Source organism: Amphiura filiformis, chromosome 8, assembly GCF_039555335.1.
Source record: "Amphiura filiformis chromosome 8, Afil_fr2py, whole genome shotgun sequence".
NCBI lineage: Eukaryota > Metazoa > Echinodermata > Ophiuroidea > Amphilepidida > Amphiuridae > Amphiura > Amphiura filiformis.
In genome coordinates, this window is record NC_092635.1 from 60,624,726 (window position 1) to 60,913,083 (window position 288,358).

General features: G+C 37.2%; 8 protein-coding genes across 15 annotated transcripts in view; 4 read left to right on the forward strand and 4 right to left on the reverse strand.

Annotated features, from left to right (window-relative positions):
- Nucleotides 1–1,222: 1,222 nt before the first annotated feature.
- LOC140159314 (uncharacterized) lies at nt 1,223–20,907 on the forward strand. The gene is given in 7 exon segments (XM_072182741.1): nt 1,223–1,290; nt 2,996–3,399; nt 4,976–5,274; nt 6,050–6,264; nt 10,922–11,032; nt 11,817–11,845; nt 11,848–20,907. Coding segments are annotated over 6 exon segments (1,659 nt in total). The 5' UTR covers nt 1,223–1,290; nt 2,996–3,026; the 3' UTR covers nt 12,480–20,907.
- Nucleotides 20,908–35,650: 14,743 nt separating this feature from the next.
- On the reverse strand, nt 35,651–75,222 carry LOC140159643 (serine/threonine-protein kinase TBK1-like). The gene is made up of 16 exons (XM_072183138.1): nt 74,818–75,222; nt 74,041–74,152; nt 61,550–61,690; nt 60,449–60,578; nt 59,138–59,477; nt 58,516–58,629; nt 57,874–58,253; nt 56,791–56,849; nt 55,944–56,035; nt 47,568–47,921; nt 45,628–45,744; nt 43,853–43,954; nt 43,441–43,635; nt 41,907–42,102; nt 40,120–40,244; nt 35,651–38,178 (listed from the first exon to the last, which is right to left on the reverse strand). The coding sequence occupies exons 2-16, from the start codon at nt 74,143–74,145 to the stop codon at nt 38,085–38,087; spliced, it is 2,544 nt and encodes an 847-aa protein (XP_072039239.1). The 5' UTR covers nt 74,146–74,152; nt 74,818–75,222; the 3' UTR covers nt 35,651–38,084.
- Nucleotides 75,223–93,470: 18,248 nt separating this feature from the next.
- Nucleotides 93,471–154,171, reverse strand: LOC140159315 (ATP-binding cassette sub-family C member 9-like). The gene is made up of 33 exons (XM_072182742.1): nt 153,991–154,171; nt 142,790–142,976; nt 139,236–139,870; nt 138,114–138,350; nt 134,812–135,003; nt 133,934–134,089; nt 133,196–133,351; nt 131,805–131,939; nt 130,737–130,899; nt 129,325–129,365; nt 127,945–128,223; nt 127,187–127,357; nt 121,278–121,356; nt 119,549–119,654; nt 117,363–117,461; nt 115,074–115,239; nt 114,083–114,220; nt 112,584–112,833; nt 110,804–111,042; nt 109,066–109,235; nt 107,972–108,041; nt 106,889–107,046; nt 105,891–105,983; nt 104,359–104,461; nt 103,249–103,362; nt 101,986–102,097; nt 100,986–101,116; nt 98,984–99,062; nt 97,842–97,950; nt 97,180–97,283; nt 95,674–95,807; nt 95,086–95,148; nt 93,471–94,295 (listed from the first exon to the last, which is right to left on the reverse strand). Exons 3-33 carry the CDS (start codon nt 139,848–139,850, stop codon nt 94,158–94,160), a joined length of 4,800 nt encoding a protein of 1,599 aa, XP_072038843.1. The 5' UTR covers nt 139,851–139,870; nt 142,790–142,976; nt 153,991–154,171; the 3' UTR covers nt 93,471–94,157.
- Nucleotides 154,172–157,170: 2,999 nt separating this feature from the next.
- Nucleotides 157,171–203,487, forward strand: LOC140159316 (alpha-aminoadipic semialdehyde synthase, mitochondrial-like). Of its 5 annotated transcripts, XM_072182743.1 has the most exons (22): nt 157,171–157,318; nt 159,071–159,347; nt 160,526–160,702; nt 161,879–162,031; nt 164,859–165,005; nt 166,110–166,188; nt 171,539–171,666; nt 172,434–172,717; nt 175,308–175,419; nt 176,576–176,635; nt 177,797–177,867; nt 179,611–179,729; nt 180,378–180,507; nt 180,935–181,045; nt 184,140–184,248; nt 189,000–189,076; nt 191,122–191,356; nt 193,491–193,586; nt 194,579–194,694; nt 197,245–197,333; nt 198,406–198,585; nt 198,809–203,487. In XM_072182743.1, exons 2-22 carry the CDS (start codon nt 159,117–159,119, stop codon nt 198,925–198,927), a joined length of 2,823 nt encoding a protein of 940 aa, XP_072038844.1. In that variant the 5' UTR covers nt 157,171–157,318; nt 159,071–159,116; the 3' UTR covers nt 198,928–203,487. The 5 variants fall into 5 exon arrangements, with proteins under 5 accessions (XP_072038844.1, XP_072038848.1, XP_072038847.1 ...); XM_072182747.1 differs by lacking the exons at nt 157,171–157,318; nt 159,071–159,347; nt 160,526–160,702; nt 161,879–162,031 and adding an exon at nt 162,129–162,196; XM_072182746.1 differs by lacking the exons at nt 157,171–157,318; nt 159,071–159,347; nt 160,526–160,702; nt 161,879–162,031 and adding an exon at nt 162,959–163,026.
- Nucleotides 203,475–223,498, reverse strand: LOC140159317 (DNA/RNA-binding protein KIN17-like). 3 transcript variants are annotated; one of them, XM_072182750.1, is made up of 12 exons: nt 223,355–223,498; nt 219,389–219,535; nt 218,438–218,532; nt 217,347–217,513; nt 215,912–216,099; nt 211,744–211,898; nt 210,852–210,957; nt 210,232–210,360; nt 208,135–208,234; nt 207,427–207,527; nt 206,038–206,133; nt 203,475–205,995 (listed from the first exon to the last, which is right to left on the reverse strand). In XM_072182750.1, the coding sequence occupies exons 2-11, from the start codon at nt 219,500–219,502 to the stop codon at nt 206,059–206,061; spliced, it is 1,230 nt and encodes a 409-aa protein (XP_072038851.1). In that variant the 5' UTR covers nt 219,503–219,535; nt 223,355–223,498; the 3' UTR covers nt 203,475–205,995; nt 206,038–206,058. The 3 variants fall into 3 exon arrangements, with proteins under 3 accessions (XP_072038851.1, XP_072038852.1, XP_072038850.1); XM_072182751.1 differs by having other exon boundaries at nt 203,475–206,133; nt 219,389–219,523; XM_072182749.1 differs by having other exon boundaries at nt 203,475–206,133.
- A 130-nt stretch (nt 223,499–223,628) lies between these two features.
- Nucleotides 223,629–239,067, forward strand: LOC140159318 (ankyrin repeat, SAM and basic leucine zipper domain-containing protein 1-like). Of its 2 annotated transcripts, none has more exons than XM_072182753.1 (10): nt 223,629–223,877; nt 227,259–227,433; nt 228,355–228,483; nt 229,351–229,459; nt 230,386–230,497; nt 232,002–232,133; nt 233,199–233,299; nt 234,471–234,639; nt 236,025–236,363; nt 236,993–239,067. In XM_072182753.1, exons 1-10 carry the CDS (start codon nt 223,773–223,775, stop codon nt 237,161–237,163), a joined length of 1,542 nt encoding a protein of 513 aa, XP_072038854.1. In that variant the 5' UTR covers nt 223,629–223,772; the 3' UTR covers nt 237,164–239,067. The 2 variants fall into 2 exon arrangements, with proteins under 2 accessions (XP_072038854.1, XP_072038853.1); XM_072182752.1 differs by having other exon boundaries at nt 223,633–223,877; nt 227,256–227,433.
- An 8,904-nt stretch (nt 239,068–247,971) lies between these two features.
- On the forward strand, nt 247,972–275,494 carry LOC140159327 (protein Wnt-2b-A-like). Its single transcript, XM_072182768.1, has 6 exons — nt 247,972–248,822; nt 259,753–259,982; nt 269,275–269,394; nt 270,008–270,168; nt 272,021–272,285; nt 273,964–275,494. Exons 1-6 carry the CDS (start codon nt 248,743–248,745, stop codon nt 274,494–274,496), a joined length of 1,389 nt encoding a protein of 462 aa, XP_072038869.1. The 5' UTR covers nt 247,972–248,742; the 3' UTR covers nt 274,497–275,494.
- A 1,553-nt stretch (nt 275,495–277,047) lies between these two features.
- LOC140159331 (suppressor of tumorigenicity 7 protein homolog) overlaps nt 277,048–288,358 on the reverse strand; it is an 89,333-nt gene continuing 78,022 nt past the window's right edge. The window contains exons 10-12 of the mRNA XM_072182774.1: nt 287,778–288,025; nt 284,838–284,976; nt 277,048–284,199 (exon numbers count right to left, since the gene is read on the reverse strand). Of these exons, the coding sequence (XP_072038875.1) occupies nt 284,104–284,199; nt 284,838–284,976; nt 287,778–288,025 (483 nt within the window). The 3' untranslated portion in view covers nt 277,048–284,103. The remainder of the gene's footprint in view (nt 284,200–284,837; nt 284,977–287,777; nt 288,026–288,358) is intronic.

Here is a 288,358-nt window from a genome sequence, read left to right on the forward strand (position 1 = left end):
CAAGTTGTGCAACACACAATACAATTCACTCGCAATTGTATTTTCCCACACAAACAATAGTGAGTTGTGATGAATGATACTGATTAGAAGTCATTCAGGCGTGCTAAGGGAGTGTGCAATAATTATTTGTACCCCAGGTGGGGAATTCTCAAAATAGTTTGACAAAACTTGCTTGTTCCCCACTATCATCATACCAAAAATCTCTGCCCCCCCCTTTCGACATGCTAAAAATCTCCCCCCTTTGACATGCCAAAAAATCTCCCTGGGAACTTACAATTTTGTGTATGTTGTGCAATTTCAATGACCCGCTCAAATTTTCAGGTTTTTCATTTCTCATTCACATCACAAGATTAGACAAGTTCAGGTTTGAAATTGGGGTTCCCCAAAATCTGGCATATACTGTGTCAAAAAAGTATCCTTACACTTGGAAGAAAAATCCTAATTTTTTTAACTAAACCATATTTGGATACATTTGTACATTTATTTTAAATGCACTATCTAATCCGGTAGACCGGCACATTATGACACCCCATTGAATCCAATGTGACTTCAAGAAGCAAAGTTACAAGCATTTGATTAGACGAAGTTAGATCCCGTTTTAAAAGTGACAGACTGGCCTATTCAAAACTCCATGGACTAGACATCTGGTTGGAGAGTGGTGAATGGCTAATTTTAGCATGTCAGCTGCCGGGTGAGCCTGCCGTGTCTTTAATTTAAAATAAAAAGGAACAAAAGAAAACTGAAACAGAAGAACTGACAAATAACATCGGAGCAGTATTTGATTTACCAGAAAAAAGTTCCTTTCATTTGTACAGGTAAAATCTACCTGCACAAAGTGAAAGTAACTTGCACACAATTTAACCATATAAAATATGAAGTTTGTGCTGTGAAACTAATCATCTTTTTTACAGATGAAAAGTAAAAATTGGTGTCATTTCGTAAATTTATATTACTTCTTTGATTTAGAGGCACATTATGTTTCTGATTCCAACTGTAATTTACAACTAATATTCTATATGCACTTGTGCAGCCTGTACATTTGAAAAGTTACCTGCACAGAATAAAAGTTGAACACTGGGGAAATCTCAAACGAGATATGAGTCCCGACTTAGAGAGCTCAGCTCAAGTCTTCGCTTTAATTTAATGACCGTTCTTGTTTTTTCAGGTATTATCTGTATGGACTGTGTAAATCTGGAGACAACTGTCCATATGCTCATGATAAGACCAGCACGCCACCAGTTATGTGCAAGTTCTACATGAAGGGAAGTGCCGATACGGGGATGAATGCAGGTAAGGCCGTAAAAAAAAATTGTTTGATTGGCGTAACATAAAAAAAATTAAGAGTAGGTAGGTAGGGATTTTTTTTTTACTTTGAAGCTGTAAATTGTATTTGTTAAAGGCCTTTGAACTTTTTTTTCTTCTTTTTAAAAAAATTTAATTTGATTTTTTTTAATTTATATTTTTTGCAAAAAAAAGAAAAAAAAAGTTGGGTCGGGCCTACTTTTAGGGTCGGTCGGGTTACGCCAATCAAAGCAATTTTTTATGAGGCCCAAGTATGTTTGAAGAGTTTTGAAGAGTCCAGACTTGTCATATTTGTGTGTCATTCTTGAAGGACTAAATAGGGTACCTCTGCATTATGTCACCAATGCACCTGGCAAACTTTGACTTCTGTGTATATGCACTTTATGCTTGCTTCTCATTTGCATGTAATGTGTTCTGTCAATAAGACACGGTTAAGGGGGTACTACACCCCTCGATAAATGTGTCTTTTTTTGCATTTTTCTCAAAAACTAATAACACAGTGGTAACAAAAGTTACCGGTATGTATATTATATAGGGGCAAGGAATCCAATTACTACACTGGAATTTCAGTGACCCAAGTCAAGCGGTTTGTTATTTATGATAATAAATAAGGTACCGCTAGGATGTACCTCATATCCTATCATTTATACTGAACCGCTTGTCTTGAGTCACTGAAATTTCAGTGTAGTAATTGGATTCCTTGCCCCAATAATATACATAACTTTTGTTACCAGTGTGTTATTATTTTTTGAGAAGAATGCAAAAATAGTCACAAATTTACCACAGGGGTGTAGTACCACCTTAAAGAAGTTTGTATTTTTCAATTTCTTGAAGTGAAGTTGATAGGGCTTTGTTGATCTTATGGTTTTTGTCCCTGAAAGAACATGACTCCATACTACCATATGTTTTCTAGATAATGTAACCTTCAGTTGTGCTTGCTCTGTCAAGGATCAAGGAAAGCTGTGTATTACTTTTGCCTTGATGATTCATGACCGAGTCATGTGACCTCAATCATCATGATCATAGTCATGTGACCTGAGTCACTACTTAGACTGAACAGTTTTAATACAATGTACATCTCATGTAAACAACATACAGCTTTCATGTACAGCTTAAATGGGATCTAATTACATTAAAAAAATGTATAAAAAAATGTGCCCAGTCACTGCTCTGTTTCTGAACTCGAATTAGGCCTATACTTAGAGAATAAAGGTATTGTTTTTAGCCGCTGGAGTGTATCTATCGTCTCATATAACACAGGCGACAATATTATTTTAAGTAAAACAACGAAGCAAAGCCGAGTTGTTTTACGCCAAAAATAATGATGTCGCGTGTTATATGAGACGATAGATACATGACAGTGGCTAAAAACAATACCTTTATTCTCATTCTTAAACACTTCAATTGAAATAAGTATACATAAGTATATATAATTTTAATCCAATTAAATCCCACAATTTTACAAGGAATCACCTAAAGCTTAAAATCGATCAGTCCTGTTGTTGCTATGCACCTCCGATTGGTTCAAATAGCGAGTACACGTTTCTTACAAACAATACAGTACCAGATGATAATTGAATAATTTTTTATTAACCTTCCAAACCTGTGTTTAAGATAGTTCCACCTTTTACGACATTGCATTGTCTTAAACATGGCATTTTTTTCAAATTTTTCTTGCATTTCCTGTTGACAGATTTGACCACAAGAGACCTGATCCAGTGTCCATGCCTCCAATGTCTCCGCAGCCCCAGAATCAGCAGCCTCAAATCATCCAGATAGTCCCTGCACCACAACTCATCAGTGCAGCACAACACAGACCCATCAGTCAGCCATTGCCGCCACCTCCAGGGGCTATGCCGGGGAGAATGGTTCCTCTACAGAAAGCAATGATGGGAGGTCCTATCATGGGTGGCCCAGTGGTCAGTATGCCGATGTCGATGCCGATGCCAATGGGTGGTCCATTTACGGTGGCGCCACACATGATGGCAGCGGTGACCAGTCAGATGAATCAGATACACATGCAGGATTATGTTAATGCAGCAGCATTTGTGCCAGGTCAACCGTATCAAAATCCAGGTCAACCATTTCAAAATCCAGGTAAGAGAATACTGTGTGATTTTAAAAAAATGATACAAAATGATTACTTTTATTATCCACACAATGAGTAACCCAGGCCTGGAAAAAATGTTCATTTCCCGGAAAGATAAGCAAATTCTGCAAACTTGTCCATAATTTAAAATATATTTCTTACATGGGGAAGCAAACTTTTCCATAATTTAAAATGTATTTCTAACATGGAGAAGCAATATTTCCCTCCAAATTCCTAAATTTCCCTCCAAATTCCAAAATTTCCCTAGAATGAGCTTCCTGGATTCCAAATGTGACATATTTTTCCAGACCTGAGTAACCCATAAAGCTCCAGAATCTGAACATGTGATGCTATCCTTAGGCTTAGAGAAAAAACGCAATTTTTTGACCAAAAATGCGAGATGGCAACTTCAAAATGCGAGAAAAAAGCGAGATTTATGCCCAAAAATTGGCGAAAATCAGAAAAAGGTAACAAAATTGAGTGAGGGCAGTATTTCATTGACTTCATACCCCTGAGTGATACCAAAACAAAGCATGGAAATTGCCGACCGGACTATCAAAAATACACACATTTTGTCCTCATAAATCAGCTTAAAAGGTCAATATACTGCAAGGTTTGAGTAGTAAATAAAGAATATTACTTGTGTTGTTGCTTGAATGTGCCAGAAAATGGACCGTTTTTGTACATTCAGGCTGGAAAATCAGGTCAAACTTAAGCTTTTTTAGTTGCAATGGTTGTCGAATTCTGCAACCTTTCGCCACAGAAATAGATTTTCGTGGTAGAAATGAATCTTTTAAAAGCGAGAAAAGCACTAAAAAGCGAGATTCACGGCGAGAAAAGCGAAATTGCGTTTTCTCTCTAAGCCTAGCTATCCTTCTCAACCACTTTCTGTCATTCCTAAAAAAATGCCTGCAATTGAGCGGAAACAACACCTCCAGTTTTCTGGCTAAAACCTATATGTTCGCGACGCATGCAATCTGGTGCCAAACGGTCTGGTCACTGCACATCTGATCACCTCACCTCTAAGTTATTGATCAATTGTGAATGTTGTTAACATAGGAGACCTGTTGACGTCTGTCAAAATCAAGTGGCCAATCACAATCAATGTGATCCTTCAGTTCAAGCGTCCAAACTGAATGTTCGCGATGACCCACGTGCAGTCTGTGCCTGAGACTAAACCTGTAGGTTCTCATTAATTTCTGCATATTGAAAGTAAACTTCTGATAACATGATTATGAGAACCTACTAGTATGTATCCTGATTTACAATGCATACATTAGTTGGCCATTCAACTGGAGTCTTATTTCAGTTAATACAGCAGGCTTAGATTAGAAGTTTGCTGCAAATTGTACAAATCATGTGACTATTCTTGCAGAGAAGCTTTGCCGGGATCGTTTGATTCTCACAGAATACAAGTTGAGTAGACTTGACAAGTGAGTCAACTTGTAGTCAAGTTAGCAAGGGCTATAAGAGTCAAGTCAGAAATATATCCCAGCATTTGCATACCAAAAAGTATGGTCAGCTTATATGCCAAAATAATGTTTCAGATAAATACAGTTTCTCTTCTTTTTTATTTTGCTGCAGTGCCACCGTCATCATATTTATCTGTTGCTCAAATGGGAGGAGTTGAACCGCCACCTGTGAGTACAGCGCCCTCCATTCCCCCTCCACCAATAGTACACAAGCCCCCACCCCCTGAGCAACAAGTACAACAGAACCCTGTCCCAGAGGCAAAGAAACAGAATAGTTTGTGTCCATTCAACGTCAAAGGTACATGCAGATATGGTGCCAACTGTATGTATCTCCATGGCAACGCGTGTGATCTATGTGGGGAGTACTGTCTGCATCCAACGGACAAGAAACAGAACAAGGAACACAGAGCAGTAAGTACATGTAGGATGCGTATGGGTGATATCGCGATTGACGATGATATCAAAATGTAATTTTCAGTATCGCAATGTAATTTTTTTTAACGCTTCCAACGATGTGCCTGTGATAGAGCAAAATCTCCTAGTACTGCGCAATGCATTACTGGGAGATTTCCCACAATGCATTGTGACCCTGGAAGTAGTGAATTAAAGATGGCGGCTTCTGTACTTCAGCAAACTTTGAACCAAAATTTTAACTTATTTACCGTATATCCAAGTAAGTTTATTAAAAGCTGAGATAATATTTTTGTAAAACATACTTTCATGTACTACCATAAATAATTTTGTTGTGATAGTCTCAAAATTGAGCGACAGCGATCATGTATTTGGGATTTATGTACATCTATTTACAGGCATGAGAATTTTCAGTTTAAAAACTGAATTCAGTTTTTTTTATAGTCAAAATTTCCGCAACTTTATTTAATTTCAGCCTGTTTTTGGTACTTTTTGCCCAATTTCATGCGCATTTTCAGTTTTTTCAGTTTTTTTTAGGAAAGTGCAGTCTCATGCCTGTATTTAGAGTTTTAGAAATTGTCAATCTTTACCTTAAATTTTACGATAGGTCCTAGTTATAAATCCCATTTACGATGTGTATCAATACCATTAGATACATGCAGTAAAGTCTGTAAACTCTATGAATGGCATGCTCTTTATGACAAGGACATTATAACGTGTCATAACTTACAACGCATCATAACCAATGTACCAATTGCATCCCGTCTCTCCACAGCAATGCATGGCAGAACACGAGAAGAATATGCAAGTGGCCTTTGCCTTCCAACGCAGTAAGGACGTAGCATGTGGCATCTGTATGGAGGTCATCCTCGAGAAGTCATCTCCAAAAGACCGCAAATTTGGCCTATTATCCAATTGTAACCATCCTTACTGCCTGGCGTGTATACGTAAATGGCGCAGTGCTAAGCAATATGAGAAGAAAGTTGTCAGGTAGGAAAATGGACGTAATATGGTAACAGATAGATGTAGGCATTAAAGGAAACGCGATCATAGTATTCGCGATCGTAGTATTCACGACCGCAGTTGCGATTTTTGGGTGCAATTGCATTTTTTCTAACAAAAATTAAAAAAAGAAATAACAGACCCTAAATTACTTGTTATTCAAGGTTTGAACTGGAGAAACACTGTTCCTAAAACAAGTATTCCTGAAAAAAATTGGTGTCAGTTCCAATTTAATGTAACTATTATTTTAATGTAATGTTAAAGAGAAGTTTTGCACTGCAGCACTGACAAGAACATTTAGTGGTAGTTCATTTTATCATTAAATAGGCCTAATTATACACTTACATAGGCGCATGCGTGTTTTGGCATAACGTCAGCCTTCTATTCTTCAAATTTTTCACAGGAGGAAGATGGCGAATTTCATCATTCGATATCAGCAAAGTATCAGGCCCTTGCAACTCCTATACCAGCGCAATTCAAAAAGATTTTTGTTTAATTAACACTGGACATGCTGGATGTTTTATAAAAATATTGTATGTGATGAAGAAGGGAGCTGGTACTTTTAGTTGTGTAAAGGTCAAAATAGGATTCGGATAGGGTCAGGACTCTGTTTTGTCATCTTCCTTGTCTTTGAACCTGCTCATTGTCTGGTGTTTTTTTGTTTTTGTTTTTTTGTAATTTTGATTTTGAAATGGAGCCTTCATCTTTGGTTCGAGTTGTATTTTTTCCTGAATGTATTTTAATGCTTTCTCTCCCCCACCAGCTCTAAGTACTGATAAAATACAAAAAACTGAAAAAAAAAAGAAAAAAAAAAAAAAGATGTGGACACCGTCAGTTCCCCGTGTATTATCATGGCGCCATTATCACGTGACTGTAGAAAATGCTGCTGCCACCAGATATAGGCTAAGTAAAACAGCGTATTATTATCAAGACTTATGTCGATATTACCAAGACAGAGATAAGTGTCTGACGTCATCTGTCAAAGTCGTGACTTGCAAAACTCGGCGGTAAACCGGGCCATGATTTTAAGCTTATTGTTAATTTTGCACCTTCAAACATACAAACCATCTTAAAAGTTAGGTCTTTATAGTAGGAAACCTTTTTGGGCGAAGGCACCATGTCAACAATGCCTAGAAAAGTTGCTTTTTGCTTTGTAAAAGTACGTAATTTTTCGGCACTTCCTGGTCAGCATGGAAGCAGGTGGATTCGCCAAAGCAATTCGTCCACAGTTGACTTGGCCATATGCCAATTCATGCATTTGGCCCCAAGCTAAGTCAGCCACAAACCAATTCGATATTGACCAAAAGGGATAAACGATTTAATATGTTAATGAATATATGTGACCGTCCATCTCGAAACAGCTGTAAAGTCGGCTCGCGGTCAATTTTGTTTTATTTCGTGTTTAGAAAATATATCATAAGCTTTAAAATGAAAAATCATTTGACTCCAAACGATATCCAAAAAAAAAAAAAAAAAGAGGGTTAAGTGCACAACGTACAAAAAAGTGACTATATCTCATTAACCGATGATCCTACAGATATGCGACCACTGACTTTTTTTCCCTTATGACCAGAGGAAAAATTCGACATATGGCACGACTCGAGGATATTTGGTTAAAAAGATAGAGGGTTAAGTGCACAAAATTAAAAAAAAAGTGACTATATCTCATTAACCAATGATCCTACAGATATGCGACCACTGACTTTTCTGTTCCTATGACCAGAGGAAAAATTTGACATATGGCACGGCTCTCTAGGATATTTGGTTAAAAAAAAAAAGTGAATATATCTTATTAACCAATGATCCTACAGATATGCGACCACTGACATTTTTGTTCCTTATGACCAAGGGAAAAGTTTGACATATCTCACGACTCTGTAGGAAATGATGTACATCATCATCATCATACATCATCATTTTATTTTCATTCAAATCAACATACAAAATATAAAAGACACAACATTTGAATGAGGAGATGCTCAAAAGGCCCAAAGGCCTGAAGCGAGCACCCCTTACACTGCCTTAAGTTACAACATACAATTACACAAAGTTAACAAATAAAAGAAAAAGAAAGGAGAAGAACATGCAAAGAAAGACTCCAATATAAATATTTATAATGACCAGAAGAAAAATTTGACATATGGCACGACTCTCTAGGATATTTGGTTAAAAATAAAAAAAAGTGAATATATCTTATTAACCATTAATACAGAACATGCAAAGAAAGACTCCAATATAAATATTTATAACATTTCATATAGATATTCCACAGTCCACACAAGAAATTGATAGTTGGAGTGGAGATGGGGGGGGATGGGTGAGGTCATTAAATAATCCCTAAATATTAGATGTAATTTTTATTAGACTTTTCTTTATTTGTAACTTAAACTGGTTTACTGATTTTGCCATCTTTATATATTTATCAGTAATATTCCATTTCCTAGGACCGAAGCCCGTGTTGTGAGGGCCACAAACTGCGACTACGCATACAGATACGTAACGCTGACTTGTTTTGTTCTTTATGACCAGAGGAAAAGTTCGACATCGCACGACTCTTTAGGATATTTGGTTTAAAAGATAGAGGGTTATTGCACAAAGTACAACGAATTGGTTTGTGACTGAATGCAAGACATCAATTCATCTAAATATACAGATTTGGTGTAAAAACAACGGTTATGGAGAAAATCACGAAATAGTTAAATTTGGCCAACTTTTTTTGTACATCAATATACAGGGTTCGAATTGGCATGTGGGCGATTTGGTTTGGGGCTGAATTGACGAATAGTATCGATATCGATATTGATATTTTTACAGAGCACGTGATATTTCGATATGATGATTCGAATTGTCACATGATCGTCAAACCTGTACTAAAGGTGTCAGTTCTGCAGGAACTGACACAAAAATTCTTTGTTTTTTATTCAAAGCTGGATAAAGCTGTATGTTTTTTAATTACTTTTGCTTCTATTGAACAGCCAGGGACATATTGAATTAGCATGCATTGCTAGCTGGTCAATAGAAGCAAAAGTAATTAAAATGTATAACTTTATCCAACCTTGAATAACAAGTAAATAGAGGGTCTAAGAAACACGATTTCCTGAAAAATGAATAAGAAGTATAATACTTCTTGTTCTTTTTCAAGAAATCACGTTTCTTTTGCGTTTTTTTGGAAAATCGAGGTGCTGTTTTTGGCTTCCAAAATCGTGTTTTCCTCGGGTGCCTATAATTTGGTTCACCTCAGGTTTGGTAGTGACGTATTTCGCTCGCCGCAGTAACAAATTGCGCACATAAAGTTAAACGCCCTAAGTGTACATGCACACGTACATGGGCGGTTTGTTGGCACGCTTGCAGCGCAACCGCGAAGTAGCATTGAGGACACTACCAAACTTGAGGTGAACCAAATTATAGATAGCTGTATAGTCTGCTTCCTTTTGCCATGGTTGAGGTTAACTTTTTTTTCAATGAATGTAAACTGTGATGACAATAACAGGAAGATGCATTCATTTGCCAAAGTATGTATCATACAAATTGATGAATGTTTTCAGTCATCCAGTTGTAGTATATGAAGTTTGGAATTAACTTTATGTGTCATACAGTTAACCTACCTATGGCAAAAGACAGTAACATTGTTTTCATTCTCTGTATCTCTGTAAATGTTTCACTTAATTCCATATGAAGAATTACAGCATTGTAAGCTCTACATCTGTGCCAAATTTGGTGTATTTCCTATAAAAGAATGTATGATTTCTCCAATATATTGCACAGTACGGTTGAACGATGGTGATAATAAGAATCCATCTGTTAGGCTATTTTTTTTTCCAATCACTTTTTTAGAAGAAACCTTAAATTTGGACAGAATCAAGGACTTTTATATTTGTTATTCACTCATTTTATTTTATGCATATTTGATTGAAAATAAGAAGTATTTCCATTTAAATCCAGTCCAAAAACACACAATTTTTTACCATAAAATAATCAAGCATTTGTCCATACAAGCCTTTTCAAAATGGAGGAAAAATCCATGAAAAAAAAAAAGGATCGACTGACCGGATCTCCAAATTTTTGTCTCGGAAGGGCAACCAATAATTTTTTTTGGCCTTATAAGACTTTTGTGTTGTAAACTACACACATTAAGTTTTCGTCCATTTTCAATCAGTGGCGTGCGCAGCACATTGAAAGTGGGGGGCAGGTTGTTCAGTTCCCCAATGGATTCTGATTAGGAGTGTAAACAAAGCGGAATGACTAATTTCCCGAATGACCAACAAAAGTGGGGGCCTGTGCCCCCTGCCCCCCCTTTGTGCACACCACTGTTTTCAATAATATCAATGTCACACCAAAACCAATAAACCTTTTTGAATGAAACTTGAAAGTCACAGAATAAGAAGGTGTCATGTGTGTCATTGTATTGCACATATTAAATACAATTGATTACCGGTATATATTTTTTATAGTTTTTTCAAATACGGTATAGATCATTCTGGGACACACTGTAGATGGCATAATTGAGCAAAAAAGAGCAGTGGGTCTATCTTAGTTAACTACAAGAGTCTAACAATATCCGAAGGGTTAACATCTAAGGGAAAGTGTATTGTATCAGGCTTTCTTATGTAACCATGCAATTTTCTTGTGTCTTTCTACTTCATAGAGGATGTCCAACTTGCCGTGTAGCATCACATTTTGTGACACCCAGTGATTTCTGGGTAGAGGATTCAGATGAAAAGACCAAGATTGTGGAAAAATATAAACAAGCCCTAAGGTAATGTGTAGTGCTTTTTCTCTGTCTCTCTCTGTCTTTGTCTGTCTGTCTGTCTGTCTGTCTCTCTCTCTCTCTTATCAATGCATTGCAGACATGTTTAAAGTAAATTTTGTTCATTTTGAACAATTCCTATGAAAAATTATGATTTTTTTTTACTCACATTTTAGTGATGTTTAACCAACTCATCACATCAGACCGTTTCCTTTTATGGGCAACAGGAACTGCCATTGGGGGCGTGATGAGTTGGTCAAAGATGTTGTTGAGTTTGTAGGCCCCTTCATCCTTGTTTAGAGTGCCATGTCCTTTTCTGCGGATCCAAATGGCTTCTTTGAGCCACCTTGGGCCTGTTTCACAAAGAATTACAATCGATCTTGTAATTGATCTAATACGGGACTACGTGTGGTAAATCAATTGTAAGGTCAATCGTAAGGCTTTGTGAATCCTGGCAGTCTTATCAGCTTCACAATCAATGACTAAAAGTCCTCCCAATTGAAAAATCATTGATCTTGAAGCTGATAAGACTAGGGCTCCTACACACTCAACATCTTTGACATCATCTTTGGCACATAGGATAACAGAGAAGTGATGATGGAGGTAGAACATTTTGAATGACCCTCATATTTTGACTTAATTATGTCTTAATTTGGTATTTTACCATGTCAGTTATATTCACTTTGAATTTTACTTGATAACTTCTGCTTACAATTTATTGACTGAAATACAAATTCCTAAAATGGAAATCTAATGTCTTTGTTTTCACTGACTGTTTTTTGTTTGTTTCTAGTATCAAACCATGCAAGTATTTTGATCAAGGGCGGGCAACTGTCCATTTGGAGCAGAATGCTTTTATCTCCATGCCTATCAAGATGGCTCAAAGGAGGACCGTTCTAAAGTACGCAAATACAACAACGCCGATGGCAAATTACGCACTTTCCGTGCGTTACAGCTCTGGGATTTCTTTGAGGAACGTGACAATAGACTACTCGATTGGAGTAGCGACGACGAAGACGATTGGTTCTTATACTACGACTGGTCTGATGAATTTGACTATTATAGCGATTTTGAAGACGACCTATGGAGCGATTATTTCGACTTCTATGGTAACCGGTCGGAGGATAGCGATAACGCCAGTGGAGAGCCTGCGTCTAATTGGGTAGCACCTAGCGGTCAAGCTAACAGTGGTCAGGAAAAAACGAACGATACAACTCAACGACAGGAAGAAGGAGATGAGAATGATGGCGATGATGAGAGCGAAGGAGAAGGTCAAGCTGCCGCACAAGCAGAAGCGAGAGAAGTCACTACGGGTGCAGGAGAAAGAGAGAAAGAAGATGCCGCCACAGGCAACGAGAGGAGCAACAATAAAGAAGCGCCACCAGAGGTGAAAGGTGAGACAAATGAGGCAGAAGAGGACGAATTTGAAGATTGCTTGTCGGATGAATTTTGCTGAAAACTTGGTGATCAGCCAGGTAAATAAATTCAAAGTAGGTGTGTAGTTTGATGCTTATATTTGCAAATGTTCTATGATGAGGTTTGTACTTAAGACCTGCTTTATATGTATTACATTGGCAGGTTGCCCGCAGTTTGTGCTGTATGAAGCATTACCACTTGATCAAGAGAATTAGTGCCTAGTATATTGTCATGGTGTATAATTGGTTTGAACTCCCTCTTTTATGCATGACTTGTACTGTTTATTTTGTCTTTTGAGAACTGGTGGATGGTGTGCTTCAAAAATGGTGTTTAAGTCCAATTTTATGAATTGATATTGTACTTTTGATCCTATTTAGCACATCAACGTAGACGAATGTTACAAGTAATAGATGTACTGTAAGAAATCGTTATTGTAACATAGAAAAGGTTATCTCCCACCTTTGGGGAGCAAATTTAAGTGTTTGTTGAAGTGGCAGTTGTGTAGATATGGTGAAATGCTGAATGGTGCACATCAAAATATATATCTGAATCAAGTTCAACTCTGTTCAGATGTTATTAAATCTACTAAGCTGTGGATGTATGTTAAGAGAAGAATGTTCTTGTATGTAACTAAAGGGAATGAGTTTAAAGGTAAGCAAGCCAGATTCAGCAGGGAAAATATTAGCAAAATTCCCGAGTAATATGGAACAAATTATACACCGGTGGAGGTAAAGTCCTGTTGAAAATGCATGAAAAGAAGAACTATTGCCGTATGGTATTTGTGTCCAACAGGATTTTGAAGGAGAGGACAACTTGAAGCAGAAACTGGTTTTATCAGATCTATATTGTTCTCTTTCAAGTTGCAAGGAGAAACTGACATGGGTTTGTTGACCCATTCTGTCCGTTTGGCTCCATTCTGTTTGAAGTCACATCTATGTAGAATGCGATGAAAAACAGGTGTCAGATTGGTAAACTGGTGTCAGATGTCAGATTGATAAACTGGTGTCAGATTGATAAACTGGTGTCGGATTGATAAACTGGTGTCAGATTGATAAACTGGGGTCAGATTGATGACCTATATTGTTTGATTTGCTCCGTTCTATTTCAAGTCACATCTATGTACAGGCTCACAGAAACAAATGTGTTTTGCGCAACAGGATGGCTTGGTAAATTAGGACGGGGTGGATGAACCATTATGGGTAAGCAAAAGACAGAATGGGTCAACCATCATGCAATTAACATATACCAAAGGAAAGAAGCAGCAAGCCGAGGTGTGAAGGTGATGACGTATACGCAGCATTAGTTTGTTGTGGTTGGGATCTCCATTGAGGGGGAGTATCATATCATGCAGACTTGGTTTAGCAGTTAACACCAAGTTGATGTAATGATCATGGATTGCCACTCAATCACAATCTATTTGGCATTATTGTAACGATGCAAACAGGTGTATTGCCTCATCGGTATAGACCACTTGACATCATTGTTTATCACAAAGGGGATGGGACTGGTCTATCAATATGCTTGAACGAACCGTTACACTGTTGAATGGCTTGTTTGTACTATGAAATGTGGTGGGCGATTTCAAATGCACTTGCCCTGAGCAAGCTCTGATGCGTACGTAGTTCTACGTACACCACAGGGCAAAGAACAATGGAAATTGCCATAATTCGTGTGCATACTCCCGGGCAATGACGTCACATGTCAAGTGGTCTATAAGATGATGCAATATCTAATGTTGATAATGTCTATTCCCAAAGTTGCAATCAAAGATCTCGATTCTGGTGCACATATAATAATAATAAACCAATATTTCAATAGCGCAATTTGCATTGCAGATGCCCCATTGCGCTTAAATATCACTCATGATCATGCACATGTATGTGATTTGGGATTATGAGTTCTACTGTCTTATTGATGGGTCAGGATTCCTTCCACCCATATCGATAAGTGCTCACGATACCCTGACACAAACGACAAAGAAAAGGACATTGTAAATACATTGTATCACTTCCGCGCTTGTGTAGATGGAGAATGAACACACATACTACGCACATGTAAACATTGAATGCACATATTTGTGTACACCATTACAGCAGTAAAAAAGTGCAATTCCCTTCCAATGGAGATCTTATAATACAAACAGATCAATGGTGTAACCAAAAAGCAAGTAGCCATTAATGGCTGCCTTGTGTAAAAGAAAAGCCAGTTATAGAAATTCTAAAAATGGACAACTATTAATAGCTATAATAATAATATATATGTTTGACAAATTTAAGCCCAGTGGCTAAATGTTTTCTACAGAATTGCTGCCATATGCCTTTCTCTTTGTCATTTATGTGACATTTCAATAGTACCTTAGTGAATCTTCTACATTGTGCTGTGTATGTACTTGCATATGGCAGCTTTTAATTTATTTTCTTCTCTGGGCTGTTGATTTAATTTTGTGCCTTCACCTGCTAATTCCCTGCCATAGTAGAATGTATGTCATAAATGTTGCTGTCATCGAAAAAAAAAATTAAAAAATCAAGTGGCACAAGATTGAAATATAAAATAGTGTTGGAACTTGTGTGTAGACCAGAAAAACAGATTTGATACTTGTCTTCAGTCTTGTGTCATCCATACAGCTTTGTTTACCATCTTATATAACAATGCAGCAATGGCTTTGCTAATAGTTAAAGCATTTTATGTCGGAGCAGACTTAATAGATTATCTGTATCGCAAATGAAAATGCAGTATCCAGTGTTGCCAAAACTTTTCAGTGCCAAGGCGCGGCAAATTGGCTCGCCAGGCTACAGTGAATGACTCTCTCAAGTACCTCAATTTTTAAGATTCCAGCAAAGTGCCCAATACCGGATATTTGGGCGGGTTTACCCGAATTTAGAACGTAAATCGCCCAAATTGGACGGGAAAGCACTTGACTTGGAAACGACCGGTACTAATTGGAAGTTTCTGACCGATCAATAATTGGTCACAAAACCCTTTGTTATTTGGAGCTTCAGAGATAATAATAATTTGACTAAATTGAAAGGAAAATATGTCAAATTATGCCACGGCCTGACACTTGCAAAAATAACCAATTTAAGGCAAGTAGTAGCATGGGTTTCCCTCTATGGAAGACATGACCTTAATCTTCCACAGGGATTGTGAATTTCAAATTGAATTACCTGAATGGGTGACTCCATTTGAAATCTACAACCCCATGTGCAGGAGATTAAGGTCATGTCTAAGTGCACCCCCAAAATAAGGAATCCGAAATAATGGTGCACACCAGTTGCCAAATTTTGGATCAAAATACATGTTGTACTAAACACATGTATAAAAGTTGCATTTAATTTGCATCCATTTGTTTTTAATTTCTGTTCACATTTGGCATAAAAACTGTGTTTTTGTTTTCAATATGGGGAGTTATGGGGAAAATGAAGCTTCCCAAGTTGTAAAATTCGTGAGTTTATATACACTTCTACTACTTTTAAAGTAACACAGGCCTTTGTGCATGTAACGGTAGACCCATGTCACATTAACTAAATAAGATACTGTGATATTACTTGGGAATTACACTGGTTCCAAACACTTGCTTCCCAAGTCAAACAGCATCTATCTGCTGTGTCACTTACATACAGATACTTTATTTTTACTTGGGAGAGGAGAGTTGTACCATATACAAGATTATACATGCAGCGCTACGTGGTACATGTATCATGTTCACAACTTCTGAGCCACTCGGAGGGTCACAGATACCAAGAAAGCAATTCTCATTGTAAGATTCCAACTGTGCATACATAGTAAGTAGGTGGTTTCTTGCAAAGAGTATTTTGTAGTAGAACTTGTATTTGTAAATAAAATGTTGGGCAAGTTTTGGCAACCCATTTTGCCAAAGGGTGGCTGTTATTTTTTGGACTTGGCGACCCATCTGCCAAAGGATGGTTCTAGTTTTGGACTTGGTGACCCATTCTGCCAAAGGGTAGGTCTAGTTTTGGACTAAGTGACCCATTTTGCCAAAGGGTAGGTCTAGTTTTGGACTTGGCGACCCATTTTGCCAAAGGGTGGGTCTAGTGGACTTGGCGACTCATCTGCCAAAGGGTGGTTCTCTATGTTCTATGTTATGAACGTCTCATTCGAAGGTCACATTTCTGTTTTTTCATTACTAATAAATTTACCCCATGCTGCATTTTATATAGTCTTGTATTTTTGTATGATAATTTCTTCAGTAGGTATCTACTAAAAGTAGGCACTGTTGAAAGCAGAAGCAGCATTACTCAACTTAACCCCATAAGAACTACCTGCCGATTGGCCAAAAAGAAGTTTTCATTATCAATTGGCCCAATCAGCAACATTGTTTAATTTCACCACACAAAAAAATTGGGGTGAACTATTTGCAAAGCTCCATTCTGATTGGTGATTAAAGTGAAGATATCATGTAATTGACCAATCAGAGGCAATGTTAGATCGGCAGGTAGTGCTCAGGGGGTTAAAGAATTCATTATTTTGAGTGCATAAATGAATATCTTATGTGCAAAGACCAGCAATAAGGTATCGCTGCACTCAACATGGAGAATTCGTCTTTGATCAGAAGCGTTTCTTTAATACACCTAGATGATAGCAATTACTTGAAATATCATTGTTTTCTATGCTTGGTCAGTTTAGAATAATTTCTTATGGTCTATGTACCTAGATAAGAAGTGAGATACAGTTTTGAACTCTGTTGTCATGAAGAAGTTTAATTTATTCATATTATTTGACAATACCATATGACCATACCTGTGCACAGGCGATGGCATATATCCCAACAGTATTACTTGAGGATGAGCAGAGTTCTCCACTGTATCGTGTTTATTTCAATTTAGTCTACACTAAGGAACTTAGATGGTGGAAAGTATAGACCACTTGACATCATTGTTTATCAACAAAGGTGAGGGACTGGTCTATCGATATGCTTGAACGAACTGCTACACTGTTCAATGGCTTTCTTGTACCAGGGCGATTTAAAATACATGTGTCCTGGGCAAACTATGATGCGTACACACACTGCAGTACAAAGAATAGTGGAAATTGCCATAATTCGCGCGCATACTGCTGGGCAATGACGTCACATGTCAAGTGGTCTATACCTAGTTTATAAGTGCATTTGAGGAGAATGCAAGTGCAAATGAAAAACAAAAGACATATACAACATTCTAAAAATGTTATAGCATTGTATAGCTGCCATGTTGGAAAAGAGATTACAGTAATGTACCATGTATATTGGGCTATACCGATATAAATCCATACATTCCCTATGTAATACATAACCTTACTCTCCTACACTGGGGCTGTAGATTTCAAATGGAGTCACCCATTCAGGTTACTCATTTGAAATTTGCACTTCCTGTGCGGAAGGTTAAGAAAATGTCTTCCATGGGGTATATGGATATTACCTGGAATAGCTTATGGGCACACTGCTGCCATTTTAACCCAACATCAAAGGCACCCTGGATGAGAAGGGACAGTACATATCATATAAAAGTTTACACCCTTCAACATTCATTTGCATTGTCTAGTCGATTTAGCGCTTGTACCATGTAGACATAGCAGAGATGCCAGTTTCCCAAATTTATTCGGTTTTCCGATTTTTTTATTGAAAAAAAAAAGATTTTTGTTTTGGAGGGATTGGATTTGGAGAGTCCCTGGACCTAGAGAAAAGTGCTACAATCATTTGTGTTTAATTTTAAAACAATTTTGGGGAAACTTGCAATTTTGTATCTAAAAGGGACCCCCGGCCATGAAGCACTGCACTCCGGTCGCAACGCTCCCTATGGCTCGCAATTGTCTGTATTATTTCCAGAATTTTTTGGGGTAAGTCACTGGCATCTCTGACATGGGATTCTGATTGGGTAATTGCATATATTCGTAGACCAACCAAGCCAGCCATATCGCATCACGTTGCTTCATGTATCATCTTTTCGAGAACTAGAGCGGGTGGTACTACATAATCTTGCCCCTCTGTGCAACAAGTAAACAGTTAAACTAAGTTCCTTAGTGTAAACAATATGATATTTTGTCTTCCCTACACTACTACTGATAGATTGCAAGCAGTTTTCGTGTTTGTTCTATATATTGATGTCATTTTGTTATATCTTTATACAAAAAGAGTGCATGTCCTATAATCTAGTTAGTCTACTGTGTATATCCTTTATTAGGTCATATAGATTAGAAGAGTGTAACCGCTAAGCTTATTTTTAACTCCTGATAATTGTAGAAAACATGTAGTTATACTCCATATTAACACAATCCAAATAAGAAAAATGTCATGACAGAAAAAAACTGTTTGCTTAGCATCATTGGTGCTCTTCTGGATTGCAGGTCAAAGTTTAGGCCGTCGGGCACAGTCCAGAGACCTTAAAAGGCTTTCTGTGTTGATGTCCAAACCAGGAGAAAATAACAAAAAATTTAATTGGAATTTTTCACATAGTAAAATAATACAGTGCTTATCTTACCAAAGGTGGAATAAGTCTGAAGCTGACTAAAGGTCACTGCACTTGTGATTTATCAATGAAGTACTTCCTACATTGTATGTGATTTACATGTTACTTCTAGATCTGTCCTGTGGCGGACATTCATTGATCTTTGATGCCACTGTACTTTCCTTTAAGGTGGACAAGTCACATGACATAAAGCACATTTGAACACCTCATACATGTAAGTTGCAATATTAATAATAAGTTACAATGCATCTTAAAGTCAGTTTCACACAAAAAAAACTTTAAAAGGAACACATACTTTATGGCATCAAACGACGGATGAAGCACGAACACCACTATAAATACTCCCATCAAGCCCTATTATGTAAATACATTAGGCTTTGTGGTTGTAAACCCCAAATCTCGTGTGAAATAAATTATAACCCAAAATGTCCTGGGGAGAATTGCACGAGGCCGATTTTGTCAATGTGGAGTATATACAACTTAGATAATATATTTATACAGTTTATAAAACATTATTTATCATTGTTAGTTGTAGGCTGTTACCGTAGTAACACGTTATTGTATTTTTATGGGTAGTTTGTATAGTATTATATTATTACAATACATTTTTGTTAGTACCTGCATTCCAACTGTCTTTGTTTATAGCATTATATATTATGTTTATCAAATTATTTTTTAAGCAAAGTAATTATAGAGAAATATATCAAAAAATAGTCACTTTTGTTTCTATTAATTATATTAAGTACTGAGATGACACTGCAGAGTAATTTTTTGGCAGATTCAAAAAATAGCATGTTTGAGAAAAAGGGCAAAACAAAATTGTCACATGGATAGGATTGTAGGCTACCTATTCCTACTTCCTATTAATCCTGGGATAGGGAACTGTGATTGACATGTGTGATGTTTACATGCTAACTTTGCCATTTTACAGTTTTGAACAATTATGTGATTTGTTTTTTTCTGCATTTTCAAACATCTTCACATTAAACTCTCCATACGGGTCAAAAATGTTTTTGTGGGCTTTTAAAATTAGTATACTATGATCAGCTCTTAATAGGCGGGAATTATTCGGTTTTTGTTAGTGTCAATAAAGTTCCAATTTACGCACGCGTAAATTCACAAAAGCATGTGTCATTCACGCAAAATGCAAAGCGTAGTTCGCATAGGTGCTGCGCCCAGCTGTGTTTACACCATTCTATATCAATCCACGATGTTATGAGTCCCACCTAATACGAGCTGATCAGAGTATAGTTTGAAATTATCTGTTGAAATACATAAATGTACACCCCCTGTTGAAGACATGACCTTAATTGCCCACACAGGGAGTGTGAAATTCAAACGGAGTCGCCCATTCAGGTAACCCTATTTGAAATTCATACTCCATACATGTGGTCATGTCTTCCATAGGGGGTGTTTGCATTTAACTGGAATAGCCCAATGCTTTGAATTTAAACTGTCTTTGACCTTGACTTTGGTAGTGACATAGGTTTGTGTATCGCTGGGTGCAGTATCGAATAGCGCATGTTAAAACTTTAATGCAGAGCATATAATACACATACACGTAACAAAATTGGTTTGTTGACACGCTTGCGGCGCAACTGCGAAAAGCACCAGCATCACTACCAAACTCAAGGTGAATTGCATAAGTGGTAATTTTTGTGTAGTTATTTTCGCGACTTGGATTGAGAGACATTTTGGCGATTGTTATTTTCGCGATTGCCCAGTTTTGCCTATACTTGCAATTCATTAATTACACATATTTGCGAGGTGTTAATTTCGCGGATGGAACTCCATTTACGAAATCAGCAAAAATAAATCCCTCGCGAAGATTACCACTTATCGCTGAAAGTACACAATTGTGGTCCCTGACAATCTATTAAGATAGAATACCAATCTGTTTTATGCACAGGGATAGTCCACACTCTCCTCCTAGTGCAGGGCTTCCCAAACTTTTTTTTCCCTGCAGCCTAAATTTCATTAGAAAAGTATGTCGCGACACACAGCATAAGGCCAAAAAAAAAAAAAGGTTTGTCTCAAAGCTCACGAGAAATTTAAAACAAATGCGCAATGTGATTTTTTTTTTTTTTTTTATTCCGACTTTTTTCATGATATTTTGATTTTTCTGGAAAAACTATTTAAAAAATTCCAGATTTCTTTTTTGTCAAATCGCATGCGATTTTACAAAATTGAGACAAACCTTTTTTTTTTTTGGCCTAATACAAATGTTGTTGCTTACCAAAACTACAATGGCACCCTGTACTTTGCAGCGACTGTCTTTTGGAATTTGGAGGCAGGAGAGCATTAAATAACTCTTCTGAAGCCTTCAAGGAGAGCTGTTTAGAGCATTTACAATAGAATGTAATGAGAGAATGGTCAACGAAGGAGAGCTAAAAATCACTCTCCTGTATCAGATTTAAGGAGAGCGATAGAGAGCGACTGCTCTCGCTCTCCTCAAAAGGTAGTCCCTGACTTTTATGTATGGTGATGAGAGACAGAAAAGCTGAAGGGAATGTAGATGCAATTCCTCTTTGAGGAGGCGAACCGCTCCTTGTTTTTAACTACGCATTATTCTTTTATTTGATTTTTCTACATTTTTCTTTTCAATCAAGTTCTGCGAGCCCCTGAAGAAGTGCTCGCGACCCCACATTTGAGTCTTGACATCCAGTTTGGGAAGCCCTTTGCTAGTGTAACATTATTTGCTTTTACTCTGTAAAATCTCCAACCAATTTCATTTCATGGTGCCTTGATGTGCAATGTGCAATCCATAATATTCAACAACAAAAATTGCTTGTTGAATATAGATAAGAATATCAGTTTTGTTGATAATCCCCCCTCTCCCAACCAATTTCATTAGCATGCATGTCTTTTAATCCTATGGGCACTACATCTCTCTAAGAACTGTTTTGATTGGTTATAGAGAGGGCTATATAATGTATTGAGCCAATCGGAGATATTATAAGAATGGTCAGCCTGGTTGGGATGAAGAGGATTAGTGCTAAGAGAAGTTAAAGTTTAATGTTGATTGGTTACTCAGATGAGTATATCATGTAATTAACCATTCAGAGGCACTGTAAGAAAGACAGCATTGCCCGTGGGATTAAAGCTGTAATTTGATTGGTTACCCAGATGAGAATATCATATAATGAGCCATTCAGAGGCACTGTAAGAAAGAGAGTATTGCCCATAGGATTTAAGCTGTATTTTGATTGGTTACTCAGAAAACAATATTAGGGAATCAACATCCTGTTAAACATACTCTTGCCATAATACATATTTAACAGAAATTGCAACTGCTAGATATGTATTCTATATTAGAAATTTTGAATGTTGATTTTTTTTCAGGAAAATTGGTGAAATGGCAACACTATTTTACAAAGATCTTTCACACTGGCTGACCGATCGTATAAAAAGAACTAGGACACCCATGGGTCACATGATTGATCGGCAGATGAGGTGCTGATGCGATAATGGCGTGATTCAATTAGCAAATCTGAATCATGTTTACGCCGCAAACTGCACTAAATGGGGCAGTGCGAAATGTCTTTGCAAATAGGTGTAGGGCTTTTGTGCCATACATAAAGTGTCTAAGACTATCTTGCTATAGTTAAAATAATAGTTTCTCGATCATGAGAGTATGAATGTACTGCGTGCACTGCGTAATGTCGCAAGTTTAGTGGAATGACACGATAGCGCGATCGATTGTGCACGCACAGGAAATGCAGTGCTACCCAAAGCGTGTGTGGTAAGCGTTGTACGCCGAAGCAGTTGTCATTGCGTGCCTATTGAGCTCTCATGATCGAGAAACTATTATTTTAGCTATAGACTCACACCATATCTTCCTAAAAATGTACTACCAGTGTATGTGTGACATGCATTAGCTGTCTAAGATTGTCTTGCTACTTAATTAGGCTCACCCCAAGTCTACCAGCAATGTAAGTCAGGGGTGTGAGAGTTCAGATTAAAATCTGAATTCAGATTTTTTGATCTCAATTTTTATATCTTTTTCTGCTCTTCCTCTGTACAAAAGTATAGGAGCTTTCCAAATTTCAGACTTTCAGATTTTTTCAGATTTTTTTATCTGTGGTCACTCACACCCCTGGTAAGTGTGACATGCATTACTGTCTAAGACCATCTTGCTCTTTTATTAATAGGCTCACCCCAAGTCTACTATAGCAATGCATGTGTGACATGCAGTAAATTAAGACTGTCTTGCTCTTAGACTCACCCCAAGTCTACTGGTAATGTAACAATCAAATTGTATGTCTATATTACTTGTACTCATAACTTCTTGCCTGTAACTACCACATTAATTCAAAATATACTAAAAAGATTAGTTACATTTTTATAAGTGCTTAATAAAACAGACCATAAAAATGTATAAATCAGAATTTGTACCACAAAGTTTCCACAAGAGTTAAATTGTATCCATGGTCATGAACACATCGATGTGCCAATTGGTCACATCCAGATTAGTAACTTCCAATTGAGGTCACACAAACAAGGGCCTCGGGCACAAAGGAAAATCTTTTGCTATCAAATATTTCACAAGTTGATAGACAAAGTTACGCTTGCCATGGAAAAGTTGAGGCTCAAAGGGCTGATATCATTGTAACTTTTCCTGGTGGTATTACTGTACTGTTATTGTAGATTGTTACTCATCGTACACTAATTAGATAGTCTGCAATAATTGAAACTAACCACATACTGATTGGTAGATCAGGGGTTTTCATTATATCACTCAAACATAAATTCTAGACATTTCATTGGTTGATTACCATTTTGATATTCAACTACTGCCATTTGATATTTTTTACCATCCAAACTTCGCTTATGTCGCGCAATATGTAACGAGCCTCCACATCTTGGTCGTACGTAGTACGCGTATTGTGTGCGTGGAGGGAAGATGCTACTCCTTAGCGCAATTTTTGTGTGCATCAATTCATGGATTCGCTGATTAAGTTACGGGTATATTTTGATCAAATGAATTAAGTCACTGCAGAACATGGTGTTGTGTTGTAAAAATGAACTTGAAATGTTATTGAATCCATGTATGAGTGATATAAAACAAATATTACCATCTTGAATTTGTGTCATGTTGAAATCTAATGATGAGGTGAAGGAGTTGTACTGCTCACTTGTCCAGCTTGTAGAATTGAACAATCCATATCTCACCTTGCCTGCAAGTGGAATGGAACAATCCATCTCTCACCTAGTCTCCTACGAAGCCAGTTTGGTTACGCTCCCTCCACACCAACAGTCTGCCAATGACCATGTATACAGTGTTTCTGATTAGCTAAGAGGGCGACAATGCAAAGTCTCTGAGAACCTGATCAGCAGCGCTGCATCCGGAAACTTGATTGCCCGTGGGTTGAACTCCTGGCTGAATAATCAGATACGCGAGCAGCACGTGCTGAATGACGTCATGGGAAATGGCTAGCCAATCAAAAAGAACTCGTTCGTTGTCATTGGCAGACTGTTTGTGTGGAGGGAGCGGAACCAAACTGGCTGCTGTGGAGACTATCTCTCACCTTGCTGTTGAGTGAAATGGAACAATACATCTTTCACCTTGTGATTATATTTCGACCATCACACTCATAGACAATATTTGTCTAATGGTAAATGACAATAACAAAGCTTTTTTTGTGTGAATCATTATACAGTTAAATGCAAATCATTTATCGAAAGTGATATTTGTACAAAGAATGATAAATATTTATGATAAAGCATGTAATATGATAATATAATATAAATAGTGTTCATCACATTAACTTGCCACCAGACTATTTAATACAACATGTATAAGCTTTCACTCAAGACTTACAATGTTGTTAACGTAACTAGTAGAATAGGTGTGACTAATAGCAGGTCAGTACAGATCTCACTCCCACTCTATACATACTTTGTTTATTGTAAAGAGTTTGTGATATTTGTAAGATGCTTTGGATATTGATATAGGACTAGCCTTGTTGAAGCAGTGAAAATATTAGTGTCATTTGTGCGTACCGATACTAGACTAAGTATGTTCAACATATGGGCTGTTGGTTAGAGACAGCCTGCAGGCTAATTCGTGGCGGAGGCTTGAACATGCCCAAATATGGATATTGCTCTTGTAAAGCCTTCATGACTGATATTCATTTTTAAATATACATTTTCCATGACAAAACTTCTGGATTTCTATACGTCTCATGATTTCATAAAAACCACAGAATTTTGATGTTATTCAGAAGGCTTTTGTGGAAAATGTGCAAGGCTCCCTGATACATTTTCTCATTTATCTGAAGTTGAAACTGGCTTCAGGGAAAACATGTTGTGCATCCCTGGACTAGACCTGCATAGATACAGGTCTTCAGTACCCAATAGTACAAAAGATTTATGTGTGATTTGCCAAATTGTGATAATCCACATATACGATGCAAAATATATTTGGCAAGCATGTTATCAAAAGGATGTTATTTGTGTACTTAAATTATGGGTTAATTTGTAGGAATTGTGCAGGCCACTTTCCAATGGTGCATGTGCTCATCCCCCCACACACACCTATGTACCTTCAGATGCATTTTATTCATTGCAATCATAAAATAATTATATAACATCATTTTTCATCGTTCTTACTTCCAAATGTCACACTGAGCAACTTGTGTATTTATGCTATTTTCTTGACCAATCAAGTTATTAAGTATAGACATGGGGGGAAAGTACATTCAGGTAATTTGTATGCACAATTGATCAGTGAGACTACATTTGATAAGTAGATTGGCCAAAAAGAAGTTGTCATTATCAATTGGTCCAATCAGAAACAATGTTAGAATAATTTCACCATGCAAAAAAATTGGGTTGAATTATTTGCAAAGCTCCATTCTGATTGGTGATTAAAGTGAAGATATCACGTAATTGACCAATCAGAGGCAATGTTAGATCGGCAGGTAGTGTTCAGGGGGTTAAAACTACTAAAGCATAAATATGTTAGCTGGCGTACTCAATGGTTTTTGCACAAGATGCTACCTGGTTCCTAAGCAAAATGACACTAGAAAATGTAACCAATTGTACAGTGCCAAGAATTGTAACATGTCTCTAGTAGTGCAGTAATTTATGATTCAAATCAGTGTGATATCATTGTGTGTGTGAGAGAGAATTGTGAAGCTCCTGACAATGAGAAATATTATAGAACTTGTGGTATAAGTACTTTTTGATGCTAATATATACTTTGGACTTTTTGAAATGCTTCTTTTTGACTAGGAGTTGAGACTGAGGTGTTTTTTTTGTCACCGTCATACATGTTATGTGAATAGTGTAAGCCTAATATTATCTATGCATGGTTTTGACAACTTATGTTTTCTGCTGTTTAACCCTAAAGCTCCAGTTGCTTTTTGGCGAGGGGGAAGGAAGAAAGAAGAGAAATATTTTATTTTTTTCTCAGGTGCGGTTTTGAAGCCCCGACCCTACGGGTGCCAGACACATGCACAGGCCTACCTTGCCACTGGGGTCTACCTTGGCTGGCCAAGCTTTCTGTGGCCATATGATTGTTTGCATGATGACATAATTGCATCACATGGGATACCTGCACGTGCATATGCTTTGAGAACTAGGGTTTTTATGTTTGGTTCAGTTCTAAGGGTTAAAAACCCAGTCATGGGGGAGGTGACCTTGCCAATTTGACAAGTTGAAGAAAGGCTTTTTACATTTTATATGATCACTAAATGTCAAATTTATTTTGACCTCCATGACTAGTGCCAACTTCACCCCAGTGAGTTCCTGCCAAACAAATAGCATTACTTGTATAATTACAATCCTGCATTAAAAGCACCACAATATGCACAAAATGGTGTTGTTGAATGTCGGGGTCAGTCTCAACTTCCAGCCAAACCAGGCATAGTCTTATATTTTGTTCTGTACATCAGTCAGTCAATGCTGCTGTTGTGTATATTACTCTAGCTTGTGGTTGAATTATAAACAGATTTCATGCAATTTGTGTTCGTGCTTGAATAACAGAGCATTAACTCTATCCTGTTAAACATAAACACTGAATGGTATACTGTAAATTTAATAATCAAATTGGCTAATTATTTAAAAAGTGAAACCCAATAGTTGGTCAAATGGTTCTTACAAATGTCGGCACATGTTTAACCAACTTTTAATTTACAGTATACCTAGATGTCTTCTCTTGTCTGTATTGCTGAAATATATATATTTTTTTGTTTTCATAAAGTTATTTCATATTTTGATTATATTTTTTTTTCTCTCATTTTTTTTCTGGATTTCCAAGTCTTAATTATTTTGTTTCAACCATTTTCTAAACTGATCTGAAATCCCAGATATAAACATGATAAATGCTGAAACGCCGTCATGCAGTTACCCATTCTTCATGGGGCAATTCCAGTTAAAATCCATACACCCCCTGTTGAAGATATAACCTTAATCTCCCACAAATGGGGGGTGTATATTTCAAATGGAGTCACCCATTCAGGTAACCCCATTTGAAATTCACACTCCCTGTGGAAGATTAAAGTCATGTGTGGATTTCAGCTGAAATTGTCCATGGGGAAATTAAAACATTTGTGGTGCAGTTTTTTGATTCACATAAAAAGGTATCAGGAATATAAATTACAAAAGTGGGAAACACATTTAAGTAGTAAAAAATATGTGTATTGACTTATTTATTTTAACAAATATGTAACAGTAGGTATTGTATCGTATAAAAAAAGTATATAGAGTGTGGTTATGATTGTATATTGAAATTGGCATGCTATGTACAAATAGTGTGTGTTACTTAAACTCAGATTAATATGTGGACACGCAACCGCCCTATTCATGATACAAACAATGATATTTACATTTAAAAAACAAGGTATAGATTATATTCCAGTAGAAGCTATTTTGATCACACCGATTACATAGAAATGCAAGGTTTGCTTAAATCACTTGGCGCTAGCCACCGACACTTGGCGCTAGCCACTGAGCGGGTTTCATTCAGTGGATGGGTTGCATGTGCATATACATGGCCAGCTTATTTGGAAGAAGTATAGATTAATAAACACACATTTGAATTGTCCATGCCTGTGCCCTCTAAGCGTACTCAAATTCAGCTGATGCCGGTACAGCGTTCAGACCTGGCGAAATCGCTCATCTTACGCGCGAAGTTTCTTTTGTGTACGCTCGCACTATTTGTGCTATTTTTGAGTTTGCTCACACGGTATCTGACTTAGCATCGATCCCCATTAGGAAAAAGTGTATCAGAGCCTCAGAGGTCAAGGGTCAATAATTAATGTCATTTTGTTGGGTGTAGAAACTGGTACTCCATGACTGAAGGTCATCTTTTAGAGCTATATTGTTGTATAGAGGTCAGTGTCATTGGAAATCACACCATTTCTGTGCATAATGTGTGTAGGCAATGTAGGTATTATATTCCAATGTGAATGGTTCCCCAGCAAGGAAGAATTTCAATTTGGGATGATATTGTTTTCATTTTGCAATAATTCACAAGTTTGTTTCATATCCATACAATTGTTATCACTTAACCATAGTATGCCATACAGACATTCTTATTTGAGTATCATTATTTTGCTGAAAATGATTTCAAACCTATATTACGCATTATAATACAGTCATTGAAAACTGGTTTAAATAGGAGAGATGCCAAGTTTCTGAATTTTTTAATTTTTTTTTTTAATTTACATTTTTGACAAAAATGAATTAATAAAAGTCATTTTTAAATAAAAAGCCCCGAAAATTCATGGTAATAATCGAAATATGTGGTATAAAATCTCAAAATTGTTTAGGGACTTGGGATCGGGCTCTGTGTAGGTGCTGCCCCTGGACCCATAGAATAATTTTCAGGGGACCGTTTATAATGATCTGATATTTTGCAGTTTGCATAAATCATAAGAGGCAATACAAAATAAGGGAATGTGACCAACTGAAGGGGTAGCATGAGGCACAATGGGTTAGTAATCTTCTTTTGTGCTGAATTCTACACATTCAATAATGGTTTAATACACGATACACAAAGATATCTTACACTTCCCATAATGCATTTCTCCCATTTCAACTTTCTGTAACAATTTGCTATCAACATATATATGAGTCGATACCGACAAAAATGTGCCTCGGTGAACAGAGCACATCCAGATCTTGCCAAATGTTTATTTCTTGACTATCGACCCATGTTTAGCCAGTCTATTCTCAAATGAAAAACCTGTACAAAGTTATAAGAGTGTGATTTGATGAAACTTGATGAAAAGTGTTGCAAAGGATTCTGGGAGGGGTAAGATATATTCTCGGCTTGATTCCATTGTTAATATTATCATTCTGTTATAAGCAATACTTCAATCAAATGCATCATATTCATCCAAGCTAAGCTTCAAAGCAATATCATGCCCTGAAATGTCAACATCATTTAAATGTTACAAAGTCTTTGCATAGTATGCCAGGTTCTGCTTAGCTTAGGCATCAAATGTTAAAAGCAGAATAACAGAAAGGGTGGCCTGCTGAGCTGCAGGGAGCACTAAAAAGCAGTCGCCAAAGGCACAGTGCCCGCCTCTGAATCGATTATTTTAATGAATCCGTTTCAATTCATTTTCAAAGCACGGAATGTTGGCTTGGTCAGAATATGATTATTACGTTCATATTATGTTGGATAATAGAAAAGAACGAAGCGATTGAAACCGACTTTAAAATTGTAGTACATTTGTAGTTTGTGTAATCTACCTCATTAATTCATTGAATTATATATAATTCTAATCAAATCAAACTTGTTTATTCAATTTTAGAATGGTTATCAAGTGAACACTTTTACGTCTTTTTTAAGTCCACTAAATTGTCAAACTTTGTGCGGAAATTTTGATCAGATAAAAGAATTTTACACTTATGCATGTTGTATTGTTTTATGTCAAATATAGTAATATATATGTTTAATATTGCAATACTGATAACTAATATACCAGTTTGGTCGTTGTTTGTTCAGAAAGTATTATACAGGGTCTCGATTCCGTCTTGGTTTGTGAGAATCAAAATCCAGCATAGTCACTGCACTTACTGTATGTTACAATGAGAGAAGTTGATTCTCGCAACCGAATCTTACAAGAATCGATTCTGTGATTCTCGTCAAAATCGGGGCTCTGCATGATCCTCCAGCAGAGGCTATAGAAACCTGAGTGATCTGTTAATATTGTAATCCAGAATATATCAGTAGTGTAAGGGACCGGTCAGTATCTAATAACCATGCAAAGTGGGATGTTATAATACACAGAAGCTTGTGTAGGATTACCAACAATTGTTACTATAAACCAAGAAAAGTCCCTACTTTGTGACAAAACTGGGTTAAGAATTCAAACCTTTTACTATCCCTGAAAATCTAAATCATAACTATATTATTATCGCATCTGGATACCACTTGCCACTCATTTATCCGGCATCTGCATGTGTACGCCATCACTGTGCAGTACCTGTATTGAAAGTGAGAGTAGAGGAGGTGGATCAAGGTTTGAAATCTTGGCTTAATGTTTAACCCAATGTAGCATCATCATCCTTCCATTGCATGTGGTGGTGGTGGTGGTGATGTTTTAAAAGCAATTCTTGTTGTCTTGTTATTGATGATTTTATTTGGTATGTTTAGCTCCGATTCACAGCATACACCAATCGGAGTACAATGATGGCATCATTAAAACTGGTAGCAAGTGCAGGATTTTGCTATTGCAGAAAGATTGTGGAATACATTGTATATGTGGAATACATTATGAAATACATTGTTTATGTGGAATATATTGTGGAATACATTGTATATGTGATGTAAACCTGAAGCAGTTTGTATTATAGCCAGCGTGGAAGGGATGTAGACTTTAATAGTTGGTTTTTGATAGCAATAGGTGTGGTTTTACTGGTGTTTTCTCACTGCTAAGTGGTGAAAATGTAGAGTTTGAATTGTGGCACTCAATACTAATAGGTGTTCATGTTTGTTATGTCACTGCATGGTGTGTTACTAATTACTATGTGAAGTTTTTTTCTTAGCATAACATTCTGGTGGAGAGTGATACATTCAATAACTTACAATAAAAAGATTTCCTTTCATATACTTTTTAATATCAATTAAAAAGTTGGTTCTTCTTGCTAGGTCATCAATAACGTACACACAACCTTGCATGGTATCATGTACTGTGTTCCATTATTGTGCAGGGGTGACCTTGTAAACTTACAATGATGTGTGTCATATATTATAATACACATGGCATTGCTACCATTATTGAGTTGCTGGTGGCGTTTACTTAAATTTTGGATAATGCAGCTTTTTCTTGTACCAGTATAAAACAGATCGACCGCTCATTGCCAGAAGTGGATAAGTGCAATAGCTGCCCTGTGAACATTTGGCAATTTACACACAGTATATTGTACTCATCTACACATGGCAGCTATTGCACTTACCACTTCTGGTACCGAGCAGTGAAAGATTTGCCGATTTCTCGGCACAAGTTCTATTTTACAACAGCATACATAAGTGTGGAATACTTTGATCAGTTTCTTCTTCCAAAATATGCATATTTATCTTTGAATTCAATATTATATAATGTAACTCTTTTAACTTGGTAATCATTCTAAAAATGTAAATATATCTGTGTACATGACAAAACATAGTCTTGTTGTTTTATCTATAGAATTCTATAATACTAGAAAAACAAATTGTTTATTATTGCTCTTATATGCTGTTTCCTGCTACAGATTTTCTGGATACCAATTCTTGTTTGTAATGCTAATATAATTAATTGTTGTCTGCATTTAAAATTTTGAAATGCTGGCATTTCTGTACAAAGAAAAAAAGTAATAACCCAAATTTCAACTGTCCACGGTTGTTGACTGGTTGTAGCACCTTTGCACTGGTGTAAGGTGAATTGCATGATGGGAAGGGAGGGGGAGATTTGAATTTAGGTTAATCTGGCATGTATGATTGTGTAGAGAATGTATGAAATGAAAGAATAATTAAACTGGATTGAAAGAATGAGAACTATATCTGTTGATTATATTGTGGATATTTGGTGTGTTGTGTAACTGTTATTTGGGCTTAACAAAAATGTTTTGTTTCTAACAGTCGGTTGGTAGGAAACAATTTTGTATCCGTTCAGAATAAAAAGAAGAAGCTGCCTGAATGTACATAAACATCTACCAAGTAGTAATTACCCCCCATTATCATTATGAGATGATCTGGCGTCGAAATTTGAAAGTGAAATAGCAAAACGAAACCTAGTTTTGTTCAGCAAATACTGATGCCTCATTTGTCTTTATAGCCCAAAGTTTGTTGCTATGGTGACTCTGCATGAAAAAGACCCCTATTCAAAAGTTGCCATTAAGTCTTTGAAAATTTGTTGATAGAGTGCCTGGTCACTGCAGGTCATCCTTGATCAGTCATGTAGAGAATGTAATGGTACACTGCAGACTTGAGTAGCTTTTTAGTGCAACATTTGCAAATGCATCTTTTTCAGTCAAGGAGTCACCATGGCTACAAACTTTGAGCTATCCAGACAAATGAGGTATCAAAATTTGCAGAATTAACCTGGGTTTGTTTTTGCTATTTCAGTTTTTAAATTTTGATGCATAGATTTTGAGTATTATCTCTTAATAAAGGGGGCAATTACTTTTTGGTAGGCTTTTACATTATATCACATGGAAATAATAGAAACTCAAGTTTTACTATACTTTGTAAATAGTTTATTACACTCAAGACATTTTACTCACTGCCGCAATACTTCTTTTTATCCACTTGCTGTTTAAATTTCTTATCTTGAAATTATTTCCCATAGGGCCCTTTAAAACCACCCGTTTTACAACCCATGGACGGTGTCTATCTATTTCTAAAATATGGATCGAAGCCTGTTGAAAAGCATAGCAGGACAGACAGATGGATACAAAAGCAACAAAGCTCATGATTTGAGTAAATTAGATATCTCAAAAACTGGTGTAAAATTATGAAAGAGAAAATAGTACAGAATGTTTTCCCCACCTGGGGGTGACATCGATACTCCTTAAAAGATGCTACAGGTCAGAGTTCATATTTTGGCTTAGCCTTGCCCTTTTATAGAGGCTGTCAGCGTGACGTCATATGCCGCCATCTTGTGGGTACACACTGCGATGGTCATTCGATCTGCATGCGTGAACAACAAAATCGCTGCATCAACGCGTGACAACAGCTGCGTGGCAAGCTGCGCCCTGCGCATAGCGTCCAATGCATGAACACGCAGATCATTTGTACCCACAAGATGGCGAAAGGCTGACGGCCTCTATTGGCTCAATAGTTTGTAGTCTGGTGCAATTCGCCACTTGCACGGTTCCGCCATTATGCACTATATGCGGGGAGAGCCTCGAACTGGCAGCATCCATGAAAGGAAGAATTACGTAACCTTACACAGAATGTTATGACTGGTTCAATTCCCATTCATGTATGCTGCCAGTTCGAGGCTCTCCCCGCACATAGTGCATAATGGCGGAACCGTGCAAGTGGCGAATAGCTTACATGTCTAGCTTTGCAACTTGTAGTGGGATTATCATTATATGGTGTAGCTATATATTGGTATGGTAACATTGCAGAGTGTTAAAGCCGCATCATGACTGTATGCACATTAAAGCCCAGTATAATAAGTGCCCTGGTGGGATACTGATGAAGCGCCATGGTCCTAAGCCATGGAGCAGCTTTAGTGCGCAAATCTCTCTAGTTTCTCACATTTTTTAGACCCCTGTAAGGCTACTTTCTGATACCCCTTGATAAGCATGGGAACACAACCAGGGTTGTAGCTAGGATAGTTTTTGTGTTGGGCAGCATTTAATGAAAATCTTGCATATTTTGCAATTTTTTCCAAAAATGGATCCAATGCTTGACTCATCCAATAAAATTGTGCAATTTTGGCCTCTGAGTGTGGGCTCCAGTGCTAAAATTGCAGCTGAGTGATCGGACTCCAAAACTGAGTGGTGGGCTCTGCCGCTCACCACAGCCCACTGTAGCTACATCCCTGAAGTGAACACAACTCAGGTATATGGACAAAACAACAACAATATAATATCAAAACAAACTTGTTTACCAACAACATTAAAATAGGTCACAAATACAAAAGGTTAACATTTTGGAGACTACAATATGCCATTACATCTTACACCTAATTATTCTTTTGAAAATCACTGACCTGATTATCAAAGGAATTTCAAGGTCTAAACCCCAATACAGGCCACATATTATATTGGCAAATATTCAAAGAACATTATACCCAAATAGTACCGACTCAAAGTTGTCCCATCTGTAATGCTATGGTAAATCTGCCATATTGGTGCGTCACACATTGTGCAGTATTTATTGGCTCCACAACGGTATTGAAAACTGCAAAATCAACATCCCAACTACACCATTTATCGTTGAGACTGTGCTGAAAACATGATGTCACGCGCATCACAGAGGAGTTGTGCTGTTTATCAAGTCAAGCCCAAGCCTCAAAATAAGCAGATCTGGACCAGGAGCCACACATTTGGAAAAAGCAGCTCCTGGTCCTGAGATTATATAGTGAACCAGGAGCCAGTTTTAAAGAGCCAAGAGTCATTTAAATTTTAATTGTACACATTAAATACAAAACCTGCTTTAACTACCAGGCTCTATTTAAAAAAATGTAGAGCCTGGCATATATGATTTTGGTGTGGACCAGGAGCCAAAATGTTATGACCATTTGGTAAATGGCTCCTGGGTGTCTGCTTATTTTGAAGCTTGGTCAAGGCTTCATGCTAGTGTGACAAATGTGAACAGTAATAGCCCCTATCTTGGGACATCTGTTAAAATTTTACTACCCCAGACTAGGCCTAAATACTTTTGATGTTTTTAAGCAATTGATGTAGCCATGAAAACAGGTATCTATTCGGCTATATGACAAATCCAAAAAATCTCAATTGCTGGGTAAAGAGTTTGTGGGGACGAATATGCATTTAACTATGTATAAACCATAGCACTCATCCTTGATTTTGGGGCATTGGTGCAAAAACTACAGGTTGTCCTAACGATTATGGACTCTAACTTGGCATATAAGTTACAAAAGTAATATTGACCAAAAATCCGGTTAAAATCAAGGAAGTATAAATAACAATTTTTGCCTATATTTTATGTATTATTTTCTGGGATTTCCCAATTTGCAAGGGCGCACTCACATCAAATTCAGTAATCGCACGCAGGCGTGATTCACCCAAATCAAAATTGCAATATTAACATCGGTTAGTAAGATTTACCATTAATTTTTGGTGGAAATGAAAGATTACCCTAAACATAATCAGAAGCATACACTAAGTCAATTTGCTCATCACTCTGCCAAATTCATGACGATGTAATATGTCCAGGTCACCTCTACATATGAATAGACAAGGACTCAATGTTTGGTACAGGTTTATTAGTTATTAGGTCATGGTATAGTACGGGAAATAATTGTGCGTGAAGTGTCATTCTGGGTGAAGCCGAATGCCAATGCTGAACCTAATAACAAATTTTTCATACCATTAAGTCATTCTAAATATTGAAATAATAAGCTTTTAAGTATTATATTGGTTGCAAAAAGGGAAAAACTTTACAAATATTGGATGGCTGTTCCGTGTATAACATATGGCAGGTATTTTACGCACCCAGTATACGCGAATTGCCTTCATACGTGCATCTCGCTGTATACACGTATCGATACTTTAACACGCTCTCACTGACTAGATATAAAGTATAAAACGCACTCACTAACTAGATACTGAAAATATATTCGGTTAGCAGTGTTATAATTCAGTAGCGTAGCCAGCGGGCTGGCAGAGGGGGCAGACTGCCCCCCGGACACTAGTAAAATGGGGACGAGGAAGCAGGAAAATGGGGATGAGAAGAAGGGGAGAAAGAGGGGAAGGAGAGGGAGAAAGCGAAGAGAAAGGGGGAGGAGAGGAAGAAAGAGAAGGAAAGGGGAAGGAGAGGGGAAGAGAAGGGAAAGGGGAGGGAAAAGGGTAAGGGAAGAGAGGGAGAGTAAAATTAGGGACGATACTGACGTTTGCCACCGGGACTGACAATGCTGACTACGCGCCTGGTGTTATTTGTTGTTTCCCTTAGTGGATGATAACAATTAATACATGCTGATTATATGCCCTAAGTATCTGGTTTATAGGTAGAGAATAAAGCTATTGTTTTCAGCTGCTGTTGTGTTTCTATCGTTTCATATAACACAGGTGACATCATCATTTTAAGTAAAACAAAGCGGCGAAGCTGAGTTGTTTTAAACCAAAAATAATGACGTCGCTTGTTATATGAGACGATAGATGCATGACAGCGGCTAAAAACAATAGCTTTATTCTCATTCTTAAACACTTCAATTCAAATAAATACATGTATATAATCCTTCTTAGAATCTTAGAATCGATCAGTCCCGTGATATGCACCTCCAATTGGTTCAAATAGCATGTATGAGTATCGAGTCAGAACACACACGCGTGTGATATTGTGTCATATCACACGACTGAGAATCAATAAGACTGCAGGAACTTTCTTAAGTATTTAAAAATTAATATTAAGGTTATTTTATATCCATAATGGGTATGTCCCACTACAGGACCTACTAACAAGACTTCAGTTTTTAAAGAAAAACTCCTATACCTTTCAAAACAACTGTAGATTTTTAAGACCACAAAAATTGCAAAATATCTACAACACAGACTACTACAGACCCTGTGTCAACAGGCAAACTCCCCTTGTATTGAATGCTGTGAATTCTCGCATATTCATGAGGGCTGATTGTTTGATTGTGCCGTGTGTCAACAGGCAAACTCCCCTTGTATTAAATGCTGTGAATTCTCGCATATTCATGAGGGCTGATTGTTTGATTGTGCGGTGTGTCAGGCAAACTCCCTTTTATTGAATGCTGTGAATTCTCGCATATTCATGAGGGCTGATTGTTTGATTGTGCCGTGTGTCAACAGGCAAACTCCCCTTGTATTGAATGCTGTGAATTCTCACATATTCATGAGGGCCGATCATTCGATCGTGCCGTCTACCAATCATGCCAGCATTGCATGCCTTTTCGAATATGCGATAGAGCTTTGCGTGCCTTCACGATTACGACATAGACCGTAAAAGTATGCGGTAAATGCGTAGCAGTTGTGCCTGTCGCATTTCATGGAACAATCAGCCCTCATTATCGGGTGATGCTGAGACTTCGACTGCTTGTACGTGGTCTGTTGTCTTCTTTGTCCATGACATTCTGATAACCCCATTTGAAAGTCACACTCCCTGTGTGGCAGATTAAGATAATGTCTTCCAATGAGGGATCACAGATTTCAACTGGAAGAGCCCATTACCAATACAACTTGTAGATTTCCGATGGTTGAATCCAGTTACCTCTGTTATTTCAATATGCAAGATTTGGACTTAATCATCAGTTCTATATTTAAGAAATTGTCACTGAAGAAATGAATTCCCAAAAAACGATAGAAGTATATCCAAATCACCTTTGCAGCAGTGCTGTACGGTGCGACCATTTTAGTCGCATTGGCGACTACATTTTTTTCTGATGTAACTAAACCTTCAATCCCTGGCGCCAATGGCGACCAACTGTTGAAGCTTTTAATTGGCAGCAAATAGGATAGGATAGGTCAAAAGTTTTGATTGTTTTTAAGATGGCGTCAGAGATGGCGTCAAAGTCAAAAAGAACATTGAATTTGATGAACTTTTTGGGAACAAGGAGAAGGAGTATGAACAATAAAATCAGGGAATCCAACAGCTACTATTAATGAAGCTACACTGTAGTAGTACTATGTGTTATGTAAGGTCATGGAACTGGAAATGCAAGTAAGCCTAAAAAACTTTGAACGTAGATTTAAACCATTGTGGCAGAATGACTTCGAGCGGTTGGAATACGATGAGTTGGCGCCTCAGTTTTTTTACTTGGGAGCAAAATTTGGGTGTCTAAATTTATAAAGTTGGCTCCTCAATCAGTTTTTGCACCGTACAGCACTGCGTTGCAGACCTGTTGATTCACATTCAGCAGTATAATATCACTGGGACAGCATTCACTCACTTCAAGGTCTGGTCTACATGTACTACTTATTTACAATAAGTTTCCCTGAGTTTACATCAAGATAATGTTGCTTATCAAAACTCCATTGCCATTTTGTCTGCTCAACATTCACCAAATAAAATTCAAAGCAAATTTTCAGTTTTACATAGAAATCCTTGAAAGTTCTGACATGAGTTCCTTGCTATCCCGTAATTCCTGTGCAACTCTGTCCACATCTTTCTCCCATGCCTGAAGACTGTAGACAGAAAAGGACAAAATCAAAAATATTTAGTAAAGTGATTTGTTTCAAAGTACATGTTTCTGTTGTAATTCTAATTTTCCATATTTGTTGTCATATTGTTTGATGATGATGATGATGATGATGATGATGATGATGATGACATAAAGATGATGATGTTGGTGATAATGATTTGTATAAGATTCCTGGCAGATTATGATTAACATGATGATGATTATGATGAAGACAAATGGATGATGATGAGGAGGAGATTACTCCCCATTCCAGAAAAATACAGCATTAATTTTTTAGGAGTAGAAAAAAATATTATCAATTTCTATAGCTCAATCTTAATTATTCATTTAGCACTAACTGGAGATAAAAGAAAAAGTTCACTATTTTACTAATTTTTTGTAGGAAAAAAAGCCAAAACATGCATTTCGGCATGTTTTCTGACAATCCTATCAGAAAAATCAAAGACTTGAAAGAAGTCTAAGCATTCAAAATATTGGGTGCATGCCAAAATTTTGCTTCACTTTTCACTTTTTTGTGTTACTTTAATTAAGGGATGGGGTATGAACGTTTGGACAGTATTTATTGTGGGACATTAGAGCACATCAGACCTATCGAATTGCATTCTGAATACGAAGAATGTCCTTCTGATATCAAATAATTTTGATTTTTGAAATTGAAATGTAATACACATTTTATGGCAAATGATTAAAAATTGATATTTTTGATATTTAACAATACTGAAGTAAACTTTATAAATCTGATGATTTATACTTTAAGTGTATGTAGGTGGGATGAAAAGCCGACGATCAATTGAAAATGTTGACCTTTTGTATTGAAGATATGGATTTTTTCCCAAAACACCAAAAAAATTAGGTCTTTTGGGAAAAAAATCCATATCTTCAATATGAAAGGTCAAAATTTTCAATTGATCATCAGCTTTTCCTCACAGCTACATACACTAATAAGAATATATCATTAGATTTATAAAATTTACTTCGAGGACTGTTATATATCAAAAATGTGAAAAATGTCATATTTTAATAATTTGTCATAAAATTTGTATTATATCGTGAATTTCAAAAAATGAAAATTATTTGATATCAGAAAGACATTCTTCGTATTCAGAATGCAATTCGATGTCTAATTTGCTCTCATGTCCCACAAAAAATACTGTTGAAACGCTCAAAACGCTCATTCGGATCCCTTAAATGATTGGTTATGAAACGTATTTTCCAAAAATTAGAATGCACAAATTGAAATTAGTTTTTAGACTTGCTTGTCACAGCATGTGAAAAACACCTTTAATATGCATGTTTTTGGCTCTTCATTTATAAGTTTGGCCAAATTGTGAAATTTAACTTTTAATTAATAATTTTTTTATCTTACCAGTCTTTGACTTCCTTTGGTACAATGACCATACCATTGCTATCCAAAGGTACGATACTCACCAGTCTTTGACTTCCTTTGGTACAATGACCATACCATTGCTATCCAAAGGTACGATACTCACCAGTCTTTGACTTCCTTTGGTACAATGACCATACCATTACTATCCAAAGGCAAGATACTTACCAGTCTTTGACTTCCTTTGGTACAATGACCATACTATTGCTATCCAAAGGTACGATACTCACCAGTCTTTGACTTCCTTTGGTACAATGACCATACCATTGCTATCCAAAGGTACGATACTCACCAGTCTTTGACTTCCTTTGGTACAATGACCATACCATTACTATCCAAAGGCAAGATACTTACCAGTCTTTGACTTCCTTTGGTACAATGACCATACCATTGCTATCCAAAGGTACGATACTCACCAGTCTTTGACTTCCTTTGGTACAATGACCATACCATTGCTATCCAAAGGTACGATACTCACCAGTCTTTGACTTCCTTTGGTACAATGACCATACCATTACTATCCAAAGGCAAGATACTTACCAGTCTTTGACTTCCTTTGGTACAATGACCATACCATTACTATCCAAAGGTAAGCTAGCTAATAGTTTGCTGGTTTCTTCCATGGTATTGCTCATCACACATGTCACAGGAGGCTCTCTTGGTAACTGGGGATAGAAAGAAAGAATAACTGGAATGTCATCATTCTAATCTATTGTATTCAACAATTCCAGTTGAAATCCATACACCCACTATGGAAGACATGACCTTAATCTCCCACACAGGGGGTGCATATTTCAACTAGAATAGCCCATCGTTTGTGCAAACATAGCAAAGCATATAAATTTCACATAAAATACCATATTTGACCTAAGTAGCACCCCTGCTGCTTAAGTAGGTCGTCTAAAGGTGTACTTATAAAAAAATACTATTTAAAAAGTAAAACTGACAAAAAATGTTGCAAGTCTTGAAAAATAGAAATTATACCAACAGAACTAATGTCACACCTAATTGCCAAGATGATTATACTGTTACCACAGAATTAGAGAAGGAGAACCGGGACTCCCAATACCGCAACATACAATCGCGCCATCAGCTATGGGGAGAAAATTGGGGGTATTCGGGTCCTTGCCGACGGTGCGTGGAGACGAACAAAAACAATTCTGCGTCTCATCTGAAGCGTCTTGGTTCTCACATGCAGGTCACATCAAGTGCGTCTTTCAAATGCGCTCATCATCCATGTTGTCCTTGCATAACAATGAAAGCCTCAAGCGCATTCCGAGGGAAACCGAATACCCCCAATTTTTGCTCCATGCCTGTATCAAGATGGCGGCCGAGTGCAGGTTCTCCTTCTCTAATTCTGTGACTGTTACTCAACTAGTATTTGTACCCTTTACATACTAAAAGTGTACTGAATGTGTGGGGGTGCTAAAATATGTGCACTTATTAGGGAGGGGTACTAATTAGGCTGACTACACGGATTTAGGGTTTCTCTACCCGAAGTCAACTTGTCCCAAAATTCCTCCCTACTATGCAATAGGCGTATTGCATAACAAAGGAGACCTTCGAGCTGTATCTATTGTTATGCAATATGCCTATTTCATCAAGTTGTGAGAAGGAATTTTGGCATAAATTGACTTCCGGCAGAGAAGTCCTAAATCTGCGTAGTCTGCTCTCACTGGTAGTCAAGATTCTGTGGTTTATTGCCCACAGACTAAATTCTGATTTATACTTGCATTCACAGATGTAAATTTCTTATGGTCAAAAGTAATGACAAAATATCAGCACAAAACTATTGTTTTGAGCATTGATTATATTACATGGTAAGACCTTATATTTTGCAGTGAACAATTTCTGTCTGAATATAAATTTGATTTAAGTGACACTATGCACATTGCAACCAAAAATCAGTGTCTTCTCAATTTGGCTACACGTCAGTCCACAAAAAAAGCTTCATTTAGTCACAAGAAAAAGAAACAAGCAGAACAATAAATTCTTCAAATAAATCGTTATGAATTCAGCAGACAGCCGAATCCATATTCAGCTGTTAGTAAATTCATGTTACACATGAACTATTTTTGAATTAGCGAGCAAGGATCAATGCTTTAGCTCAAGAGGGCAGCTTATCACTTTTTAACTGTGATGATCGTCGACCGTATTGAACCCTGTATGCTGCCCTCTTACGCTTATTATCACGATAAACACTGTTGGAAAATTGATCCCTTGGTCTCTAATTCAAAATAATTCACGAGTAATATTAATTTATCAAAAAGACAAATCGGGATTTGGCTGTCTGCCGAATTCATAATGAAGTACTCTTTCTTTCTTACCTGGGGTACAATAATAGGCAATTCTGGTTTGGGTTTAGTCAATTCCACATGTAAAGCTCTGTTGAATTCACTCACACGTCTCTGTACGGTAGCATCCATTTCCTGAACTTGTATTTCTAATCGTTGATAGGCATCTATTAATCTACTTAATTGTGTATCTACTGAAGCAACTCTGGTTCTGTAGTCACACAAAGGTCTGAGAAATAACAAGGAAATGTATCATGATTAATACAATTTGTCAGCCTTATCAGTGGTGTAGCCAGGGAAAGGCAAATTTTCCCCCTCCCAGAAAATGGGGATAGCAAGGAGTCAAGTGTCATTAAAGTGACTGAAAATGGGACAATAAAATTGACAAATGGGATGAAAAGTTGGCCCCCCCCCCACAACGGGACAAAAAATTGACAAAATAGGGACGAAAATTTGGTTCCCCAAGTCAATATCTTCTAAACTGCTATTGTTTTTCCTTATGTTCACTAGATAAAAGTAGCTTTCTTTTCACAGGTCTAACATCATGTACTTATCACATGTTACAGCTATGAAGTTTAAATTATAAGTTGATTTCACAAGCCTAAAATCAGGTATTTTACATTTATCAGGTGTTACAGTTAGATGAAGTTTAAGTTAAAAGTTTGTGTAAATCACTTTATTAACAATTGGGCTACTCCAGTTTTAATCCATTGACCCCATATGGAATGAATGACTTCAATCTCCCACACAGGGGGTGTAGATTTCAAATGAAGTTCCCCATTTGAAATTCACACTCCATGCCTGGAAGATTAAGGTCATGTCTTCCATAGGGGGTGTATGGATTTCAACTGGAATAGTCCATTGGTCCAATAATAATTGGCGTGTGAAATAGCCCATTTTGGAGCAGACAAATCTGAATGGGTGACTCCATTTGAAATTCACACTCCCTGTAAGGTCATGTCATCCCTAGGGGTTATAGGGATTTAAACTGGAATAGTCCATTACATGTTTGCTGCATATTCAATCATATATGGAAATATGGCTTAATTACAAACCTTCAGTTCCAAATTACAATCTTTTCTTCAAAAGTTTCCTTTTTATTCAAATTCATTTTATAAGGTTAATACTGCACATGCTGTCAGGACTCAGGAGTATATAAAATTATGTACCTTTTGGGTGTAGAAAAATAAGCACTTTTGGAAGTTATGGAAGAAAAAAACACTTTTACCCATTGAAAAACATATCAAGTCACAAACAAAGTAAATATGTCTGAAAATTTAATGTTTGGAAAAATAAACCCTTTGGTAACAAATATATACCCCTGCATGCTGTATCAATGCGATAATGTTAGCAAAAAAAAATCACCACAAACTACAATATAATAAACTCCTCAGACAAACTCTGACGTAAAAAAGCTGATTGTTTCAAATGTGGTGTTATTGTGAAGTGGAACAAAGTAGCTATCCATTGATATGCAACATGATATGAACATGTCATCAAATAATCTGAGATATAGATGCTTGACTTTCCAAACTTTTGTTGAGGAGTTTATTTGTCAGTATCTTACCTATACCATACACTGAGTGCCTTATGGAGTGATCGCCATCTTTCTTCACAATGACTTTGATATAATGACATAGCTTGGGTACTTTTAACACCTAGTATCTTACCTATACCATACACTGAGTGCCTTATGGAGTGATCGCCATCTTTCTTCACAATGACTTTGATATAATGACATAGCTTGGGTACTTTTAACACCTAGTATCTTACCTATACCATACACTGAGTGCCTTATGGAGTGATCGCCATCTTTCTTCACAATGACTTTGATATAATGACATAGCTTGGGTACTTTTAACACATAGTATCTTACCTATACCATACACTGAGTGCCTTATGGAGTGATCGCCATCTTTCTTCACAATGACTCTGATATAATGACATAGCTTGGGTACTTTTAACACCTAGTATCTTACCTATACCATACACTGAGTGCCTTATGGAGTGATCGCCATCTTTCTTCACAATGACTTTGATATAATGACATAGCTTGTGTACTTTTAACTCCTAGTTTTTCCCTGTGAATGCAAAATAGATGGCGAGACATTTATCTCTTGTTACTCAACATTGACTTGGACAATAACTTTAAATTGGCAGAGTTTAGATGATGGGAATGATGGAGAGACAATTTAAAGATACAATTAAGGAAGTAGACTTGAAAAACAGATTTTAGAGACAGCTTAAGGGATCTGGAATGAGCGTTTTGAGCGTTTCGACAGTATTTTTTGTGGGACATGAGAGCACATCAGACATATCGAATTGCATTCTGAATAATGAAGAATGTCTTTCTGATATCAAATAATTTTCATTTTTGAAATTCACGATATAATACAAATTTTATGACAAATTATTAAAATTTGATATTTTTCACATTTTTGATATATAACAGTCCTCGAAGTAAATTTTATAAATCTAATGACATATTCTTAAAGTGTATGTAGCTGGGAGGAAAAGCCGACGATCAATTGAAAATTTTGACCTTTCATATTGAAGATATGGATTTTTTCCCAAAAAGACCTAATTTTTTTTTTTTTGTGTTTTGGGAAAAAATCCATATCATCAATAATAAAGGTCAAAATTTTCAATTGATCGTCGGCTTTTCATCCCACCTACATACACTTTAAGTATAAATCATCAGATTTATAAAGCTTACTCGAGTACTGTTAAATATCAAAAATATCAATTTTAATCATTTGCCATCAAATGTGTATTACATTGCGAATTAAAAAAAAAAAAATCAAAATTATTTGACATCAGAAGGACATTCTTCGTATTCAGAATGCAATGTCTGATGTGCTCTAATGTCCCACAATAAATACTGTCCAAACGTTCATACCCCACCCCTTAACAAAATTGTACAATTTATAAAAGGTTTTGAGATATATTTACAGAATCAACAATTTTTGCTTACAGTATACTAAGGGGACTTTTGTGTGTTGGTATTTTCACCAAATTCATGCCTTATGGTGGCACGCAGGATCACTCAAAGTGGGAAATATTTTGTATCTTTAATAGAAATGATGATAAGTACTTAAAAGTATACATTTTCAGAAAGGAAATGATACAATGAATCCAAACTAGCATGGCAGATTTCTGCAAAAATCATAAAAGAGGTGTTTTTGAGAAAAGTGCCAAATTTGATTTTTCCATGCCAATTGTTTCGTCAACCTTACACTAAATATCTAAATCAATGAAAATTGCATATTTGTGACCTGAAGACACAAAACTATAGCAGATTCAACCCATCGTGGGACGTTTCTGAAACAAATTCAGGCTACGCATGACTGGCAGATGATTGACCGGCAGCCTGGATTTGTTGGAAAAATGTCCCACAATGGGTTGAATCTCCTATAGTAACAGTTTTTCAAATTTTAGAATTTAAATTTTCTTTGTTTTAAAAATATACCTTAAAATATCCAAAATTTTTGTCAAAATTGAAAAAAAGTCATTTGATCCTTTTTGACCCATATTTTGTTAAGCTATAGCACAATGGTGGGCAACATTTTTGGCCCTGAGGGTCACATTGCAAAGTTCACACAGTTTTGATGTGCTGCCTACACTACAAATATATTCATAGATATATTTTACGGCTTGGCAGACCGCATTGGATATATCGTTGAAGGCTGCATGTGGCCCACAGGCCATCCCTGAGCTAGCACATAAAATTTAAATAGATGTGTGAAATACTTACTTATCCATCTTATGAATCTGTTCTTCATTGTAGGATAAAGTTTTAGCCTGTTTGTCTCTCTTAAACTGGGAGTATATCTTACGTACATCATCTTTTAAGACCCCAAATTTACCAATGCTAAAAAAGAAACCACAAATTCAGGTTAATAAAACAGAATCGACAAGTCATATGATGCAACCGATAGGGTCAATTCCACCATAATTGTAGCTGTACAACATACTAACGTAATGCAAAAGGGTCAGTAGAAGAGACTTCAGCTGTATTTGTAAAAGCACTGATTTTATCATTTTTTTAAAGAACACTTATCTTTGATATCTGGCTTAAAAACCACTGAAAATGGAATAAACCGCAACCCTAACCCTAAAAAAACTAAAATTATCCTGAATAACATCCATGGTTGAATTGCCCATTGTGGTTGCCTAATATACTCAAATCAATCAATTACAAACAAAAGCAGACAGCACACTTCAACATCAACTGTAAAAATCAAGTTGTACTAGAATTCTTAGACACTGTCAATTAACCACGAATGCTGCCCTCTATTAGTTTATTCAAAACATTATTATAACAAATGTTTCACTGCCCAAACCAATATACTGCCCTCTAGTGCTAGTTATCAAATCTTTAATCAGAATACAATATTGACGTTTCTATCTGCAAATATTAAGCTCTTTATTTCTTGCAACAGAAATACTATGAAAATGCCGGTTGTTATGATATTCCAATCCATTCTCAGCAGGTGTCAACTGGTAAACTTTCAGTGGGGAAAACTGTTCCTTGCATATTTATAGATTCAACACTGTGTCATGTGTACTGCTAATAAATGGTGGCTCTAAAAAGAGCTGTTTATTCAGATATGTGATTCATTATACCAGTGCATTGCCAAACTACATGAAGTGAGTAGACAAAAGACAGCTTGTAAGACAGATGTTCAATGAAAGCACCAATAGGTTTTCAGCATTGTTGGAGTCAAGTTCATCCAAGTTTGAGTCCAAGTCAAGTTTATGTCTATTGAAAAGCATATTGAAAAGTCTATTGAAAAGTCTAGACTCAAGTTCAAATCTCAACTTGAGTCCCCCAACACTGGTTTGAACCATTTCACTGTCATTCAACAAAATCTGGGGTGGGCCTTGATTTCTTGTAGCAGGTATTCACTGATAGGTCCAAAAAGGTGGCTCTAAAAAGAGCTGTTTATATCATTCAGATATGTCATTAAGGGATCTAAAATGAGCGTTTATTGCGTTTCGACAGTATTTTTTGTGGCACATGAGAGCACCTCAGACCTATCGAATTGTATTCTGAATACGAAGCATGTCTTTCTGATATCAAATAATTTTAATTTTTTGAAAATCACAATATAATACAAATTTTATGACAAATTATAAAAATTTGATATTTTTCAAATTTTTGATATATAACAGTCCTCGAAGTAAAGTATATAAATCTAATGATATATTCTTAAAGTGCATGTAGCAGGGAGGAAAAGCCGACGGTCAATTGAAAATTTTGACCTTTCATATTGAAGATATGGATTTTTTCCCCAAAAGACCTAATTTTTTTTGGTGTTTTGGGAAAAAATCCATATCTTCAATATTTAAAGGTCAAAATTTTCAATTGATCGTCAGGCTTTTCAACCCACCTACATACACTTTAAGTATAAATCATCAGATTTATAAAGCTTACTTCAAGTACTGTTAAATATCAAAAATATCAATTTTTAATGATTTGCCATAAAATGTGTATTAAATTGCGAATTTCAAAAAATCAAAATTATTTGATATCAGAATGACATTCTTCTTATTCAGAATGCAATTCGATGTCTGATGTGCTCTAATGTCCCAAAATAAATACTGTCCAAACGTTCATACCCCAGCCCTTAATAAAAGCACATCTATCTAGCCTGTAACTTAGCAACCAAAACTAGGCATTTGCATACTTACCATTTTTCACAAGATTTGAGTCCAAAATCAGAAATAACTCCGTCCCAAGATTTAGTAAGTGTATTTTCTTTTATAATGTCATCAAATAAACCTTTTAAATTGCCTTCAGTAAGTAAGTATTCAGTCATCAAATCAGCAGATCTGCTTTTCAATGAGTTTGTTTCTTCCCATACTTTCTTCATGCTATTACATAAAGCTTTGACAGCATCATCACCATGTATAGACATGGTGTGTACCAAGTCAATGGGAATACTATGCGCCATGCCATTCAGACAATGCTGGATGCCAACAACACTGGCTTTCAGTTCCACAACATGTTGTCTCAGTTGTTGCAGTTGATTCCTCAACACAGTACTGTAAGTAATAAAAGATAAAATCAAAATCAAAATGCCATTTATTCAAAGCTTTAAAAAAATATATATATGTTGATACGGGAGACAACAATTAGAGTTATATACATACACCAGTTGAATCTCTTTACTATTTGCATCCCATGTCATCTGTCAATCAAACTCAGTGATGCCTTTTAATATTTACGAATTGTTGTGATGATTAAAATTTCTGAGCGTAGTGGAAGCACAGTATACCCTATGTTAGTTTTACACCTTCACACATACAAACCGTCTCCAAAGTAGGACTTAATTATAAGAAACTTTTTTCTGAAGGCTGTCAACAATGCCTAAAAAAGAATGCTTTTTGTTTTGTAAAAGTACTGACATCGTCAGCCATTTTCTGTGATTCCTTCTCTCTGGTGAAGGCACCAGATGAATCAGTCTCCCTTTTACACACTACTAAACTAATCATGGGCTGTGTGAAGTTTGATTGATAGGATCATCAAACACTACCAAGTATCATTATTCTAACTTTTATTATAGCATCGCATACTTGGTTGTGATGTTGTGAAATTCAAAAACTTGTGCATGTTTTCCAAGTTTTTTGGACCTTGTTTTTACCTATTGATTTCAAAATTTCCACCATTGGTCTGAGTGGATCAGAGATTGTGTCAGATTTCTGTTTTTACTTTTTGAACAACTGTGTTGACTTGCTAACTTTTTTTTAATATATGCACTCTTAAAAAGTATGTTGTCAGATTTTGTTTATATGCTATTTTCTATCTTGCATTGCTTACATTTAACCCAGTTTTAAACATTGTTTAACAGGGGTTGGGACAGACTTGTAGTACTCGAGTACAATACTGTACTTTCGAGTCTGAGTACTTTTTTTGGTACTCGTACTGCGTGTGCATTAATACTCGTACTCATGACCAAGTACTCATACTGCGTACTCATGGTTTGGAATTTTGCTGTACTCAGTACTCATGCCAATCTACTCGTACTCATGAAAAAATACTGCATCAGAGAAAATACTCATGATAGTTTTCCTGTAAGTTGTTACTATCAAACTATCACATAAGATCTGACTGTATTTTCTTGTCTTGCTCATTCAGGCCCTACTGCAGGTAGGCCTACATGTACATTGCACTTGTAAGTCATGATGTGCACAAAGTTATATTTACAGGTCTACACATAGGCCTACATGTACAATGTGTATGTATAGGCCTAATGTTGAGCACAGAATATTTTCATGGATTCTGAGAGTAAGACATTTTTTGTTTGTTTTCAAATTGTATTTTCTAAATCTATTGTCTCAAATTGTTGGGTCATCAGTCATCAGCAAAATAAATAAATGAGATTATTACTATGTTAACTGTCTTATTGAGATAATACTGATTATATGATAAATAATAATACTATTATTTATTGTTGTTGATTGTTACCCCATTGTTACCAAGCAATTGTACTAGTAAATGTCTAATGTCATTATCAAAATTTTATTATTATCAAAATTTTGGATATGTTGTTTTTGTTTTGAAAAACGTGAAATTATTTCTTTCTTTAATCCCCCTTGAGCATAAGTAAAATAAAATACATAAATGGTTCTCCTACCCGCACACCTCCTTTTTGGACAATTCTTGACAAAAAATTTTTGTTTATGTTTTTTTTTTTGCTTAATAACTCTGTTGCACAAATAATTTTCATTGTAAAAAGTATTCTGAAGTATACTGGTCGTCACTTGCAAACCCATTTTGCACTACTGCCTACTTGACCCCCAGACTATAAGTGCTCCTACTCATACCTAAGTACTCGTACTCATGCATCAATACTCGTACTTGTACTCATGCCTAAGTACTCGTTGCTGTACTCGTACTCATGGCCAAGTACTCGTACTCATACTCGTACTCATGGCCAAGGTACTCGTACTCGTACTCAGAAAAAGTACTCATACTACAAGTCTGGGTTGGGAGCTAGTAGCCTAATGAATAGAGCGTCTGTCTAGAGAGTGGAAGGTCGTGGGTTCGAATCCCATACTGGCACATTCCCTTGCTTTTTTTTTCAAGGGTTATGTGCTGGTCAGTATTAGTGTTTATTTGTTGTCTTGTTTAATTGTAACGCTTTGGGCTTGTAAACTGTTCTTCTTTCTTTCTGATTAATTATATTCAATTTCCTCTAATTATAGCGAGCTATCGTTCCCCATTGTGTTTATTTGTTCTTGTGCAGGATGCGTATCCCCATTGCCTACTTTATTTGAGGACTGCCATTAAAATAATCTGCTTCTTAATTTTGAGTTGTATTGCCCCAGCAGTTTTCATATTATATGAGAAGCACAAATGGGTAAAACAATGATCCCATAGGAGAGTACATGAATGTACTTCTAGTGGTGCTTACCATTTGTTACAACAATATTCACACTATCTGAACAAAACATATCACAGGCGTTAAATTTTACTGGGGTAATGAGAAAATTATGAGCTTTTTTCTGATACCAAAATCTGTTTTAATGATGAAAAATAGGATGAGGCTGTTGATCTGGTCCCACAATAAAAAAAAAAAGGTATTTTCTCCATCATAGTTTAAATACAGATTGGCAAGAATATCAGCAAGAAAAACTAGATATATATATTATACAATAAACAAAGTTCTTGATTCATGCAATTTTCCAAATATCATACAAGATTGGTTATACAGAATTCAAACTGTTTGGTTACAAAAATATGTCAATCACTTCCTTTAAGCCTGATGTTGCTTATAATGAACTGATAGGCCTACAAACGAAAGTTTGGTCAGTAAAATAGTCTCAAACTGTATATATGCTACACTTGTGGGCTTTTGAACATTGGAACATTTATCTTCGGATTATAATAATAATTATGATTATAATATCTTAAATTTTGAACTTTTCAACATGAGATATCATAGACCAGATTGTGTCATATAATATGACGCAAACTAGATCATAAGTTTCGCTTGTTTAGTTTTAGTTTCGGGTATATTTATTTAAGTGTTAAAATTACACTCTAAATATTAGAATGCTTCAATAGTGGGATTTCCAAAAGTACTAATCAAAACTAAGCAAGAACTGTATTTATGCTGGATGTAAACTATAAGTCAACCACTTCCTCTTATAAAAACAAAATGTAACAATTTCATTTCTAACAATAGTAAAATGCCTCACAAACTGAAGAGGTGTAGAGAGAGAGGTATTGGAATTTCCAAAAGATACTAATTAAAAGCATCGTTAAGAGCATCTGGTTATTTTGATAGTCTGATAGTCATGATAGTTGCCTAGATATCTAATCTGTGTTGCCTGTTTCCTGGTTAAGTGTTATTAATAGAAGCAAGTTCAGGATGTTATGTTTAAAGGGGCATTGTGCCAGGCTTCACGCCAGTCCTGGCAAAAATATAGAAATAAATTAGGAACATTTTGAATGAAAATATAGGACAGCGGAAGTCAAATACAGTGGGTATTAGAGACCAGTAACTATTGCTGCGGGGAAAATTCCCAAAGATACTTTAGTTTTTGCAAGATGTATGCATCAATTTAGACTGGAATGATGGGTATAAATAATATACTGGGCAAAAAATAGATACCAGTCAAATCTACCTGTTTGACCTGCTGAAAATTTACGAGAACTCACACGTGGAAATTTTCAATTTTATATAAAATTCACTAGTGCAAGTAAAGAAAAATGTTAAAAAAATATAGGAAATATAGGCCGCCTGAAGCCCTGCATTGTGTGATCACAACAAGCTAACAGACTAACAAACTTAACTCCTACTTTTCCCCTGCAATTGGACAGTTTTATGCCATCAAGGACATTGAACAATGGACAGTTTGTTATGTATCATGACCTTTCTTACCAAGTCAGTTGTTTCTAGATGATATTGAACATTCTTATCAAAGGTATTTAAAAAAAAATTTGTCAACATGCTCCACTTACGCGTAAGATGCAGACCTCAGAGAAAACTTCTTAAAAATAATATACAAACTATTGTCTGTCCAAATAACTTAGACACCCGGTTTTTAGGATATATTTCGAAAAGTTTTTACTTTGGCAAAAAGTCATGAAAGAAAAGTTGCTAAACACGGTCAGACCTAACAGAAATTATTAGTAAAGCGATGACAAAATATTCTTCCTTGTCTACTTTTATTCAATTTTGACCGATTTACAGCAAGATATCTGGGTCCAGCCGAATATTCCTAATGACTTGAAACTTTTGATGGGATAATCTATTTACAGTAAGGGGTGTTTGAACATTGTAATCATGTATATTGATCAGTGATGCCACCCTTTTTTCTTTGATCCTTTTACTAATTCACAATAATGGCGGTCTACTCAAATGCATTCAACAAAAGCATGTTTGCCATCTACCGCGAGAGGTCGTCTCACACGCATAACAAATACACTACGATCAAATAGGTTGATGACAATATTTGATTAAATGGACTGCACTGTGCCATGATTTCGTGAAGGACACGGTTCAAATCCTTTGTTTGGAGCCAATCAATAATTTCAGTTGGTGCATTATAACAAATGATAGGGCAAGTTACTATGCGTCTGGAGCGTATTGTGCATTATACTCCTCACCAATAACATCAGAACATTCATAGGGTATACAATTTGTATTTTCTTGGAATTGGGCCAAGCCAAAAGCATGCACAGAACAAGATTCAAATACCGCGCCGAATTGTTGTAATTGGTTGAGGGACAGCTGGGACCACTGAGTTAATACACTAAGAATAAATATGCCAATTAGAAACACTGTCTGCATTTTATGAACTGAATTATATTTTTCATTTTTATAAAATGTTTTTGGTGAGGAGTATAATTAATTTACTATTCATCCATTCACTATCCAAAATCACAATACCTACAAATCTGTATAATGAGACCTTCCAAAATAGTGGTACCCAACTTCTACCGGATTATTTTTAAAGTGTTGAGAAAAACCTTCCAATTTCAATAGAATTTCTGGTAAACTCTCACTCAATGCTTTGGAAACACAAAAATCCCGTCAGGTCTCAGCGAATGTTAACACTTTTCTTTCATGACTTTCTTTGAAAGTGGATATTTTTTCAAATAAGTAACAAAAACTGGGTGTCTAAGTTAATTGGACAGACAATAATGATAAATTAATGCTGTTTAAAATGAAATGCCCTTTTAAAAAGGTCAAAAATATTTTTATTTCAAAACTAAATATTGCCATGCCTTTTTATCACATGATATGGAAAATTACTACAAATAACATCTTTATCGTCACATGTCAAAAAATGCTACAGGGACCTGGGAAAATAAGGTTTCGTACTTAATTGTGACAGGCATGCCTGATTGCACAAGTTCTATTCATGAAACACTGTACTGTATGACAGTGCATTGAACCATGTATGCCCGAGGTGATTTATTTTTGTTGCGAATTCAATAGTTGAATTGTAAACAATCAGACACCTTTCTCAAGACACTGAACATAAACAATGGAAACCTTTCAAGCGGCAAAACCGGTTTTCCCCTTAACAACTTGTTTGTTTGAATTTTTGCCATACCTCGGGTGTTCTGTTACTTTGGTAAGGCAAAAGAAACAAATTATTTCGCTCTTTCGATCGACCATCAATGCTTGGTCGATCTGTATTATTAATGAAATCAATTAATTTGTTAATTATGATAAAATAGTAATTTGTACTTGTAGTGATATTGGCCAATATAAATTTAGTGTTAATTCTGATTAATTAGTTGAACAAAGTATCATCAACGGTCGATCTATAGATCGAAGAAATTTGTTTCTGGTGCCTAGCAATGTTACAAAATAGGTCAAGGTTAACATGACTCAATGGGCTTTTACTTTTTTGCCTGTTACCCAGGTAACGAAACATCTGAGATATGGCAAACTATTCTTTGGTTAAAATGTTTGTCCACACAGAATTATTTGAGATTTTTTACAGCCCTGTGGTCAATGGTAGTGACAAAAATTTGACATTAACTATTTTAATTATTAATTTTTAGCGGTTTACCCTTTTTTTTATTTGCAGTCTTCATTTGGTTTGTTCATTTTGTCATTTTTGTGTATTTCTATGTGTAGCAAACAATTTTTAGTATCAGAATGATTGTTACCCAACAGTTTGCAGTGATTATGTACTGCCGCATCAAAATATAACACAAGATGACTGATATGACAGATCACATGAATCGTGGTCATGTCAGGAGGATCCAATGTTGCATATTTTATAGCAGGCTTTTCAACCAATGTCACAAACAATGTGCATGCAGCCTATACAACCATTATATTGTCAGCCTTTAACTCAGCAGCACAGGCAGTACGAAATTACATGATTATCTTAGCAGGTAACCATGGTAACCATGCTTTTTTGCTCGTAATCTGATATTAATAGTTAATGGATACCACATGGCTAGTATATAGTACTGTAGTTGAACATTTCATTTTGCCACTGATGAACTAAAAAGTAAAATGAATATTATTATTATACTGGACTCTAAAATGGAAAACAAATAATTCAGGATACATACAAGGCCTTTAAAGGCAGGATTTAATGAAAAAGTGGGTCAGGCATTGAGTTTTGCAATGTGACAGGTGTGCTGTAAATCGTGCGCCTGGATAACCGAGTGTGCTTTTAGGTGTGCTGCAAATCGCACACCTAAATAAACCAAGGTGTGCTTTTTTCAAAACTGGTGTATGACTATGATTTCATTTTCAGCTAAAACTTAGCAATTGTGACAACATACATGTACTTTTTTAAATGGCCATGGTAAAAGCTCTGGGGTAATGAATGGTGTATACTGCATAGATGTCCCTGGACTTTGGACTTATTGCTAGTGTCATTTGTAATTTTTTTTTTTTTAATTAGTTTTTTTTTTTGGATTTAGAATGTCCCTGGAACTTTAGAATCAGAATGTCCCTGGAATTTTTTTTAATTTAAAAAAAAAATTACAAAAAAGATTTAAAAATTATAAATTCTTGTTTAAAATAGGCAAATTTGTAAATTATGTTCACATAATAATCTATGAATGATTTTAAAATGCATTTGTTTTGTATGCTTCTTTACTTCATAAATAGGTTGTAATGTGAACATCAATTATAAATTTGCCTATTTTGAACATGAATTTATAATTTTTAAATCTTTTGTAATTTTTTTCAAGTTTTAAAAAAAAAAATTAAAAATATTTCAGGGACATTTTTAAGTTCAGGGACATTCTAAATAAAAATTAAAAACTTAAAAAAAAAAAAAAATTTTTTTTTTTTTTTTTTTTTTTTTTTTTTTTTTTAGGTGTGCGAAAAATCGCACCCTCGGCGTATTTTCAGGCGTGCGGCGCGTGCGAATCGCACTCGCACGCCTTAAAACTCAATCCCTGGTGGGTAATGGTGAATCCAATCGACGAGGACACAATACCTTGCTTTTTTTCTTTCCTAGGATTTGATGGTTTGGGTGTGTAAATTAAAAAACCTGGGAGTGTAAATTTAAGGATTTGTGTTCAACTTACAGGCCATGTGGGCAAAACTTACAAATTTAGGTGTGTAAAACACTCCCTACACAGCTGGCTGCATAAGCCCTTGGATACATACACTATTTTTTATAAATAAGTACATGTACATGTACCTGGGGAAAAATTATGCAAACCATTCAAATTTATACTACCCCTTATTCAGCATAATTGTTATTTAAAATAATAGTATGCTATAATAAAAGTTAGAATAAATATACTTAGGTAGTGTTTGATGAATGTTCAATGCTTTATGGCTAAGCTAAGATATATTATCTTCGAGTTGGTTTTCGGTCATGGTTATAATTAGGGTCAAAGGTTATAGACAGGTGTGTAGCAATCGGGTGGAAAGGGTGGACAAAGTCAAGGGGCCCGAGGATTCAGGGGCCCCGAGCAAATGTGAACATGATGTGTGATGTGGGTTGGGATAGGGCTGATAAAGGAGATGTTAAAAGGGCCCACACTGCCCCTTGCCCTCCCCGAGAATCTTGATATGCCCCTGGATATAGTAGACTCTTTCACAAACATCTACCCATCATTCTTACATAAGCATCTTGACTGCATCACCAAACAGTCTCTGCATCAGTACAACACTCATCAGGATTTGCAGGTTGAAGAAGAGAACGGCAGAACACATCTATTGGTAAAAATCACAAAATAACCCAAGGTTATTGCATACATCTTGGGAATTGCTTTCATATCAAATCCATGCCACATAAAATTACCTAAAACTACATACACAGAGCCCAATTGATTGTATCGTGAGAAAAGTATTTGGATTGCAGTGTGGTCACTAGTGTAAGTTTTAATCTTCTATTAATATTGGAAATTAAAAAAGATCAAGTTGATGAAAAAGATAATATAACGAAAATGTTTGATTTGTTCAGTTTATCATGTTGGGCCAGTGTATGCGTAGCAATGTAGTAATAAAGATTTAACATGCTAAAGTGGTTTTGCTCTTTGTACAGTAATGAATTCTCAAATCCAAAATGAAGCAAGTACATATCAACTACTCAGTGCCAGAAGTAGGTAAGTGCAATAGCTGCCATGTGTAGATGAGTACAATATACTGTGTGTAAATTGCCAAATGTTCACAGGCCAGCTATTGCACTTACCTACTTCTGGCACTGAGCAGACGACATATGTGTAAGGTATCATTTCATGTGACATGGACTTCACATGACTTTTAAACTCCTCGAAATGTTACACAGCGCAAACAAACATCACATTTTATACTTACATCTACTTAGTATGAGCTCCTACAATAAATCCAGACCTAATGATGTAAAATTAATAGTTAATAAATATCAAGTAATCATGATTAACGCCAGCAGTTGCAGCCCAGAAGACCATATATGGGGTTCCTGAACTACACAGTAGTGTTTTACATACCTTGGCCACAGGTACATCATTGTCTAGCGAGTACTGTGTTGTCACTCGTGGTAACTTGGCTGTGAAAATAGGCAAATAGTTGGTCCTGATCAGTAATGTCACTCAACATATATCGCCATGATTTCAACATACTGAAGAAAACCACATTGCTATAAACTCCCGTATAAACTAGGGTTCATAAGAATATGCAACTGCATTATCTGTGGCGCAAATCACATATTTTGGCTCCAAATGAATTTTTTTTGACATTTAGGAAAAAATTTATAAAAAAATCTACTTTTTTTTTGCAATTTCTTTTTTTCGCAATTTGGAGAGACCCTTGACCAAGAGCCAAGTACTGCAATCATTTGTGGTTAATTTTTTTTTTTATAAAATGGAAAACAGTCACCAAAAAATTACAATTTTGTATCCAAAAGGGGCAAATATGTAATTTATCATCATTTCAGAATGTATTTAAGATTATAGAAATGTGTACAAAACTAATGCAATTTTTAGATCTTTTATAGATTATGAATTGAACAAATTGAAATCTGCCCCTTTTGGATACAATTTTTTTTTTTCCATTTTTTTAAAAATCAACTATGATTGATTTCAGCACATGGCTTTAGATCCAGGGACTCTCTGTATCCATTAAAAAACAGAAGAAATGTAAAACTATTTCATATTTTTGGAAAATCAGGGTGCATATTTCAGCCTCCAAAACCTATGAAGTGCCTTATGCACTCCAAATAATTTGATTAGATCGCCCTCTATAGTTTATGGTTTATAAAACTTTATTTGGTGTTCATCCGTATGAGGAAATCATGGCCACATGATCCTTACGGGTGCAGTAAACATGGAATACACACACAGGAAACATTACACAAGCTTACTACTTAAAAAGTGAGGGTATTTTAGATAAATAAGGGTAATAGTTAAGAATAAGAGCGATTTGGCAGTGAAGATTTTAGTCTTGTAGAGAAGAATCTTTTGGGTTAGAAATAAGCACATGTGTGTAAAGATAAGAAATGCATGCTAAAGCAACAGTACAATATAATAGAGACAAGACAAAAGATGGAATGAGCAAGAACAAGAAATACGTACGTTGAGCAGGAGGCACTGGTCTTGGAAATTCTGCAGCACCTTTATCCAGTAACAACAACGGCTGCTCTTCAGATGTTGCAGGAAAACTTTCACATTTCACAGATGATTCAGGAATAAAATGTTCATTATCCCAGTATATTGATTGAGAACTTGCACGAATACTAGTCTGCTGAGCAATATCTTCTTGGAATTCTGCCAAGGTCAGTTTGGGGTCTATGTAGACCTTGAGAAGCTGAGAGGTTGATACTGAGAATACATCTATGACTCTCATGTCTAAGATGTTGCGAGCACAGTCAAAGAATTCTTCAAATGTCCACATGTGCTCAGGATTACATTCAAGAAGTCCTTGTAACAGTTTGGTTACACGAGTTCTCAGTCCTCTGCAAATGTGAAAACAACATTCCACTTTTAAGGCTAAAATTGATTTTGTTTGCAATGATCCACATTCCACCAAATTGTATGATTATTAATACATTAGCAATATCGTACATCCTTTTACAAAAATTTTTTAATAATACTGCATTAGATTTTCCAGAAAAGCTTGGGACAAAACACACAAAGGGTTACCGTACTTTTGTCTGGCCTTAGAATAAGCTCAAACGATTTTTCTTAATATTTGTATACATAATAGATATTACATACTGTGACAGCCTGCAAGTTTTGGGTAGCTCATTGCTCCATTCAATTGGTCCATTGGATGATTCCCTTTGCACTCCTGATATTACACCAGATGCTTTCTTGGTTGTGATAAAGAACCTGAGAAACACACAGAACCACAAACACATTAACACTTCCTGTCTACATGTACTTAATGTCACAAGTTTCAAAACCAGCATTTTTAAATGCTGGTTTTTAAATGCACTTTTAAATGCTCTTTCCAGAGCCATTAAACAAGCTGTATTCTAACTCACTTTTATTGTCAATTTCACACTCACTTCATCAAACAGCTCTTTCCAGAGCTACCACTTTAATCAATGTTAATTACATAAAACAAGCTGTATTCTAACTTACTTTTTCCTTTCAATCCAACACTTATTTCATTAAACAGCTCTTTCCAGAGCCACCAGATTAAACAATTTTAATTACATAATCTATTTCTGAATTTAGAACCAATGTCTTCCCTTCTGTAAGTTTCATTCTCATTACACCTTCCCTAGACACTCACCTGTACTTGTATTCCTTACTTTTTAACAACTTCTTTCAAGAAAAAAGGTTCAACTTTCACTGTTTATAACCACTCAGATCAATTGCCATGACAACTTACATAGTTTCTCTGTTCTTCCTGCCACCATGAGGTCTGAATGGTAACACTCCAGTAGCCACATGAAAGAATGTCACCCCTATGCTCCACAGATCAATACGTGCTGTAAACGCCCTCCTGATTGGCTGTCTCAACACAGCCCTCTCATATAAATCAGGATGAAGATATTCCTCTGTACCATAAAGTGACATAAAGTTTTCTTCATCGTGGAGTTCTCTGGCTGCCCCAAAGTCAGCCAACTTGTACATGTAGGTACCGTCTTCAGCAAGAACCCTCATGATATTGCCTGGTTTGATGTCACGATGGACAACTCCCTGGTCTCTTAAATGTTTCATTCCTTCACCTGGTTTTGAAATACACAAATATGTTATGATACGCAATAATTTGTGAACAGCCATATCAAAACAATGTCTTTGCACACATTGACTAACACCTGCTTCAGATTATGATAGTTCCAGGCAAAATATTTCAATTACTTCAAAAATCACACTGGTCAATGGTAAGGTCTTTGCCTTTGGTGTGATGGGTTTTTGGGTTTAAACTCTCTGCAGGAAAACATTTTTAATCAAACTCTCTGCGGAACAAAAATTTTTAATCAAATCCGCTTTCTCCCTGTGGCTCATTTGGAAAAAGCTGGGCAGACACATGTAAAAAAGCCCTTATAACCATTGGATCTTATCAGGCGAACACCAGATTGTCAGCTACACTTGCTGCCTGTCCTGTAAAAATGCCCTTACCCGCCATCTACCATGACACAGACACCACCATCCACATGGTCACTTGGTTAAATTTTAGTCAAGAGTAATGCCTAGATATGCTTACATAAATCCTATCATGCCCTGGCTTTATAGATTCATGCCATGTCTTGGTTTCAGTTATTTTTAGGTTGACTCAAGTAACTGCTTGTAGTAACCTAAAAACTGCTTGCTTGTCTCAACCTGAACAGGAAGGTATCTGTCAATATCTGACTTGATTTGCACTATTCTTTCACTTGTGTGGACTAACTGACTACCATCTGTTCTCTGAGCAGTCTGGTATTTTGTGCTCAGGTGTGTAGTAAAAGAGTCAAGAGATACATGCTCTGCTGACAGAGGTACCCTTCTTTGCTGTACACATTGTACTTATTTTTCTCTTGCCATTGAAATTAAGCATGGTTACAATTTCGTTGCACAAGTTGATGAGAAGCTATCTTGATTCTTGCAACCCAAAACGTATGGTTTTCTCTTTTCACATTGTTTTTACCTTTATTCATCTTGTGACCATAAACACATTTGGTTGCATGATTGTTGCATGATACAAATGAGTTAGACTTACACACATCCTTTAAGACATTTTTGAACTCTTGTTCACTGACACCATAACAATTTTCTGGCTCATCCAACATGTGATAAAGACTACCTCCAGTACATAATTCCATAATGATAACTGGTTGCTTAGTAATTTGCTGTTCAAAAAAAGAAATGAAGAGACAAATATCAGATAAACAATAATTCAAATTAAGAATCACTGCGAGGCAGGGCAGGGGTATATAAACTTGCAAATTTTGTACTAAGTGGGTATAGGGGAAAAGTTTTTTTTTGATATTTCAAAATCATCTTATCCATCTACAAGTCACTGAATAATTTGTCCCCAATCTACGTACTAGTGGTACCTATGAGTACACCCTGTCAGTTTGAAACCCTGTCAGTCCGAACCACCGCTAGTCCGAATTTTAAGCTTGCCTAAAGCATACCCTAACCCTAAACCTAACCCCAAGCCTAAACCTAAACTTAACCCTGACCCTAAAAATTTGGACTGGTGGTGGTTCAGACTGACAGTGTTTTGGACTGATGGGGAGACCCTGTACCTATTATATGTCTGATTGTTTGAAGACCCATCTCATTTAAAGAGGGTTTACGGCTTAACGCTTCGTCTATAACATTGTCCCTAGGAGCAGTAAGAGTAATTGGGGATAGGTCTTTTAGTGTACAGGGACCAAAATTGTGGAACGTAAGTCTGATGGTCTAAACATCCAAAGTATCTCCCAGTGCAGTAACATAACAACTCACCTATACTGATTGCTAAGGCTGATTTTTTTTCTTGTTTCTGATATTGCTTGTTTTGTACATTTTTTAAATGCTTTGACCAGATACTGGTACTGGAAATGCGCTACAGTAAGTGTTGTTTATACATTACATACCCATTGTCAATCATTGAAAAATAAAGGTATATGGGGAAAACAAGGCCTTCTGTAAAAATATATACCTCTGCAGCAATGATTTAGGACACAATATGGTCAATGCGCGGCCAAAGGTGGCAAATTTGAAATTATAAAGGTAAAACTATGGAATGGAGTAAAAAACTGCAACAAAGACCAATCACAACTTTTGCTTATTTATTTAAGTACATTTTTCCCATTTATTTCTATATACTTACATCATCTTCAATATTATATAATTTTACAATATTTGGATGGTTAAGTTTAAGCAGGACGTCAAATTCCCGCTGCTGCACTGCATGAGGGCGGAGGAAGCTGATGTTGTTAAAAGCTTTTACTGCTACTAGATCCCCAGTTTTCTAGAAAAGAATTGAGTTCAAGAGAAGTTGTCAGTTTAATTAATAGAGAAATCCTTTGTACATGTACTTACAAAATGTTTCCAATTGATGCAATAATATTGCTAATAAAATTATGTACACTTTGAGCAGCTCGTAATTGGTAGGCCTTATAACATCGCACATTAATATTGATATATTTTATTTTGAGAATTGTCTTGTGACTGGGCTTGTGATATCTCGCCAGAAACATCACAAACTATTAATTTAATTCCTATACTTTGTCTACTTTAAAAATATTAAATATGCAAAATATAGACAATTGATACAGGTCAGCTATATCACTTTTAATGTCGGTCTACTTTCCAGCGCAGTGGTAAAAGCCTAACAATTTCCGCCGATTACAAGCTGATCTATGTATAAGTGACAAGGTAAATTAAAAGTGAAAGGCAAGTTTACACAATGAAACCTTTAAAATAGGCCGCAATGCCTAATTTTGTTTCACATTGCACATTACAGATAACAAATTGAGGAAGCTCAATTTTAATATAACCACTGCATCCAGCGTCTGTGTTATAAAGGTTACATGTCACATATACCTGCATTAAAAAAATCACATTGGACTATTCCAGATAAAATCCTTACACTCCCTATGGAAAGCATGACCTTAATCTTCCACACAGGGAGTGTGAATTATAAATGGGGTTACCTGTGACTCCATTTGAAATCTATACCCCCTGTGTGTGAGATTAAGGTCATGTGTTATAGGGGGTGTATGAATTTCAACTGGAATAGCCCATTTCAAATGATTCCTCCACAGAGATATGTAGAGTAGACATATTATAACTAGAGCGGTTACCGCACCATAGCTGAACCATGTGACTTCGACAGCATATTGTGGTATAGGCCTAGGCCGATCGGAGCAACTTCAAATCTGACCTGACCTTTCACCTCAGATGACCTTTGCAGTTTTATACTTGTGGAAGTGTCAGGGATTGTTTTCCCTGAGTTACAGCATGATCATATCAATTTTAAATTTGACCTGACCTTTGACCTTGGATGACCTTTGCAGTTTCATACTCGCTAAGTGTCAGGGATCATTTTCCCCGAGTTACAGCCCAATCGGAGCAACTTAAAATTTGACCTGACCTTTGACCTCAGATGACCTTTGCTGTTTCATGCTCCCCAAGTGCTGGGGATTGTTTTTCCAGAGTCTCATCGGAGCAGTTTTAAACTTTGACCTTGGATGACCTCAGATAATGTTTCATGATCCCCTTATATCAAGGATTATTTGTACTAAGTTGTAGCTCAATCGGACATATTTCAAAATGTTGGTAGCAACTATATAGTATTTACCTTGTAGCCTTGGTGTGTATGGATTTTCATAAATGCATCATGGGAAGGAATAACATTCGACCACCAAACCCCCACCACACAAGTATTCACCATTATTGCGCAATCATAGGTAACTATAGCATTTACCACATACCCTTAGTGTGTATTTTCATAAATGCATCATGGGACACTGTAATTTCCTGTGATCTAAATACTAACCACAAAATGGGCTGTAGTGGGCGATCTTAGACACGTCCAGTTTGGTCCATACTGTGGTTAAGATACTGTTTTAATAATACTTTGGGAATTTCACAATATTTACTTCACTTTCTTGGAAACAATATATGCTTGTTATCAAAATAGCAGACAAGCTGTCTCCCAGTGCAAACCTGTGATTTAGTAGCCCAATTGGGCGACTTCTGAATAAAAATGGACCACAACTTTAAAACTATTAGCAGTAGCACCCCCCTGTGTTTCTTTATTATATTCTTTAATGTTTTCTCTTCCATTTGACACCACTCGGGGGTTACACCTTCGTGGCATTTGGAGATATGTCCATTTCAGACCAAATGGTTAGTCAGTTAGTAAGCTAGTAAGCTAGTATTAACATTCACTTATAGGCTGATACCATTTCATGGTTCAGCAAAAACAGACTCAAAATTGCCCTGTGCATGTGTGTAAACAATGTAACACTATGGTAAATTATCACTCATGGAGAGAAAATATAATGTACCTCCTAGGGTGTACCTCCTGCATTTATTGGCAAAATGGAAAGACAATTGGCATCTTTTAAGCTTAACCTTTACAAAGGTTTGCGCATGCAAAGCTTAATGTGTGTTTTTGGCACAGTGTGTCTCACAAAAAGCAAAGTTTGCCAGGAACATAGCAAAAAATAATCCAGAGGTACACAATTTTGCCCTCTTGACAAGGTCTTAGCCAGCCATGCGTTAAGACGGGCTAATCTAATTTTAGACGGGTGGATTTAATGGATTTTACAGATGTGATAGCTCTAAAACAGATGATTTTAAGGTTGAACTTGAGACTAATTCAGAGTGATATGTAAAGGCCGAATCAGGACATATTTGACCCCAGTGACCCTTCCATGGGTATAGACAAGTTGTTTTATATTTGAGGGTCAAATTTTGGTATCTGTTTGGACGGGTGGTTTCTGATTTCTGGCTAAGACTCTGCCTCTTGGAGAGACACACAAATGTGGCAGAGGTACACAATTTGGCGAGTACCCGCTAGTCCGAAGGACCGCTAGTCCGAAGGTTCGCTAGTCCGACGGTTCGCTAGTCCGAACACGTATTTAATGGAGGACGTGGCGGTCGCTAGTCCGAATTTGCCAAAAGGTTCGCTAGTCCGAAGGTTTTCAGAAAGGAAACAATGCAAGTAACCCAATAAGTTTCCAAATCGATGAAAACTGTATATTTATGTTCTAAAGACACAAAAAGTATACATGGTATAGATGCTGTATTTGAATATTTATTCCTTTTAAAAATTACTGATACATCAGTTACATGTAGGTTTTGCAGATTGAGTGAAATTGCAATCAAATATACACCATCGCCTCAATGGTAATGGAAAAATTTCAAAACAACAACGAGAGCTAGGCCTATTATGAATGTCTAAAATACAAACTTTTCTATTTATTTTATTTCTTCATTGATTAAGTCTTTCTCTATAAATCCTTTTTCCTTTAATTCTTTCTTTCTTTCTTCCTTCTTTCCTTTCTTTCTTTCTTTCTTAAATTCAGACTAGCGGACCTTATTTAAAATTCGGACTAGCGAACCTTATTCATAATTCAGACTAGCGAACCCTAAATCAAATTCGAATTAGCGAACATGATTTTAAATTCGGACTAGCGAACCTTATATATAATTCGGACTAGCGAGCCTTATTTAAAATTCGGACTAGCGAACCTAGTTAAAAATTCGGACTAGCGGACCGTATTTAGAATTCGGAATAGAGAACCTTCGGACTAGCGGACCTTCGGACTAGCGAACCTTCGGACTGGCGGGCCTTCGGACTAGCGGGCTGTAACCCTCTTGGACAGACACACAAATGTGGCTGAGTTGGTTTTATACCACATTTTTTTTGGTGCACACATAGACATGACAAGACTTCAAGTACAGTATATGGTCATTTTCACGGTAAAGGGTGTAACTTTGGATTTTTAACATTTTGATCCGTAGTTTTCTAATAAAGCCACAGAATTCCATGATTTTTGGCCACATAAGTCATCTAGTTAGCAGCTACCTTGGGTAGCATAATCATCTTCGGGAGTTGCTGCGTTCAGTTTTAGCAGGCTTAAATGTACCTAATATTGCCATTTTGAAAAACTGTAAAAAACAGTAACATTTTGTAAAACCCTGTGTTTTCTTCAGTTAGTTCATGGATAATTTTTCTTATCCTGAAAGTACGGTCATATGTTCAGTAAACACTGCCACATTAGATTTAATTGTGAACAGCCCTGTATTTTTGAGAACCGGACTTGATATTTGTCGTTTGGAGGCTTCATTTTCCGTTAACAATTGTTAACAAACTTTGTGGGTATAGCTTTGGTTCATAATTCTTGGTTATTTCTTCACTTCTTCTTGATTCATAACAGTTGATATCTTCACTTGAAATGGGTAACAAAAATTAGTTGATTTGCAAGCTTTTAAATTTTTTATAAAATCTTGACTTCAAAGAGCCGATTTTCCGTTAACTTTTTTGAAGCCTCCGAAACAAACTGTTCAGCAAGCTTGGGCAAATATAAATAAAAGAGCTCATCCAATCTATTTATCAAAATGTAGCAAAGTAGATCCTCAAGTCACTTGTTTTTAAATCATGGAGATATATATCACCGTTTGAAAATGGGACCCAATACAAACTTTCCGTTAACAATTGAAGCCTCCGAAACAAATGAAGCCTCGAAACAACAGTAAACTTAATTATCATCTGTGCATATCTAAATTGGTATGTTCCATATTGATATCTGCATTGTAATTGTTGCATGATATGTGCAGAATGTCATAAATTTAAAAAAAAATTGATATTATGGTTAATGCTTGAAAAATATACTGATATCCAAGAAAGCCCGTTCGGAGGCTTCACATGCAAATAACACCATACTTAACAAATGGGTGAAAAAATTATCATGTTATAAATCTGCAATATCTGCCGCATAGAATCATTGATTCAATACACACAAGAAAATAACAGCTTAGATGATCCCAACAGTGTTGTTTTCAAAAAAACTACTTCTGCAATGTTTAACCATTGTAAACATGAAAAAAAAAAAAAAAAAAAAAATGACTTGCTGTGATAATTTAATTTTTGTCACAACTGAAATTCAATACTTAGAAGCAAAGCATGAAAATTGGTAATTGTGATATTTTTTACCTATTTTTTCATGTCAACTTGTAGTAGTTAGCCAAATATTTTACTTTTATGATCACCTGTGTTGTTAACTGAAGCCTCCGAAACACAAATCGCTTGAATTGCCAATTCTAAAAATAACTCCAATTTCTGTGAAACTTGGCTGGGAGGTTCCTTTCATCAAGTAGTATTTGTACATGAAGTTAGACATTTAAATTATTTTAGGAACCCAATTAAAACTTAAAAAATATGTTTAAGGTTGGGAAATTTCCATTGCAAATGACCCTTGATGTTAAAAATTTTCAAAAGTGCAATTACAAACATAGCAAAACATGGTATAAAATTTAACTTATATCTGTTGACTTACTTTGGAATGGGATTTCACATGTATTCCAGCTTTCATGTTATAATTTTCTGAGCTTATGTAAAATACATTTTTTTTTTTTTTTTAACCAAAATGTTATGGAAATGTCAAATTTTTTATCAGAAATCAAAAGGTTTAAGCCTTGAAACACTATTTTACTGGAATTTAAGTTGCTTCTATGCATGATTACAGTAAACAGAAACATATTTAAGTGGTTTGAAATTTTGACCCTAAAAATCAAAAGTTACACCCTTTACCGTGAAAATGACCATATTGTATTTGCCTTTTGATTATATGGAATCATTGGACCCTGTCTATAACTTAGATTATCTATGAACTTTGTTTTACTCGTGAAACTAAAATAGATACTGAATCCCTGTATGAAGTTTGAACTTTGAATCTAAAGTACGGTAAAACTAAATTTAGATCTGTGTAGGCGTAGGCAGATATGTGTACACAAAATATATAGGATGCGAGGACACACCTCTCGAAAGCTCTTCAAGTCTATAGTGGGCGGTGGAGACCGTCGAACCCACCACTTACTTCTGGGCCTACCACTAATCATGCTAATGGTTAATTTCAATGCTAAAGCCCACCACTGAAACTCAAAGAACATATTTATCCCTAAAGTGTCCAATATGGTAAGATCTTGCCAAAAATATATGTCTAAATCAATATATTATTGAAAAATTATAACAACTTGATGTTTTGCAGAAGTTCAGTCTACAAATCATATACTTTGAGCCCTCTTTACAAGTTGACATACCGTATTTCGTCAAATAGTCACCCCCCTCAAATAAACGCCCCCACAACTTTTTTCAACCAAGATGTTTAAAAAATGTTGATATTTCCATGCTATCTTGTGTAGTAAGCTTACCAAGTTGTCCACATGGTCGTAAATTGCGTCAATAATTGGCGAAAATCTGGATTGGAAACCCGGAAGTGAACTAGAAGTCAGTGTTTCTAGTTCATAGTTCGTCATTTTAGTGTGAGTTTTAAGTTTTCCTAATGATTTTAATGGGAATTATCGTTCTAAAATTGACCTTGAATAAACCCCCCCCCCCCCCTTGGGAAAATGTAGCGCCAGCGAGGCGTTTATTTGATGAAACACGGTAATTAAGTCAAGAACCACACCGGGAAACCACACTGACCTACAAAAGTATATGCCACAGGGGGCATGGGGGAAAATGTGCCCCAGTCAGAACTCTTGCCCCCCTGTTGACCCCCCAGTAAAACCCCCAAAACTGCATCAATTTGCACAAGGTTTGTTGATTTTGCACCCCCCGAAATTCACTTTGCACCCCCAATGACCCCCGAGAAAAATTCCTGGTGCCGCCACTGCGCACACTATGAAATGATCAATGCAATTTTTGCCTAAGTTCACTACTATTCGCAGGGTGCTGTGAATGACCAAATCACAACAACTGGAAATGGAAACACAAGTAAACATGTTGACCTTTAACCATAGAACAAAATAATTTGGGTTTACTTGTTGTGCACCCACTCAAAATCATTATCCATGCATGAGAAATATTTCAACTATACATGTACACCCAACTATAATAGTCAGGTCCAACTTAATTTCAAAAGGTTCAACATTTGTACTAATAATAATGATATTTATCTGTTTTTGTGCTCAAGAAACTATAATTTTTTCTATTGTTAATTTTTACAAGTCTTTGTAAACATCAAAGCTTAAAATCAGACTAAAAAAACCAAGTTCATTAAAAATTGGCAGAGCTATTAATTAACCATTAATAAAGATTTCCATTTCGAGTTCGACAGTATACGGCTGGTTATTATTGTTGACAATTTGCTTGCTATTTTTGTTATTGTGCGCTTCATAGCAGCTGACCCAAAGCCTGAATACAAGGGCCCATTGACCCACGAACCCAGGCACCAATATACCAGGTGCTTCTCCCAGCACACATAATAAATGTCTGTTATTATTTTATCAACATGCCGTGCTGCTTCATAAACGACAAAATACATTTTATACAATCAATAAACATGTTTTAAAAAACAAACAGACATTATTGTGTATAATGATTAAATTTTGTAAATTATGCTTCATATTTAGCAATTAATATCGATCCTCATTTAATGATTCTGACAGTGATCAATTAATTCTAACAGCAATTCTAACAGAAAAGTACAAAATGAGATGAAAAACTGCAGATGCATGTGCATGGCTTTTTTCCCCACAGGATAATTAATTCACATGTGAAAATAGGTCTTTGTTTCTGTAGCCAATGTTTTTTAACAATGGAAGGTTTTGATTATTTGATACCATAGAGTGCAATTTTAATGAGATCCATTCATGGCTCGAGTTCACAGAAGATATGATGCCATGTGGGGAATTCCCACTACATATATTCCAGTCATGACACACACCCATTGCATGAGATAGGTCATTATACCCACAAGTATTTAAGCACATTATACTTATACATGACCTTCAACATGAAATTCAACTGACAAAAATACTGCATGAAAAATAATTTATGGCCAACCAATAGAATGTGGCACTGTACCAATATAATGGATTCTGGAGTTGCATGAGGCAACATAATTCCAGTGCGTGGGTTTTTCTTCATGTCAAAGTCCTTTATCAAAGGTCTGTGTAATAGGTCATTTGGTAAAAATATAATGTGGAAATTTTCACACAATTTGAACTTGGCTAATTTTGATAATTTAATTCACAATTTTCAGTTTCTTTTATACACCTTTACTCAAGTACACCAATTATATTTGCACACTTATATTTTCGCTACATACCGGCTTAATGAAAGGTGAAAATAAATGTGTGAAAATGTCCGATACACATCCTGGTTGTACATGTATGCCTGTTTATTTACATTTTAAATGGTAAACTTAATAAAGGCAGCAATGAATGTACATAATCTGTATACCTGCATCATTTTGTGGGCATTGTGCCAAATTTTCCTGAATATTTATTCTTGAATACCTAGGGCCTATTTATAGCTTTACCACCTGATGTATATCCTATTCAAAACGTAACTGAATTGCACATAATTATTTACACTGCAGTTAATATAAAAATGAATGACCTCATTTATGATCCAAACAATGCATGGTGAAATATTCCACAGAATAAAAAAAAAATGGCAACAAATTTGGCTCACTTTCAAATGTTCACAATTTTATGTATGGCTCTGGTTTTTTTAACATGTATCAAAAGTGTGAACTGAGAGGGTAAAAATGAAATTGACAGAAGACACTTAAAATATGTTGTTTCTCAAAGCAGATGACTTGAATTTTATGAAAATACAAAACTTGGAGCTTAATTCTGTTCATTTGGTCTGTAAACTTTGTAGACCCTTTGGCCAAATGAGATTTTTTCATAAAAAGCAACTTGTTGCCAAAGCTAGATATTGCTTATTGTAATGCCCATTAGTTACCAAATTAGTTGTCATAGGAAAATAATGAGTCCAAGTTACTATTGACCAAATATCGCCATTCTGCGATCACTTTTAGGTAACTTTTCAGGCATATGAAACTGAAAAATGGGCAAAATAGCAGGTTTGGTGGTCAAAAATATGCTCTAAATGTAATTAATTTCATCCACATATATTGCTAATCCATATGTGAACAAGGTAATGAAAACCAAGTACTGACATATCAAAATAAGTTTGATAATGCCTTTATAGTAAAAATGTAACTCTAGATACTTGTGGGTTTCGGATGTTACATTATTTTGTTAACATGCATTGTTTGCAGGTATCTGGCCCTATTTCTAAGCACATATTAGTTCAAAAATGTAAATGATAATCACTGTCAGATGATTAAACCTATCACTTGAAAATCTAATCATCATTAAATGATATTTTCATCTTACTGAAGAAATTGTTTAATTTAGATGTATATACATGTACTGATATGGCATTTATTCATATACATTGTTACCCACATCCTTATTGTAAATGTGCACTGGAAATCATAATAAACCAAATTAATTAGCTCCCTGAAGCATTAAGTTGATAACACAAAGGGCTACACCTTTCTTAGAATCATAATCAGGCTTTCTTTTACGTCTTCCCAACTTAAAAGTGTTTGGATGTTACATTACGTTAACATGCAATTGCAATCTAATTGAACTTATTGAAGGAAACATTTGGGACATTTCATTATTTTAGCATAATATCAATCACTTTGAATCAGAAAACCTGTTGAAATTATTCAAATGATTCAAAATACGTACAAATATGTGTATAATTAAAGGCAGTGATTTGGATGTTACATGATGTTAACATTTTTACAAAGTTTGATGGTTGGAAGTTGAATTAACAAACATGAGATCATTGCATATACAACAGGTATGTTGCCATGATGGACACTCAGAATTTTTTTAATGCAAGGCACAATCATTTATCATTTGCACATATAAAATATGCAAAACTGCTCAGTATTAAAACAGCTCATAAGTCTGTGTTAACAAATAATTCCCATGAAACTTGTTCTGTTGTAAGAGTATTTTTCTTAGTGGTTAATTTGTTTCCATTGATAATTTATTGTTTTATCGGACATAATGAAGCTGTATGAAGCATAGTAAGTATTTCTCCTGCTTTGTTTCTGGTATATGTGCATAGTGATTCCAATATAGGCCTAACACATGTACATACTTATATATATTTTATGTTAAAATGATAATTTTTTTTATGAAAATGCAGCTTTTTTCAATTTTGAAATAAATGATTATGACAAAATTGCTACTTAATTATTTTCAATAAGTTTTAGATGTCATCTTATGCTAAAATATTATAAAGTTTATTGAAATTACAACTTCATTTTGGACTTGTTAACAAAAAATGGGTAACATCCGAAACACATTTTAAATCAAAGTATTTTGCTAGTGTAATGGAGAAATATTCAGTGTAAGTTGCTTTTCAAATTTAAAATAAATTTCTTAGGACATGTGCATATGTCAGTAATGAAATTAATTTGAAAAGAGTGAACCAAATTAATTATGTTGCTTTTTATCTTATGTGTTATGCATAGAGACAATAGATATTGTAGAGCTAACAACTTGTAATTTTTTTCCACTAGCAAGGTTAACAAAGGTGAAATGGAGTCAGCAATATTAGGAAAATGAGGATGTACACCATATTTACTAGAAATTCACATTCATTTAAGTGTATATTCTAAAATCTTCTTACAATGCCCTGTTATTGGCCTCATTTTCCGTTAACATTTTGCCTTGTAACATCCGAAACAAACTTGACATGTTAACGGTTTGCACACTCAAAGAACAAACCTGGGTATGATAAAAAATGTTTCTACTATGGCCTTCCCATGATTTCCAATCCATTTGACCTTTTTATTTCCCCTCTAATTAAATTTCTTCAACAAAATGTCACTCTTTCTGTCTCGGATGTTACATTTGATTCGGATGTTACCATTGTTAACGGAAATGTTGTGTGGCCAACATTTTACATAAAGTCGAGAGGAAGTGAAATCATTTTTCATTTAGATACTTGTTGTCATGTCTACTTCAACTTAATAATGAAAATTCAAAGCTAGTATCGTTCTTCACATAATTATAAGACAATATGTATTCTTTCGGATGTTACAAAACTGTTAACGGAAAATGAGACCCATTTAAGTAATGCTTCACCATAATTTGAAAACATTCAACCGATGCAAAATTTGCACTTGCAATTATTTATATTGCCCTGAGGCAAACATTTAAAGTATTTGTGTATGTTTTACATGATAAAACAATCACTTAGACCATGTTAAAAATAGAGCAAGATTGTTAACGGAAAATGTAACGTCCGAAACATAATTTTCAAGTGCTCAAAAATTTTTCATGTTAGAAATTATTTAGGTAAATCTTGGATTTCTTGGATCTTGTACTAACATGTGTTCATAAAATATTGAACAGAATACTCAGAGCTGATCTGGTTTTATTTTGTAAACAAAACAAATTAGTCACTTTTGTTAGGTTGACAAATTTCCGTTAACAATTGGACATTTGGTCTTGTCACAAGTAAAGAAAGAAAACTGGGACAAATTTTGTTAAGCTATGGAAGATTAGCCTAGGTCTACACTACATAAAAATATAAAAAGTTATCCTGAAATATGTCATGTGTTTCTGCTGGGGTCTCCCAAAGTGTCATTTAGCCTTTTGATACATGTTAAAAAAACCAGAGCCGTATCCATCAATAATTATCTGTATTTTCAGTTTGGGTTAGGTTAAAAAAATTATTGATTGGTTACACTTTCATACATCATGTATCTGATACATACAATGTAAGGGAGTGTTCACAAACACTTGTTAGGGGGCTGATGAAAAAAAGGGGGGGCCTGAAAATTGTTGACCCTCTGGGGGGGGGGGCTGAAAAAATGACCACAAATTTTCCTGGGAAAATTGAGTTTATATGCTTTTCTATCCATGGGATTGACCCATAATTTTCATGTCAAAAAGGGGGCCTGAAATTTTTTAGGTCTGTAGGGGGGGGCCCAAATTTTTTTTGCAATGAAATTTGTTTGCATCAGGCCCTCCCTTACAAGTGTTTGTGAACGGTCCCTAAGTAGGTATTATTCATAGTACCCCGGTATGGTACTTCATAAAAAAAATGGTTTATTCTTTAAAATTTATCACTTTTGAGGTAAAAATTTAGTTTTTTTCAATTCAAAATGGGGAACTTCCTTGTTGAAGTATAGAAATTTAGAATCCTTAAAAGTAAAGCCATACTTGAAGTACTACATCATGAGGAAACCACACCGACCCTAATTGAATTGATGAAGGTAAAACAAAAATGGGACCTTGCTTTGTTTACTGAAGCAGTTCAGTTCATTGTTCACAGTTTATTGGCAATTTTGAACCACCGTACGACTTGGCAAAAGTCCAAAACCCTAAATATTGTGCCAAAACTTGCACGCAAGTTCTATGGGCTGGCTATACAAATACAATAACCATTGCTATAACTGATACAATACAATAAAAAAATTAACAACATCAAGCATGTTGCCACCGTACCACATGTTTCGAACAGAAAAGTTTTCTATCGAAAGTACAAAGAATGAATGCCTTTGTGCCTTGATTTTCAAATGAATTACTGTACAAAAGGAAATGAAATTTGACATACGATGTAGCTCATACTTCCTTCTCCCTTTTAAATTTCAGTAAATTTAAAGCACATTTCAAACCATAAAACTGACCGGTCTCCAAGTCCAATCTTGAAGTTTTTAACATTAAAAAAAAAAGTCGACATTCCTGGAACATGTGCGGGCAAGTTATAAACAAGCCCGCACATGTACATGTTAAATTCTGTGACCTTTCAATTACCTTATGTCTCCCCTTGAACACTGTACTTGTTGCACCGGTACCAAGCACATCAGCAGTATACCAAATATAGGTCTTAGTGCTTCGTATTTGACCACTGGTAGCCATCTTTTTCCTGTTTTCAAAACAAATTCAAACATATTGATGAAATATTGCTGTGGTATGCATCAAATGGCCGATTGGTCGTACATTCTCTTGATCGACCAGTCCTGACCTCATGTGTCGCTCGATCGGGAGAGTGGTCCCGACTGCAGGGCACAGCTGCACAGGGGGATACAGCCCAGTGTAGTGTTGCTATGCGCGGATATTGTGCGCGCTAGTTTAATAGGACTATAGTTCCCAGATGTCCGATCGAGTGTACATTTTACTTTGATAGTCGCATTAATTCATTCATGCATTTATTATAATAGCTCGATGTTATATCGTCCGTTTTGACATGTTTGACCCCAAGTCGAAGATATGCCTAATTTTAATTCAAAATCAAAATATTTTCAAATCAAGCACTGAGCAGATTCACTCAGATCAGCAAAATCATTCTATTTGACAGCGTCAATCATGTACTACATGTAAGTCCTAATTTTGAATAAATCCAGACTGAAATAAGTACATGTACTAGGGCGGCCTATAAGAGTTGACACTGTTTGTCATGTTTGTAGTGTATTAAATACGCCATACATGCATAACATAATAATTATCAGTGATAATAGCTCATACATGTCATATGCCTGGGCTGACAGACGCTAACATAAAATCTTAAGATTTTCTATTTTTAATACATACCGTTCTTTAAAAGACTACCACAAGTTGTTTATACAAGTACGCAATTCCTTCTTTGCAATTCAATGGACGTCACCAAGCATGCATGTCATGTACAGCCTTCATCATGTTTCAAATCCTGTCGCCGAAATACAACACTTGGATGAATCACATTTTATTAAGCTTATCAAATGTTAACCGTAAAATGCATGAGGCATAATGACCAATATAACAGCGCTCTCACCATGCCCGGGGCACCATGCTCACGCTAAAGATCTTGGAAATTGATTCAACCTAGAAAATACCCAGCTATCAGTAATTTGGTAATTTCTGCCTGTCATTTCCGGCGTGCACGGGAAACAGGTCAAACCGTTTTTAAAACGGAACTCAACTCCTAAAATTTCAGCTTTGAAAATCGGTATTCAGGGATTTCCCCGGAATACCTTTCCCCGTATCCGGTTTAGGATGAACTCTACAAGTCCTTCAATAGTACGCACGTCGATCGATTCGATAGATAAATCGATATCGTCATGCACCAATGACTCAGCCCACGTCACTCTCAGCCGGCCTGCATGCATGACCCAGCCAAAATGCATCATCATAATAAATTTGATCAGGGCCTACCTAGGGCCACATCACTCAGTCACATTGGGCCTAATTTATAGGGCCTGTAGCACCTAGGCCTACACTGAAGGCCAGGAGCCCGGGCCAGGAGCTGCCAGACCTACCCCCGGGACCTACCTCCAAAAAGGAATGAGAAAGAAGATCCCAGCAGTCATTTTACTCATCTGCTACTCCGGGGTGGTTTAATAATCATGTAGGCTAGTAGCCTAGTAGCCTAGCAGGGGGGGGGTTGAAGGGCTGAGGGTTGGGGTCGATGATCATGATGCGTGAGGGGCTGTACAAAAATCATGTGTCCCGGGGGTTTATTCTCAAAATGGTCTGCCAAAAATCACTTAAAATCCCCCACTTTGGCTGTGCAAAAAAATCTTTGTCCCCCCCTTTTGATGTGCCAAAAAACCCTTTCCCCCCCTTTTGATGTGCCAAACAATCTTTGCCCAAGATTTTCTTGCACTCAGTTTAAAACCTTTTAAGGTTTTAAATTTGAGTTTTAAATTGAAATTGTCTTATCATATATAAATGCAAGCACAGCAAGCAGGAAATTTGGCATAATTTGAACCGCAGTTCCTTACATTTTCCTACACCTTTTAGGTCTATAGGCCATAATAGGCCTATAGAAACGGTGCCCAAAACATCTGTGCCAAAATCGCTGTGCCCCCCTCCCCACCAAAAATCACTTGTCCCCCTTTTGACCTGCCCAAAAATGCTTGCCCCACCCCTTACCCCACCAACTATTACCCACCAACCCACTACACCACCTCCTTTTCACATAGGTCACCCTATAAATCACCACCTTAATCCAACTACCCACTAATACCCCACGCACTACCCCACCATATCCCTTCCCCACCCTTACTCCACTACCAAACCCACTGACCACTATTATCCCACCACCAAACCCACCACCCACTATAATTATACCTATCCTACCACTCATTATCATACCTCCCCAACCTATATACAATAACCCTTACTCCGCCACCTACTATTACCCCACCACCAACCACTACCCCACCATCACCACCCTTACCCCAATATTACCATACCACCTAACACCCACCATTACCCCACCACCTTATACCACAGTCACCCTAATCACCACCCTAACCCCTCCATCCACTATTACCCCACAAAAACCATTACCCCACACCTTACCCGGCCTAATCACCACCCACCATTACACCACCACCCACCATTACCCCACCACCTTACCAGTCACCCTAATCACCACCCTAACCACAACACCTACTATTATTCCACCACCCTACCCTACCCATTATCCCACCATGCTCCATACTCTAACACAACCACCCTTACCCCACCATAATCACCACCCTAACCACATTACCCACTATTACCGCACCACCCACCATTACCCCACCACCTTACCACATAGTCAGCCTAATCACCACCCTTACCCCACCACCCGCAATTACCCCACCACCACCATTACCTGACCACCTTACCATATAGTCACCATAAGCACCACCTTAACCCTACCACCCAATATTATCACATAACCCTACCCTATCAATTATCCCACCACCCTCCCTACTCTAACAACCACCCTTACCCCATCACCCACTATTACCCCACCACCACCATTACCCAACACCTTACCACCCTAACCCACCACCCAATATTACCACACCACACTACCCCATAATCACCAACTTACCCCACCACATATCCCATCCACACCCTTACTCCACCACCCACTATTATTACACCACCCTACCCACCACCCACTATTATATACCTATTACCTATTCTACCACTCATTACGTACCTCACCAACCTATACAATAACCCTTACTCCACCACCTACTATTACCCACCACCAACCACTACCCCACCATCACCACCCTTACCCCACCACCCAGTATTACCATACCACCTAGAACACCCACCGTTACCCCACCACTTTATACCACAGTCACCCTAAACACCACCCTAAACCCTCCATCCACTATTACCACACAACCACCATTACCCCACACCTTACCACCCTAATCACCACCCACATTACCTCACCAGCCAACATTACTCCACCACCTTACCAGTCACCCTAATCACCACCCTAACCACAACACCTACTATTATCCCACCACCCTACCCTACCAATTATCCCACCACCCTCCATACTCTAACACAACCACCCTTACCCCACCATAATCACCACCCTAACCCCATTACCCACTATTACCCCACCACCCACCATTACCCCACCACCTTACCACAGTCACCCTAATCACCACCCTTACCTCACCACCCACTATTACCCCAAGCACTATTACCCACCACCTTACCAAATAGTCACCCTTATCACCACCCTAACCTCACCACCCACTATTACCCCAAGCACTATTACCCACCACCTTACCAAATAGTCACCCTAATCACCACCCTAACCTCACCACCCACTATTATTCCACCATCCTCCTTACTCTAGCACAACCACCCACTATTACCCTCCCACCCACTTTTACCCCACCACCCACTATTACCCCACCTTCCACCACTATCCCATAGTCACTTTAATCACCACCCTTACCCCACCACCCGCTATTACCACACCACCCACCATTACCTGATCACCTTACCATATAGTCACCATAAGCACCACCTTAACCCTACCACCCAATATTATCACATAACCCTACCCTATCCATTATCCCACCACCCTCCCTACTCCAACAACCACCCTTACCCCACCACCCACTATTACCCCACCACCCACCATTACCCCGTGACATCCCGCTATCTCTAAGGACCGCTATCTCTAAGGTTCGCTATCTTTAAGGTTCGCTATCACTAACGTGTAAAGTCTATGGAGATCAGAATCCCGCTATCTCTAATAGAGAAAAGGGTTCGCTATACCTAAAAAAAGGTCCGCTACTTCTAAGGTTCGATATCACTAATTTAGAATAAGGTTCGCTAGTTCTAAGGTTCGATATCACTAATTTTAAATAAGGTTCGCTATCACTAATTTAAAATAAGGTTCGCTATCACTAATTTTGAATAAGGTCCGCTATCACATTGAAGGTTCGCTATCTCTAAGGTTCGTTATCACTAATTGCAATAAAGGTCCGCTATACCTAAGGTTGGCTATCCCTAATTAATTAAGGTTCGCTATCTCTAAGGTTCGCTATCACTAATTTTGATTAGGGTGCACTATACCTAAGGTTCGTTATCACTAATCTTAAATAAGGTCCACTATCTCTAATTTTAAATAAGGTCCGCTATCTCTAATTTTAAAAAAGGTCCGCTATCTCTAATTTAAAAAAATGTCCGCTGTCTCTAATTTTAAATAAGGTCCGATATCTCTAATTTCAAATAGGGAACCTTATAGCAAACCTTATTTAAAATAGAGATAGCGAACCTTATTTAAAATTAGAGATAGCGAACCTTATTTAAAATTAGAGATAGCGAACCTTATTTAAAATTAGAGATAGCGAACCTTATTTAAAATTAGAGATAGCGAACCTTATTATAAATTAGAGATAGCGAACCTTGTTTGAAATTAGAGATAGCGAACCTTTTTTGAAATTAGTGATAGCGAACCTTAGAGATAGCGAACCTTAGAGATAGCCAACCTTGGAGATAGCGGCCCTTATTTGAAATTAGAGATAGCGAACCTTAGGGATACCTTCAATAAATTAGTGATAGTGGACCTCATTTAAAATTAAAGATAGCGAACCTTATTTAAAATTAGTGATATCGAACCTTAGGAATACCGAACCTTTTTCAAAATTAGTGATATTGAACCTTAGGGATAGCGAACCTTAGAGATAGCGGTCCTTGGAGATAGCGAACCGTAACCCATTACCCAACACCTTACCACATAGTCACCCTAATCACCACCCTAACCCACCACCCAATATTACCACACCACACTACCCCATAATCACCAACTTACCCCACCACGTACCCTATCCCATCCACACCCTTAATTCACCACCCACTATTATCACACCACACTACCCTCCACCCACCCTTTACCCCAACATCCACTATTACCCCACCACCCACCATTACCCAACACCTTACCACATAGTCATCCTAATTACCACATTAACCCCCATATTAACCCCACCACATTAACCCCACAACACTACCCTACCCATTATCCCACCACCTCCCTACTCTAACACAACCACCTTTACCCCATCACCCACTATTAACTCACCACCTTACCACAGTCACCTTAATCACCACCCTAACCCCACCACCCAATATTACCCCACCACACCACCCCACCATCACCATACCCCACCACGTACCCTATCCCATCCGCACCTTTACAAGATACATATTTGGTGCATACGCACCAATATGAACCTCGCGCCATTTGATTTGTGTTCCACGACTCTTTAGGATATTTGGTTAAAAAGATACAGGGTTAGGTGCACTAAGTACAAAAAGTGAATATATCTCATTAACCAATGATCCTACAGATATGCGGCCACTGACCTTTTTGTTCCTTACGACCGGAGGAAAAGTTCGACATATCGCACGACTCTCTAGGATATTTTGTTAAAAAGATACAAAGATATGTGCACAAAGTACAATAAGTGACTATATCTCATTCATAACCTCATTAATAAACGCGATGCGTGCGATCCAATTACATTTAGTTATTTGTGAAAACGCTTAACGCAAATCGAGGTCATTAATATCTCACAATTGACCGCAAAATGCGTAATTGTTCCAATGTCGCACACAATTGACCCGGCGTTTGCGTGTTGTTGTCGCGTCGAACAAACTGCTTGGCGCTGGCTGCCGTATTTGGATTGCGGCGCTACCATATTTGCACAGATTGTGATGCGCACTTTTGTTATTGGTTGTTCTGTTTTAGCTTGATCGATTTTTGGAAAGGGAAGATGTAAAAATCATCTTATTTTTACCAACTTTTGAGCAAAATTTCGTGTTAGTTTGTACATTGAAGAGATCAAAGTGACGGTTATGAATGAGGTTAATAACTTTGCATCGGTAATATGTCGGGCATTGTGAAAAATCTAAACATTTTGCTTTGGACCTCGGAATATCCCTCGGGCTACGCCCCTCGGGCTCAATCGGAGCATTTGGAAAACTTGACCTTTGACCCCTTTATGACCCCTTAATGACCTTAAATGAATATTAAAATGTTTTTAAAATGTTTAGAATGTCATAAGGATCATTGCATATAAATTTCAGCTCAATTAGAGCATTTTGAAAAACTAGACATTTGACCCCTTAATGACCTTAAATGAATTTTAAAATATTTTTTAAATGTTTAGAATGTCATAAGGATCATTGCATATAAATTTCAGCTCAATTGGAGCATTTGGAAAAACTTGACCTTTGACCCCTTTATGACCCCTTAATGACCTTAAATGAATTTTAAAATATTTTTTAAATGTTTAGAATGTCATAAGGATTATTGCATTTAAATTTAAGCTCAATCGGAGCATTTTCGGTTAAAATGACCTTTTTGACCCCTGGATGACCTCTGACGTTTGGAAATATTTTTATTATATTCTTTATGTTTTCCTCTTTCATATGACACCCCTCATGGGGTCATACCTTCGTGGCATTTAGAGATGTCCATTTCAGACCAAATGGTTAGTCAGTTAGCTAGTAAGCTAGTAACATACACTCATATAGGCTGAGACCATTTCATGGTTCAGCAAAAATGACAGACACATCCCTTTATAAAGGAATTTGATCAATAATTGATATTTTCAAATTGATGTATAAGTGACATATTTATTGCTTTTAAGCTTTCCCTCCGGTCTTTCCTTTTAAAGGGAATTTTACGAACGAATCTCTCAACATGCATGCTCAATTCAATTAATAAATCAACCTCTATGCAGAAAACAAATTATCGTTTTGTCTAAAAGCACTATTTTATGTTTTTTATATTACACACTATCATCGCTTGAATATTTGTTTTAATAAAAGTATCATAAATATTTAAATTAAGGTAATTATAATTTACTATATTCAGGCTTTCCCCATGTCCCCACGTTTGATTCAGCAGTAAACACTAATCACATCACCCTACCCACCACCCACCATTACCCCACTCCTTACCACATAGTTACCCTAATCACCACCCTATCCCATCCTCACTCTAACTCCATCACCCATTATTATCACACCACCCTAACACAACCACCATCCACTGTTACCCCATCTTCCACCATTATCCCACCAAAATTACCACATAGTCACCCTAATCACCACCCTCACCCTACCACCCACCATCACCACTCACTCACTCACTCACTTACCTTGGCTGTAGCAATTTGCTTCAGCCTAATATTCTCATCAGGAAGCATATCTTAATTCACTTCACTCTCCCTCCCATGCAACTCACCCCGACATACACCGACTCACCCCTTCGCACACCAATCTCATCAATCAGTCACTGTGCCATCTCATTCACACCAAGTTACTCACATTATCACTACTATAAACTCTTATAACTCACTTAATCTTTCACCCAGGTCTTTCACTCACTCTCACCACACACAAATTCACACCCCCTACTCATATATGCACACCCCACTCCTTTACTCACCCCCACACTCACTCTATCCATCAATCACTCGCTCAACCTATTCTTTCACACACTCACAAAACTGCACATTGACTTGCTAAACACTGTCACTCATTTCCAATTATCATTCTCTCACTCACCCCATCACTCTGTATTTTTGGTCAAAACCTCCGGTGGCTTCCCCTAACACCTTGCACCAGTAGCGTAACTAGGGGGAAAGGGGGGGGGGGCAACGTGCCCCGGGCGCCACCCTTAGGGGGCACCAAATTGACCAGTTCAGCATCGATTCTGCGCCCCTCCAAGCGATGAAAGTCAAATTTTCACACACATTTCAGCACAAAATCAATTGAAAGAATATAAGACCGATATTCAACTTCTAGTAACCAAAATTAATTAGTGGTAGGCCTTATTTGTCTAAAATTTTGTGCGCAATTGTTCAAGAATGGGGGGGGGGCACTATGTATCCCTATCCCTGGGCGCCACAACCCCTAGCTACGCCACTGCCCACATCTAAGATATTCTCGGGGGTAGGGGCAATTTTGTTTCTTGCCCCGGGCGCTACTAACCTTACGCCACTGCCTTGCACTTGTTGTATGCCTACTCGCAAAGCCGGTTCTATTGAGGAAGAGTGACTATGATTGTGTTTAATCAAAAATAATTTAATCCATCATTTCAGCTAACCTAAATTATCCACTCTCATATTTTACCATGATTACTTACCAAATAGCTCCAAATAAAATACAGTTTGATACTGTTGCTGATACTCAATCAGTAATAATATACGCCCAAATATACATTCCAAAGAAATGCAATTTTAATGATGACAAGTTGCAAGGGTGAAGCCTCTTACAGTTATTTCTATACTTTTCATCATGACATAAAAGCCTGTAAAATCCCTGAATGTGAAATTCTGTTTGCCATTACGCACTAATTGGCAACCCCCCTTGACTAACAGCAATAGTGTCATCATTATTTTAGAGCAAAGATTACCCCAAGGCAAATTAATAGTCTTGCGATTACCCAGCAATGTACTTGCACTGTGGTGTTCCTGACAAGTTTTGTACATGAAATATTTTAAATTCTGTCCTTTAACCAGCCAACACAAAACGTTTTTGACATTATTTGCAAAAGATTTAAATGTCAGGTTTATAAACCTGGGTATAAAACATTTTCATACATCAAAAACATTTTTTGAAAATTTACTGCTATTCTAACATAATGTTATTTTTACAATAACATCTTGACAACTTTTATGTTGTTGTAGTGTGTTTTCATACAAAACATTTTCATGACCTTAATATAAACCAACTTTTAATGTTTTTAAATGTTTATAGTACCTAAACCAAAACCCAAAATATAACCTGTATTTAAAAAACGGTTTGTGTTTGCTGGGTAGTTTGTTGAAATGTTGCATAAAACTAAGATGTTGCAAGTTGCAACAGAGAAAATGTTACACAACATCAAATGGGGGAATAACAGAAAAGGTACAATGTATAAACAAAGTTAAAAACCAGACGTTTCAAAAAGACAAACTTTTCTCTCCCAATCTGCCCTATTCAAGAAAAGTTTTGTCTTTTCAAAACGTCAAGTTTTAAACTTTGTTTATACATTTTGTGTTATTCCCCCATTGGATGTTGTGTCACATTTTCCCTGTTATTTTATCCATTGCTAGTGTGACACTGTTGTATCCTTTTGGATCCATCCTTTGGTTCCCTGCTGGTCAGTTGGAACAGATTATCCCTGTTTTTACATTAAACATAGAAGATACACGTTTCCAGCAATATTGTAAAAAAATCCATAAGAAATAAGATTTGTATTTCTCTTCCACAAGTTAAAATGAGGAGTTCAAAGAAAATTGCTCTTTAATTCCAGCACTGTGTGGTCGGGAGGAGGGTGAACCCCTCAAATAAGTTGGTTTGCAAACTCAACCCCCTAAAACCAGCCCCCTTCCAAAACAACATTCCACCTTACCCCATCATCCACTATTACCCCATCTTCCACCACTACCCCACCAAATTACCACATAATTACCCTAATATGAGCAAATTGCAATATTGAATTGCTTGAAGTTGGTGGTAGGATGGATGCGTCCCAAAAATTGTAGGGCTTTTTATGTCCTTTTAAAATTCAGTTGGGAGAATCAAGACTTCCCAATCGGTAACACAACACAAATCTGATGACAATTACTCTAGATTCCAGAAAAATACAGCACTATTTTTTTTTTTTGGATTAAAAAAATATTACCTTGTTTTATCAAATAAAACATGATGGCTACATCTTAATCCTTGATAGTTAGTTCTGGCAATAAAAGTCAAATTTTAATAGTTTTGCAATTTGAGGGTCAAAAACATACAATTTTTTATGTTTTCTTACAATTGTAGTTAAAAAATGTAAAAGTCCAAGCATTTAAAATCTTGAGTATAGGCTAAGAGTTAGTTCATAATTTGAACATGTTATGTTATTTCTGGTATTAATTGGCTATGAAAACTTTAGAATGCATAACTTGAAATTAGTCTTTGTACAAGTCTTTGGGCTTGATTATCACAGCATACAAAAAACACCCTAGAATGCATGTTTTTGGCCTCCCCCCCCCCAAAGACCAAATATTAAAATGTAACTTCCATTGCCAGTTAAAACTAACTAAAGGATTACGGTTTAGCTAGGTTTCATTTGGCAAAATAGGATAATATTTTAATATTTTTTAATTCCAATATATTAGTGCTGTATTGGGAGTAGTTATAGAGCTGTTATGAGGGATGGGTGTCAATTACAAACCTGATTATAATAGTGCTGATACTGATGTTGTTTTGGTGTTTCCTTATGTGTAGAAGTTGCTTTCATGAGTGGGGTATGTCCTTTCAGTTGAATCAGTTTATGGGTGATGAGGCCATTATGAGATCTTATACAGTTCTAACGCCCAAGTGTCTGCCTCTATCTAACTTGGGTTATAATTTTATAATTTTACCAAATTTATAATAAATCCATTCTTAGCTGATATGTTAAAGGGGCATTTCGTGATCCACAGCCTCATCCCCCCCACTTTTCCCAAAAAAAGTTGAGATTTTTACACCACTGGATACCTCTGGCTACATAATGTTTATGTACCAAATATTTCTTGCAGATCAATTCGTTTTAGCAAAAATATCGCCAAATTTGAATTTCGTTCTGGTGCACCAGAACGAAATTACAACACATTGTCTATGGATAACTCGCAAACGCAAAATCGGAATCAACTGAAATTTTGGAAATAAGCTTTTTTCGTGGATATCTACTGAAAAATGTCATAAAAAGAGCTGACCTTGAAAGCAATCTGTCTTCAAAGTACAAGGTAGTAACGGTATATGCTAGTATTTATCCAAATCCAAATATATTGAAGATTTTAAACTCACAACTTTTGTGATGTTTCACCATAACACTAGTGGTTTCATCAGACTGGCAACTCATCACATCTGACTGTTTTGTTTTGTAGGGTGTGATGAGTTGGTCAAAGATGTTGTTGAGTGCATAGGCCCCCTTGTCCTTGTTTAGAGTGTCTTTTCTTTTTCAGTGTATCCAGATGGCTACTTTCAGCCACCTTGTGAGCTTGTCACCTTTTCTGTCAATTGATAGTATGATTTGTAGAGGCAGCATGACCGGTGATAGCAGACTTGTGAAAGTCTGTGATAGATGATTTGTGGCTGCTCGTGTGTAGGGCTTAGCTTCAAATTTGTCCATCTCATTTTGATGTTCTTTGAGGTGAACTCCAAATGGATGGCCGGTTTCTCCAATGTAAGTACCAGCCCAGTCCCCACAGGCGATTTCACCTCTGCTTTTTGTTGAGGGAGAAGTTTGTCCTTAGGATGAACAAGCATACTGTGAATAGTGTGGTGTGGTTTCATCAGAAAACTCTAGAAACTCGCTCAAGGTATAAAGGCCCTCTATACAGGGAATTACCACCATGGCTTTGAGGTAGGCTGTTTTTGGAGTAGATTGACCAACCTGGGTAACCGCAGCAAGATAACGCTTTACGTAAACTGTATTGTTCTCCTCTTTCTGAATGTCCACTTTCTCAGTGACTAAAGCATCTCTCCGGTCTAATAGATTTCTGACGACTCCCCAACTTTTGATGTAGATGGGGAAGAAAAACTGAAGTTACTGATCGGTGTGCGTTTTCTTTCTGTAAATGCCGAGTTTCACTGACCTATCTGGTTTTATGGTGATAAGGGATCTAGGAACGGAATAGAACCATCTTGCTCTTGCTCATTATTGGTATCAATGGTATTTAAATGATCAGTTAGATTGTCAACTATAAAAGGAAAGTCAGATGTGATGAGTTGCCAATCTATAGTAGTGAGTGAAACATCACTAAAAATATGCAAGTTAAACATCTTCATTATTATTGGATTTGCATAAAAAGAATTATGTTAATAGTTGAATCTAACAATCCAAATTAACATTTCAAAGAATACTATACTGTATTTGTGGGGCAGAACTTACTATCAGTCTGTAAAGTATAAGGCAGTATGACCTAGTAACTAACAACACAGATGCTCTATTTACTTGTGGGGCAGAGAAGTGACTCTAATTATAGCAACAATCAGGGAAATGATACTTTTAATATTAATATATAAATATTGCTCTTGCTAAAAAGTACAGCTCATTTATTACAGACTGACCAAGTATTAACAAAGTATACATTTGTTTATCAAAATATTTATTTCCTTATGGAAAGGCACTATTACTAGGTTATTCAAAATACTGTTCTATACTTTAACCCTAACGCTCCTGAATGCTACAAAATACTACTTGATATATGCGCTGTTCGTGCATGCATCCCACGTGGTGTGATGGCGCTTAATCGCCCTAAGTGATATATAGGCACGGTTTCCCTGGCCAGCGAAGCCCAAGACCTGTGGCAAAGTGTCGCCGACCGAGTGCTTCGCATGCGAGGGGTCTCTGGTTCGAATCCCACCCAGAGCAAACAACTTATTTCCTTCTTTTCTCTCTTTATTCTTTCCTTCTTTCCCTTCCCGTTGCCAAAAAGCCCCTAGGCGGTTAGGGTTAAAGGACCAACCAATATTTACACCAGGGTGGAATAAGGGAATTCAAATTTTGTTGGCAACAAAATTTGTGTTTGCCCCACATACGCATGTTTCCCCTTTTATTTACCTACCCCCACATAAAATAATCACCCCCATTCCCACCCTGGCATATATATTGACAAGTCCTATGTTTAAATTACTAGACATGATGGATATATTAATTTTAAGTGCACTAATGCTATTTGTTTGATCAATCATCGCCTCAGAATTTTACCTAATGATATACGATAAACGTTTGCCTAATGGAGCTATGGGCTCCCTTGACATAACTGGAATTTTAGACACAAACTAAAAGTGCCCTCCCATAAAAATCCCACCAGCAAATAAGGGCATGTACCCTTAATTCTTGTTGGTATATTTAGAGGAGGGAGCTCTCATTTTGTACATGAAATTTACCCTAAGGCAAGGAGACCAGGTGCGCCATTAGGCGAATGTTTACGGTATATTTACTACTGCATGAATATAGGCAGGTAGTGCCGTAGAATTTTGTTTACAATCATTAGGCCTATATGCCTCTAAATGAGGGTTTTTTTGATGAAAGAGATAAAATGCAGACACCCTCCACAAAAACATTAGTTTGAGTAACTATATTACTGATACAGGTGACTGTACAAACATGTATTATTGTAAGACCAATCTATTGTAATGTTTGGTAGAGGATGTCTGTCTTTCATCAGCAAAAAAGTTGCTTAGAGGCACATATGTGACCATCCACCACAAATGAGACCAGAAGTCGGAAAATGTGATTTTAAGCTACAGTGCAAAATATCCAAAACTTTCACATTTTGAGAAAAATTAGATTTTAACAGATTTGAAATAGTTCATATACTTCTCTTATACAGTTGTAAAGTTACACAGCTGTACAAAAACTAACAATAATTATAAATTGACATTTTATGGAGCTGTTTTAACAGAAATAATAGAATGCAGTTTTCACAGTGTTGCACTCTGTTGTACAGCAAAATTTGAAGAAACATAACTTCATTTCAGGATATAGTACAAGGTTGGTTGAAATTTTGAAGCTTCAGTTATGATCTCTCCAAATCTGTAAAAATCTCTACTTTGTGAAGGGCCGACTTCTGGGCTCATTTGTGGTGGACGGTCACATATGCTTGTTGACAGAATTCTATGGTATGGTTTAAAATAATGACATACCATGAGATAGTACAAATATTCAATGGGTTACGTCACTGTAATCATGAAGTAACATATAGTATACATAGCAAAAATATGAACACTTAGTGGCTCTAAACTTGCACATGATATAGGTTTCATGTAGATTTGGTCACATTAACAAATATGACAATTTTTCACACACTGAAAACAATTTTAAAGAAAGCAAAAAGAATAAAAAATATGTTAGAATAACGTTTATGAGGAAAATAATAAAAGACATACTTTAATATTAATTTTGTATTGAAATGAAACTGAACTGAAGGCAAACAAGGAATGATTGAAAAAAACAACTTTGGTCTCATTTGTACACTAAGCCAAAAAATAAACTTATAATTTTCACAAGGTCATATCTGAAAAGCCTGTCCATCAAAATGAACCAAAATTACACACAGGATTGCCTCAATACTGTACTCTAAACACATGTCAGTAACCAAGCAGTTGTCTAACTGACACAACAACAAAATGCACTGACATGGAACAGCTCCCTGGACCACATTCACAGTCCAATAATTGACACCCAGCTAAAGAAATCTGTGAGAATGTGAACAAGGTCCTTGCACAGATGATAATTCCCAAAGAGTAAGTGGAATAGTGTGGAACAAGACCTGTTTGTTAAAGAAAGTCTGTGAAAAGCAGAAAACAGCACCGTTTTGTAAATTATCATCTGTTCAATGATTCTCATAGATTTCTTGTGCTGGGTGCCAATTATTGGGCTGTGAATGTGGTCCAGGAAGCTGTTCTATATCAGTGCATTTTGCTGTTGTGTCAGTTGGACAACTGCCTGGTTACTGACATGTGTTTAGAGTAGAGTATTGAGGCAATCCTGTGTGTAATTTTGGTTCATTTTGATGGACAGGATTTTAAGATATGACCTTGTGAAAAATTGTAAGTTTCTTTTTTGGCTTAGTATATTTAACAAAAAGCTTCAAGTAAAAAAACCAAAAAAACATAAAAATATGTTTAGCCTTCGAAACTTGGTACTTAAAAACATACTTATTTCATATTAGCTTCAATTCATCAAATCATTTTACGGTGGTCATTCATTCTTTCTAAATCCAAACAAACTGGTTCACATCTAGCAAATATTGTAGCAAATATATATAAACAAAACTATTAATACTGTCTTTTTCTAAATCGAGCAACTGCATATGCAACATGTACTATATACACTGTTATATTGAAGAGGAATTTATTTTCGTACACAGAATTTGAGATGCAAAGATTACAACACACAAAAATATATCTTATTATCAAAAGTATCAAAAAAACCAGCTCCCACAATTTCTCAAACTTGTGAACAATTCTCTATGTGAATATAACAGCATATAAAGTAGTATATTGCCCTAAATGAAAATAATGTTTCACTAAGGCAAAAAAAAAAGTTTATTTCCAGTAGCGCACACCCATTGCTTTCTGGCAGCTGCTTTTTGCATGTTGCTTTTTTGTGTAAAAATAATGTTTCACTATCGCCAAAAACAAACTTTATTTCCAGTAGCGCACGCCTATTGCTTTCTGGCAGCTGCTTTTTGCATGTTGCTTTTTTGTGTAAAAATAATGTTTCACTATCGCTAAAAACAAACTTTATTTCCAGTAGCGCACCCCCATTGCTTTCTGGCAGCTGCTTTTTGCATGTTGCTTTTTTGTGTAAAAATAATGTTTCACTATCGCCAAAAACAAACTTTATTTCCAGTAGCGCACGCCTATTGCTTTCTGGCAGCTGCTTTTTGCATGTTGCTTTTTTGTGTATAATATTTGTGTTCAAAAATTGAAAGCAGAAAAAAAAAGAAACAAGCTAGAAATCATTTACGATCACAAGTTCAACCCTGAAACACTGTTATAATTTGTCAATCAAACATTCAAATTTTTTCGGTTTTATTTTCTTAATAAACAGCAGCGTAACCAGTATTTATGTGCAAGCCTAATTTTTTGCCTATTTTTTTGCTCTTCTTCCCAGTTTTTTTTTGTGTCCGGGGAGGTACGTCACTGTTAATAAATGTTAAAGGATACCAATGGTGTTGTTTGCATGGTTTTTTCTTCTTGTATTATTCAATTAAAAATATACCCCATTGTGTGCTGCAGTTTAATGAAAAAAAAATGCATTGCACTTTTCAGTAGTGCTGTAATCGATAAGCTTTCTGGGTATCGATATGTCGGGAGGCAAACAGCCGACATGTCGATACTATTATCGATACTCACGCAGTTTGAAACACGGATTTGAGTTTACCAATTTTATTATCAGTAAGTTCCAGAAACAACTTAACAACAAGTGTATTGAAGCCTAACAGCTAAAACTACATGGATCATGCATCAAACAAACGAAAGTGGTATTGCAAATCCGCAATTTTACATGACTTTGGCAATGTGTGCCATGTCGTTTGTGTATCGATACTGACATTGAGTGTTTCGACATGTCGGAAGTCTATGTATTTTCCGACTATCGATACTTACGACAATCGATTACAGCACTACTTTTCAGACCTGCTACTGGAAACAAACTTGGCCTTTTTTTTGTGCCTAATATCAAAATAAATAGTGAACTTTGTTAACAAATATAACTTACAAACATAAAAATCTAACAAGACTAGTACTCTATAAACTAAATGCAATTTGCTGACAAAACAAAGACTTAGACTGTTAGTACTGTATATTACTGTTAGTACATGTAGTGTTAATGCTGGCTCATTTATACACTCTTTCACAAAAATCAGTGGCATAATTCGTTGCAAATTGATGTAGAGAATTATTTCCCTACACATTGGTTCGGTAGCGACGTAGGTGCATATTTCGCTGGTCGCAGTATCTAAACGAAACGTGTGTGTTAAGTTAATTGCGCAGTGCGTACACACACACATATTAGCATGATAAGGGCAGTTTATTAGCACGCTCGCAGCGCAACCGGGAAAAAGCACTGATGTCACTACCGACCAAAAATAGGCCAGTTTCTTTAGTCACCTAAAAAGACCATATCGGTAAGCATCAACCAATTTCTCCCTAAACGGGCTAATCCGATATCCAATACGTTTATCGGTTGAGCCTTAATGGGGAGCTTACAATGCATTGTAAAATAGTAACAATCAGTGGTGTACCTAGGGGGTAACGTGCTTTGGGTGCTACCATTAAGGGGGTGCCAAATCGGCCTCACTTAAAAAAATATTGAACAAAACTGCATGATTGCAAATTATTTTAATATCATAATGCCGATGCCATTTCCACATCCCCGCGTCCAAGATATTCTCGGGTGGGGGTGGGGGGTAGGGGCACCAATTTTGTTTCTTGCCCCGAGCGCTACCAACCCTAGTTACGCCACTGGTAACATTAGCTGCTGGTGTCTTAAATATATGCTTAAATATATATTATATACATGCAGGGGTCAAAAATTGAATAATATGATTTTCATTTGAAAAGTTGCACCTGGTCATGACGGTTTACAAACAAAGCTGGCACTGTATAGCCATATGATGGATTTTGTGTGTGTAATTTTGCATTTGATTTTAGAATTGTAATGTGAAATAAAACAAACCATAATATTGCCAAGAACGGTAAAATATGACACTGCTAAAATATCGAGCTATGCAATTTATCAGGAAAATTGCCCTGGTTCTTATGCTTATTTTGACCCCTCATTACATGATGTCTTTATTTATCAAAAACCTGTAAGCTGAGAAGTTGTATCATTGTCATTTTATTATAATGCTGAACAAGATTTTGAAGTTTCTGTGAGAGAAACTGTCCTTAAGGTCAATAGCAAGAGGGCAGCATATCAATTATTTTAGAGTGAAATGTATCTATTCAGTGTGATGAGTGAGGTACAGAGGGCGGTATACAGGGTTAGTCAACAGCGCTGTCTAATCCACGTTCTCTAATTCAAGAGATAAGTTGGTTAATTATGCTAGCTGAATCCAATAAATATTACTCACGGAACTGAGCTTTCGCCATCTTGGCTGATGGCTTGATCACAGATGAACTGGTCCACTATTTTTCCCGCGAAACCTGAAGAAGAGTCAGGGAAGCCATCCAAATCAGAAAAAAAGGGCAAGAACTCACTCAACCGCGACGAGGGTGCATACTTTCTAGATCATGTATATGACCCAATGCTTATATCAACATCACTTCCGGGTAACGAGGATGCGTCAATAGCAACCAAGTTTCACAGGAAAAGCAGTGGACCAGTTCATTTGTGATCAAGCCATCAGCCAAGATGGCGAAAGCTCAGTTCCGTGAGTAATATTTATTGGATTCGGCTAGCATAATTAACCAGCTTATGATCTCAACAATCCTACCAAATGAATCTCTTTCCTAATTCAAGAGAGTTTATGTATAACATGATTTTAACAAACAGGCAAATCGCTATTTGTCACTATGCAAAAATCACAATGATATGATCAATGGCATACCATCCAACTGGTACAAAATTAATATGACAAATCGCTATTTGTCACTATGCAACAATCACAATGATATGATCAATGGCATACCATCCAACTGGTACAAAATTAATATGTAACAGAACACCTCAATCAAAAGTAATTATCCTGCAAGTTCATCCCTGTAATGATGAAATCTCCAATTCATATATATCCTGAGTAAAACGTTTGACTAATGGCGCTATGGGCTCCCTTGACCTAACTGGAATTTAGTCACAAACTAAAAGTGCCCTCCCATACAAATCCCACTAGGAAATAAGGGCATGTACCCTTAATTCTTGTTGGGATTTTTAGAGGAGGGAGCTCTCTATTTTTACATGAAATTTAGGAGCCCAGGTGCGCCATTAGGCGAACGTTACGGTATTCACCAATCCGACAACGCCATTACTGCGGTGTCCCCGACTTAAAACTGCGGTGTCCCAAGGTGGGGGGTTCCATTCATTACTTGTTACTGGGCTATACAGAATTGTACAACAGTGTTTGAACAAATTAAATCTCCCGCACTGGTACATCTGTGGTTCCGTCAATAGAGGGCAAAATACAGTAAACTCTTCTCGGCTTGGTGTATACGAGACGCCCAGATCACATGGCGACATAGATGGATCACCATTTTGTGATCTTATGCAAATGTTAATTCCAAATTTGGCAAAAAGCCCTATCCAAACTTACAAAGGCAACTTGATTGACAGCAAGTATCATGACTGCAGTCGATTGTTGGTACAAATATGTGATGTGATCAAGCAAAATGAGTCTGATGTCGATCAAAATCAAAATTCAGTTTTCAATCTCATTATATGAGCTATTTTCAGAGCTATATTTTGCTGAAAACTTATGGTTCCAGAGATATAGCCATTTTAGTGTTGCTCAGAACAATAAAATATAAAGGAACTTGAATTATACTGTTGTTTATATCTCAAAATCAATATTCCCGACATCCGACTCATTTTGCTTGATTGCATCACATATGGGTCTGGCTGTCAAGTAGGCAATATGGAATATTTATATCCCTAACCCTAAACCAAACCTTAGAATTTGTGATAATGCTTACATAAAGGCAGGACCCAATTAGGACACAACATGATGATTCAAGTTTGAAGGCACACTTCATACCATAACCATGTATGGTATGCACATAACCATATATGGTATGGACATAACCATATATGGTATTGACATTTAGAACATCATGGGCCCATAAAACATATACTCAAAATCAATATAATTAAAGTATCTAATTCTCGATCATCTGAGCCCACTCGGTCCGCACAGATATTTGTGTGGAGCGTACATCACAATGACGAATATCCTCTGGAGTAAGAGTAACTGACCAATCATGGTCTTTGAATACGCCCGTAGCTAGGCTAGGGTATGTTGTGATTGTGTTATCCCACAAAAAGTGGACTTGAGGCAGTAGGGACATGCTCTCATGATCCACAATTAAATATTTTGATTCTAGTTTCAAGGTAGCATACTAAAGGTTAGCCTTTAGTTTAAAGGTAGTATATTAAAGGTAGTAGACTAAAGGTTAGCCTTCACTAAGGATGCAAATATACTGTCCTCTATCTCCAGTAGGTTCTTTGGTGTGTCATATTCTGCTATGTGGCCATCGCTTAACACAAGGATTGTGTCCGCGTCTAGGATGGTGGATACACGGTGCTGCATCAAGAGAGAACACAAAATGATGGTTGAGTTAGCAGAGAAAATCTATAGATTAGGCCACCTTAATTAAATCCAGAGTCTCAACGCTGCTGTGCGCATTAGTAAAATCGTCCGTGTTATTCTCTTTGATCTTCAAAAAAAGAAATTTGTTTTTTGTCTTTTTTTTAACAAAAATGAAAAAATAAAACTCAAAATTCTTATTTGATTTCAAGTTTTCAACAAGTTTTCAATACAGAGAAGATTTATTTTGTTGCAATGACTTTATTTGTCTACTCTTCCAACATTTGCAACAGACATTGGAAACTTTTTTGCAAAAATGCACACTCGTACAAAATACCCTAGTGTTGACCGCAAGAAATAGTAGGGCTGAACAATATTTTGTTTGGAATTTGTAAAATTTTTTCTTACAAAATGGGGTTGAAATAACAGAAATACCGGTACGAAACCATAGGTGGGTATCAAGGGCATTCATATCATGAAACCTGCCCAATGGGCATGCTCCTTTAGAATTGTGAAAGCAAATATGTGACATGATCAAGGGGAATGAGTCACATGTCGGCACTGGTCGAAAATGAGTTTTACACATGTTTCTAAAGAGGACATTTAGAGCTTTCAGAAACTGAAAACCCCATGTTAATACGACTTTTCTTTCTGAAGTTACGCCAATTTGTCAATCGCTGAAAACAATATAAAACAAAAGAATTTTAACCCTTTCTTTGCCAATATCTCAAAATCAATATTAGCGACATCCGACTCATTTCCCTTGATCGTGTCACATATGACTTACAGCAATAGTAAGAACTGTCCTGTCTTTGAATGCTGAGGCTACAACTTCTTGAAGAACTTTGTCCTGTGGAGAAACATACAAAGAAAGGTAAAACAAGCTTGATTTAAATAATTACACACATTGATAGATTAAAACAAAGCAGATTAGGGCTCCTTAAAAATGCATTTTACAAGTAGAAATCATTTCAAATATTTGTCCATATCTTTCCCATACCAAAACTACTACTGGCTTTCTTTAGACATTTAGTTTTTGATTTTTTTAAGGTGATTGTGTAAAGTGTAGCCCTGCCAAAAGCTGTGAAGATGAAACCAGCAGAGACAACAAGTTATGCACCCCTGCTTTAACCCTCCTCACGCCAGTGTCAACTGCTGACAAGTACCAAAATGTTCTTCAAAATTTTCAGAATTGTAAATTTTCATAACCACACTTGCAATCGGCATGAAAACTGCATTAAAATGAGTACAAACAAGCCTAGTATTGGTTCAGTGGTTATTGAGGTATAGCTCTTGATATTTTTACAAAATATTTCAAAACTTTTTATGTTGAAGCCTATAGCCAGTATACAAATCATGAAGTGAACATACTTACCGTTTCTTGGTCAATAGATGCGGTAGCTTCATCCATTATTAGTATTTTCGTTTTACGTAGAAAAGCTCTCGCTAAGCAGAACAACTGGCGCTGACCGACGCTGAAATTTTCACCTCCCTCTGTCACCTGAGAATCTGAAAAGAATGTCAACAAAAATAAATGTGATGAATCAAAAACTTCCATTTTTTTCAGGACTTGGGCTATTACTGTTGAAATCAATACACCCACTATGGAAAACTTGACCTTCATCTTCCATACAGGCAGGGGGTATGGATTTCAAATGGAGTCACCCATTCAGGTAGCCCCATTTGAAATTCATATTGAAGGCCATATATGTCTTCCATAGGGTTGTAGACACTACCCAAAATGAACAAGAAATGCAGACCTTCTATAGAGGAATCCAAGTCATGGTCAGGATTTGGTCGGCCATGACGGGTCCCCGCATGCACCAAACTGGTGTAGTGACTGCCCAATTGGGTGGATTAAAGCCGCTTAAAATTTGATGTTAGATTCTTTTGTGTTGTACACTGTCATTATTCTTTTGTCTACGTGTAACACTAGTGATAGAATGCAGTTTAAAATACCCTCCAAGGCCGCATCATTTCGCATTTTAGGTGAGATGGAGCTGACAGGGACCCAACTATATGGCAGCCATTGAGGTGCAGGAATGTGTGAAATTGGATTCTTCTATAGACGATATGGTTTATATTCAATGAGAATGTTAAACTATTCCACAGAATTACACATACAAGTATCACTGGCTGGAAACACAGTCAAGTTAGCTCAATCGATAAAGCGTTCAACTATGGTGCGAAAGGTTGCGGGTTCGAACCCTGGTGACGCCTAGTACACCCTCATGGAAAAATTGAGTTAGCTTGAAATTCCCCTGGACAAGGAACTTACTGCTAATTGTCTCGTTGTAACCTGTACAAAACTCGGGAGCTGATCCTGGTTGCGAAGGTTATTTGTAGAATGTCTAGGGTGTGCGCTCTTGAAGCAGCAAAGTCCCTGATTTGTTGTTAAATGGTTTATGGAATGATGTGGGACCATAGTGGTGAGCGGCAACCTGTAAAGTGTGCTGAGGCTTGTGGATCAACGTCTAGGCATTGTGCCTGTGCACAGCGCACTATAAATCACTGCGCTTTTTTGTTTTGTTGAAACAGTAGGCCTACCACAAGATCCTGGGATAGCAGGATCCTCAATATTAAGTGGTCTACCATGTAAACAGAAACATACTATTTATTATCTAACTCAAATTATACTCCCCTGTTTTGATTCCCACTGGCCCCTTACCACCCTGTATATTACTGTTCTCACCCCCAATGAGTTTACCTTCAAATTGCTTTGCTGTGAACCTGGCAAATAATGTACTGGTTATATTTTATCAATAACACATAACAGGCAATGCAGTTTAATGTGTGCCAACAAAGTGTTTCATTTTAGCCTGCAAATACCAACAAATTGCTTTGGATGACAAACAAAAATGGTGGATTTCACAAATCTTACCTAAACCAAGATTGAGTCCTGTGACGACAGGCTTGAGTTGTGCAATCTCCAAGGCTTCCCATAATTCATCATCACTACTTACATGTATTGGGTCTAAGTTGAATCTTCAAATATAAAACAGAGAAGAGAAAATGTGATGAATGCTTGGATAGCGCATGTGAACATGCGATTTCAAATTAGTTGCGAAGGCTAGAGTCTCTAACCATATTATAAAAAGATGCTTGTCACTTAAAAGCTGAGGAAACGTAAAACTCCAAATATGCTCACCGATAGCTTTACATTCCAGGCTAGAGTCTTTGCTGATGAATCCAAATTTTTGTCTTTGAAGGGCAACCAAACAATGTTTTTTGGCCCTAGTTATGATACAAGCATAAAGGCCCTGCATGATTTTATAGATTGTCTCCAAGCAAAGGATTTGAGCCGGTGTCCTTCGCTGCAATCATGGCGCAGTGCAGTCCATTCAATCAAATGTTGTCATCAACCTATTTGATCGTAGTGCATTTGTTATGTGTGTGAGACGAACTGTCGCGGTAGATTGCAATCATGCTTTTGTTGGATGTATTTGAGTAGTGCGCCATATTTACGGTATGATACGCCATATGCACAACCTCTATACAAGTTAAACAAACTCCGACACAGTTTCAAAACAAATGTAGACTTACCTAATAGTACCAGTGAAGAGTACAGGATCTTGTGGTATAATAGCTAGTCGTTGACGCAATTCAAGCAATGGTAAATGATTTATGTTCACACCATCAATATAAATATTACCTAACAAAAGAAATAAAATGTGAAAAAATACATTCTTACTGACTTTGATATTATAGGAAGTGGTTAGGGTGCATGCAGTGTTTTCCAAGCTTTTCCAAATGTAACCCTTAATATTCGCACATGTATGTGAATGTTGTCACTGCCCACACTGAACTGCACTAAGTAACGACATGGTCATTGGCGCGACATCTTTAGGGCTAAATCGTAAAGGCTTTTGGGATTTTCAAAATGGCCTCTATCTATGTGTGTACCAAAGAGCTTATATAACAACTAGAGGCAAACTACTGTACATGCTCATGTAACCTTTTACAACTCATTTACATAATTTTGGATACCAGAATTGTATTATGTCTTGTTGATCCTTCTAATTAGCATACTTTTGAATACCTCCATATTTGGTACTGCCTCATTAATTATCAATACCAGTACGTTGTTTACATAGTGACATCATTTAAGTGTGTCACTTTGTCAATACGAAACATGTCAAACAGTTGCACTTTTCTTTCCATTACTGTTATATTGTGAAATACCATATAGCTGAGGTGTTAGTTCAATATGATAGGAAAATATTTCTGCTGATGACCCCAAATTGACATTGGCTAAATAAGCTGCGATTTTCACTCGGCAGGGGCAAGTTCTTGTCCGTCATTTGATTTTCTCAGACAACTCCACCTTTTGAGGTCACTTAGCTTACCAGTCGTTTTCGTTATCTTAACTACAGGTCGCACACTGAAAAGTGAACTTTGATGTACGTAGTGCGAAAATTATTGCCGTACATTTTTTGGTTTATGTGTCAGCCGGGCTGGCTATGTTTGTGGCCATGCATCAGTATACGTATCACAATTTCCAGTTGTTACATTCGCCGTTGGGCAGGAAAAACCTCCTATGTGCTTGTGGCCCCTGATCATGTTTAAAACAAAACTGCCAATAGGTTACATAGGGGGTTTTGCTTTAAACATGTTCTGGGGCCAATGACACATAGGAGGGGTTTACTGCCCAACAACGATATAATTTCCTTGGTGTGCATACTCACCTTGAAATGTATCTATAATTCTAAATAATGTGAGTGTAAGAGAACTCTTGCCACTCCCTGTTCTCCCACAGATGCCAATCTACAATACAAAACACAATGTCATTTCATATTATACAAATAAGGGTTGGGTTATAACTCAAGTAAGTACTTCAAACAATTGCTATGTTATGATTGGTAATATGAAAAGCATTATGAACTATCATGTAATGCACATGAAATCCATTCACTCCGTGTCCTTATGGAAGACATGACCTTAATCTCCTACACACAGAGAGTGAATTTAAATGGAGTAACCCATTCAGGTAATCCCATTTGAAATGCACACCCCACCTATGTTTCAGATGGATATTTTATTTTTGAAAAGACCATACATACCAGCAATATACAATACATAAAATTAATTTTGTATAGCACAAAAACTAGTGCATTGCATATGTACTTGCTCAATTATCATTTTTAGCACATTTCATTGCACGCTTGAATGGGGTTCTTTTTTAATGGACTTTTTAATTTTACATGTAAAGTCTATTCAGATGATGATTAGAGATGGCTGGAAAGGGCCCTATAGTCTAATTTCAGGCCATTTTAGGCACTTGAAGGTACATAAAAAAAATTGTGTCACAAAATTGGCATTGAATGCTACTTGAGCAAGTACAAATAAGATGGGGTTATAGTAAAAACAAAAAAATGTTCTATACCTTAGTGGTTATGAAACAAAGGTGACTCCCGTGTGGAAGATTAAGGCCATGTCTTCCATACGGGTGTATGGCTTTGATAAGTAATTGCCAATAAGCAAATGAAAAATAGGGTGTGAGCGTATGTGTTTACTGACAAACGAGGACACCCACATGACATTTCACATTTAAACTGTGGAGACCCATTCCATGTCAACTCAGGGATGTGCACGCAGCACCTCTTCAATTTTTTCTTTTTCTGTGTGGTGGTAGATATTGATGAGAAAGTAAAATTCGAAAATTTGAGCTTCATACTCCATTTAGCCTTTTCCCGTGGCATCAATTTGAAATTTAGGGGGTCAGCGAAAAATGTGTTTACATAGCGAAAGTTGATGTTTGGAGGTCCATAAATGTATAAAGGGAACCATTTATAACTTTGAAAAGTATGTATTCTGGGGTACTTATTTGTGTAGAATTCAAATCTGGCATCAGAAAACTTGTAACTCCTATACTTTCAAAGATATAGGGCCCTCAAAATGCAACCGTCCAAAGGACCAACTTTGGGGGTCAAAACTCCAAAAGTAAAAATAATTTTACTGTCCATTTTTTGCCAGTCAGAGCCCTTTGGTAGGACATTACTCTTATCCAATATTGAGCCTATTAGAATACTTTTAGCTGAGATATTACCCATGCAAAACCCCAATTGTACATTTTTTGTACATTTTGACCACCCTGAAAACCAAATGTCAACTTCAGGTATGTTGAAGATAGATACATTTATTGGCTTTGGACCTCCAACATCAAGGTTTGCATTCTCCAGGTACATAAGTCATTATTGCAAAATCAATTGTACAACTCTATGGAGAATACGCTGACCCCTCTAAATTTGAGAGATATTGATGCTTTGGGACTCGTATAATGGAGTATGAAGCACAAATTTTCAAAGGATTTTGCTTTCTCCATCAATTCTACCACATAAGTCATTATAAAAAACCTCAACAATTACAAGAGGTGTATGAAGCTCAAATTTTGGATTTTGCTTTTCATCAATATCCCTGAAGAGAGTTGCACAATGAGTTGACATGGAATGGGCCTGGACCAATCTGCAATGGTGGACCGTCCTCGGTTTCTGAGGCCCTTATTGCGCATTTAAAATACTGACCATGATTGGCAGGCACATTTCATATCTTGTAACATACACACTAATACACACAAAAAAGTGCCATTTTGGTCCTCAGTATGTTGAATAATCCTCATTTTTATACCAATACACAAGGTCCATGATTGCCGGCACAAGATGGTAGGGGGTGTGGTAGTGAGTTACTTACCTTCTCTCCTGCTCTGAAGTGAATATTGACATTATGTAATACAGGATCAAGTTCTTTGGCATATCTTGCGCTGACTTCTTCATATAAAATATCACCTTTATCAGGCCAACTCTTAGCAGGAAACATGGCCCCTACAAAAACAAACAAAGTTATCACTAACAACATTGGTTACAGCAAGACTATTATGATTTATTGAGGCAAACATATGGTGAAAATATGTCAGTATTTCTTTTGCAATCCCTTTACTTTTATGATGACTCCACTTTAAATAACTTTCTAGCAATAGATGATAGAAACATGGAATTTATAGTAAAAACAAACATAGGATTTATAGTAAAATCAAGCAAAGAAATTCCTACATTTAGAAATATAAAAATGTGGAATTTTATTTGATCTGCCTTCAGTCACATGGGCATCCTTTTGTCTTGTGTTACTCTGATAAGTGCCAAATTTGACACTATTTTTGCCCCCCCCCTCCACACACAAAGACCACACTGGTACAGTATGAAAATTATTGGTTTGGGTGGAATTAATAGGTGGATGTTATTAAACAACGCACTATAATCAAATGCAGTAAACAGACAAGCGCGTATTTTAAGTATACATCGCGTATTTACTGCGTTGGATGCACTTGTCTCTGATTGGCTGCTGAAGCAATCTGCTGTTGCAGACTGGAAATTTATGAATGAACTGTGCGCCGTACACATTGTTAGCTCCGAATTTGCAACATCGCGGTAGTGTCGCTCGTCAAAGGTTTGCTGCATTCGATTATAGGGACTGATACAAATATTCCAAACCTATATGCTATTAATTCATCCATTCAAAGTGTCAAGTCCTGTTTACCAAAAAAAACACACCAAAATTGGCTCGGTCACATGATTGGTCACTATTTCATTACCAGTATCCAACATTTTCATCCTGATATTTACTACACGGCCACTCCTTCCCCTCCATCCTCCCCTTCACCCCACCCTCAACTATTATGCCCCTGTAAACCTACCATCATATTCTTCATTCTTTAGTTGTGTATAGAACTGTGCACGTTCAGCTGAGTTCATCTGCATTTCCAAATCAGCCGATGTTCTTACAACCATTCCAAGGTGACCAGATATCTGGAGAAAAATGGTCAAATAATTACTAAATATTTCTCGCATGTAATGTTACTTTTATTTTTACAGGCCACTTCATGTTTCATTAAAGCCATAATGTACCATTTTATAATATGGTATATTTTTTTCCAAACCTGATTTTTTGGCATATACATGTAATCGTTTTGTTTGTCAGGTCAACTGGGCAATTTTGACATTCTGTTGTATTCAGACATTAAAAAAGGAAAGTAGAAAAGAAAAATAGCGCGGTGATTTATAGTGTGCTACACACAGGCACAACACCTAGATGTTGATCTACAAGCCTCAGTATTCTTGGTCAGTTTGATTTACCTGCAACTAGCCTCCAATGCCCAAATGAAGGCAAATACCATATTAATAGGTCACATACTCCGACTTGACACATTCCTACGCCTCACTGGTGGCCATAGCTGGGGGCCTTCCATCCATTTTACGCAACGCAAGTATCACAGGCGTGCTACGCACTCCGATGCGCTCACGATAGTGGGCGTCTTGGATAACAATTCAAACGAACTAAGCTACAATCAATTCTTCCAAAGGAGAATTTATATGTCCACTCTAATATAAGCAATCAATGTGTCAAATATTCCTTGAAAAATGCATGCATTGCAGGGTTTGATATTCAAAAACTTTTTTATTTTAATAAATTTTTTAAAAATTGGCTAATCATGTAATGCATAATGAAATTATCTTGACATCACTGAAAATTTTTTGAAAATCGAGCAACGCTGCGTTCGAGAGTTATGGCGATTTTATTGATATTAATAGATTATTTTTCGCATCCCCTATACAATCAAGTGCAAATTTGCTGGGACACTTTCATAGTTCAATGACCTCCCGCACCCCTTATTCAATGTTGTATACCAAACGCCTCATTTTTAAATGGCCTATATTTTTGCTCCAACATTAGTTGGTGGGGGAGGGAGGGGACTCGAAATAGGTTGGAAACTATACAATTAAAATATCACATGGTGAACTTCATATGACCGGTTTTATTGAACAGAGGGCGCGAAATATGAACAAGTGTCCCAGGGAAATGTGCACTTGATTGTAGTTTGGCGCGGATGGCCCCCAGCTATGGCCGACTTAATTCTGATCATCACTTGGCTCGTCGGATTCGTCTATAGGTTACATACCTGCAAAGCATATGTAATAGCTAGGCCTACTAGACTAGCCTCCAATGCCCCTGTGAAGGCTGATATCATGGTCACATACCCTGATATTAATACTACTAGAGCACCGAGAAAGTCCTGTAAGAAACAAAACAAAACGGTTCAATTTGAGAAATATGAAAGTTTAAGGTTCTTGGTTGGATCAATGGACATTTATGTAACAAAGCATTTAGATAGGACTATCTATACCAGGGACTCTCAATAGACAGCATGTGTGCTATAAACGGCCCACGGACCAATGGTGGTTAGCTCTTGAACACATCTGAAATGTAAATTAGATAGCAAAACAAATTTGTTTGGCCTTCCATGGCCTACGAGAAAATATCATTCAGAACCCCTGAATTATGTTTCTAAAATGTTACGATGAAGTGAAAAATAACTTAGAGACAATTTTTCTTATTGAAAATCAGAACAATTTGATTGGTTATGACATAAATTTGACACTTGAATAAACATCTAATCAGCATGTTACCAACACTTTTTCTAGCAACAACCTCACATGACTGCACAAGTATGATTATGGGACATAGCCCATACCTGCCAACATTTGAAACTCGGAAAACGGGGCACCTCCAGCCCCAATTTTTATATCCTATCTGCACACTCTACAAAATTGGAAGTTATTCCCCTAACGAGATTCAGAAATGCGTGGAAACTGCACTTTATAATCTCTTTTAGAGTGTTTCCATGTTAGCTTTTGCATGTATTGCATTCAAGAATCCACCAAAGAAAGATAATTTGCGCCACAAACCCAATGCCGCCAACACACGAGGTTCGTTATAAACATGCGGTCTACCATGAGATTGCGACGATCGTCAATGGAAACCATGTGGAAATCCCAATTTTCAAAAGAGCACCATATTTTTCCTTCTTTTTCCTGGCATCGAAAAAACTGTTCAGACACATAGAAAACAGGACAAATCCGCATAAAACGGGGCAGTTGGCAGGTATGATACCCCAAAAATACCCCTCCACTCTGTGTCATAGGGTTTGGATAAGGGGGTAGAATTAAGTTTCAAGGTTAGAATTAGGGTTAGAATTAAGATGGTTATACTAAACTTTGAACCCACTTACCAATCTAAATCCCAGCCACCTGGCTGCAACAAACATGTAAATCGTAGTGCAGTTATTGACTTCTATTCTCCTCATGATATTACGATGAAAACGACCTTCTTGACTGAAAAACAAAACAAGCGTATGTGCATTTAAGATTCATTGTTGCTTCTGTCCAAGGTCACTTGAAGTAAGTATGTATATCAGATAGACCCAAAGAGTACCGACTCTGCCATGTTTGTGTGTTATTCATGGAGGTCAAATAGTGAACCTCCAGATAATATAATTTTGCTATTAGCCCATGAAACCTTGATTCAAAATGGATTATCGTTTTTGTGCCCAAACTATACTATTTATGCATGAGATCAATATTGAGTCTAGTCCAGACCAGACCAGTGGGTCAGTTGCTTGATGAAGACAGATGGTATCAGACGCAACGTAGCAAGTTGCAATCAAAGTTACAAAAGATAAAATTGAAAACTTTCAACGACTGGGATGACTGAGAATATTCACTATTTATATATTTATGATTTGGTGAACATCAATATCACCTCAATATCACATATGTTATCGTACAGTGTAAAATATGCATTGAGGCCGTATTCATCGGTACCTCTAGCTGGCGCGACATCTATCTCATTTTGGTAGTCAAACACCAATCAATAATCCTATTGTTGAAGAGGATAATAAGCTTCTACCTTAGATGGCTATAGAATTTTTAATAGCTTTGGTCTCTGTTTGCTTTGGCTAAATCCTGTTCAAGTGGTGGGTTACCAGGCATTGTATTTTGTATAGGTATGTATGTATAACCAACAATTAACAATGAGAGAACTTTCTTGAACCTCGTTGACTTGGGGATGATTTGAAATAACCGCCAATTGTGACTGTTTGATATTTATTGCCAGCAATGTGGTAAAAGAGACACATGTAGAAACGAAAAAAAGCTACCATTTTGTTGAAGGAGCAAAGTTCAACAAACCATATCGTTTGAAGTCATATAATATATCATTTTAAAGCTTGTGATGTATATTTTCTAAACACGAAATAAAACAAAATTGACCGGGGGTGGAATTTACGGCTCATTCGCCGTGTACGGTCACATATTATAAGGTAGTGAAAGTGTGGTGAAGAAGATGGGGTGTCAAAGGATTACTGTAAAAACTCGATAGTTAGCATATTAGTGCTTACTATCGAGCGCTTTTGAAAACATGACATTGTACAAAAGTCTGGTGCTTTACCAACTAAGCTAATTAATGGGGATGAAAAACATGTTTGCAGGTTTACTTGTTCGTATAGAATACTATGTATAACAATGGATGGCGCTCTTCATGTTTGCATGTTTTAAAAGCGCTCGATAGTACATAATTATGTTAACTACTGAGTTTTTATGGTATTTGGTTATTTTATAATCACATGATACCCTCCTTGGCCTCGCTTTCAATGTTTTATAGTACATGTATGTGATATTGATGTGATATCGATGTTCACCCCATCAATGGCAGGAAGATGCCAATCATAGGAAATTAGGAATGATCTATTAGCCTTACTCATACCTGAAAGCCCTTATTGTAGACAACCCATTGAGTGTTTCTGAAAACAAGGCATACACCGGTGACCGGGTTATACTGTCTAGTCTTTGAAGCTCCCTGAAACACAACATAAATTGATAATGTCATCTTAAATCAGAGGAGTTAGCTATAGGTGTAAAAATATATAGAATAATGCAGACATCCTTCAACTGGATATATTTGGTATTTTAATATTTTATATATGACAATCCTAGAACAACAACGGACTGTCTCAATCCTCAATTGTGACCGTCCATCACAAACCGCTTGTAAAGTCGGCAAATTGTATTCTTAGCTGCAGTTCAAAATGTGCATAAAAGTTGTATTCATATGTACCTCAAGTTTTAGCAACATGTTCCTCATTTTGTTAGTGCAGTCAAAAACTTTTTAAACCAATCATTAATCCTATTGTTGAAGAGGATAATAAGCTTCTACCAATGTATAGAATTCTTAAATAGGTCTAGTCTTTGTTTGCTTTGGCTAAATCCTGTCCAAGTGGTGGGATTTAACAATTAACAATGAGAGGACATTCCTGAACCTTGTTGACTTGGGGATGATTTGAAATGACCGCCAATTATGACTGCTTGATGTTTATTACCAGTAATGTGGAAAAATAGACGTATGTAGCACCAAAATATAAAGGTACCTTTTGCTGAAGGAGCAAAGTTTAACAAACCATTAATCTGCTTCTGGATATCTTTTGAAGTCAAATGACATATTATTTGGACGGTCACAATTTTGTGATTATTCCAAAAGTAATTTTGGCCAAATTCTATGTGATACTCAATGCTAAATTTACAAACTAGACTATACATAAAATAAAATTTATATACTGTGCCAGTATTTGGGTAAGTCAGTACACCACTACTAGTTATAGTGGCAACATTTCAAGACGCCAGTCGGACAGGCTGGTTAGGAGAATAGCACGTCTAATGACAAAATACCCTGTCTCGGACGTGCAGCAATTTAAGACACTGCCATACCTTGATGTTGTGATGTAGAATATCATGATCAGAAAATAGAGTACTGATATTGGAGCTATGAGGAGAATGAACCACCACGACACAATAGCGTTGACTATGATGGCCGATACGCAGGAAAATGTAAAACGTGAGAACAGGGTTAACGTCATACCCAGCCGCTGAAAGAAAAAGAATAGATTGTGATCAGTACATTTATCACTTATATAGCAGCTGTAACATAATGCTACAGTTTGTCCACTCTGAAGTACAAAGTGACAATGTGCGCGTATACAGCGCGTTAACAGTGCATAGTGCTGCGTCTCTGCTGCAGGTATGCGTGCCTTCAAAGTCAGCATAATGTGTGTGCGTCTGTGTCGGTACTTTGTACTTCAGAGTAGACTGACTTTAAGGGACCGTTCACAAATACTTGTTAGGGTGGGCCTGATGCAAAAAGGGGGCCCCTGAAAATGTTTGACCCTCCTAAGGGGGGGGGGCTGAAAAAATGACCACAAATTTTCCTGGGAAAATTTAGTTTATATGCTTTTCTATGGGGTTGACCCATAATTTTCATGTCAAAATGGGGGCCCTGAAATTTTAAGGTCTGTAAAGGGGGGCCCCGAAAAATGTTCATGATGAAATTTTTTTGCATCAGGCGCCCCCTAACAAGTGTTTGTGAACGGTCCCTAAACACCACTACAATGGCATTGCCTATGATTGGCGACACATCCAATGACGTAACCCAGTACTACCTGCCACACAGACGGAGTGGAGGTATATGTTACCCCACCATGGTTAGATGCACATACCTCAGGGGTCATTGCAGAAGTGCTCACGTAGCAATCCCTGGTAAATTTTTTTATCAGTACAATTCTGCAACCCTGTACAACTGGACTTTGGTGTATGTTGTACATACGCAAGAAGAAGACAGAGACCAGATTGGTCATTTAGTCATGCGATGGCCATCATGGCAGAATCAATTTGGTCATGACACATAAATCGAGGATTTTTTATTTAATACTGGATGACTCAAAACATTCGCAACATTACATCTACATGGCAGCGACAAAAATACAAAAACTATTAAGCAAAGAAATTACCACGTACCAGATCCAACACCACTATATCAGATGAGAAACGGTTCAACACACGACCTAATGGTGTTGTATCAAAGAATCTGAAAGCATTAAAATATATGTTATTAATGTTATAAAATGGTTACCAGTATATGTTGAGTGATTTGAGATCATAGCAACATTCATCATTAATTTGAAAAATAGTTTAAAGATCAGTAACAGTATACCGTATTTCTCCAATAGTCGCCCCCGAGGGCGTTGCATTTTCCAAACGGGGGCGTTGCATTTTCCAAACGGGGGGCGTTTATAAGAGCTCATTTTTAGAACAATAATTCCCATTAAAATCATTAGGCAAGCTTAAAACTGAAAACTGAAATGACGAACTATGAACTTCGACGCTATTTATCGACCATGTGTGCAACTTGGCAAGCTTTCTACACAAGATAGCATGGAAATCTCTGCATTTTTGAAACATCTTGATTGAAAAGGGGCGACTGACTATTCAAGGAAATATGGTATGTGATGTGATCAAGCAATATCAGTCGAAAGTCGGAAATATTAAATTTTCAGTTTTTTATAGGATAGTAAAAAGCATTTACAAAGCTGGATTTTGCAGAAAACCTCATTGAAATTAAACAACAAGTTCCAAAGATATTAGCAATCAAAAAGTTTCCAAAACAAGAGGAAACAAAAGGAAATATCTCCTTTGTTTGGCTATATCAATATTTCCGAGTTCCGACTGATTTTGCTTGATTGCATCACATATGTGACCTGCTCCCACGAAATCAGCGTAAAGTCGACACGACTTTATACTCATTTTGTTGAGTTGGTAGTTTCGAGATATTTGGTCTGACTAAGTTGATGTTCTTTGTTTGCCGCCACCCACAGTACAAGCCAGTAGTATTATCCTTCATGAATGGCCCATTGTGCCCCCATTCACAAAGGACATACAGACATACTTAGTGGCTTTAACAGGTGAGTGAACACTAATGCAGTAGCCAGGGCGTTTTAAGTGACTAACACATTGCGACTTTACGCTGATTTCATGGTAGCAGGTCACATATGGTCTTTTTTTTGCGTACATTTATCTATTTTTCTACGTTTTAGACAATTTGCCTGTCTTACCTCATTGGTGAATGCATAACCCTGTCCAACATCTGATTATGAAGGCGACGACCTGCTACAAGCGTTGACAATAGAATCCCAGCAGTGGCTAGCAGTGTCGTTATTACGACTGAAAATGACAGCGCAGCATAACGTGGGAAATAATAAGCACTTATTTCATCAATTACATCCTACAACAAAGAAAAAAATATACAAGGAAAATGATCAAGAAAGATTCACTTAAGGGATCAGGAATGAGCGTTTGGACAGTATTTTTTGTGGGACATTAGAGCACATCAGACATATTGAATTGCATTCTGAATATGAAGAATGTCTTTCTGATATCAAATAATTTTCATTTTTTGAAATTTACGATATAATACAAATTTTATGACAAATTATTGAAATTTGATATTTTTCACATTTTTGATATATAACAGTTCTCGAAGTAAATTTTATAAAATCTAATGACATATTCTTAAAGTGTGGAGGCTGATGATCAATTGAAAATTTTGACCTTTCATATTGAAGATAGGGATTTTTTTCCCAAAAAGACCTAATTTTTATTGGTGTTTTGGGAAAAAAATCCATATCTTCAATACGAAAGGTCAAATTTTTCAATTGATCGTCAGGTTTTTATCCCACCTACATACACTTTAAGTATAAATCATCAGATTTATAAAGTTTACTTTGAGTACTGTTAAATATCAAAAATATCAATTTTTGATCATTTGCCATAAAATGTGTATTACATTGCGAATTTCAAAAAATCAAAATTATTTGATATCAGAAGGACATTCTTCGTATTCAGAATGCATTTCGATATGTCTGATGTGCTCCAATGTCCCACAATAAATACTGTCCAAACATTCATACCCCACCCCTTAACAGAACCACTGAGTATCATTCAGGATGCAGCTCTATACATGCCATACAGGTGCAGTACCCTTAATCAACCTACATATAAAATAACCATTGCAGCCAGGATCAGCTCCCACAGTTTTGTACCGGTACACCGGGACAATTTTCCGTAAATCCCATAAGCCTTTGCGAGTAGACCTGAGATGTCGTCATTTGACGTCAGTACGCGTCAAGCCTTTGCGAGTAGACCTGAGATGTCGTCATTTGATGTCAGTATGCGTCACGCCGATGCATGCATTGTTTAAGGAACACCGTTACTGCGCTTTGCAAGTCTGCGTGACGTCAAATGACAACATCTCAGGTGTACTTGCAAAGGCTTATGGGATTTACCGAAAATGTCAATTAGCAGTAAGTTCAGTGTGCAAGGGAATTTCAAGCTACAATCCTGGCCGAAATTTGTTGCCACTGTCACATTCATCATTCAAACAGACGTTGTACTTGGAATAGGTTTATGAGGACTGTGCTGTAATTTCGCTGCCATGGTGAATCATCACAATCAGATTGCATCAACTAAGCCAGTCGCAGCCGAACCTGGCGCAGACCTATCTGCACTTAGATTGTAACATCCACCAATTATCGTGCAGCTTCCTAAATTCCATTGGGTGAAGGAAGTTTTTGATAACCAAACAACTAATCACCGATTTTTTGAAAGCAGGAGTAAATCGGAGATCCCAGAGAAAACCTGCGATGGTGCGCATGGGATCGGAATAAACCAAATGCACATACAGTCCTTGGGCACGGCCGGGGATTGAACCCGGGACCTCAGCGGTGCAAGGCGAGGGAACTACCGCTGCACCAACCAGTTGAAATATAAGGGTAATTTTGCCAACATACTTACAGGACTTGTATCATCAGAGAGGTTAGCTCCTTTCTCGGACCATTCTGAGAGCAGAAAATTGGTCCCAATCTGAATTCCATTTGTTGCTACCAATAAGAAAACAATAACTGCAAATATATGCACTCCCAGATTTTTAATGAAGAACCAGTAGACCTTCCATGACACAGAGCCTCTCATCCGCTCTTCTTTACTCATAAGTTTGCCTTGGGGACGCTCACTAGCTTGGGATACTTGACGAACTGAATCAAATCAAATGGAAGAAAGAAGAAAAATATTACTTTTGTACCATAGTTTAAGCTGAGTTCATAGTCATCACCTTCTTATACAGGCTCTCTGTGTAATTCAGTTTTCGGAGCATCAAATAAATCAATGGATTAGGCAATTCCAGTTTTAATCCATACACCCCCTATGGAAGACATGACCTTAATCTCCCACACAAGGAATGCACATTTCAAATGGAGTCACCCATACAGGTAACCCAATTTGAAATCACACTCCCTGTGTGGAAGATCAAGGTACTGTCTTCCATAGGGGGTGTATGGATTTCAACTGGAATAGCTCATTTTGGAGCAGACGACACAAATGGGTGGCCCCATTTGAAATGCACACTCTCTAGTCTGTGTGGAAGATTAAGGTCATGTCTTCCATAGGGGGTGTGTGGATTTCGACTGGATTGGCCCACTTTCATTACTTGCAAAGGCAACAGTGATGTCAGTCAACATAGGACTCCTCTGACTAATCGCTGCCTATGTTATTTTAAAATTCAATTTGCTATTCCTGATAATCATGTTATATTTATGCATATGATCATATTCTGAATATTTGCAAAAACACACACAAAAAAGCAACAACAACAACACACACAAAAACAACCAAACAAAAAAAACCCAGAAAAATTAAAAATTCAAATAATGTCATCATGACAAATCAATCTTAAGACACCTTATTTTCCCCTCATAAGTGACTGTGTAAACATGTGTTTTCCCAATCTAATTCATTATTATGTTTTTAGAATCTTGCATCCTATACCTTTCTGCCGATTAATTCACTACTCGGACAGTAGCCGCATTTGCATATTTCTGAAGGCTATTTATTCTGACAACATAATGAAATTGAATGGATTTTTCTCATGACACATGAATTTATCAGTCTCTCTAGAGTTTGTAAATATCACTGTCGACTTTGTCTTGCACAATATTTGACAACTCAAACTCAATCAACAAATTCATGTATCATGCTCAATCCATCCCAATTGGGCTATTCCATTTAATATCCACAATCTTTCTGTGGAAGATTTTGAAATATCTTCCACAGGGGAGTATGAATTTCAAATGGAATGAACACATTAGGCAGCTCCATTTGAATTTCATACACCCTCTGAGAAAGATTCAACTTGAATATTTCCCTGAGGGAGAATGAGTTTCAAATGGAGCTGCTAATGTGTTAATTCCATTTGAAATTCACACTCCCCCTATGGAACATATTTTCAAAATCTTCCACAAGGAGAATGTGGATTTTAAATGGAATAGCCCATTGCTGGTAACCTAGACAAATTTCAACTCCTATTGTTATATAAAATTGGATAGATTGAGCCCATATTTATTGGTCGAGTGAGTTTAAAAATATTGGACGAGACGTAGTTGAGTCCAATATTTTAAAACTCATAGCGAGACCAATAAATATTGGGCGTAAAGAATCCAATTTTATCATTATTATGTTTCGGATCCAATATTTTCACACACTTGGACTCATCAAAACATAATAATGAACAAAACTGTACCTGCATCTGGCACACCATTCACACCATTGCCCTGTTTCGTGTGTCCTTTCTTCTCCTTTGTAGTGGAAATGCTTCGCTTCAACTCTTCGCGTTCCTTGTACGTCTTACTCTCCTCTTCCGATTCTGATTCCGATTCCGTTTCAATCTGCTCTATCATCTCTTCCCATCGCTGATGTAATTCTGGATCCATTTTACGAATCTCGTTCATGGTACCCTGGCGCTCAATTTGACCGTCCTTCATGTAGACAATCTGTGGCAGAAATACAATAAACAGATTAATGATATATACTGCGCCAACTGGACCTTCATCTATTCAATTGCTTGTAACTTTACTTCTTGAGGTCACATTGGATTCAATGTGGTGTCATAATGTGCAGTTTTAAAGTGACAAACTAGCCTATACAAGATGCAAAAAGATTCCAACAAGCACAACAAAGAGACAACACAGTTTCTTCAATGAAGCGTTATTTAAAGCAGTTTTTATTTCAGTTTTTACTTCTCTGTACTTTTTCATTTTATTTGTCAGTTCTTTTGTTTCAGTTTTCTTTTGTTCCTTTTGTTTTAAATTAAAGCCAAACGCATAAATTACCCATTCACCACTCTCAAACCAGATGTCTACTCTGTGGAGTTTTGAATAGGCCAGTTTGTCACTTTTAAAACTGGACCTTCGTCTATTCAATTGCTTGTAACTTTACTTCTTGAGGTCACATTGAATTCAATGTGGTATCATAAAGTGCAGGATTAGATAGTGCATCTATTAAAAAAACAAATTTACCCTTATATTGTTCAGTTTTGAAATTGTGATTAATTTTCCAAGTGTAAGGATACTTTATTGGCGCAGTATATTATATTTGCTAAGTTTTGCATTCATGAGAACTTTTGACTCATTATATTTACTTCTCTCTCTCTCTTTATTTCTTTATTCATCCATTCCAATTTAAGATAAACATCAGAAAACATAGAGCTAAAGTAACCCTTAGTCATTGCAGTAGTAGTACAGAATTCCTGCTTCTTTATTTCAGGAACACCACTGCTGAGCAGTGGGTTATGATTAAAAACATCAAACAGGTTTTTTTTTTTTTTTCCAATAAATGTCAAAACAGAAAATACTGAAGACAGGAAATTTTGGTATTTGGAGGGAAATTTTGGCATTTGGAGGGAAATTTTGGAACTTGGAGGAAAATTTTGGAATTTAGAGGGAAAATTGGCATTTGGAGGGAAATGCATCTGTTTTTTTCTCCTCATAGCAATAAAATCTCAGATATGTAAATAAGCTTCCATTTGTATCAAACTGACTGTACATGAAGACATCATCAATGTTTGTTAAGTACAAAACTGTTTTATCAGGGCCATTATCCGCAATCAGGAATCGCACAAGGCATTTATGGATAATCACAATATTTACACAAAGAAATCTGACATTCATGAACAACAACAAAGACTAAATCTTGAGTTTGGCAAACTCTCTTGACATTAATTCTCATTTGATTTGAACTCACCCAATCCGCCTTATCTAGATACTGTATTTGATGTGTGACCAGGATGACAGTACGTTGACTCTGCAGCAGGAATTCGGCAATGCCCTCTTGAAATAAATGCTTGCCAACATGGGCATCCAGCGCTGATAGTGGGTCATCCTGAGAGAAGAAAATAACAGCAAATTGGCATTAATATATTGACCTAATCACTTTCAAGAAATCATCAGAACCAACAACATCTTGCTAACAATGCATCAAAATTGTGAATGCACTCCTGGTACACAATAATTCAAGAAGTGAACATGTTAAAATCTTTATAGCTTTCACCACTGCATATTGTTATGAATTTGGCAGGCGTTCCATTTCGGATTTGTCGTTTTTATAAATTCATGTTACGTATAAACTATTTTGAATTAGAGAACGAGGGATCAAGCGTGTTTAGCTCTAGACTGCAGCATATCAATTTTCCAATGGTGTTCAGCGTGAAAGTAAGCTAAAGAGGGCAGCATACAGGGTTCGCTAACAATGCAGCGCAGTATGTTCGACGATTATCACTGTTAAAAAAATGATATGCTGCCCTCTACACCAATAAAGTGTTAATCCCTTGTTCTCTAATTAGAGAATAAACGATAGGAATTTTTATTTTGCCTATCCTCTACCGTGTGATAGACGACAGGCAGGTCCAATATTTTGAGTAGTGGATGCCGGCACCCGAAATCATGCGATTGTCCAATCAGAAATGTGTCTACGAACTAGACCACTCCCACTGACTAAGAATTCAAAACGTAAATTAACCCAAATCTGCCGAATTCAAAATGATATGAATAAATAACACCAAACAAGAAAGATTTCCGGCTGAGGACGCAGTTGGTACTGTGAAAGCGCTCCCGGTAAGCGATCAAATTTTAAGTAGTGTTGAAGTCAAAAAATTCTTCTAATTTAATTTATATCACTACGTATGAATATTCATCATTATATGAATATTCAATTTAATAAGAAAGACATTACTTACAAGTATGACTATATCATTGGAACTATACATGGTTCTAGCCACACTAACTCTCTGTTTTTGTCCGCCACTCAGATTAATACCCTTCTCTCCTATCTCTGTCTGGTCCCCTGCTGGTAGAATGTCTATGTCAGGTTGTAAGCAACACGCTGATATCACTGATAAATATCTATACAAAGAGAAATGGACATCTTAGCTTTTATATGTCATCATTATTTTTTTTAATCCTTAAACTAAATCTAGGCATGCAAGAAATATGTGATTTGGAGGCCAAAAAACCACATCGAGTGCAAAAGTGCATATTTGTAGAAAGCCTAACCTAATCTCATCCTACATACTGAAATAGTTACCAATGGACCACGCAGAGAACTTGACATTTCTGAAGCTTCTGGTGCACAAAGTTGACAATAAGATGTTATTAAGGGGGTACTACACCCATGTGGTAAATTTGTGACTATTTTTGCATTTTTCTCAAAAAATAATTACACACTGGTAACAAAAGTTGTGTATATTATTGGGGCAAGGAATTCAATTACTACACTGAAATTTCAGTGACTCAAGACAAGCGGTTCAGTTTATATGATAGGAAACGAGGTACATCCTAGCGGTACCTTATTTCTGATCATAAATAACAAACCGCTTGTCTTGGGTCACTGAAATTCCAGTGTAGTAATTGGATTCCTTGCCCCTATAATATACATAAGTTTTGTTACCACTGTGTTATTAGTTTTTGAGAAAAATGCAAAAATTGACACAAATTTATCGAGGGGTGTAGTACCCCCTTAAAGGGTTGTGTGCTTTGGAGACAGTGTCTTGGCTAGCCTTTGACAGAAGCTACATTATAATTGTAGGTGTTGAGAAAGGCTATTGACCTTTTTAGTAGACCAGATTTGCAAAACAAGGCCATAGCAACACATATTTTACCCCCCTATGGGCTAAATGCTTTAAAGGTCAAATAAGGACAGGCAATTTTATTCAAATGACAGGCAAACCTCAATTTCTAGCTAAGATCCTGTTTGGAGATCCATATTTTGAAGTTGGACATTTGGGACCCTCCTGTAAATCTTGCACTACACCTGTGACTAACCAACAAATATAATATCGGTCCCATACATACCCTTCAAATACATTTAAAAAGCCTTTCATAGAAATGGGAAGAGAAGGCACCTATACCATTTTTCACCTGATGTGGCAATGATGTCAACATATTGAGGCAGCTGTTCAACGCACATATCTATGCAACATCTTTAAGGGCATGTGTGTGCATGCCATTGCTTTAAACAAATGCTTGCAATTTGAAGCTGCGTCCAACAAAATGCACACTGATGTCACTGCCGCATCGCAGTGAAAATTGGTACAGTGGGGGAATATTGTATTTCCTTGACAAAATTGTGAATCTTTACATAAAATACAGTAACTATTTCTTGTATTGTTGGCAGTTGTAAATGCAGGCTTACTTTGATAGACCTGCATCAATAATTGATAGTAAATTTGTTCATTGAGTGTCTTGGTCATCATGCTAGGCCAATACCTCAGCTAGTCACCACTGTGCCAACTTTTCCTCATATAGCTCACTATCATGCTAGGCCATGCCAATACCTCAGCTAGTCACCACTGCGCCACACTCTTCCTCATATAGCTCACTATCATGCTAGGCCAATATCTCAGCTAGTCACCACTGCACCACACTCTTCCTCATATAGCTCACTATCATGCTAGGCCAATATCTCAGCTAGTCACCACTGCACCACACTCTTCCTCATATAGCTCACTATCATGTTAGGCCAATATCTCAGCTAGTCACCACTGTGCCATACTCTTTCTCAGGCCATCATGCTCGGCCAATATCTCAGCTAGTCACCACTGCACCACACTCTTCCTCATATAGCTCACTATCATGCTAGGCCAATATCTCAGCTAGTCACCACTGTGCCATACTCTTTCTCAGGCCATCATGCTCGGCCAATATCTCAGCTAGTCACCACTGCACCACACTCTTCCTCATATAGCTCACTATCATGCTAGGCCAATATCTCAGCTAGTCACCACTGCGCCACACCCTTCCTCATATAGCCCACTATCATGCTAGGCCAATATCTCAGCTAGTCACCACTGCGCCACACCCTTCCTCATATAGCCCACCATCATGCTAGGCCAATATCTCAGCTAGTCACCACTGCGCCACACTCTTCCTCATATAGCTCACTATCATGCTAGGCTAATACATCAGCTAGTCACCACTGCGCCGCACTCTTCCTCATATAGCTCACCATAGTAGAAATCATGGCTTACCTTTGTTGATTGTACTCATTGCCAAATAAAATGTTCTCCTTCAGAGTTGCATGGAGAAGCCATGCTTTCTGGGATCCAGAAGCAATCTTAGCCATTTGTCTAAAAAAAAAAAAATATGTAAACAATTAGTTTGTCACATATAATTTTTGTCACACTTGGCATAGATGGAGGCAAAGTATGATATTGAATGTTTCAACAAATATATTTGTCTATTAAGGGAAGGGGTATGAACGTTTGGACAGTATTTATTGTGGGACATTACATGTATGTAGTTACTCCATTTCCGGAGGTTCTGCGCTCGAGCGCAAAACCTCCAAAACCGGAGGTTCTGCATGATAACGTGCAGAAACTCCGCTTTTGGAGGTTTTGGCGCATGGACGACAGTGACTATTATTAGCCTATAGTTAATAAACCACCACAGCGTGCGCAAAACCTCCAAAATCGGAGTTTCTGCACCCGTCGCAAAACCTCCGATATTGGAGGTTTTGCGTATGAAAACTAACATTATAATAAATGTTTAAACATGCTTAACTTCATTACTTTTAGTATACGCAAAACCTCCAAAATCGGAGTTTTTAGCGCCGTCATAAAACCTCCGATATTGGAGTTTTAAGTATCAAAACTAATGTTATAATAAATGTTTAAACATGCTTAACTTCATTACTTTTAGTATACGCAAAACCTCCAAAATCGGAGTTTTTGCGCCCGTCGCATAAAACCTCCGATATTGGAGTTTTTGGCGTATCAAAACTAATATTATAATAAATGTTTAAACATGCTTAACTTCATTACTTTTTAGTATACGCAAAACCTCCAAAATCGGAGTTTTTTTACTGGCCGCATAAAACCTCCGATATTGGAGTTTTTATGTATCAAAACTAATGTTATAAAAATTGTTTAAACATGCTTAACTTCATTACTTTTAGTATACGCATAAAACCTCCAAAATCTGAGTTTTTAGCCTACGCATAAAACCTCCGATATTGGAGTTTTTATGTATCAAAACTAATATTATAATAAATGTTTAAACATGCTTAACTTCATTACTTTTAGTATACGCAAAACCTCCAAAATCGGAGTTTTTGCGCCCGTTATACGCAGAACCTCCGGTTTTGGAGGTTTTGCGCTCGGGCGAAGAACCTCCGGAAATGGAGTAACTTCATACCTCGACATTAGAGCACATCAGACATATCGAATTGCATTCTGAATACGAAGAATGTCCTTCTGATATCAAATAATTTTGATTTTTTGAAATTCGCAATTTAATACACATTTTATGGCAAATCATTAAAATTGATATTTTTGATATTTAACAGTACTAAAGTAAACGTTATAAATCTGATGATTTATACTTAAAGTGTATGTAGGTGGGATGAAAAGCCGACCATCAATTGAAAATTTTGACCTTTCGTATTGAATATATGGATTTTTTTTCCAAAAACACACACATAAAAAAGGTCTTTTGGGAAAAAAATCCATATCTTCAATATGAAAGGTCAAAATTTTCAATTGACCGTCGGCTTTTCCTCCCAGCTACATACACTTTAAGAATATATCATTAGATTTATATAATTTACTTGAGGACTGTTATATATCAAAATTTGAAAAATATCAAATTTTTATAATTTGTCATAAAATTTGTATTATATCGTAAATTCAAAAAATCAAAATTATTTGATATCAGAAAGACATGCCTCGTATTCAGAATGCAATTCGATAGGTCTGAGGTGCTGTCATGTTCCACAAAAAATACTGTCGAAACGCAATAAACGCTCATTCTAGATCCCTTAAGGCCAACACCTAATAATTGTTTGACTTTTACCACTACGCCGCTAAGTAGACCCATGTGAAAAGTGATATAGTTGATCTGTCTGGTCTATATTATGTGTGTTAAAGAAAGTAGACTAAGTATAGGACTTGAATAATTTGTGATGGCTCTGGGAAGACGTCACAAGACAATTCTCGAAATAAAATATATTGGTATTAATCTGCGCTGTTATAAGTCCCGCTGATTACAAGCTGATCGTGTCACAAACATCCCACCATATTCTTTGAGAATGCACACCATGCATTGAGGTCACAACCACAAGTGAGGTCATGACCCACTGGTGGGGATTGACCACTGGCTTGGGATGAATTTAAAGAAGTATGTATTACTTATTTGAATATAAAGAAGTATGTATTACTTATTCCATATGACATTTCCAGATAATGTAGTCATCTCTCCCATCATGGCCGACAGTAGCGATGATTTGCCTGAGCCTACAGGTCCAACGATCATCGTCAATTTACCTGAAAGACAAAATGAAATACTGGAATGTCAATTTATATGTAAAATTATGGTATACTAATAATTACATTGATAATATGTCACAAAATCTACTATTCGTGTGAGTTTGTTATCTCACTTATTCATTAGAATAAATAAATGACTGACTTTAGGCATTTATAAAGCGCCTCAGTTCCGTAATTAAATAGATATCAAAGTGCTTTACATCACAATTCCGCTGTAATTCTGCTACAATTACACTGCAATTCCGCTGCCACTAGCATATTTCACACCATTTGGTAGCCAACAATAACAGCACCAGTATGACACTACCCCCTAACTAGTGCTGTAATCGATTGTCGTAAGTATCGATAGTCGGAAAATACATAAACTTCCGACATGTCGAAACACTCAATGTCAGTATCGATACACAAACGACATGGCACACATGCTTAGATTATCTCAAATTGCGGATTTGCAATACCACTTTCGTTTGTTTGATGCATGATCCATGTAGTTTTAGCTGTTAGGCTTCAATACACTTGTTGTTAACTTGTTTCTGGAACTTACTGATAATAAAATTGGTAAACTCAAATCCGTGTTTCAAACTGCGTGAGTATCGATAATAGTATCGACATGTCGGATGTTTGCCTCCCGACATATCGATACCCAGAAAGCTTATCGATTACAGCACTACCCCTAACATCTACCCATTTCACACCCTATAACTCCTTCACTCCCAAGGAAAGTATATCCCTTCCCTCCCAAGGAAAGTATATCCCTTCCCTCCCAAGGAAAGTATATCCCTTCACTCCCTTCCTCCCAAGGAAAGTATATCCCTTCCCTCCCAAGGAAAGTATATCCCTTCCCTCCCAAGGAAAGTATATCCCTTCCCTCCCAAGGAAAGTATACCTCTTCCCTCCCAAGGAAAGTATATCCCTTCCCTCCCAAGGAAAGTATATCCCTTCCCTACCAAGGAAAGTATATCCCTTCCCTCCCAAACAATGTTTACCGCCTTCACTCCCAAACAAAGTCTGTTTCCTTACCTCCCAAACAAAGTCTGCATCTCCCCTCCTAAACAAAATCTGCCCCCTTCCCTCTCACACAAAGTCTATCCCCTTTCCCTCCATAACAGTGTGGATATTTTTCTCTGCTGTATCTGCCTAGATGCATGTTATGTTTATGTTGTAAAATAATGTTTAAAATGTTCAAGCCTCTTACCCTGCAAAAATAATGTTTTTAAACATTATTTTGTGTTACGAACTTGTTTTACTTTATGTCAAAATTTATGTTAGAATGTTTTGCAGTCATTTGTCAAAAATGTGTTTGAATGTTTATTAAAACATTTTAGACAATTACAAAGCCAGATATTTATACCTTTTTTCTTGGTTTGTTCACCAATTCATAATTTTTTACATTCATTTATTGGCTACTTTATTATTCTTTCTTTCTACTAGACATTGGTTCGCTTCAAGTTCAGTTGTGACGTCAATGCTTTTTAGCAATTGCACCGCAAGCGTGCCAACAAACAGCACTTGTACGCATGCGTGAACGCTCCATGCGATTAACATTACGTGTGCGATACATACAAACATACATCACTACTGAACTTGATCAAAATTATAAAAGTATCAAAGAATACTTACCGGCTGGAATTTTCAAATCGATATCCGAAATAATTGGTAGATGTGAATCAATATCCCATGTAAAAGACGCTCCAGTAAGCTGAAAATGAAGGCGGCAAAAAAATATATATTAAATAGTATGAACCCTCCAAGTTTGCAGGCTTTTTGAAATGTTTTAGGATCGTTTTTAATCATCAAATTATAATCAAAAGATATCGCAATTTTGGATCTTAGGCCATGAGAATCATAAGACCATCTCAAGCTTATTCTGACTAAGTTTGAGTTGAAAAAAAGACGAAAACAGAACCGCATTCTGCATTTGATTTTAACCCCCTGGATACTACTAGTCATCCAACAGCAATTCTGATTGGTTGATAACTTGAAATGCTCATTTCAATTGCCAATTATAACTAGGCTTTAAACTATTTATGGTCAAACTTGCATTTGCAGATGGTTTTATTAACACCCTCCTTGATTGGTTCAAAATTGTTTTTCCTACCCTTCACAATAAAACTCCATTTCGCAGCATATTCATGCTTAAAACCCTGTTTTCTTCCCATCTTTGGTTCCAATCAACAGATAGTTCTCATGGGGTTAAAATCTTCACAAGCTTTGAGACATTTGTTTTTTGCTTTATAGAGTAATAAAATAACTGTTAAATTGTGCCTGCTTGATTAATCAGTGTGATATGCAGATTTGCTTTGATCACTACAGACAGATTCTGCCTCTTTACTTTAGGATCAATATGCTTCTCAAATAAAAATTCAGTAGCTGCTATGTAGTCTGCTTGTACAGTGGTGCAGCGGTCTTTAGACTTCAAACTCATAATCGCAAGGTAGCTCTAGGTTGTGGGTTTGAATCCCTGTGGTATCAAAGTGTGTGCATGTGGCAATGCTCTTCATCCCTTGCCTCTCCTACCCAGGTGTACAAATGGATAGCGGCTTTATTCATTGTCAGACAGACTCGCTGTAAAGGTGCAACGATCACCCGCAGCAACATTACATGGAGGAGTCTGGTCCAATCGCTTTGAAAGAGAAATGGGTACTCAAGCCTGTGCACACACAGGTTTGTCTATTTTAAATTTAAATTGGATGCATAAAAAAATGGGAAAAGTGACACATTGTAACTTGATAACAACAAAATCCAACAAATTATTCAAGGACATCAAATGAAAGCAGCATGATCCTTTGGCTAAATAAAAATTTGTGTACGTAAAGGCGTATTTATCTGAAGAAAAGTAATTAAAGACCACGCAAACGTAAAACCTTTTTTTTTAGCAGCTAAAAATTGAACATGCTGGTGGTGCAAATGAGGATTGCATTGAAATAATAATTACAGCTCAGTGCACTTTTAGAAACAAAGCAGGCACGATACGTGTTGCAATGATTGCAGTACATTCTGAAAGTATTATAGTTATGGTGTGTGCAATGTGCGTAAGTTTGTGTACACTGGTGCTGGGGGTTCTGTTACAGAGTACATGCACAAGGTATGATAAAATAAAATAAAATAATATTTACAATATAATTAAACATTTGTACAGAGACTACAATAGGCAAAAATAAAAATGAAAATTGATTAAATTACATGACTTGATGAGAACATTAAGATTTAGACTGACCAATTGACAAAGACTTATGGTTTGAATGGATGTGAGCATCTAAGATGTTCCAAAGATTAGATGCTCAGACAGAATTAGTTTCATACTTTGGAATAGCAAGAGTATTTGAGTAATGCCCTCTAGTATTGTGGTTGTGAACAGAATGAGTAAAAGAAAACTGAGCAAAGATATCAGGTGCAATACCAATCAGGCATTTTAAAACCATAATGAGAGTATATTTTTCGAAGGCTTAGAGCCAGAACTGTCTATTTCCAAAATCCCATCCTACTATAATTCACCAGAATCTGTCTGTTTGTTTGTGTGTTTGTGTGTCTGTCCGCCTCTTTTCTCGGAGACTGGGGTCGCGCGTTCCTCAAACTTGGTGGGTGGGTGCAGCTTGGTATGAGGAAGAACAAGTTTATATTGGTTGGTGGGTCAAGGTCACCCAAGGTCATCCAGGGGTCAAATTAGTAACAACTGTTTTTCTCGGAGACTGGGGGTCGCACGTTGTTCAAACTTGACGGGTGGGTGCGTCTTGACCCGGGACAGAACAAGTTTGTATTGGTTAGTGGGTCAAGGTCACCAGAGGTCAAATTAGTAAAAACTGTCATATGGGCATGAAACTTGGTGGGTAGGTGCATCTTGACCTAGGACGGAACAAGTTTGTATTGATTAGTGGGTCAAGGTCACCTAGGGGTCATCTGAGGTCAAATTAGTAAAAACTGTTTTCCGCCTATTTTCTTGGAGACTAGGGGTCGCACGTTCCTCAAACTTGGTGGATGGGTGCATCTGGACCTCAGACAGAACAAGTTTGTTTCAGTTAGTGGGCCAAGATCACCCGAGGTCATCCAGGGGTCATCTGAGGTCAAATGAGTAAAAACTATCGTATGGGCATGAAACTTGGTGGGTACAGTCAACTTTTAGAGTCAAATTTTTGGACGGTCATTTTGGTGTCATCCAGGGTCACCCAGGGGTCATCTGAGGTCAAATTAGTAAAAAATGTCATATGCGCATGAAACTTGGTGGGTACAGTCAACTTTTAGAATCAAATTTTTGGACGGTCATTTTGGGGTCATCTAAGGTCAACTTACTAAAAACTGTCGTATGGGCATGAAACGTGGTGGGTACAGTCAACATTTAGAGCCAAATTTTGGAAGGTCATTTCAAGGTCACAAGGGGTCATCTGAGGTCAAATTAGTAAAAACTGTCCTATGGGCATAACACTTGGTGAGTACAGTCACCATCAGCCAGGTAATCGCGACAGCCGAGAACCGCCAAATACGGGTAACCGCCTAGTGTTACTAATTTCAGCAACAAATGATGGTTAATTCTGCCCTCCATAATAAAATGCAAGTGACTTTGTAGTATATGCATGGTCATTTGCATATAACTAATTGTTTAAACACACAAGTGACCATGCATATACACCAAAGTCACTTGCATTTATTATGGAGGGCAGGTTTAACCATCCATTTGTTGCTGAAATGAGTAAGCTTTCATTTGGTGAATGTCTGCATTCTGGATATGAGGCTGATTAGTGATTTGTTGATGTTGATGGCAGTATTATTCTTCTTGTCTTTTGGCAAAAGAAGGGTGTTTCTGGGTATTGCTTTTTGTGCTGCAGGAGCATTATATCAGTATTCCTACTCCAAGCAGAGGGGTTTAATAGAGAAAAAATGTGTTGAAAAGGATTTGTTGTAAAATGACAGTGAATTTCATATTGAATACCTGCATGACAACAGAAATGTGTTATATCAGATACTTATTCATAAGTTTAATGAACAGCTAACTTCACACTCACAGAATAAATACAATGAAATATTTAGAGGTATGACTCAAGCATCAGTTGTTTTTGGTATTGTGAAATATCTAAACATTGTGTTTTGGAACCGAGGAATATCCTGAGGGGCACAGCCCCGAGGGATATTCCGAGGTCCAAAGCACAATGTTTAGATATTTCACAATACCCGAAAAATAACTGATGCAAAGTCATTAATCTCATTCATAACCGTTACTTTACAGTTTTTTAATTCAATTTTCTTCTTTTAATTTGAAAACAGAACACAATTTTAACTTTATCTGTCATTTTCCCTGTAAAAAAATCGAATAGCCCATTAAGGAAATACTGGTAGCGACCAATCACACTAGCACGCAATCATGCGATGTCCAAATACGGCGGTCCGCATAAATTGTTCGAACGCGTAACACGTCACGTAACGTGGTCATTGTAGAGCGTACTTTTAGCTACGTCATGAGACGCGGTCATTATACTTTTTCAATGACCTGCATTTGCGTCCGCATATTTAAAAGTTATTATCAGTGATTGGATGGCCCTTGCTGCGTATATTAATGAGGTTATGAATTTATATCAATGAGGTGGAATTCAGACATGCCAACTTTGAAATCCAGTTTTCCGTACTCAGACAACCAAAAAGATGTATTTTGCACCCCAAAGTGTATTTTTGTTAATTTGTACGTATACCTTTTCTACAAATCACACATTGTTCATCTTGCGCTGTAAATGTCTTTTCTGTTCTTCACAATAAAACTCCATTTCGCAGCATATTCATGCTTAAAACACTGTTTTCTTCCAGGTTTCTTCCCATCTTTGGCTGCCATTATTTATATTTTTTATGTCACACGTGCACACACAAATGGACAATCAACCACACCACACATTTAAATCATGCTTCATAGCAAGCATAAATACTGGTAGCGCTAACAACGAAGCTGTCGAACGCTTTTAAGACTAGTGTGCCGATTGGATGGCAAGGCCAAATTTATACATTGTTCACAGATAGCCACCAATCAAATGACAGCTACATTACCGTGCAGTTGTCGTCTATTCAAGGGTCAACTAAGTGAGGTCAATGATTAGTCTATTATTGCAGTCGCTTTATTTTTGTATATTTTAATTGCAGCAGCAGGTGCAAGAACCATATTTTGTAAAAGAAATCCATACGCCTGTATATTGCCGTCATTTCCGTACAAAATATGGCAACCTGTACTAGTTGGCATGTCTGGGAATGAAATATTATTTATCTTTAGCCTTTAGTGCTGTCATGAGGGTAACACTAAAAATTGTTCGTAATTTGTTTTATGAATGTGAGCACTTAAAACATACCTGGTCAGGGCTTACGACCTGGTAAAAAGTAAATATGAAAGATAAGAATCAAAGGAAAGAAATAATCAATTCAAGCATATACTTTAAAATTAACTAAGAGGGTGCTTTAAAAGTTTACTATGAGGTACGTGTGTGTGAATAAGGACTTGCCAATGTCATGCACAGGAGTGAACTTGATCCAAATAATCACAAAAGTGTTCGTAAAACCATAATTTGTGTTGTGTGATCTTTTTAAGAATGACAATGTAAAAATTATTGTATTTTGAGACCCAGTGTATCTATCGCCTGATATAACATGGTAAATATCTTCATTTTTAAGTTGAAAAACTTGGCCTTTTTTCTATTTGTTGTTCCACTTAAATAATGGTATCTGTGTTATATTATACAAATATTGACTGCTATGAGGGGCATGGTTAAAATTATAGGCCCAAGGTGATCTCAAAACCATGCTATGACCCGAGGCGCACATAGCATGGTTTGAGATCACCGCGGGCCTATAATGTTAACCATGACCCGAATAAAACAGTCAATATTTGTTTTATATACCTCATTAATATAGATTTTTGTTATCTGATTGGTTAAAAGGCCTAGATTTTATTGTTCATAGGCCATGGTAAAATTTACAAATAAAGTTTTTCGTTATGAACCATCACATCACCGTGGCAGGCAGCGCGTTGGCGCGGTGTGCGTAATGCTGAACACGCCATCGCGCAGAGAGTTTGATCGGGGACCTTACATCGAAGATGTGACAATGACTATGCCCGGGAATAGTCTTTTAAAAGACTATTGCCCAGGGAATAGTTCAGTTTTTACGTAATTCTTAAAAAGGAGGGCATAGCTAATCCAATGACTGCACTTTTAACCAATCAGATGACAGGAATCTATATATGAGGTATATAACAGGTGATATATACACAGCTGGGTGTCAAAACAATAATTTTAAAAACTGCAAAGTGGTCCCGCTTACCCTCCTTCCAGAATTTTCTTTCTGGGACAAATGCTTTCTGGGACAAATGCATGCTGCAATTTTAGTGCCAAATGGGGTTAACTTGGGTTTTAAATGACCAAAAGGAAGATGAACAAATTGTGGTCCATTTTGTCCCGATAATTTGAGCCGGGGCAAAACTCACCCTTCTGCTCACTGGTTGGTACACCACCAGTAATAAATCGACCAATACAAATAACAATAAGCATCCACTTTGCACTTACTTTGACGGCCGTGTCGCTGGCTAGTGCAGGACTGATGGGTCTGTCTTTGGGAGTACTAGAGAATGTTCCATATGCATTGGTATCATCAGGATCTTCATGGTCTAGTAGTCTGGCTCTGTCAGAGCTCTTTGGCATCCTGTGTTTGGGCTGTTTGATCAATACATCCGATACCTGGAATAAAGCATACAAATCATGGAATAAAGTACTAATACATTATGAGTTAACAATGGGTGGTCCAGTCCATATACATTCATACAACCAGTACTAGCTATGTGCCCTTTAAGGAAATAGATTTGGATCACCATGATCTCTGTCTATGATGAAATTTTATTAGATTCGCCGTCGAGCCATGATTAGAGGAGGAAATAGGAAAAGTGATCCCGCCCGGGAATTGATCCCAGTACCTCTGGTTTACGAGACCAGCGCATTAACCACTTGGCCACGGAAGCTTCATGATTAGGCAGACTGGGAACTCAACCTATAAGCAGGCACTCAACCCTACCTCCTTCGTGCAAGTCATCCCATAATGACTAGGGCTTGACAAGCGTAAATAGATCGAGCCATCCTCACTGTAGAGGAACATAACATTTTTGTGCTTTATGTACTTTCTGATATTATATGTGCCATACAGTTTGTTATATTTTTATTATTATTGTAAATTGCATATTAAATCAGCTTTTAGCTGCAACTATGTTTTAATAAGCCATGATTAATAATAATTCCAACTCTTTTGTAAATCACCCCTAAATAATACTAACCAGGCTACCATTAATATCTACATTGACTGGACCATGGGCTTTTTTCGTGCCACTACCACCCCATTCTGGCTTCTGACGTCCATCCTCTCTTTCCTCAATCTCTGGAGCAGCAAAGAATGCGCGCAGACGTTTGATACTGATATAACCATTGATTTGGAATGTGATGACCTGAGGTAACACCGTCAATGGAAATGACAGCTGGTTGAAGATGTTCAGGGCTGCAAATGTTATATCAGGGGTCAATGCTTTGCCAGTCAGGACTGGGTATGTGCTGTAAGCCTGTGGGAATAATAGAGTAAACAAATAGAGATATATGATTGCAAATTATATTGCTGGAGTATACAAAGGCATCCATTACCAGGATTTGAACCTGGGACCCCTGAGTACCTATTAACCTTACACAGAGTTAATTCTTAAATCAAATAGTTTTATCATGGAAGAGGACTGTAAAAGTAGCAATTTTCATGCCACATTTAATGTTACACTTTTCTTGTCCTAAGCAGCTACCATGGAAATAACAAAGCAAAATATCTTCCCTTTGTGTATTGCCATAGGTCTATTCTCTTGGTCGGGCTGACATCACAAAGAGGAAATAGCCTTGTAAATCCTCTGCAGTTCTCCTTTCTCGAGCTGGTTGCTATGCACGCGCTTGTGCAAAGGGGACGAAGGGGACAATGTTCCCGGATGTCCGACCGAGTGAATATATGTAAGTAAGCTTAGAATCACAAATTTATAAAACTAGTAAAACATTTCACAACAATAATTGATAAAACACAAACAATTAATCACACTTAATATCCAAATTTCTTCTATACAGGTTTTCATGTGGATTAACTTTTCCTGATGAATATCTACAATCAACGAAATTACTAGTTGGTACACCTTGACAATATGTTGCAACTCTTCATTGCTGCCCTGATAATTCAGTGAAATTAGTATAACTATGTTTGATGAGAAGTACAAACCTTCTCCTTTCCCTTCCCTCCCCCATTCCCCCTCAATCAATGTTGGGGAGACTGGAGAGCCCAATGGAAAAAGTGCTTTCATCAATATTGAACTGGGGGAGAGGGGTGGCGATTTACATTTAGTATGCCAGAGTGTGCCAACATTAATTTTGTTGACTGTAGAAACAAATGAGATTATTTCAGTTATATTAAATGAGCGATGTGTTAACTTGAAAAGGAAATATTATTGAATATTAACATGTAGATATCCGGATCTCATTATCCTAACATGTCAACATCACAAAATCATCTAGAAAACAGCACTAGTTTCTATAGTTTCAAAAAAGTGTCAAAACAGTTAGTACTGCCATCTGGGCATATCCAACACAAAGAGTGCCTAAAGTTAGAATAGTCTCAAACCCAGCAGCACACTTACCACTAATGTGACCAAAATAGGTATGACACCTCCGAGTACATCTGCAATGAAAATAAAACTCATGACATGACAATGGTCCGAAGCAGGATTTGAACCAGCAACACTGTGTTACATATGCAGTGATCTAGCCAACTGAGCTTTTCAGGTGCTTACATCGGAGCTGATCCCAATTAACATCAAGGCTCCAGTTATCAGCAAACAGATACAATCCCATGATACACATGTAAACTAATATAGGGTCCACAACTTAAGTTCCCCCAAAATACTTTTTTTAAATAAATTCATAACCTCATTAATATACGCAGCAAGTGCGATCCAATCACAGATAATAACTTTTAAATACGCGGATGCAAATGCAGGTCATTGAAAAAGTATAATGATCGCATCTCGTGACGTAGCTAAAAGTACGCTCTACAATGACCGTGTTACGTGACATGTTACGCGTGCGAACGCTGGCCACCGTATTTGGACATCGCATGATTGCGTGCTAGTGTGATTGGTCGCTAGCAGTATTTCATTAATGGGCTATTTGATTTTTTACAGGGAAAACGACTGATAAAGTTAAAATTGTGTTCTGTTTTCAAATTAAAAGAAGAAAATGTGACGTAAATTGAATTTAAAAAAGTGAAAAGTGACGGTTATGAATGAGGTTAATGACTTTGCATCAGTTATTTTGAGGGTATTGTGAAATATCTAAACATTGTGCTTTGGACCTCGGTATATCCCTCGGGGCTGTGCCCCTCGGGATATTCATCGGTTCCAAAGCACAATGTTTAGATATTTCACAATACCCTCAAAACAACTGATGCGCAGTCATTAACCTCTAAACGAAAAATGTTTGACGAAATGCAAACATAAAAAAAAGGCATGGGTAGCCTTATTCCTTTTACACATATAGATCAAATTATAGCATCACATGTCATTGTGTTCAGTTACAATGTTTCATTATGTAAAAAAAGAGACTGTTTTAAACAACGTTAAAAGTTGCATCTGAGTCCATAGGAGTGAACTCTCAAACCCTCAAACAATACGGTAGGCCAGGTCTATTCATGTGTTTGTTAAAAGAAAACCTGACTGCTATGGACTCGGGTGCAACTTTTAAAACAGCCTCCTTTCATACACAATTAATCATTGTGACTGAACACAATGATGTGTGACGCTATAAATTGGTCCACATGTGTATAACAACCAGGGTTATACATACCTTTTACATTTTTACATTTTGTATAATATTTTTGACTTATATCAATGCACTTCCACGTTTATTATTTCCATCACAATGCATGAATCCAAAATTGACCCATTCCTTTTCGAGAAAGTATGTGCCACTCATATTGTTAATTAAGTAATTCCATCAAATTTCAAATTGTCTTCTTGTATGGAGAAATCTGAAGGAGATACAATGCACTTACATAGACAACACCTGAAGCCAGCTTGTTTCATCTTGGTAATAATTTCTCTATTCCTTGCCTCTTTGATGTCGTTACCAAATATATCCTCCCAACCATAGAGTTTGATGAGCTTGATCCCGCCTAACATCTCATTGGTCTGCTTGAGGCGGGTATCGGAAGTAGCCTGAAAAAAAGGGGAAATTAAACATTTTAAAGTTTAAATTCCAAATTCCACACACTTCAGTAATACTTAGGAATGACTGCCAGCACCCCAAAAGGTTAAATTAGGTTCAGATTTTAGGGTTAGCATTATATTTGGGTTAGTGACCACTTGTGACGTTGCTCACAACTTATTATACAAACTGGAACCTTATTTGTTCCTGATTGACAAACTAATTTTGAATAGACATTTTCAATCAAATTTGAATCCATTGACTGGACAATGGGCTTTTTTTGTGCCACTACCACCCCAAGTTCATGTTCTTTAAGCAAGTTCACTACTTATATTTTATTTCATTATTTTAATTTCTCTATCCTAGGGCAGGACAGTGTCAGGAGTACCGGAGACAGTAACTATCAAGAGTATCAGGAACACTTTCAGGAGAACCGAGGACAGTGTCAGGAGTACTGGGGACACTGTCAGAAGTACCAAGGACAGTGTCAGGAGAAATGAGGACAGTGTCAGGAGTACTGGGGGCACTGTCAGAAGTACCAAGGACAGCCTCTGGAGAACCGAGGACACTGTTAGGAGTATAGGGGACACTGTCAGGCGTACCAAGGACAGTGTCAGGAGAAATGAGGACAGTGTCATGAGTACTGGGACACTGTCATGCATATTGTGAACAATGTCAGGAGTGACAGGGACACTGTCTGAAGTACATGTGACACTGTCTGGAGTACAGGAGACACTGTCAGGAGTACCGGGGATACTGTCAACAGTACCAAGGTCAATGTCAGAAGCCAACATTTGATATTTGTGGCTCTTGAGCCACAGTAGCTCTTTCTTAGGAGTACTGGGGACACTGTCAGGAGTACCAAGGACAGTGTCAGGAGAAATCAGGACAGTGTCTTTCAGTTTATTCCTCTTACCATTATTCTTTTCTGGAATTGTGATTGTTTTTTTGCAATTAATGCTTGAATTGGTATTGCAAGAAAGAATACCACAGCCCCAATGAGTGCTGCCACTCCCATCTCTGTGTACAAAACATACAGATAGCCTATAATCTGAAAAACAATAGAGAATGAACAAAAATTATATTGAAAGCAATTATATATGCAGGGATGTAAGTAGGCCTGACGAAAAAATCTGGGAACACATCTGGAAAAAGTGTGTGAATATGGGCTAAAAAGCACCAAAACTGGCTTGACAAAAAATTCCAGATTAAATAACACAAATCCTCACATTGTGAGTGCTTTCTTGTTCTTTTAAGACTAGGGAATATACTCACCTGGTATGGCCTAAATACAAATTTGCATCCTCTCCCGGGATGCAGAACCTCCATTAAGTACCTAATATGATCCCTATCATAAATAAGAAGGGCACCCCCGGCATGCCAGAGGCCCCACAATGCACCTCCGTGCCCAGCCTACTTCCTCTTCTCTCTAATGGAGACCTACAGATAAGGCCAGTATATTTTTTCTCCTGGCGTAGGCTTTCATAAAACGGGGTTTATAGCATTTAATTTTAAATCTAATGCTAGGCAGGGCCTCCTATTTGTTTAAGTGTCATGTTCAGCTCGTTTGAGGGTTAATTTCCCGTTAATTTTGTGGAATTAGGAGGTTTTTTGGTCACCTTCTTTAAGGATCATATTAGGTACTTAATGGAGGTTCTGCATCCCGGGAGAGGATGCAAATTTGTATTTAGGCCATACCAGGTGAGTATATTCCTAGTCTGTAAGGAACACTTGGATCCCTGTAACTGCGATGTCGCACATTAGAAGGGGGACATCGCGGCGAAGTGCTTTCCAAGATATAGATTAAAATAGACAGAAAAAATAGGGAAAATAATAAGGAATTTGGGATGTTTTTTCACTAAAATATGAATGCCTTGATCAATTTTAGCAAATGAGGTATCATTTGAAAGCTTGCAAAATGCTTTCAAAGCGCCGGCATCCACCACTCAAAATATTGGACCTGCCTGTCGTCTATCACACAGTAGAGGATAGTCAAAATAAAAATTTCTATCGTTTATTCTCTAAGTTGAATGTACCATATCTAAAAAGTTTTGCCTGCTTTCCAGACCACTTATATATACCATTTTTCACCCTGATGTGGCAGTGACGTCAGCGCCTATTTCATTAGGCGCACTTAAATTGCTGGTGTACACACACACACGCTTACAGACGCCGCATAGATGTGTGCGCGAAACAGGTGCTTCAACGCGTTAACATCACTGTCACATCAGGGTGAAAAAATTGTATATTGGCAAGTCACAGGGATCAATGTGACCCTTGACCTAAAAATACATGTTTCATCCTTACCAAATATGGCGTAGACCATGTGAAATGGAACCAGTTCATAGCTGCCATGAGACTTTGAGCATCCACTGACATATGATTGGTGATCTGTCCCATGTTCATTGACCCACCAGACATACTCCAACCGGACAAACGTAGAGTTTTGTTATACACGGCAGCCTACATGATATTGATGAACAAAATAAACTTAATCAGCAATATAGACAAAGAAAATACAAAAATGATGAAGTCTGGTAGATTGAATGCAATTTTGAGCTCTCGACCCATTCAGGGTTACAAGAAGCATTCAAAATAATTTGAATCCACACTATCCCAAACTAGCGTGAGACAACCTCATTTTACCTGTGATGGTTGTGCGGGGTCTCTGGACGCAAAACATACATTTCACATACTTAACCTACCAAAAATACTCATATTGTATATGAAGGTCATTCATCTTATTCCGAATGCAAAGTGGTGTGTCTCTTTTACAGGAAAACTTTTCTAACTAGTGTATTCTCTGTCAAGTACCTTGAGGTGTTGTGTAAGATGCTAAATGTGGTTTTATTGTTGTTGTTATCTGGTCAAGGGAGGTTGGATTGTACTAACTGTTAACAACAAGAAAAACTTGACTGCTCAGTGTCAGAAGTGGGTAAGTGCAATAGCTGCCCAGTGAACATTTGGCACTAATTTACACACAGTATATTGTACTCATCTACACAGTCTACACTTATTTGACCAGTTAAACTTTGCCACTCTTACCTGAATTGCTGCCTTTAAGTGTGCTCCCGCTAAAAACATTACATAGTTGAAGGATTGGTTGAAAACCGCCTTCAAGAAAGACGTAATGAACAGAAGCGCCACCAACACAAATCCATTCTTGAAAAAAATTTCTCCTGTTACATATTGGCCAGTGGTCTGAAATGTCCAAAAAGTGGAAAGTTAATTGCTACTTTACACATTTTGTAATACAAAATATAAACACTAGGATCCACAACAAGCTCATCCATCAGTGTGCAGTTCTTTAACCCCAATACATTTGCACATTCATTGAATGACCTTTGAAAATGTGGGTACAAAAACTCATTCTCTGCAACTTGAGGTCAAATTTTGCACTATGATTTTTTAATTGAGGTTATTGAACAATGCCATTGGGATGAGGCCATTGTGGTCCACAGTGAAAGTACTGATGTGGATGAAAGACGATGGAGGATGGAAGAAGAATGCCAGGAGGTATCACTTTTATTTGAGTCCTTGGGCTAGTCCAGTGATGGCAGTAGTCAAGTGCCTACACTTCCAGTGACCATCTCAAAAATACAGTGGCTGCCCTTTCCATCTTTTAATACGTGGGACTCATAACATTGTTGATTGATATAGAATGGCATATAAAAATACGCAGCTGGGCGCATATATGTAAACTGCACTTTGCATATTGTGCGCCTTATGCACTCTATTGTGAACTTGTGTGGATGGAAGTTGGAACTTTAATGACTCGCACAGTAACAAAAAACCAAATAATTCTCACCTTACAAGCTGATCATATTGTATATATGGTCTGCATATTTAAAACTTTCCCAGTTCTTGCACATATCTATTGCAGAGGTGATAGACAACTGACCACAGTGCCGATGTAAGCTTACCTGAACATCTTCTGGGTTCCCATAATTCATTTCAGTCACATAGAGTAAAGCCTGCGCTAGGATGACAGGAATGACAAATGATATTGTGTCCACACACAGCTTGAGGAGTCCTCCTAAGAGTATGCTGGTGCGGTATGATTTAAACATGACCCGATATAGACTCAATGGTTTGCCTGCCTTTGCACTCCGCTCCTGTCAAGGGGTCAAAAGGTTAACAGAAAATTTAAACAATTTACTTAACATTCTTCTTTTTTTTACTTTCATGCATAAGTTTCGTCCAGGGAAGATTGTTTGGAGGTAATGGTATACTACTATTGTCAGTGACTTTTTCACAAAATAAAAACTTCAGTTCATGTTCGAAATGTTTTTTTGAAAACTTGCTTTGTTACGTCGTGTTAAACCATTTCTTAATATTCATACTTTAAATGTTCTTTATAAAAGTATGGTTCAACCTCACTTTAATTATTGTAGCTTAGCATGGTATGGTCGTTTTAAAGGAGATTGTCATAAACTCGATGTAATACAAAAGCGATGTGCACGAGTGATCTTAGGTGTTAACTACTACACTCCGTCTGATTATATGTTTCAAGAGCCAAGGTGGTTACGGCTATCAGATCGTAATGATTATTTTAAAGCTCTAATGGTTTATAAATGTCTTAATGGTATTGCTCCAAAGTATTTAAATAATATGTTCAATTATGTGTGTGACAATCACGATCGTGTTACGAGGCAAGCTGCAGCTGGTTTGCTAGCTCTTCCACCCATTGTTCAAGGAACTGACATTGAGTCTTTTAAGTTGTGGAATAATATTGATCCGCCTATTAGAAATGCTGTCAATGTTCAGTCGTTTAAGATAATGTATAAATGTAGCCATCTGAAGTAGATTGCATATTCACATGATTTGATGTTTTTTAAAAGTTGTATATACCTATAATTATATGAAATTACGTGCCATAATTGTTTGTATATCTTTTGTGTTTTCATGTATAATTACTATATTTTATATGAGTGTCTTTTAATATTGTTGTAACTTTGTATATTGCAGGGCCCCAGTTAGAACAGCTTTAAGCTGATTAGGGCATACATGTACCCTGGGTAAAGATAATAAATAATAAATAATACATAACAGAAATTAGAATTCTGTGTACTGTACTTATACATGTATAGACAGGGTTTTATGCCCGTCATTTTAGACAGAAGTTCACTCCTGGGACAGGCAAAGTTAATGCCTTTGACAGATTTGCAAAACACAGCCATAGCAACACATTTGAACTCTTTGAAGTCTGGTAAATGTTTCAAAGGTCCAATTAGGAAGGGCAATTTTATTCAAATGACAGGCAAACCTGAATTTCTAGCTAAGACACTGTATATGGATCAAATCCATACAGAAATACAAAACTTTTGAATAGGGTTGGTAATTCAGGTGGAAAAAATATTGGAAAATATCAATATTTCTTGATTTATGTACAATGTTGTTATCTGACATTGCACCTGTCTATTAAATGTTTGTCTACCCTTAGAATATTTTTCCTGAAGATTTTCATCCTCTGATGTCCTGCCTGCTTTGACTAGAGGCAACTACATCATGAACATGCTATTTAGAAGATGTGACAGCTGTTGTTATCATAAAAACTTTATTTTAAACTTGACTTGTACATTGTACTTTTAAAGGTCCGTGACCCGATCGACAGCATCATCCCCCCGATATTTTTCATTGTTGATGAGGTTTTGGTATCACATGATAGATACTATTTTTCTCATTACTATCCTGAAATTTGACGCTCCAAGTCGATGTATTTCCGGAGAAATCATGAATCACAGCGGTTTTTACAGGTATACCAGTTTGTAAATACTAAAACTTCGTCGGAATTGTGGGAACGGAATTATTGCGAATCATCAGTCTCCTGATGGTTTCGCGTCATACACATTCTGTGAAAAAAGCGAACCGCACTAACTGCTGAGGAGACGGTACGCCGTATATAATTATACATTTCCAAGATGGACGAGGTGGGCGATTTAGCTCAATCGACTAGCGCGTTGTGTTTTACCCGAAAGGTACCCGGTTCAAAATCCGGTATCTGAAGCTTTTTTTCCTCTCCATTTTTAACCCAAACTTTTTTATATTCATTTGAAATGTACATAATGAAAAGAGAAATATATTTTGTTTCCTTTTTTTCTGAAATGGAACGAAAAAAACAAATATTTTCCGCTCAATACGGGCCGGGCATTGTACAGCATTGTCGTCATCTGAACGGGAATTGTTGTTGTTGCTTGATGCCCATAATGCAATTCACGTATACCAAGGTATTGGATTGCAAATTTGGCTATTTATTCACATTTACGCTGAAAATGCTCTCGTTTTCTCACAAAGTAGCATAAAGGGGCAATATTTGATATTATTATGTAATTTTAAAGACAATCCATATCCAAAACCAATAGGGTTACCCCCCTTTAAAAGTGGTAATGTTTGTGTGTGTAATATTTTGTGCTTTGCCAATTTAGAACTTCTTTGCTTGTTTTTTAACTCACGATTTTGAAGGTTTCATACATACATTGTAGATCCATACACCCCTTATGTAAGACATGATCTTAATCTTCCACACAGGGAGTGTGAATTTCAAATGGAGTTTCCTGACTGGGCGACTCCTTTTGAAACCTTCACCCCAGTGTGGGAGATTAAGGTCATGTCCAGGGTGTATGGATTTCAAGTTTTAGCCAAATATGTCATAAACCAGAGACATTGTAGATCCATACACACCCTCTATGTAAGACATGATCTTAATCTTCCACACAGGGAGTGTGAATTTCAAATGGAGTTACCTGACTGGGTGACTGCTTTTGAAATCTACACCCCCAGTTTGGTCAGTTTAAAAGGTCAGATTGAAAACAAAATATTGAAAATACTGATGCTTTTCATTTAAATGCTTATCACTCATACCATCCCCCATTTTTATACTTTGGTAGGTAAATACTATCCTACATGAACATGTATTTCAAAATGTAATTAACCATTTCCCAGACTGTGAATCCAAATTATCTATCCTCATAATGTTACTAAATGAAAAGTAAACGTTTGTGATTTACATGTAGCATGCGCTTCATCACCTTGGACAGGCAGCCACTGGGATAAATCAAAATCATTTTGATTCAACAATGATTCTACAAAATTGTAGCTCCTCTCAGCACTTAGATTACATTCATAACCTCATTAATAAACATGATAAATGCGATCCAATTATTTTTTATTTATTTGCCAAAACGCAAAATGCCCCACATTCCAGATACAATTACCCCTGACTCACCTGTTCATACTCCATATTATCCGAAAATACCTTTCGTTGGTAATTGGCACTTTGCTCCTCTGTTAGCACGCCCAAATCCTTGATCTCTAGAGGGCGCCTATAACCGACATAGAATATAAAATTCAGCCACCAGTAGCTGACGTATGAGAGAAAGTTTGCATAATCTTGCTTAAAGTGCATGTTGTCTTTCTTGAGGTCCTCTGGGAAGGCTTTTTCTGTGGTACAACAGCCGCATACCTGCAATAGGGGAAAAAAGGCGCAGTGATTTATAGTGCGCTACGCACAGGCACAACGTCTAGACGTTGATCCACAAGCCTCAGCACACTTTACAGGAAACCAAAGCCAGTCCACAGATCAACATTTGTCAATGAATACTGTATTGTTTGTAGTAATCACCCTCTAATAAACACCTTCCTGCGATTTTTCAATGAAAAAGTGACAGAAATGCAAATATTTCCATGCCATATTGATGCGAGTAAGTTTAAAACTTGCATCAGTGCTGGCCACCATGATTGCTAAATTGCATGAAGAGGTGCTTTATGGGATTTACCCAGTGACCAAAGCAAAAACCTTTTTTACTGTAAAAAATTGATAACTCTGCAAACAGTTCTAATTCCATGAGATGTTGGTCCGGAGAGCTTATGTTTGGATGCTATTCAGCAATATGTGGCAATAACAGTAATACAAACATTTGCAACCCTATTTTCGGGTCCTCCGGTGGTAAAATTTCCAAACGGTGTGCCAAAAATTGCTTCCCACCCCCGGCCTGCCAAAAATATTTCCCCCCTAAGCCTTTTTGCTTGCTTACTTGCTTAGGTCAACTTATCTAGTCGAACTGAAAGCCTTTTCAAAGTGTTTTATTTAAGAGGCGCCCTATGAATGTGTGCCAAAAATCACTTGCCCCCCTCTTGACTTGCCAAAATTCACTTGCCCCCCTCTTCACTTGCCCAAAATTGCTTGGGCCCCCCTCTCCTCTCGGCTGGCCCAAAATTCCTTTCCCCAATTTAACAATTCTCCAGGGCTCATTCCCCCATTGTTGTGTTACAATAAAGGGGTATGGTTGGGATTAGTGTGGACTCTAGTTACAGTTTAGTTTTAGGGTTAAGCATGTAATATCCTTACCTTAATACGTATTACATGTAGAGCCAGTAGTATAAACACACTATACAAAACAATAGCAGCTATATTCACATCAAATCGCAAGATTTCAAGACCAATCTCGTCATCTAAATACATATTAAGAAAGCGTACAATCTCCACAGCTAATGCAGTCACCCAATACAGGAAGAGGAGCCATATCATACTGGAAACATCCCACAATTCCATCTGATTATAATAAATCAATGCAAGCAACCCAGCTATCACCGCCGTGCATGCTGGGATGTATAACTGCGGCTGCGTTGGATAATCCACATGAACGTCAATATCGGTTAAGATTCCTTCGCCAACCGAACAAATGAGGAGCAACAAGAGGAGAACGTATGTTAGCCAAAAGAGCGTATGACCAGGATACCGCAACAGGTAAGTGTGTTTAATCTTCCGAAGACGAGTGCAACATCCGTAGACAACCAATACCAGTGATGCGAGAAAGGTGAAGATGATATGCGGAACGGTGTAAATGAGGTTCGTAAAGCAGTCGTTTTCAAGAGTGCCGTTTACTGTCCAATCAAAGTTGTCCAAGGAATGGGTGGAGTTCACACCGCAGAACCAATCAAATGACTCGATTGAAAACGTCATGATTGCTGTCAGTGTTTTACCTGTCCAAAGAAAAGTGAAACAAAATGTATTGAAATTTTTACACTGAAAATCACACTAACCACTGAAATAGTTCCCCCTGGGCCTTGTGGGAAAAAAAAGAGGATACCTTTTAACATCAAATGAAGGAGTACATGTAACCCATGCAAATAACCATTGTCCAACCACACAGCATTGTCCAACCACACAGTGAAAAAATGGACTGAAACGCCTCTGAAATGGATTTAATCACACTGAAATGAGCTGGTCTGGTCTGTTCAATTGTTATGGAAATTAGTGCCCTGCATCATTGCTCATTATAGCAGACAATAGCCTCTTAACATGCTTAATACTAGTTAGTACATGTATCTACCACTAAAAAATGTCATTTTCAGTATACAAATTTTATTATGAAAATTGCTAATTCCTCACATTTCTAGTTTTAACCAGTTGATTTTCAACCAGAAAGTTAAGTAAGACAATTGATTTAAACCGTTTCACTGCTCTGTAAGACCCCCTGTTAAGCGGTACGCCATCAGCTCCCAATCCTTTTCACTGACAAATCTTTCAATGTTGCAAAAACCACCTACGTAAATCAGAGTATTATTTTTAATAACAATTTCTTGCAGCAAAGATATCATGGCATACATGTACTTGTATTTTAACAGCAACATTTACTCAAATTCAGCAAGGTACATGACATTTAAAATTATATAAATATGAATTTGTTTTATCAATATTTACTATAGCAATTATATAAATAATGAAGAAGACAATAACTTCAATTCAAACTGTATTTCATGATACATGCATATGGCATGGAAATCTTTGCATTTTGGGGAATTTTTCATTAAAAATTGGAGAGGGATGTTTATTAGAGATGGAGTGTTTAATAGTGAATACACACAATATGGTATGTAATTTTAAACATATCCTTTTCATTTGTTTTTTCATTTCAGATTTTTTATACCTCGATAAATGGCTCGATATCACGGACATTTGAATAAAATTGAAATGAAACCTTATAACATGATGAAATATTTAACCCTATGTAATATGATATTTTATTTGTACTGTTTGAATGGTTGAAATCCAATCATGATAAATTGATATTAATTAATAATAAACTTAGTTACAATATAGAGCAGAGGTGACTTTGGTCTGTTATCATCCCACATCAGTCACAGTTGGCCTACATCAAGTTTTTGCTTGTTGCTTTATTCCATCAAAATTTAAGGTCAGTGAATCAGCAGATTTTTTGTTGAGAATTTTAACTTAGAAGACTATATCCATGGAAGAAATAGCAGAACACATGTAGACCGGGTAAGCTGTGTACGAAGCATGACATGAACTACTTGCCGAGATAATTTTGTCACATCTCAGTTGAAAGGTAGGTATTCGTTGCTCTATGTGTATAATCAAATGCAGTAAACCTTTGACGAGCGCGACTACCGTACGGCGCACAGTTCATTCATAAATTTCCACTTGGCAACAGCAGATTGCCTCAGCAGCCAATCAGAGACAAATGCGTCCAACGCAGTAAATACATGATGTATACTTAAAATACGCGCTCGTCAAAGGTTTACTGAATTTGATTATAGTTTACTAAATGGTACCGCAAGCCCGCAGCCATGTCAGTAGTTTGGGGAGGGCAAATTAAGGGGCTGTACAATAATTATGAGTCCCCCCGGTTAAACTTTCCGAACAGCCCACCAAAATCACTTGCCCCCCCCTCTGCCTGCCAAAAAATCGCTTGCACCCCCCACGGCCCACCAAAAATCTTTGCCCCCCCCTTTACACATGAAAATATTTTGGATCCCAATATGTTGCGAGTGCAGCGAGCTTGAAAACTTGCATATATTAAAGCGTTTTCCATACTGTTTTCCTAAGCCATTTTAGAGCGTTTTATTTAAAAGGTGCCCCATGAATGTGTGCCAAAATTGCTTGCCCCCCCCCCCCTTTCGGCTCGCCAAAATTGTTTGCCCCCCCCCAATTTAACCCTCCCCATAGGGCTCATAATTGTGCACAGCCCCTAATGAGAAAGTCAATGGACCTTTTTTTGTTTGAATTTTGAAAAAGTTTTCTTTTTGGAGGTGCCATACATAAATTGGGTGAATTCTGGGAGGATTTTGATGGATCTGGGGGATCTTAGGTCAATTTTGATAATTTGGGTCAGAATTTTAAAATTTGGTGGTATTTTGGACACATCTGAGGGGATTTTGGTTTACTTTGTTAGATTGGGGGCATCCTCCATCCCATTGCTCCTCCCATGGCTACAGGCCTGTGTGATGCATTCCTACAACACACATACAGCACAAACCGCCGGGGCAGACCTACCTTTGAGATAAAGGCCTGTGCCATAAACAATATCATCAAATTTATGAACAGAAGTGTGCAATTTTGGAACTGTGTGTGAACATATCTTGCGAGAATCATGTTTGAGATTCAAGGTAACTTTTATAATGTGTGTAGAATAGGCATGATTGTAGGAGAATCTACTTTGATTCTTGCAAAAGAATAATCGTTTGCGTCTCGCCTAATTTTACAGTCCTGCTGAAAATGGTTTTAGAATTGGTAACCGAATCAGAGGGCCTAATATAAGCACACCTTAACCCCCTGAGCACTACCTGCTGATATAACATTGAATGGTCAGTTACATGGTATTTTAACTTCAATCACCAATCAGAATGGAACTATGCAAATAATTCATCCCAATTTTTTTGTGTGGTGAAATAATTATTCTAACAATGTTGCTGATTGGGCCAATTGATAATGACAATTTCTTTTTGGCCAATCGGCAGGTAGTTCTCATGGGGTTAATGAAACTCATGAGTCCAACTAAAAGAACAAACAGTGTGAAAACAGCTAGGGAGTTATAATAGTTGAGAAAAAATGTGATAAGTTAATAATTCAGTGTACTAACAAATACAAATGCCACATACCTTTACTTCAGCAGGTAAATGCTCGCGTTCACTTTCTTCACCTAAAGCTAGAATTTTGAGCCGCTAAGTCTTAGTCCTGGTTGAGTAACATCATGTGATAAGGCAGCCCCATACAAACTAGTCTAGACTGTGTGAATGAGTGAGTGTTCAATACACAATCTGATATTTGCTCTCAGGCAGCTGTGACCTGTGAAAGGAAGTATATGACCCAACATTATATAAACAGAAAAGAAACAGGGAAATCTCCTTGGTAAACAAACTTTTTGAGTACTTATTTTTGCATGCTTAATATTTTCATGTTGTTTTACTTGAGTGTTTGGGTCATAAGGGATGCACCATTAGATTCTCAGGGTGGGGGTAGGAAGTTTTTCAAAAAAAAAAAAACTTCACCCACTACATGAGCAAAAAAAAAAACTTTCCCCACCAATACTAAAAAAAAAAAAAAAAACTTAGCCCTCCTAACTATGTATAACGAATGAAATAAAAAAAAAAAACTTGAAAAAAAAAAAAACTTCGCCGCCTTTGGCAGCGTAAAAAAAAAATCTTCCCCCGACCCCAACTTCCTACCCCCCCTGAGTATCAAATGGTGCGTCCCTAAATGGCCCATTTCATGTAATTCAGAGCAAATTTATGATGTCGAAGGCGTGTCCCCGACCTTCAGATATCAGTACAGAAGTTCTGATAATACAAAGGTACATTTCAATAATTTTGTACACAAAATTTATTGCTCAGGACCAGCGTTCGAAATTTTGGTTGTCCGTTCGCCCGGGACAACTAAAAAAGTCGCCGGACAACCAAAAATACTGATTCAGTTGTCCGCCTGACAACCATAAATCTGTAGCCAAAAGTCACCTTAGACGGACAACCAGAAATTGTAAGCTGGTTGTCCATGGGACAACCATTTATTTTTCCTTAATTCGAACACTGCTCAGGACTCATCAGTGAAGAGTACTAATGGTGTAGAAATTTGAAAATCCTCTGAAGTGTCCATGCGGACTGACAAAATTAAACCTTTATAAATAACATAAGCCTCTGAATAAACAATAAACTTTTAAAAATAAATTAGCATACTTTATTACAGAATAATTTTTTTTGTAAAAATGTGTCGCTTCCCCCCCCCCTTCCCGTTGAAAGACTGTAGAATGAGGACCACATGTCCCAGAAACATAATTTTAGTATCAAATGAAAGCTGAAGACCTATACTAAATGATGACATCAAAAACTCAATTTTCAAAGTTAGTGACTTATGTCTGGTTTTGTGGGAACAGGTCACATATGTTGTCTCCACTTTTGTATCCCAGACATGGATTTGAGTGTCGGTGGTCGGTCGGTGTTACGTAAATCTTGAGTATTATAAAATATGTATTTTATGTAAGCCTACAGAGTTGGGTCACCTCTGCGGGTCAAGTTGAAAAGTTAAGTTTATAATGAAATTGACAAAAAAAAATCTTTGAATCACCAACTATCATCTGAATATTGAATACAAGGACATTAATAGTTCATAATGCACTTGAAAATAACACAATTTTTTTACTTTTAAAAGCAAAAACAATAGCAAAGGATTTTAGTGTGCAAATTAAAGGCTAAAGTTCTCGTCAGACACAAGCTAATTAGGCCAAAAAAAAATAAAAGGTCTGTTTGCCCTGTCAGCTTAAAATTTATTTATAGGTCAAATTTTTTTTTAAGATCGCAAGGTATTCCATGGTATCTGCAGCTTGCTATGGACCATTTGGTCAATGAGAAAAACTTAGTTATTAATTTTAGCTCATTTGCAGGCACAGGCTGTTGTGTAAGATTTTCAGCAAACACTTCTTGGTCTTGGTCAATATCTATATTTCACCAATATTTAGTGCTGAGAACTCCATCAAAATGTTTAAAAAGCTAGATTTCCAATTTGAGAAAAAAAGCGACTGTGATTTAAAAAAAAAATTTGGGTCGGTCGGGAATTGGCAATCATTTTTTTTTAGGCCTGGCCTTTCTACATCAGAAACTCAGGGCAGTTTAATTTCTAACGAACACTGCTAGTGCATGGACATTTTACAGGACATCTTACTAATTGTCAGACATCCTACATGTATAATAGTCAAGACAAAGTTGACCTACAAATAGTAGGATTATCCTACAAATTGCATGATAAAACTATAGTAAAAATTTCATTTTAAAACATTAAAGTATAGGTCTTATTTAATGTTAAATCATGGACGTCTTATTTAGTAAGTCCATGGTTAAATGTACTTTCAAAGAAAAATAGCATTTTCAGTACATTGTAGCCAAAAAACTGGCAAACATCAAGCCTTTGGACCAAGACTACTTTCCTATCAACTTCAGTGACATGCTTCTATTGTATGACAATAAAATTAGCTGAAGCAGAAACAAGTCTGGCTATTGAAGCATACATGACCAACAATAGGATAAAGTATGGTACATTAATAGAATTAAATCCCACAATAGCATGATGTCCTGCAAATTGTCCATGCCTCAGTACTGAAGAATGAGAGTGCATTCATCATGTAGCTATTCATGAGACACATGTCCATGCTTGCATGAATTGATTCCCCCCCCCCCCCCAGGATTTTTCCTGTTCAAAATTTGATAAAATGTTTGGTGTCCCAGGTGATAAATTCCTTACCCATTTGTTGCTATTTTTAAAATATATTTGTAAATTTCAAAACAAATGGATTTTATTAGGGCCCATGTTAAATTTAATAGGGTAAAGACAAACTTTCTGCCCTTATTTCTGCAAATGGAGATTTGATTTGTAATTTTTTATGTATTTATTTGTGATGCGATCAAGCAAAATCAGTCAGAGCTCGGAAATATTGATTTTGAGACATAGCCAAACAAAGGAAATATTTCCTTTTGTTTCCTGTTGTTTTGGAAACTCTTTAATTGCTCATAATATCTTTGGAATTGGTTGTTCTATTCCAATGGGGTTTTCTGCAAAATCCAGCTTTGTAAATGCTTTTCACTATCCTATAAGAAACTGAAAATGTAATATATTTCCGAGTTCCAACTGATTTTGCTTGATTTCGTCACATTTTATAAATTATTGATGGCTGCATGATCTATGGGTAAGTTATGTTTTTCAGCATTTCTTGCTGGATGGTATCATTGGTGTTAAATTTGTGCAAATTTGTTGTTAATGGTGATTTTTTTTTGTGTGTGATTGCAATGTACTTCTTTTTTGTGTGAATTTTTTTTTTGTGTGAAACAAACAATGCTGAATAGAAATGATGGACATCAAGGTTGTGCAGCTGAGCTGAAGCCATGGCAAGACTGCTTGGTTTAATACACACTGTGTTTTGTTCTAAACATCTAAAAAAAGTAATTACCCACCTTTAAATAATGGACATTATTCAAAAATGGGCTATTGTATAACAAATCTGTAAAATGCGTTGGAAGCAGAATTTATTGACACCTCATTTGATACGATAGCCCAGAAAACAATAAAACAGCGGCCAATTGAATCCGGGAATTGAATGTAGTGAGTGTACAGATTTGAAAGTTGCACTTTACAAAAACACTCGGATATCATTACATACACAGATTTCCTTCCATTATACTGAATACAAATCAATAGAATTTACTGTAACTTTCAAATCTTGGGTTACATTGATTAAATGTACGCTGTGACATCAATATTTAGTCAATTGCTACAAATGAGGTGTCGAAACGTGCAGAAATAAATTTTAGGGATTTGTTATACAATTTGCCCGTTTTGGAATAATGGCCATTATTTAAAGGGAGGTAATTACTTTTGTTGAGGTGTTTATTTTGCCCTAGCTGTGGTTTTCAACACATGGCGCTCTAGCTGAAAAACAGTAAGAAAATCTCAGATTGTAAATGTTAACCTACATGTAGCTGTATGTATCATAACACATAAACCAGATGGGGAAGTCCTCTCTTGGTCTATGCACTAGTGTGCTCATCTTTTCACCATAGCAAGGTTGTGGGTTTGAGGCCTGGCAGCAGGGTCTTAGCTGGCCGTCATTTTAGATGGGGAGTTTGCTCCTGGGACGGGCAAAATTCCTTTGACAGATGCTATATTATAAATTGTATGTTTTGAGAACCTAATTGACCTTTTTAGTAGGTCTACCCAATTTGTAAAACAAGGCCATATCAACACATATTCGAACTCTGCGAACCCCCAATGGGCTACATGTATAGACGTCTGGTAAATGTTTTGAAGGTCAAATTAGGACAGGCAATTTTATTCAAATGACGAGCAACTCTCAATTTCTAGCTAAACCCTGCCTGGCAGGACCAAAAGTGACTCAAAGATACATGTACATGTAGTGCAGGTTGTGGCAGAAATGTTGGCAGTGGTGGTCCCTGGTGTTTCTTTTATCACTTACACGATATGAGATACCGCAGCGTTTCCATTCATACACGTTTATACGATCTGCGCATGCTCGTACCCCATATGGCGTTGCCATTACAAGAAAATTTGATTTGTTGCAGGCCGCGACAAATTTTATTTTTTAGCTTGCCCGATCGGGCAGGCAATATAAAAATTGGTTGCCCAAAATTGCCCGAAATTAACCCATATTCCCGGCAACAATTGTCGACAAAGTCACATACCGTACTCATCATGCAGTGCAGTGCATAGTACCGTATGTGTGCCGAATTTGGCAGTTTCATTCTTCACGGAAATCAATACTTTTCTCAGTTAAGTTGATAAATAAATGAGTATTCATGAAATGCATAAAAAATGAACATTTCATTCAATTATTTCACTGTTTGTTTCTTACATGTACATGTGGAAAATAATGTGTATTTGATGTGAAATTTTGTCAGTAAAGTCAAGACGATTTACGTATTTCGCCAACCACTAGTACATCTCAATCTCAATCATATGCAAATACATGGCCAGCTGGCGTCATTGGCGTCATGATATTTGCGAAACAGGTTCTATAATTGGCCAAACTTCCAATACGTCACGTAACGGCATGATGTTCATTAGCATATATACATGTATATGTCTGCAAGTCTGGTGTGGGATATGAGTGCCTAGCGAAATTTGAGTTCCATTTCAAGAAGTTTTCTACTTTGTTTTGACGTTTTTTACTTCTGTGAACACGCCAAGTTGGACAGAAATACTCCATTTTAAATCATCAAGCTTTAATTGGTTTAAATTTAGACTTGCCCGATCGGGCACAGCTCTTCAGAGTTTTAATTGCCCGACAAAAAATGTGATTGCCCCGGGCTATCGGACAGGCGATTTGTCGCAGCCTGATTTGTTGTCAGGTAAAACGCAGGTTTTGTTTTCAATACACTAACTCTAACTGGAAATTCAATATACTCAGCTGTGATTGCTTTTTCTTTAAACACATACATGTACATGTGTATTTAACTGCATTTTCACTGTAACGTTTTTAAATCGTACGATAATAATGTGATATATTCAACTGTTTGAGAATATTATCATTATATGAAAAGAATTTTAACAGCATAGCCCATTCAGCTCAGACCACGCTGCTGTCAGCACTGGCTATCGAATATTAAATCACAAGTCAGATGTGTTCGGAAAGGCGAGGTATCTAATTGGTGAAATACCAATTGCCTGTCGCTCACCAACGGAGTATTAGGACGTGATTCATTGCAGGGAAAAATATTTATTTAGAGGCTGTCGACACTGCTGTACGCCGCACAGCGTCGATCATCATCCCTATATCTTTGTGTCAAAAATTGCCGTGATAGTACGGCGAATCCTCTCGTTTTTCAAAAGCTACGCATGGCGATTTTGTTCGAGATAAGCCAAGCGACTCAGGCTAAGCATACCATTTACACGATATGAGATACCACAGAGCCTGCCGCGGAGTTTCTATTACAAGAAAATTCGATTTGTTGTCAGGTAAACCCCAGGTTTTGTTTCCAATACACTAACTTGAAATGCAATACACTAATTAGCAGGGATGGCTGTTTGCTGTGGATATATTTATTGCATTTTATACAAAATTGTGATATATTCAACTGTTTGAGAAATGAATTACGGTATATTTAGGAAATGTGTAAGATCTAGACTGTGCTGTATCTATAAGGCCAAGTAAAATAAAAAACACGTTTCACGTCCGGGTTTTTGAAAAAAAGGAGGAAGAGGGGGCTTTTTATTTTTTATTGCAAATTCAGTGTAAATACCCATAATTAGAGCTGTTTTAGCATATACAATAATGCCTGGAAAAAGGAGGAGGCCTCTTTTTATTTGTTGTTCTGAGAGATAGGCCCCCTCTAACTATCACAAAACCTTATCAAAGTGTTTCTTGTATATTAGCAAGGCTATAGAAAGCATCTCTACTTCCTAGACATATTTTTGCTGAACCATGAAATGGTATCAGCCTATATTAGTGTATGTCCCTTACTTACTTACTTACTTGCTTACTTACGGTACTTACTTACTTACTTACCAACCATTTGGTCTAAAATGGACATATCTTTAAATGCCACGAAGGTATGAACCCCCAAGTGGTGTCAAATGAAAGAGAAAGAAGTAAAGAATATGATAAAAATATTTCCTAACGTAACGTCAAAGGTCATCCAAGGGGTCACAGGGGTCAAAAAAGGTCATTTTAACCAAAAATGCTCCAATTAAGCTGAAATTTATATGCAATGATCCTTATGACATTCTAAACATGTTTAAAATATTTTAATATTCATTTAAGGTCATTAAGGGGTCATAAAGGGGTCAAAGGTCAAGTTTCCAGAAATGCTCCAATTGAGCTGATATTTAAATGCAATGATCTTTAAGACATTCTAAACATGTTTAAAATATTTTAAAATTCATTTAAGGTCATTAAGGGGTCAATAAAGGGGTCAAAGGTCAAGTTTTCAAAATGGTTCAATTGAGCTGGAATTTAAATGCAATGATCCTTATGACATTCTAAATATGTTTAAAATAATTTAATATTCATTTAAGGTCATTAAGGGGTCATAAAGGGGTCAAAGGTCAAGTTTTCAAAATGCTCCAATTGAGCTGAAATTTAAATGCAATGATCCTTATGACATTCTAAACATGTTTAAAATAATTTAATATTCATTTAAGGTCATTAAGGGGTCATAAAGGGGTGATATATATACATGTACCACAATATACTGCCAAAGCACAATGGTTCAGCTATGGTGCGGTAACCGCTCTAGTTTGTAAAGTTATAACTGAATTTCAAAAAATAAAAATAAAATTGAAGAAACCTCAAAAAAGGAAGCGGGAGGGGACGTGAAACATGTTTATTTTTTTATTTGGCCTAATACAATGTACATTATCGACACACTATACCACTTTGACACTTTCTTTATCTGCGTCAATAATAGAATATTGATTTCAATCGAATTGAATACATCTCTCCATTTTGAGTTTTACGCCTACTACGCCACCACTAGCACTAAGCGATCTAGCGATCAATTTCTAGCCAATCAGATAGGACTCCTTTTCTTGCGTTCGGTGAAATACCAATCGCCTGTCGCTCACCAACGGAGTATTAAGTTTATATTTATAATACTGGGTGTCGACACTGTGCGCCATGGCTAGCCTAGAGAACTTCTCGAGCAAGTTCTATCCACCCAGTATTTAAGGAGGCTGTGTACTCTCAGACATGCATGTAGTAATAAGTGCAAGAACTTTGTAATTATTCGCGCAAGACATATAAAAGTATACATTTTTATAAAGGCAAGACATCAATAAATCTTAATATAAATACAGATTTGGGGTAAAAACAACAATTATGAAGAAAATCACAAAAAAGTGAGTTTTTGGCAATATTTGTTAGGTACATGTTACATGTACATCATAACAAAAAAACACTCTTTCCAAAATATTTTATTTTGTTTTTAGCTCAATCTTGAGGCACTATTCCAAAAACGTTTTTTTAATTTTTTTGATATTGGCCTTAGTTTTTGAGATATTGACCATAATAAGGCATCAAATTGAACTTTTTAAAATTCACAAATGCTTATTTGCACAAAATGATGCCTAAAATCGGAAATAGACCAAAATATAAAAAAAATGAGAAAACGGTTTCTTGAGTCGATCATGCTTTTTACGATGATCATATTTGCTGTATTTATTGAGTTATCGTGTACCTAAATCGTCATTTTACCGAGAAAATGAACATTGAAATAATGGCCGTTGAAGTTTAAGTGGTCACATTTTGCCCTTTCATCAAATCTCACAGGAGAATGCGGCAGTTTTCGTTTTTCTACCTTATATTACGTGAACATCGGGTAAATCCACAGCCCGTTGAGAAGTTTGAGCGAAATCCATTCATTAAACTTGATATTCAAATCGAGGGAAAGAACTTGAAAAAACCCACATTTTATCAGAAAAAACGGAGCCATTTGACCACTTGAAATTAGTGTTTCCAAAGGATGCGCCACGCATGCAGATAAGCGTCGGCGTATGTCGTAAGCGTATCTGTGCGTTAACAAATTGCGCGACACGTAGCGATGCATTGTTGGTAGCGTGTACCTCGCTGATACAACAAAGATTTTCTCTATTTTAAAATTGCAAACACGAATGAAATAGTGAAATAATAAAATAGTGCAGTTGGAGTTTATAAATCTGGATTTTCTTTCCTTGTATTTATAAAAAACATAACAAAGTAACAAATATCAAAAAAACTAAATTTTGCGAAAGAAACAACGTCTTGAGTACACAGCCGGCAGCCGCGTTACTGTGTCGTCGTGAATATACTATAGGCCCATTCCATGTCAACTCCAGGGATGTGCACCGCAGCACCTCTTCAATTTTTTTTTTTTTTCTGTGTGGTGGTAGATATTGATGAGAAAGTAAAATCCTGAAAATTTGAGCTTCATACTCCATTTTCGTTTTCCCGTGGCATCAATTTGAAATTTAGGGGTCAGCGTAAAAATGTGTCGCATAGCGTGAAAGACGACGTTTGGAGGTCCATAAATGTATAAAGGAACCCTTTAAAACTTTGAAAAGTATGTATCCTGGGGTACTTTTTGGTGTAGAATTCAAATCTGCTATCAGAAAACTTGTAACTCCTTTACTTTAAAAGATATAGGGCCCTCAAAATGCAACTTCGTCCAACCAGGACCAACTTTGGGGGGTCAGAACTCCAAAAGTAAAAATAATTTTAGCGTCAATTTTTTGGCCAGTCAGAGCCCTTTGGTAGGACATTACTCTTATCCAATATTGAGCATATTAGAATACATTTAGCTGAGATATTACCCATGGAAAACCACTTTTTTTTACATTTTGACCCCCCTGAAAACCAATGTCAGACAATTTGCCCCACCATCAACTTCAGGTATGTTGAAGATATGTTCTTGGACAACATTTCTGAGAGATATTGGCTTAAACTTGAGGTTTGCCTACTTCAACATTTTTGATGCATGTAAAAATGATTTCATGCCTACTCATGGAGAGTTGCAAACACATTTTGAATTTTGCATGCCAATATCTCTCAGAAATGTTGTCCAAGAACATATCTTCAACATACCTGAAGTTGATGGTGGGGCAAATTGTCTGACATTGGTTTTCAGGGGGGTCAAAATGTAAAAAAAAGTGGTTTTGCATGGGTAATATTACCCTGTGTAAAGATAGTCACTTGTGCTGAGCATGAAATTGGTCACTTATCGCTCACTGTTCAAAATGTGACATCTACACCAATTACAGTCCCGAAACTGTCTACTTTTTAGCCGACCTCAATTCCGAAACATTTAGTGATAGTTAAAATGCGATCCCCAACCCTTTGGTTACCTTTGGGACGAATTTTTGAAATCTCCACGGAGTCTCCGTGTCTGAAATTCCCCGGTACAAACATCGAAAATGTCGCAATTCTCAGTTCTCGGTGATGATACTATATCCGCATCGCTGTTTTCACACATGAATATGCATATCTCTGACCCCTGTAAGGTCAAAACGTGGCGTTGATTACAACCAATCCGATCCACCGTTTAATAAGCAGCTTGATACTGGCGTCATATCTGAGGTGACCAGCAGGCAGGCGCTACCATTTTGGTAAACTGAACTCGACTCATGCGTTCTTTTGGTTCACATAAATCGAACAAAATTTTCAATAACGGGTAATAGTATGATTTCAATTTTTATTAATGAAGTTACTTGTAGTTTTGAGGAATGACAAAGTTGTTTTTGGAAACTTAGATGTTTGTTTCAACTGATGATGTAGGATATCGCAAGGTGAGTGAATTCGTGAAGAGATTTGCTTGTTTGAGTGATAGTAGGATACGGGATGTAGGCTAGTCCTCTGTGTTTGACCGGCTCCGACGTCTCAATTCACAACGTCTCAACTCGTACCTGCTTACCAGACAGCAATACTGCGTATTGCTGTATGGAACCAAATATAAGGTAATATCTCAGCTAAATGTAATCTAATATGCTCAATATTGGATAAGAGTAATGTCCTACCAAAGGGCTCTGACTGGCAAAAAAATTGACACTAAAATTATTTTTACTTTTGGAGTTCTGACCCCCCCAAAGTTGGTCCTGGTTGGACAAAGTTGCATTTTGAGGGCCCTATATCTTTTAAAGTAAAGGAGTTACAAGTTTTCTGATAGCAGATTTGAATTCTACACCAAAAAGTACCCCAGGATACATACTTTTCACAGTTTTAAAGGGTTCCTTTATACATTTATGGACCTCCAAACATCGTCTTGCGCGTTGCGACACATTTTTTACGCTGACCACCCTAAATTTCAAATTGATGCCACGGGAAAACGAAATGGAGTATGAAGCTCAAATTTTCAGGATTTTACTTTCTCATTAATATCTACCACCACACAGAAAAAGAAAAAAATTGAAGAGGTGCTGCGGTGCACATCCCTGGAGTTGACATGGAATGGGCCTATAGTAGTCCGAGGTGCTCTGACGATAACACTCCGATCGCCAGGCAATCTACGTTGTATGTAGGCCAGTGGGACAACGAAAACGCTACGTGAACGAGCTAGGCCTATAGTAGATCTATATTCTTGAAATTGTGGAACCAGTATACACGGGCCAGCAATGAGCATTGCCATAATTACTAGTACAATGTAGTACTAGTATTGAATACTGATTGTAGCTACACAGCTGCACAGCCCCTGCTGATCAGTGTGATACATGAATGAAACTTGGAATCGTTGATTGAATGACTTTCATTGAATTTGAAATGCCCATTGTCATGATTGTCCCGGCCAAAATAGATTAAATTACCAAATGACAGTGAATGAAAATCAATCAAACTCACCTACAAATAAAGTCGTATACAGACATGCACTCTGCCCGTTCTCACTGAGAATCTCAGTCGCATTGATTCATTCTTGCAATTTGCCTTACATAATTCTGAACTCTTGTTCTGTGAAACTCCGGGGATAAACTTTGCCACACATTCATCATTGTTTATGCATCAGCACACGCAGCGCACACCTGACTGCACTTCATGACTCTGTTCAGTATATTTTGTGCTCATGCTTCGAATATTTACTTTTACAATGACAAACTAAAGTGACTAAGAATAATATAGAACTAAAAATGTTAAAAATGCAACTTGATATCAAATTGCCATGGGTATAATAATTTATGTCTCACTGTTAAAAGTATATTAAAGAATTTGTGAACGGGAATGTATAAATCTAGTTCTTGTAAATGGACTATAATACAACTTATTTCACTTTCAACCTGATTCTATATTTTATCCGTGTAAAATCAAATCTCGGTGACTGATAATATCCATAATATCAGACACTATTTTTGATCAAATTAACATTTAAATAAGTTTATTATTAAATTTGTGCAATATGTTTTGTAAGATCTGACAAAACATAAGTTACAATCTTGTTCTTTTCCCCGGGGTTCTTTTACGCGATACAAATAAGTATCAAAAACGTGTTTACGCATTGGCAAGGGGGTGACACTAACTTCACGGTTGTTCTATTATCAACGCAAACCTATGACAAATCCCGCTGGTTTGCTAGTTAGAAAATGAGGCCAGTTATCGATCGGTTATGAATAATTAATTTCGATCCCTTTTAGGGTTGGCAAATAACGACGCCGTTAGTTTTGCGAACTCTGCCTGTTCAATGCGAGTAGCAAGCTTGAAAGTGCGCCAGCTAGCAGAGCAGGAGCAATCCGGTGATGGCGCACTAGTATTTCCCATCAGGCACCAGTGATTTGTTTTTTACAGAAAGTCTAATAATTTGATAATGGAATAACCTTTCGCAATAGTAATGTCGAAATTAGGAATTGGTGTCAATAATACGACGGTAGTGTATCACTTGAATTTGATACGATATTCAGCCAGCGATTTAGCGATAAAAACCTTTGACCACTGACCTGACCTGAAGCACGTGAGGCGCCATATTCATTTGTTTTTATTTCCTCGTGTGATAATAAATATCATTCAAACTATAGTTGTCGGCCGTGAACGTAGTTTATTACTGGCCTAAGAAGTTTGTTTTTAGAAACAAGTAAATAATCATCACTCACCGTTTTATTTGATCTTGTGGATTTCCCAACACGTAATAAATTGAAACGCCACTACCGGATTGCTCTCAGGTAGTAAAGCGGGCGCACTTTCAACCTTCGAAGCTTGCTACTCACTGCCGGTAGTAATATTAATTAAGTGATGTCACTGATGTGCAGCGTTTCTGGAATAGCACTTGCATCGTGCACATGATGTATAATTTGAATGTAGCTTGCTGTATTTAATATGTGCATGCATATTACAGGAGTTTAGGCCCATCGAAAAAACAATTGAATAATTTAGGAGATTATCAGGGGCTGTGAATAATTATGAGTCCTGAGGCGGGTAAAATTGGGGTGAGAGGGGTGCGATTTGGACCTTAAAACGCTTTAAAAGGCTTAGGATAACCAGGGGGGCGGGTACTTGGATTATTTTTCGACGGAGATGTGCGGCCCGAGCTTCCGAACCCATAACCATTTCTAAGGGTCACGATTTTACCGAAAATAGGTAGGCCCCTACCCATATCTAAGGATTGTCAGGAAAGTATACAGCACCCATATCTAAGGATTTGAGCTTGAAAATAGTAAAAGACATAGCACGGAAAATCTAAAAGGGAGACCCATGTCTAAGGATTTTTCGTGGAAAACCTTGTACGTGAGTACCCCCTGGGGGAGGGAGAGGATAATAGTAAAGGTCCGGAAACGCTTATGATATGGAAATTTTATTTTGAACAAAAATTCTTTAATCACTATTGACGGTTTCGCCTACCATGGTCAATAATGAGTAAAATATCGGTTTAGTTTAAAAAAAAAAGTGTTTTAACTGTAGGCCTACATCTACAAATCTGATGTATTTAATCATTATTTGGGATCCCAATAATTTGAATGTCCAACAGGGGGGTGGTCACAATATTTTTGGCAGGCTGAGAGGGGAAAGCGTTTTATTTATTTATTTATTTATTTATTATAATTATTAAGGCTTGTTCAAGTAACTCACCTCTAACATTTCACGCACTCACTTGCACCGGCTCTACATATCAATCAATCAGTTAATTAATCAATCAATTCACAAACAATGAATATGAATAAATTATATGATATTCAATTTCGATCAATAGACATATCATATCAAACCATCAAACAATGAATAAATGAACTGATCGACCAAGAGCCCTTTTTTCTAAAGAGTGTGAGTGAGTGATTAAACAAAATAAATACATGCATAATTATTTACATAAATAAACAATTAAACAAATAAATAAATAAATAAATAAATAAAAAAAGAAATAAATAAATAAGCAAAATTTGAACAAATGGTATCGTAGCATTGCATTCACAAAAACAAATATTGCTGACAGGAGGACTCGAACCAACAATCTTTGCATCACCAGTCTGATGCTCTACCACTGTGCTACGACGTCGTCTAGTGGTGAGGATCTAGTTTTTAGCCTATACAGTGTTCGTCTGTGACAATGCCGCCTCGTGAAATGAATTTAAAGTTATTTTGATATCATTCTTTTTTTTTTTCAATAGAGCCGTAACATTTTGTTTAAAGATCTCAATTTTTATTTTCTTTAGAGCAGAGACAAATATTTCCCCTTTTCTACAATTTGAGCCCAAAATAAGAATCTACTTCTTTTATTACTGATTTAATGTTACACGTCTCAAAACAGATATTTAGCTGGCTTAGTGGTTTTGCACTGTGCTTTTTAACCACCGGGAGGTACCGAGATCGATTCCCACCTCTGCCTGTAATTTTTTTTCAAGCCTGGGAAATAATAAGTTTATTTGGCTTCACAACGCTAAATTATTCATGACTTGCCCAACCTGGTGGTGTAAAGTGCTCCCCATAACATATGAATATTAAGCAATAACACAATGGCTAATTTAAATAAGAAAGCGTCACATGCAAATGAGGGATTGCCCTCTCCAGGAATTGCTTCATGGCATTGGCTTCGGCGGAATCAATGATCGACTGATGATTCTGTTTGGCAACAATACATGAATAAGCTTATCGAAATACAATCGATTCCCCGTTTATTTGAGTGAAGTTGATGTTGTACTGTAGTGCAGAAAGAGGTATTTGATCTTTTTGGTAGATCCAATAACATTTGGTAAGTTCTGGATACGTTAAATTCATATCTGATATGATGCCTGATCGCTGTTCAGCCTGTTGTTGACATGCACATACAAATGACATAACATGAATGTTGGTCATGTGCCAGCGCTGCGTCATAGGCGTGACGAAGGTGTGTCAAGGGCTTGTCCTTATCAAGTACTCTTATTGGATAGTTACAATTTATAGATCTTCATTTGCTCTTCATTAATTGCTATCATTTGTACTACATCATATAATGTTGAATTATAATTTATTTCATGCATAACTTACGTAACTTGAGAAAGTTGAGTTGACTCGACTAGCTTTTTAATTTGCTCACCGATTTAGGCTTAGCCTTAGCTTTGACATCATTATCATTCATGATCAGACTGAGTTTATTAAAATTATAATACATGAATAGGTATTCTGTCGGACATATCCGGGCATGAACCAGCTCAGCTGACAATAGCACTGGAGTGAAAACAACATTCGCATTCACTGAACTCTGGAGTGTATTACAAGCTATCACACTATTGTGCCAGGTTCGACTCTCTGCAAATAAAAATATGTGATAAGTTGTTTTCACTCTATAGGTATGCCAGGCAAACACATTTGCTAGTCAGCCAAATTCGCCGACAATGTCAATGCATTTTTACATAGAAATTTAAAACAACTGGCCGAAGAAAGAAACCTACATAAATATGTTTTCTATACTTCACTTGACCCAAATATATGATTTTTATGGTGATAAGTCACTCGCACATGGAATTTTAGAGGGATTTTGATAGCAGTTCCATTAAAAAAAAGCTGCTATCATGTCATGAGATTAAGATCTAGAAACAGCCCCGAAATGCCGTTTTGGGGAATTTTGCTAGCTGAATCTTTTTGACATTGTTTGATGAAAGTCAATCTTTGACAAGATGTAACTTTGCTACGTAAAGTGCTATGAAAAAAAGGTTTTCAGTTTTGGCTTTGTTTACTCAAGGGCTTTAATTTGATATAAAATGATGCAGTTTGATGGCAAATTTGAATTCACCTAGCATACCTACACTCTATGCATGAATGGATGTGACGTGGCCCCGACCAAGAGAATTTCCATATTATAATAGCGGTAGAACCCCAGTTCAACTGCTCATATCTCTCTAACGATTTGTCCAATTCCTGGGTTTTCTGCAAAATGTAGCTTTAAATACATTTGTATCTACATCAAAGTTGAATATGCACGACTTCAGACTGATTTTGCTTGATCACACCACAGTAGGCCTATGTTAAATAGTCTTTGAGGTAAAATTAAAAACTTTGATATCAAAATAAGAAACAGGAATGGAATTTTCACAAAACAGTTGAATGCAGTTTGCGACAGTGAATAATTGTGGTGTAGTGGCTCTTATTTATAGAGGAGGGGGTTCTAATGAGATTAATTTTCACAAGATATTTAAGAATCTGTGAGATATTTACTGACATGAGCGTTTCAACCATCTTGGACAATGGTCAAAACTGTCAGGTTAGTAAATAACTGTGGTTTTGACAAGATACATTTGTAAAATGTATTATGAGTTTCTAAACCTTAAAAAAAGGGAGGTTAATTTGCTAGACTCGGGGGAGGATATTTACAGACTTTTGGATGATTTTGTTTAGAAAAAGAATGAAAAAGAGGGGGGGGGGATGTTTTTCTGCACAATTTTATGAACATGCGCGGGTGACCACGCAGAGACAAACTTTTTTTGCATTATAATCTATGCATGATTTATCATTGGTTTGGTTTTAGGTTTACAAGTGTACCGCTAGTACTAACACACCAAGGGTGAGTCAACATGTGGCGGGCAACTTCCATCAAGCAGGCCACAAAGTATGTTGGCCGCCATGTCACATACTGCAACACAGCAAGGACCAAAACAACACGAGTGATGGGTATACGACGCGAGGACTACGGCTCGCAATGGGAGAGGAGGGCGCCGTTGAATCCATTACATGTTAAAGAACTTGTGGAGAGTGGTGTGAAGGTCCTTGTTCAACCCTCTAATAGGAGGGCGTATACTATGCAGGTATGTGGTACCAATATATATGGGGACCATAATGCAGGTATGGTGAATAGTTTTAACGCAAAAACATAAGGATGGCCAATGTGTATGTTGAACTTGATGAGGAAAAGTAAAGATGTTGACATCAATGTACAGTGCATTGTTACCTTGCAATTTGGTCTCATGCACCCCGATGTTCAGGTCCACAGTGATATACATTTGTATCAGTAACCAGGCATATTGTCAAAGGGTGGAAATTGCTCAAGTTGCAGCTGGCCTGCTCTTCAAATATTGACATAAATACATGTACATGCACATATTTTGGGCAGAATCCGGCAGAAACCTAAAATAAATCCTTCAAATGGACCTGAGTGTGAATGAATTTTCAGTTTTGGTTTTAGGCATAAACATTTCTCCCACTTCCAAATTATAAAGCCTATGTCCATGTAAAGTGTTCATGAGTAAAGAGGTATTAGATAAGCTATGTTTTAGGTCAAAGGTTATGTGGGGTCATTTTCCAAAATTGTCCAAAATGCTCCTTATCCACAGAATCCTGTAGCTTCAGTGGAGTGGTTCTAGGGTGAGGGATTGAAGGTTCCTTAGCTTAGAGGTACCAAAGTAATTTGGATGTCATTTAATTATTAAAATGGTGGTTAAGGTTTCTAAAATGGTTCACATTTCAGTGTCAATTATGGGTTCTTGATGAATTTTATTAGGTCGAGGACTGTTATATCAAAAATGTGAAAAATATCAAATTTTAATAATTTGTCATAAAATTTGTATATCGTGAATTTCAAAAAATGATAATTATTTGATATCAGAAAGACATTCTTCGTATTCAGAATGCAATTTGATGTCTGATATATGCTCTCATGTCCCACAAAAAATACTGTCGAAACACTCAAAACGCTCATTCCAGATCCCTTAATACTTTATCTTGGTCAAAAATATAATGTAAAAATTAAAAAACAAATTGTACTTTGCGCACAATAATCAAAGTAGCAAAGGACCAAAATGATCAGGAAAATGATGCCCACCGTGAATTTTTTTGTCTTGGGGGCCCCTCGGACAACTGACTTTAATACCCCCCAGATTTTTACAAAACCACACTGTGCAGCCATTGATGTTATATTTTGAGCCCTGGATCGTGCTGTTGAAGTGAGCATAGTAAATTAATCCTTTCTTTCTATATTCTTTGACAGGATTATCAAGAAGCAGGTGCAGTAATCCAGGAAGATATGAGTGAAGCATCCCTGATCCTGGGAGTCAAACAAGTCCCGATACCGCACCTGATGCCAAACAAGACTTATTGTATATTCTCACATACTATTAAAGCACAGAAAGAAAACATGCCATTGTTGGATGCTATCATAGAAAAGGTAAGAGCTCCAAGCTATAGGATAGTAACATAACCCCTGACTTTATTTCCAACCTTACCATAATTTCTTTTAAAATCCTAACCCTAACTGATCAAAACCCTAAAACATAACCTGGGTACTATAACCGCTTAGGGTGGCAATAGCTGTTTTTAAAAGGCAATAGAAAAATACGGCAATCTACATCGGATCCCATTAAATGGTGGGATTCCGCTAAATGGTGGGATTCTGCTAAATGGTGGGATCCCGCCAAATGGTGGGTCCCACTAAATGGTGGGATCACTCAGCCCGCAAAATAGCAGCCCGTAAAATGATAGCTCGCAAAATAGCAGCCTGCTAAATGAGTACTCTCATTCATATACCCAATATTTGAACTTAATCTACAGATGTTATCAATCAAAGTCTCTCCCCAAGTCAATACCCTAACAAATGGCCACTCTCAGGAATTGAACCTGGGATCTCATGCCACCTAAGGCGAGTACCCTATAACAGTTGTACGCACACACTCCCCATTGTTCTTTAATCAAGCTAGCAATCAAGGAATAATAATCAACCAGGAAGCATGCAGCTTATGCATGGATGCATCTGAAAAACAAAAGAAATTTCTTTAACTTTTTGTGTGAGATGTTATATGTATATTGAAAGTAAATTTAAAAAGTGGAGAAATCAGGTGTGAGAAACTTTAAAAAAGCATTTTCAAATTTCATGAAATGCCCTTTTCACTCATTCTAATACAGGGTGTCCCAGAATGATCAGGAAAGTTGTATGTTTTGGTATGAAGGGCATTATGGTAGTATTGTTTTAAATTCTAAAATTTACATATATTTAGCTTTCTTAGGAATTTTAGATTTTAGAAATTGGATGTTTCTAATAGAAGTTACAGGATATTGCGTAAAGTAGTGAATTCCAAGTTTTGACAAAACTATCTATTTTGAAAACCTGTAAAATTACTAACCGTTTAGCGCAAAGTTATTTGGGAAACGTTATGAAGTATATTTGTTGTGTCCTGTTCTTACTTCTACTAAATAGTTGATATCTATTTATTTAATTATCTATCGATTATTTATGATGTTACTTTTGATATTTTGTTCAAACACGGTATAAATCCTTCTGGGACACCCTGTACATTTTCATCAACTGCCTATGCAAACACATTACACTTTGTTCTTTCTTACACAGAATATCCGCCTGATAGATTATGAGAAGATAGTGGATGAAAGTGGCAAGCGTGTAGTGGCATTTGGTAAATTTGCAGGAATAGCTGGGATGATTAATATCCTTCATGGTATAGGTCTGCGACTGCTGGCCTTGGGTCACCACTCACCATTCATAGTAAGTCAATAGCTGGGATGATTAATATCCTGCATGGTATAGGTCTCGACTGCTGGCCTTGGGTCATCACTCACCATTCATAGTAAGTCAATAGCTGGGATGATTAATATCCTTCATGGTATAGGTCTGCGACTGCTGGCCTTGGGTCATCACTCCCCATTCATAGTAAGTCAATAGCTGGGATGATTAATATCCTTCATGGTATAGGTCTGCGACTGCTGGCCTTGGGTCACCACTCACTATTCATAGTAAGTCAATAGCTGGGATGATTAATATCCTTCATGGTATAGGTCTGCGACTGCTGGCCTTGGGTCACCACTCACCATTCATAGTAAGTCAATAGCTGGGATGATTAATATCCTTCATGGTATAGGTCTGCGACTGCTGGCCTTGGGTCACCACTCACTATTCATAGTAAGTCAATAGCTGGGATGATTAATATCCTTCATGGTATAGGTCTGCGACTGCTGGCCTTGGGTCATCACTCACCATTCATAGTAAGTCAATAGCTGGGATGATTAATATCCTTCATGGTATAGGTCTGCGACTGCTGGCCTTGGGTCATCACTCACCATTCATAGTAAGTCAATAGCTGGGATGATTAATATCCTTCATGGTATAGGTCTGCGACTGCTGGCCTTGGGTCATCACTCACCATTCATAGTAAGTCAATAGCTGGGATGATTAATATCCTTCATGGTATAGGTCTGCGACTGCTGGCCTTGGGTCATCACTCACCATTCATAGTAAGTCAATAGCTGGGATGATTAATATCCTGCATGGTATAGGTCTGCGACTGCTGGCCTTGGGTCACCACTCACCATTCATAGTAAGTCAATAGCTGGGATGATTAATATCCTGCATGGTATAGGTCTGCGACTGCTGGCCTTGGGTCATCACTCCCCATTCATAGTAAGTCAATAGCTGGGATGATTAATATCCTGCATGGTATAGGTCTGCGACTGCTGGCCTTGGGTCACCACTCACCATTCATAGTAAGTCAATAGCTGGGATGATTAATATCCTTCATGGTATAGGTCTGCGACTGCTGGCCTTGGGTCACCACTCACCATTCATAGTAAGTCAATAGCTGGGATGATTAATATCCTTCATGGTATAGGTCTCGCACTGCTGGCCTTGGGTCACCACTCACCATTCATAGTAAGTCAATAGCTGGGATGATTAATATCCTTCATGGTATGGGTCTGCGACTGCTGGCCTTGGGTCACCACTCACCATTCATAGTAAGTCAATAGCTGGGATGATTAATATCCTGCATGGTATAGTCTGCGACTGCTGGCCTTGGGTCATCACTCACCATTCATAGTAAGTCAATAGCTGGGATGATTAATATCCTTCATGGTATAGGTCTGCAACTGCTGGCCTTGGGTCATCACTCCCCATTCATAGTAAGTCAATAGCTGGGATGATTAATATCCTTCATGGTATAGGTCTGCGACTGCTGGCCTTGGGTCATCACTCACCATTCATAGTAAGTCAATAGCTGGGATGATTAATATCCTGCATGGTATAGGTCTGCGACTGCTGGCCTTGGGTCATCACTCACCATTCATAGTAAGTCAATAGCTGGGATGATTAGTATCCTTCATGGTATAGGTCTGCGACTGCTGGCCTTGGGTCATCACTCACCATTCATAGTAAGTCAATAGCTGGGATGATTAATATCCTTCATGGTATAGGTCTGCGACTGCTGGCCTTGGGTCATCACTCACCATTCATAGTAAGTCAATAGCTGGGATGATTAATATCCTTCATGGTATAGGTCTGCGTCTGCTGGCCTTGGGTCACCACTCACCATTCATAGTAAGTCAATAGCTGGGATGATTAATATCCTTCATGGTATAGGTCTGCGACTGCTGGCCTTGGGTCACCACTCACTATTCATAGTAAGTCAATAGCTGGGATGATTAATATCCTGCATGGTATAGGTCTGCGGCTGCTGGCCTTGGGTCACCACTCACCATTCATAGTAAGTCTTTAGCTGGGATGATTAATATCCTTCATGGTATAGGTCTGCGACTCACCATTCATAGTAAGTCTAGGTGGGCGGGCAGTGGTGGCACCAGGAATTTCTTTCAGGGTGGCATGGGGGAAGTGGAATTTTTTGTAATTTGGGGTGTTTTGCCCTAAAAGTGGGGGGATGGGGGATATGCCCCCCAGTTAGCTAGTGGAAATGGCATTTGCTCTGAGGATTTCAATCATCACAAGATCTGGGCAACCAATCACAGGCCGGATCCATTTTAAAGATACATTACATCATGGCTAATTTTAGTAAGCCAGAACCGACAGGCCTTCCATAGTCACCCGTGATAAGACTCTTAACAGCAATCCAAAGTCAAGTAAGCCATTTGGAGAGCTATCAAACAGAGGGAGTGTGGTGACTGAAAAGATCAGATGTGAAAATCTATCAATTGTAGGCATTCACAAATTAATACAAATCAGAGTTTAATGTATAAATGTGAAAGCTAGAATATTCACAATGGGCAAGTGGACTATGGAGAAGTTTATAAGTTAGTGTTCTACAAATTGCACTCATTAAAATGTTAAGGTGCGCTGTCAGGTGTGCTATAAATTGCACTTGTCAGGTGTGCTGTAAATCTGCTCTGGCAGATTTTGTAAGGAGAGCTATAAATCGCACCCATGTAGGCGATTTAAGGTGTGCCCTGCACATGCGTTGCACTCACACGCCTTAAAAAGTATGACATTTATATGTTATGCAGCCAAATCAAGGAATTGCGCAACTTTTTATTCACAGCATATTGCAGCAGCCCATAATTACCATAATTGCACAACTTTTTATTCACAGCATATTGCAGCTGCCCATAATTACCGTAATTCTGGCATGGCCACTCAAGCTGTAAGAGATGCCGGGTATGAGATAGCACTGGGACTTATGCCAAAGTCTATTGGACCTTTGACCTTTGTCTTCATGGGGTCAGGAAATGTATGCCAGGTAAGATGATGTTGATTTATGTCTTTTAAATATTTGGTATAATTACTTTTATCAAAATGCACTTTAATAGCAAAGTCAAATTAATAAATCGCTCACAACTTATTGCAACAGAATCCATTTCACATACATTCATTTCCAAAAGGCTCACGCATAAAACATATTGAAAGTCCTGGAAAATTCAAGTAGTGGAAGAGTGCCTGTTTTGCATGAATTCAAAATGGGCGCTTATGCATGGGTTGAAATTTCAAAGTTGGTCGAATCTTGTACACTGATGCTGACAAACTAATGATTGTGTCATGTATCTATAGCCAAAATATTAAATTCTCGATCATTAGAGCCAACTTGGGTACGCACAGTTATTTGCGCCGAAGCGTACTCATAAATACCGGCGCCACCGGCATAACCACAGCTTTTGAGAATTGACCAATCACACGGTCGTTGCTAGGCAAGGTCAAGGTTCGGTCATGCAGGTCACGCGATCGTGTTATTCTATGAAAAGTACTCTGACGCAGAAGGTACATCCTCTCATGATCGAGAAATTGTTATTTTGGCTATAGTGCAACATTCTTTTCAACATAAGCTCTCCCCATAAAATTAGATTCATCTTTTTATCAATAATTGGCTCTCTAAAACTAAAAATTTTAGGTACCTTCATATGCCCATACAAAGATAAGTGGTGGTTAGTTTAAGGGGTACTACACCCTGGCCAATTTTGTGCCTATTTTTGCATTTTTCTCAAAAATCATAACGCATTGGTGACAAGTAAGATATGTATATTATAGGGGCAAGGACTACAATTACTGCACTGAAAATTCAATGACTCAAGACAAGTAGTTATTGATTTATTGATCAAATACTCTTTTTCCCTCATTTTTGACTGTAACTCCACAACTGTTGTCTGTGCTGAAATAAAATTTCCAGTGCAGTAGTTGTAGCTACGCCACTGACCTTAATCTCAAACACAGGGGGTGTGAATTTCAAATGGAATCACCCATTCAGGTAACCCCATTTGAAATTCACACTCCCTGTGTAGAAGTTATGTCTTCAAGAGGGGGTGTATGGATATCAACTGAAATTACCCATTATATATACTGTCTGTTACAGGGTGCTGAGGAAGTTATCCGACATCTTCCTGTGACCTATGTGGAACCTAAAGATCTCAGAAAAGTAGCTGAACAAGGAGGTAGGAAAATTAGTTTGCTCTGTTTTGTTGTTTGTTTGTTCCCCATATCTTGATCTCGCTCTCTCTCTGCTTGCTTTTTGTCTGTTTCTCAGTCCATATTTCTTCTCTATAATCCCTTTTCTATCTCACTCCCTCCTGCCTCATTTCTTTATGTCAGGCGGATTTATCCGCCTGATATACTGTGAAGCTCCTAAATCTTCTTCTTTATGTCAGGCGGATTTATCCGCCTGATATACTGTGAAGCTCTCAAATCTTCTTTCTTCTTTAGTAAAACCAAAAATTGCTACTAGTGCCAGACGCTTGCACCAATTTTGACCAAACTTGGCCACAAGAAGCACTGACCCAAGCTTAATATAACTTCTACACGGATAGGGGTCAAAGGTCACATAAGGGTTATTAGTGGTCATTTTGTGAAAATCTTAAAAATGATACTGCTCCTTTAAATGACATGCTATGACCACCAAACATGGTCACCAAGAACCGCTGGCCCAAGCTTCAAATAAGTTGTACCACAGATTGGGGTCAAAGTTCATGTAAGGCTTGATAGGGGTCATTTGTGAAAATATTTGTGTGAAATGTAATGAAGCAGCTATCATTAGAGGCAGCAATTTGGCTGATAGGCAGTTAGGGGCAGTAACAACATGGAGACATCTAGTCTAGTGTTTTGATAAACAAGAGATAACCACAGACAATGGTTCTGCTGTCTGTGCTTCAAAAGCGTGTAAAGTTTCGTCAGAATTGGTCTATTGCCAGGTGGTGAATGCCGTGCATTCTCTAAATTCAGTAAATTTCCATCGTCAACCGTGTGGAAAATGTCATACGGCCGGGCGGTTTCACAAGTTGCCGGCTCTATCATGCCACTCGCCGCCTGGCTATTGCAACTGCAATCCATACATCAAAACGTGTAAATTTTCGTCTAGTAGGCTATTCCAACTGCAATCCATACACCCTTCATGCAAGACATGACTTGAATCGTCCACACAGGGAGTGAATATTACAAACGGAGTCACCCATTGAGGTAGGCCCATTCGAAATTCACACTCCCTGTGTGGGAGATTAAGATAATGTCTTCGGAGAGGTTGTATGAATTTCAACTGGAACAGCCCAGTTGGGGTGTATGAAACCGCAAGTGGGTGATTCACACGAAACAAACTGAGGTATGTTCAGATGTCAATTTTGTTATATATCTTGAGTGTGACTTGTGATGTGATGCCTGTATGCTAGATATAAACAGCTGCATCATTTCCACGGATGGCTATAGGGGTGTGTGTGTGTGTGGGGGGGGGGTGATATCTTGGCTAAAACTGCATCACGCCTTCCCATGATGCATTTATGAAAATCAATAATCCCACTATATAGTTTATACAGATTACACAATAATGGTGAATAATGGGGGGGGGGTCGGGTGAGTAAGTAAAATGTTGAAATATGACCGCATTAAACTGCAAAAGGTCATGTGAGGTCAAAGGTCAGGTCAAATTACAAGTTGCTCGATTGGGCTGTAACTCGGGAAAATGATCCTTGACTCTTGGGGAGTATGAAACCGCAAAGGTCATGTGAGGTCAAAGGTCAGGTCAAATGTGAAGTTGCTCCGATCAGGCTGTAACTTGGGGAAAATGATCCCTGACACTTGGGGAGTATAAAACCACAAAGGTCAAGTGAGGTCAAAGGTCAGGTCAAATTTGAAGTTGCTCCAATTAGGCTGTAAGTCGGGGAAAATGATCCCTGACACTTTAGGAGTATAAAACCACAAAGGTCATGTGAGGTCAAAGGTCAGGTCAAATTTGAAGTTCCTTTGATCAGGCTGTAACTTGGGGAAAATGATCCCTGACACTTGGGGAGTATAAAACCACAAAGGTCATGTGAGGTCAAAGGTCAGGTCAAATTTGAAGTTGCTCCAATTGGGCTGTAAGTCGGGGAAATGATCCTGACACTTGGGGAGTATGAAACCAAAAGGTCATGTGAGGTCAAAGGTCAGGTCAAATTTGAAGTTCCTTTGATCAGGCTGTAACTTGGGGGAAAATGATCCCTGACACTTGGGGAGTATAAAACCACAAAGGTCATGTGGAGGTCAAAGGTCAGGTCAAATTTGAAGTTGCTCCGATTAGGCTTTAAGTCGGGGAAAATGATCCCTGACACTTGGGGAGTATGAAGCCGCAAAGGTCATGTGAGGTCAAAGGTCAGGGCAAATTTGAAGTTGCTCCAATTAGGCTGTAAGTCGGGGAAATGATCCCTGACACTTTGGGGTATAAAACCACAAAGGTCATGTGAGGTCAAAGGTCAGGTCAAATTTAAAGTTGCTCCAATTGGGCTGTAAGTCGGGGAAATGATCCCTGACACTTGGGGAGTATGAAACCGCAAAGGTCATGTGAGGTCAAAGGTCAGGTCAAATTTAAAGTTGCTCCAATTGGGCAATAAGTCGGGGGAAATGATCCCTTACAATTGGAGAGTATGAAGCCGCAAAGGTCATGTGAGGTCAAAGGTTAGGTCAAATTTGAAGTTGGTCCAATTGGGCTGTAACTCTGGGAAAATCATCCCTGACACTTGGGGAGTATGAAACCACAAAGGTCATGTGAGGTCAAAGGTCAGGTCAAATTGGAAGTTGCTCCAATTAGGCTGTAAGTGGGGGAAAATGATCCCTGACACTTGAGGAGTATGAAACCGCAAAGGTCATGTGAGGTCAAAGGTCAGGTCAAATTTGAAGTTGCTCCGATCAGGCTGTAACTGGCGGCAAATGATCCCTAACACTTGGGGAGTGTAAAACCGAAAAGGTCATCCGAGGTCAAATTTAACGTTGCTTAGAATATGAAACCGAAAAGGTGAACCAAAGACAAAGGTCGGGTCAAATTTAACGTTGCACAGTATTGCTGCGTGATGATGTCATCACAGTCATATCGCCTAACTTACCTCGTGCCCTTGCAAAGGGGCACAGTTGCTCTAGTTCTTTCTTTCTTTCTTCTTTAGTAGAACCAAAAATTGCTACTAGTGCCAGACGCTTGGACCAATGTTGACCAAACTTGGCCACAAGAAGCACTGACCCAAGCTTAATATAACTTCTACACATATAGGGGTCAAAGGTCATGTAAGGGTTATTAGGGGTCATTTTGTGAAAATAAGTTGTACCACAGATTGGGGTCAAAGTTCATGTAAGGCTTAATAGGGTCATTTTGTGAAAATATTTGCGTGAAATGTAATGAAGCAGCTATCATTAGAGGCAGCAACCTTGTGCAGGGAAACAGCTATTCGATAACAAGAGATAAGCATATAGTTTTGTTGCATGCTTGGGCATGTCTACTGGTGTGGTTTTAAGTTTCCAGGAAAATTAACAGTAAATATTGTGCTGGTATTTTGATAATAAGAGGTAAGAGTTGTTAGGTTTGGAAATTATGCTATCCCATGATGCATTTATGAAAATACACACTAAAGGTTTGGAAATGATGCTATCCCATGATGCATTTATGAAAATACACACTAAAGGTATGTGATAAATGCTATATAGTTGCTTGTGCGGTGGGGATGGTGGTCAAATTATATTCCTTCCCATGATGCATTTATGAAAATCAATACATACACACTAAGGCTATATGGTAAATGCTATATAGCAATAATGGTGAATACCAGTACTCGGGTTTGTGGGGGGAATTTTGAAATTTGTCCGATTGGGCTAAAACATAATAATCATAAGGGGATCATGAAACATCAGCTATGGTCATCCAAGGTTAATGTTACAGCTGCTCCGATGGGGCAGTAACTCTGGGGAAATGATCCCTGACACTTGGGGAGTATGTAACCGCAAAAGTCATGTGAGGTCAAAGGTCAGGTCAAATTTAAAGTTGCTCCGATAGTGCTGTAACTTCGGGAAATGATCCCTGACAATTGGGGGAGTATGAAACCACAAAGGTCATGCGAGGTCAAAGGTCAGGTCAAATTTGAAGTTGCTCCGATCGGGCTATAACTTGGACAAAATGATCCCTGACAATTGGGGAGTATGAAACCGCAAAGGTCATGTGAGGTCAAAGGTCAGGTCAAATTTAAAGTTGCTCTGATAGGGCTGTAACCGGGAAAATGATCCCTGACAATTGGGGAGTATGAAACCACAAAGGTCATGCGAGGTCAAAGGTCAGGTCAAATTTAAAGTTGTTCCGATCGTGCTGTAACTTGGAAAAAATGATCCCTGACAATTGGGGAGTATAAAACCGCAAAGGTCGTGTGAGGTCAAAGGTGAGGTCAAATTTTAAGTTGCTTCGATTGGGCTGTAACTCGGGGTAAATGATCCCTGACACTTGAGGAGTATAAAACCGCAAAGGTCAACTGAGGTCAAAGGTCAGGTCAAATTTAAAGTTGCCCCGATTGGCCTGTAACTCAGGGAAACCAATTTCTGACACTTCATGAGTATAAAACTAAAAAGGTCATGCAAGGTCAAAGGTCAGGTCAAATTTAAAGTTGCTCGATTGGGCTGTAACTTAGGGAAAATGATCCCCGACACTTGGGGAGTATGAAACTATAAAGGTCATCTGAGGTCAAAGGTCAGGTCAAATTAAATATTGCTCCGATCAGGCTGTAACAACTTATGGAAATGATCCCTGACACTTGGGGAGTATAAAACCGTAAAGGTCATCCAAGGTTACAGGACAGGAAAGGTCAAATGAGGTCAAATGTTAAAATAGGCCCGATTGGGCTTAAATGTGATGCAAATTATCCTTGATTTGAGATAGCATGAGTAGTCAACTCACGTTTACCCGAGGTCAAAGGTCAAATGAGGTAAATCAGAAGTCATCGCCTGACATTTGTGGCTCGTGAGCCACAGTAGCTCTAGTTCTTTTTTTTCTCCCCATCCACTCCATTTATTTCCTCTCACCATCCCTCTTTTTCTTTTTCTTTTTATCACTCCCTCACTCTCTTCTTTTTCCTTTCTTGGTTCATCCTTTCCCCACTTTTTGTCTCATTCTTCTTTCTTATTCTCCCTCTTCTATATATCTCTCTTTCTCTCTCTCTCTCTTTCTCTCTTATTTCTCATTCTTACATAATTTTCATCACCCTGCTACGATAATTGATTAAAGTAATTTTTTATAATTTTGAGAACAAGTACAAAAAATGGTTCAAAAATGCATTTAAACATAATTATTCACTAACCCTTGCCCAAGAACAAATGATAATGAGACAAATGAAATGAATAAGCAGGCTGCAGGCATGAATACGGTGATTATGTGACTGATGCATGCCTGAACCATATTTTGTACTTGTTCTCAAAATTACAAAAAAATGACATGCGCAATTATCGTAGCAGGGTGACAATATATTACTTGCTATTTGAATAATACCTGTATATACATTCTTTCAATCATTTCAGATACCAGAAAAGTATATGCAACTACAGTGCATCGTAAAGATCACATAGTACGGAGAGGTGGTGGCCCATTTGTGAGAGAGGAATATGATGCACATCCAGAATTATATCGCTCGGTCTTCAGCGAGAAGGTATGTAATGGTGTATATTTTTATGTGACTAATACTTACTCTCTGATCGATTCAGCAAAGGATGTTTATTACGTCGCCCTAAAGTTTTGAAAGGGGGGATGTTCCCCCCCCCCCCTAAAATTTATCAAAGAAGAAAAAAATAAAGCAATAATTGCCCTTTGCATCTCCCTTTTTAGCATGGAAAAATGTTGTGTTTTGGGCCAAAATATGGTAAAATTGTATACTTTTACACACAAAGCGGGCACTGGCCCATAAAATAGCAAAACACACATAATTTGGGGCTGAAATAGTTTGAAATTTAAATTTTTCTCCCACAAAAAAGTCCCAGAAAACCGGAACAAAATGTGCTCGTCCCCCGACCCGCTATAAATTTTAATGTTTCCGCCGCCACTGCTACCAATCAAATTTGTTTTTATTTTTGTTCAAAGTCACCAAACAGGACAAGGCCTATAGTCGCTCACATGGCATAGCCAATTGAATGGGTTACTATCTTGGCTCTTAATTAAAAATTGAACAGTTAGTGGAAATTTCTGCCTTGTCTCCAGGACCTAGTTAAAAATTTTTACATTTATTGATAGCAATTCATTCTATCATCATGATTATTTTTTCCACATTTGGCATGGCAGTAAATTGCAGACTGTGCAGAGTATTCTTTTACTGATGTGGTTATGTTGCAAGGTGTATGAAAAGTTTGTGTACCAGTATTACATAAATTAGTATCTGCACTACCATACTAATTTGTACACGTCCTTTCCCCTGTCCGACAGATTGCACCATGGTCATCATGTATAGTCAACGGAATCTTCTGGAACACCAACCATCCAAGATTTCTAGCCAACATGGACACTAAGATGTTACTAAGCGGCGATACCGTTGCCAAGATGCCAGAGATGCCGGGATGCCCTAATCTACCTCATCGTCTCATAGCTATATGTGACATCACAGCTGACCCTGGTGGCTCCATTGAATTCATCACAGATTGTTCCAGCATTGAGTCACCATTTTGTCTCTATGATGCCGATCACAAACATGAAATCTTCAAAAGTTTGAGGTAGGGTGAACAATGCAAGCCTCTACAATTTGGGTAAAAAGTCTTGTAACCCTTTGCGTGTAAAGAAGCGGAAATGCCAATAGCAGCATAGATACTGATATTGGACTTGTGTCATTCTTTCCATTTGCTTAAAAAGTTACCTTTTTCAGAGTCTTGGTTAGCAACGACGTAGCTTGCGACACCATCACGCTGAATGAAGACGACTCTGAAAAAGGTAACTTTTTAAGCAAATGGAAATGCCAATGTGTTCCAACATTGATTGATGGGGAAAGGGGAAGGATAAATCAGGCTCCGATAAATCGCCTGTCCGATTGCCCGGGGCAATTAAAAATACTGCCGGGCAAGCTAAATCACCAGGCACTCTGCCCGATCGGGCAATTGCAAAATTATTGTGCAAAGACGCCATTATGACTTGCATATTTTACTTACATTAATAGCAATGCAGACAAACAAACAAAATATATTTCTGTACTAATTTCCACAGTTAATTGTTATTGATCGCAGGCTATTCTCCAAAACATACATGCTAGTACATGATTAGTTGATTACACTGTACATATCACCTGTTCATATCGTGGGAACCGGGAATCCCCCATTTCAAATGTTTTGCAATATTAATGAGGTCAATCGGTATTTCCATGACCCCGAAACATGTAGAGTGCATATCGCAGTGTATGTTACCGTACAAGCACATGTTTACTCTTTAATTATTAATGAGGTCAGTCTGATGACGTTATGCCTTTTCCCTGACCCCGAAACACGTACAGTGTATATCGTATACTGTATAATAGGACCATGTACGTACAGCACTCATGAATTATTCAGCGCACGCGGTTGCCGGCCGTCGCAAGCCTGCCCTGGGAGAGTCATCTAATTTGCATAGAACATTATAGCCACAGGCTCACAGCCCACAGCGGCTCTTTGATCTTCTTCTTGTGCTTATTATTGAATTACCAAAAGATATTGAGGATCGGCCGGACGCATCAGCAACAACAAGGGGCTTTCCCTGACGATTAAAATCAGGTCACGACACACTGCACATGTTATCAGTGCACAATGTTGTTCTGATGTTAACGTAAACAATTAATTAATTTCTTTGGAAATATTATTCCACCATGGATTAATTTTTAATTCGCAAGTGGAAAGATGCAGATGCTCCTGATCGGGCTGATTCTGAAAGAGCCAGTGGAACATCTCAAGTGAGTCAACTAGGTCGTACCATGATTTGCGGTACCCTGTGCTATTTTTAGACAATTTTAGCTATTGCAATACTGCAACTTGTTGATGGTTTTCTTTCTCAAATTTTCGGGCATAATCGGGCAAGCAAAAGTTGACCTAAGCTTGCCCGATCGGGCAATTAAAAAAAAAAAATTTATCGGAGCCTGGGATAAATCTTTGTTGTTTATGCAGGATCGTCTTCTTTACCTTTACTTTTATTAGTTGTCTAGAAAGCACCAAATAGTCGTCACTTTGATGACTATGGTGACTATTGGGAGGTCAAAAAGTTAGTACCAAAAGCGCATAAATAACACATTAAGGTCGGAAAAAGAACAGTCATTGCAAGCAACATATTATACAACCAAAACACTAAATACTGTCGAATTCTGCTCACTTTTATAATATTCCAATTCATTTGAACAGAAATAATATGATTATCAGTCCCAGAACGGCGCCAAATATGGATTAAAAGACCTTTGACCTTGGATGTACAACAGCATGTTATGATCTAATGGGAAACTGTGCACATCAACAAACACCATTTCTATCAAAAGCGGCAACGTCTGATATAATTTGAAACCACATAAATTACTAGAGTTGGTTCTTCTCTTGGATTTGGACCAAGCTTTAGAATATCGAATGTTGCGTTTTGAAATAAAACAAACCAGAAATTTATCACCCATTGTAAAAGATATGGTACATGTACCGAATACATGTACATACATTGGCTGACCTTGTGGATTTCCTGGCCCAGCCATGCTAACCACATAAGGAGATTATACGATGAACCTAGTGCAGCTATTGTCATAGCAGGGTATTATTATGTAATACTCCTGATCCATATTTGGCGTTCTCTTGGACTGATTATAGATATTGTAAGTAATTCTTGGCCAAGGTTTAATGTACCTGTTGCGTACATGTAGCGTATTAAGTGTGTACGCATTGTAAGGTATGTGCATGCAATCTTCTGGTTCTACACCCATGTTTATTGCGGAGCTAAAAACATGCAGAGTGTTCCACCCTTTCCAAGAATTTACTGAAATACCTATAGTTTGCTAGAATTAATAGCAATAAATCTGGGCCTTTAAAGCTGGGCTATTCCATAAATTCATACACCCCCTGTGGAAGACATGACCTTAATCACCCACACAGGGAGTGTGAATTTCAAATTCAGCTAACCCTATTTGAAATTCACACTTCCTTTGAGGAGTAAGTCTGCCATAATGGGTGTATGGATTTCAACAAGAGTAGCCTATTATTTAGATTTTATAGTAGAAGTTATGATAATAACATTTTAAGTGAAACTGCTGCAATTAAATATAAGTTTATAAGCATTCCTTAAATATCTTTTTCTATGCATTTTCTTACACAGGTTTTCTGGTGATGGCGTGTTGACATGCTCTATTGATAACATGCCAACTCAGTTACCAAGAGAAGCTACCGATTTCTTTGGTGGACAGTTTCACTCATTCATTCCAGAACTGGTAAGAGCAATATTGAACATTTTTATGCACCTCTTTGCCAGATTGCACAGCCAAATAGGCTGAATGGGTGGCTTAATTTGAAATCTACACCCCCTGTGTGGGAGATTAAGGTTTTGTCTTTGACTGAAATAGCCCTTTTTTTTTTGCATCGTCATCCTAATATGTGATGTGATTAAGCAAAATGAGTCGGATGTCGATCAAAATCAAAATTCAGTTTTTAATCTCATTTCATGCGCTATTCTCAGAGCTTCATTTTACTGAAAACCATATCATAATTAGACTTGTGGTTCCAAAGATATGGCCATTTTAGTGTTGCTCAGAACAATAAAATACAAAGGAAGTTGTATACTATTTTTGATTATATCTCAAAATCAATATTCCCGACATCCGACTCATTTTGCTTGATCACATCACATATGATAATTTAAGAGCACAAATCCTGGCACTTGCCAAATATACTTATTCACTATACTTTGAATATGAATTTAGAACTGATCATGAAACATAACTGGTCACATCGTGGGTATGTTAACAAAATAAACCACTACAGCACCAATCATTCCACTAACCATTTAAACATAATAACTCTGGGACTTGCAGTTAAGAAACGCACACCCTAGACATACCACAATAAAAGTTTGCTGCCAGGATCAGCTCCCCAAGTTTTGTACAAGTTTCATCAGTATAATTTACAGCAGCAACTAATTTGTTCCACAATCTTGAGCAAATGAATGAGTGACCCTGCCAGGCTCAAACCCATACCCTCATGCACCTGAGTCTAGCGCCTTGTCGATTACGCTATCTTGACTGCTATTCAGCCCTCAAATTTAGAATTTGAAAGGACAGCCAATCCAAGACAATTTGAAAAAGGTACACAGGCAATTATATGCTTTTCAATGGCTTGAAAATAGACAGAAATGTAGGGCACGAAGGCAACACTATAGGGCGTCAAAGTCAATTGCGTTCAGTAATTTTAAGGTCTGCTCCTATGGCATTAAGGAGTGAGGGGCAAATAAAACCCAATTAGCTATAAAAATTTTGTGCAATGATCGTGTTAGGATAACAAAGCAGTGTTGTTTTGTGTCTGTATATCTTTGGTTTTCATAATTCTTATGTAATTACTTTGCTGTAATGAATTGCTTCATTTTTCCAACAGTTAACGTCCGATGCCAGCGTACCGTTTGAGATATCAAATTTCAGTAAGACAATTGGAGATGTAAGTATGGTTTCTTACCGGGTTAAGTTTTTGTGTTTTAAGGGGAGTGGGATGGCAGGAGCCACATTTCCAGTTTTAGAGATTCAACTAAAAAACTGCAATATATTTCATCATATTAACCCTAACTCTACCAGGTACTACAAAATACTACTTAATATATGCACTGTTCGTGCGTGCATCCCACGTGATGTGATGACGCAATCGCCCTAAAAGATATATAGGCACGCTTTCGCTGGCCAGGCCAGAGCAAGACACATAGCAAAGTGTCGTCGACCTAGTGCTTGGCATGCAAGGGGGTTCAGGTTTGAATCTCTCTATATTCATTCCTTCTTTCTCTTCCTGTTGCCAAAAAGGGTTAATACAATTTGGTATTGAAATGAGTCAAGGAAACCAAAAATCACAGTTCTTGTGTAAAGCCAATAATATATCAAAACAAAAGTTTTTAGACATTTTCCCGCTCCGGAGTAAAATTGTGCACATAGGGTGAAAATGAGACTCCTCAAGCCTTGGGATCTTCTTTATAGAACCCATACCATTACTCTTGTGTGTCAGCTTTATTTGTCTCATTATGTGTGCAAAAAGCACTAGGTCTCTGTATGAGAGTTAACATTTCCCCCATTGATGTAGTGTCCCATTTTTTCTCTGTTTTATTGTTTTAATCCATGTTATGGCTCTATGACAGTGGCGTATCCAGCACTTTTTCAGATGGTGGGCAAGGGAGGGGGGCAAGGCAACTCTCCTGGGGGGAAAACTTTGATGAAAATGGCCAAAAATGGGCTAAAAACTACAAAAAATCGTAAATATCAGGGCAGCCAGTATCTGGGGAGGGGGCTTGTCCAAGCCACTGCTATGGCCTTAAACTAGCCACCTCATTTCCTCATCCAAGTTTGCTCCTGTGATGGGCAATAAGTAATGTCTGTGTCAAAATATGATAAAAGTTTTGTGAGCTCAGAAGTAGTACAGATTCATAACTCAATATGAGCAATATGATTCATAACTCCATATTAGCAGCAAATTAGGGATTGGCCATTTTATTACATGACAGGCATACCTTAATTTGTAACTAATACATGGACTTATGTTGTTTTGATAGGATCGGTTACCTCATTATAAAGACATATATTTTAAGCTTTGGCTTAATTATGTAATGTTTTCTTCCAGGCTGTGATTGCGTCTAATGGAAAACTGACATCGAAATATGAATACATCAGCTCATTGCGAGACAAAACTATGTAAGTTGTTTAAAAAAAGGGTTTTTTTAGAGGTTTCAACGCCAACACCCACAGTACATTTGCATGACACAATCCCAAATCTCATGAAAACTTAATACTACAGTCAGTCTACTCTGAAGCACAATGTACGGACGCGGATGCATACATTGTGCCGACTTTGAAGACATGTACCTGCAGCAGAGGCGCAGCACTGCGCACTGTATCTGTATAGCGTTGTCACTTTGTACTTCAGAGTGGACAAACTGTATGAATATGTCCCTGAAATCACTCAAAATAATAGCTGAGTAGGCTGAAATTTGCCAGAACAAAAGAAAAAGCAACATTGTAATTGTTTTCAGAGAGATTTCAGTGTATTTTTTTTTCAGTGTTGTGTGACAAGTGGCTATTATCTGCTTAAATGAACAGTGATCCAGACCAGTAATTTCCATAACAGTGGAATATGATAGCTAGTATCAATGGGATTATACAGTGACTGAAAAGGTTCATCAGGTCTGTTAATTAATCAGCTATTTAGAGTTAATCTGTCAAGACCAAGTCTTACTTGGTCTTGACAAATTAGCTCTAAATAGGGCTTACAGAGTGACCAATCCGTACCGCAAAATGTGGGCATGTTGCTTAATGCTTATGGGGGTTGACGCTAAGGAGTGCCTGAGCGAACTAAAAAATAGCGCGAGCATACACAAAAGAGACTTCTTACGTAAGACAAGCGATATTGCCAGACGTCAGCTGAATTCGGCTGAATTCAAGTACATTTAGAGAGCATAGGCATGGAATATAATGTGTTATCAATCGATGGACCAATAATTTTTAAGGATGTTTCAGTCCATTTTTATTGTGGATGGAATGACAGCGGTACTAGTTGTAAACTTTAAATGAAAACTGAAGGCAAATAAATAAATATTTACCTGCTGATATATCTGTTCATAATTTTTTTCAGAAATTTTGCATAATTACAATAATGCAGGCACATTTAACAATTGCTATTTTCAACACGACAAGACTATTTGATGAACCCATTCTAAATATGCACATTTTTTTAATGAATGAATAAAAGATGATATGGGCTTCTGGCAGGGCTTGATCTTATTCTCATGAACCAGAAAAGTTAGAGCCCTCACCCCCCATTGTTTAAATTTTTTCTCATGAAGATAGATTGAGCTAGCTGGAAAAAGAATTTACTGCTGGTTGCCTTTGAGTTCCTGCTCAAAACTAAGCCTGGCTTGCAAAGATTTATTGTGGTACGTCTAGGGGTGAGCGCTACTTAACTCAAAGTCCATGTATGTTATTGGAGACTTGGAGTAAAGTGATTGGGCGATTCCAGTTGAAATCTATACCCCCTGTGAAAAACACAATCTTATTCTCCCACACAGTGACTGTGAATTTCGTAATGGGGTTACCTGAATGGTGACTCCCATTTGATATCCACACCATCTGTGTGGGAGATTAAGATCATGTCTTCCATAGGGGGTGTATGGATTTCAACTGGAATAGCCCATTGGGGCATAAGTGATCAATGACAATCTGTCAAGTAAGCTGAAGACTTGCAGATTTGGTAGATTAAGATCATATGTTCCATAGGGTGTATGAATTTCAAATAGAAAAAACCATTGGGGCATAAGTGGTCAGTGACAATCTGTCAAGTATGCTGAAGACCCACAGAGTTGGTAAAGTGCACCATAAACCAAGGTGTGTTTTTTTTTCTTCTCATGTCATATCTAAAATTTGTGTTATTTGCGTTTTCAGGGAAATTCCAGTATCGGTCTCAGCAGCCAAGCACAAAGTGTTATTACTTGGATCAGGCAACATGGCGTTATCAACATGTGATTATCTCATGAAAGATGGTTCAGTTGCAGTCACAGTAGGTAAGTATTATAACTAAAGTCCTGATGAAGTCAGAGCCACATCTGACGAAAGCTTGACCATTTTCACACAGTGACTGGCTGCACCAGTACTGTAGTTTTCACGCATTGACCGGCTGCATTGGTAATGTGATATCTGACGGCGCACCCAAATAAAAATTCAGTTGTTATGGAATCCCGTCGTGAAAGCCCATCTACTTACTAGTATATATTATAGCTACTCACCTTCCATGACAAACTGACATATTAGGGATGGAATCAAAACTCGACCGGCGGTTGACTGCTGGTTCCGTCCAGTTTCTATTGTTCTAAACAATGGAAACCGGGCATAACCAGTGGTCAACTGTTGGTCGTGTTTTGATTTCATCCCTTATTTACTATTACCAGATAGTGTTTAAAAATTGTTTGTCTTGCCGGAGTCTACTTAGGTAGAATCATAAAATTTTGAAGTTTACAATATCTCCTTCAAGATGACAATTTTCTTTAAAAAATGATGGTTCAACAATGTTTGCAGATTAAATAATTACAAAGTTATGACCAAAAGTATGCCCAAATTTGCATTGGCAATTGCAATTTTTCAAAAAGTTTGTTCACCTCCTAATCATGGCTTGCCATTCAGCATGATTCGACATTTTCATTTTCATATGACAGCATCTGCAGACAAAGAAGAAGCAGAAGTGTTAGCAGATCGATGGGAGAACACATCACCAGTCTACCATAATGTGGAAACTCATGAGGACCAACTAGATAAGCTCATCAAGGAGCACGATTTAGTCATGAGGTACAGTGTGTGAATTTCAGAAGGAATCTTTTGTTTTGTGGGGTTTTTTGCAAGCATCCAATTTGGATCCTAAAATTGAGTTTTATTATACGTCATAGAAGAACAACATCATTATTTGCCTCGTTGTTTTACACCAAAAATAATTATGTCGCCCGTGTTATATCAGACGATAGATGCACGACAGCGGCTAAAAACAATGCATTTATTCTCATTCAAATTAAATCCTACATTTTACAATGAATTACCTAGAGCTTAGAATCAATGTGCACATGCTGAACCGTGCTATATCGTGTCATATCACACAGCTAAGAACCAGTAAGATTACAGGAATTTTCTCAAGTGTTGAATCATGTATTTGCTAAATGTGTTTTATGTGTTTTATTTGTTTTTACTAAAATGGTGTATTTTCTCTTCTCTTTTCCTGTAGTCTGTTACCTCTGAGGTTTCATCCTGCTGTTGCCAAGAAGTGTGTACAGCACAAAGTTAACATGGTCACCACCAGCTATGTGTCGCCACAAATGAGGGCGCTACAACAAGCGTAAGTATTTGAGTGTGTTTTTAAGAATTTGATAAAATATTCATTCATTTCATTTCACTACAAAGTATCTTCAAGCACCACAATCCATAGCTAGTGAGGCAATGGCATCTGGTTGTTGTTGTTGTTGTTATTATTGTTGTTCACTTCCTCAGATACAGCCTAAGGGTGCCATTGTTGTAAAAATGACCTCTGATAGACGCCCACCTTTTGAATCGTTTAAAAGAGGAAATACAGTATAGGCCTATAATTTTCATTTCATCAATTTTTACATCTAACCTACTCTGCACTATAATTTGACAATAAATATTTTGAACCATACACTCCAACTCTTAAAATAAAAAAAAACACATTTTGAATTTAGGTTATAAGTTTTTTTCCCATGGCCTAATAGGGAAAATTGTTTTTTACTATCATGAAAGTTCATCTGTGTTGGTAATCAAATAAATGAAGAATTGAACTTTTGTTCACAACACATAAAGTTGCTCACCTGAAATTTTCGGTTGTTATTACTACAACCTTCTTCAGCAGAATGATCCAGTTCGTTGATCGATTTGACGACTCTTGACTTGTGACGTCAGAACTGGATCGTAAACTCTCGCACGTTTTCGGAACCATCTCCGTTTTTCTTTGCATTGCAAACACCAGGATATAACACCGGTGAGTTTACGACTGTCCAGTACGGTTAAAGGAAACAAAGCGAATAACATCTTAAGACGCGCAGAGAGAGCCTTGTTAAATGTTAGAGTCGGACAAATTGTTAATAAGATCAACAATCTAAACCAGGAAAAACAAAGACTAGAAAACATCGTTTTGAGTGACAGTAGTGTGTTACCTGATACGATCAAAGAGGAAGTTAAATCACGTACTGCAAAATCGCAATTAAAAGAGCACGAAGTGTCAAAAGTACGGCAACAAAATAAATTCTCTCGCTTGTTGGAACATAAAAATGAGCTTAATTCAAAGAAATTGAATAATAACCTAGCATCGGAGTGTATTAGCAAGTGGGTGAAAAATTGCTCGCAAAGAATTCTGAATGATCCCGAGTTATCAGTGTTAGCTAAGGGATTGAATTACGCTGTTGCGCCTAATAAATTTCCCGTTGTGGACATAATAACTTCCACGGAAACGGCCTGTAGAAATCTATCGGATCGCGACAGGGGTGAGCTAAGATCGAAAGTCGCTAACTTGTTAAGTAGACCGAAGAAACTTGACAATAACTTGAATAAAGAGGAATTAAAAGCTGTTGACAATCTTAAGAAAGACAAGGACATACGCATATTACCAGCGGATAAAGGGAGGATTGTTGTTGTATTAGACACGGCAGAGTACCAGCAAAAGTGTGAACAACTTCTTGGTGATACAACTACTTACACAAATCTTGGCACTAAAGACCCTACTACCAAATATAAGAAAGAACTTGTGTCTGTGTTACAAGAATTGGAAAAGGAAGGTGCGATAAATCGCGATGAATATAGGAAGCTTTATCCTACTACAGAATCACCACCGAAATTCTATGGCTTGCCAAAAGTGCACAAAAAGGACATACCTCTAAGGCCTATAGTTAGTAGCGTTGGCTCAATTACATACAACAGTGCCAAATTTATCGCTGACATTCTTTCACCATTGGTTGGTAAAACTACCCATCATATTGCCAACTCGCAAGACTTTTCCGAGCGCATAAAGAACGAAAGGGTAGAGGACGACGAAGAACTTAGATCCTATGACGTCACTGCCCTGTTCACTTCAGTGCCTATAGAGAAAGCCCTCGATATAATTCGTGATGATCTGATCAGTGATACTACGCTAGATGAAAGAACAAATCTGTCAGCGGGCCAAGTGGTAAAACTTCTTGAAGTTTGTTTACGTTGTACATATTTTGTTTACAATGGAGTGTTTTATTTACAAATACACGGAGCGGCAATGGGGAGCCCAGTCAGTCCAATTGTATGCAATCTGTATTTGGAACATTTGGAACAATTGGCCATCTCTACTGCTCCTCATCCTCCATTGTGGTGGTTCAGATATGTTGACGACACCCACACCAAATTAAAGAAACGCTACGCCCAGGAATTCACTGATCACTTAAATTCGCTAGATCCGGATATCAAATTCACCACAGAGGGTGAAGATAACAGGACTCTGGCCTTCTTGGACACTCTAACAGTCATAAAACCGGACGGCTCACTCAACATCAAGATCTATCGCAAACCCACACATACAGACCAGTATCTGAACTTTTCTTCGAATCACCCTTTACAACACAAACTGGGAGTGATACACACGCTTTTTCATCGCGCAGAGACAGTTATTTCCGACCCGGTAGATTGTGACGAAGAGAAGTTGCACATCACTGAAGCCCTCTCTAAGTGTGGGTACCCCAAGTGGGCATTTGACAGGCTAAACAAACCAAAGGACATAAGTAAACCGCCGAAGGACAGTACGAACACCAACAAAGGACAAGTCGTTATCCCTTATGTCAAAGGCATCTCCGATGCCTTAAAACGCATTACAGCTCGTATGGCATAAGAGTGTGTTTTAAGCCAACGCGCACACTGCGTCAACTGTTAGTTGCGCCGAAGGACAAAACGGACAAAAAGGACGTCACGGGTCCCGTATATCTGATTCCTTGCCAGGGTCAGACCACCCGGGGTCCTTGCTCGGAATCATACATAGGGGAGACTGGCAGGTCTCTCAAAACACGGTTCCTTGAGCACAGGCGGCCTAGCTCTACCTCGTCCGAGGTATCTCAGCACATACACATAGAGTCCCCAGGACATCACGTGGACCTAGAGAAAGTGCAGATCCTCGACAGAGAACCTCGGTACTTCGAAAGAGGAGTCAAAGAGGCCATCCACATCCGGGCCAACCAACCTTCTCTGAATAAGGACGGGGGGCGCTACAACTTAGCAAGAGTCTACGATCCAGTTCTGACGTCACAAGTCAAGAGTCGTCAAATCGATCAACGAACTGGATCATTCTGCTGAAGAAGGTTGTAGTAATAACAACCGAAAATTTCAGGTGAGCAACTTTATGTGTTGTGAACAAAAGTTCAATTCTTCATTTATAAAATTGTTTTTTGTTTGTTTGCCTGTAGTGCTGTGGATGCCAATATATGCCTAGTTAATGAGGTTGGTCTGGATCCAGGAATAGATCATATGCTGGCTATGGAGAGTTTCTCACAAATCAAAGAAGAAGGTGGCAAAGTAAGTACTAACATTCTTACTATTTCATCCTACAAGCATTAATAATAATAATAATAAATAAATAAAATTTATAAAGCGCCTTATAATGTAAAAACAAACTCAAAGCGCTGAACAAGCTTAAAAACCATTAAAATATACCATAGATTTACATGAGAACAACATATTAAACAAAATTAAAAGTTAACTACAAGATTAAAATGCACTTAATTTACACTTAAATAGATTTACCAATGAAACATGTTAAGAATCAATAAAAGTCAATAACATCGGAGCTACCCCGTGCAGTGCCTTGAAAGTGAGCAAAGCGATCTTATACGCAATACGCTGTTGCACGGGCAGCCAATGGAGGTCCCTAAGAACAGGCTTCATATGTTCTCGCTTTCCGCATTTGGTTACAAGTCGTGCTGCGAATTCTGTACTCTTTGTAATTTCGCATGAGTTGATATTCCTGAAGACCGTGACAGCAATGCGTTACACGAGTCTAACCGAAAAGAAACAAATGCACCTGTCAAGATAACGGCGAAGTTGTCCAATCCGGTAAATGGCAAATGATGCAGCTCGAACGACACTATTTACGTGATCTTTCATGTCCAAGGAACCATCAAATAGGACACCAAGACTTTTTGCTACTCGCGATGTCTCAAGTTCAGACGTGCCGATGGTGATTTTCGGGAAAGACGGTGTTTTCACGAATTTGGAACTAATGTGAATCACCTCCGTCTTGGAGTCATTCAACACCAGTCTATTCACAGCAGTCCATGTCTTGATGTCACGGAGACAGCGCTCCAGCCGCGGGATGACAGATTCGCGTTCGCTTGGATGGAGAAGCAGGTAAAGTTGCGTGTCATCCGCATAAGTCATAAAATTGATGTCATGTGCATCAATGACATCACCAAGAGGAGCAGAAAACAGTGTGAATAGAAGTGGACCATTTACCGATCCTTGAGGGACACCCTCGTGGAGACAGGTACTATCAGATGTCTCACCCTTTATGACAACTGTTTGATATCTGTTCTTCAGATATGACTCGTACCACTTAAGTGCTGTTCCACGTATACCATATCTCATACGTAAACGTTCGAGGAGAGCATGATGGGAAAGCGTGTCAAACGCTGCAGAGAAATCAAGTAAGATTAGAACAGCCTCGAGGTGTTTGTCTGCAGCTAGAAGGATATCATTATGGATTCTTGTGAGAGCAGTTTCTGTCGAGTGGTATTTCCGGTAAGCCGACTGGTTAGATGCATACAGATTATTGTTCACAAGATATTCTGTCAATTGGGTAGCCGATACGCGCTCAATTGTCTTTGATAGGAACTTAAAGATTTGAGATCGGCCGATAGTTTTTCATATCGTTTCTGTCACAGTTGGCTTTCTTTACCAGGGGAGTAACTTGCGCTACTTTCAGAGATGGGGGCATCAGACCAGAGAGCAGTGAAGAGTTTATGATGTTAGTCAAATGCGGTAGGAGTGGATCCAAGCATTTCTTGAGCAGATCTGTAGGGATTGGATCCAAGGGGCAAGATTTTGTTGCCGATTTCAGCACAATCTGATGGACGTCCTCAGGTGACACTTCACGAAACGCAGTGAATGTACTCTCACACGACTCAGACAAAGTGATGGACAACTCAGGAGGATCAATGTTGTCAAGCTTATCCAGGAGTTTATACACTTTCTCCTTGAAATAATGTGCAAAGTTGTTTGCGAGATCCTTGCGACATGAATGATCCGGCAGAACAGTAGATGTAGTTGATTTGCTGAGTTTGTCAACAATCTTGAACAGCTGTCGATCATCACATGCGGCGATTTTAGCATGATGGTATTCACACTTTGCATCCTCAACTTTCTTGCGATGGTCTTTGCAGTACTACGTATATACTTGGCGATCAACTTCTAACCCAGTCTTTAACCACTTCCGCTCAAATCGCCGCTTTATACATTTTGACTCACGCAGGTTCTCATCAAACCACGGCGAATTCGGTCTATGCACGATGGTCCGTGTTTGCATAGGAGCATGAATATCTAGCAGGCCAGACAAAATGGATTCATATTGATCGACGAGAATTGAAGGATCATCAAATGCGTCTTGAGAAGCATTACCGAGCATGTGGGAGGATGTCACTATGTCTCTCTTGAAACTGTTCACATCTATGGCGCGAAAATAACTTTTACCTGAGCAGGTTCTTGAATATCCAGAAGACATTTGATGGCTTTGTGATCTGAAGGTAAGCCATGTACAACAGTCACATCAGAGACAAGTTCATCGGACACTCGCGAGATGAAAAGGTCCAAAGTATGGCCACTACGGTGTGTTGCTTCCTGGATGTGTTGACGAAGTCCGGAAGAATCCAAAAGATCCAAGAACCTAATCGCATCTCGATCAGACGCATCATCAACGTGAAAGTTTAAATCACCGGTGATTAGAAGCCGACCGGGGACGATTGGTAAGTAACTCAAGAAGCTGTGGAAACTCACTCATAAACAGTTTTACTGTCAACTTATTTTCTTTTGATGGTGGTGGGCGGTAGATGGTTATAAGTCTGAGTGAGGAGGATCCACTTGATAACAAAGTATCCATGTATTCAAATGACTGGAAACTCTGCGTTTCATTTAGCCTCGCATTGAACCCTTTATGTACTACCAGACAGATTCCACCTCCTCTTTGGTTGTTTGGACGAGGAGCATGGTACACAACAAAATGTGGCAATGTGTTAATAATGTCAGCGAGAGGAATGTCGTCTCGACCATCGCTACGTAGCCAGGATTCTGTCGTCGCCAAGATCTACACATTCTCATCGACAATCAGATCACAAGTAGAGGTAGTTTTCTTGTTGATGGAACGTGCATTCCATGACGCAAGACAAGCTTTTGCCTTTGGTAACTGTTTTTTGGCAACAATTGGAGCAGTAGGTAATTCAACAAGATAGCGTCCACTTGATAAAGACAGTTTCTTTTCAGTAGGTGTAGTTGAATTTTTGGGCGAATCTGAACTTCGATCGGCCGTTGTTTCCTTTTACCACCACGGCAGCCACGCCGTGTCTTTCTGGCAATACCGAGGATAGTCAGCGTATTCCACACGAACGGATCGATCGGGCAATCGAAGGATTTTGAATGTTGTTTATCACACCTTTGATTTAGTTCGATCAGAAGTACAATATAACCAGTCAATGTACAAGTATAAACTTTGGTTCCGAATTTGTATGCCTACTACGCCGAGTCATAACAGAACAGAATATAATGAGTTAAATATACAAAAACACAATACAAATGTCAAATATATTGCAGCGATCGGATGCAGAAATGTACTCACAATATACAGCTGAATGATAAAAGCAATAAAACGTCCAGGAAAAAGTTTAATTTAAGAAAATTCTCCGAGAGCCAAGTGACATGCAGCCTCCTGAAGATGGCGCTATCATACAATGGTAAATTAAATGGTATTACCCTGTAAAGCCGTCCGTCTCATGCATATAACTCCATATCTTACCCATCTACATTACCATTCAAGAAGGGAGTTAATTTTAAAATACTCAACCATCATTTCTAAGTGTATCAATGGTTTCATATATCGTCAGCCTGCTACGATAATTGCTGAAGTCATTTTTTGTAATGAAGTACAAAATGTGGCTCAAGCATGCATCAGTTATGTAATCACCCTAATTATTTCAGATTATTCCCTTTAATTTGTATCATTAAATCATGAATACATGTGTTTAATGCATGCTTGAACCATATTTTACACTTTGTTCTTAAAATTACAAAAAATGAGTTCGGCAGTTAGCGTAGTAGGGTGACATGCAATCTTATACTTCTGATGTGATTTCACGTAACCACACTGAGAGCATGGTCTAGTGAGATCATAAAAGCTGGGAATTATGATTGCAACTTCTAGCGAGCTGAAACTAGTTTGGCCCGTTTTGGGGTTACCCTTGCTCACATTAGCGCTGCATTCATTGTTGTTAATAACTTTGATTACAAATCGGCGTAATGAATCTTCAAAATAAAGAGGGGAAAATGCAAACAAATGTACCTATTCAACAAAAATCATTTGAATATTCATAATTTTATATTCTCGACAGGTCACATCATGGGCCACATCATTTGAATATTCATAATTAGCATATCACACCATTTTGATATCATCAGGATTCTCACCGAGTATGAAAGTAGCATGTAATTTCAAAAATTGTCATGGAAATTTGGGCCTACCTGGCAAATTTAGCACAACCTTATTCTCACAGATGGAATTTTGATTTTGGTTATGGAAATTCCAAAATGTAGTGTCATTGAGATATATAAAGTGAAAATGCAAACTTCATAAAATTGGTTATTCCAGTTGAAATCCATACACCCCCTATGGAAGGCACAACCGTAATCTCCTACACAGGGGGTATATATTTTAAATGGAGTCGCAAATTCCGGAAATTCCATTCGAAATTTACACTCCCTGTTGGGGATATATGGATTTCAACTGTTGTAATAACCCAATGAGTGCAGAAGAGAGGGAGGGACAGAAAAACAAGTGTTTGTGCAAAGAAAAAAAGCTTGACATCAACCGGCGGCAGATTTTTAGTGTGGATTTCACATATTTAACATCTATCTATTGGTTTGAAATTGAGAAGTCATGGAAAATTATGACATTTTTTAAATTGCAAGTTTTTTGTGGGAATTCTGGTGATATGTTTGCATCCTTTATAGGTCATGTCATTTGAATCATGGTGTGGTGGTCTTCCATATGTTTGCATCCATTACAGGTCACTTCATTTGAATCATGGTGCGGTGGTCTTCCAGCCCCAGAGTTCTCAGATAATCCACTAAGATACAAGTTCAAGTAAGCATTCATTTACTACCAACACTTGTTTATCCATTTATACACTTCTTTACTAGAAATTTCAATTGAATGAATACAGCTTTCAACAGCTGTTCACGATCCAACCGCGATCGTATATCAAGTATTTTAAAATACAACATGAATGCACAACCTTGGATACAATAATTAAAATACTAATCAATCATGAGTGAGTTGGATTCACTTCTGCGTTACGCTCTTGCTGGCATTCATCACAAAGTGTATGCAAAATTCGTAACGCTATGTCAGGCTGTGTTCATTCAACTGAAATTTTTAATTATAGTGCATCGGCTTATTGTCAATTATATGTAATTGTTTCATTCATGATATTCATGAACTGCCCTTCAGCAAGGAATTATATAAACCTGCCTGCTATTACCGTAACCACCCGGGTATAAGCCCACCTTCAGGTATAAGCCCACCCCCTATTTTTCAAAACATTCTGGGAACAAGGGTGCACTCGGCTATAAGCCCAGTACTAAATTTTGGCCAAGTTCTTAAATCAAATCAATGATTTTCTCTCACTAAAGAACAAATATCAGCTGATAATTAACATTCCACACTTAGAATTTTAAGAAATTGACAAAGATGATAGAAATTACTGGTACATTGGGCATATACAAATGGGGATGATTTTTCTTATTTCTAAATTCAAGTACTAGCCCCTCCCCTGTTATAAGCCCACCCCCATTTTTGAAGTGAAATCTGCCATCTAGGGGGGTGGGCTTATACCCGAGTGGTTACGGTAACAACAGAATCTAGATTCATTTCTCAATTCCGCATCATAAGGGTCACATTTGGTTATATACCATTGATTTATTACAATTATTCTTTATATATCATGGTATCAAAGTCCTGGTTGTGATATCGTATCAGGTGTAGAAATTGAATTAGGAATTCAAATCCAAAATCCAATTAAAATAGTTATAGTCTGTTAGTTAAAAACTTCAAAAACTGCAAATGCATGCTTCGCAACTGAGCATTTTGAGATCCATTTGTTGTGTGATAAGTGGCATGTAAAGCTGAATATGAGTGTATTGACTATTGAGTGACTTGGTGTGTATGCATATTATTTAGGGTGACTGTGTTTGGAAGTACATGTAAGAGGTGCGCTCAAGAGTGAGTGGGGGTGTGTTTGTGAGGATAAGTGTGGAGATAAGATTAGTTAAGGGGTTTGCTTTCATAATTATGTGCAATATAATTTTTGTGTTTCTTTTATGCTTTTGATGCTTATTTGATTTGGTGTGTGGCGAGTATTATTTGTGGTCACTGTGTTTGGGAGTAAGAGGTGTGCTTAGGTGTCAAGTGGGTGTGTGTGAGTGTGGTGTGATGGGGGTGAGTGTGGAGATAAGCTTTTATAATTATGTGCAATATAATTCTGAATATTATATGTTTTTCTTATGTTTATTTCTTGTAATATGTATTTTAATAACTTTTATGTGTAATAATAGTAAATAATTTTTTGATGTTTTAATATTGTAAAAAGTGACGCAATTTGGCTATTTGCCACGATGTTATTTTCAATAAATATGAAATGAAATGAAATGTCACTCATGCTCAGTGTTTACCTCTGTTTTCAGAGCATTAAACTGATCAATCGATACAAATCGCTGATGCAAAAACGATGTCGATTTTGGGAGTTTGAAGAAATCTTAACTTCTGAGTGATGTTGCTTGACATGTCAATGCATCAATCAATCATATCCTATCAACTGGATCTATTATTTTGCTAATTAATTTACCTTTCTCAATCATCAATTTTCAGAGATAAGCTTATTCAATGCAATGATTATGGACAGCGATGGATGTTCTAACAATTTTATGGCCTTATGAATATTTTAATTGTCATCTGCGATTGCCATGATTAGTATATAAATGCAAAATTTGGGGATTGTCCATCGCTTTCCAAAAGCAGCAGTGCATCGCAATCACTAAGCGATCGAGTATAAATTCAGCTAAAGTTTACTCAACATGCTGTAAATTTCATTTTTGATGGATTGATTAATTGATTGATTGATTGTATTTCAGCTGGAGTCCAGCTGCTGCTCTGGGATCGTTAGTAAGGGATGCCAAATACCTGATGGATGGCGAGGAAGTCTATATCCCACCAGGAATGTTAATGGATGCCAAGAATGTCAAAAATATGAAATTCCTGCCAGGATTTAACCTGGAGGGTTATCCCAATAGGGACTCTACTAGCTACGTATTTTCATATGGTATTCCTACTGCACATACTGTAATTAGGGGAACACTCAGGTATAAGGTAGGTTACCATAAAAATTACAGATGTCATTATGTCTGGATATGTCTTTTAATTGTAAATTGTCCTTATTGTTAAGGGTGGCCAAAAATGTTCAAGCTCTGCTATGCTTGACCTCCTGCCATAAGATCTTGCATTATATAATGTAGAAGTTGTTTAATAATGCAATAAATTGATTGGTTGGTTGATTGATTATCTTAATTGTGTACATCCATATCAAAATGATGCACTTGTCGGCTGCTACATGTGTCTCATTTCACATAATAGCTATGAATAAATACCAGACTCATCTCCGAATTGGAGGTCACTTCAAATCATCCCAAGTCACATGGTTTAGGAATACAGAAAACATTCCTTAACAATGTGACTTGGGGATGATTTGAAGTGACCTCCACTTCAGAGATGAGTCTGGTATTTATTCTTAGCTATTATGTGAAATGAGACACATGTGGCAGCCGACAAGTGCATCGTTTTGATATGGACGTACACAATTGTCATTTTGCCATTCTGTGTGCAAAAGTATTAATGTACCAATTATGTTCACCCCCTGTAACACAGCGTCATCATCCCTATATCTTTGTGTCAAAAATTGCTGTGATAGTACAGCGAATCCTCTCGTTTTTCAATAGCTACGCATGGCGATTTTGTTCGAGATAGGCCGAGCGACTCAGGCTAAGCATCATACGACTATCATATGAGATACCACCAAGTTTCTATTCTACACATTATTACGATTTGCGTACATGCTCTAGTACTCCATGTGGTGTTGCTATTACAAGGAAATTCGATTTGTTTTCAGGTAAAACCCAGGTTTTGTTTTTAATACACTAACTTGAAATTAAATACACTAATTAGCGGCCATTGCTGTTTGATCTGGATATATTTTTACTGCATTTTATGCGTAACAATTTTTAAATCGTAAGTTGAAATTGTGATATATTTAATTTTGAGAATTACAATTATATAAAGGAACACATTTAGCCCATTCACCTATGATCCAGGTGCTTGTATAGAATATATTCAATCACACGTCTATGTCACAATGCATATGTAAACTTTCTTTATCTGTGTCAACAATAGAATATTGATCACCAACGGAGTATGGAGCTGTCAGCTGTATGAAAATTTTTTTTATAATATAGGGTGTTGACACTGTGCTGTATATCCTAAACACGGACACATATGTCATTCTTATTCAATGGGCGCGTCTTGTAAAGAATTCACGTAATTTGATTGGTTTTCTGGTGTATAATATCTCACAATAGTTGATAGTGATATTAGTCAGGGTGCGCGCCGCCACGCAACGGCGGCACGCTTCTTGCTCCTCGATGATCGCGCGATGATGCGTTCGCGTAATTCACGTGCGAGAACTAAGAACGCGATTCGGCGGCTTAGATGTTCGTGATGGTTTCGTTCATTTAAACCAACGGGGCTGCCCTCACAAAAGTAACTTTATTTTTTTCGGGAAAAAAGGCAAATTTACTCGCAAAAATTACATTAAAACTGAATAAGAATGAGAAAAAGATAGGATTTTGTCTTTTGCCTATCAATATCGTGTCATAATGGATGGGTGGCCAATATTTTTATCGTAGTGGATACTGGCTGCGCGGCATCCACTACTCAAAATATTGGCCAGCCCATCCATTATGACACGATATTGATAGGCAAAAGACAAAATCCTATCTTTTATTCTCTAATAATTGGAATCAGCAACCAATAGCTGCATCTATTAGCTCGGATTTAAGACTCAATTCATTGAAATCATTCAAGAAATAAAGACACGATGATCCACAAACTCATGGAAGATGCAAATTCAAAAGTTGCAAAATCAGAGCTAAACTTTAGTACAGGTATTGGCTGCTTGTTTGAATTTGGACATATTGTGTTGAAGGTATACAGGGGCGAACATAATTGGTACCTTTGCCCACTGTAGTATTATTATTATATAGCTATTTACTGTTTATGAAAATCATGTTACACATGTGTCATATACTCTTGACTTAGTGAATAGATCACACAACACCATAGTATTAACCAATCATATAGAGTGCCCTCTACACGTATAGCTCTCTATTAATCCATACTTTTCTTCAAAAAAACCCTAAATATTTTGAGTGCTTGGTTGTTTACTTTGCAGGGTTTCTGCAATGCTGCTACAGGGTTTGTTCAAGCAGGTCTAGTTGATGAGAGGCAGCATCCAATGCTTAATGAGGGTGGACCTGATGTTACATGGGTAAGTAAAAAATTATAAATTAAATAAATTTTGGATTTATATAGTGCCTTTTTTCCAGATCTCATAGGATTCAAAGTGCATCAACTAGGCCAGTTCCAGCCGAACCTGGCGCAAACCTATCTGCACTTAGATTGTAACATGCACCAATTAGATGTGCAGCTCCCTAAATTCCGTTGGGCGAAAGAAGTTTTTTGATAACCAAACAAGTAATCACAGATTCTTAATCACTATGCTGATGTTGTTTTTACACATACAGAATTTTTTTTGTGAGTTAAGGTTTTTGGAAATTGCACAAGTTTATTACACTGCAAAGTTTATGTTGTGAATAAGGTAACGTAAGAGAAAATATTTCCATTTTTTACATTCTCTTTCCATCTCTATGTCCGTTCGCAAAATTCACAAAAAATACAGAACCACAAAGGCATCAAAGTTTTTGATAAGGGACATGCAAAGATGGATAGCCACAGATCCCATACAATATGTGTACACTGACTTTTTTGATTATTTTCATGTTTACCAATTATTTTATAGTATAAAGCTTTTTGGTATTAACTTATGGTCACATTTTTTTTTTTTTTTTTTTTGAGATGGGTTGGGGTTTTTTTTCAAAATTTTCTCAAAAAATCAAGAAAAAGTGCAGATTCTAGCTTCATTGTTTTGTAGCAAGTTTTGCAAACAATTTCCAGAATTTGGCAAATTTGCCATAATTTTGAAGCAGAATATGAGAAAATTAGTCTATTTTGGGGTCTCTTTTTCAACTTCTTCATCCTTCTTTTTGATCTTGTTTAGATACTGGCCAACACTCCTCCACACATTCCTACCCATTCAACCATATCCCTGGGTTCATTGGCAACAGTTAAGAGTTTTATGCAAAGGACAAGCAAGGCTGAAGTGCTAAAAATATCACTATTATGCAAGGAGCTTGTGGCTCATCATTTTGTGTACTGTTTTGGGTTTTGGTAGTTACTGTCTTTCTCCATTATCTATTACAGCATGAACTGATGTGTTCCGTAGTAGGACAAAGCAAGAAGACACCAAGTAGCACACTAGAAAGTATCCTGCTAGAGAGACTAGGCAATGATCAAGACAAGCTAGATGCTATTATAGAGTAAGTATGTGGGAGAGACTAAGCCTAAAGAGACAGCCCCATCTTGGGCTATTCAAGTTGAAATCCATACACCCCCTATGGAAGACATGAACTTAGTTTTCCACACACGGAGTGTAAATTTCAAATGGTGACTCCATTTGAAATCTAATCCCCCCCCCCCCTGCGTGGGAGATTAAGTAAATGAACAAGCAGGCAATCTATGCAATGAAAACAACAGAGCATTTTGTACGGATGAAAGTTGCATCAGGGGTGTAAATCTGCCAGAAATTTCAGGAATGCTGGTAAAGGGGCCATAAAAAATAATTAATAAACTATATGCATATATATTTTACATTTTTGGGGAGGCAATACCCTTAAAACACTTTAATAGCCTACTTCCCGGACAAGCCCCCATAAATGTTCAGTGCAAGTGCTCGATCCTCAGAAAATGAATCTGTTACAGCTCAACTGATCATACTTTTCCTACATTCGACCTTGCATGATTTTTGAGTTGACACAGTCATGAAAATAACTATAGATACTTGACAGACCATTAGTAGCCCAGTTCTGAACCTTTTCATTGATCATTCATAACAATAGGTATCTGATGGATCAGTGAAGATAAGAAGGGATTATAATATATCCGTAACCTTGATATTATAGTACATCTCGAGGAAAAAGTGCAATAGACATGTTTTCATTTTATGTTTCAAATATCCCGGGTATGAAAATTGAGGATTTAACCCAAAATGGAAAATGGAACAATTTATTGGAAATCTGTTTTAACAGATTTTTTTGACATCTTTTTCTGCACTGTATTATACCTAAATTAAGAAATTTGATAAATATTCAAAGAAAATAAAAAAAAACAAAAAAATGTTGATTTTTACACATGTTGGGGCAAAAAAGGAAAAATAAGCAAAAATATCAAAATCTGTTTTAACAGCTTCATTCATCAAGTCATAACAAACGGCCTACATGCTTAATTTCTAATAAAATATTGAAATTGTGAAAAATATAGGTATTTATTGATTTTCATGTTTTTCTTGCAAATATGCTAATAATATGCAAATTATGAAATTGCAAAATAAAGTTTCTACATAGCATACATCTTTCAAGTGTGATGTTCAAAATGACAGACATCAAAAAGAGATTCGATCCCTGGACCAAAACAAGCATATTTAAAGCACAGTACTTTAAATATGCTTTCTAAACAACATTCCAATGTGCGACATTTGGAACGACGATAAAGTACCTTTAAAGTACAAATAAAGCACAATGACCAGAAAAGTACATTTAAAGCATACTGAAAAAAGCACATTTAAAGTACTGTACTTTAATTGTACTTTATACCAAACAAGCATATTTAAAGTACTGTGCTTTAAATATGCTTTCTAAACAACATTCAAATGTGCGACATTTGGAACGACGATAAAGTACCTTTAAAGTACAAATAAAGCACAATGACCAGAAAAGTACATTTAAAGCATACTGAAAAAAGCACATTTAAAGTACTGTACTTTAATTGTACTTTATACCAAACAAGCATATTTAAAGTACTGTGCTTTAAATATGCTTTCTAAACAACATTCCAAAGTGTGACATTTGGAACGACGATAAAGTACCTTTAAAGTACAAATAAAGCACAATGACTAGAAAAGTACATTTAAAGCATACTGAAAAAAAAAAAAGCATTTTTAAAGTACTGTGCTTTAAAGTATGTTCACATGCAAGCATACATTACCAGTAACCATCTCCTGTAATCAAGCCTGTATTTGTAAGTCCATTAAGTCCTTCATTTTATATAAATATGAACAGTTTTATACATCCATTGCAATATGCAACCTTAGCACAAGATGGCCGTTGGTATTTTTCAAATCTAGAAGAATAGTCATGTGACTTGTATATGTAAACATCACATGACCATGATCATGACCACATTAAAGTACATTTATTAAAGTACACTGAAAAGCACATTTTAAGTACTCTTACATTGCTGACAATACAGGGGAAAACCAATCCAGGTAAAGTATACATAAAGTACTGATAAAGTATATTTAAAGTACACACTGATGTTCAAACTTTGGTTAAGTCCAAAATAAGCACAATTAAAGTATACTCACTGACACTGGGAAAAAACTAAGTCCAAATAAAGTATAGTTAAAGCACAAAAAATTTCCCATATTTATCAAAATATTCATAAAGTATAATTAAAGTCATATAAAGCACATTTAAAGTACCTTTAAAGTACACAGTTTTTCCAGGATATGAAAAATAAGCACTTTTAAAGTACACTTTATATGTACTAATTAACAGAAAGTACAGTTAAAGTACCCATAAAGTACAGATAAAGTACATTTCTAATGTGCTTTATTTGGTCCAGGGATGAAATGTAAAGGTGTAGTAACAATTTTGGCATGGACTGTCTGGTTAGGAAAAGTACGGTAAGTTGAGCTGTACTCATTTACATCCTTGGTGGCATGTAATATTATCAAATTATTATTTGAACAAAAGTAGAATATTGAAGATGTTAATACATTTTTCATTATTGTTTTCTGTTTCTCTAATTAGTTTGGATCTCTTATCAGATCAGGTGGCACCAAAGAAAGGATCCCTTCTAGACACATTATCAGCACACTTACAAGCCAGACTTACATATGGTAAGATGAAGGTCAAACGGCCAACATTGTATTAAACAGAAGCTTGGAATATTTGACTCACTCGCCCTGTTTTAACATGAACATCACAATTTCAGTGATTCACCCCATGATGGCTGCATGGCAGGGAGGCTTCTTTGGTATAGACGAATCTATTTTCACGCATTCTTACACCTCAATGGCAGCCATAGTTGGCCCCCCCCCCCTTAGGTCTATTCCACCTAAAATGTGAAATGATGTGGCCTTGGCGGGTATATTAAACTGCATTCCATCACCTGTGTTACACGTAGACAAAAGAATGATGAAAGTTTACAACACAATACAATTCAGCATCGCTTTTTAAGCGGATTTAATCCACCCAATTGGGCAGTAACATCACCAGTTTGATGCAGACGGGACCCAATAATGGCTGACTGAATTCTGACCATCACTTGGCTCGTTGGATTCATCTATAGCCTCAGCCAACACATGCTACACAAGTTTGATCAGAAACAATATATGAAATGTTTAATCTCCCAAGTAACAAGTAACAGTATATGTAAATAATAAAAGCAAATCCTTGGTTTTTAAAGTTTGATAGCCAAATATTACCAATTTCAAAGCCCACAGAAGTGTCAGGAAAACAGTACAAATGTGTACTGGCACAAGTGATGAAAATCACTGCACGTAAGCAAACCAAACAGACACTGTTGTCCATCGAACTTTGCCTGTTTTTGTGCCTACATTTGTGGTTTGGTTTATCATGTTGGCTTATGTGCAGTTGTGCACAGTGATTTTCATCACTTGTTCCAGTGCACTTTTGTATATCCATTGATCTCTGTTGTTTTTGCAGGTTTAACACTTCTGTGGGCCTTGGAATTGGTCATTTTTGGCGATGGAACTTTACCTACTTCTTTGCCTACATTAGTTATTTCTGTCCCCTCTGCATACAGTCTAGTCTGTATTTTACTTTTTCCCCCATATCAAGTTGGTATACCTTACTTCAAAATTACTCAACAAAATTCACATTTTGAGTGCATAATTCAAGTCATTGAATCTTTAAATACAATTTTATTTGCTGTATTTTTATTGTCAGAAAACAATGAGCGAGATCTTGTAATCTTGAGGCATACGATAGGATTTGAAGAAAGCAACGGACGTAAGGGTACAGAAGAGATCAACCTGACAGTGTATGGTAAATCCTATGGAGGGTTGTCATCTATGGCTAAATGTGTAGGCTATCCAGCTGCTATTGCCACCAAAATGATTCTTGAAGGTAAGCAGATGAACCATATTGTTATGATAAGCATAGGGAAAAAAATAATGTGATGGTAGACAGGTCTGTGAATTTAGAGGAATCTGTGAATTCACAGCACCCCCGAACTGATGATAGTGTACAATTCTGACATTTTTAAAGAAAATTATGGGTCGTATGGAGAGGGCTGATTTAACATAATTATTAACATAATGTAATTACTTTCTTTTGTGCCACTTTGCAGGTGAGCTAGTGAACAAAGGAGTGGTGATACCGTTATCCAAAGACGTTTATCATCCGATCCTCAACCGCCTCAAAGCCGAAGGCATCCGTGCAACCAGCAAAACCAAGTACCACAATTGAGGAGTGACATTGCAGCTTTTTACAACAACACTTGCGAATCATGAAACGGAATTTGACTTGACTTTGTGTATGGAATGAAGAGAATACTGTAGTGTGTTTTCCTGTGTTACGATATTCCATTTGTTAAATCTACCGTACCCCTGTGGAAGAATTTAAAAAGTCTTTCATGGAGGGTGTATATTTTTCAAATGGAATTTGGCTAGGGTTAGTTATTTTGAAACCAATGCTCCTATTATGCATGACTTCACCTATATCATCCCCAACTGGGGTGACTACTTCAAATGGAAGTTACACAATTGTCCGTTCTATTTGATACCTATTCTTCCTCTGTGTAAGACTTAGGCTGTATTCCCTTCAACAGGTAAATACATAAAGGCATTACCCATATTAAAGTGGTTTGTGCTCACCAGGTTATAAACTCTGAATACTGCCATAATTGTGAGCTATGCTGTTACAATAAAGAATATAATTATGATAAATAATTATTTGATCAATTAATTATGAAAATATTATGCTGTATATATAAAGCTTTATCCACAGACTTAGTTTTAGATTTTATGTTAATATTAAATATTAACAAATAGTAGAAATATCATCAAACTCGTTAAAGGGGTATTAAGTGATTTTAGCATCCTTTGTTCAATAGATATCCACAAAAAAGCTTGAGTCGGACATTTGTGAGTTGGTCATAATTACACATTACAACGGCTCATAGGCCACTGTGTTGTAATTTCGGGTTGGGCTGTTGACAAACCCGAAAATAAAATTTGGACGATCTTTGTCAAACAACCGAATCGGCAAGAAATCGTATGCACACAATCATGATGTAGTCCCAGGTTTCTGATGGCATAAAAAAATCTCAACTTTTTTTGAAGTTGGGAGGATGGGGCTGTAGATCATGAAGTGCCCCTTTAAGAGTAATAATGTGAAATGAATTTGTTGATCAGTGTATTTTTTGAGAACAGTACAGTTACCAGCTGGTGTTTTCCTTACAATATTTGAAATATGAAACAGCTGCCAATATTTATACAATACAAAATTAGTTACACCTATTTTATTATTGTGCCCAGGGTTTTTACGAACTTAACTTATCCACCGTGTCAAGTATCGGTTGTAGGCAGAGCCAAGCTTAGCCAGTGCAATATATTTTTATATCTAAAGTAAAACAAATATTTATTTTTTGCTGTCACTTGGTTGCATTCCCAATAAAAACAGGAATTAATGTGCAAAGTTGGAATTGAGTAATAGTAGACAAAGAAATTAGATGAGGAAAACTCTAGACTCTGTTTAGTCTATGCATAACTCTGTTATAGAGGTTTGCCATTGTATGAAATCATGTTACAATTTTTATAGACGTAATTTTGCTATGTACAGGGTGTCCCAATAAGAGTGGGCAGTATCAAATGATATGAAATCATTGTAACTTTAACAGTTCCATTTGTCATATTTATTGGCTATTCCTGAAATTTAACAATAAAATACTTATAATCCAAGTAGTTTTTGTTTACTTCAGTATGTTTACCAGGCTTAAAATGAAAAGTTCAGTAGTTCATAAACTACTGCCTATTTATTTTGCTGACTATACTATACTGGAAATACAGGGTTTACATGTTCCAAAACTATTTTATAATGAACGCACAAATTTGTACTGTAACATGTTCAAGCATATGTCAAAATTTCTGTATGTCGAAATGGAGGAAGCGCCCATTCAAAGAAAGGATTGACCTACCGACCTCCAAATTTTCATCTTGGAAGGGCAAAAACTTTGGAGTCAACCAGGGCTGTGACACTCGTATTCAATCCCTGTACAAAAAGTGAAGTCACTTTACGGCAGTTTGATTGACATATCGGCAGTTTGAGTGACGGTTGTTGGGGAGTTTGGTACCAAGTTTGGTACCGTAGTAATTGATTGATAGTTTTGGTAGTTTGGTACCCTAAATTTTTCCAAGATGGCGCACATCGACTGCCAATTATTCGGACCCTTTCCAGTAAAAATGCAGCTTATTTAGCCAGTCTCGTCATGGGGTCATCGAAGAGAATATTTTCCTAGCGTATTGAGCTAACTCCTCAGCTATTTGGTTTTTCACGATATGATTCGACCAAATGTTCGCCATTTTTCGCCATTTAATTATTTTCTAAACGATGACGTAAACATGCATCATCTCTTCCACAGGTGATACACTCCTACACAGCTATGCCATCACATGCATGAATGCGCATAGGCTGAATGACTGACTTCATTTGCGCAAACGAGTGGCTTATCCTATAGTATATTAGTACTCGAGAATCCTTGAGTCAACCTCTTGCAGGGGCCTATTTTCTGAAATTACCCTAGATGAGATGTAAGCATTGTTGGCCAATTGTGTGTATTGGGCTGTTCCAGTCAATCAATACACCCCCTATGGAACATATGACCTTAGTCTCCCACACATGGGGGTGTAGATTTCAAATGGAATCATCCATTCAGGTAACCCCTATTTAAAATTTACACTCCCTGTGTGGTAGATGAAGGGCATGTCTTCCATAGGGGGTATTGATTACAAATAGAATAGCCCAATGTTCATGTAATGTAATAGCTGCTGTGAATTAGGGAATTCTTGTTTAGAATTTCAAAATGTATCAATTTTGCTTTTGCACTATCATATGGTGTGTACAGAATGCCAAATATGGATTTGTCTGTGAAAATCATGTTGCACATGAATTCTCTTGCATTGGCAAACAGGGATCAGACAGTTGAGAGCCAGAAGACAGCATGTCATGTAATAGTTATTCAGCATAAGTTAGTTACAGGGGGCGGCAACATAGACTAAATAGTCTGTCTTGTCTCAAGTTGAGAGCTGTCGGTGCATTCATGCAGTTGCATCATCACCATGCAAATAAATTGCCCCTTTTTTGTGTGTATATGCCCGCAAGATTAGGTTAGTGCATTATTCGAAATTGCCACTGCAAAATCAAACATTACTCTCAACTCAAGATACACTATGCTTACTGGTAAAGTCCACACCATCCAATCCCTATTATTCATAATTCCAAGCGAATATATGTAACATGATTTTAAAACAATGGGTGGCATTTGTGAAGTTTTGAAAGCAATAAATTAATAAAATAAAATGAATATTGTATAAAAATCTGACAAATATTTAGTTGCACATTCTATAATAATACACTGGTTTAGAAACCAGTCTGGTAGCATTTCAATTTGAAAGTTGTGCCAAAATTGGTTATTTTATGTCTCGAAAGGAATATATTTTGGTATTTTAAGCTTTGCCGATGTGTTTCAGTAAATGTTGAAATGAATTTGTATGTATATATGCAGTGTATTGTCCCATGTTCTAAGGAGAAATATTTGTTGAAATATTTCATGTTGTAGATGTCTTGATTTTCATTGACAAATGCCAGGTACTTGCGCTGTCCCTATAACCTATGACTGGGGCAAATATTGGGCTATTCTAGTTGAAATTCATACACCTGTTATGAAAGACATGATCTTAATCTTCCACACATGGAGTGCGAGTTTCAAATGGGATTAGGGCTGTGCAATAATTATGAGCCCTGGTGGAGAGTAAATTGGGGAAAAGAACCTTTTAGAAAAGCTGAAAGGGGGGGGGGCAAGCAATTTTTGGCACACAATTTCGGAGCACCTTTGAAATAACACAGCTCTAATAAGGATTAGGAAAAACTACAGAAACATTCAATGCTTGCTATGATAGCATATATTTAGACTATTTAAGGTTTGCAAATTTGGAACCCAAAATTTTGGCATGTGTAAAGATTATAATTATTGCACAGCCCCTTACCTGAATGGATACCTAAATCTACAGTAAGCCAAAAAATTAAGGTACCAGTTGGGTTCACCCCTGTATATCCTAACTAAAGACAAGTATGTCAAAATTAAAACAAGCAGCCAATACCTGTACTCTTTAGCTCTGATTTAAGACCTTATTTGTTGAAATTGGTTGAGAATTAAAGAAACCGTGATCTAAAACCTAAAGAAACAAAATCAAAAGTTGCATTTTAGTGTTCTATTATCAATGAAAGCACGGCGCTAGTTTTCACGTGCTAATCAATGGAAGTACGGCGCCAGTTCTCTTGATCGCGAATGCTTTGTGTACAAATCAATGAGGCATGCAATGGCGCAAACTGAAACTTTTAAATTGGCATCTTCCTTGGGTATTTGGAACGTCATGTTTTTATTTCTAGAACAATTTCAACAAATGAGGTCTTAAATTCAAGCTAAAAGATGCAGCTATTGGCTGCTGGTTCTAATTATGACATATCATCGGTCTTTGTTTAGGATATACAGGGGTTGAACATAACTGGTACCTTATTATTATTTTGGCTTACTGTACACCTGTTTGGGAGGGCAAAGTCAATTCTTCCATTTCAACTGAAATAGCCCAATACTTTTGACCATGTTTGATTTGGTCACCTTAATAGTGTGCAAAGTCTTCCCCGAGTGTGACCGGGGAAAAATAATAATGAAAATGGCAAAATAATGTCCTTGAATGAATCTGATCATGTTGATGAGATAGTTGGAATGAATAAAGAATGCAGTAATAATCATGTCTTTGTAGCTTTTATTTGGTTGTTAACACTTAAAATAATGATATTACAACATATCGATGATTAAAATTAAAACTTTTGATCCAAACACAAGGAAGTTATTCATACCTCTCAGAATTTTCAGATGGCTATACTCCATCTTTCATCAGCGCGAGTGAGATTTTTAATAATCAGGTCGTGACCTTTTGACCTTCAGATTTGATCAGTTTTATAGACTCCTGGAAGTTTGAACCTGCCCCCATCTTTGTTGAGAGATGGCTGGTTGAGTATGATTTAAGTCAAAAATCAGTCTCAGTCTCGCTAGGGGTCCACTTTTTAAATCAACATTGAGGACTAAGTACAAGAAGGCCTATCTCGGGTTCACAGGAACTCGTATTCTCTACTTGCTTGGTTCCACCATTATCGTGATTATGCACTGCAATATGTGCGGGAGAGCTTTGAACTGGCAGCATACATGAATGGGAATTGAACCAGTCGTATAACATTCTGTGGAAAGTTAAGTAATTCTTCCTTTCATGTATGCTGCCAGTTCAAGGCACTCCCCACACATAGTGCATAATGGCAGAACCATGCAAGTACGGATATCACAGACATCTCTTACTTCACCTAGTCTGTAAAAACACAGACTAGAGGTATGAGTCATCTGTGGTATATGAGATCCTGCGAACCTGATCTGCAATGGTTGTCGGGTGTTGTTACGTTTACATTGTTTTAACAATCTAAACGTAACAAATTAAAAATGCACAGGGCTGTCAACTCTCACGCATTGGGCATGAGCCTCACGCATTTGGGCAATTTCTCACAGTATCACGCCAAGGTAGTACAATCTCATGCTAAGGTAGTAATCCTCGTGCCAAGAGCAGCAAAATTAGTAAAATCTCACGCATTGTAAAAAAAATAGTTGTCCTTACAACCCACCCCCACACTTTTTAGATTTTCGAGCACTGTGGCTTTAATAATCATGGGTCAAAATTAACATATATTGTAGTCGGCAAACAAAAAATTGCGTCCTGGTACACCACTGTTCGACAGTGTCTCACGCCAAGCAATTCCAAAAAGTTGACAGCCCTGAATGCAGAATGCAAAAAAGATCAAATGTCTGCTCTATAATATGTCAGTTATTGCAGATAGGGCCTTCTTGCACTAACCCCACAGAATAAATTGTGAGCTTGATCAGCTCGTAATCGACATGCCTTATAACATCGCTCATTAATATTGATATATTTTATTTTGAGAACTGTCTTGTAACATCTCGTCAGAAGTATCACAATACTTAGTCTACTTTATTTAACACGTGTACACAATATAGACCAGACAGGTAAACTATATCACTCTTAATGTGGGTCTACTTTTCAGTATAGTGGTAAAAGCCTAATGATTCCCGTTGATTATGGGCTGATCAAACTATAGGCCAGATCTTGGCAATTGGTGTAAAACCCTACTCTTTTCACAACTTAATTAATTGCAATTTACAGGTATAGCTCTCTATGGGATCGACAACTTGACATATCCAAAGGAAGGAGTACTCTCAGGCTTTATTTACCTGGTTGTCTAATATACCATGTGTAGAGCACAGGCTGAATTTAATCTATAGAGATTACTGGCATAACCAATGGGGGATGCTGTCCCCTATGAAACATCTTGCCTCTTCCCCCAAGATACTGGTCATCGGAATAGTTTGGATTTGAGGCCTTTTTGGACCAATTTGACAATTGTCATATTTTTTTTCATCAAATTTTACACCACCCTCCTGAAGTCACTTTCCAGTCCCCTCTGAAAAATATCTTTCTGATGATGTTACCAATGTAGACCACTTTCTTTTTCCCAGCCAATATATGGCTCCATCTGGGATTGAACATGGGTCTCACAAACCAGAGGCGAGTATGTTAGCCATTGCGCCATGCACTGTCTTTGGAAGTAATCTTCTATAACAGTGTATCAACATGTATTCAGTTTTGGCAGTGAAGGCTCATACATCCGGGTAGTTGAATAAACAAAAGTAGTTTTGAGCTGTATTCAGTTCACAACAATAAAATTAATCTTAATTAATTAATGCTGGTATGTCCGAGGATTAAACCCGAGTCAGGAGTCTGGTGCCCTAGAGGTGTGCACTCTAAGGCTCTATAACCACTACACCAAGTTCTTCCTCAATTTCTTCAATAAGACTTCAGAAATCACATGTATATAGTTCTCAGGTTCTATAATCTTCTTGAAATGCTGGTATGTAAGAAGACTGAACCTAAGTCTTGGGTCTGCACCAAGCTGTCCTCAATATTCAACATTGGAAATGTATTCTATGTGTATACAAGTCCATCAAGGTACCACCTTGTTTTCCATTCAAGGTTCAATGTACCACCCTGAGATCATCCTGGTATGTCAGACATCTGCGCACCAGAAGTATGCATTCTAACCACTGCACCAAGCTCTCCTTCAATATTCAGTCAGTCTTCAGAAATCTTCTATAAAAGTCAATATTCAGTGTAACATTCACTATTATGTGTTAACCTCCTGTGAGATGTTGGTATGTCACAATTCCTTTGTGTTAACCTTGTGTGAGATGCTTGTATGTCACGATTCCTTTGGAGCTAATTTACAGATGTCTTCGTAGGGGATTTCCCTGACCACCTTGCCAGCAAGCGGGCCCTGCAGGGAAGAACAAGATAATGATAAAACTACTTAACATGAATATCCAAGGAACACCCACACTATATATGTTTCGATACTTTAGTTCTTCCTTCATGTAATGCTTACACAGATTTATCCTATTGCCAAGATTATTCCAACTGAAGTCCATACACCCCCTATGGAAGACATGACCTTAATCTTCCACACAGGGAGTGCAGATTTCAAATGGAATCACCCATTCAGGTAGCCCCATTTGAAATTCACATGTACACTCCCTGTCTGGGAGATCAAGGTCATGTCTTCCACAGGGGGTGTGTGTGGATTTCAACTAGAATAGTCCATTAAAGGGGATGTACAGCTTTATCCAGTAATCTGTATCACTTGAAGTATTAACACAAGGCAACCTAGTATAGATTACATGCAGTGGCGGTGCCAGGGGTGACATGCCACCCCATTCAGAACTCTTGCCCCCTCCAGTTGCCCTCCAGTGAAAACCCAAAATGAAGAAAATTCCTGGTGCCATCAATGATTACATTTTCTTTACATTCAGCCTGGGAGGCCAACTCACATTTCCAACTTAAAATACTGGCGTTTTTCAATTGAACATAACAACCCAATCACTAGACCTTCATTGAAATCTTTTTCACTGACCACACTGTTTGGATGATTTCATTGGTTGTGTGTGTGAAATTTGGCGTGAAATGGCCACGAAAAAAAAGAGTTTAATATACCACTATCATTGAAATTCCTACCCTATTAAATAGTAACTTGCGGGTCGGTTGTGCCATAAGCCTGCCCTTTTTTGCAAAGGAGTCTGAAATTGTAACCCAAAATGCAGTCTGTGCACCTGAGTCCACACGGTCCATGATGTTGGATGATATCTCTACCCCTTCCCATGAATTTCTGCCCCGGATGACAACACTGAGGTTTGAGGTCCATCAGGCATTCAGTTATGCTCATTAGCTTGTTGTATCTGCTTGATTATTAAGTACATGTTGTTATGAATTCAGCAAACAGCCAAATCTGTATTCAGCTTTTAGTCAATTCATGTTAGGCATGAATTATTTCTGAATTAGTGAAGGGATTAATGCTTAAGCTCAAGAGAGCAGAGCAGCATAAAAATGGTGATAATTGTTACTATTCTGCGCTGCATCGTTGGCTAACCTTATAGTCCGCTATGGTACGCTCACTGTCATCTAGAGTTAAAAACGCTTGATCCTTTGTTCTTTAATCATGTGTAACCTAAATTTATCAAGAAGACAAATCCAGATTTAGCTGTCTACCAAATTCATAACCACCAAGTCAACTTACCGATTCCAATTTGATTGAGACGGCAAAATCTTTCTCACTGAGTTGTACAAGTGATGCTTTACAGCCTCTGTATGGTCCATTCACAACTAATAATCGCTTGCCTGCAGTGGGAAACACAATTACAATAACTCGTCATACTTTATAACTACTTCATACATTCTAACGCTGCAGCAATGTTTTAGATTCATAAAACATAGTCAGGAACTAAGGTACCATATTCGTTCAATTAACCCTAACGCCCAGGTATATTTTGGCAAGGGAAAGGGAAAAAGGAAGGAAGAATGAAAGAAGAAGACTTTTTTTTTCTCGGGTGCGGTTTTGCACCAGGGACCTCTACAGTGCCAGACACGGGCACAGCCATACCTTGACACCAGGGTCTACCTTGGCCGGCCAAACTTGTTGAAGTTGTTCATATAGGAGGAAAATTAAGGTGTTGTTGCCTAACTCAGCTATAAATCTGAAGATTTTGCTCTGAAAGTCATCTATCAGTTATGTAATCACCCTATTTTTTTCTGATAATTCCTTGTAATTTGTCTCATTATCATTTGTTGTTGTCCAAAGATTGGTGAATAAAAATATGTTTATATGCATACTTGAACCATATTGTTTTTTCTCAAAACTACAAAAAGAAAAATAAGTTTGAGGCAATTATCGTAGCAGAGTGACGATATGCAAACCTTCAATTTGCAACAAGTCCTCAGTGTTTACCTGGTGCTGGGATGACAGTTTCCACATGGATTTGGTCTACCTTGATTTTTGATCCCGTGTCCGTCATTTTGATCACTCCTTCATATTTCTTGATTACTTCCTGTGAATAGCAACAAGTATTACTGGTATTACTCACTATTCCAGAAAAATACACAACTAATTATTTTGAACAAAGAAAATATTGTCCTGTTTTGCCACTTGAAACATAACTCCTAATCCTTTAGTTAGTCCTAACTAGCGATAAAAGTCATATCTTAATATTTAGCTAATTTTTGGAAATTTGGGCCAAAAACATGCATTTTTAGGGTGTTTTTCGTATGCTGTGACAATCAAGCCCAAAGACTTGTACTAAGACTAATTTCAGTTTATGCATTCCAATTTTTGGAAAAGACATGTTTCATTCTTATAGGCCTAACCAACCATTTATTAAAGTACCACACACACACAAAAAGAAAATTAGAGCAAAATTTTGGCATATACTCAAGATTTTGAATGCTTAGACTTGTTCCAAGTCTGTGATTTTTGTGACTTGATTGTCAGAAAACACGCCGAAAATGCATGATTTTGACTCTTTTTTTAAGAGATTAGTAAAATAGTGAACTTTTTCATTTATCTCCAGTTAAGACTAAATGTTATGATGATTTTTTTTTTATCTTTTATTTTATTTGCTTCGTTGATTTCATCACATTATATATTTACATAACTCATTTGTTTTCGGTTAACTAATTTCTGACTTTACTGATTTCTACAATTTTTACTACATAAGCTTTCTGATTCTTAATTCAGAGTGTAATAGACTGATCAAATCGGGATATTTCCGTAACGATATTTACTAATTGACAGTTTACTAACACTTATTATTTTATTGATAGTAGTATTACATTTTCCTGCACGGTAGTAACCAAAGATAACATCTGCTTGTGTGGTTTTAATTTTAACATTGTAGTGTTGCAAAATTATTTTGTCCACTTCGCTCCATATCTTTTTATTTTTTTGAAAACAAAAAAAAAGTGTTCAATATAATCTACTTCATTACAAATTTCACATACATTACTTTGTTCTTTTCCTATTTTGTTAAGAAAGACTTTTGTTGCATAAATATTACTGGTTATTTTCCAATTCAATGTCATTAGCCTAGTTTCTTTTGTTGCCAGAATATTTTTCCAAATTTTGCTCCAATTGAATTTCATATTTTTGAATTTATTTTCCCAAAAGGTTTGACATATTGGTTTAGTCGAAATCTTTGATAACATAGCTTTCCTATATAATTGTGTGGTGCAATTCATTATTGCAACAAAAGTTTTTCCATCATAAAAGTATATGTCCTTGTTAATAACATTCTGATATTTATTTTTGCATGTCTTTAAAATTGCTTGTTTTAGAGCTAAATATTGTATACAAACACTGGCTGGCTGTGGAAACCTACTTTTGATTTCGTCTAGTGAATGAAAGACACCGTTTTGATCATACAAGTCTGAAATACATATTATACCTCTTTTAGCCCACTCCTTGTAATAAAATGTCTTACCGCTGCTAATTATACAAATATTATTCCAAATAACTTCATCTCCCCAGTTTTGCACTTGGTTTTTGTCTTGAGTACTTTTTGTTGACAACCACACCTTGATTAGATTTCGGTAAAACATGGGCATCTCATTTATTATATATCTTACCACTGCATTGATATTTTCAAAATTACAGTTGCACTTAAAAATATGTACGCCTAACTGGGTTTTATTAATAATATATAAAGGAATATTTTTCCACATGCTGATTTCTTGATGTTGTTATAAATTTAGCAGATGGCCAAATCTGGATTCTGCTTTTGGTAAATTCATGTTATTTTTGAATTAGCGAACAAGGGATAAAAGCCTAGCCTATACAGGGCAGCATACCAATTTTCATCGTTGACTGTAGGCTACTGTGCTGCACTGTTAGCTAACCCTATATGCTGCCCTCTGTTGCTTACTTATTACGCTGTTATCACCCTGATCTATCACTGGTAATAAAATTGAAATGCTGCCCTCTATAGGTAAAGCATTGATCCCTTGTTTGCTTCTAAGAAGGTTGCTTAAAGTTTATCCAAATCAAGCTCACCGTAACAACTCCTTTCTTCTTATAAAACTTCTCCCCAAGTCGTTTTGTTGTAACCTTGACAACGATGCCTTCTGCTAACCAATAGTCTTTATGCTGCTGTTCTATTTTTGCTTTCTTCTTGGCCTCCTCCTGAAAAGATAAATAAACTTAATCTGATGGTGGTTTCATACTTTCTGCCACTTGCCCCTGAGCGGCATTACCAATAGCAATGTGTCTACATAAACCTTGTGGCTGTTAGAATTCCCTGGCTAGCATTACAACCAGGCTGCACTCATCACCTGCACATGTGTGCAATTACTAATTCATCACCTGGAAATATCTGCCACAGGGGGAGTATGAATTTCAAATAGAATGAGCACATTAGGCAGCTCCATTTAAATTCCATACACCCTCTGAGAAAGATTCAACCTCAATCTTCCCCTGAGGGAGAGTAAGTTTCACATGGAGCTACCAATGTGTTAATTCCATTTGAAATTCATACTCCCCCTACAGTGGAAAATATTTCCAAAATCTTCTCCACTTGCACTAACTGTTATGGAGAAAAAATATTTCATATACAAACAAAATGTAAAACAATATTTTTTTAAATAAAATATTGAGATAAGGCAATTCTAACTAACCTCCATGATCTCCTCCAAGGCTGTTTTCCTCTTCTCCTTCTTCCTGCTTCCTTCCTTCTTCTTGTCTTCATTACTACCTAATAATGCACTGCTCTTTGGTAATGTTCTGAAAAAAACACCCCAAATATTATTAATATTTACAAAATATGATACCGTATTTCGTCGAATAAACGCCCCCGGGGGCATTACATTTTCCCAAGGGGGGGGGGGCGTTTATTAGAGGTCATTTTAGCACGAAAATTCCCGTTAAAATTATTAGGTAAGCTTAAAAGTCACGCTAAAATGACGAACAATGACCTTTTGACACTGACTTTTGGTTCACTTCCGGGTTCGGATGCAGATTTTCGCAATTTATTGCTGCTACTCGCGACCATGTGAGCAACTTGGTAAGCTTACTACACAAGATAGCATGGAAATATCGGAATTTTTTAAACATCTTGGTTGAAAAAAGTGGTGGGGGGGCGTTTATTTGAGGGGGGGCGACTATTTGACGAAATACGGTACATGTAGTTCACATTGTGCATTTATTACAAGTAAAGAAAAAAGAAAAAAGCTACAAAAACAAAGCAAAGCAATAAAAAAAAATGACAAAAAAATAGAATAAGGCGACAAAAAACACAACCCTATTTTACAAGCAGATGGACTTTTCAAGCAGGGTCGGTCGGTCAGTATCAAAAATCAATCAATTATCAAGTATGGATTTCAAGTGGAATATCATATCATATCATATCATATCATTTTATTTGCCAGCAAAAAGACACATATACATATAAAATATTGCACAATATCAAAATTACACATAAATATATAAATTACATAAATATATAAAATAGCCCAAATAAAGGAAATAACCCTGTTTCTAAAGTTGCTCCAGTATAACATAACAACTTACTTTGGTTTGGCACCAGTATCTCTTCCTGATGATGATGATGATGATGATGAGGGACCATCTTCGCTTGTGCCTTTACTAGATGATGGCATTTTGCCAAATTTAATGGTAACTTTCTCTTCTTCATTGTCTCTTTTGAATTCTGTGTACTCCACTGACTGAAACATACAATGAGAGAAAAGAAACAAATGATATCAGGAATATATTGATCAAAGCCCAATCATAATTACTTGTTTTGCAATTGGTATTGGAGACAATTGTGGTGATTATAGCTGAGATAAACTCAAAACAAGATGTTTAATGTAAGAATACAGAAGTTTACATTTCATTTCATGAAAACATAATTAAAAGTTGACAAACTTATTACAATATTTTTTTCCAAAAGTTTAAACTGACTTTCAGCACAAAAATTCACTAACCTTGAATTTTCGATGTGTGACACACATCTTCATCAGAAGAAGTCCTAAGATGTTGTGATGGACTTGCCCTTTTGTTGATCATTGGCAACTTTTGGTCTAATGAGGGCGTTGTATAAGGTTGGCAATTCCAGTCCTTGATCGCGATTTAGTTCTGGCGATTTCTTCTTGATCTGGAGGGCCTCCGCACTAAACGGGGTACTCTCTATCATCCTTAGCTAACACCTTTGTGGATTCCCAGTCGATGTTGTGGTGAGACTCTGTTTTGTGCTCTGCAACAGCAGAGGGTTTGCGGCTGGGGGCAGTTGACTTGTGCTCCTTCAGTCTATCTCCGAGTTGTCTACCTGTCTGGCCGATGTATGAACTTGTACATTCGCCGCAGGGTATCGCGTAGACCACACCTGATTTTTGCTCAGTTGGAGTGGGATCTTTAGGTGCGACTAATAGTTTTCTCAGCGTGCTGTGCGGTCTGAAGCTTGTAGCAACACCGTAGGATTTGAAAATACGCTGGAGCTTCTGTGACAACCCCTCTATAAAGGGTAGGGTGATGTAGGTCGACGATTTCTTTCCCTCTACTTGGTTGGCATTAGTAGGAGGGTCAGGAGTGTTCTTACTTTTGTCCTTAGCTTTGGCTAAACCGAAAGTCCAATTGTGGTAACCACAACGCCCTAACGCGGACCTTATATGTTCAACTTCCTTCACCCTTTCCTCGGGTCTGTCACCGCTATTTCAGCTCTGTGAAATAATGTCCTGATGACACTTAATTTGTGAGCGATGGGATGGTGTGAATCAAAATGGAGGTATTGATCCGTATGTGTAGGTTTTCTGTAGATGGAGATGCTCACGGATCCGTCGGCGTTTCGCAAGACTTTGGTGTCTAAAAATGCAAGGAATCCGTCCACTTCCGGTTCGCTGGTGAATTTGATATGCGAATTCTGACTGTTGATATGTTCGGTGAAAATTTTCACATCAGTTTCGCGAATGATAACGTAAGTATCGTCCACATAAAGAAGCCACACGGAAGGTTTGACAGGTGAATTGCGTAAAGCAGTGATCTCAAAATGTTCCATGTACAGATTTGCGATAACCGGACTGACCGGGCTGCCCATAGCACAACCCCCACATTGTTGATAAAATTGTCCTCGGAAAACAAAGTAGGTAGTACTGAGGCAAAATTCCAAAAGTTGTATCACTTGGTCAGCCGTGAGATCTGTCTTTTCTTTCCAGCTGGTGTCCTTCTTTAATAAATCCTTCACTACATCTACCGCGCTCTCCACAGGGATACTCAGTAAACAAAGCTGATACGTCAGAAGAAATCTGGATTTCACCCGGCTTGAGACATAAGGTTTTGATGCGCTCAACAAAAGATTCAGTGTTCTTAATGTGATGTTCACTTTTACCAATCAGCACGTTCAAAATCTCTGCAAGATACTTAGCGGATTCATATGTAACTGAATTGATGCTTGAGACAATAGGTCGAAGCGGAGCTCCCTCTTTATGAACTTTTGGTAGCCCATAAAACGATGGCACACAACATGATGAGGGGTATAACTTGGAGTACTTATAATCCGACAAATTACCCTCCGACTTAAAGTCTTTCAGTATTTTGATAAGCTTATTTTGGTAGGTCTTAGTAGGATCTTTCTTAAGCTTACCATACGTGTCACCACTGTCTAACAATGCATTGATCTTCTGATCATACTGTTCAGGGTCAAGAACAACCGTAGCCCTGCCTTTGTCTGCAGGCAAGATGGTAATGCTACGATCCTTTCTTAGCTTGTATAATGCATCACGTTCGTCTTTAGAGATGTTATTTTTCGGTGGTTTAGCAGATTTCAATGCTCCTGTTACACGAGCACGCAATTCCGCCGCCGAATCGTAATCAATACGAGTGGTCTTATTGTATTGAAGTCGCTTAATCGCGTATTCAGTCTCAGTGATAATATCCTCGACCGGTATATCCTTCGGTGTGACGGGCAAAATTCAATCCTTTTGCAAAACAGAAACCTCCGCAGTGCTCAAATTCATGAGGATAAATTCACAACCCACTTATCCTTGTTAAAGTTGGTATCCTTGGTGAATTTCGCATCCATTCCGGCGATAATTCCAAGTTTTCGTGGGTGATTTTAATCGCTCAAGCTTCCGAATTTGGCGCTGTTTGACCGCAGTGTGTTCGTTCAATTGCGCACGCTCCGTGAACTCACTCACACGATCAAAATCCGGGTCATTTAAATGTCCGCGTAATTCAGATTTTATTTCCTCCTTTCTTTCGCTCAACTGGACGATTTTCTGGTTGTTCTGGCGAATCCTTTCATTCAAAAGAGCTCTTTCTGCGTGTCTCAGAATACTATTAGCCTTAGTGTGTCACACATCGAAAATTCAAGGTTAGTGAATTTTTGTGCTGAAAGTCAGTTTAAACTTTTGGAAATTGTTTATTACCAGCACGTATGAACTTACATTCGAGTATTACAATATTGGATAAACTTGACATCAGCCCTCAAACTAGCACAGAATAGAAATTCTAAAAACTTTGTGTAAACTGGGTTCTAACTTTCTAATGACACTGCATGGCTTGAACTGGAACTGTTATGCACTAGTTTATTGCCTTCCCAACAAACAAAAAATGTTTTAGACATTATTTGCATTAGGCTAGAAAAAGTTGTCAGAAAACGTTTAAATGCTGGATATATAAAGTGTAAAACGTTTTCATAACATCAAAAATGTTTTATTGAAAACTTAGTGCAAATATTCTAACATAATGTTTTGCAAAAAATGTTTCCAAAAAACAATAAAAATTTGACAACATTTGAAAAATGTGGTTGTAGCGTGTTTTCATACAAAACATTTTAAAATTGTTTTCACAACTTTCATATAACCCAACTTTTAATGTCATAAAAAAGTTCTTACCAAAACCAAAACACAAAATATAACCTGTTTAAAATATTTGAAAAACATTTTGTGTTTGCTGGGTTATTGAATGAGTTAACAAATCTGTGCACAAAAAGTAATGTTACATTTGAATAAGCGGAAAGACAATAATATATGAGTGTATATAAATAAATTTATTCTGCTCATTTTGGCACCTTACTTGTCACCATGCAACTTAATTCCTTCAAATGGTGGGTATCCATATCATATTTGCGCCCATGTTCCATGTCTGAGCATACACAGAGTCCTCAACTCGTCAGCGCTTACGTGTGAACTCTCTTTTGTGTACGCGTTTGCTATTTGTGCTATTTTTGAGTTTGTCATATTGTCAACCCCCATAGGCAACATGCCTATACCTTCCGCGGTAAGTGGAATCACCCATCCAGGTAACCCCATTTGAAATTCACACTCCCTATGTGGAGGATTAAAGTCATGTCTTCCAATTAGGGGTGTATGGATTAGGGGTGTGATTTTCGGGTAATTTTGTGCCCGGGTACCAAGCGGATTTTTCAAGGCGGGTAACTTGGTACCAAATTGCAAAAAAAAAAAAACCTAGACCTACATGCATGGTTGACCTAAAAAAATTTTAAAATTTCAAGATGTTTTGTATTTTTAATATGAAAATTGATAATTTGTATTCATGTCATACTCTATTAATGATTTCAAAATGCATTCAAATTCAATGCATTTTTTTTTTTTTTTTTAATTTGGTACCGGGCAGGGAATTTCCTGCCGGTAATAGGATTCTCAGGCGGGACTCGAATTCCCGGGACTCACTCACACCCTTAGTATGGATTTCAACTGATATATCCAATCCTCACACCCACCTTTTCATTGGTACTCTCATCTGATGCTCTTTCCACCTGCTTCTGAATAAACTTCTGTATCCTTTCCTCATCGTCAAGATCTACTTTCTCTTTCTTAGCGAGTGCTTCCTGTCTTTTCAATGTCTCTGGATCCCTGTCTATGTATGTCATGAACCAGCCTTTCTCTGTATGGTCTACTGTGCAAAAACCTAGAGATGAAGAAAGGAGTCGATATATTAAATGTTAATTCTATCACAACATTATTTCAAGTCTTTCTCAGGGATGTAAATGGAAACACAGATTGATAATTTCCTGAAAATCGATCTGGCTTTCACCAGGTGGCATAGCACTTGTGTGCAGCCAGCGTTCGATTTACCTGGTGTAGCAGAGCCAAATGCTCCTCATTTTGAACAACCTGCTACACAAATTTCAGTTTGTATAGAATGTTTTATAATGTAAACATATGCTAAAATACCATAAGAACATCAACTAAATATGTTTTCGCTAAAAATTGCTACGCAAATATTTATTGGGGCTCGTCCTGGGAATAGGCTACGGCAAGGGTTGAAGGGATATCAATCTCCCACATCCAAAAATATATTATTTGCTCTTTTTATGATAAAATACCATCATCCAATCATGAAAATGTTAGACAAAAAGACATTTCATAAATTATTTTGTTACGGCCACTTTTCCCAAATTCAAGAAGAATTACATCCCTGTTTTCTGATCGAAACTGAGGTTAGATAATTTGTGACCTTCTTCTATGAACTGAGCGTACAGTTGCAGGTTGTTAGTTTCGAGACCCTGTGGCTGCTGAGTTGGTGTTCTTTATTTGATTTTGCATTTATACAAGACAGTAATATGTCCTTTGTGAATGGTGCATACATGTACTTTGGGGCATCTACAAAGGACATACTATGGCACATATGGGTTTCTTTGCCTTAGGGTAAATTTTACATACAAATAGAGAGGTCCCTCCTATTCCCAGTAGGAATTAAGGCTGGTGGTATTTCCACTTATATCAAGGTAGTCCCTGATGCGCCTTTTGGTGAATCTTTTCGGTATTCTAGTTGAAATCCATAGTCCCACCTATGTGACATGACCTCCCACACACGGATTGTAGATTTCGCATGGAGTCAACCATTAAGGTAACCCCACTTGAAATTTACACTCCCTGTTTGGAAGATTACAATTATGATATTGTCTTCCAATGGGGGTGTATGGATTTCAATTGAAATAGCCCAACTAACATTCTATTTACAAAACCTATTATAATGAAAGCCAGAGATAAAAAGACTAGATCGCGTCTGAAATTCTGACATCTAGACAGAAAATGCTGTACTGTGCAGGTCGGCAACCAATCACAGTGCGCCTTTGTCCTGACGTCAGACGCGAACAAGTCTTTTTATCTCTGTCTTTCATTATAACAATAACTGAATAATTGTTATGTTACCTTCCCTTCCCGTCCATTTGACAAACTCCGTAAGTGTCTCCCATTTGGTAGAGTTCATGTGAACATGATCTCTAAACTGGATGTATTCATTGTAGACGATATTGCAATGCACACGTCGACCACCAAATCGACGCTTAAGCAACTCCATGAAATCATCAAAAAACTCTCTGGAGAAAAATAAAGCAGTACAAATGTATGGATACTATAAAAAAAGTAATCTTGAAACATATATCATTGTTGGGCAGGATAAACCTTCTATGTACTTGTGGCCCTTAAAACAAAACTGCCAAGAGGTTACATAGGAAGTTTTGCTCTAAACATGTTCAGGGGCCAATGACACATAGGAGGGTTTTGACCGGTTTTCCTACCCAACAACGATATTTAAAACATGTTGTTGGATAAGAATAGATGCATCATAACGTAATCTTCTCTGTAAGAAACATATTCTGCCCCACAGTGTCGGTTCCATCTCTGGGTGAATACTCAGAGCTAAAACCACCTTCCCCTTCACTCCACTATTTTAACACTAGGTAGGTCTCTCACTCGTGACTTGTGAAGATTTGAAAATTATTTCATTATTTCATTATTCGTCTTGCAGCCATAAAATGTGATTGTGATTGAAATGAGAACATCATCTTGAAATAGAATATTCATTACTATATTCAAAATTTTCTAAGCTTGAGTCCTTCTTTTCAACCTGTCAAAGTTCTATTCTTTGTAAAAAGTGTGCAAAATTAATTCACACATTTCTGTTTCAGATTGAGTGTTTGAAACGGTACACTGCTATTCACTCAAGACTAAACACTTACACTTTGATCAGTAATCGTAATCGACACGCTTATATAACATCGCCAATTAATATTAATATATTTTATTTGGAGAATTGTCTTGTGACATCTCGCCAGAAGCATCACATATTATTAAATCAAGTCCTATACTTTGTCTTCTTTCTTCAAGACAGGTCAACTACATCACTCTTAATGGGTCTATTTTTTGTTGTAGTAGTAAAAGCCAATAATTCCCGCCGGTTATGAGGTGATCAAACCATACATCACTTTCTTTTCCCCTCAAAAAACAATGGCAATACTCACTCTGAGAATGCATCCAAGTATTCATTTTCATTTTCTGCAAACAACAACAACTGTCTCTGATGTGATTCTGACATGGTGTGACACTTGAAGCCATTCTGAAAAAAAAAAACCATCCCAATTTGTTATTATGAATCACAAAACTATGCAAAAATTAAGCTATTACCACAAGAGATTAGACTACATGTTGGGATTAGGGTTAGGCTTCACGGAACCTTAGGGTCAGAAATAACATAAGAATTAAGATATTAGGGTCAGAATTATGGTTATTGGCAGTAACAAAGTACCCACTTATTCCTAAGTTGCTTACTTCTTTTAACTTGGGAATGGAATGTATTAAATAATGATTTTTTGAAAGCAGGCACAGATGACAGACTCCACCTCTCAAGACTTACACAGAAGTGGAAACAAATTGAAAAGAACCTCCCATCCAGTAGACCTCTTACCTTGCTTTTATTAGTTTTTGACCAACACTTATGGTCCTGGGCCATATGAAATTGAATACCTACATTTTGTATTTATTGTTAAATATAGGGGTTTTATTCTGTACATTTAAGTATGTAATTATAGAAGATCAGGTCTCTGGCAACTTGGACTGCATTATATTGTGTAGTGATATACATGTATGAGTTGGTCTCTAGCTACTCGGACAGTGTTCTGTAGTGGTATACGAGTTGGTCTCTCGCAAATCGAACTGCGTTGTGTAGTGGAATATGAGTTGGTGTCATATAAAATTCAGGGAATTTTCTTACTTTTTTAAAAGTCATTTCTTTTTCAGATCGATTTAAGGTTAGCTTACAGAGATGAAACAAATCCAAAGTATCAATTTACAAAGTTGAATTATAATATTCCCATTATGTAATATGGAATGGCTGCTTTTTGAGGTACGTCATCTAATTACGGTTTAGGTTCAGGTTCAGGGGTCAGAATCTATAAAAAGTCTCTGAGTCTCACCTCATCTCTGCACTGTTTCTGACACATCTGACAATACCATCGTAGCTTCTGTAAACCTTTAGACTTGACACGATTAGCGATGGCCTTTGGTGTTAGGAAATCGTTTTTCCCCATGGTTCTATGATGCAATCAATCCTGTATCACCACCTGTGAGGTGAAAACAATCACAAAACAACATTGTCAGCTACTATGGACATGTTTAAGTTTCTGATTTTCTTGCCTTCGATCATTAACCCCATCAGAACTACCTGCCGATTGGCCAAAAAGAAGTTTTCATTATCAATTGAACCAATCAAGCAACATTTTTAGAATAATTTCACTAGGCAAAAAATTGGGGTAAATTATTTGCAAAGCAAAATTTTGGTCAAACTGTCAGTTACGCCCTTTTGACACAAAAACGTCTGTGGCAGCTGGGTACCAAAAAGTACCCAGCTCAGATGAGTGCGTAATGTCAGGAGGAACGCACGCGTAGTGCTTGCGTTTACCTAAACGTGGTGTTCGCGGTAACTGACGCATTCTTTTCTCACACTGCCGGTCCAATAACTGGTAAAACTGGTCAAATTTCTTCACAGCCACTAACTCTGATTAAAGTTGACAAAATTGGGCGGATTTAGGCATTAAAACGACCCGGAAAACCATTTTGGTCTTTAAATAAATAATTATTTATGAAATGGCATCAATGTAGCAAGAAAGTCAAGGATTTTCAAGTCGTTTTCACTGGCACTTTCGGGTAATCGAGTATTTCAAATTCGCCTAAAAAAAATTGCGTTCATCACAGAAACTCAAAATTAATTTAATTAATCTTTCATTGAATGTAAGTTTTTCATTTTAACATAATTTTATGTTTTGTTTTTTTCATTTTTGTGTCATTGATATTTGTCATATTCTGAATCGTCTGATATAATGTTCCAGTGCTGTCTTGTCTATAAATAAAATTCATTATTATATGCTATTATGCTTAAATATTTTGTTATAGGTATAGCTCACAGAATTAAAACCAGTTCTGTGGTATAGCTATATATAGCCTACTTAGCTATAATTTATCTGTTTGTAGTAGGCCTAGGCCTCCTTTAAATTATTTTGGTCTACTAAGTTTAAGAAAATCATGGGATAAAATCTAAAAAACCTATTTTGCAAATTACAAATTTCGTTATGACTTGCGATATGGAGTACGGTGGCCTAGCGGATCGGAACGGGCACTGACTCATGATCGAAAGGTTGCGGGTTCGAGCCCCGGCGACGTCATCGTGTTGTGCTGAGTAAGGCACTTTATCTCGATTACTCCTCACCACCCAGGTGTTTAAATGGGTACCGGCATTCTTAAATGCTGGGAGGACAACAGGCTCGCTGTAGAGGAGGTGTAGCGATCTAGCCTGAATCCTTCTGGCCTCTAATGGCGGCGCCTTTTTTACCCACAATCCTTCATATAGGGTATAATCTTCTTCCACGGTAAACCAAACAGCTTCCGTGGTAAACCTTATAGCGCCATCACTTGATGAAAGTACGTTATTAGTAGGCGTGAGTTAAAAACTCTCTGGGCTAGAACTATTGCGACTGTAGGGGTGAGCTTGCCTACAGGTAAAAAAAAAATACTCGTGGCGGTTATATTTAATACACATATAGTTTAGGGCAACGGGGGTGGAAAGGAGGGTACATGTAGGCCTACTACGGGGATATTAAAGGAGGGTAGGCCTACTACGGGATTCGGGGTGCATTTTGTTTTATTGATGGCCCTCAATTTCATGAAAATTTGGTTTAAGAAAGATTGTTTTTATTTTTATTTTTTTTAATTAATTTGTTTCCCAAATTTTTATCGGAAAGTGTGCCATTTTTTTTATTGTTACCATGGCGTGCGATAATAAATAGGCCTATTAATATAATTTTTAAATGCTATTTTTTTTATTATTATTATTAATTGAAAATCTAACATACCGGTAGTATAAAATCGTATATGATGCCTTAAATTAAAGTTTAAAACGTTCTTCCAATATTAATAACTATTATTAAATAATTCCTAACATCTCGGTCAACACGCCCTCCCCCAACACACACACCCCCACATCCCTACACCAACAACCACATGTCTACCTTGCACATCGTGCACGCGCGTCCAGCATTGTCCCGCTAAAATACACTACCCTATTACGAGCAATGGAATAGCCCGTCAATCATGCACAGTGGTTGCTCCTGGAAGGAAGATTATACCCGATGTGACGCGGTTGCTCATGGAAGACAAGAAGGATTATACCCCTTTTCCAATCCTTCACGTTGCCTTATATGGAGCGGCCGTGCGTGAGTATTCGAGGACTGGAGGATCGAGTCTAGTAGCGATCCCCCATAGCAACATTACATAGAGGAGTCTGGCCCAATCGCCAATGAAAGAGAGATGGGCACTCCGATCACTGTTTATACAGGATCGTCTCCTTTACCTTTACCTTACCTTCCTTACATTTTTTAAAACTCATAGGCTTTTAAATTACCGATTGAAATAGTTCAATTAATCTTGTATAGCGCTTGATTGTTGATGATAATTATAGGAATATCTAAATGGATTGAAAAAGGACTGAATTTGGTTTTTGGATTGGTTCATTGCGTAGACATGTTTTACCATCAAATCATAGCCTATGTGTACATAATGTAGGCCTATGTGTAAATGTAAATGTAATCCGTCGGTATTCGAAGTAGTAATGAATTGACAATAATGTTCAGGCCTATACTAGTATACTATGACCATGATGACTGTACATGTAGGCCTAAATAATAATGTAAAAAAAAAAAAGATTTTTCTTATAATAACATTGATTGTTACATGACAATCTAAATCTATAAGGCCAATGGAACTCGATTATTAGTTTCCGATTGGATGTTTGAAAGAAAGGATGAGGTCGCTATTTCATTATTCATTTATTCGGTCTCTTTTCATTATCCATTATGTCAACAAAATCAATGAACAGCTTTCTCCAAATTTAGGTCCCTACCAGTACCAAAGTATGTTGTTGATGAAAGACCATCTCAAAACAGGTATTAGTGCTTAGATCATCTTTACAGACATTTTGCAACAGATTGAGAAAAGATTTGCATTTGTTTTTATTAAAATGAAAAGAAATTGGCAATTTTTGTAATAACTAGAAACATGATGAGGTAATCCTTAAATTTCCATTATTTACTACATCCTCTACCCCTACAACTAAGAAAAACTGCTCATTATGATCAGCAGGGGATGTCAGCCATTTTGAAAGTATCAATTTTGATTATTTCCATCTCAATTTTCAGATAATTGACTTTTTAATGAAAATAATGAAAGTTTTGGTCAATTTGAAAAGGTGACGCGGGCGGTCAATAGGAAACTAACAATCGAGTTCCATTAGCCTAACGTAGGCCTAATGTAAGTATATAACCACTAAAAAACAACAGGAAAACGATTATTATTAACGGTTTCTTGTACAATTTACGGGGTAAGCCCACAATCCATTCAAGACTCATCAATGTTGACCAACAGCAGTGGCAACATGTAAATGTATCTCCCAATATTGCGTGCTGACTCATTTTACGCACCACGACAGCATCGTCGCACACTCACGGCGTACTCAGTGCGGAGTTCGCGATAGTTGATATCAGCACGCGAAGATCAAAACAAAAGGTTCGACTTCACTACGCACCGCCCACGCGCTATATGCGTCCTTTCTAGCCTCCGGCGGAGGCGAAGGAGCGTTCCGATTTCAATGGTCATACCTACAATTTGATGCTCAGCACAAGTGACTATCTTACTCAGGGTAACTTTGCTACGGAAAGTGCTATGAAAAAATGGTTTTCAGTTTTGGCTTTGTTTACTCAAGGGCTTTGATTTGATATATAAAATGATGCAGTTTGATGGCAAATTTGAATTCACCTAGCATACCGGTACCTATAATTTGTAGCTTGATTTAATTTAGAAATTACATGAAAATGTTTTTAATTTAAGCTTACCTATTATTATATTAATATTAGCAAAGTACTGTACTAACTACTTCTGTTCAGTGCAACTTCAATTGACAATAGTGACTGCTTTGAACTAATTGTGTCCTTTACTTTGTTAAAAGTTGCATCAATTCGGTGTAAAAAATATGACGTCCAAGTCCAAGTGGGTGACGGGGAAAATACGTTTTTTGTTTACGATTGATTGCATGATTAGGGATGGGCAATATTGAACAGATTGATTCCTCCGATGCCTATCTTCGCCATACATCTTTGCAATTCGCAAGTGTTCGATGCATCGTACTATGGTGTACCGCCCAACACTAATTCTTGCATGCTTTTCGGCCTTTTCCGGTCAATGCATGATTCCATGAATGAATAAAAGTTGTACGAAAACATCTCATTATTTTTGCTTGATTTGGGAGCTGTCATGGCTTTTCGTCCAGCTGGTGACGAGTTTGAAGATGACTGGGATGATGATGAGCTTTATCTTTTGGATGATCCAGTGCCCGGCGAAAAGCCGGCACAAAAAAAGGTTGGTTAAGCTTACCATCAGTCACCGTATGATCACAGAGACGAGAGTTTCCGAATTCAACAACTTTGAATGTGGGTGGATGGGACTGGGAGCTATGATGATAGATAGTTTTTATTTTAAGCACATTCCTTCAACGGTCTTCACATTACTTCAATCGAACAATCCCAGACTGGAACAAGCTACCCGGGCCGGGAAGTCACCGGGGGGCACTCACATGTTAAGGTGGTACGGGTATGTGCGGCGCCTATAATTTGTAGTGATGTCACCCAGAAATTAAATATTAGTGCTAGACATATCAAGTTACCCCTCATTTTGAAGCTTATGATGTTGCGGACATAATGAAGTAACAGGATTTTAAAATGCTAATAGCGCTAATTAAATATTCAAAGTTTCTGTCGAATGAAGTATTTTACTAATTTTATAAAAATTAAAAGTCAAATTGTATTTGTTTAGCTAAGTTTGTTTAATGTTTACATGAAATAACCCTAAATAAAGATCTTTAAGGTATTAATCTTGATGAATAGAATATGCTAATTAATTGCTAATTAAGCGAATTCACTATATATGCAATTTTTGTACTGGGAAATTCCTTTATTTGTTCGTTATTTCATGATTTTAAAAATAATTATCTAGTCTTCTAGAAGAAGAAAACTATTTATTTAATGTAATTATAAAATTAATAAATGATTTAAAATTGAAATATTTAATTAATACTATCTTTATCTTATAATTAGCATACAACAAGGTGTGTTTAAGTTCATAGGCTATGTCTACACTATACTTTTCCCATAGAGCACTGTGTAAAATCTGTAAAAAGCCTTCAAAATGCTCTCAACCTGCCCACATTATCCCTACTTGCGGCAAAATGCGTAATGCCCTAGCCCCATGTGTTTGATATCATTGCAAAGAGGACCTTCCAATATGTCTAAAAATCACAATCATCAAAGATCATCAGGGGGGTTAAGCTTAAAACATGGCTCACAAAGTCAAAAATAAGTAAAAATTACACTAAAAATGGCACAATTCCAAGCCATTTGGCTAATTTTAAAGCTTTTTCACCATTTTTTTGTCATTTTGGGGAATATATTGCTTACGATAACGTTTCTAGATTATTTCCGATGCTTTACCCCCACAATGCAATGCGAGACCCGGAAATGTGCACAGGTCGCCATTTGTGGTAATTTCAACCAGTGTTCGATTTACCTGGATTAGCGTAGCAAAATGCTACTCACAATTTTGGAATTGCTACTCAAATCTAAAAGTGAGTAGCAGTTTTTGCTACCCAAAAAAAATACACGAAAATCGATCACTGGCCAGTCTGCATTTGTCTACAAACTTGCAAGAAGGGAGAAAAAAGATGATAGATACAGTTACATGTATGTCAGGAATTCCCCTGAAAGTAGGAATGTTTTGGCGATAGTAAAAGGTATACAAAAAAATCCACAAAATATGGTGAAAATAATTGCTACTCACAATTTTGGATTTGCTACTCAAATCTGAAAGTGAGTAGCAGTTTTTGCTACACAAAAAAATAGATGAAAATCGAACACTGATTTCAACAATCACGATTTTCAAACCACTAAATTCACAATTTATTTATGGAACTTTTCCAAGCTTTTATTCAAAATTTGAATTAATATTTAGTTAAAATATACTTTTAACTACACTAGCATTAAATTCTAGCAAAATATTTCAAGTATTAATGGAACTAGGGCAATTCTCCGAGAGCAAGTTTTTACATGTTACAGAATAGCAGCACCGATTTATGTGTGCTGGGTGACATCGCTATAGTTTGGCCCTAATTTCAGTTCTTCAAGCCCCTATTTTGCCCGAAAATCAGTTCTTAGTTCCCAAAGTTCGGCGCTCCATGCCGCACAACCCTACCAAAATTTAAGTTGAGTGCCCCCCCCCCGGGGAAGTCACAGCAGCAACTACATTAGACATTTTAAAACAAAAACTGAACAATTGTTATAAGTTCTCAAGTTAAGTCCCTTAAAAGGGCATTTCGTGATCCACAGCCTCATCCCCCCAATTTTCTCAAAAGAAGTTGAGATTTTTACATCACTGGAAACCTCTGGCTACATAATGTTTATGTACAAAATATTTCTTGCAGATTAATTCGTTTAGCAAAGATGTCGTGAAATTTGAATTTCGTTCTGGTGCACTAGAACGAAATTTAAATACAATGCATTGTCTATGGAGCAGTGTAATACACATAATCATGCATAACTCATGAACGCAAAATCGGAATCAACTGAAATTTTGGGAATAGGTTTTTTCGTGGATATCTAATGAAAATGACATAAATAGAGGATGCTAGGATCACGAAATACTCCTTTTAAGCGCCAAGTCAATATAATCTAATGAAGTTGGCGAAATGTGGACAATTTGTCTACCCTACCGACGACAACCGAAACTGAAACGGTGTACATCTGCTATCTCTCTCTCTCTCTCTCTCTGATTATTGCGTTTAGAACAATCTTTGACTAGATGTAACTTTGCTACGGAAAGTGCTATGACAAAAAGGTTTTCAGTGTTGGCTTTCTTTACTCAAGGGCTTTAATTTGATATATAAAATGATGCAGTTTGATGGCAAATTTGAATTCACCTGGCATACCTAATGTGATGATGAAGGCATTGAAGCTGGTGATTCAGTCAGCATGATCAGAACCACACTCATCTCATATCATGCACTTCCTTGTTTACGCTAACTATAATAAACAGTGCCAAATCTTGAATATTGAGTGGGAATGAGCATTTTCACAACAGTATGGGTATGTTTTGCAGGACATCTTGCTAAATATGTGAAATTTCATTCTTTTGAGTACTACCGTACCTTACTTACCAGGCTTTGTGTGCTCCCCTTCATAGGAAAACAATTTGCCAGTTTTCAATCCTTTGGGAGGTGTCAAGTCAGCCAGCAAAACTATATTGTAATAACCAAAGAAGTAGTATAGTTTGGCAAGATTTCAAAGATCTAGATCAGACATAGACTGTAAGGTACTAATTTCGAGGAGCATAACAAACACCAAATTGGTGTCATAACAAACACCAAATTGGTGTCGATGACCTGACATGCATGCATTCTTTTGTCGAGAGTTGACATGGTTTTTCAATTTGTGCCGAGTGTCCTTGGCAGACTTGACTATGCTTCAGTGGTCATGAAAGGATTCAATAGATAACCTCTGCCCCACTAATCCCCAGCTATTGTCTGAAATTGCACCTCGGAAGATATATTATAACAACTCAGTCCCTCAAATGATAGTCATATATAACGACCAAAAGATAAATGACTGACTATCATTGAGGACTGAGTTCCGCAGTCTAGATCTAGATATGATTTTAAAGATTCTGTTCTTTCACAATACCATATTGCAGAAGGTATCATCAAGACCACAAGTGCGGGGTAATCTGCATGAAGCAGGACAAGCCAGGAGACCTGCAGAGCAACCAGCAAAGCGACGAGACCACAATGGTGCGCCACTATCTCCAGACGATTTCAGAGTAGCTGTGTGTAGGGGAAACCTGGCTGAAGTACAAACTTTTTTGGATCGGGGTATGGATTTAGAATTGGCATTTGATTTGATAACTTCAAGTATAGCTTACCGGTACCAAAAGGATGGTGCCTGTATATTGTTTACCGTTCTTGTAACAAACAAGAATTACTCAATTTTTGTCACTGCATGCGTTAACGAAGTCCCAACTTATGGCCACATTTTATTAACAAGCACAGTTCACTTAGGAGCTGCACTCAGCTGTGCAGTGTGCACAGACGCTATTCTATATCAATTCACGATGTTATGAATCCTGATTATTACAAGCTGATCATACATCATATTGTTCTAGTTCATTCTTGGGTTGGGAACTATTTTGTTCATAGTGTGTGTATTGTGTAAATCCTGGGTGACTATACTCACTAGTACCCGTTAGTCAGCTTTTAAGAATTTTCTACATTTAAGGTGGTACTACACCCCCCTGATAAATTTTGTGACTAATTTTGCATTATTCTCAAAAAAAGAACTGCACACTGGTAGCAAAGGTTATGTATATTATAGGGGCAAGGATTCCAATTACTTCACTGAAATTTCAGTGATTCAAGTGGTTCATTATATATTATAAGAAATGAGGTACATTCTGGCGGTTTCTCTTTTCTTATCATAAATAATGTACCGCTTCTGTTGAGTCACTGAAATTCCCCTGTAACTGGATGCCTTGCCCTATAATATACATAACTTTTGTTACCAGTGTGTTATTATTTTTGAGAAAATGCAAAAATATTTATCAAGGGTGTAGTACTAACTTTTGTTAAAATACCACTTTAAAAAGTGGTATTTTTAGGAATTTAGTGAGGACCCCTGGTTTTCATTGTCACACGATTATCATCATTATCGTTGTAGTCATGAAAAACACAAGAATGTTTTGCACAGTTAAACACACCATCTTAATATTTCTTGCCATTTGCCATTTTTGTCTGCAGGTCTTCAAGTGGACTGTGATTTACAGGCAGGTTGGACAGCCCTTATGTATGCAGCTTCCAAAGGCCATACTGACATTGTCAAATTTCTGCTAGATAAGGGAGCTGATCCAAATTTTAACAGAGCATCATGTAAGTATACAGTTATCAGGATTGGTAGAAATAGAATACCGTAAACGTTCGCCTAATGGCGCCCCTGGGCTCCATTGCCTTGGATAAATTTCATGTACAAATAGAGAACTTCCTCCTCTAAAAAAATCCTAACAAGAATTAAGGGAACGTGCCCTTATTTGCTGGTGGGATTTTTATGGGAGGGCACTTATAGTTTGTGTCTAAAATTCCAGTTATGTCAAGGGAGGCCATAGCGCCATTAGGCGAACATTTACGGTATAATTAGTTACTAAAGTTTTTATTTTTTGATTCAAGTAAGAGGCATTTGAGCACTAGAAGCAATATCAGAAATATTCTTGAAGAGGCTCATTAGGTTTGTACAAACTCATCAATTTCATCTTGTCAAACTAATTCTGTTTTACTGACCTGACAGTTTCGACCATCTTGGGCGATGGCTATCTTCAGAGTGTTGTTATCAATCCAACTTCTGTACACCAACAGAGAGTACACCAGTGCCTAGAAGTGGATTGTATGTGACTAAGATAAAGTGCCCCCTCTTCTCTGTTCATTAGTGTTCGGTGCTCTCTTCCTTATCCAGATTACTTCTGTGAAACGGTGGGCTCCCGAATTAACATTCCTTCTTGAGAACTTGCATCTTTTCCAATTGATATCATCATTTTGTTGAACAGCATGGTCCACAGTCGCCAATTTGGATTGTTCACTGACCAATTGTTTTCTTGTTTGGCGAGTAAAGGTGCCTTTACTATGCACCTTTACTATGAGCTACTTTATCAGTTTCTTTGTTGTGCTCTTTCGATCTTGTTTCAAAGCGACGCCCAGTTTCGCCTTCATAAGTACTTATATGTCTTTTGCATTTCTACTAAATAGATATGTACACTCCACTAATAGCTGCCTGCAGTAGGAATCATGAAGAGTCTACTGCATCCTGTGTGGCATTACTACTGGAAAGAGGAGCTAATCCTAACGCTCATGAAAGGTAGGTAGGCTTCTTCAAGTATTGGGCTATTCCAGTTGAAATCCATACACCCTCTATGGAAGACATGACCGTAATCTTCCACACAGGGAGTGTGTATTTCAAATGAGGTTATCTGAAGGGGTGACTCCATTTGAAATAAACACCCTCTGTGTGGGAGATTAAGGTCATGTCTTCGATGGTACACATGGGCTCCTTTACCTTACATTAAATTTCACATGCAAATAGAGAGCTCCCTCCTCTGAAAATCCCAACAAGAATTAAGGTCCGTACTGGTGGGATTTTTGTGGAGAGTACTTTTAGTTTGTCCTGAAAATTCCAGGTATGTCAAGGGAGCCCATATGCGCTGTTAGACGAATCTTTTTTGGGTATATCACTTCCTAACAGTGATGTCAATGCCGCACCTTTCTGAATGACACTGCTCAGAAAACCATGCCGCTGCTTGTCTAAAATTGGGCTGCTTTTGCAAGTATCTGGCCTATTTGACATATTTTCCTTTTAATTTAGAAAAATTATAAAGGTTTAGAGCTTCTGAAGCTCCAATTTGCAATAACAATGGGTTTTGTGATGACCATTTATTGACCAACCAGTAACTTCCTATTAAGTACCTGAAGTAATTTACGTTCTAAATTGGGGTAAAACCATCCAAATTTCAGGTATTGGATGCTATTTAAGCATTTAAAAAATTGGCCTGCTCAGGGCTGTTTGAGTTAGCAAGATTTCAACAAAAGTGGACCCTATAAGGATTTGGTTAAATAAACAATACATATGTTTTTTTCATTGGTTGGCTCCAGACGTGAGTGGTGGGTTCCACCACCCGCTGTAGCTACATCCATGCAGCTACTTAAGACCAATCAACACAGTCGGGTGCGCCAATTCGCCTTACTTTGGCACTGAAATCTGCATCATTATTCTTTTCCTCATCACAGGAGTCACATGACACCGTTGATGTTTGCAGCTAAGAATGGTCACCAGACAGTCACAGACCAGTTGATTCAATGCGGGGCTGATGTCAACAAAGAAGACAACAGAGGGTGGACAGTAAGTATTTAAGCTTAACTCGAAGCTTAGGTTTCGATTTTTTTTAATAAAAAATTTCACAATTATACATTTTCATGACCATAATTTGGAATCAACATGAAAGATGCATTTAAATGAGTACAAGCCTAGTATTGGTTCAGTGGCTCTTGAGATAGCTTGTGATATTTTGAGAAAATATCTCAGAACTGGGACTTTTCGTGTTGACCCCTAAGGCTAGCACACACAGCATTATAAATCTGCATAGGTGAAGACTCACTGTGTGACAGAGCATGGTCCACATGTGCAACATGGCTGTACATGGCACATTACAAAAAAATACTGTGCATGCAAAATGTCAACCTGTCCTATACGATTGCTAGACTAATTCCAATCACTCGGCAATCAGCCGTCTACACTTCGCATGTACTGTGTATGCTTCGTAGTGACGACTGATTATCTTACAGCCAATATCATGACGGACTTCTGAAAACTATTCAATGTGACTTTGGTTGTGCGCCAGAAGGCGACTGACTAGCGGCGCCCGTGTACTGCGTTGCTGTACCGCTACCGCTGTGACAAGATCGCGCTCTGAACTTCTAAAACAACAAACTCGGTCAAAAGGTCAATTTGGACACAACTCAAGATGCTCTATGCCACAGGAATCCTGTTGCAAAATCCGTCACTTTTTTTCCACGTAGTTTTCTCAGTCGTCAATCCAGACGGTTGACGACTGAGGGCAGCAGTCTATACGATTGCATATATACACATAGCATGAGTCAAATAACTTAATTATGAGACCATCTCTAACAGAATCATTGGCTATGTTACTTGAAATAAATAGATTGAATCTAATCTGGTTTAGGATCATTTATGTGAACTGCTTTCAAACTAAACAGAGGTACAATCAAAATGATTGGTACAGTTCAAGTAGTCAACATTTGTAAGAAACTATTCTTATTAAGAAAGGATCAACACGCATCATTCAGATAAAATTGATGTGAATTGAGATGAAAACTAACTTGAACTTGCCTCTTGACCATGATAAGATTATACATTGGATGGTGAGTAAAAGCTTCATATTTATTCAAAAGAAATCTTTTAATATTCTCATATCAAATGGTACCCAAGCTAATGGTAACTATAGTAAGAATTCCAATTGTATGAACACAGCTTTCAACAGCTGCACTGATACAACCGCGATCGAATATCGCATATTTCAAACTACAACGCGAAAGCACAACCTTGGGATACAATGCTAACCAATCACGAATGTGTTGGCATGATTCACTACCGCGTTACTCACGCACAGCCGCACAAGCTGGTGTACATCGCGCAGTGTATGAAAAAAATCATCACGCTATTGAAAGCTGTGTTGAGATTGATTTCAAGGAGATGCTTATTATATACTGCAGTATGAAAATTAATAATTTAATAATGTTATTTGAGGTGTCAAGTGATGGTATGTCTAAATGTAAGCTTTCTAAGAGCTACTAAGTTAACATTGTTCATTTATTGCTTGTTGCAGGCATTACACTTTGCTGCTGAGCTAGGTGATTTCAAGCTTGTTAAGACTTTGATTGAAGCTGGTTCAGATACATCCAGAAGGTGTGCAGAGGGAACTCCTGCAGATATTGCCAATAGTCAAGGCCATGATATGGTAAGTAAGGCAAATACATGTTGTGATGCTGGTTTCAGATTTTCATGCCAATCTGATGCGGCTTTTTATGTCACTTCGCTATTCGGTCAGCAACAACAGCGATGATTAGTACAAATTTTATGGCAAATTATTAAAAATTGATATTTTTAGGTCTTTTTGGGGAAAATGTATATCTTCAATACGAAAGGTCATTATTTTCAAATGATGGGGGGCTTTTCCTCCCAGCAACATACACTTTAAGTTTTTATATTAAGATATATTATATTTTTAGATGTATAAAGTTTACTTTGAGGACTGTTAAATATAAAAAATACCAATTTTTAATAATTTGCCATAAAATTTGTATTATATCATGAATTAAAAAAAAAAAAAAATTATTTGACATCAGAAGGCCATTCCTTGTATTCAGAATGTAATTTGGTGTGTCTGATGTGCGCTCAGGTCCCACCAAAATACTGTGCAAACATTGCTATCCGATCCCTTAAGAGATGACAGCAATGCTGAAAACCACTTTTATAATTCAATACCAAATCAAATACCGTAAAACCTTGTCTACAAGCATATATGTGATCTGATCATGCAAAATCATTCGGAACCCGGAAATATTAAATTTTCAGTTTCTTATAGGATAGTAAAATGCATTTACAAAGCTGCATTTTGCAGAAAACTCCGTTGAAATTGAACAACCAGTTCCAAAGATAAGAGCAATTAAAGAGTTTCCAAAACAACAGAAAACATTTAATTCCTTTGTTTGGATATATCTCAAAAATCAATATTTCCGAGTTCCGACTGATTTTGCTTGATCGCATCACATATAGTGTTTTTGATGAAAGCTTAATTAATACAAACAAGCATAATTATACCAATACAGTAGGTTGGTCTTACAATAATACTTGTTTGTTTGTATGCTTGGATCTGTCATTTATTTGCTCAAACTCCATAATGGCACCTGGAATAATTTAGCTTTCATCAGAAGCACTCTATATGCTTATAGACGAGGTTTTACGGTATGTGTACATAAGATATTCATCCCAGTTGTATTTCTTCAATTCATTTCCTTTATAGATTGGCAAGTTTATACAAAGTGGAGGCTGCCTTCCAGACGGTGCTTTTGCTGTAAATGGCGATGCAGATGGTGCGCAAGTGGCAGTCAAGCAACCAATCAGGTAAAATTGAACAAAATCTTACTGCATTTTTTGTAACATGTCTAGTGGGGTTGGTTGATGCAATTTGGACTATTCCATTTAAAATCCACACTCCCCCTGTGGATGATTTTGGAAATATCTGCTACAGGGGGAGTATGAACTTCAAATGGAATGAGTATATTAACCCTAACCGCCTAAGGGCTTTTTGGCTACGGGAAGGGAAAGAAGGAAAGAATAAAGAGAGAAAAGAAGGAAAGAAGTTGTTTGCTCTGGGTGGATTCGAACCCGAGACCCCTCGCATGCCAAGCACTCGGTCGGCGACACTTTGCCACTGGTCTTGGGCTTCACTGGCCAGCTAAACTGCGCCTATATATCACTTAGGGCGATTGCGTCATCACACCACGTGGGATGCATGCACGAACAGCGCATATATCAAGTAGTATTTTGTAGCATTCAGGAGGGTTAGGGTTAAGCAGCTTCATTTGAATTTCATACCCCCTCTGAGAAAGATTCAACCTGAATCTACCACAAAGGGAGGGTGAGTTTCGAATGGAGCTGCCTAATGTGTTTGTTCCATTTGAAATTCATACTCCCCCTGTGGAATATATTTCCAAAATCTTACACAGGGGGAGTGTGGGATTTAAAAGGAATAGCCCAATAACATCCTGCAGCTATATTTGAATTTCATACACCCTCTGAGAAAGATTCAACCTGAATCGTCCACAGAGGGAGGGTGAGTTTCAAATGGAACTGCGTAATGTGCTCATTCCATTTGAAATGCATACCCCCCCCATTGACAGGTATTTCCAAAATCTTCCACAGGGGGGTGTGGATTTTAAAAGGTATAGCCCAAGAACATCCTGATGCATTATTCACGGAGGAGGCTAACTTCCAAGTCACTTTGAAATAGCGATGAGCACTCAGGCCTGTGAACATGGGCATGAACCTTGACCTTACCTTTACCTTGAATGAGCTATTCCAGTTGAAATCCAGACACCCCCTGTGGAAAACATGACCATAATTTCCCACACAGGGGTTGTGAATTTCAAATGGAATCACCCAGGTAGAAAGTCCAATTTGAAATTCACACTCCCTGTGTAGGAGATTAAGGTCATGTCTTCCATAGGTGTTTATGGATTTGAACTGGATTAACCCGATATAACAACATAATTGTCTGTTTGATTTTCTACAGGACTGATGCATCACTGGCAGATGGTGCATCCTTTTCAGGTTATCGTAGATACAACGATCTGGAGATGTTCTTACATAGTCAAGAAATGCCACATCTGGTTCCTGTATTTCAGAAGCATGTCATTGACTTCTCATTGCTACAGTGTATGACCGAGTCAGATCTAGAAAAGGTAAGACAGACAGACAGATAGACAGACACACATACACTACAAGATTCTTATTGGTGCCGCCTGGACAGATACACTGTCGCCAAGGTACCTGACTGGGTCACACTGGTGCTACTGCACAGGACCCATCAGCAGTGATACTGCACTGATAGTACACTGGTACTCCCCTGGTACTCCCCTGGTACTGCAGAGTACCAGTCAAGTACCTCAGCAATGGTGTGCCTGACTGCCTGTGCAGGTGGTCCCAATAGGAATCTTGTAGTGTACTGTACATGCACACATGCATACAATTCGATACAGTTATAATGCATCAACTATATGGACAGTGAGAAATGAACAAACATGGTCAGATTTTAATTGTCATACAATGGACTCCACCGGTTTACACAGGCAACAGTGGGTGGGTCTTTTATTTGTTCAGCTTGAGTTACAAGGAGACATTTTGTCTCTGTACTACAATAATAATTATTTTTTGTAGTTATGAGGGAAGTACAAAAATATGTTCAAGCATGCATATAAACATTTATTCAACATCTTTTAACAAGAACAAATGATAATGAGACAGATTAAGAGGAATTATTAAATAACTGATACATGTGACGCAGTGACTTTCACTGACTTGGGGCTGTGACTTCTGCAATATTACAATTTGGCTGAAAAGGGAGTTATACTCAGATCAGCTCATAATCAGCGGGACTCATAACATTGTCGGGTAATTCTCGCCTATTACGAGCTGATCATGCTTTTAGCAGACTGGACCTGATTTGTCTATCCTTAAAAAAATTAATTAGCAGTCACTTGCTCTGAAACATTTGGGGCTGGGATTCTAGAAGCATGGCTAGTGGTCAGGCTTCTTAAGCCATCAGGCTTATGCAGGGTTCGAATTCAGTCAATTTTTTTGCATCGCAGTTTGTGCTATGCAAAACACATGTTTGCATAGCAGTATAGCACTTTTAGCTATGCATTTTGGAAAAGTGCATAGCAGTTGATGGAAATTGCATCGCATTTTGCGATGTGATACCATCGAATTCGATCGCTGGGCTTATGCCTAATCAGTCTATATACCAGTGCTTACAATTTCACATTGTACAACACCTAGAAAGATAAATCAATAAAATAGAACCACATTTGCTGTCTCTTACCTACCTCATACATTATTATTTGTTTCCACAAAATGTTAGTTTTCACGATCACATATCGTCACCCTGCTACAATCATTGCCTTATACTAGGTCCAGACAAGGCTAGAACGCAGGCATATCATAAAATCTGGGCCAATAGCACATCATCTAAGACCATTCAGCGATCTCAACCATGCCAAGTTGGTAATAATAAGATGATTAGGAGCGTCTAGATGTAATGAACACATTGTCTTTTGTTGCCTCTCAGATTGGTGTAGAGCAGCTAGGTTGCAGGAAGAAGATTATCCAGTCCATCCATCAACTACATGGCAAGAAATGGGAAGCCAGTAGTGTACGCACACCTAGTGGCCCAGTGTTAAGCCGTCACGAATCACTTGGAATCCTTGAGAACATCCACCTTCATGTCAAATACATCAGCAGCAGTATCAAGTATATCAGGGAGAATTGGGAAACTCATGGTACACTAGAGAACCAGGCGGAAAACTTGTCTAATCTAGACAACCTCTCTAAGGAAGCTGGGGCTGCCTTGAAGCAATCTAGACAACTATTTCTTGAACTGCATCAGATGAAGTCAAATCTTAATAAGGTATGTTGATTGGGAAACTCATGGGACACTACAGTATGTCCACCATGAAGTATGAAGTAAAGTACACAGTATATTACGCAGTTATGGTGTGCCATAATGTCAAAAGGAATTAACACCCTGCTAGCCGCACACAAATGCACAAGTGTCTTAATATGCGATGCACAATACACTTATGCAAAATGTGTGTACTTTACTTCGTACTTAAAAATGGACTTCAGGACTAATGAAGTCAGAACCACATCTAACAAAAGCTTGACCAATTTCATACAGTGACTGGCTGCACCAGTACTGTAGTTTTCACACACTGACCGGCTGCACCGGTAATGTGATATCCGACGGTGCACCCGACTAAAAATCAATTGAACCATAGGGAAGACTTGGTCTAATCTAGACAACTTCTTCAAGGAAGCTGCCTTAGAAGGTCTATAGACAGCTATTTCTTGAGCTGCATCAGATGAAATCAAATCTTAATAAGATTAATGTTATCCCAATAAAACAAATATACCGGAAAGAACATTTAATTTTGTCTCCCCCCCACCAAGAAAGCTGGCTACACCTGTGGTTATCTCAAATTGTACTTTTTACTCCCTTTTTTAAACATTTTTTACATTTTATATTGTTTCACACAGGTAACCAAATCAACTCAGATAGTAGCTGCTGATCTAATCCGAGATCCTGATGAAGCCAGGGGCCATGGAGTATTCAAATACATGGTAACACTTGGACTAGTAACAACAGTAGCACTCAGTGTATTATGGTATGGAGGACCTAATGCTATCAAAGATAGATTCATTCAATAGCATGTAACTCTTGTTATCAAAACATTTGTATGGGGGGGTGTGTGTGTGGAAGGTGTAGCATACCTCAGGGTTATCTAACCCATTGGGCTATTCCATTTAAAATCCACACTACCCCTGTGGAAGATTTTGGAAATATCTTCCACATGGGGAGTATGAATTTCAAATTGAATGAGCACATTAGCAGCTCCATTTGAAACTCACCCTCCCTCAGTGAAAGGTTCAGGTTGAATCTTTCTCAGAGGGTGTATGAAATTCAAATGGAGTTGCCAAATGTGTTTATTCCATTTGAAATTCATACTTCCCCTGTGGAAGATATTTCCAAAATCTTCCACAGGGGTAGTGTGGATTTTAAATGGAATAGCCCATTATTTATTGTTGTGTATTGACCTCTGACACAAGTAACTTCCACTTACTATAAATCCAATCAGAGTGAACAAGCTATAAAAGTGATAACAAAGGCTCTCATCACGTTTGCTCTATTCCTTTTTAAACTTTAACCATGCTTTGACTGAGGGATGTAACACCCTCAGAAAAGAACAAAAATGTGTTGTGATGGTTTTCATGCTATTATGGGTTTAGGCATGTGGTAAAACAAATCATAAATAGCCCCATGGGTTTGCAATACACAAGTAATTTGAGGTGCAGTTTGAGAGTGCAATGTGAAATCCCATAGCTAGAAACACTCCAAAAATTGATCTCAAATTTGGTCCAGATTTGGTGCAGTGACTTTACGTTGCAAAAGTCGGGTTTGGGTTGTATATCACAGTGTGATCATGGTAGCATTCTATACAGGCCAAATTTCTGCAACAATTCCAACAAATTCCCATGTATTTTGTTTTCTGGGTAACAGACATTTCCCTTCGTAGCAAGACGAGGGCTCAAGGCAAGAGTATCTTAACTCCAAAATTGCCATTTTGAGAAAAACCTGGACAAAACCACATCATCGTAACTCCGTGGAGATAATATTTTGTGGAGCTGAGTGCAGAAGACCCCTGGCAAAGCCAATGCAAACTCTATGGAACTCCACTGGAGTAGTTAAGATGTTGTTGCTCTGAACACAGACCCTGATCTGACGCATTTGGTGAAGCATGATTTTCAATTTTGTACTGTTTGAATATGTACCATGGTGGAGTTAAGATTTTGTGGCTGACAAATGGACAGTGTTGCTAGCTACATCTTCATACCAAAATCTCATTTTGCCAAAATTGGAGTTAAGATATTGTAGTGCTGATGGATCCTCTACTTTTGTAGGCATGTGTGTAATTAAACAATATGACTGTGTTTTTGTGCAAAATCTGAATGCAACGCCTCATTCAAACTCTAGATCCCATTGAAGGGTATCTTGTTATCTTTGTGCGGTACAGGGTTCATCCATACATACCTTGATCATCAACTTGCCTGTTGAGAGAGCTGGCACTCCACTATGAATACAGTGAACATTTACAGGACTATCTTTGCTATTTTGAAGCTTACATATTTTTAGAATACCCCCAGCTTCTTTAAGACATACAGGCCTACTATTAGTAACAATTGTTGTAATAATGTCCTTTTGTAGTATAAAAGTTTGTTAAAAACCAGTTTATTTTTGTAGTCAGTTGACATAATGCCGATTTGTGTATGGTACTTAGGATTGATTGGCAAAGACTCTTAACACAGGCTTTCTGTAGCCATGAATTCTCAGAATTGCTTGTTATTACCTTGTTATACTTGTTAGTGACGACTGAAAAACATAGCTTTTAAAAAGGAAATATTTGTGTGTGACTTTTGTTCTCATTCCCCGAGCAGGGAATGAGACCCACAGAATTAATTTTGTGCAGCCTTAGTTGTACAATGTAGGCCTAGAGTTGAAAGTAGGATAAGATGCTCTTAAGGGATCTGGAATGAGTGTTTCGCAGTATTTTTTGTGGGACATGAGAGCACATCAGACATATCGAATTGCATTCTGAATAATGAAGAATGTCTTTCTGATATCAAATAATTTTCATTTTTGAAATTCAATATATAATACAAATTTTATGACAAATTATGAAAATTTGATATTTTTCACATTTTGATATAACAGTCCTCAAGTAAATTTTATAAATCTAATGATATATTCTTAAAGTGTATGTAGCTGAGAGGAAAAGCCGACGATCAATTGAAAATTTTGACCTTTCATATTGAAGATATGGATTTTTTTTCCTAAAAGACCTAATTTTTTTGGTGTTTTGGGGAAAAAAATCCATATCTGTGCCATAAAATGTGTATTACATTGCGAATTTCAAAAAATCTAAATTATTTGATATCAGAAGGACATTCTTCGTATTCAGAATGCAATTCAATATGTCTGATGTGCTCTAATGTTCCACAATAAATACTGTCTAAACGTTCATACCCCATCCCTTAAGAAACCTAAAAGATACATTTATAGATTTGTTATATTTCTATGATTTGTTTTGTTTTTCTGTAGATACATAGAGACCAAAAGAAAGAAGGAACAAATTAATGGTATTTTCATTTAGTATGCATGCATGCAATGTATTGGGCTATTCCAGATGTATTCCACACCCCCCCTATGGAAGACATTTAAAAAAATACAATTCCAGCTGGAATTGAGATGTGTCTAGAATTCCAGCAGTCATTTTTAACACAGATTCTGGCTGGAGGGTATGGAAGACATTGAGATTAGGTGAAATTCCGGCTGCTAAAATTAACAAAAAAGCAAGAGTGGGGATTGTGAAAGGACATGGTGTGCCTATGGAAGACATTCATATTTCTTAATATTCCGGCTGGAAAATGGTCAAAAATGCTCCAATTCTGGCAGGATCTTCACTTATGGTCGCCATCTCGATTAACCTATGAATGACATTTACAATTTACTTGAATTCTGGCTGGAAACTGAAAAAATGTTCTAATTCCAGCTGGAACCCTATGGAAGACATTTACATTTACTTGAATTCCTGCTGGCCATATTACCACAATTCCGCAGGGTCTTCCATGGGGTTTTCCTGACATGTGAATTCGCTGTCAATTTAGCCCAATTCGGAAGTGTCTTCCATAGGGGGTGCGGAATACATCTGGAATAGCCCATTTGATATTAAAGTTTGTCCATCCATGTTGAAGAATGAAGTACCATCACTACTGAAAGCCATTCTAAAACATTTCCATAAGAAATAGAATTGTATTTTTTTGGTATAAAATGTTAGTTTTCACTGTCAGATATGTCCTCTTTTGTGGCAGATTTGTGAAATGACATTATGGCTCATTAAGCAAATCAAATCCATCCAATATACCTCATCAGGGCCCAGTTTGTGAAAATATTATTTTTAATACATATATAGCGTGAAAACGACTGCTCAGTGCCAGGAGTGAGTAAGTGCAATAGCTGCCATGTGTAGATGAGTACAATATACTGTGTGTAAATTGCCAAATGTTCACAGGGCAGCTGTTGCACTTACCCACTTCTGGTACTGAGCAGTCGATAATCTCCATTGCGTAGGACAAATGACTGTCATAAGTTTACGACCAAGTTTCGCAAACCGGGCCCTACTTGCTCATGCATCTGAACTCACTTCATAAAATGTGCAAGGAGACCATGTCACCAGGTGTTATCATTATGTTTTTTAAAATAAGTTTTAAAAAGGAAGGGGATTTCCTTTGAAAAAAATGCTCAATCAGCAACAAAGACCCAGGAAGAATGAAAGATTTTATGCCAAAACGAAGGAAAGACAACGTTAACAGTAAAACCAATTCTGCTGACAAAGAGTTGTTGCAGGGGTGTTACCACAATGACCCAAAAGGAGCCAGTGAAAATGAAAATTCAAGAGCACATCCTCTTCTTGCTGTGGAATTTGCGAACCCAAACAATGAGTTTATTTTTAGTCTCAGCTCTTCGCCTGTGTCAGAATTGTGGGGCAGGGGAAAGGAAAAGAGGGGCCTTCATGTGTTCATGATAACCCGTAATGGCTATCCACTGTCTTGAGATAAGCGTCTAATCTCATAACCTCCCTTTCCTGTGTGTTGTGTCACACTAAAATTAGAATATGCATTCATCTTTCACATAAATAATATGATATAACTTCATCTAGTAATACATCGCTTTACTTATTTATGATGCGTTTTTCTTTAATTTATAAGCAAAACTGATATTTTCAATTTAAGAAATGTTTGCTTTCGTAGCAGAGCTTGGTTTTGTTGTTGTCTCGCCTGAACTATGTACACACTTGGTGGGTACAGTCACTATCAGCCAGGTAATCGTGCCCAGCCGAGAACCGGCAAATTCATTTACTTCTACCAAAAGTAATCGCAAAAAGCAGGCGGTGTTGAAAGCAGGCGAGACTCTGGGTTCTTGAACCGCTTTGTTTTAGTTTCACATTGAAAAATATTTTTGTTGCTTACAGATAGAAAGACACATTGTGGGAAAGAATAAACAAAGTAGAGTTCAAATAAAATTTATAAAAGGTGCAACGTATTGTTCTAATACCATACTAACATCTCAACATGATAATCTTGTGTAGTAGATCAATTATGTACGCTTCTGAACCGTTATTTACCTGTATGTATGTACCTATAAATTAAGACGTTTATGGTTTTTATGGAACAAACAAAATGTGCAGGTTTTTGGTGTATCTTTCTTGTGTGAACATGTGGTTACCATCCCAGAAGTCGTGTACTGTTTTATGGGCCACCATGGTGCACAGGTTTATACAGTGGTCAAAGTTCAAAAAAATTTGTATAAACCCAAACCTCAATAGTCCATCAAGATTCAGAAATTGTATAGTTTGATCAATCTGCGACTATTCCATCCCAATTTATGAGCAAAAAAGGTAAAAACTTATATTTTGGGCTATACACACAAAAAATACTGATGTTGATGAAAATGGCCTGAAATTGTTTTACCTGTCATAAAAACTAATAAAGAATAGTTTGCACTACCTAAAATGTGTTTTTTGCCTAGTTAGCAGGACAAAAGGTCACCATCAATGGGCAATGACCTATTTTGCTTGTAATATTTGATGTTTTAGCCCAAGTGACATCTGAATTTTTCCTCATAACTTTAAAGCTTTATGTCTTTGATAGGTCAAACCATATATGACTAGAGGTATAATTTAGTATAGCAAATGTTAGGGGAATTCTGGAATTGCACAAGGGTGTCAATTTTACACCCACATGAATCCTATCTGGCTTGGTTACTAGACTACATTGTCAAATTTCAGTTTGAAAAGTTTGAACCATGATTTCAGATTTAATAATCATTACTAATTATACCATTATCATTAAACACTATAATAAAATAATGACATAATTACAATGGAAAACATTGTAACCATGACCCAACTTGTGTTGAAATACCGATTTTTGAAAACCAGCACTTCATTAGATACTCGTACAAACCAGAGAAGATGTAAATATACAAACGAACCCCAGATAGCCATTAACCATCTTGACCGCTCTTAGGGGCTATCATTTTCTTCGGAAGGAGGTCCCAAATTTACAAAAAGTTGGCATCAATAAAATTGCGACCCCCCCTGTTTCGGCAACAAACATTTTATGATCCCACCCCTCCACATCCCTTAAACAGGCTAAAATTGTATTGAACTCAGTCTTTGAATAAAATAAACACACTATCTGTGGTCATCTTGTGACTCCCTACATTTTGGTCATCAAAAAATAGATGATCATCCTCCTATTTTTCTTAGCAAAATTTATGACCCCCTAGTATATTTGTGACCCCTCCCCCCCCCCCTTCCAAAGAAAATGATAGCTCCCCCTATATCGATTGTACAGGCTTTATCAAAATTATTGGTACCTATTAGTTTTGGGTTTAGTTGACAAGCCCGCTGTTTCAATATGCAACATTGGATCCTATTGAAATAAACAGAATTGAAAGTTTTGTGACCCTTTATAACATTTATTTATAAATGGTGTATAGATTCTATGTTGCATTTTGATGTGGCAGTCTTGTCCATAGTCACTGGAAACTGATATGGGTACCAATCATTTTGATACAGCCTGTATGTAGAGGGCGATATGTTACCACAAATCGAGTAAGGACACTTCGTGGGTTAGTCGCAGCTATGTGTCTTTCATACAGGATGAAAACACATTTACCTTTCGGCAAAGGCTAAGACTATGAGCAAAATTGTTATTTGATTGTTGGGAGTGTTCCGGGGAGTGTTGCCTCATTCTAGTTTTGCTATATTGTCTAATTCCTTTTATTTTTAACTATGAAGGGCCGACCTGGTCACCACGATTGCTTGAGGCTAGGCATTGTGGCTAAACCCAGGGAGGGGGGTATTCAAGTTTGGTTGCAAAACCCAGGGAGGGGTACTCAAGTTTGGTTTGGGTAGGGTTGTGCCGCTGAGAATTTGAAAGTGGACCCATCATTCCCATCAATATACCAATTTTTCAACAACAACAAAAAAAACGACCCATCGATAATACCATAATTCCAAATTTCACACGAATTGTCTTAATTTTTACAACTTTTCCCCAAAATTGTTGCTACAGTGAGGTGGCTATTTTCTGAAAAATAAATGAGAAAAGTTTGAAGAAAAAAAGGACCCATTCATATACCACTGAAATTGGCCTAAAAAATGGTTCATTGATATACCAAAAGGCCAAAAATATTACCCAAGTTTGAGCTGAGGCACATCCCTGGCACTACTAGGGATGAAATCAAAACCCGATCGGTGGTTGACCGCCGGTTCTGTCAGGTTTCCATTGTTTAAGAACAATAGCAACTGGACGGAAGCTAACAGTCAACCGCCGGTCGAGTGTTGATATCATCCCTAAACAAAAAATAAATATCTATTCTTCATGTATTCATTAGCAGAGTGTATATACACATCTGCCTCAACAAATGCTAAAACTCCCACCATGGCAATATCTAGGTTTCTTTTTGGTGAAGGGAAGAAAATATGTCATCCAAAAGATAGAATATGATTTGATGACACACACAAAAACAACAACCTTGTTGACACATAACCACGGGAATGCAAACTCAATGATAAGATTTTATCTTGCCATGTTATATTTTGATCTAAGTCAATATAGTTGCAATCTGTTTTGTAAATATAATAATCTGATAATATTAGTTTTTGACATCTTTCCAAATGAAATTATTCAAGCTAGGAAAATTTTAAGGATAGTCCCGTTTATGTGGCCCTTCTAATTGCAGAAAAAAAGAGAGTTTTGGAATGGAACTATAAACTGCTAATTGACAGTGACAGTCAAATGTTAAAAATGACAAATTTCGGGGGAAAGGGCCAAAAAATACACTTTTTTTAAACAATTCAAACAAATTGACAGAAGTATAAGCCAATCTATTATAATCTTAATCTTAAACTTAATATTTTATGTTTTTTATAAGGAACCGGATAGCAACGTTTGCATATTATTTTGTGGGACCTGAGAGCACATCAGACACACCAAATTGCAATCTAAATGTCCTGGTGATATCATATAATTTTTTTTCTTTTTTTAATTTCACAAGATAATACAAATATTATGTCAAATTATTAAAAATTGATATTTTTGACAAAAGCCGACCATCATTTGAAAATGTTGATCTGTCGTATTGAAGGTATACAGTCTCCCCAAAAAGATCTAAAATTGTTAGGTCTTTTTTAAGGGGGGAGTGGACATCGAACTCTCTTCTTTTTTTTCCCATCTTGCTTGTACAGATAAAGCAATGTCAAAATGGTGAAATTTATGGTTTGTGATCAAAATTGGATTATATTGGACTATATTCTGGGGTAGATATTATACCTGGACCCATCTGCATGATCTGTGGTAATATTTTGTCGAAAGTACCAGTTATGCCATTTTGTCATGGTATAGACATATCCCGCAGCTTGTAGCTAGGCCTAACGTGTCCCTTAAAATAAGTGCAACTCACTCAATACATCTACTTATCCTATTTTGTGGTTATATCAGACCCAGTTAATATGCTAAGCTCATATTTCCGCTTTATTCGACTGGAGAAATACCAATATTTCCGAAATTAACCCAATTGTCTTTTAAGTAGGTTAAAACCTACTTGGTACAGGGTGTCCCTGAAAGAACTGTATCGTCGGAAACTGATTTTTTTTTTTTGGTATTTTAACGTATAAACAAAACATGACTAAATAATCGAAGTGGTTGATGAATATATCAGCTATCACATACTTTTTGAATTTTGACTATTGACCGCTCCGTTTTTGAAATAAAAGAATGTTACGAAACTGTCTCATTTTCAATCCGTTCCACGGAGTCAAAGATCCCTTCAAAGATCTATCAAAGCTTATCAATGACAAATTATAGACACCTCATGCGCTAATGATGTGCAGTGATTAACACTCCGAATACAGATCATCGATTGATAGTGAATCCGTTGAAAGGTCAAGTTTGAAAATGAAGGTAAAATTCTTTTATTTCAAGAACGGTATATGGTCAATTGTCTAAATTCAAGAGGTATGTGATAGCTGATTTATTCTTCAACCACATCAGTTATTTACTTATGTTTAGTTGTGGCGTTAAAATACCCAAACAATTAAGTTTCCGACGATCAGTTCTTTCCGAGACACCCTGTAAGCTCATCTGCTCATGTGCCGCAAGTAGCTGTTTTAAAGTGGGTTGCGCCAGTCTAATGGGATTTGTAAACTATCGCACGTTCCCACTTGCAGCCTGTGTTAAACAGTAATGCTTACCATGCTTTCTTTTTTACGATTTTGCAAGACCGAAAGCCGAAAACACCTCTTCCAATCTGCACTAATCGGATTCGAACCGGTGTTAAACAGTAAAGCTTACCATGCTTTCTTTTTTTAACGAATTAGCGCGCAAGACCGAAAGCCGAAAACAGCGCTTCCAATCTTCACTTATCGGATTCGAACCTGTGTTAAACAGTAATGCTTACCATGCTTTCTTTTTTTACGATTTAGCAAGACCGAAAGCCGAAAACACCTCTTCCAATCTTCACGTATCGGATTCGAACCTGTGTTAAACAGTAATACTTACCATGCTTTCTTTTACGATCTTGCAAGGCCGAACGCTGAAAACACCTCTTTCAATGTTCACTCCTAGAAGTATTAAATGAGCAATTAAAATAATGTTCTATAGTTCAAAAACAAATCAACTAAATTTATTTAGTTGTATAACTTAAGTGTACAATATGTACAACCCGTACAAAAAATGGTGCAACTGAAAACGGTCAATTTGTACTAAAAGTTATGGTCAATAAAGTAGACGGGCTACGTCGTCGGCACGAACAGTTATTTAGTAAAGTTCCAAGTCGAGTTTCTTCCACTATCATAGGACGGTTATTTAACAACAGAGTGGTAAAGGTTTCGAGAAAGAAACATCTTTCAAGAACAGATCTTTCACAACAAAAATATATCTTTAAAGGAAAAAAGATATGTTGATCAGCCAAAAATGCGAAACATTTTTATTACCATGAGAAAGTTCACAACTGTGCCATAGAAATGCTACCGAACAACAAGAGTATCGGTTACCAAATTAAGCCCAAACCAATAACAACAAAAGGACAACAAAGGGTCTTAGTCTTTTACTGCCACGGACTTTAATGAACATCAACATGATCAATGGTTTAATTAACGTCAATGGTAGCTCGGTTGATGTTTATATATCCTGATCGATTTGCGCCATTGAATTCTAAAGGAATGTTCACTTGAAATCTGTTTAGTGGTATAATAAAAGTGACGTTGTAAAGATTAAAAACTTTAACCTTTTTAAAGTTTAATGATCGACTTAATATGTGGTCAATTATTGAATTATATTAAGGTAATATTGAAGATAAGTTCCTGATGCTAAAATTGAATATTCAAATGAAATTGTCGATTTACAGTGCCGAATATTCGCAGGTCGAAGAGCATTATTCTGCAACATCATGTTTAATGTTTTCATCTTTTTCTCCTTCTAATTCATTCATTCATTCGTGTTTTCATTCTTTTCTTCATCATTATCCTCCTCTTTTAGGCATCTTCATCTATGTTTCATAATTCTTTGTCCTCACCTTCCTTGTGTTATTTTTCTTCGTCATTATTTCATCTTCGTTTTTCTTCTTTTCGTCTTCCTCTTTCCTCCTCTCCTCCATTTTATTTGTTCCTCCTCATCTTATTTTCCCTTTTAATTCTTCTGTTCATCATCTTACCACCGGCGTGTCCAGGATCTTTTCCTGCGGGGGCTCAGCCCCTTTTTCAGTTTTATTCGGGGGGCTTTATGGCTAAAATCGCCAAAAAACGGCTGATTTTACATGATTTTTAACAAAGTGCGGGGGGCTTCAGCACCCAAAGCCCCCCCCCCCCCCTGGACACGCTACTGCTTACGGTGCCTTTCTTTCTTTCCTTTATCTCCTCTTTCTGATTTCTTCGGCTTCCTCTCTTCCTCGACCCAGTCTGACAGCCTTGCATCGCATCATCATTCAAGAAGAAGGCAATGTTTTGACCTAAATAGCAACATGTAACGAGGATTGGACGAGGTTATCCCCATCAAGCCTAAACGGCTTTCCCTACGACGCACCTGTGCCATACTGATAGAACTGCCCTTGGTTAACTGTATCGGTTGCTTTGTTACATCGGTGCACAGTAGGGAATTTTAAGCATTACAAGTAATTTGCACTTGAACTTCTAAATGGTGTGAACTTCAATCGAACTAGTAACTGAGAAAATCGCTCTTTCCAACACAATAACGCGGCTAGTAATTTCAGTTTTGGTGATGCGTCACGACAATGATGATTATGCGGATACGTCAGTCCAGGGAAGATGAGACCGGACCTGAGATGAGAGCACGGGATGAGAGTCATCCCGTCACGCGTCATCTCTGATATGTCTTAGGATGAGCAGTCCCTATCCTAATACTGTCACGTTGGGACTTTTGGCACAATAAAGTAAAGGTTGTCTGTTTTAAGGTGCAAAGTCCCGCGTAAACGCTCGGCGTAAACGTCTCACAAATCACTTTCGTTTCAAGTTAATAAGAAGATGTTTAAAATGATCTGAACATTTTTACTCCACCGGCTTACTCGTTCATTAGCGAACCTGGAAGAACATTGGTCCTGCAAGTCGAAGGTGCTGTGTTCAAATCCAAAATGATCCACAGTGGATTTTTGACGTGCCCATTGTCAGTTTTCATCTCTGGAGTTCTAATCATGTCAAACCCTGCGTCACTCCCCTACAATTATACGGATTACCTGCGTTAGCCATTGCCTAAGGGACTCAAGTTATTCGGGTATCACCGAAATACAAACATACTTCTCTTTATCAATTGCCGACAAATAAAAAGTAAGAGAAGTAAGATATTATGAATATTCATTAAAGAGGAGGTTACAATGGGCGGCGCTTTCTGATGTTTACTCCCCGCCAATGAGTTGACAGATAGCGAGTTCGCCGCAACTTGCACTTAGTTTGTGCCCTATTCGCATGTCATTGAACGTCATAATAGAAATGACCGGGACAACTTATACCTAACTTCTCGTCTAAGGAACCAGTAGATTTTTATATATTTCTACCAGATATACCCAAGTACCACACACGCTGATGAAGATATCACCATTTCTATAACCAAATTGGAATAGCTTTATTGGATTATACTCAAATCTTTCCGGAATGGAATTCCGATGTTCCTATTGTTTTTTCGCTTTGTTTTTCCTTGTTTTAATACCCAACGGTGCTTCAGGATATTGGTGGTAAGTTGACTTATCATTTTTACAGGACGATTCTTTTTTATTTTCATTCACTTACCAATACTTTTACATTTGTTATCACAAAGCGTTATTTTAAGAGATGGTTAATTTCGACCTAATTTATATTCGATTTATCCACTATTTTTGTCAACATGGTCAATGTATTTTGTAAAGAATCAATCGAACAGCATTTTAGTCGCGGTCTGATGAAACTGGAAGGTGCCAAAGTGATCGTTTGACGTCGATAACAAAAGGTTTCATTTATTGGATATATGAGAAGCACATGGAGAAACAGGCACACACTTACGGCTTTTAAGTGTTTTTTTAATAAGTGTTAAGATGTTCATGTTGAGTTTTAAAGGAGTATTTCGTGATCCATAGCGGCATCCCCAACTTTCCTCAAAAAAGTTGAGATTTTTATACCACTGGAAACCTCTGGTTACATAATTTAGGCCTACAAAAAATTCTTGCAGATTTCGTTTAGCAAAAATACCGTCATCGTTCTGGTTAACCAGAACGAAATTACAACACAGTGGCCCATGGAGCAGTGTCATGCACATGATAATCATATACAAAACCATGATAAACTCGCAAACGCCAAATCGGAATCAACTGAAATTTTGGGAACCATCCTTTTTCGTGGATATCTACTGAAAATGTCATAAAAAAGAGCACGAAATACTCTTTGAACAAATCCTTAGCAGAAATCAACCTACTTATCATGTTGTACCAGAGAAGATGATTCGGAAGATAATTGATCATAATTCTGTGATATTAATTAGCATCACCACGGATATAAGACAATAAGGAAATAGAAAAAAAAATGTATTGTTGAACTCTGTTACCTCTACTGAGAAATTATTACAAGAACCATTAAAGACAACTTCTATAAAGAAAACAAACAAGTTGAGACATTTGGCCATACAGACGATGTGCTGACAACATAGCTTGTCGATTTCGTTGGTTTGATGTGGGAGGCCCGCATGAGATTGGCGACATGCTATTTGTTGCCGAAAAACGATTTTGACACACCGTTGTTCTTGTAGCCGTAATTTTTAATTTGGCTTTGATTCGATCGCTTATAATTCAATCCTTCTCAATATAAAACAGTGAAAAGAGCTGATAAATATCTAATTACGTGAAATTGCTAATCTCGATTTATATCAAGTTGCATACATCGCTACGTTTTTGCCAATTACAAGATGTACAAGAAGTCAAAGAAATATAAAATGGTTATCGATGTGCAGGAGAATGATATATCCTTGATATGTGTAAGGAGTTCAATATGATTTCTTCGATATGATCTTTGAATATTCGGCATTTACACGAGAAAGTCTTTAAAGATATACTACCCCGCCCGGTATAGGCTACATTGTACTACCATAATTATCTTCCGAATCGACAACTTCTAGACACGGGCTTAAAGAGGATACTTCTGCAGCTTTCTGCTCAGATTCGACTTCTGCTATCTTCAGGAGAAAGAAGATCTACAATAAGATAAAATATAGTACTGCAACTTCCACCATTAGCAAAAGCTAGCAAAAATGGTTTCATCTCCAAACCAGAGAAGATGAGAAAAACATCTTTTCTGTGGCAAAGTTCAATAACTTTCATTCAACCTTCATTGATATGAGCTCAAGCCATCGAGTATGAGTTCGTTCCCAACACCATGAACACATTCATATGGGGTGTATTCAACTGCGTCATCAAATTATCTGTCAAACTACTAAAACAAACCCGCGTGTAATATATCGCACTATCAAAGTTTCATCATAGGGAACAAACCAAAAGTTCGATGATGTCCTACATGTACATGCACTTTTAAAGCTTTGACCATGTAGACAATCGAAACATGGTCTATGGTCATGGGCGTCAATCCCCCCCACATACACACACCTTTCGGCAAAATAACCCATTTCTTTGCTGAACCCTTACTATGACTATCCATACATCACACAACATACACACAACAAATATAGCATTTTGGTGTCGGTTTATTGCTGCCAAACGAGAAGCACACACTGTGCCATGCTATAGGGGAAAGTGGGGGTAATCCCGGGCACCTTTCGTTAAGGCTACACAGGTTCAAGATTAAATAAAGTTCATCAGTGAAAATCACATCAATGCAAAGTAGGAGTAATGTTCTAACTAGCAACCAGTTTTTAATAACTCAATATCTCTAGTTAATAAGTTATAATTAAAAAACAAAATGGAAAAAAATGATGGGGTAATGCCGGACACGGGGTAATCCCGGACACATGATTGTTGCTAAGAGGGAAAGTGGAGTAGGATGATAATCCCCTGAATGTATTAGGTACTTCTGTACCTCAAGCATACAACTATGCTATGGAGGCTGTTGTTGTTGTCTATATTTTCGAAATAACAAGTGTCCGGCATTACGCCATCTGTATAGAGACGCATGTGTGTCCGGGATTACCCATCACGGTCCCGATTTATTTTTTCAGTGCTTGTTCTACTTATCCATTTTTAAAATACCAAAATTCATACATCCAGCTAACAATCAAGTATCAAACATAATTTTCATCCATACTTTATCTGTGTCCCTTGTCGCATTAACTGTCAGCCAGCTAATAAATCACTTTTCAGATAAAAAGTCAAAAATTACAATTTCTGTTTTTTCGTAATTTTCACAAAGAAAGGCGAGACCCAAAGCGCTGGTAGTAGGCCTAGTATACGTGAGGTACACCTTGAGGTAGCTAATACCCTAAGGTAGTATAATAGTGACACCCTTCTCCGTTTAGCTGCAATCGACGTGTCCGGGATTCCCCACAGTCCGGCATTACCCCACTTTCCCCTACAGAACTAGGATATCATGCCTACGCTAATACAATAGGGCAGCCTACCACAGGATAACTAGGGGCTGCGCAACCTCAAAAAAAACTTGAACACAATTTTTATTTCTTATTTTTTATTTTGTTGAACAAGAAAAATCTGAGGGCATAGTACTTGGCTCCTGCCTAGGCTATCCCATGCCAACGTGGTGTTGATTCCTTCCTTCCCGCTATAAACAATCTTAATCGACCAAAATCCCACCCGAGACTAAAACTGGCTTTAATAAAAATATTTACTAATGATTCTAAACAATCATGCTTCTGAGAAGAAGCAACTTGACACACACTACTTAAATTCAACTGCGCACCAGAATAGAACGTGTTGCCGTGATAGAAACCGAACCTGAAGTGAGGTTACTCACGCACTCTCCCACACAGGAATAGTCATACTATTACGTAACGCAAAGAACATCAATATATTCTTATTCGGGGCTCTCAACCGAATATATTTTCATTTTTTGTATTTTCAGCCACTTTTGACAATTCCGGTCGATTGCCCCCCCCCACACACACCTTTCAAGCCGGATTGGCGCTAATGTTCATGGTTAAACATTTTAACCAACCATCATGACCATGTGAACCACACTATATTGTTAGTTAAAATTTTAACCAACAAGTTTAAACTTTTTAAGTTTCAGAAGTTCCCCCTTAAAAATTTAACCAATTACCCAGCAAACACAAAACGTTTTCGACATCATTCGCAAAAGGTTATAAAAGGTTGTCAGAAAACGTTTAAATGTCGGGTTATATAAAGGGTACATTAATGGTATCAAACGTTTTTATAACATTAAATAACATTTGTTGGTAATTTACTGCTGAGCTGCCTGAGCAAACACAAATGTTTTACAGAAAACATTTAAATGTCGGGTTATATAAATGGTATAAAAACATTTTAATAACATTCCAAAAACATTTTTGAAAACTTGGTACAAATCATTCTAAACAGAATGTTATTTTGGGGTTGAAAAAATATTTTGCAAAGAATGTTTGCCCAAAATATTTACAATAACGTTTTTAAAATGTTTTCACGACCTTTATATAACCCGACATTTAAATGTTATTAAAACGTTTTTTAAAAACATTTTAAGAACATTTCTGTGTTTGCTGGGTGCAAATATTTAAAATATTTGGCCAAAAATAGTTTACAATGACATTTCGAAAACATTTTAAAAATATTGTTGTAGTGCGTTTTTATACAAAACGTTTTAAAACGATTTCATGACCTTTATATAACCCGACATTTTAATGTTATTAAAACGTTTTTACCTAAACCCAAACCCAAAATATAACTTATTTAAAACGTTTTAAAAACGTTTTTGTGTTTGCTGGGTAGGCGCTATAGGTCACCTGATAATCCGCGTTGGATTAATTTGTAACATGTGTTTTACGGGGTGTTTTAACAGTGTATAAACGAGTTAGGGAAGGAGGTCAAAAAGTCCGATTTAATACGCGTACGTTCATCGCAACTTTCGGGCTGGACTTTTCAACATATTCACACCTACGTTTCAGGGAGGGGAGAGGAGAGGGTCAGCTTCCTATTGAATAACGGACTTTCGTTTAATAAAACGTCGTCGACTTTTGGTTACACCCCTTATAATTAATTATATCGATATTCAGAACAGTAATTTGATATAGCTACCGTCAAAATGAATGCGCAGTCGACCGATCCTTACATGGAATTAGATTTTGTGTTTTTATGACCTTTATTGGTGACTATTTTAAGAAGCGTAAAAAATCTATTTAATGAACTTTAACTTATAACCATAAAACAACAAAATTAAGAAAGAATCCTTTCTCCCATGGGAAGAACTTCGAAGAAAAAGATATAGCTAAAGATGAGGATTATTTATTTCTTTGATTCGGAGTAGTACAAAGGTGCCGCCTTTGTATGTCTCCAAAAGGTGGGGTTGGTTTGAGCATGATATATTTTGCTATTTGAATCAATAACACGAATCCAATAAAGTTGGTAAACTGAATAGGTTGTAACATAAATATTTGACATGCTTATAATCACTGATATAATATGATCGTAATCCTCTGATATTACTTGGTACTTGGTTTTGATCAAGCTATGTGTGTGTAATGTGTCGAATATTTGATCATAACCGTGTTGGATCTTTATTTACTCGAACTAAATAAATTAACATTTAGATGGGAATGATAGAGATAAATGTTTGTGATTCGAAATATTCTCTTATTGCCATTAGCATCTATTATTTTGTCAGATTTGTTAGCAATGCACTCAGGGCCGGATTTACCATAGGGCCAAATGGGCTCGAGCCCAAAATAGGGCACAAAAATTGCATAATTTTGCGCGCACTGGCCTGTTATATAGCAAAATTCAGCTTCAATTTGGGCTAAAATAGTCTACTTGAATTTTTTTCGCGCGCAAATGTCCTAGTAAAATCTAAAAACTTGGCCTCTTGAGTACACATGCTTTCCTCACGGTGCGTTTGGGGGCCTCCAAATTTTGGCCTGGCCCAGGGCCCCAAAAGGTAAATCCGGTATTAATCTTTTATTTGACATTTGCCCCCTTATTCAATTTACCATTTTTGAAGAGAAACCCTTGTAATTGAAGAGATACCTTGTAAGTCCCCCTCTGAAGAGGAATCTATTAATTTTGATAAATTTGTTTTAAGAGTGTAGGCATATAAGTTTGGTTTATTCGTTGTATATTGTCAGACAATTTTTAACTATATTCATTTTTATAAAATGAGTATATTGACAAAGAACCTGTGTGCTTTTTAATTAATTTAAGGTATAGTGTAGCATTAAACAAATGTAAATTACAAACAACCCTAAAATAACCTAAATTAGATCGAGGCCTGGTATGTGGAAATCATGTATATTAGTAATACAATTTTCTTCAACAAATCCTCCTGCATCATCCATATAATCGTTTAACAATTCTCTGCAATGACCCGAAGACTTGTCATAATAAGAAAACATCATTTATCATATCACTACACACACACACTCAACTCCATCCGATGAGAGAGGTTTAATTGGACATGCCGAAATCCATCATTACCAAACCACCTTCCCCCTGTTTTTGTTTTTAAGAGGGTACTACACCCCTGCCCAATTTTGTGCCTATTTTTGCATTTTTCTCAAAAATTGTAGCGCATTGGTAACAAGTAAGATATGCATATTATAGGGGCAAGGTCTACAACTACTACACTGAAAATTCAGCAAAAGCAAGTAGTTACTGATTTATTGATCAAATATTGGTTTTCCCTCATTTTTGACTGTAACTCCACAACTGTTGTCTGTGTTGAAATAAAATTTCCAGTGCAGTATAGTTGTAGTCCTTGCACCTATGATATACATATCTTATTCGTCACCAATGCGCTATAATTTTTGAGAAAAATAGGCACAACATTGGGCAGGGGTATAGTACCCCTTAAAGACGTTTGTGCAATGTATAATAGGCCTACTATACAAGTCATAATTTCTTATCAAGAAAGTCGAATCGAAAGTCGTGCTCTAAAGACCGGCATTCAGTGACCCAGCAAAAGTGTAACAAAATTGTGATATACATTACTTAAGTGAAAGATAGAGTCAAAGCCATACCCAGTGTAAATGTTGGGTTATAATATAAAAACGTTTGAATAACATTCAAAAAATATATTTGAAAACTTGATGTGAAACATTTGAAACAGAATGTTAGTGTTGACAAAATATTTCGCAAAAGGAATTAATGTTTGCCCAAAATATTTTACAATAACGTTTAAAAACGTTTTCATGACTGTTTTCGGTGATAAACCAGGTTTTTCGATTGATAAATCTGGTTTCTCGATTCGAAAAACAAAGCTTCTCGATTTGAGAAGCAAAGTTTTTTGAAAAACTTGATTTCTCATGAGAAACCTGTGTTTTTCGATCGAGAAACCAGGTTTTTCAAAAACCTATCTTATCGAATTTGATAAAACTGGTTTTGCGATTTGAAAAAACAGATTTATCGATTCGAAAGCAAAGTTTTTGAAAAACTTGGTTTTTTGAGCGAAAATGTATTTGTTTTTTTCGCCGATAAACCTGGTTTATCACTTGAAAAACCAGAGTTTTCGGCAATAGACAACGCTATAATTATTATCAACCATTTTGTACAAATATCTAGAGTTTCTATATATATATAATAATGTGAAATTATGTCCCTTTAAATTAACAAGATGCCAGAATCATTATGACAACAATGATGTAGTATCGTCGGAAGTCATCTGTCTTCGTCTAGTTGGCATATTTATTCATCAATAATAATTACGATATACAAATTGTACAATTGTGTATTTATACTTTTTCAAATGACCATATGTTGTATGGGTGAAATGTTTGCCCTCTATTTATCAAAGGAGTTTGTACGTGCTCTGATCTTTAATTATACCCTTAATCAAATTAAGGGCTCGGATAGCAACGTTTGCACAGTATTATTTGTGGGACCTGTGAGCATATCAGACACACCAAATTGTAATCTGAACACGACGTACGAGGAATGTCCTTCTCATATCAAATAATTATCAAATTTTATGGTAAATGATTAAAAATTGATATTTTTGACAATTAACAGTCCTCAAAGTAAACTTTATCAATCTGATGAATAAATATGTACTTAAGTGTATGTACATTGTAGCTGGGAGGAAACGCCGTCCATCATTTGAAAATGTTAGGTCTTGGGGAACAAAATGCATCCTTGGTGTAGTACCTTGGACATTTCTTAGTAAATATTTTACAGGTAGTAGTGTTTTATGTTTTACCTTAGTGCTCATAGAAAAAAAAGGTTCCAAATAGAACCTAAAAAGGTTCTTAATCTATCCTGCATCGTGTAATTATGTTCTATAAAGAACTAAAAAGGTTCTGCAAATGACAGAAAGAACCATTTTAGACATGAACAGGGTTCTGTTAAGGGCTCTGGTATGAGCGTTTGGACAGTATTTTTGTGGGAGATGAGAGCACATCAGACATCGAATTGCATTCGGAATACGAAGAATGTCCTGATATCAAATAATTTTGATTTTTTGAAATTCGCGATATACAAATTTTTATGACAAATTTGCATGATATTTTAAAATTTGTGATATTTAACAGTTCTCGAAGTAAACTTTATTATCTAATGCTTAAAGTGTATGTAGCTGGGATGAAAAGCCGACGATTATGTTGAAAATTTTCACCTTTCGTATTGAAGATATGGATTTTTCCCCAAAACACCTGTAAAATATCAACTATCAAGTTTTTAATCATTTGCCATAAAATGTGTATCATATCGCCAATTTCAAAAAATCAAAATTATTTGATCAGAAGGACATTCTTCGTATTCAGAATGCAATTCGATGTCTGATGTGCTCCAATGTCCCACAAAAATACTGCCCAAACGCTCATACCAGAGCCCTTAAGACCAGAAAGAACCATTTTGGGTCTGAAACTTACTAGCCCTTTTCTCTTAACCTATCCTGCATGTAGAACTACAGAACCTTTTTCTAAGTTTAGAACTTGAAATTGAAATTAAGGCTACAAAAACAACTTAAAAATCGGTGTGTGAAAATCGTTTTTCGGCAACAAATAGCATGTCGCCAATCTGATGCAGGCCTCCCACATCAAAACGACCAAAGCGACAATCTTTGCTGTCAACACATCATCTGTATATAGCCAAAATGCCCCAACCTCTTTATTTTCGGTATATATTTTAATATTAAAAGTTGTCCTCAGTAGTTCATGTATAACGTTTTCTAGACGTAATAGGTAAAAAGATTTAAAGCGTTGCAGTTTTTCGACGTGTTGGATTTTCTGTAGTAAATGTGAAATAGAATTAATCAATTTGATAATATTTGTTAATATGCAATATGTACATATTATAAGAAGCTTAAATAATTAGTCACTCGACAAAATACGTTCAAAGTCCAAAAATAATATGTTGAGTGACAGATACATCGCAAATGTCTGTCTGCTCGGGTCCAGTGTTTGCACGACCAATATGGTAAATAATATTTATTTGTGCTATGAATTTTGCATTTTTCTCAAAAAATAATAACACACTGATAACAAAAGTTATGTATATCATAGGGGCAAGATATCCAGTTAGAATTTCAGTGAAGATAAGCGGTACGTTATTTATGATAAGAAAAGAGGTACCGCTAGAATGTACCTCATTTCTTAACATATAATGAACCACTTGTCTTGAATCCAATTACTGTGAAGTAATTGGATCCCTTGCCCCTATAATCTACATAATTTTTGTTACCAGTGTGTAGTTATTTTTTGAGAAAAATGCAAAATTAGTCACAAAATTTACCAGGGGCTGTACCACCTTAAAGAATTTTCAATGTGTTGACCATGTTATCGTGCCTCTAACTCTATCCAAAGAGGATAGACAGCATCCCAGAATACACCATGTGCTGTGTAGGCCTACATGCCAATGATGCGAAATTTGAGTTTTTCAGCCAGACCAAGCCATGACATAATGACATACGTCTTACAGATAGACCTACATGTACAGAATATACACACATACGCCAGAAAATGATTGTCATGTTTTTTCATGTGCAGCTTCCAGTTTCATTCTAATATATTTTTGCATGTACTAAAAGTATCAGGAACTGCCCTAGTGTTATGCCATAATAGCCATCCGATATGTACGTGTTAAAGGTCGTGGTCTACATACATCAATGAACATCAAAAGAGAAGCTTGGTTGATCTCCGTGTCCAAAAATGACTGCTTCCCATTTTTCATTTCAATTTCATATTTAACCCTTATTTCATCTCACTTTCGCGAGATCTTAATTTTTAAACACTTGTAATACATGAGACCCCCAGTTACGTGTACCACTAAAATACCATCCAAAATATATAGAACCCCAGCCCCGAACCCCAGTGATATTGCTGCTGTAAATCCCTTTTCGTGTATGCTCAATGTGAACTTGCATGCACTAGAACCAGGTACTTTCTGTTCAGGGACTTCTGGCAAAAGCATGGTGCATGTGGTGATTATCTTATTTGGCCTCTATCAGACCTATATAAGCGGTATACCCGGTATTTACATGGAAGTGGGTGCAATCTTAAACTCAAGAGTGAAAACTTGAAACTGTCTGGATAGGTCACGCATGCATGCATTAGAACAACAAACACATTATTGTATCCGATACAGATGAAGTTACCTGTTCGCGTTGAGAAACGATACTGATCAACTTTGTTCACAACATATTGAACTTAGGGATGTAGTCAAAACTCGACCGGCGGTTGAGCGGCGGTTCCGTCCGGGTTTTATCTATTGTTTTAAACAATGGAAACCGGACGGAACCGGCGGCCAAACGCCGGTCGAGTTCTGGTTTCATCCCTTACTACATTGTAATTTAAATGAAAATTCTGAAATAGTATGAGGAGGGTGGGGGTTTGGTGGGGGTTTGGAAAATATAGGGGGATAAAGAAAAATTGGGTCCTAAAAATAGGGTGGTTTAAAAAAAATCAGTCCTCAAATAGGGGGAAACTCGAAACTCGGAAATTGAAACTCGAAACTCGAAACTCGAAGATTAACAACACACACACCCCCACCTATAGGCTATATAGGCCTACACCCCGTCCCTGTGCAGTGTACTGCACACAACGAAGCGATTGTACATGTATATTAGGCTAATAATAGTGTGCGTTTTCCAGGTTCGGGGTTTCCTCACAAAATGAAATTTGTTCTTATTCGGCAAACACGCGCTAATCAAAACTCTTAAATGGGGAAACATATTTTGTTTCGGTTTTACTGGGACATTTGCGAGCAAGCACCCGAATAAATTTCAATTTCAGACCATTTTAGGCCCAAGGTGAATTTTGCTATTTGATGTGCCAAAATTGTGCAATCTTGCCCTGTTCTGCCCAAAAACACGGGTGCTTTTCGGGCTAAAAATGAAGATACATAGGGCAATTACACTGCTTTATTTTGTCTTTAATTAGGGCGTACCCTCCCTGGACAAAAATAGGAGGGGCGTGTGTCACCCCACACACAGCAGGTATTAATTTCTCTCAACGTTAAACATATCACTTGTACACTTTGTTATCAATTTATTATTATTTTGACATTCGTCCGTTTTTAACAATCGTATTTTCAGGTTTATAAGTCAACTTAGTGCAGTAGGAACACGTATTCTATGCGACAACATCCCTGGTCTCGTGGGCAGACAGAGACAGCTATGTCGGACATATCCCGACGTTATGGTTAGCATCGGAAGAGGCGTCAGAATAGGAGTCGACGAATGTCAATATCAATTCCAAAATAATCGATGGAACTGTAGCACGCTGGACAGAGATTCCACAGTGTTCGGAAAAGTTATGTTAAAAAGTAAGTATAGATGACGTCCTTTGCACGCCACAGTCAGTGATCTTGTCTTTAAAAAAATCCAATTTCAAATATTGTATTTCCAAAAACAACCAAAAAGTGAAGAGATTCTCTTTGATATCTTGCATGCAGCAAAGTGGCACAATTGAAGTATGTTACCATGGTTACGGGCACGGATAGCGACGTTTTCACGTATTTTTTGTGGGAATTGAGAGCACATCAGACACATCAAATTGCATTTTGAATACGAGGAATGTCTTTCTGATATCAAAGAATTTTGATTTTTTTAAATTTGCGATCTAATACAAATTTTATGGCAAAGTATTAAAAATTGATATTTTTGACATTTAACAGTCCTCGAAGTAAATTGTGTCAATCTAATGACATGTGCTTAAAGTGTATGTAACTGGGAGGAAAAGCCGTCCATCATTTGAAAATTTTGACCTTTCGTATTGAAGATAAGGCCCATGAAAGTCAATTCCGAGTTTATCGTCACTTTTTTTCCAGGTTGGTGAGGTGACTTTTTCATTTCTCATTATTTCATCAGATGTTTGCAAAATGGAAAATAAATGCGACGAAGAAATTTTCACCAAAGGTAGGGACTAGAAAAGTTAGAAAAGAGCCTGGTTTTGCTTCCAAGTTATGAATATGTTTTACAAACAAAAATATATGTTTCCAATTGCTAAAACTGGTGAAAATATTGATACTTGAATAATGAATTATTTTGGCATTTTTGACAATTTGACGCGGGCGGGGGACGGTAAACTCGGAATCGACTTTCACGCGCCTCATACATTTTTTTTTCCAAAAACCACCTAAAAGAGTTAGGTCTTTTGGGGAAAAATGTATATCTTCAGTACGAAAGGTCAAAATTTTCACATGATGGACGGCTTTTCATCCCAGCTACACATACTTTAAGTATATCATTAGATTTATGTGGTTTTTTTGCCATAAAATTTGTATTATACCGCGAATTTCAAAAAATCAAAATTATTTGATATCAAAAGTCTATTCCTCGTATTCAGAATGCAATTTGCTGTGTCTGATGTGCTCTCATGACCCACAAAAACTACTGTGCAAAGGTGGGTGACCGACGACGCCTTAACACCAAATTAACCTCATCTTTTGTGAGTCTCTGTTTATCAAAATCAATTGAAACAACAATATTTTGAAAACATTTCGGCCTATTATTTGCTTTGCTTATTCTTTATAAATCTGCAAGAGACGAGTACAGAAATCCATTGAAAACATCGCATTGAAAATAAACATATTTTTGATTACTTCTTTGAGTTGAATCCTCCGCCGAGCAACCTTATTTCAAACAAAAGACAAAAGTAATGTAGCAATGTTTTGAAAGTAATGTTTGACAAATAGTGATTCACCATGATACAACCGTTATGGTCATCATCATGAGTCGTCCGAAAAATCACATCTTTTTATTTCGTTCAAATGATGGTCAATAATCATGATAATATTGGTTTCAGGAGTATCCGTTTTTCTGTGAACATTTTGAAAAGGTGTCACCGATTTTGAAACGAGCAACAAAACCCACACACATTAAATAAATATAATTAAACTAATTATTCAATAATAAGAGTATCAAAGGTCGGTGCATTTTGATGTATTTAAGGGATCGGCCCTGATGATGAATCTTATTCCCACACGATTCACAAGCCAAGAAGCTCCAAGCCGGAGTTCGTTGTTCTGAAAACGTGATATGAGGACAACTTACAAGCAGTGGCGGCACTAGGGGGGGGTGGAAAGAGGAGTATTTGCCCCCTCCCCAATATTTGCCTTGTCCCCAGCCCCCCAGTTTTGTGGTAAAACCCCAAAATTACGTAAATGTCTATTTTTTGCGGCAATTTTGCGCAAAATTTGTCGATTTTGCCCCCCTCCCCAATGCCCCCCCCCCGAAAAAATTCCTGGTGCCGCCACTGCTTACAAGTATAGACTAATGCTTCAGAAAGGCTCAATGTTATGCTTAAAGTAGAAAGGAAAAACAATTCGAAAATGTATGCATGGTAACAGTTAGGAATAAAGAAAAACAACTCGGGAGAAGGAATGAATTAGACGATGGTATATGGAAAGGTGGAGAAGAGATGGGTGGTTTAAGTTCAGATAATTTTTGATAAGGAGTAAAATGAAAAAAACACCAAAAGATATAGCCATAACAAAACCAGGGGGACGATGATCAAACCATCAATGAAAGAGGAATCCAGGAAAGAGAGAGAGAGAGAGAGAGAAGAACAAAAAGAGAAGGAAAGGGAGAGAGACGAAGAAATAAAGAAGGAAAAGGAGATGAGATTGCTAGGAAGAAGAAAGTTAAAGATATTGAAGAAGAATTTTAACAGATAACAAAAAGCAGAGCACAAAACAAAAAACAAAAAAAATAATAAAGGCGCAAAACCAGAAAGAAGAGCCAAGAGCAAGAGAAAACCCCGAAAACTGTAGTGAACTCAGGGAGTGAACTCTGTGTGACGACATTTTGAGCTTGAACACGAGAAGATGAATGTTTTCAAACCTATCAAGGCGCAATATTGAGTGCAACTTAGTTGTAAATCCCAGGCAGTGTGGTGATGATGGAAACTCTTTATAAAAGTCAGGACCCAATGCGTATCAATACCAAGGATACAGATACCAGCAACAAACCAGTAAAGAAAACACATATCGGTAGCTTGATATTCTGATGATGTAAATGAGGAAACCGTTGCAAAAACTAAATTGATTCAAAAAATGTATGCGATATTTTCTTGCGAAATAGAGCAATTTGACATGGATTGAAATTTACTTATACATGGTCCGAAGTAAAAATTTAAGTTTGCCGGTTTTTTAAAGTCACAATTAGAGCTTCTGTACTATTATACCTAATCTCAAGTTTGGTGGAATCGATTTAAGCAACGGTAAATTGACAATTCAGTCTGGACATGGTTAAGCCGAAAATATGGCGGGATCACCGACACTGTGCCGTAAAAGTTTCGGCAAGAATGTCGACATTTTCGAAAAGCTGCCAATCCACGTATTAAATACCCTGACGTATTTAGGTCTTTTTTTTCTTATAAAACAGTGTTTAAACTTTAAACACTTTTCTAAACACTAAATTGCACCATGTTTAATTACTAAACACCAATGGGCAATGTCAAATTCCTGAACATGTTTAGATAGGCCCCTACATGGTGCAATTTAGTGTTTAAAAAAACTGTTGAAAGTCTAAACACATGCTGAGCAAACACACAACGTTTTACAGAAAATGTTTAAATGTCGGGTTATATAAAGAGTATAAACGTTTAATAACATTCATAAAACATCTTTGAAAACGTTATGCAAAACATTGTAACAGAGTGCTGACTGTTGACAAAATGTTTTGCAAAAATCTTTGCCCAAAATATTTTACAATAACGTTTTAAAAACGTATTCATGATCTTTATATAACCCGACATTTAAATGTTATTAAAACGTTTTAAATAAATGTTTTAAGAACATTTTTGTGTTTGCTGGGAGTGGCTCACGACAGTGGCGTAGCGTCATAAGGGGTACGTGCCCCCAATCGATTGCAAAATTTAGAAAGTCCCATAGGGAAAACGGCTTGCCCCCCCCCCCAATCAGACTCGGTGCAGACCCGGTGCCCAACCGGATGACCCATCCACACGCTACGCCACTGGCTAACGATTAGAGTTTCCATTTATAAGTAAACATTATTTTCATATTGCCGATTGCGATTTCAGGGGTGCCATTTTTCGGCATTCGGCAACCACCATCATCCATAGACCTGGCAGACAACATATTATTTCAGTTTCGACATGTGCACTGCACGTTCATCGGAAACAAAAAGGACAAAGTTCAAATTGTGCACAAATTCCATTTCTAGACCCGAGTTTAAAAGGATAAGGAAGGCTATGGTTAACACTTAAAATATTTCGTCAGCAAGGGAGCTCCCTGATTTCACGATGTTCGTCATCATCAGGTGTGCCAATGACGACAGAGTTCACGTCCCAGAATCGGCAGCGGGCAGCCTGAGGGAGGTAGACCATGTAGACCTCATACATTCAGATGAAACTCATGAAAGAGTGCAGTTCTCACTCAGATAAAAGTAGCAGAGTGGAGAAGTAGTCCCGCCCGGTAGTCCCGTTGGCAAACCGCGACACCCCTTGAATATCATCGTACATGTATCAGAGTCCAGCACTATCAGAGTGCATTTTTTATGAGGCTTCCCTGATAAAGATGACATCCCTGGATGACGTCACGTATGATGTAAGGCCCATGTCACAGGGGAAATTCCCCGGGAAATTGCCCAAAGTTGTCAAATATTGTCAAAACAGTATAAAGTTACTCAAAGTTTCACAAAATTGCTTAACATTTTCTCAACATTTTAATAAAGGTCCTTAAAGTTTCACAAAATTGCTTAACATTATTTCAAAATTGCCTTAAGGAATCGGATAGCAACGTTTGCACAGTATTTTTTGTGGGACCTGACAGTACATCAGACATATCGAATACGAGGAATGCAATCTGAATACGAGGAATGTCCTGATATCAAATAATTTTGATTTTGTTGAAATTCGCGATATACGAGGGTCATTCAAAAAGTTCTACCTCCATCGTCACATCTCTGTTATCTTAGGTGCCAGGATATGGTGGTCGCTCAAAAATATTCCGCCTCTCTTCGCTCGCACAAATAGGTACATGTAGATGTTTTCATGATTGCCATTCTACATTAACTAGAATCCGAGGGTTATCCTCCGAGGAGTCGGAGGTCAAAATCGCCCATTATATCACCGAATCTGAACAGGTTTTCTATGTATATAGGTCTTCCGAGGCTCTCTTTCCCCGTTTCATATTTTAAGGGGCCTCTGGATCACCCTGTATGGATATCAATGTAGGAGGAGAATGCAAAGATGATGGGATTGCAATAGGCCTGTATTTGTTTTTATGATACCCATTGTTTCACGCTTAATTGCTCTTAGTACGAATAATAAGCAAAAGAATCAAATACTCTCGAATACAAAAGTGGGTGAAATTCCTGCTATCAATCACTATGATGATATTATGATCATGGTAAAATGGCATCTCGAGCATGTCGAGAGGATTCTTCTAGAGCAAAATTACCAAATGGCATAAATGTGAGTTGGTAAGAGTTTATGTAGCCATGATAACGTTTTTAATATGTCCCCATTAAATTTAGGAAAACTTTAAGAGAAAACAACTTTGACACGTTAGATACTTCTAAAAAATATATAAACAGATGTTTTCATTCCAGTGGCAAATGGGGGAATCCCTGGAATCGATTTCCGAATTGCACGTTGGTTTTGAAGAATTTGAAGTGATGTCGGGCTCACTCCGATTGTATGGTTGCTACTTACAGAACGTGTGATATTATTGATGCACAAAATCGACAGACAACATCTATGATTGATTTACGAGAGGGTATCCAAAAGTTTTTGACATCACCCAGAAATGAAGGAGCTATATCGATGAAAGTTTGTCAGTGTATAAATCACTGGTCCTTATGTACATTATGGTCCAAAAATGGTCTCATAAGTATGTTTACTTTCTTTACAGGTGGCGCTAGATGGGCAGTAGGCGCATAACCTTTTCATGATAAGATCCTCCACTTTCTTGAATTTATTCACTGTGACCGCATCATCCGTAAGTGATGGACGTCCACTTCTTGGCTCATCTGTGAGGGACATGTGGCCAGTTTGGAAATTCCTTTTTCAAAAAGCAACAGTGCCATATGATGGGCAATCATCACCGTAGATAGCTTTCATTTCATCATAGATTTCCTGAGCATTGTAGACCTAACCCTTCAAATGCAGGAACTTAATCACGCTGCGTGCCTCAATTTTCACCATCTTGCAGGTTATGTGACCAGTGATTACACTGACAAAATTTCATCGATATAGCTCCTTCACTTCTGGGTGATGTCAAAAACTTTTGGATAGCCCCTCTCGTACATATAAAATGAAGCATATAGACTATAACAATAAGCTAAATTCAAGGGTATAACCGGTAGCCTACATAATTATTTCATTCAGAACTTCTAAATTTGAAAATAACATTTATATTCTGTATTCAATTTTCGCAATTCGTTACCCTACCAATGTACGTTTTCATAATATTCCTTCACTGTAGTGTTATGTTTAACCTATAGAAAATATCAGTTTCATTATAATCAAGAACTGCTATAGATTAATGCCTAATTAATAATGTTATCATGTTTTAAGTCAGATCACATGAATGCCGACCGTCGGAAGTTGAAAACATATAGAGGGGACACTTAGAAGTAATTCGTGACTAAAGCTGCAACAATAAACACTTTGTATAACATCAACTGCCCCGAGCTATTTCGTCTTCAGTAGATAAGCCACAAACTGGTTCTGCGATTGGCAAAAGTTCTGATAATTACCATGATTAATCTTCCAGAGAGAACTTTTTATGAAGCGAATCACCCAGCAAACACAAAACGTTTTCGACATCATTCGCAAAAGGTTATAAAAGGTTGTCAGAAAACGTTTAAATGTCGGGTTATATAAAGGGTATATTAAGAGTATAAAACGTTTTCATAACCTTAAAAACATTTGTTGATAATCTACTGCTCAGCAAACAAAAATGTTTTACAGAAAACGTTTAAATGTCGGGTTTGATAAATGGTATAAAAACGTTTTAATAACATTCCAAAAACATTCTTGAAAACTTGATACAACACATTCTAAACAGAATGTTATTTTGCGGTTGAAAAAATATTTTGCGAAAAATGTTTGCCCAAAATATTTTCAATAACGTTTTAAAAACGTTTTCATGACGTTTATATAACCCGACATTTAAATGTTATTAAAAGGTTTTGAAATAAACATTTTAAGAACATTTCTGTGTTTGCTGGGTTCAAATATTTCAACACAATGTTATTTAAGTATTGACACAATATTTGGCAAAAATGTTTGCAAAAATAGTTTACAATAACATTTTTGAAAACATTTTAAATATTATTGTTGTAGTGTGTTTTCATACAAAACGTTTTAAAACGTTATCATGACCTTTATATAACCCGACATTTTAATGTTATTAAAACGTTTTACCTAAACCAAAAGCCAAAATATAACTTATTTAAAACGTTTTTAAAACGTTTTTGTGTTTGCTGGGCAAAGAAACAATCGTCTGGCTAAAAAAATTTCCTGCAGGGTTCTGCAGGTGCTCAAAAATCCAAATTACGAGATAAGCTTTTTTCATAAATCCAAAATCAAATCAAATTGATAGGCCTATATATCAATCAATACGTTTCACATATTTTTATGGGATCTGAGAGTACATCCGACTTATCGAATTGTAATGTCCTTCTGATACCAAATAATTTAGATTTTTTTGTTAAATTCGCGATATAATACACATTTTATGGCAAATAAAACTTGATATAAATCCAGATAGATTTTTCCCTAAAAAAACAAAAAATACAGGTCTTTTTTGGAAAAAAATGTATATCTTCTTTTTCAATCGATGGTCGGCTTTTTATCCCAGCTATATACACTTTAAGTACATATCATTAGATTTATTAAGTTTACTTCGAGGATTGTTAATGTTAAATATCAAATTTTAATAATTTGTCAAGTAAATTTATATTATTTCGCGAATTTCAAAAAATCTAAATTATTTGGTATCAGAAAGACATTCCTCGTATTCAGAATGCAATTCGATACCGTAAAACCTCGTCTACAAGCATATATAGTGTTTTAATGAAAGCTAAGTTCATACGAAACTATATAGCGGAAATATGCCAATTATACAAAATATTGGTCTTACAATAATACTTGTTCGTATATGCTTGGATCTGTCATTTATTTGCTCAAACTCCATAATGGCACCGGGATTAATTTAGCTTTCATCAGAAGCACTCTATATGCTTGTAGACGATGTTTTACGGTATGTCTGATGTGCTCTCGATCTCAGGTCCTACAAAATACTTTGAAAACGTTGCTTTCCGAGCCCTTTAATTTAAATCTAATGGCCAATTTTGCGGTGTTCGTGTGAATTTTATAATTGAATGAAATGTTAATGAGGTACGACGTACAGGCTACACCTAATATATAGTTTTTCCTCAGGGCTCATATTGTAGGAAAGGCCACCCTCAAATATCCTCACATAAATACAATACTACATCTTGTCCATTTATTTGTTTTGACCTTTTAACTGTCCCCTTTATTGTCCATTCTTTCCAGGCAATCGTGTTAGCAATTGATAAATTTCTATTTACACACCTCCGAAGAGGAAACATCACTGTGTTAACATGGGATGTGTAAATACAAAACATTGTGATAATCGTTACCCTTAAGATTTTAATGCAGTGTAAATATGTCTGAAATCAAGTCAATAATATCTACACATATTATTGACGACTTATGGTTCTTGATCTTTCGTGTGCCTTTGTCAATTACCTTAGGGCATGGACTGTATGATTTAAGTGAAAATCTTAGTAGCTCGTTGACCGATGGAACCATCGATATTATACAGTCAGTGGCAGATCCAGAGGCCCCCCTTTCGCCGGGACAAATTCTTGATCAAGTTTTTGCCCCAACCCCGGGGGAGGGGGGGGTGCCCGATTCCCAAGAACATTTTGTAAAATGTATTTCGAATGGCCCGTTTTAACAGTCAGCATTATCTGATCAAGTTTATCTGTATAGCGTTGAGCTACATTACCCGTCGTGGGGTGCCCCTCCCCCCCCCCCCTCGGAGTCGAGTAAATGTTGTCGAATGGTCAAACTGTCAAAATGGCTATATGGCTGTAATGTGTCAACCACCCGCCCACCTTATTCTCCAATTTTGGTACCCTCTGACTTCCATCTCTTCCCGAAGTTGAAGAAGGTACTTGGTGGTCTCCATTTCCCCCATCAGATGATATGGACCATTTCCTTGAGAGGTCCAAGATCCCGCCTTCTACACAGAAGGAATCCGCATGCTCCATGACCGCTGGACCAAGAGTGTTGATGTTTGAGAGGACTATGTTGAAAATGCATGTTTTGAAAAATAAATGCGTATGATTTTCTAAAACCAATTCTTTTTATACCATGGGCCGAGAACTTATCAATCACGCATCGTACATGACTCGTGTTTGATATTAAATGGAAAATAAGAAGTTATTGTTGCCTTCTTTTAAACAACAAGATAATCGAAAATGGCTGCCTTCTTTAAGAGAAACACAAACATTGTTTAAGTGCCGGGGTGACTTATAACATTGTACACAGTCATTAATACATTTTCTAGCTATCATGTTTGTTAAATTATTCCCTTTTTTCTTTTTCTTGCCCAGAACCAAGTCGAGAGGCAGCCTTCGTGTACGCAATCTCCTCCGCTGGTGTCGCCCATGCTATCACACGGTCTTGCAGCAAAGGAGAGCTCTTAGACTGCGCCTGTGATCCGTCAAAGAAAGGTAAGGACATTCACATAACATGAGGTGATCCCCGAAGTGATCGCTGGCGAGCTGACTGCCCCGAGAAGATACAAAATGTACCATCGATGAAGCTCATGAGAGAAAATTTACCAAGTATTCAGAGTTTGAGAACAGAATACAAGGATTGAGGTTGGAAGGCTTCTTGCTACCAAGTTGGTTGCCGGAAGTAGTTACGAGATCCAGGCTTCAACAGAAGAGAGATTTTAATCAAAAGTTATAGTTAGTAGAATCAAAGGCTTTCTTGAAATCAGGCTTGAAATCTATGCATTTGACTGCTAGACTGCTAAGGATGTGGATCTGCTGGGAACAGCTTCTCCCCGTGCTATCTTATGGGTCACTGTGATGATGCACATTAATTTTTTGCTTCTAAAATCCAAACCGAATTTATTATTCTCAAAACTTGGAATCAGAATTCTTGAGTGATGGGCCTCAATTTGAGGGTTTTAGTTTGTTTTTAGAGGTCTTTTTATTGAGAAATCCAGAAAAATTTCAATGTTCAAGTAAGTAAAGGTTATGTAGAGCATTGTCTTTTTTTAAAGACAGTTCTTGTTTAGCCTAAGAGTAACTTCTAAAATCTCTTCTTTCTTTTCAGGTAAAAGCCAAGATGGTCAAGGTGAATTTGATTGGGGTGGATGCAGTGATAATGTCAAATTTGCAAACGACTTTTCCAGAAAGTTTGTAGATTCACGAGAAAAAAAAGAACGTGATCCAAGAGCATTGATGAATCTACACAATAATAGAGCAGGCCGAAAGGTAACACAAACATAAACCAAAAATATCTATTTCTGAAGTGTAGCCAGAATTATTGGGTAGCAGAGTTTGAAGAAAAACTGCATGCACTTTTTTTACTCCCAGAGCACACCCCCCAAACACAAAAAGGTGGAGGGGCAGCAACACAAAAAAGTGGATTAATTAATAATTATGGTGAACCAAAAAGGTGGTCATGCACCAGCACCCCTGTTTATACAATTAAGGTGGTACTACACCCCTTGATAAATTTGTGACTATTTTTGCATTTTTCTCAAAAAATAATAACACACTTGGTAACAAAAGTTATATGTATATTATAGGGGCAAGGAATCCAGTTACTACACTGAATTTCAGTGACTCAAGACAATCGGTACGTTATTTGTGATAAGAAAAGAGGTACCGCTGCAATGTACCTCATTTCTTATCATAATGAGCCACTTGTCTTCTGGTCTTGAATCACTGAAATTTCAGTGAAGCAATTGGATTCCTTGCCCATATATATACATAACTTTTGTTACCAGTGTGTAGTTATTTTTTGAGAAAAATGCAAAATTAGTCACAAAATTTATCAGGGGGTGTAGTACCACCTTAATGCAACAATACAAGGTTATAAATATACTTTGTTTCAATGTTTCTTTTACAACAAATTGGTCAATTATGATCTGGATCTTACATTTAGATAAAATATTATGGTTACCCTAAGATGTAAAACAGTGCAGACATTCAGCAATCATTTACTTTTCCAAGTGATGTCATGTATGAACTAATTTGTGCAAATTTTACCAATTTTCCTGTAAATTCGAAACCCATATTAAAAGTACAAAATTTGATTCATACAAAACAAATGATTATTAAAGTCCATTCTTCTTTGGGTATCCCTGACATTTACTGGGCTATTCCAGTTGAAATCCATACACCCCTATGGAAGACATGACCTTTAATATCCCACACAGGGGGTGTAGGTTTCAAACAGGTTTCAAATGGAGTCACCCATTCAGATATCCCCATTTGAAATTCACACTCCCTGTGTGGGTGATTAAGTTTGTGTCTTCCATAGGAGGTGTGTGGATTCAAAGTGGAATGGCTCGATTTTGCTTAATGCTCTGCATGCTAGCCATAGAAGCTTCAACATAAAAAGTCCAAAGTTTTGAGATTTCTCAGAATATCATGAACTATCTTAAGAACCACTGAACCAATACTAATACTATGCTTGTCACTCATTTTAATGCATTTTTCATTCTGATTCCAAAGATGGTCATGGAAAGTTCTGAAAAATTGTTAAAACAAAATTTTTAAACTTGTCGTCTGCAGTCGGCACCTGTATGAAAAGAGTTAAACTATACAAGATTTCAGGCTTAATCTCCTATACTTTTGTACAGGGGAGAAAAACTTAAGGGTATACGAGGTATTGTTGGTCGAAGCAGCCAAAAGAAAAAATCGATTTTCATTATCTGAATCAATATATTATTGAAAAATAACACTTTGGTGTTTTGCAAAAGTTCATTCTACAAATCATACACTTTGAAAAGATGCTTGCTATATTGTTGTTAATGAGTTCTGTACGTTTTACAAAAGTGTTGTTTCAGCCCTCTTTACAACATAACTCAAGAACAACAGGACCTACAAAAGTATATCTGTTATTTGAATTTGCTATGAATTGAGCAATGCAATTTTTGCTAAAGCTCACTACCATTCGCAAGATGCTGTGAACTACTTTTTTCTGCTGCTTCGACCAACAATACATCGTATACCCTTAAAAAGGAGGAATTCCTCTCAATGAAAGAAATAATCTTATCCCTGAGATTTATAGTACATTGTACCTGAAATATTAGTTTTCTCCTTTTCATGTATACAGGCAGTGATGAAAAACATGAAATTGGAGTGTAAATGCCATGGCGTCAGTGGCTCCTGCTCAATAAGGACGTGTTGGCTTGCTATGCAAGAGTTCCGTAGAGTTGGCGACTATCTTCGTTTGAAATACAATGCAGCAAGTGAAGTGATCATGAATCAAGATGGCACTGGTCTTATTGCTGGAGGAAGGAATGTCAAAGGACCTACAAGATCTAATTTAGTTTACTTTGAAAAATCACCTGATTATTGCAAACAAGATCCAGACACAGGTAAGGTCTTATTTAAGGTGGCACGCAGGATCACTCAAAATGGGAAATTTTAGACATTATTTTGTATTGTATCTTTAAAAGTAATGATGATAAGTACATAAAAGTATACATTTTCAGAAAGGAAATGACACAAGGAATCCAACTAGCATGGCAGTTTTTGAGAAAAGCGCTAAAATTGATTTTCCATGCCAATTTTTTCGGTCCGCCATAACAACTTACTCTAAATACAAAAATTGATGAAAATTGCATATTTTTGTTCTAAAGACACAAATCTAGCAAGTGTTTCCTCAAATTATTGAATTTTTACTTCGTTTTGAAAATATACCTTAAAATATCCCAGATTTTGGTCAAAATTGAAAAAAAAAAAAAGTCAAATTTTTGACCCATATTTTTTAAAATGAAGGAAAAATTCAAAAATTTAAGAAAACACTTTCTAGATTTGTGTCTTTAGAACACAAATATGCGATTTTCATCAATTTTGATATTTAGGGCAAGTTGTTATGGCGGACCGAAAAAAATTGGCATGGAAAATCAATTTTGATGCTTTTCTCAAAAATCATCATTAATTTTAAAGATACAGTACAAAACAATGTCTAAAATTTCTGACTTTGAGTGATCCTGCGTGCCACCTTAACTTTGATGGCATGCTACAACTAAGTCCATACAACCATAAACATTCAGTTTTGTCATCAATGACCACCTTTGTATCACAACCAATAAGGTTCAGGACATTTTATGTTTTAGCTAATAGCCCCCTCTCCACAAGTATTTAATTATATTTGTACTTATAATTAGAGAGGGCAGCCTATCTGCTGTGTCATAGCATGACATCAGTCAATATGAGACATAAAATATGGTGGTGAGCCAACGACATGTAATCGTTAGTGCACGCTGGTTCGAATCCGAACGGTTCTGATTTTTTCTCTCCTTTATTATAATGCCAGTTTGTCTGAGCTCCATTTCTTTAATTATATTTGTACTTGTTTAAGTAGCATTTGATGCAAATTTTGTTACACAATTGTATGGGGTTATTTTTTAGGCCCCTGTAAGTGCCTAAAATAATCTAAAATGAGGATTTAGAGCCCTTTCCAGCATTCTCTAATCTTCATCTCCATAGACTTTACAAAGAACCCCATTCAAGTTTGTTACAATTTTGCACAAAATGCTAATTGAGCAAGTAATGAACTAGTTTCCGAAAATAATTGATCTGATCGAGCCCAAGAAGGCTGCAGAAGCATGTAGACATGTCAATTAACGTTTGAGCTAGACAAAATTGGAACATCAATGTTTTTGTTGCATCTCTAAAAAACATCCCCAGCAACATATTCAGAAAAAGGATTTAAAAAAAGTATAGTTTGACCTATCTCCGATGTACAGTTTTTGAGTTTTAGGCATAAAGGTCATATGTCAAATTTTGTTTTCAATCATTTTTCACAGGGGTAAAAAAATAAAAAATGCTCTGATTTTGATCAAAGTGGTCTCAAATTATTCCTCTTGGGACAACATTTTAAACAAAGAATAGTTTGCCATATCTCAGGTGTTTTATTATCTGATGGGCAAACCATGCCAAGACAATGGCCGCTTTGAACAAAGTGCTAATAAACTGAATCACGCTGCTTTACCAATTCTTGAATATTTTCTCTCTGATTGTAATCTCTGACACTTTGTATAATTTCAGGTTCTCTTGGCACCGCAGGACGTGTCTGCAACAAGAGCTCCCAAGGATCCGACAGCTGCGACGTCATGTGCTGCGGAAGAGGCTACAATACCATGAGAGTACAAAGAACAACACAATGTGAATGCAAATTCCACTGGTGCTGCTTCGTGAGATGCCAAGAATGTACGGACACTGTTGACCAACACACCTGTAAAGGTGATAAGTCAACCAAAGACCCTCTTGATTACGACAGAGGAGGGACTGGTGATGATACCGATGAAGACATTGTTGTGCAATTAACAGTACCAATTGACAATTCATTAGAAGCCCCTACAGAAGTAAGATCATCACAGACAACGAGTTTAGAAAAGAGGAAAAGAAAGCGCACCAAAAAGAAAAAATCTGAAAAGAATACGGAAGAAATTCGAGGAGAAATGGAAAGAATACTAGAAGAGGTTGCGCAGGACTTGAGAAGTGATGATAATGAGGATACAGATTATAGACAATTTTATGACAATGATTTCATTGATGAAACTGAGATAATTACACCATGAGAATTACAATGTAATGACGCTGCAGAAATCAAAATGTTGAATCCTGCCGAGAAGAGGTATTTAGAATGAATGATGCATCAAACCAGGAAAGTTGTTCTCAACTTTCCTGATCAAACCATTACTACTTCACATCAACAGAATCTTTGTGACAATGAAGGACAAAAAATAAATTTCTGAAAATTTCCCAAAAAATAGGTTTAAATTTTGGGAATAACAGAGTAGTATGAATTTGTGCCATATCTTGATAGGTTACTTGGCTCCAAATTATTTGTGGACCATACACAATACCTACTAGATTATTATCATCTATTCCAATTAGCATATTCATGTATTCATGACAAAATGGCAGATTTGCCATCCTGGAGTCAGCTTGTGCATCGCCTGCTTCGGCTACGATGATTTTGCGATAAAATGCGGATCAAATGAGCGATTATTATTGAAACGAGAGTCCATATAAAAGATATAGTGTTATTTAACTAATTAAAAAGAATTAATTATCATGAAATTGTACAATTTGAAGCTACGATATTGAAAAGGTGACAGGAGTCTTACGACGTTCAAAATGTGCGTACATATTGCTAATCTCAGTTCCAAGCTGCTGGACTGTGCTCCTTCGTTACAAAAACAAGGTGGATGGAGCAAAGACTAACATCTGATCTGGTCACAAGAGGGCGAAACACTTGAAATTTAGTGGTCTCTGGGTCTTGTGCCTACTTCAATACATTGGATTTCGACTAAAACCAAGGTTAACATACTGCTTAAAATTCATATTTCAGCTAGTGCTTCACAAATATTATGGTTTCCAAAAAACAAATATTTTGGTAGATTAAGGAACATTACATCCATATATCATCAAAATAGAGTTTTTGTGGTGAAAATTAGGTGGGTTTCATGAACCGTCGTGACGCTGTACAAAATGTGAATTTCAATGTGGACCATGCGTATATACCATGTGTTTTAGTATCAAAAAGGCAAATTGCAATCTAACTTTTAATAAAAAGGGGAAAAGCACAAAATTGTTCAAATTTATTAAGAAGTTATAGAAATGACTTGTTACTCTAAGGTTGGAACCACAGAAATACTACTTTTTCTCAGTTGGATGAAGTTGTACATTTTAATACTTAACTGTACTTTTTCTTCTATTGAACAGCTAGCAATGGATACTAATTCAATGGTCCCTGGCTGTTCAATAGAAGCAACAGTAATTACAACGCACAACTTAATCCAGGTTTGTGAAAAAAAACTTGGAATTTTTAACTTTTAAATTTTTTTTACGAGCAGTATTTCTTCAGTTCCATCCTGGAATAACAAGTAATTTAGGGTCTATAAAAGATTTTTAAAAACAAACACCCACAATTGCACCAAAAAAGAACGCCATTGCGACTGCAAATACCGCAATCATATTTTCCTCCAGTGCTTAAGTATACCACTCATACTCATTTTCTAATAATATAACAGTTGTATTTTGTAGTTTTGTAAACAGTTTGTATAAAATGGAAAATTGTGCCAAATTTATGTTGTAACTACTCTGTACTACATGTACAATGTATATTGCTGATATGTAGAATGTTATTTTTGATCATATCAATATTTGAAAATAAATATTTTGGATGTACAATAATTGTGTTTTATTGTGTAATTCTGTGTATTCTAGAAGGGCAAGAACAATTCTACCAATGATAGTGGGCTCTCCAAATGTAAAATCTACAATCAAGGAAATAAAAAGTTGGCACACCTTGACAATATATTGGAACTTTTCATTGCGCTCCGATACTGTAAAAACTTGGCATATGTGCTTACTATCGAGCGCTTTTAAAACATGCAAACATGAAGAGCCCCATCCACAAAAGTGTAAAGGGTTGTGAGCAAATCAATGCACATAGTTATATACGAACAAGTAAACCTGCAAATGTGTGTCTCAACCTCATTAGCTCAGTTGGTAAAGCACCAGACTTTGGTATAATTTCATGTTTTCAAAAGCACATAATGCTAACTATCGAGTTTTTACAGTAGTTCAGTGAAATCAGTATAACTATGGTTGATGAGACGTAAAAACCTTCCGCTTTCCTCTCCCATTCCCCCTCAATCAATGTTGGAGAGACTGGAGAGCCAGATGGAAAAAGTGCTTTCATCAACATTGAACTGGAGGAGAGGGGTGGCGATTTACATTTAGTATACCAGAGTGTGCCAACATTAAGTTCACTGACTGTAGTTTTTTGTACAGCATAGGCTAGGCAATTTTACATGCATAATGTTTGTATGCGCCATTCTGTTAACTTCCGTTCGCATATATGCTGTCAAAGTGTGTATTCATCATGGATTAACAATGGTTGGCTCCTGTACAAAGGTCTAGGAAGAGTTGTTGAACATAATATGAAACTGGCAATCTCCTCAAATGTACCTCATGAATCTGTCACCAAATTAGTCTATCATCGCATTACTGAATACAGACTAAAGCTGTTTAATTCAATCAACTAAATGTGACTACAACATGTGAGGCTCATGTGATGAGATTACGCCCAATCAGAAACAAATAAAACAGATACATTCATTTGCTTTTTAGTTATTTTTAATGTGCTTTATTATGCAACATTAACCAGAAAATATTGGTAAGCTAAGCTTACCTAACCATTATGACATTCGTTTTTTGTAAACTTTGCAAAGAACATGTAAATATTACGCATTTCACACAACTGAAATTCCCCTGCCCTTTCTCTCCACAGAACTGACCCGAGTTCCGATTTTTTTTTAAATGTTAAAAATAAATAATCTATTCCAACTGGTTTTATACTAAAATGGTTTGTCAAAAGCAACCATAATACAATTGTACAACTCCCATCTATGGAGTGAATACACAAAGTTTGGAGTGATTTTGTAAAAATTGGAGGGAAATTAGAACATAAACCATAAAATGCAGATTTTAGTAAGTGTTTTGTACCTTTTAACATTAGCAGAAAGAAAAATAATGCATTGATTATCACTGCATTACACAACACATCCAGAGTAACAACTGTTTGGAATTTAAAGAAAAGGTAGGTTCAGGACCCCAAATGTTGAAGGAAGGAATCTATAGAAAATTATGAATTTCTTGTCTCTCTAGATTCTGTTGGCAGCTTTCAAATTAGTCATTCGAGTTTCAATTGACTGCAAAATAAAAGTTGATGTCACTTGTGATACCCCAGACAATGGTCTTATGTTGTAAGAGTAAAGAAGAAGCCCTGTTAGAGCAGTTCTTCTGGAGTGAACCAAACCTGCCTGGTTATCAAATTAATCAGTGACAAGGTTATCTCTGAATTTGATGTTTTAATGTTATTGCATCAACTAGCACCTGTCAAATTCAGAGATAACCTTTACACTGATTAATTTGATAACCAGGCAGGTTTGGCTCACCCCAGAAGAACTGCTCTGGCGGGGCTTCCTCTGTAAGTGTAGATGTTCAGTATTAATATTGCTACAGTGACTAAGGTACACAAATACATCCCAAGGACCAAATATCACAACCACATACAACCACCTGGTACACATGGTACAAGCTAAAAAAACAGAAGCCTCACACATACCCACACACAAAACACTTGACCGATTTAGGGACTTCTCATGAGTGTGGGTGCTTACAATGTGTACCAGGTATTTGTGAAACTTGGCCCTATTCTTGTTACATTATGATATGCACATGCAATGTTTTGGCTTTGGATAAACTAGCAGCAAGTACAATAAAACCTGGCACTATTCCATATTAATAAATTTTGAGGGTGTAGTACCAGAACATCCTACCTGCAATAGCTGCCCTATAGACATTTGACCATTTCTGCATTCAATCTATATTGTACACGATCTAAAACTATGACACTTGGCAGCTATTGCAGATAGGGCATTCTTTCCCTAAACTCTCATTATGTATTTTTAGCATAAAATAATATGTAGGAGAGAAAGTAGACATCAGAAGTTTGGGGCAAGAAAGCCCTATCTGCAATAGCTGCCAGGTGTGTACAATATAGAATGCAGAATTATCCAAATGTCTATGGGGCAGCTACAACTGCAGATAGGGCCTTCTGGTCCTAAATCCACAATTTGAACTATTCTCAATTTAGAAATTGAATGGCCAGACAAGGACTGATGTTACTTGACCTTCCACACAGGGGGTGTAGATTTCAAATGGAGTCAACCATTCAGGTCACCCCATTTGAAATTTGCACTCCCTGTGTGGAGGATTAAGGTCATGTCTTCCACATACATTTCAAATGTAATAGCATGTTCTTATGTTCACCCGGTGATGAGGATCAGAATGGAATGCTACAAGTATAGTACTGAGAAAGTAATATTTCAAACATTGCATGTTCTCATACTAACAAGAATGAATGTATTTATACCTGTATACACTTCATGACACAATAGGGCTATTCCACTTGAAATCCACACTACCCCTCTGTAAGATTTTGGAAATATCTTCCACAAGGGGAGTATGAATTTCAAATGGAATTAACACATTAGCAGCACTATTTGAAACTCAGTCTCCCTCAGGGGAAGATTCATGTTGAATCTTTCTCAGAGGGTGTATGAAATTCAAATGGAGCTGCCTAAATGTGCTAATTACATTTGAAATTCAACCTTCCCCTGTGCCAGATATTTCCAAAATCTTCCACAGGGGGGTGTATGGAATAAGCCAAATCGGCATTAAAATTCCCAGTGCATTGTGGAACAGTTTTTGCAGTTTTGGACACTTCGCCCTCTGACCTATCGGAGAAATCAAATATCTTCAATGATAAATTATTACAATAATAAATGAATGAATAATAAGTAATTTCCCCGATAGGTCAGAGTTCAAAGTTCAAAACTGCTCAGCGAAAACCAGAAGTTTCAATGCCGAGAGGGTTATAACCCAATGTTTTGGATCTGTAACAATTTGTTGATAACATGGCTCCTGTTGTTTAGTAAATTACAATGGAGTACTTTTTTGGTATTTCAGGCTTGTCACTATGAAAAACCCAAGACAATTAGGCCAACTATTTCAAAATAAACAAGAAACTCATTTGAAAGCTGCAAAATTATCGAAGATTGCGAGATGTATATCTCCACTACAGCAAAGTTGAAACAATGGAAGGCTTGAAATGTAAAGTTACTTTTTAATAACATGGCTATTAGTGGTGTGATCAAGCAAAATCAGTCGATTCCATTTAGGTACAAGTTGGGACTTGTGTAAACATTACAAATATGCCAAAAAATCAGGTTTGAAAAACAACCAAAAAACAATTTCCTATTATAAGATCATACATATTGCTGTAAGTCCAGAAAGGGGGAAATTAAACAGGTTAGGAAAGCCCACAGAGGGCACCAACTAGAAGGGTGCTAATTTGGAAACCTAAAGTACTAATTCACCTTTTTCGTAATTGACCACTTCACTGCCGTTGGCGGTGTTTGGCTCTGCTAACTCCAATTATGTCAGAGTTAGCTAAGCGGAAAACTGAAAGCGAGGCCAAAGATGTCAATTACATACTGCCAGTTATGCACAAAACACAATATACTTCTATTGTACTTGTACTACATATGTACCAAGTCTCAGCTAGATAATCCTAATAGTTACTTGGCAAATTAACTTTGCACAATTGAGCATAATGTAATTTACATATTTGGCCTCGCTTTCAGTTTTCCACTTAGCTAACTCTGGCCTAATCGGAGCTAGCAGAGCCAAACGCCGCCAACGGCAACGAAATGGTCAATTACGAAAAAGGTGTATAAAGATAATGTAGACGGTTATTCCAACTCAGAAGACACAAACAAACTTGATATTTTCCTTTGAAGTTACTATTAACTTAAATTTGGTACCTTATATGCCACGAGAAAAAAAAAACTACAAGTGAAAAGAAATGACAGGAATATTTGGCTGGTAAGAGTAAAAGGTCAAAGGTCAGCTACTGGTAGGAAAGGAAGGGAAAGGGAGTAAACAAGCAACAGGGTAATTTCTACAACACATAGCTATCTTTTACACAGTACTTTGTGTGCCACTTCCGGATTTCAAACAATTTTATGTATGTGGTTTTTACCAATGCAATCCATATTGCCAACATATTTATATAATACTGTACTCTTACTTTATTGGAGTTACAAGTCATACATATCGTTATGATTTCTACAAACTGCTGAACACTTGATAACTATTACACTGTCCCTTTGTATTATATTCACTATAGAGAGCGACATTACCAATTTCTGTACTGTGCCGCGCTGTTTTTACCATGTTCACTACCCATAGTACCCTCCCCTTCAGTGAATAGCTTAAGCTACTTCACAGGTTTATACATATAGGGGTGGTATCTAGTTATCAATTATTCATCAGTATATGAAGAGCTTATTTCCAAACCACATTAAGTCCACAACGACAAGTTTCTCATTTACTTAGTGTGATACAATCACAATTTATACTTTGACAAGTTTGACATTAGCAACAGTAAGTTGTACCATCAACAAGCCATTATTTACCACAACACACAGTGTCATCGCCCTGATATCTTCATGGCAGAAATCGCCATGGTAGGTTGAATCCACCGCCACGCATAGCCATTTTATATCGACCTGTTTAATAGTTTTGTGTCGCATCATGGGCCAAAGGACATCTGACTAAGGCTACTGACAATAGCCCCGATTAGCCCGGTTACTGTCCTCGCTGTGTGTTAGTCGAGCATGGTACACCATAGGTCATATGGTTTTAGACTACCTTCACGATTGGCCTATACACTGCGCTATATAATTTGGCACATATAAATCAAAATTATTGTCAGTTTTTGACTCAAGACGCAAGCTAGTATCTCAAAGCGCAAACTAACGACTATCATATCTGTTAAAAATATATATTCAAGTGCAAGGAACCACATCTGGTTTCATTATACGAAATCATTTACGGGAGATATTCATCATTTTCAAACCGGTATCCAAAGATTTATCGTCTGAATATCAATCGTGCATAGCACATCCATGTGTATCGATCCCGTGTATTCATTTCAGTGTCTCTTGCTGTATAGTGTAATTATTAACCGGGCGATGTCGGTGTGCAACAATGATGGTTAACAATATGTAGACTATTGTTCTCATTTGGGAATCAAATGCCTCACGCAGTATTGTTACTGTGCGTCCATCCACCGTTTGCTTTGTAATGGTGCATACAACTGAAATTATAATACCTATAGCATCACAACCCATAGCAATATCGCACAGGTAAATCTGACACGTGTTTGTGGACACGGTTCTGAAATAAGCTCTTCATATGGACATCACAACGATATGAATACTGCAGCACACCATATGTTATTATTCTCCAGAATATGATAAATTATTTCTAGCAAGAAAATGTGCATTTTGACCAATTTTCTTGCAAAGAAACTGAGAGAACCAAAATCTTTCAGGTAGTGTGCACATATTTATCCGACATTAGTTCCAAAGGGCTATTCCAGTTGATATACATACACTGTACCACACTATGGAAGACATGACCTTAATCTTCCACACAGGGAATGTGCATTTCAAATGGGGTTACTTGAATGGGCGACTCCATTTGAAAATTACACCCCCCTGTGTGGGAGATTACGGTCATGTCTTCCATAGGGTGCATGGATTTCAACTGGAATAACCCAAAGCCTGAACTACTCTCCATAGCTTGCAGTTCAGCACACACTAGCTAACATATAAATACATTGCATCCGATTACAGAAAGAAATAAGAGAAAATCAGTACTCCCTGCCATTTTTTTTTTTGCAGTGGGGGAGGAAAATTTGTGGGAATTTGCGTTTGGCCAGAGTGAATTTGGAACTAATCGCTACTTAGGCGCGACACTCACAGAGTAGGTGTATATGATAATACATCATGGCAGCACAAATGCAGATTTATCGGAAGATATGACACAGAATTGTTTAGGTTTGTTTTGTTGGCAAGGGTCCAAGTAGACTTTTTCCATGGGTGATGGCTTTATTACACGGGGTGCAGGCCTAAAAATCCGTAACAGTGTGCACAAATCCATTTGGATTCTTGCAGAAGAATTTTGATACAATCCTCAATTTGGGCGCATTCAGTTGCTTCGAAAACGAGGTGTATTAAACACAGCGCTTTATACACGGTAATTTTTCCTTGTTCTGGCCTCTGTAAACTGTCCCCAGTGTCTGAATGTTTATGTGAATCCATGTGGGTCCACGCTATTAATGTTTTATGTGAATCACTGCGCGAATTGATTTGCAGATTCGCATCGGATTTCTGAGCCTGGGGTGGCATAGGGAATCCAGATTTTCTTTATCATCTATTTCTGTGTCTCAGACACAACAACATTTGGGCTATTCCATTCAAAATCCACACCCTTCCCTGTGACACTGTTATCTCATTTCCAGTTGAACTATATATGGTCAATCCCGGTGTATTATTTTGTGTGATTTATGCTCAAATCCAGTGTTGGAATTTGACACCATTTGGGCCCTAAATTTTGTGCCGAATTCAAACATCTTGCACACCTTTTCCATTGTTTTTGAAAGATAACTGTTGGCTCTGGAATGGCTCAAAACTTTTGGAATTTGGTTGGAATTCCAAATTCTTTATGGGGAGTATGGTTTTTAAACGGAATAGCAGTGTTAATGAGATAAATATGACATCTACTGAATGTAATAAATACTTCTAAAAAATTGCACCTTCAGTAACCAGATGACTCAGTTATCAACTGAGCTTAAAACAGCATGTTAACCATGTAAGGATTGAATGACAATTTTCTAATAACCAGATAATGGTAAACTTTATCCTGTCAAAGTTTGAAGAAATCCTTCAAATAAAACGTGGTTCGACGGACTGCAACCCAAATTGGATCACCACCCTGTTTGCATGGAAGATGAAACGGGCAAGCAAACAAACAAACAAACAAACAAAACAGCAGACTTTTCTTTCTTAAATAGCAACAAACATAACCTTAAAATAGTACAGAACCAAGCCAAGACACTTTTGACGAGAGACAATTTCTGTCAGGGTCAAGGGTCATCTTGGAGAACTACAAGAACGCAGTTAATTGAGCACCTCATTTGATATTTTGGAAGATATTTTGGCGTTTTAAAACTGCACCACCAGAGAGACAATACAATGCGATGACGAAACCGGTACGGAATCACAAAATTGACATGAGCACATTGTGTTTTTGTTGTAGTTTTATGTCTTGTATAGAACATTGTTTTCTCACAGCATTAAATATATGCTACCAACTGTTGTTGAACAAGATGCACTTATTGTTACCAAATCTCCTTTCAACAACACAAGGAGTGCACTGTCAAAAACACAGAGTGCACTGCCAAAATTTGCATTCCACACTTCGACCATTTCCGTAAAAAACTGGGAAGGCCAATCTTCCAATGTTAGCTTCTTAATACAGTTTAACTCCCAAAAATTGTTTGTTTTAGTCAAAAATTTTACATCAATATAACACTGACTTAGGACCATAGCACCTAAGACTATCTTTTCAGGAAGAAAAAACTGGTCGTTACATGACCACATCCAAGAATCCACAGATTCTTTTTTCGTTGATCACACGACGACTAAGTAAACATGCGATTGGTCAATTTTTGGTTGACCTAGGCATTTGATTGGTCGGTTAGAGTCTAGTAAGCTGCTGCCAGAGACTTGCAGGTACAATACTTTCCAGTTTTTCCAAAAGAAAACTGAATGGTGCCGACAACGACGACAGGAACTGTGTAAAAAAAAGAGTAAATAATTGGAATTAGAATAACGCACATATTCCATCATATCATAGCTGAGTCCTGGTTCCGGCTAAGTTCCAGCTAAAGTCCTGCTACAATGTACCAGCACTTTAGAAAGTCCTGCTGGAACCAAGACTCGAATCTGGCCGTACCAGACTTTTTTCCTTGATTTTAAGAAAATTATAAAAAATTTCCTGAAAATACTATTTAATAACACCATTGCCAAAATTCAAGACGGCCTTCTTCATCGCGATCGTGACATGTACACCCACACCAGAAAACAAGGCAAAATACTGTTAAAATTATGACTGCTGAAGTCAAATAACAAGAAAAGTTGGCGAAATATTTGGTAAAAGATACAATATGGCATTACACTTTGTTGAAAATACACTGGAAATGGCCAAAATTGAGTGAAAATGAGCTTGCCTTTTCACAGATACAATGTAGTATTTTATGTAGTATGACGCCTTGTGACGGATGACACATTGGGACAAAAATTGTTGCCAGATTCCTTAATTTGTATCCTCAACGGGCCACATTATGGGACTCACATGCGTGGAACGACGGCCTGCTATATTTCACCCTTGGCTATTAGCCCCCTCTGACTTGTACGCCCTGGATTACTTACTGCTTTGGCTATGACTCCCATGGGTTCAGGGAACTGATGTGTGAGCAATGCCAGTAATGCTGTAAGCGTACAAAGACCAGCTGTAAAAAGGATGAAGAAAGGCAGCTCCTTTTTGGGATATACTGAAACTTCATGGAAGCTGTAATAACAAATGGTGATAGATAAAATCTTAAGTTTTTAAAAAAGAATTTAAACAACAGTCAATACATAATTACACAGTGTTATGAGAACAAATGGACATTTACACAAGCTAGGGTTGTGACTAGCCTAAATTTAGTGCCGAGTAATTTATTTAACTGTCTGGGATATGTGTTAATGCGCCACCTATTGTCGAAACTGCGATACAACAATGGCTGCCGTGACCGATCGAGTGAATGTTACGGCGGCAGTGTATGTTGCTGCAAATTGCCGTTTTATATGCATATGTGGAGGTGAAAAATAGCAGATTTTGGCCTAGATTTTTGATATTTACCGAATTCTGTTCAGACAATATCTGCTCAATTTTGTCCCAGTCGGAAGGAACCTTATTTTGATTGAGTGCTTGTCTGCAACTGCTAGTGGGGGTACTACTGCCATCTGGTGGCAACTGGCATAGTCACAGCCCTGTACACAAGTAATTATTACTTTCGCTGTTTCATGTTATTAGGCCCCCAAAGGTTTGTCTAACAAGAAACCCCTTTGTTTACCTGGCTTTTGATGAAATTGATCTAGTTAAGCATTCTTGGAGCAGCTACACTATTTTTGCAAAGACCTTTCACACTGGATGACCACTTATCCTGAGCAAAGAACTAGGCCACACATGCATAATGCAATACTGTGCAGCCTGTTTGGCGAATGAGGTGCCAATGTGATGACAAAATTCAAATAGCTAATCAGTGCCATATCGGGCAGTGTGAAGGGTCTTTTCAAAATACTGTAGGCAAACAATTTTGTACTTCTTAACAAGCATGTGGTTTGGATTCAATGGTTTATTTCAGTTGAAATCCTTACACCCCCTATGAAAGATATGACCATAATCTCCCATACAAGGGATAAGGGATGTAGATTTAAAATAGAGTCACCCATTCAGGTAACCCATTTGAAATCCATACTCTCTATTTTGAAGTTTAAGTTCATGTCTTCCAGAAGGGGTGTAAGGATTTTAACTGGAATAGCCCATTTACAAAAGATAACTTTTGAGCATATCACTGACTTGTCAAAGATCATTCTTAAACACTTGAGAACGTTCCTGCAATCTTATTGGTTCTTACCCGTGTGATATGACATGGGCCAGCGGGTGTGCATCGACGCAATACGCGTACTCTCTATTTGAACCAATCAGAGTCGCGTAGCAACAACGGGACTGATCGATTTTAAGCCCTAGGTAATTCCTTGCAAAATGTAGGTTTAATATGATTTAAAATTTGTAATACTTATATGATATTTTTATTTGAATTGAAGTGTTAAAAAATGAGAATAAAGGTATTGTTTTTAGCCGCTGGAGTGCATTTATCGTCTCATATAAACAGGCGACATCATTTTTTGCGTAAAACAACTTGGCCGCCTCGATTGTTTTACTGAAAATATATGATGCACTCCAGTGGCTAAAAACAATACCTTTATTCTCTACTTGTGATTCAATGCTGTCACTAATATTATCCATTTATATCATAACCAATTATCTTAAGAGTCTTGGGTAAAAGGTAGACTACTACTAAGTCCATTCTCTGCCATGCTTGTGTATTGCCAGACACATGGCAAATTTTGATTTGTGACGATAATGCACAGAAAGAGCTTCCATGTGCAAACATATTACGTAATATTCAAGCTTACAGACACTAATACCAATGAATGCCATTCATAACCAGGGACAAGTGATTTGCACGGAACTTTTTTTCTGCGCAATTGGATATTTCTTTCCTTTGGGCAGAGATACATGATTGTTTTGCGCAATTAGTCATTTTTTTCTGCGCAAATCACTTGTCCCTGTTCATAACCTCATGAATATACGCGATGCACATGATCCAATCATTTTTTGTTATTTGTAAAAATGCAAATGGAGGTCATTAATATCTCACAATTGACCGCAAAGTGCTTAATTGTTAAAATATCACACACAAATAAACCCCATTTGCGTATCATTTCTTAACGCGCAAACAAGCAGGGCCATTGTGTGAAATCGTCTGGGTTTGTGTTGGGCCTCGGTATGTTTCCTAAGGAGCATTACCTCGGCCCAAAACAAACCCTTCCGATTTCCCACAATGATCTCAAAATAGATGGTTCAAAGTTATTATTGGTACACTCATTTGGTCCCCATATATCACAATCAATATGGCAGATTTATCATTGAGTTACATAAAGAAAATTTGGAGCCTGGGCTCTCTTAAGTGCAACTCATCTCAGGTTGAGAACAATGTCATGTGTGTATTTTCGCAGTGGCAGGTTCAAATCACGCGCTAACCTTATCGGCAGGGTGCATACATATGAGTAGAAGGGCTGTTTGTCCGCACGACCGCACCTGGTAATGCAACCGCGTAAATGCGACCTGTCACATCAAAAGGACCCTTATGTCGGTGCTACATGTGTCTCTTTTCCCACATTGCTGGGAATGAATATTAAACAATCATAAGTGGCGGCCAATTCAAACCATCCTCATGTCAACAAGGTTCAGGAATGCCCTCTCATTGTTAATGGTTGGCTAATACATACCTAGACAAAATGCAGCGCTTTGTACAGGGTATAGCGCTACAGGTTTAAACAAAGCTACAAGCTTATTATCCTCTTGAGAATTAATGATCGGTTTCAAATGTGTTTGACTGGCACTATCAAATGAGATATATGTAGCACCGACTTCCAGGCCCGTTTGATGTTACGGGTCACAAATGCATGGATGACGGCACAGTCTCAACCTTCAGAAGAGGCATATTATAGTCTAATCTAGTTCTTAGGCATTACTCTGACTTACTTGGTAGTAGTTCTCTGTCTACACTTTCTGTACAACTTGGATAAGGGTAAAAGAGATGCCCTTTTTCCAACGGATACGGGATCATACGAAATGTGCCTTCCCATGTACAGTGGAGAAGTTGGAGAGCGCCCTCCACTCTCTTCCAGTGTGGCAAGTGGAAGAAGCTATATGCGATGGCTTCGCTGTCCCCTCGCTTCAAAATATGCTCGGGCGGCAGGATAAGGCTCTTCATTTCCAAAAGATACTGTGGAAAGAATTTCAACAAACAAAATGGCTAATTAAAAATCTGACTAAAGAATGACTACTGCTACACCAAGAGATAAGGATTAGATTTTAGGGTTAGGATTAGGGTTATAGGTAATAAATTAGGGTCAAGGTTAGGATTATTAATAGTTAGGGATGCTGACCACAAAATCTGCTCCAAAATCTCCATATAAATGTGACCAGAGATGCCAGTAACTTGCCAAAATAATAAACTCATAAATTCAATGTCCAAATCCACTGAAATTGTGGACGTAACTACTTTTTGTGGATACCTATTGAACCACACCATATACTGGAAGACAGATATAAAAAG

Excerpts from the sequence above, each read along its gene's own strand:
- LOC140159643 (XM_072183138.1), bottom strand. The coding sequence starts at position 74,145 with ATGGCTACCAGTGGTCAAATACGAAGCACTAAGACCTATATTTGGTAT. Across the intron at positions 43,636-43,852 it reads GCACTCAGTGTATGGTATAG|GGTGTTAAAAGTACCCAAGC; the intron begins GTAAGATACTAG and ends GGTAAGATACTA. Across the intron at positions 38,179-40,119 it reads CCAAAGGAAGTCAAAGACTG|TCTTCAGGCATGGGAGAAAG; the intron begins GTAAGTATCTTG and ends TTCTGTCTACAG.
- LOC140159315 (XM_072182742.1), bottom strand. The coding sequence starts at position 139,850 with ATGACGTTTTCAATCGAGTCATTTGATTGGTTCTGCGGTGTGAACTCC. Across the intron at positions 129,366-130,736 it reads TGGCTTCAGGTGTTGTCTAT|ATGTACTCGGAGGTGTCATA; the intron begins GTAAGTGCATTG and ends TTTTCATTGCAG. Across the intron at positions 99,063-100,985 it reads ACTTCAGAGCAGGAGAGAAG|ATTGGCATCTGTGGGAGAAC; the intron begins GTAAGTAACTCA and ends TTTGTATTGTAG.
- LOC140159316 (XM_072182743.1), top strand. The coding sequence starts at position 159,117 with ATGTGGCGGGCAACTTCCATCAAGCAGGCCACAAAGTATGTTGGCCGC. Across the intron at positions 181,046-184,139 it reads ATGAGGGCGCTACAACAAGC|TGCTGTGGATGCCAATATAT; the intron begins GTAAGTATTTGA and ends GTTTGCCTGTAG. Across the intron at positions 197,334-198,405 it reads ACAAGCCAGACTTACATATG|AAAACAATGAGCGAGATCTT; the intron begins GTAAGATGAAGG and ends TTTTATTGTCAG.
- LOC140159317 (XM_072182751.1), bottom strand. The coding sequence starts at position 219,502 with ATGGGGAAAAACGATTTCCTAACACCAAAGGCCATCGCTAATCGTGTC. Across the intron at positions 211,899-215,911 it reads ATGAGAGTACCAATGAAAAG|TCAGTGGAGTACACAGAATT; the intron begins GTGGGTGTGAGG and ends TGTATGTTTCAG. Across the intron at positions 207,528-208,134 it reads AACTGTCATCCCAGCACCAG|GCAAGCGATTATTAGTTGTG; the intron begins GTAAACACTGAG and ends TTCCCACTGCAG.
- LOC140159318 (XM_072182752.1), top strand. The coding sequence starts at position 223,773 with ATGGCTTTTCGTCCAGCTGGTGACGAGTTTGAAGATGACTGGGATGAT. Across the intron at positions 234,640-236,024 it reads CCGAGTCAGATCTAGAAAAG|ATTGGTGTAGAGCAGCTAGG; the intron begins GTAAGACAGACA and ends GTTGCCTCTCAG. Across the intron at positions 236,364-236,992 it reads TGAAGTCAAATCTTAATAAG|GTAACCAAATCAACTCAGAT; the intron begins GTATGTTGATTG and ends TGTTTCACACAG.
- LOC140159327 (XM_072182768.1), top strand. The coding sequence starts at position 248,743 with ATGGAATTCCGATGTTCCTATTGTTTTTTCGCTTTGTTTTTCCTTGTT. Across the intron at positions 248,823-259,752 it reads GGTGCTTCAGGATATTGGTG|GTTTATAAGTCAACTTAGTG; the intron begins GTAAGTTGACTT and ends TCGTATTTTCAG. Across the intron at positions 270,169-272,020 it reads ATAATAGAGCAGGCCGAAAG|GCAGTGATGAAAAACATGAA; the intron begins GTAACACAAACA and ends TCATGTATACAG.